This window comes from Schistocerca serialis, unplaced genomic scaffold (genome assembly GCF_023864345.2).
Source record: "Schistocerca serialis cubense isolate TAMUIC-IGC-003099 unplaced genomic scaffold, iqSchSeri2.2 HiC_scaffold_897, whole genome shotgun sequence".
Taxonomy (NCBI): domain Eukaryota; kingdom Metazoa; phylum Arthropoda; class Insecta; order Orthoptera; family Acrididae; genus Schistocerca; species Schistocerca serialis.
Window position 1 is genome coordinate 801065 of NW_026048515.1, and position 288358 is coordinate 1089422.

The 288358-nt window shown below is 41.6% G+C and overlaps 1 protein-coding gene across 1 annotated transcript; it reads right to left on the reverse strand.

The window, feature by feature from the left end:
- Positions 1-45162: 45162 nt before the first annotated feature.
- On the reverse strand, positions 45163-170157 carry LOC126452535 (transforming growth factor-beta-induced protein ig-h3-like). The gene is made up of 15 exons (XM_050091096.1): positions 169928-170157; positions 120829-120977; positions 116696-116819; positions 77456-77605; positions 75952-76046; positions 75172-75344; positions 74883-75029; positions 70168-70384; positions 59936-60079; positions 59404-59619; positions 58698-59008; positions 53541-53726; positions 51042-51198; positions 50773-50951; positions 45163-45726 (listed from the first exon to the last, which is right to left on the reverse strand). The coding sequence occupies exons 1-15, from the start codon at positions 170080-170082 to the stop codon at positions 45637-45639; spliced, it is 2493 nt and encodes an 830-aa protein (XP_049947053.1). The 5' UTR covers positions 170083-170157; the 3' UTR covers positions 45163-45636.
- Between the last annotated feature and the right edge of the window lie 118201 nt (positions 170158-288358).

Below are 288358 nucleotides of genomic sequence, written 5' to 3' on the forward strand. Positions count from 1 at the left end.
ACTTTTTTCAGCAGTGGTGAATTGCCCCAGGAGATTATTCCATAACACATAAGTGAATGGAAGTAGCTAAAGTAAGCAGATTTTGAGACACTAATGTCCCAAATTTTGGCAATTATCCTGATGGCAAATGTTGCTAAACCAAGCCTTCTCAGGGTTTGGTGGATGTGGTGTTCGCAGTTAAGACTGATGTCTATATGTGTGTCCAAGAATTTCAAAGAGTCTACTCTCTGTATCTGCTGGCTCTCAGGTGCAATATTTATGTCCTGTGGGCTTTTTTTTTTTTTTTTTTTTTTTTTTTTTTTTTTTTTTTTTTTTTTTTTTTTTGTTACAGGAATGGAAAAAGTCAGGGCGTTTCATGTTGTCTATCACAGTACTTGTGTCATCTGCAGACATTGTCTAGTTGCTTGCCTTGTTTGAGGACAAAGGCCTACCTGTGTACTGTTACCATCTAACACTATTTCCTGTTGTCTGCCCTGTAGACAGGATTTGAGCCATTTGCCCACTTGTCCTTTCTCTATAAGTATTATATGACTGACACAGTTGAAGGAAATGTATTCTTGTCAAGGCATTTCAAAACGTTATTGGTAAATGAAAGTATATCGAGAACCCTCTCTAAAGCCAAATTGGTTTTTACCAATTATTGCAAAGTTTTCTAAGTGACATATCCTGTCATATATTAATTTTTGAGGACTTTAAAAAAATGTAATCAAAAGAGAGAGGACTATAGTTTGTAACATCTCAGGCATCAACATTTTTCTAGAGGGGCTTTACAGTAGCATACTTCATCCTGTCAGAGAAGATACTTGTTTCAGGGAGGTACTGAACATATGAGCTAGGACTACACTGAACTAATTGCAGCAGGCTTTTAGCAGTTTGCTGGACACGTTGAATTTTTGCTTTTTAAGAAAATAATGGTTTTTCTTTCTTCCTGTACTATTATAGGAGGTTTACCTATCTGCTCTAATGGAATTTGGGAAATGTCCTTTCCATATTTTTAAGGCCTCTTCTAAGGAGCCTCTTGTCATATTTTCTCAGCAACACTTAAAACGTGCTCATTAAAAATTTTTCCACAGTCTCTCGATTTTGTACTTGTCTACCTTCATTACTGAGAACAATTTTTTGTGACCTGCTGGGGCAATTTGCATCAGTCTCACTCCTTATGACTTCCAGTACCATTTTTATTTTGTTACTAGATCTATTAATATTGGAGCATAGATAGAAAATTTTTTACTTCTGAACAACTTTACTCAGTATTTCACGATATTTTTCACAGTGATTTACCTGGTTGTGGTTGTCTGAATTTTTTGTGATGATGTACAGCTTGTAACATTATGTGATTGCCTTATCATTTTAAATCATTCACTAATCGAGCAGTCGCTCGGCAACAGCTACAGTTAGCAAATAATGTTGCGAGAATGTAAAAGGTGAACGACCTGTGACGTAACTTGTTTATTGTCGAAGCGCCGTCAGAGATGCTGTGAGGTATTGACTTTGAAAACCGCGGTGCGAAAAACGGACAGAAGAAGAACACTTTTCTACACTTTTTTTTTTTTTTTTTTTTTTTGATGTACGAGATATTCTCGATGAACAGCTACTCATTCTTCTCTTGTCTCCTGTAACTTGTGTCGGACGCGCATGTCTTGCCGCCGTATTATTATTGTTAAAAATAATATTGTTCTAGTGTAAAGTAAATGTGTAATACTAAAAGTGCCTAGCAGTAGATTTATTGTGCGACGTGTATGTGAAAACGTCAAAGGAATTGTTTTCATTACGAGAAGTGCCAGTCAAAACGGCATCCATGTTAAATCCTTCATTGCAGTGTAAGCTCGTCTATTAATTGCCATAAATTCAGATTTAAATGGAACTGGTGTATGGACTATTTATTTAATGTAGAATCTATGTCTCACTCCTTCATGAAGTTATTTAATTTTCTTTATGTTTCTTCCAAATAGAGAGTTCACAGTCACGAATTCTTTCGTCGAGTTCGGACGGAAGTTGCATGAGGCGAAATATTTTCTCCGCGCCATATTCTACTGGTAAATGCATGATAAACTATGGTCCCTTAGGAAATTCATGTTGAGCTATTCGAAAATAATTATATTTTGAATAGGCATTTACTCTCTTCCGCAATGCAACTTCCGACTGATCAGACGATCCAACAAGAAACAGCTGCACACGGTCGGCGTTCGCAAATATGTTTCCACCGCTGATTATAGCTATATGTTACAGCACAAAAGTAAACATATTGTTATAATTAGTGGCTACGAACGGGGACATTTATAACTGTATGTTTATGTATACACATTACGTAAACATATCGTTATAATTGGCGCACGAACAGGGACCCGAATTAAAAAAAAACTTAAAGGAATAAAAATTTATGTAAGATAGGCATTGTGGAAATATTCATAAATAATTGTAGCTAATCTTGTGCTTTTTATTTGTTACATGACATCAAACGCAATCCAATAAAATTTCCATTGAGCGAAAGAAACGAGATATTCAGAGAAAATTACGGAAGAGAGATTTTTTTTTGGAACAGAATTTGTGCGAAAATCTAGTTGCAACGCCCAAGGCAGTCATCAACAACGTAAGTTAAAATTTCGTTAACCATAGCCAGGCTTCCTTAATTTCATCCGACATTAATCAATTTGTGACGATCTTTAGTAGTTGCAGTAAAAATTTGCTTTGAATTCAGTAGATTGCATTTAGTAGAGTAGAAATTTCTTCAAGTATTGTTTAAATTACATTGTTGTGTATTGCATATCAATTGTTTTTAAATGTCTGCTGCCTGTTCACGGAGCTGACCAGCCTTAGTTTTCATTTATTTTGACCAGTGTGCAGCCATACTTTCTTTACGGTCTATAAAATAAATAAAATAAATTAAAAAATGTTATTTTAAATATGTTAATTATTCTATCTGTATGATGGTGATTGTGATTGCAATTGTATTTGCTTATCTGGAACGTGGACGTTTAATTATTCGATATCAGACGCTTGACAATGGCTTTTTCGTAAAGGCAATGTTACTCGTAGTTGACCGTGAAATAAAACTGAATAATCGGACTTCGTAATTAAATCGTTTCCAAAGACTGCTGCGGTAGGTGCGGACTCATTATCTAAATCTCAATATTACAATAATTTGCCAGCCATGCCAATACGTCGTACAGAGGTGATTGTCTACTAAACATAAAAAAGTTACACAGTTAGTTAAATCAGATATATTCAATGAATAAGCCTACAGTTCATACTCCTACTTACTTTTATAAATATAAATTCTTTACAGAATCGAGTGCCTAGTGTGGTTGCAACTCGCAGTATTCTTCTATAACATGAAATATGGCGGTGTGCCAGATAATAATAAAAAATACGTGCTTCTCGCACCACTTCAACCAGAGCTCTCCCTTTCATAATCAAACATAAGAGTAACGTAATTGTGCTTTTGTTTTATCAGCGACACAGCGCTGCAGTTGTGTGCCATAGGCTTTATTTATTTGTCACTGATTATTTATTTAATTAATATTTCGCGTTTCCGAGGAAACTCACGCTCGACATGCAAATGTGCCTTTATATTGCCCCCTGAATTGCGAGGCGAAAGGACACACCTGCAGGCGAGCAATTCACCTAAAGGCACAAGAAAATCTAAGTTATCTACAACTATTTACATGACTTACATTACACATTATACACATTATATACAAAATTTGAATGACGCGGGTGCGCCGTAAAAGTTCTTATGTTGGCAGATAGAGTGCCCGCATGCGCAGAAGCGTCTGTGTAACTGCAGCACTGCCGTTATATCGTACAGTTAGATCATGCGGCACAGTATTGCAGATCATATTGTTCGTGTGCGCGCGTTTTTCAGTCGTTGCACAAAGAAAATATTCAACCAAGATTACATATGAAGACTACATTCTATGACAGGTAACTTAGTTTTAGATTTACAATATTTGTTATAACACAATACAACTTAGATTGTTGAATGTTCTTAGTTACACAGTACTGTTTTGAAATACTTCAAAGAAAAATGTCCGTATTTTTCAGGTGCGTTGACCTATACACATCGTGTCGTTATTACAGTTCATATTCATCCGCTGCACAATAATTTTTTACAGGTTAGTATCGTCGTGGTAAAGTTTTTTGATCACAGTAACATCGTTGTATAACAACGTGATTAATACATAAGCGTGTCCATTTCTCATTTCCATTATAGTCGTAGTGATGCAGTTCGTTGTGACTAAAAGCATTGCTTATTACAGATCAGACGTGACCCGTCGAGTAATTGGTCCACGTGCAGTTCGTTTTTTACATTCCGTGGAAGCTTGGTTGCAGAACCTCGGACGGCACATAGCTGGCGTCGATCCTTGGACAGTCCAGGTAAGAGTGTCCGTCACATTTCGAGAACATTTCATTCCCTGAAGTTCCAACCAAAATTCTTCCACCCGTCGTGTTGTTTTCTGGACAGGCACTTTGTGTCCATTTAATCCAGTTAACATCTTGAAGTTGGGTACTGTAGTAATATCACTAGACGATGCACGAATTATGCACTTCACATTTTCAGTTTTTTGCTGAATATAGCTCACCTAAATGTTCGTAGTTATTAATCAAGGAAATCGTTCATCGCGTTTACATAGATACGCTGCATAATGTATGGCATTAACAGTTTCTTTCACATAGGTTTCCGCGTAGTTGCAGAGTTAGTAATGTTCGTTAATGTCCGTGAACAGTGGTTCACTATGCAATGTCTTTTTGGCACTCGTTTTGTTCAAATTTTTACATAGTAACAGTTACACTATACATCAGTTAAAAAAATAAGTAATTATACATACACACGTCACATATTTTCGTAGCATAAACATAATATAGTTGCACATAAACATGTTTACATCATCATTACATCGCTATAGGTTATTACATTGTGTCACATTTGATTACATGAATTGCAGATATTTACATCCTCTTTAGCGGTTTTGCTGGGATATTATCGATGTTTTTTGTGATGTCATCTGAAATTAAGATAGGTTAGACACAACATTCATTACATCAGTAGGCAAGACCAGGCGTTTTCACTACTCAATAAATATTCAAAATAGTAAGAGAGAGAAAATGTTCGATTCCTCGCGTTTTGTGCGTGTGTGTAGTGTGTCTGTGTGGCCTTGACTACTGATAGATGCTTTTCGTGTTGAGAGATGTGCGTCTAATCTATTTCTCAAAGTAAAAGATCGCTTCACAGATGACGTCTGTCAGTTCGTCAGGTGTCACACCAAGTCAGTGGTACCTTCAGTAACAAATGTTCCGTGAAAAATTAATATGTCATCCACTGCTACGTAATCATAAATTTTACTTTAATATTCCGTCTTTCAGGTGGAGGCGCGCGCTGAAAGAAGAGTTCTTCTGTCTACAACTGCGTCACTGGAACCGCTGAAATGAAAATTTCTATACTACCTATTATCTGTGTTGTAACAACAGAGTTTTTCGAGTTGCTTAGCAATATTTTGATGGGTATGACTTTGACATTATTCAGCATGAAATGCTCTAAGATCTCGGTGTGCATATAGCCCAATAATTTTGTTAGTTCTAGGATGTTGTAACAGATACGCACCAGGATGCGGTATGTTAACAATTATATAAGGTCCTTCATATAGCAGACGCCACTTAGCGTTGCGTCGTTTGAGTGCTACAGATTTATGATGAGTACGAAGTAGTACAAGCATTCCTACCTCGAATTTTTGTTTTCTTTTTATTATATTTCTGTGATGTTTGTTTCGTATTTGTGCGTGATGTGTCAATGTAGTCAATACTTCTTTTATTTTCTGTTCAGGTGTGATTTCCTTGTCTGACAACTTAGGTAATGGTTCTATCCACTGATCGTTCTGTTTGCAATTGAACATGATCTCGTTAGGTGTGTAATTCGTATCGTAAATATTTAAGTTATTATGTACGTCTTCGAAAAGACTTAGGTAAGACACCCAATTAGTATGTTTTGATGAAATATAGGTCCTCATGAATCGATTTAATTCTCGGAAAAGTCTCTCAGTCGCGTTACATTGCGGACTAAACCTCGAAATAAATATACTTTTAATGTTATTGTCCTTCAAGAAATTTCTCCATTTGTACCCAGAGTAGTATGCTGCATTATCTGATAGAATTGCTTTAGGTTTTCCCACGTGCGTCAGGTAATCACTTGAGAATCTTCGTATTATAGCATTTGCAGTGGCGGATTTTAAAGCATAAAGTTTTACATGTTTAGAAAATATATCGTAAAAAGCTAAGATATATTTGACGCCTCCAGAGCTTGCTGGATGCGGTCCACTGATGTCAGTACACAGAATTTCCAGGGGTTTACTAGGTAAAATAGAATGTAAATCTGTTTTTGTGGATAAATTCTGAGGTTTTGATTTTTGACATATGACACATGTTTTTAGTTCCCTGTAAATTTTTCTTCTCATATTGCTAAAATAACAGTATGTACTGAGTTTTGCCAAACACTTTTTCGTCCCATAATGACCCCAAACTAAGTGTTTGTGCCAAATTAGATTACGTTCAGACTCTTTGGGAATGCATACACACCAGTCAGTAGCATTTGGATGTCGGCGGTAAAATAACACATCATTGTGCAACTTGTAATACTTAGTCAAAGGATGATTGTGTTTTTCTACCAGTAATGTTATTATCTTATACCAGTGAGGATCAGATTTTTGTAATTCAGCCATGTTTCTGCACATATCAATATAATATTCGTGATACTGCTTGTCTTGCATTAAGAGAATCCTGTAGTCATTTATATTTTCTAAGTCACTGTTGGTATCATTCATACCTTGTGGAACTCTAGACAAAGTGTCTGCAATGGTGTTGTCCTTACCTCTTATGTACTTAATTTCAAAAGAGTAGTTCTGAAGTGTAACTGCCCATCGTGATAGTCTAGGATGTACAAGTTTACAAGTTAACAAAAATGTCAGGGCCTGGTGATCGGTGTAAATTACTGTATGTTTTTCAAATAAATAATAATTGAATTTCTTGAATGCCCATACTATGGAAAGTGTTTCTAACTCAGTAGTGGAGTATGTACGCTCACATTCAGAGTGCGACTCGCAAACCCAATAATTCTTATCTGTTCCTCCTCTTTATTCTTTACAACTTGAAATAAGCAACAGCCCAAGCCAGTACGTGAAGCGTCACAAGTCATACAAAAATCTAAATTGAAATCTGGATGGCTCAATATGTTAGCATTCACTAAAGCATGTTTAATTGTATTAAAGTCATTCTGGCACTGTTCCGACCAGATCCAAACTTGATTCTTTCTGAGTAGATTTAGCAGATGTTTACTGTTCAAAAGTGGTTGTGGCAAAAAACGTCTGAAAAATGAACATAGCCCAAGGAATGATTTTAACTGCTTTTTAGTTCGAGGGCTAGGAAAGTTTCTGATAGCATCTAATTTACTGGGATCAGGACGTATGCCCTGTGAATTAATGATATGTCCTAAATATTTTATCTCACTGCAACCAAATTTTGATTTTCTTAGGTTGGCTGTGACTCCAGCTTGTGCAAATTTTCCTAAAATTCTTTGAAAAGTGTCAACGTGTTCATTCCAAGATTGTGTAGCTATCAGTATATCATCTACATAGTGTGTGACTGTCTCAACTAAATCGTCGCCAAGCACGGTATCCAGGGCTGTAATGAATACCCCAGAGCTGACATTCAGTCCGAAGGGTAGAACACAAAACTGATAGGTTCGCCCCCCGAACATAAATGCAGTATATTTCCGAGAATCAGGAGTGATACCCACCTGCCAAAACGAATTAGCGAGATCTATTGTGGAAAAATATTTTGCATCTAGAAATTTCTGTAATTGCTCTTCTAAATTTTCAGGTTTTGTGTGAACCGGTAAAATTATTTCATTAATAGCTCGTGCGTCTAACACTAACCTAATGCTTCCATTTGTTTTTTTGATAACAAGTAGAGGACTACAATAAGGTGAGGTGGATGGTTCAATGACCTTCCAGTCTAACATTTGTTTTAATTCTTGCCACACAGCAGGTCGTTGAGATAACGGTACGTTATATGTCTTATGGTAGAAGATCTTGTGAGGCTTAACTTCAATCTTGTACACATACGTGTTGATAACACCTAATCGTTTGGTAAAAACTTGTAAATATTTGGATAACACTTCCTGTAGTTTTATACGTTCATGTACACTGAGAGCTGTAGCTTCACTTATCTTATGATCAAGCAATGTTTTCAAGTCCATTAGCTCTGTGTCAGATGAGTGTGTTTGCATGTCTTGAATGTCATTGTCAAGTACTAACTGAACCTTGTACCCTGTACAGTGTTTGTCATGCTTTAGAGTTCTCCTGTCCAAATCAATAATAATTACACTGCCTTTATCATTTAAAATACATTTACCTTTGGAGAAGTCTATAATGCAGTCCTTCTCGCTCATAATATCTATTCCTAATATGCAATTTGTCACAAGGTTTTGTACAACCAGGAATGGCCATTGTACGGTTCCATTACCTATTTTAACGTTTACAAAAACTTGCTTCGTAACCCTACATGACTTATTACCTAGTGCAGTAGTTATTTTACAGTTTTGGGCAGGAAACTCAGGCACAGGTTCCAATTCACACATCTTTTTATAGAAATTAAAAGACAAAACGCTCACAGCTGCACCTGTATCTAGGATAATAGTAGTTGGAATCCCACCTACTACACCAGTAGTAGATGCTAAAACAATTTCATTTGTGTTTAAACGACATTGTGTACTGTCTTGTAAAAGTTCATCTGATATATTGTTATTGTGGTTGTATCTTATAAATAAAACAGGTAGTTTTTGTTTAGAATTACTCGGCATATTATTATTCTGTTGTTCAAGTGTGGTGTCAAATAACTGATTAACATTGAAGTCGCCCCCCAAGAATTCTTCAGCCACGACCTGGGGCAAAGTAGTGACTGTTTCTAGTTTGTTGGATTATCATTTGTACTAGGTACTGACACAGATTGAGGTTGTGCATCAGGTGTCATTTCTATTATATTCACATTCGGATATTGCCTATTATGATCTCCAAACTTTTGCGGCTGTTGTTGCTGTTGCGCATTATAACTTACCTGTCGGTCGTAAGGTATGCTCCAATTTTGTCCTGGTGGCTGCTGTGGTAAAGCAGAGTTTGAATGAAAGTACTGATCGTTACGAGTCCAACCTTGAAGCTGTCTTGGCTCGTAGTTATTATTATTTCTATCTCTGTTTGTGTTTTTGTTATTACCTTTGTATCCGTTGTTACCGTTGTAGTTATTACCGCGGTGCCTTTTGTATGGATTGCCGCATGAAATGTTATTACTGTTGTAACTATTGTTTGTATTGGAATACGCGTGTTGATTTTGATTTCCGTACTGAGACGGCATGTGAGTTTGCTGTTTTTGTTGTACCGCGTATCCAACTGTGGGCGCGCCAGAATTGTGTTGGCAAGCCTGCATGTTTTGCATACCACTAGTGTAAACATTGTGGCTGCTGTTTTGCCGCGCGAAGCGCTGATCTTCAAGTAACATGTCAACCGAATCTAAAGCTGTTAAAAAATAATCTGAATCGTCATCCGGGATATGTAGGAGTTTTTCTTTAATGTTGAAAGGCAATTTGGCCTTCAACGCACGGAGTATATCACGCGTTGCGACTGGTTCGTCTAAAAAATGTCCCATGTTCAAGTATTTTTCAAAATATCTGCGTAAGTTACCATTTTTACTGTTAAAAGTTTCAGGTTCTAAAATTTGTCTTCTGAGTCGCTCCTGGACGGATTGCGACCAGAATTTGTTCAGAAAAGCACGCTCAAACTCACTGTACGTGGTACATACGTCAGCTTGACTGTATGCCCAGACAGCTGCATCGCCTTGGATGTAACCGAGAATATACGAAATCTTTTTCCGGTCACTCCAAGTGCGTGGAAATGCGTTACTAAAAGATTTAAGAAAAATCACCGGATGAATGGTTCGTTTTTCTGGGATAAAAATCTGAAATTGCCTGTGTTTCATTAAGCTTTCATCTTCCTTCGCATTGTGATATGGATTTATTCCACTGTAATTACTGGTATGTTCAGATGGCGAGTAATTACGATAATGTTGCTGTGGTTTACCATGATAATAGCTTGTGTTTGTGTTTCCACATCGTGGTATGTGTTGTAGTCGTGGTGTGTTTTGTTCTTGTGTATTTGTCGTGTGCGGAATGTGTGTATCATACTCGAATGTATATTGGTTTCTGAACTGTACATTTTGACTGATATTTTCGTTACATTCAGACTGTAGTTGATCGGTGAATTGTCTCATGGGTGCAGTGACGGATTGTACTGCGTCACTGATCAGCTGTTTGTTATTAGTGATGTATTGCGCTACGGAGTCGTGCACAATTGTTGGTAAATTTTCACGTAAGCATCTAACAAAATGTTTGTCTTTGTTCTCAACCCAATCATGAAATTCTTTATTAATATTTTGAAAATGAGCTGTGTCATCTGATTGTAAGATGTCAGTCAGGTGTTGTTCAACATTGTCAAATTTATTCTGTACGTCAGTAATTCGTTTTTCAAGATTGTCATGTACTGAAGGATATGTTTGAATTTGTTCAGTAAGAACTTCACACGTGACATTAAGGTTTTTTACTTGTGTCTGTAAAAGTGCTACGTCAGTTGTAGTCTTTTCTTGTCTCGTATTGAGCTGGGAAAATTTAGTACTGAGTTCGGTCATCTGTTTGGTCAGTGTGGCGTCTATAAGTTCCACACGCTTACATAAAGTGTCATTACCTATCTTGATTGCTATGAGATCAGATTTGATTTCGTCATTTTGTGTTTTTAACTGTTCATTTTGTGTCTCTAATTGTGCCTTTAAGGTTGCCATGTTTTCGGCGTTTTGTTTCATTAGCATTTGTAACATGTCGGCAATGTTTACCGTTTGCAAGGTCTCTGCCCCCGCCGCGTCATTAGACGTGACGTCATGCATTAACATGGGCTCTGATTGAGATTTTGAAATTTTTGTAGTGGACGGCCTATCGTCAAAATTTTCGTCAACACTTGCGTCAATGTTTGATGAATAGTCACTACCGGTTGCTGTCGTAAAGTCATTTTCTAACACTTGTCTCACGTCCGAGTCGGATTGCGTCTGAATAGTACGTCCTTGCTGTTTCATTTTTGCGTATTGTTTTCTAGTTATTACCATGCCACACGTGATATATGTTTCAAGAAAATAATGTTTGACACTGATTTTAAAATAAAATGTAGTTGAGCATGAATCGCTCGTAGCAACAATGGCTGTCTGTTAATTTAAAAATATAAACTGAATTTGAGATTATTGGTAATGGCTGCTGGCCATGTTACATGATATCGTACAGAAGTCGGCCATATTGTACACTCGTGTATTGGTATTGTTGCATACGTTATTGTTTAGGGAAAAGTACTGAGAATGAAATTTATCACTGAAACTGTTATGCAGAAAAGAAACACTACAGAATTTACTGAAAAGCTAATACACTGAATTATACGTCTGGTCAAGCCTACCAATGCAAAGATGCTGCGTCTTACCTTATTTTGCTGGAAGTTTCATTGCGTCTTCCCGCAAAATTTCAGAATTGGAAAATATCTTCAGATTTTGTTATCTCTCATACATTGACGTCCAGGTCCAGAAAGTTGATTTTTTACATGAAACAAAGAGAACAATGTAACAAATGACAAAATAACAAGTCCGACACGCAGTCGCCAATATAAAATAAATAAAATAAATTAAAAAATGTTATTTTAAATATGTTAATTATTCTATCTGTATGATGGTGATTGTGATTGCAATTGTATTTGTGGACGTTTAATTATTCGATATCAGACGCTTGACAATGGCTTTTTCGTAAAGGCAATGTTACTCGTAGTTGACCGTGAAATAAAACTGAATAATCGGACTTCGTAATTAAATCGTTTCCAAAGACTGCTGCGGTAGGTGCGGACTCATTATCTAAATCTCAATATTACAATAATTTGCCAGCCATGCCAATACGTCGTACAGAGGTGATTGTCTACTAAACATAAAAAAGTTACACAGTTAGTTAAATCAGATATATTCAATGAATAAGCCTACAGTTCATAATCCTACTTACTTTTATAAATATAAATTCTTTACAGAATCGAGTGCCTAGTGTGGTTGCAACTCGCAGTATTCTTCTATAACATGAAATATGGCGGTGTGCCAGACAATAATAAAAAATACGTGCTTCTCGCACCACTTCAACCAGAGCTCTCCCTTTCATAATCAAACATAAGAGTAACGTAATTGTGCTTTTGTTTTATCAGCGACACAGCGCTGCAGTTGTGTGCCATAGGCTTTATTTATTTGTCACTGATTATTTATTTAATTAATATTTCGCGTTTCCGAGGAAACTCACGCTCGACATGCAAATGTGCCTTTATAGGTCCACAATAGTCTCTTGTTCTCGTGACGTGCAACTCCCGACATTCCGAACTTGGACGTAGCAGTGACAACCGACTCGCAACCGATAAATTACATCTCTGTCGACAGCTGACGGCCGTAGCTCAAACGAACTTCATTGACTTACTGTTTATAAATAAGTGAGCTATGGCAGACGATAAAATGTCATCACTAGATTCAAATGAACAGAATGAAACGAGTGAAGTGTCGCGTCGCTTACGGTCCCGCACAATAATTAGTAGGGTTGAGACACCAATCGAAACAATTGTAGAAAGTGAAGTGGGAAATCTTACGGACTTTGATGCCTCACACCATAATGTTACTGGTACTGAACTAGACAATGCCAGCATAGTTTCTGCCACTAGTAGTCGTAGCCATATACCGGTTACGAGGGAGGCAGGTGAAAGCAATTCAGGGGTAGTGACAGACGATGTATTCAAACAGCTACTGAGTCAAATAAGTCAAATGATGCAGGACGGAAATCGCCAAATGTTAGCCTCGCTTGAAGATAAACTGTCTACAGTAAGCGAAGAAATAAAAACTGTTAGAGAAAACGTAGCCAAAGAAGTAGCAAAGCAAGTTAAGGATGCTGTTTCTCAAATGCGAAGTGGAATAATTATCGAACTGAATGACACTTTAGCTACCATGCAAAGCGAGACAGCTGACATCCGAAACGCAACCAAGAATCTTGATTCCACCGTAACCACGGTTAATCACAGATTGGACAGAGTAACTATGCAGGTAGAAAAATTAACCGAGGGAATGTCAAACTTGACTCTGGAAACGGAAACGAAAGTAAAGGAGAGGCTAGATAGTCATGAGAGAGAATTTAGAGAAAAGTATGAGAACTGGATTGCTGGAAAGGACAAATTTGTCGAAGATAAAATTAACAAAGACCTAGTAGAGACTGTGAAAGCAACCACTCTTGGTATCTTGTCAGCTCCTGGAAGCTCCGGAGATACCGTAATGTCTGAACTCGGTAGCATTAGGCGTACCCTTCAGCAAGAATTACCAAATTGGAAGCAAGAGGTAACGGAACAGCTAAATAACCTGAAGGCACAAGTGAGAAGTAGTTCCCGAATACAGAGACCGAATTTTCCTAACTCTTTAGCCTCAGAGGAAGAAGATGAATTATTTCGTCAATTCCGAATACCTGTTGTATCTAATGAACACACTTCACCACCACATATTCCAGTTAGTCACCGAAACCAAGAATCTGACTCAGTAGTAAAAATTATGAAGGAAGAAAGCATGATAAATCATCGAGTTTTTCAAACCTTTAACCCGGAAAAACGAAATATCCACCCAATTGTTTTTCTTCGTGGATTCTCCGGCATTTTTCCAAATTCGTGGACTGATAGACAGCGTATCCAATTTGTTACCGGATATATAGGTGGCGAATCGGCAATATGGGGAACAGAAATGGTTGATAAGTGTCGAACATATGAGGAGTTTGAGCACTGTTTCCTCAGCAAATTTTGGAGCGAAGGTGTTCAGAAGCGCCTTCGTAAAGAAGTCTATAATGCAGAACAATTTGACCCCAGGAATAGTAGCCTGAGAAAGTACTTCGAAAAACATCTTGGCAAAATTAGGTATTGGGATAACCCTATCAATAGTAAAGATGTAATTATGATTCTCAAGTCTAAATTACCCATTTCGATTCGTGAAAAGCTGATAGCCATACCAGATGATGATCCAGATACCTTTCTGTCGATATTAGACTCCCTAGACCTGATCTATGAGGACATGAGAGCTAACAAACCGCGGAATACTCCGCACAATTCTTGGCCACAACATTACGACAGTAACGGCTATGAAAAGCCAGGGAACGATTCAAAAAATAGTAACGATTGGCAAAACGGAAATAAAGGCAGTGGGTATCCGCACAAAAGGAATAGACATAATCAACACAACCGATTCAATCCCGTTTATAACACGACTGGTAACCAGTACGGCAATCAATCGTACAAGCAGAAGTTTGGAAACGGTTTCAGTCAAAAAGGTTGGCAACAGCAGAGCGGATCGCAATGGAATGCACCGTACTCGCGCAGCCAACACTCAGATTACGGGCAGCAACAAACAGCTGATAACGCCCACTCATACCAATACAACTCCGCGCCTAGTAAAAATCAAGCGCAGGGAATGTACAGAAACACACAGTTTAACGGCAAACCACAGTGTGAAGGTGGATTTCACAGTAACAATTCCGGAAATCATAGTAGTAATAAAAATCATCAGACCCCGCGAAGGCATTACAATCCCCCTGTATTTTTCGCAAACGCGGAAGACAGTAACACGTATTGGACACCAGAACAAACGCAGCAACATTTTGACACGAGGTTTGTGCATAACAGTAATTTTGTTCCTCAGTATTCTCACAATGTCAGATTGGTCGAACTTTCTAATGATGAAGGCCAATCAAAACCAATAGCAGGAAAACTAAGTTCAGCATCTGAAAGCTCCCTAAGTGATGCTGTGAGACAGAATGGGGGCTACCACTTCGACGGAGAGACTAACCATGACGTACCTGTACTGAGATACGGTGTTAACTTATAAAGTAGGCGAAAAGGTCTTGCTAAAAACACACTTTAAACCATCGTTGCTCTTACACAAAAATCGAAAATGGCAAAGTCTTTTTGAGGGACCTTACGAGATCCTTTGTATGCCGCATACAGGTTGTTATCTGATTTCTGATCCCGCAAATGGAAAAATAAAAGGGTTATACCATCACTCTGATCTTAAAAAAATATCATGCTACAGAATAAGTCAAAAGGAAAGCTTTATAATGACAAGAGAAGATTAGCCGCTAGTGACTAAGTGACAACTGATTTGACTTCGTTAAAAAAAATGCTTAGAATATATTACGCGACAGTGAGTCTATCTTGCTATACAGCAGACAATTTAAAATATGTTATCTTGTGCCATAATTTAACTACAGACAAGCTGATAAATAAAAAAAATTCTTGTTTAACAAAGAAAGTGATCAACTCCAAGAACTCTAGTTTTAAGATTTAGTTTTAAGGAGATAATATTTAAGAGAGAAAAATGAAATATAAAGCGAAGGATGTGCCTAACAAGCCGGCTTCTGCGATATGAAATGCTAAAGAAGTGAAAATAAAACATAGTATCTAAGAATTCTTTTTTTTTTTTTTAAGTTCAAGGAGCAATGATCCAGAAACGAAATTTATTTTCGTCAAGGGCAAGGGTCGCTTGACAATTATTGGTTCCTGATCCCACTAAAAAGGAAAACAAGTAACTAGTTTCTAAGTCAGCTATGTCTAGATTAAGTTCCAATGTACATAGAAATCTGGAACAGGTTCATCTCTGCATTAAAATAACGTAATGTTTACGAAGCATGTGAGTTACTTGTAAGTACCAACATGACCACGAAAGCGCTATCCTTCAGCTAGATAAACAAAGTAGCATTAATTGTAATTGCAATACGCAGGACAGATACATTCAAAGCCATAAGTGAAATAAATACCAAGTATAAGAGCGTAAGTGGCAAGGACAAAGCAATGATGACTTAAGGTCATATATAGAGGTCAGTGCAGTGTAGCGCAAGCAGGCGTCAAGGCGAGAATAAAATGACAATGAAACAGCCGGCAAAACAACGCAACTAGTTCTTAATTGGAGCGCGTACGCAGACGTACGGCGCAAAGGGAAATTAATTTCTAAGTCATAAGGAACAAGGAGTTGTTTGCTAGACTTCTTCTTCTATGTATTATTATACCTATGTCTTTCTTCTGAATTTGTTTAAATACCCTAACCCGCCTAAACCCGTCCCGTAGACTAGACGTCACAGATTGAGAAATGCGGTTGACGTGGAAGGCTGGTTTGGCATACGATTTTCAAAAGGAAACGCGTGAACGAAATCGGGAAAAGCTAGTTTTGAAATGTCTTTATTTTTCCTTTTAAAGTCAATCCGAGACGGAAACCGAGATCGGGATAAGGAATTCGAATATTTTCTTGAATGGTGTTCTGTTCTCATGTGAGAGGGCGATCAAATGTGACTGATTGATCCTCACATCTAGTAAAAAGAGAATTTTTGTTGAAATGACAGTGATAACTTTAATGAATCTAATAAACAGAAAGAACGGTTGAAATGAATTAAAATAATAATAATTGCTAACAGATCGGAGAAACTAATTATTGTGACTGTGAACTAAAAGGATAATTAGTCTTAGAGAAAGATGATGAACAATGTAATGCGAAATGTTAAAGATAGTTACCAATAAAGTAAGAGAAATTGAAATGGACATGATAATCGAAGCTCTCAATTAGCAAGCTTCAAAGTGAGACAAACTATTTGATTATAAACTGTAAAAAAAAATTGTGTACATAGTAATGTATAAGTGAAGGCTTAAAATGGTGTGGAAGTCTGCCACAGACACGATGAAGATAAAAAGTGTTAAACGTGCAGATAGGCCGACGGACAATGATAGTCCGGTTGTGTAACCGAAGGCGGTGATGTGATTACGCGCAGTGCATCGGAAACCAAGTGTGTTAGCTGCTTTGCAAAGTCCGAGCGCTAGCCTACCTTAAAATCTTCAAAATCGGCTGGAAAATGTGTAGACAGGGATGGTTTCAATGGAGTCTCTGTCCCTGGTAATCCTCGTCCCTCCGCACCAGCTCAGCAAACCACAACACCATCGACGCAACGTGTTCACTGAACCGTGCGCGGAAAAGCTGAAGTACCGCGTGGGGGAGGCTGGTGAGCGCCTCGAGTTGCGATTCAGCCTGTGTCAACGTCCATCGACGCAACAAACGCGTTAAATTTAAAGTGATGTACTTGCACAGCACTCCCGCTGCAGTTCGACGAAACGGACTTTCCATGAAAGCCGCTCCCAAAATAAAAGGCTTATATGAGTTCACAACATATCACATACTATGCTAATGTTATATCCCGTGGATGAAATGCGAACAGCCAAACCACACGCGAATAGTGACAAAGTCAAATTCCTATGAATCCCAAGTCCTAAAATTAGATTTAAACTTAGTTCTTAGACTAATGGGTATTTATATTTTTTGTTACATGTAACGTGTGTACGTAACGTGCGAGTGAGACTAGCCCGCCAGAGCTGATGAAAAGTTTTCTACTCGGAGACCGCAAAGTAGCGATCCAACTTCTCAAGGCATAAGCTTCACCTGGAGAAGAATCAAATTTTAACTTTCCTGTCAATACACAAACAATGAAAGCGTAAAAATTATAACAACTAGTGAGCAATGGAAAATGGACACGTGTGAGAAATTCCATGTGTGAGAAGTATATGTGTATAAAAATGGACACGTGTGAGAAATTCCATGTGTGAGAATTGTGTGTGTATAAAAAGATGAATCCTATGTGTTTTCTTTCAGGAGCAAAGAGCCTATGAGCTCTGGACAATAACTTGAGGCCACAAAGATGGTCGGTATGAACTCTGTAAAAAAAGGACTGTAATGAGTATAATGTATAATGTCCATTGTAAACTTTGTAGATTTACAGTCTTAGTTTTTAAATTTTTTTGTGTATCTTTACCTTAAGAACTGACTTTGTCTATGAATGAGAGATCACCATATTTGTGTAATCCTAATAATCAAATGACAGGAATACTGTGTTTGATCAATGTAAATCTGTAAAGTACTCATCCCATAATGTTAACGGCGACATGTGAATCTTGGTAATCTCCTTGATTTCCAAGATTCCCATGGAAGGCAATGTAACATTATGTGATTGCCTTATCATTTTAAATCATTCACTAATCGAACAGTCGCTCGGCAACAGCTACAGTTAGCAAATAATGTTGCGAGAATGTAAAAGGTGAACGACCTGTGACGTAACTTGTTTATTGTCGAAGCGCCGTCAGAGATGCTGTGAGTTATTGACTTTGAAAACCGCGGCGCGAATGGACAGAAGAAGAACACTTTTTTTACACATTTTTTTTTTTATGTACGAGATATTCTCGATGAACAGCTACTCATTCTTCTCTTGTCTCCTGTAACTTGTGTCGGACGCGCATGTCTTGCCGCCGTATTATTATTGTTAAAAATAATATTGTTCTAGTGTAAAGTAAATGTGTAATACTAAAAGTGCCTAGCAGTAGATTTATTGTGCGACGTGTATGTGAAAACGTCAAAGGAATTGTTTTCATTACGAGAAGTGCCAGTCAAAACGGCATCCATGTTAAATCCTTCATTGCAGTGTAAGCTCGTCTATTAATTGCCATAAATTCAGATTTAAATGGAACTGGTGTATGGACTATTTATTTAATATACAATCTATGTCTCACTCCTTCATGAAGTTATTTAATTTTCTTTATGTTTCTTCCAAATAGAGTGTTCACAGTCACGAATTCTTTCGTCGAGTTCGGACGGAAGTTGCATGAGGCGAAATATTTTCTTCGCGCTATATTCTACTGGTAAATGCATGATAAACTACGGTCCCTTAGGAAATTCATGTTGAGCTGTTCAAAAATAATTATATTTTGAATAGGCATTTACTCCTTCCGCAATGCAACTTCCGACTGTTCAGACGATCCAACAAGAAACAGCCGCACACGGTCGGCGTTCGCAAATATGTTTCCACCGCTGATTATAGCTATATGTTACAGCACAAAAGTAAACATATTGTTATAATTAGCGGCTACGAACGGGGACATTTATAACTGTATGTTTATGTATACACATTACGTAAACATATCGTTATAAGCTCTCATTTACTTTTGCATTAAATTTTAATACCAGTGGTTATCCAGAGCTTTTTGGTACCTTTTGTGGTTTGGGTCTTATACATTTTTTCGGGAAAGGTACTTTCAAATATCAGTGCCATGTCATTACTTAAAAGACTGTACTTGGAACTGTCATTTCCTAAATTACACATAGGTCTCCAGTCTGGCTTGGAGATGTGATTTAAAAGTCTGGGTAGTTTCATCATTAATTGTCCTAACTATTTTCCCATTGGGGTCACTACCATTCTCATAGATACACTATTTATAGTGAGCCTTTGTCCATCATGGTCAGAGATACCATTCAGGACTTGCCTGGTAGTTCTATCACCTATTTTGGTCTGGTTCATAAAGATTTTATTGATCAGTGTGCTTATACATGAAGTTATTCTAGTAGGAAGCTAACTACAGAAACAAGATTATATGTGGACATCAGATTTTCTAGGTCTGATCTGTCTCTGGAATTTGTTAGAAAATTTACATCAAAATGCCCAAGCACTATCACATCTCCCTTGTGTTTGAATAAGTACATTAGGACAGCATGTAACTTCTTAAAAAGGAGACTAAAGTTATCTGAAGGTTGTCTGTACACTGTAATTACTGATATATGGGAGATATTCAAAGACAGTTCTATGGCACACACTTCCAAATGTTGTTCTAAACAACAATCCTGCACAATGATTGCTCTACATATGACACTTTTTTTAAAATAAATGGAAACACCACCTCTTTCTTTACACTTCCTACAAAATGACGTTGCTAAGTAATAATAATTTATCACAAGTTTTTCTATACCAGAATGAATAGGTGCTCACTAAAGCACAGAACATGGCTCATGGATATTGATTATTAATTCAGTGATCATACTACAGAGGCCTCTGATGTTTTGGTGATAAATGCCAGTTTTTGCTTAGCTGAAGCAGTTACATTGTTTTCTATAAGAAAGAAGTTTCTGTTGAAGGTCTGGGCAAGGTATTTTTCACCACCCATTTGTCCAATTTGGCCTGTTTTCACACACTGATAGATTGGGAAGAAACATTTTTACCTTGTTTCTTTTCACCAGCCAGTGTAGTCTGCCTATACCCAGTCTTACAATTATCTTGTATCGTGGCACACTCTTTGTTCAAATCTGATTGCCCTGGGTTCATGTTGTTGCTTGCATTTGCAATTATGTCACCAGTTATAGTCGCTAAATGATTTTTCCTATGCCAGTTGAGGTGGAGGCCTTGAGTGGTGTAAAGTTCCCTGCAAAATTTGTGAGCTTCAGTCTTATGCATATCCCAAAACTACTGCAGATTTCTGCGTAATGTCTATTTGTAGCTATAACTACCTCATTTACACATGTGAATTGTGTTAAGTGATGTGTGTGTGGAATGTCAACTACAATTATGTTAGAATGCTTCAGGAGGTTTAGAGCTGTTCTCAACACATTAACAGCATGGAAACATTCGTTGTGTGCAACATCATTTGAATCACACAATGTAGTCTTTCTTTGTTATCTGTTACTGCTGATTTCTGCTGGAGTGGATGCATGGTTGTGTAATTTTTGTGACCTTTTCCTCTTGGTTTATGATTTTATGGTTTTCTGATAAAGCTCTTTGATGCAGCACAAGAGAAAATTTTACTGTAGATGACATAGTATATACGCTATGATTTGTGTAGCGAGCAGCATGCATTGGAGTAAAGGTATTAATAACATTATCTTTCGCCACTAAGTACACTTCTCCTTTATTACATGCACCTTCTGCCTGCTTGCCTCTCTTTAATTTATTACATCTACTTTCAGTATTTCTCAGCTTATCACTCTTTTCTCCTCAATTGATATGCGCACAATTTCTTGCAGTGTATTAATAGTTGCAACAAGTTTGGATTTGTCAAGGTGCACATCACACACTTATATTTTGTATTGGATAGTATTTTTTTTTTTTTTTTTTTTTTTTTTTTTTTTTTTTTTTTTTTTTGGGAGCACTGCTGTTGTATTTCTTTTTACCGTCAATGCCTGATAACTTTTGAGAATTCACAAAAACTAGAGGCACAAATTCATTTAACTCTTCATTTGTCACCATCTTGAAAACATAGATGACTTATCAAACTAACTTACATTTAGTAATTTAATACAACAAAACTTTTCAGGAATCTATGACAATACTAAAATCCATATTAAAGTAGCTCCAGTTTATGGTAACCTAGAATTAATTCCCATAACTATCAATGTGAGTAGCACTGTATTTGAACCAGGAACAAAATATACATCTCAGAATCTTAATGTTAGTATACAGAAGAGTTTGAAACATACAGCATTACAGATGTTGCTTTCATTGACCTGTCAGCTCCTTAAAACTATGTTCATTGTCATTTACTGAAAAATAAGATCATTGGACTTACAAAGGCTAAATTTTCACCAAACCCATTGAAACATTTTTCAGAAACAGAATGTTCCATGTAAAATTTCAGTGTCAATATAGTCACCACAAATAAATGTATAGGTCGCAGCCGTTTTTAAAATCTTTACTAATGACCAGCCACTTCCAGTGCTTAACAGAAATGGGAATTTTCAGTCATCACTACCAACTTTGACTGCAGAGAAGCATCCATGGTCTACTTGCTCTGCATCTGATCCTGTCCTTCATTCCTCACTTAGGAAGATTAGGTGGTTCAAAGTGCTCTTGAGGTTGCTTACTTTTGGTCATCCGTGGTGTAATCTTTCAAGCATCTATACCTGGACAAGTTTAATTTCTGTAACTTACTTTTGAGTATTCAGTATTTTCATTTCATTATGTTGGTAGCTCTGGCACAAATAAATGATAGTATTCGGAAGCCCAATCAAAACTGTTGCTCTCTAAAAAATATTTGATACATTTTATATTCACGATGTGCCCTGTATTACACATCACTTATAATAGGCAGATCCAAGGCCAAAGATCCAAGATCAAATAAAAATAATCAAATATATATTATTGATTAAGTGTTCACTGCTAATATATTGACTATCTGTGTTTTGTTTTCTTCTGATACCACTGACTGACAAAACACTGATATGAGCCCCCTTTGAAGTCAGCATGAAGAAGCACATACTTCCAATTGTTGATCTAAGCATGAACTACTGGTCTCAATACATTTGATCTTATTTTTAATGCACACAACAACTCCTGGTTTCTCCAATTTTTCCCTACAGACATAAGATGCTAATTTATATTTCTCTATGTTTAACTAAAGGATTCATATATTTACATGGTTTTCAGAAAGACATAATGTATCTATCTGTCTTCTTCTTTCTGACTTCCTAAATTATTTAAGCAGGCAAGGAATACACTGACTTTATATTTTAGTCCTCTACCATTCTGCAGCACCTGGTAAACTTCCTTAAAGATACTTCTTTTTTTTTATATGGACCTCTTCTAATCCTATCTAAATACGGTATTTAAACTAAAAAGTTTCACCTCCCACTTCCATGTACACAGGAATTTTGCCACTGGTGAATGTGTACTCACCCCTATACTTTCAGATATATGTTCAGCTAATATATCTTTCCACCATTCACTAAGATGTAGGCTGCATCTTGTGTGTCTTCATCTCCCAATAATAGCAACTGGTACAACACTAATATTAACCACACCTGAAGCCAGAGTCAGCAGTAAGGCAGCCAGTTTCTTGTTAACTCTTCTAAGAGCTTTGTTCACCCAAAAAACAATACCACTGCAAAACCTAGAAAAAGTCCACATTTGTGATAAGGCTGCTGGACCTAAGTTACCAGGCCACATGTGATATTGTGTTCTACTGTTCTTGGTCAATATGTTGCCTGCTCTCCTATCAGTAAGTGGTCCTCTTTTCTAAAAGTTATAGTCAGTGTCTCAATACCCTTTATTATCTGGCCAAAACTAATGCTAGACCTTACAATACTCAAAACTGGTATCTTTTCCTAGTTCTTCCTGTGGCTATTGTCCTTCATCCCTCTCATGGTTGCTACCTAACAGCAAGACCTTTCTTTTTCTACTCAACTCAGTTTGCAACCTGTCATATTAAATTTTACTAATGATCTGCTTCACCATATTTCCTTCTACAACTGAATGTGTAGATAATTAATTATCATGTTTAAAAATGGTAAAATTGTGTTTTCAGTGAAAATGCTACACAGATCCCTTCTATTCTATACCACCTATTTTATATGATCAAATTCACTGGAGGCTTCTCATATAGTTCTCCTGATTTCAATTGACTTTTTTTCACACTCAGTTTCCCTGTAATATGTGATTCATGTCTCCCCTCAACATCTCTCACTCATATCATCAATTGTTCAGTACCTCATTTGGCATGCGTTGTTTAGTTGGTTCTATGGTATGTTTGAACATGAGCCATAAATCCCTTGTATAACTGTTGCTTGAGATACCAGTTATTAGAAACGGCTTCTTCTGATTTTCTTCCCCTTACAACTGCCAGAAAAAGATTACAGTTCCTTCCTGTATACAGACTGCATCCCAAAACTTTGACTGGAGGCACATTGTCAAAAGGACCAAGTTCTGCTACCCTACTTTGACTAGCATGTGTAGCAATTTGTCCCTCAGAAATGTGATGTATGTATTCAGCCACTAGCACTTCTCTCAAGACAGCAATTCCATATCAGTGGTGCTTCTTTGTTTAACATATTCTATCTCCTTTTTATTTATTTGTTAAAAATGCTGGCAATATTATTTTTGTTGGGGACAGACTGCTAATGCCCTTGCATAAAAACTAAAGAAGAAAATCGCTTTGGCTTTGTTGAAAAAGAACTTCATTCATTTACAAGGCCAAGTTTCCACTATCATGTCCACAGCTGGTTCAAGTACACTTTTCCTCACAGGTGATGTACCATGTGGCATCTCTCCCTCTTTCCCTCTTTTCACTCCTACATTTTCACCTGTGTCAGATTTTGCTACAAATTGTGATATGCACAGTATACAGATTATGCACTTGGGTGCCCCTGGTTCCCTCTCAGCTTGGTGCCACAAGCAGTTGTTATTAACTATAATACATTTTGTACAGAAATCTTAACACTGTGATGTGTCTGGCACCCCTTTCAGCTCAAAACCCCAAGCAGTACCATGTGGACATTGTGGACATCAAACCAGGACTGGCCACATCAGACCTTTAGATACCTTAAAACATAGTGCACAAAATTTAATTATGTGTTCTGTGTTCCCTGCTCACTTTGTCCTCATGTAGCCGTATGCCTTAATATTGGAGTCTTCTGTCTGAAGAGTGGTTTAGTGTATCTCTCAACATTAGTCTGTTTCATGCAAATCTCTTCATTTCTGCATATCTGCTACAAGCTATGTCCACTAGAACCTGTTTAATGTAGCCAAGTCTTGGTGTCCTTCTACTGTCACACTTGCTTCCATTACCAAATTAACTATTCCTTGACATGTCATGATATGTACTGTTAACTAATCCTTACTTTTTGTCAAGTTCTGAAATGAAATCTGTTTTCTCATCAGTTTGATTTTGTACTTGTCAATCAGTTATCTGATCTGCCCATCAGTCTTCTGCAACACTACATTTACAACTCCGATCCTATTCTTATCTGTACTGTTGTTGTCTGTGTTCAGTTTCCATAAAAGGCTACATTCCCAGGAAATGCTTTCAGAGAAGGCTTACTAACATTGAAATTTATATTCAATATTGATGTTTTCTCCTTTTTTGTGAAATTTTTTTCTTGTTTTTAGCATTCTACATGTTATAACCTCTTTACTTCTGCCATTGTCAGTTATTTTTCTGCCTAAGTAACAAAACTCATTTACTACTATTAGCATTTCTATTGCTGCTCTAATTCCCTCAGCCACTGTCAAATATACATTAATACCATCAGTTCACCATGATCAATGTTCACCTTATAACCTCTTTCAATACATTACACATTTTTTTCAACTGATCCTTTACCATTTCTGGCAGAAATACAATCTCATCAACACATCCTAAAGATTGTATATCTTCTCTCTGAACATTAATTCATTTTCCAAATGTCTCCTTGGTTTCCATTATTACTTGCTCTAAGCACAGGTTAAATAACATTGGTGATATGCTACAATCCTGTATCTCTGATTTCTCGACTATTGCCTCACTTTCATGTGCACTGACTCTTATTTTGTAATCTGGCTGCTCTACAAGTTGCAGATAACCTTTCACTCCAAATTTCACAATTTTCAGATGTTTATTTCAGTTCCCTAAATGAACAAATGCTGTAAATATAGGTTTGTCTTTCTTCACTCTGTCTTTTAAGATAACTCACAGAGTCAGTATCGGTTTGTTTATTCCTACATTCCTCCAAAATGCAAAATAATACTCATCCCAAGCCACTTTCTATCAGTGACTCCATTCTTCTGCAGATAATTCAGCTCCATTCTTTGTAACTGTAACTGATGGTACAATAATTTTCGTAATGGCAAGTTACACATAAAACTAGTGGGCACTTGCCTCAGTTTGAGATCTGGTACAGAACACTCCCAGAGCTGTGTAAGCAATTTTAAGTAATTATTCCAGTCGAAGTCCAGTTTACACAGTATTACAGTTCCACCAATAACAATTGGAATTCAACATGAAAATTCCATAAACCAAACCAATATGCTAATCAGTATGCACTTCACACTGACTGAATCACTATTGGCTCTGACCAGCCATGAGCCAGCTTATGTTTTCATGTCCAAACCACAGTCAAGTTCAAATCTGAACAGGATTGTTAATGAAGATTAGATTTTATTAGATTTACTTTCATTCCAATAGATCTGTAGTGAGATCTTCCAGGATGTAGAACATGCCAGAAAAACAATAATACATGACAAATATTTACAACTAAAGCAAATAAGCTAATGTATCATCCACAGGTCCCATGTGGAATGATCGTCATTTTTTTTTAAATGAACATTATATGAAGGGATCATTTTACAACAATCATTTACTAAGATCACATTAATGCAGTAAATTTAAAATTTAAAGAAATGTTTGTTTTTTTATTTATAAGGTAATAAACATATAACAGAACTACTAGAATACTTATTTACAATGAACACATTACTGCACTGAAATGGCGCAGAAGTTATATAATCAGTTGGTTCTACTGAAAAATTCATCAATGGAGTAGGAGTTGGCCACCAGTAAATCATTTAGGCTTCTCTTAAACTGGCTTTCATTGGTTGTTAAGCTTTTTATGGCTGCTAGCAACTGATTGAAAATGTATGTTCCTGAATAATGCACATCTTTTTGTACAAGAGTAAGTGACTTTAAATCTTTGTGGAGATTATTCTTATTTCTAGTACTGATTCCATGAACTGAGCTGTTGGTTTGAAAAAAGTTATATATTTTTAATGACAAATTTCATTAAGGAATAAATATATTGGGAAGTAGTAGTTAGTATCCTTAGTTCCCTAAACAGGCCTTTGCAGGACATTCTTGAGTTCACACCACATATAACTCCTAATGAATGTTTTTGTGCCCAGAAAATTTTAGCTTGGCTTGATGAATTACCCCAAAAAATAATCCCATATGACATTATGGAGTGAACGTAAGCATTGTATGCCAGCTTTTTCATTTTTATATCCCCTATGTCTGACAGAATTTTCATTGCAAATAGAGATTTGTTTAGATACTTCAGCAGTTCTGTGGTGTGCTCCTCCCAGTTGAATTTATTATCAAGTTGTAATCCCAAGAATTTAACACTGTCCACATCTTCTATCTGCTTGACATCATACGTTAGGCATATACTTGTGGGACACCCCTCACAAGCTCTGAACTGCATGTATTGTGTTTTTTTAGAGTTAAATGACAAAGAAATGGCTAGGAACCAATGATTAATGTCCACAAATACTTTATTAGCTGATCTTTCTAAGACTATACTTTATTTGCTACTTATTGCAATGTTTGTATCATCGGCAAACAAAACAAACCTGGCATCTGGTAATGTTACAGATGAAAGGTCATTGGTATACACAAGAAAACATAAGGACCCTAAGATTGAATCTTGGGGAATCGCACACATAATTAGTTCCCAGTTGGATGAGGCCTGATAACTTAATACATGTCTCTTTCCTAATAACACCCTTTGTTTCCTGCCAGAGATATAAGATTTGAACCATTTTGCAGCACTTACTGTTATACCATAACATTCTAATTTACTTAAAAGGATATTGTGATTTACACAATCAAATGCCTTTGACAGATTACAAAATATACCAGTTGCCTGCAATTTTTTTTCTAAAGAATTAAGTACATTTTCACTATAAGTGTACATAGCCTTCCAAATATCAGAACCTTTTAGAAATCCAAACTGCGACTTTGACAGTACATTATTTGCGATAAGATGGTTATGAAGCCAATTTTATATTACCTTTTCTAAAATGTTTGAGAATGCTGGCAAAAGTGAAATTGGATGGAAATTTGACACTATTTCTTTATCTCCCTTCTTAAACAGTGGCATAACTTCAGCATATTTCAACCATTCAGGAAACATTCCACTGATAAATGACTGGTTATACAGTCAGCTTAATATGTTACTTAACTCAGAATCACATTCTTTACATAACTTTGTTGATATTTCATCATACCCACTAGATATTATTTATTTTAAAGATTTTATGATGGACATTACTTCTGCTGGGGTAGTGAGGGTCAAATTAATATTATGGAAGTTACTTGAAATGTCTGGTCTGAGGTATCCCATGGTAGCATCTACAGAACCTGACAACCCCATCTTTTCAGTAACAGTTACAGAATGCTCATTAAAAAGTTTGCAACACTATGCTTATCTGTCACCAATGTATCATTTACTCTCACTATATCCCATATTGTCTTATTTTGTTATCTAATATGACTATCTTTTCCTTGTAATATATTTGCTTTGATGTCTGTATTACAGTCTTTAATATTTTGCAGCATTTCTTGTAATGTACTATAGCATCAACATCAGAACTGTTTTGGATTGACAGACACCGTTTTCTTTTTGTTTTACAAGGTACCTCTATTCCTTGAGTAATCAATGGCGTTTTTGTAGACTTTGCTCTAATCTTGGTTAGTTTTGGGGGAAAACAGTGTTCAAATAAGGTGAGCACTTTATTAGCAAAAGTGTTATATTTTTCATTCATGCCATGAGCACTGTAAACATCAGTCCAGTGAATGTCTCTGAGGAGTGTCCTAAAATAATTAATTTTTGGCTTATTGATTACCTCTTGAGTTCAGATTTAACAGATTTTATATCCTATTCAGTGTCAACTTTAGCAGAAGAAATTGCATGCCATGGTCTGGGAGGCCATTGACTACTGGTTTTGTAATATAATTTTGTTCACTGGACTTTTCTTTAAAGATATTATAAATGGCTGTTTGTGAGCAATTGGCTACCCTAGTTGCGAACTTTACAGTGGGAATTAAGTTGAATGATAGTGTTACTAACTCAAATAAGTTCTTATTGGGAGAGTCATTAAAGGAATCTACACTGAAATCACTAGCAACCACTATTTCATAGTTTTTGGGTGTTAAATGGACCAGTACAGCTTCAAGGTGGTTTGTGAACAAATTAAAGTTACCTGCAGGTGCTCAATATACACTTAATATTATGAAGGATTTTTTAATGAAATTCTACTACTGTTGCACATGCTAACCTAGGTAAAATTTATGAACGTCTACGTTCTTAAATTTATGACAGTTCCTGATGAATGTGGCAATCCCTCCTTTCTCCATTTCTGCCCTACAAAAGTGAGATGCTAACTTAAAAGTTCTATACCAGAGGTCACATGATGTTCAGAGAGGCATATTATGTCAGCTGGGTTTGAGGACTCTAATTAATCTATGCAGATAATTAATTCATTAATTTTATTTCGCAGTCCTCGAATATTTTGATGCAATAAAGATAGCTGACATTTCACATTGACTGAGTTAAAATTGGGTAGAGTTGAAATTTCTGATGATTGATGAAAATTCTTAACCAACAGCTGTTTATGTTGATGTAATAAGCTAGAATTATGTTTTTTGATTTCTTTCTCAAACTGAAGGCTTGTCTCATTCCTAACCTCTCTTAAAACTTGGTTTCTTTCTGTCCTCCTTACCCTACCTACCCTAAGAAAGTGCCTTTTCTGAACCCTACAACCACTGGTATTTTATCACTCATGACAGTGTCTCCCCCCTTTAACATTCCTGCTGTTTTCCCAGCCAGTTTACCCTTCCCTTTCCTGTTGAGGTGAAGGCCATGCCTAGTAAACCCCACCTATTGAGAGAATCAACAGGAACTACACCAATGTGTGACCCTACACCTGATGTAAGCAACCATTCCAACTCCAAATTAACTCCCCTGACAGAAGAGTTCAAATGAGGTCAGTCATGGCACCCAACAACAGATCCAAACTCAACACTAGTATGCTTCGATGCTGATGCAATCTTTGCCAGGCCACACTCTATACTGTACCCAGGATCTCTGTCAATACTACTACCTGGCCCACCCACGATAACCATGGTGTCTTCCTTAGTGAAATCTTTGCAAAGTGACCCTAAATCCTCTGTCACTTGCTACAGACCAGCACTATGTTTAAAAAAATTGGTAACCTGGTATTCTGGTCCTAGTTCATCCTTCAAAAGTTGGCCATGGGAACTACCTAACAACAACACTTTCTTTCTCTTTACTGATTACCATACATTCTTACTTTTCGTTTGCTGCTGAAAGTTTGTTGTGCCCTTTCTACACCGGCAACTGCTTGAGGCTCAACAGCTTCTAACTGAAGCAACAGGTCAAATCTATTTTCCACATTCACCATGAAGAACTTCAAGCGCTGATAGAAAGCACCGAAGCTGAAATCGTTATAGGTACAGAAAGCTGGCTTAAGCCAGAGATAAATTCTGCCGAAATTTTTACAAAGGTACAGACGGTGTTTAGAAAGGACAGATTGCAAGCAACCGGTGGTGGAGTGTTCGTCGCTGTTAGTAGTAGTTTATCCTGTAGTGAAGTAGAAGTGGATAGTTCCTGTGAATTATTATGGGTGGTGGTTACACTCAACAACCGAACTAGGTTAATAATTGGCTCCTTTTACCGACCTCCCGACTCAGCCGCATTAGTGGGAGAACAACTGAGAGAAAATTTGGAATACATTTCACATAAATTTTCTCAGCATGTTATAGTCTTAGGTGGAGATTTCAATTTACCAGATATAGACTGGGACACTCAGATGTTTAGGACGGGTGGTAGGGACAGAGCATCGAGTGACATTATACTGAGTGCACTATCTGAAAATTACCTCGAGCAATTAAACAGAGAACCGACTCGTGGAGATAACATCTTGGACCTACTGATAACAAACAGACCCGAACTTTTCGACACTGTATGTACAGAACAGGGAATCAGTGATCATAAGGCCGTTGCAGCATCCCTGAATATGGAAGTTAATAGGAATATAAAAAAAGGGAGGAAGGTTTATCTGTTTAGCAAGAGTAATAGAAGGCAGATTTCAGACTACCTAACAGATCAAAACGAAAATTTCTGTTCCGACACTGACAATGTTGAGTGTTTATGGAAAAAGTTCAAAGCAATCATAAAATGCGTTTTAGACAGGTACGTGCCGAGTAAAACTGTGAGGGACGGGAAAAACCCACCGTGGTACAACAACAAAGTTAGGAAACTACTGCGAAAGCAAAGAGAGCTCCACTCCAAGTTTAACCGCAGCCAAAACCTCTCAGACAAACAGAAGCTAAACGATGTCAAAGTTAGCGTAAGGAGGGCTATGCGTGAAGCGTTCAGTGAATTCGAAAGTAAAATTCTATGTACCGACTTGACAGAAAATCCTAGGAAGTTCTGGTCTTACGTTAAATCAGTAAGTGGCTCGAAACAGCATATCCAGACACTACGGGATGATGATGGCATTGAAACAGAGGATGACACGCGTAAAGCTGAAATACTAAACACCTTTTTCCAAAGCTGTTTCACAGAGGAAGACCGCACTGCAGTTCCTTCTCTAAATCCTCACACAAACGAAAAAATGGCTGACATCGAAATAAGTGTCCAAGGAATAGAAAAGGAACTGGAATCACTCAATAGAGGAAAGTCCACTGGACCTGACGGGATACTAATTCGATTCTACACAGAGTACGCGAAAGAACTTGCCCCCCTTCTAACAGCCGTGTACCGCAAGTCTCTAGAGGAACGGAGGGTTCCAAATGATTGGAAAAGAGCACAGATAGTCCCAGTCTTCAAGAAGGGTCGTCGAGCAGATGCGCAAAACTATAGACCTATATCTCTGACGTCGATCTGTTGTAGAATTTTAGAACATGTTTTATGCTCGAGTATCATGTCGTTTTTGGAAACCCAGAATCTGCTATGTAGGAATCAACATGGATTCCGGAAACAGCAATCGTATGAGACCCAACTCGCTTTATCTGTCCATGAGACCCAGAAAATATTAGATACAGGCTCCCAGGTAGATGCTATTTTTCTTGACTTCCGGAAGGCGTTCGATACAGTTCCGCACTGTCGCCTGATAAACAAAGTAAGAGCCTACGGAATATCAGACCAGCTGTGTGGCTGGATTGAAGAGTTTTTAGCAAACAGAACACAGCATGTTGTTATCAATGGAGAGACGTCTACAGACGTTAAAGTAACCTCTGGCGTGCCACAGGGGAGTGTTATGGGACCATTGCTTTTCACAATATATATAAATGACCTGGTAGATAGTGTCGGAAGTTCCATGCGGCTTTTCGCGGATGATGCTGTAGTATACAGAGAAGTTGCAGCATTAGAAAATTGTAGCGAAATGCAGGAAGATCTGCAGCGGATAGGCACTTGGTGCAGGGAGTGGCAACTGACCCTTAACATAGACAAATGTAATGTATTGCGAATACATAGAAAGAAGGATCCTTTATTGTATGATTATATGATAGCAGAACAAACACTGGTAGCAGTTACTTCTGTAAAATATCTGGGAGTATGCGTGCGGAACGATTTGAAGTGGAATGATCATATAAAATTAATTGTTGGTAAGGCGGGTACCAGGTTGAGATTCATTGGGAGAGTGCTTAGAAAATGTAGTCCATCAACAAAGGAGGTGGCTTACAAAACACTCGTTCGACCTATACTTGAGTATTGCTCATCCGTGTGGGATCCGTACCAGATCGGTTTGACGGAGGAGATAGAGAAGATCCAAAGAAGAGTGGCGCGTTTCGTCACAGGGTTATTTGGTAACCGTGATAGCGTTACGGAGATGGTTAATAAACTCAAGTGGCAGACTCTGCAAGAGAGGCACTCTACATCGCGGTGTAGCTTGCTCGCCAGGTTTCGAGAGGGTGCGTTTCTGGATGAGGTATCGAATATATTGCTTCCACCTACTTATACCTCCCGAGGAGATCACGAATGTAAAATTAGAGAGATTAGAGCGCGCACGGAGGCTTTCAGACAGTCGTTCTTCCCGCGAACCATACGCGACTGGAACAGGAAAGGGAGGTAATGACAGTGGCACGTAAAGTGCCCTCCGCCACACACCGTTGGGTGGCTTGCGGAGTATAAATGTAGATGTAGATGTAGAAGCTGTCAGACAAGTTCTAGGCCTGTTCCTCCTGCTGCCTGTTGCCACTTCCCGCCTCTCTTTACCCTTCTCCCTCCTTAACCTGTCAATATCTCCCCTCGCCTTGTCTAACTCGGCCTGAAGGGCGGCAACTTTCCCCTCCTGTTCTAGTATCTTCTAGTGATTGGATTAAGGAGTTCCTAGATAACAGAACGCAGGATGTCATTCTCAATGGAGAGAAGTCTTCCGAAGTAAGAGTGATTTCAATCACAATATTGTTCGTCAGGATAGAGGTCAGGAGCGGTGGGCATTGTGATAATTAAAAGTAATCAAGCTGGAATGGACCCTGTTTATTCATGTGACGATGGTACATAGGTGCCTACATAGGGCTGAGCAGCCCCAAGAGGGGTTGCCATCTGTTCATCAGGAGGTTTGAGGAGAGAGGCAGAGGCTAGAGGAGCGACTACTCGGGGCCGAGGTCTGAAGCTAAGAGCACGTAGCTATTTCCAAGCTGCCCTCGCCGCTCCCGGTCGCGTCCCCACGTAATCACACCACTAGTCTTTGATTGGAGGGTTGATTCCACCAATGCGCCTTGCTAGTAGTGTACCCTTATCAGCGCAACCAACCTGTGGGACTAGAGTCTGACCGAGGAGCACATGGCAGGAATGTGCCAACCATGGTCTTCTGGCCGGCACCTTCCAGCACAGTATGCCCAAGCCGGCTACTGCTGTACATTATGAATGGAAAAATTATTTAATAAAATTTTATCAGCAATGATCCGTCTTGGGGGGGTCTCCTCCCAGCACAATATATATAAATGACCTTGTGGATAATATCGGAAGTTCACTGAGGCTTTTTGCGGATGATGCTATATTATATTGAGAGGTTTTAACAATAGAAAATCTGCAAGAAATTGACACATGGTGCAGGAAATGGCAATTGAATCTCAATGTAGACAAGTGTAATGTGCTGCGAATACATAGAAAGAAATATCCTTTATCATTTAGCTACAATACAGCAGGTCAGAAACTGGAAGCAGTTAATTCCAAAAATTATCTGGGAGTAGGCATTAGGAGTGATTTAAAATGGAATGACCATATGAAATTAATCGTTGGTAAAGCAAATGCCAGACTGAGATTCATTGGAAGAATCCTAAGGAAATGCAGTCCAAAAATAAAGGAAGTAAGTTACAGTACACTTGTTCACCCACTGCTTAACTACTGCTCACCAGTGTGGAATCTGTACCAGATAGGGTTGATAGAAAAGAGAGAAGATTCAACGGAGAGCAGCGCGCTTCATTACAGGATCATTTAGTAATCGCGAAAGCATTACGGAGTTGATAGACAAACTCCAGTTGAAGCCTGCAAGAGAAATACTCAGTAGCTTGGTATGGGCTTTTGTTGAAGTTTTGAGAACATACCTTCACCGAGGAGTCAAGCAATATATTGCTCCCTCCCATGTATATCTCGCGAAGAGACCATGAGGATAAAATCTGATTAGAGCCTACACAGAGGCATACCGACAATCTTTGTTTCCAGGAACAATACAAGACTGGAATAGTAGAGAGAACCAGTAGAGGCACTCAAGGTACCCTCTGCCACACACCGTCAGGTGGCTTGCAGAGTATGGATGTAGATGTAGATGTTGGTTTGCTGTCGATTCTGATAAGAATGACCCTGTCACTGAACTGTTCACAGAAACACACTCTCTGCCCTATCTTCCTATTCATTACGAATCCTACTCCCGTTATACTATTTGGTGCTGCTGTTGATATTACCCTATACTCATCTGACCAGAAATCCTTGTCTTCACTGACCCTAACTATATCTAGATTGAGCCTTTGCATTTCCCTTTTCAGATTTTCTAGTTTTCCTACCACGTTCAAGCTTCTGACATTCTACACCCCGACTCATAGAATGTTATCCTTCCGTTGATCATTTAATCTTTTTCTCATGGTAACCTCCCGCTTGGCAGTCCCCTCCCGGAGATCCAAATAGGGGACTATTCTGGAATCTTTTGCCAATGGAGAGATCATCAGGACACTTCTTCAGTTACAGGCCACCTGTCCTGTGGATACACTTTATGTGTCTTTAATGCAGTGATTTCCATTGCATTCTGCATCCTCACACCGTTGATCATTGCTGATTCTTCCACCTTTTAGGGGCAGTTTCCCACCCCTAGGACAAGAGAGAGCCACTCCCTTGCCCTCTTTGTCAAGGCTGTTTGCAGTATGTGGGTGACTTTTTATGCCAGAAGTCTTCGGCCACCAATGTTGATTATTAACCAAAGTTAAACAGTGGCAGGATTCAAACCAGGGACCGAAAACATTTTGATTATGAATCAAAGACGCTACCCCTAGACCACGGGTGATGCCCACTTGCCTGCAGCAGTGATAATCCTAATTCTAAATATTCAGCATTTTATGCAAAATGTTGAAGACTAGTAAATTAAAATGTGTTTTTAGTATGAACAAATGATTTCACCATGTAATAAGTACATGCTGATTTTCTACCCTTTGATGTATAATTGTTATTCTTCATGACATATTACAATGACTGGATTAAGTTGAAAATTAGAACGTGGTCATACATATATTTTTACATAGTTTAGTTTTCATGTAACATTAAGTATACTAAAATGATATATATTATACCATTATTTGTGAATCTTGGTCTGTTGTATTACACCAGCCACCTGTGCTATACAAGGGGAGTGAGAGGGTGTGAAGTTGGGTTCTTCTGAGTGACAGTGGCAATGTCACACATAGTGGGAAAGTTGAAACAACTGAATCCACACCTGAAGCCAGCTGATAACACACTGATTCATGTTGGTCGAAGGCCAGATTGGCCCCCTTGGGGAAGGAGGCAGTGCATCCACATTTGCATGTAATGTTGCTGCTCCATAGTGAAATGAATATTAGACAAGTGTGAGTTGTGATCAAAGTTAATGGGAACTTTTTTTTTTTGTGAAGCACTGCCAATTATAATTGAAGAAAACAGTGAGAAGAACCTTCACATGTGGTTGAACTTGAATTTTTTTTCTATCTTAGCTCTTCAGGCAGTTTCCATTGGGAGGATTGAGCCTTGGCTTCAATGTCACACCTGTATACCCATGTTTCATAACCTGTTATAATCTTTAGAAGCTCTGGATTATTATCGACTTCATTCAGTAAGTCCTGAGGATGTCTACATGAAGTTTTTGGTTGAAATTCAACAATTTCCAAACAAACTTTGCTGCTTTATATTTCATGCCCAAAACATCAAAAATAATTGTTTGGGTGAACGAAAGGATATGCCAAACACCATTGGCAACTTCTCTGGTGGTGATTCGGTGGTTTTTCCAGAACCATTTTCTTTGCGTCTTCCACATCGTCAACAGTAATTGATGTACTACGGCATTCACGGCAGTCATCGTCTTCAGTATCTTCTCGCAGCCCTTTGAAATACCAGAGGTTGAAAATACCGCTACAGTTGTAAGGTTCTTTTATTTAGAACATGACCGGTTTTGGGCTCTTATACTCCCATGTTCAGATGTTATTAGTTTGTGCTGTGACCTCAAGCACCGCAGCGAAATGTTCATACTATTCAATAAACTCTTGCCTTACTCATAGCAGATTTGCAAAAGCCACAGTCAACATTTCGTATGTGGTGCTGCACTTTATTCCATTTTTAAGCAAAATTTAATGCAAATTCTTTGCTCCATGTTTCTCAAAAGTAAAAATCTGCTGAGCATTTGAAAATGTATATAACCTTTTTTACTATCAACAATACACTAAATATTCAAAACAGCTGAAAATGCAAACATTCATCAGGAACATGTGTCCAAACAAGATAAAGAAATTGAAAATCAGATATATGAAATGTGCAAAATGAAAAAATTCCAATTAATTTTTGATCACATGTCATGTGGCATCCAGTATGTTGAGTGGTCCAATCTGGTAACCAATTCTTAGTGCCAAAGAAGGTGAGTGAATATGATGATCTGTGACAAGATGGAATTTCTGGCCATAAAGTGATGATTTAACTTTCTGAAATACATAAATGATAGGGCCTCCTCCCATATTTGAGAATAGCATTACTGAGAAGCAGATAAGGTCTTAGAACCATAAGTAATAGGGTACTCGATGCCATTCGAGTATTTATGCGACAGGTCTGTGCCGATACCAAGAAATTTGTCTCAGTTGTTATGACCTAGGTGTTGTATCTGGTTCAGTTTGTACGAGAGTTCTGCTAGGCTTGCAACAAATCAGCCCTAGTAGTTGATCTTACCCAGGAACACTTGCAAGTCTTTTATATTCACGGGAAGCTTTATTTTATTAACTGTTGAAATATAACCCCTTGCCAGTTTGAGTCCAGAGAGTTTAAACCCTAAATGAGGGTTTAAACCCTAAATATGTCAAGGAAGGTTGCATGAAAGAACTAATGTGCATGTTGCTTGTAAGTCTTTTTGTTACCACCTTCTGGAATAGAAGTTTCGGGTTGTGAAGGTGATACTCTGGGGACACATTGTGACCAAAATATTGTCCATGTCTGCACCACAGTTGGAAATACCTTATAGTAATTGATACATAAAACACAGAAATATGGAAAGGGCTGAAAAGATTCCAAAAGATAAAGGATTATAATGGTAAAGCCCAGCTACTGAGCATCTCTCTTGTAGGCTTCAACTGGAGTTTATCTATCATCTCCGTAATGCTTTCGTGATTACTAAATGATCCTGTAATGAAGCGCGCTGCTCTCCGTTAGGTCTTCTCTCTCTCTTCTATCAACCCTATCTGGTACAGATCCCATACTGGTGAGCAGTATTCAAGCAGTGGGTGAACAAGTGTACTGTAACTTACTTCTTTAATTTCGGACTGCATTTCCTTAGGATTCTTCCAGTGAATCTCAGTCTGGCATTTGCTTTACCGACAATTAATTTTATATGGTCATTCCATTTTAAATCTCTCCTAATGCTTACTCCCAGATAATTTTTGGAATTAACTGCTTCCAGTTTGTGACCTGCTATATTGTAGCTAGATGATAAAGGATCTTTCTTTCTATGTATTCGCAGCTCATTACACTTGTCTACATTGAGATTCAATTGCCATTCCCTGCACCATGTGTCAATTTGTTGCAGATTTTCCATTGTTACAATCTTTCAATATAATACAGCATCATCCGCAAAAAGCGTCAGTGAACTTCTGATATTATCCACGAGGTCATTTATATATACTGTGCTGGGAGGAGACCCCCCAAGAGGGATCATTGCTGATAAAATTTTAATAAATAATTTTTCCATTCATAATGTACAGCCGTAGCCAGCTTGGGCATACTGTGGTGGAAGGTGCTGGCCAGAAGACCATGGTCGTCACATTCCTGCCACGTGCTTCTCGGTCAGACTCTAGTCCCACGGGTTGGTTGTGCTGACAAGGGTATGCTACTAGCAAGGCGCGTTGGCGGAATCAATCCTCCAATCAAGGACTAGTCGTATGATTACATGGGGACGTGGCCGGGAGCGGCGAGGACAGCTTGGAAATAGCTCTGCACTCTCAGCTTCGGACCTCGGCCCTGAGTAGTCGCTCCTCTAGCCTCTGCCTCTCTCCTCAAACCTCCTGATGAACAGACAGCTACCCCTCCTGGGGCTGCTCAGCCCTACGTAGGCACCTATGTACCATCGTTACAGGAATAAACTGTGTCCATTCCAGCTTTATTACTTTTAATTATCACAACGCCCACCGCTCCTGACCTCTATCCTGACAAACAATATTGTGATTGAAATCACTCTTACTTCGGAAGACTTATCTCCATTGAGAATGACATGCTGTGTTCTGTTATCTAGGAACTCTTTAATCCAATCACACAATTGGTCTGATAGTCCATATGCTCTTACTTTGTTCATTAAACGACTGTGGAGAACTGTATCAAACACCTTGCAGAAGTCAAGAAACATGGCATCTACCTGGGAACCCATGTCTATGGCTCTATGAGTCTCATGGACGAATAGTGTGAGCTGAGTTTCACATGATCGTCTTTTTCGAAACCCATGCTGATTCTTACAGAGTAGACTTCTAGTCTCCAGAAAAGTCATTATACTCGAACATAATACGTGTTCCAGAATTCTACAATTAATCGACGTTAGAGATATAGGTCTATAGTTCTGCACATCTGTTCGACGTCCCTTCTTGAAAACGGGGATGACCTGTGCCCTTTTCCAATCTTTTGGAATGCTACACTCTTCTAGAGACCTACAGTACACCGCTGCAAGAAGGGGGGCAAGTTCCTTTGCGTACTCTGTGTAAAATTAAACTGGTATCCCATCAGGTCCAGCGGCCTTTACTCTTTTGAGTGATTTTGTTTTTCTATCCCTCTGTCGTCTATTTCGATATCTACCATTTTGTCATCTGTATGACAATCTAGAGAAGGAACTACACCGACAATGATAGTTCAGGTATACATGCCAACGTCGCAAGCTGAAGATGAAGAGATAGAGAAAGTGTATGAGGATATTGAAAGGGTAATAAGTATGTAAGGGAAAATGAAAATCTAATAGTCATGGGGGTGGTGGTGGTGGTTAGTGTTTAATGTCCCGTCGACAACGAGGTCATTAGAGACGGAGCGCAAGCTCAGGTTAGGGAAGGATTGGGAAGGAAATCGGCCATGCCCTTTCAAAGGAACCATCCCGGCATTTACCTGAAACGATTTAGGGAAATCACGGAAAACCTAAATCAGGTTGGCCGGAGACGGGATTGAACCGTCGTCCTCCCGAATGCGAGTCAATAGTCATGGGGGACTGGAATGCAGTTGTAGGGGAAGGAGTAGAAGAAAAGGTTACATGAGAATATGGACTTGCGACAAGGAATGAAAGAGGAGAAAAACTAATTGAGTTCTGTAACAAGTTTCAGCTAGTAACAGCGAATACCCTGTTCAAGAATCAGAAGAGGAGGAGGTATACTTGGAAAAGGCCGGGTGATATGGGAAGATTTCAGTTAGATTATATCATGGTCAGGCAGACATTCTGAAATCCGATACTGGATTGTAAGGTGTACCCAGGAGCAGATGTAGACTCAGATCACAGTATAGTAGTAGGCTGAAGTTCAAGAGATTAGTTAGGAAGAATCAATACGCAAAGAAGTGGGATACCTAAGCACTAAGGAATGACGAGATACACTTTAAGTTCTCTAAGGCTATAGACACAGCAATAAGGAATACCATATTTACTTGAATATAGGCCACACTTTTTTTCCAGTTTTTGTAATCCAAAAAACCGCCTGCGGCTTAGAATTGAGTGCAAAGTAAGCGGAAGGTCTGAAAAATGTTGGTAGGTGCTGCCACAACTAACTTCTGCCGTCAAATATATGTAGCGCTACACAGGCATGCTTTGCAGGCACAAAGATAAATATTGGCACAAAACCTTCTGCGTCAGTAAATAAATTTAAAAAAAAAAGGTGCAAGACGAGCTTTTTTCTCCGCCCCGAGTTTCGACCATTGCATTTTTGTACATTATCCAACGAAGTAAATACAAATTCCATAGTGTTCATCTTCGAATGTAGCAGCATTTGAATGTACTATGAAAATCTGACTGGCAAAACTGTTTGGGATGTTTGTCAATACGGCTAACTCTACGTTCTGAATTTTTTCCTACCTGTGAGAAGAGATGGTTGCTAATAGGAACTTTTATGAATTGTGAATCACATGCAGTATTCTCTTCACCACGAGAACAATATGAATAGAAACATTTTGCCATGTATTCTTTCATGTTTGCTGCTATCTCATTTAAATCCTGTCTGTCTAATAAACTACGAAACTAGAGTGAGACAACAGCAAACGCGGAAGAATATACATATCATGTCATGTTTATATTCGTATTATTCTTATGCCTAATAGTGATACAGTCAGAAATGAAGCACGGCAGTTGACTAGATTTTTAAATCTAAGATGCCTAATTTATGTGCAGAATGTAATGTACTAAAGAGGCGTCTGCAAAGATTTTCAAACGGAGAAAAATTTTCGCTAAACTCTCGTTCAGAACATCTTCTATCATACGCAGTTTATTATTTGGTTCTTGTTGATCATTATCAAAGAAAGCAGTAGTGTAAGTAACAACAAATAGCAGTTCTTGACATTGTTTCGCCAATGAGACGATTCCTCTCTCTCTCTCTCTCTCTCTCTCTCTCTCTCTCTCTCTTTTTTTAAAAACAGCAGTAGCGTGCACAAAAGCAAGCCATGCTGCAAGCGGCGACCTGTCATTAACACTCATTATCAGAATGCGACAAACAATGCATGACAGTACATTAATGCATTTTCAGCTTAGAGTGATGTAAACACCTATAACAAAGAGAACGGCGCTTATCAGATCAAAAAAAATAAGCAATCAATTCAAACTAGATGAAGCAAGTGAAAAAGGAAGGGTACCCGTATAAATACGGATGGAGCGCCTGATGCATAGCAATGGCTACCTGATAAAGCTTAACTTCTAAACTTCAAGACTCGAACCAAACTACTGTAGCTGTATCTTCATTCATTCGACCTAAATTGTTTCTCATATTACAGTGGACCAACTTTGTTTCGATTTGAAGGTGGGGCCTGAAACTTTTCTCTCCCCTTGAATTTCGAGTCTCAAATTTCAGGTGCGGCTTAGATTCGACTGCGGCTTAGATTCGAGTAAATATGGTAGCTCAGTAGGCAGTACAGTTGAAGAGGACTGGACATCTCTAACAAGGGCCATCACAAAAGTTGGGAAGGAAAATATAGGTACAAAGGAGGTTAAGTGTGAAGAAACCATGGGTAACAGAAGAAATACTTCAGTTGATTGATGAAAGGAGGAAGTACAAACATGTTCCGGGAAAATCAGGAATACAGAAATACAAGTCGCTGAGGAATGAAATAAATAGTAAGTGCAGGGAAGCTATGATGAAATGGCTGCAGGAAAAATGTGAAGACATTCAAACAGAAATGATTGTTGGAAGGACAGACTCAGCATACAGGAAAGCCAAAACAACCTTTGGCAACATTAAAAGCAAGGGTGGTAACATTAAGAGTGCAGTGGGAATTCTACTGTTAAATGCAGAGGAGAGAGTGGATAGGTGGAAAAAATACATTGAAAGCCTCTATGGGGAGTAAGATTTGTCTGATGTGATAGAAGAAGAAACAGGAGTTGATTTAGAAGAGATAGGGGATCCAGTATTAGAATCAGAATTTGAAAAGAACTGTAGAGGACTTAAGATCAAATAAGGCAGAAGGGATCGATAACATTTCATCAGAATTTCTAAAATAATTGGGGGAAGTGGCAACAAAACAAATATTCACACCGATGTGTAGAATGTATGAGTCTGGTGACATAACATTTGACTTTCAGAAAAGCATCATCCACACAATTCCGAAGACAGAAAGAGCTGACAAGTGCAAGAATTATCGCACAATCAGCTTAACAGCTCATGTATCCAAGTTTCTTACAAGAATAATGACAATCAGTTTGGCTTTAGGAAATGTAAAAGCATGAGAGAGGCAATTCTGACATTGCGGTTAATAATGGAAGCAAGACTAAAGAAAAATCAAGACACATTCATAGGATCTGGCACCTGGAAAAAGCGTTCGACAATGTAAAATGGTGCAAGATGTTCAAAATTCAGAAAAATGTAGGGGGTAACCTATAGGGAGCGATGGGTCATATACAATATGTACAACAGCCAAGAGGGAATAATAAGAGTGGACGACCAAGAATGAAGTGCTCATATTAAAAAGGGTGCAAGACAAGGATATAGCCTTTCTCCCCTACTGTTCCATCTGTACACCAAGGAAGCAATGATGGAAATAAAAGAAAAATTCAGCAGTGGAATTAAAATTCAAAGTGAAAGGATATGAATGATATGATTCGTTAATGACATTGCTATCCTGAGTGAAAGTGAAGAAGAATTGCATGATCTGCTGAATGGAATGAACAGTCTAATGAGTACACAGTATGGATTGAAAGTAAATCAAATAAAGATGAAGGTAATGAGAAGTAGTAGAAATGAGAACAGTGAGAAACTTAACATCAGGATTGATGGTCACAAAGTAGATGAAGTTAAGGAATTCTGCTACCTAGGCAGTACAATAACCAATGTCGGACAGAGCAAGGAGGACATCAAAAGCACACTAGCTATGGCAAAAAAGGCATTCCTGGTCAGGAGAAGCCTACTAATATCAAATATCAGCTTTAATTTGAGGAAGAAATTTCTGAGAATGTACGTCTGAAGTACAGCATTGTATGGAAGTGAAGCATGGACTGCAGGAAAACGAACTGAAGAGAATCGAAGCATTTGAAATGTGGTGCTACAGACGAATGTTGAAAATTAGGTGGACTTATAAGGTAAGGAATGAGGAAGTTCTCCACAGAATCGCAGAGGAAAGGAATATGTGGAAAAATGTCAAGGAGAAGGGGCAGGATGATAGGGCATCTCTTAAGACATGAGTGAAAGACTTCCATGATACTAGAGGGCATCCAGCAAATAATTGAGGACATAGGTTGCAAACCAGTCAGAAGACTGATGGGGGAAAAAAAAAGAGCAAGTGTGTCATTAATTTTAATTAATAGTGGAGATGTTGAGTTGCAGACAGGCAGAACAAAAAGACTGCTAAACAAGTCATGATCACTGTCTCGGCTGCCAAGGTCAGACTGTGAGCAATCATGCACGATGGGAGAAGCAATCGGGGTGGTTGGGGTAAGGAGGAAGCTGGGGCAGGGAGTGGGAGGGATAGCAGTGTAGTGTGTGGGCAGTAAAGTGCTGCTTGTGGATGTTAACAGAGATGAGGTGGAGAGAGGGTAGGGCAGGTGGTTCAGTCTGGAGGTTGATGGAGGACAGGGTATGGGAGAGGGAGAGGGGAGGAGGAGCAGAAAAGGAGAGAAGTAGAATGACAGTGGGGGTGTTGGTGGATTAGAAGGCTGTGTAGTCTTGGAGTTGGAACAGGGAAGGTGATAGGTGGGTAAAGGACAGTAACTAACAAAGTTTAAGGCCAGGAGAGTTACAGGAATATATGATATATTCCAGGGAGAGTTTTTATCCACACAATTCAGTGTGAGGAAGGATACAGGTGGCACAGGCTGTGAAGTTGTCATTTAAATGAAGAACGTCATGTTGGACCGTTGTGCTCAGCACCTGTTTCTTGACAGGCCGTTCAGACACGCAGCTTGTTGGTTGTCATGTAGAATGTAGCACTGTGGTTGCAGCTTAGCTTGTGACTGGTTTCACAGGTTGCCCTACCATTGATGGGATAGGTGATGCTTGTGACCAGATTGGACTAGACTGGTGGGAGAATGTATGGGACAGGTCTTGCATCTAGGTCTTGCACCCAGGTCTGGATCCTTGTGGCAGTGGTTGGGATAGAGAGTGGTGTAGGGATGGACTAGGATGTTGTGCAACACCTGCCCAATCCACCCACCCATGGCTTCCTAGTCCAGTCCTGTGGCAGGCTTATCCTATCAAATCCTAGGCCACCTGTGAAAGCAGCCATGTCACCCTGCTGCTCTGCTGCAAACCTTGCTTAGCTTTTTATATTGGTATGACTGCCAACTAGCTGCCCACCAGGATGAATGGCCACCATCAAACTGTGGCCAATAGCAATGCTCCATAACACATCATGCAGCTGAACATAATGTGCTTGATTTTAATTGCTGCTTCACAATCCATGCCATCTGGATCCTCCCCTCCACCACCAGCTTTTCTGAAGCTCCTGTAATTATTCCAGCCTCAACCTATGGTAACCTACTGTCCCCACTCCCTCCACCCAACAGTTTCACCCCCTCTGTCCTATCACCTCATCCCTATTCACATCCCCTCACTCTCACTGTGTGCTGCCTTTGTCAACACACCAGCCAGTTTCTGGCATTCCCTGCTCCACTCCTCCCATCCCCCACTCCCTTTCCCTAACTCCCTGCCCCACAGCCTCCTGATGCTGCACTTTGGTGGCAACCTTGTCATGCTCCATCTAGTTCCCGCACACTCTGCCAAACCAGACAGCGCTGATTTTTGAAAATGAAGTCACAGAACCAGTGGGTAAAGATTTATATTTAGAGAAGTTGCAGGTAAAACCTGCCAAACACAAATAATAGAAGAGTAAACTAAACAGTTTTTACAGCAATGAATAATGAACCAGCAATACATTGACTATGGCCAGTTACATTTAATTCTGTTCTCCATTTGAAATAGTTCTTGTTTTGTAGTGAAGTATTTCACACAACTTCAGTACATTATTCTGATGGTTTACAAAAGAAGTGATTAACCTCTACTGGTATGATATGAGGCAGGCATTTGATGAAAATACATGTACATTACTAATGGATTTAATTTACCTATCCCCAGCAATAAAATAAAAATAATATCAATTTGCTTTCCTATAACTTTTTTTGATCATAACCCATTCTTAACATTATTTTCTATAACATCAGCTGGCAATGATACCTTGAAATTCAAAGCTTCTAGGGAAAGACCAACGATCTCATTGATCATATTTCATTTCTTCTTATTTCAGGCATTAAATGATTGGACTACAAAATCATTTTTAATTAACTTTATTTTCACAAATTTCAGTACAAAATGTGTTGTAAATAATGAACAACATGTGCATTCAAGAATAAATAATTGCTAAAGATCGTAGCTTCATAAAACAACCAACAGGAATAATATTTTTGAGTAAAGGCCTTGTTTTTGCTTTTGAAAGAAAGCCTAATACAAATTAGTGTGCCATTGTCACTAATACAGCTTCTAAAAATATGGTAATCATGTATCAGAAACTACTCTGGATCTGAGATGATTACAAACAATGAAAACAAACAAAAAATTGTATCCAGTCTTTAGTCACAATGTGACTTTTGCAGTACAATACTGCTCTGATATGTCAGTACATTTCTTATAACTTAACACACTATTACACAGATTTTGTCCTCTTTTTTTTTCATCTTCAAACTAGGAAAATAAAAAGTTTGAAACATAAGCATTGTAAATACAGTTGTAGCTTCTGCAAATGAAACTAGAGACCATAAAGGAATACTTCTACATTAGGATTCCTGGATCGGTGGCCAATAACTCTCCTATATTTGGGGTTTGATGGCATCATCACCTGCAACAAACAGTCATGAAAACTTTAACATAATAAAGTGGCATAGTTGTTTTGATAATGGAAAATAATAATAATAATCTGTTATACAAAAATAGTGAGAATTTGGAATGAAAAACTGAATGAAGGGTAAGATATCACCAATAAAGTTGGGAAGAGGGGAAAAAATGGAATAAATTGTTTCACATTTGTAGATGACTTTGCTATACTTTCTGAAAAATGTTACATCTGCTGTAACACAAAGTAATCTTTTAGAATAAATAGCAAGCAGGGCCAGCTTAAGAATTTCTGCACAGAAAACTTTTAAAAATACAACAAAATTGCTGAAAACAGACATTAGCCAAACTGAAAACTTTTAAAAATTTAAATATCTTTGGGAAATTATCCAAGAAAATGGTTTGGAAAAACCTGCTACAGAGGAAAGGCTACATAGAATGGGAAGGCATATAGCATAACCAAAAACTTTTAGAACAAAAAGTCTAAAAATGCAAAAATAAGGCATTATAATACAGTAGTGCAACCAAAATGTCTAGCATTAAACTAACATTTAGGTAAAAATATATCTAAAAACAAAGATGATGTGACTTACCAAACGAAAGTGCTGGCAAGTCGATAGACACACAAACACAAACATACACACAAAATTCAAGCTTTCGCAACCAATGGTTGCTTCATCAGGAAAGAGGGAAGGAGAGGGAAAGATGAAAGGATGTGGGTTTTAAGGGAGAGGGTAAGGAGTCATTCCAATCCCGGGAGCGGAAAGACTTACCTTAGGGGGAAAAAAGGACAGGTATACACTCTCGCACACACACCCATATCCAACCGCACATACACAGAGACAACCAGATATTTGTAAAGGCAAAGAGTTTCGGCCGAAGCATTGGAAGCAGTGTATCTATTTTGGAGGAGAGTATCTCTAAGGAGGCCATGCACATTAAGTAAAAGGTAAACATAGAACAATTTTGTGGACAAAGTTCTGGAATTTTTTTAACAGTCCTAATATGTGTAACGTTGCACACATTCATTGAAGGTGTGTGCAGCAAAACAAAGCCATTCTCGCAGGCCAGTCACATGAGCTTCCACAGCAAGCAAATGTAAGACTACGCGGTGGTGGTCCCTTCCTCAGTTGCTGTTATCTGACACATCTGGACTGTTTCCTGTGTTTTTGTGATATTAATACTATACTTGTACTTTCCACCACCTCTTGCCCATACAGATTATGAAATACATGTCAACGTGCTGACCTTCAGTTTAGTGATTGTGTTCTGTTGTGTTTTGGATGCACTACATACTGGTGACAAGTAGTTCCCTGGGCGCCAATAAAAATCTCTGTCTACTATACAAATTGCTTCATCTTACTGCATCTTTGTTCTTGTCTTTCCATTTAATCTAACTCCTAACACACAATAACTTGAAATATGCTATTGGCAGTTGGCACTCTCTTCTGTAGACCATTTCAGTTTCTTTGATGCTCAGATGAGTATTTCGCAATGAACTATTTTTGTTTGATTCATGACTAATTGATAATTTCCATTGTTGTCACACAAGTTACTTATGTTCAAAAACATTGTGACCTGAAGTGAGGGTCCCAACCTTCACAAGAAGGTAGTCGCAGTTTTGGCTCACCAAGCTCTACCATGAATGCCAGATTTACTGACCTTTAGCAGCAACAGCAGTCACAACACACAATAGCAGCAACAGTACTTGATTGAGCTCTTAATTCATTCAGAGGAACAGGAACAGCAGCAGCATCAACTATGCTTGATCATGCACTTAACTGTTTCACCATTGCAGTAGTCACAGTTGCTATCAGCTATCCCAGCTCTCCAGCCATTTAATGAAACTCAAAAGGACTGGGAAGTATATTAGTAATGCCTCATGCAACATCTTTAGGCAAGTGAGGTGAAATGTCCAGATTACCAAGTCTTTTTTTCTGTCTACAAATCCTCAGTAGGTTCAAGAGTTAGCCTCTCTGTGCCATTATCTGGCATTTTCTTTCTATTTTATGAGTATTTTTCGAAAAAATTGCATGTGGTATCAGTAAATCTATAACTCTTACAACATCACAAGTCAGAAGCTGTAAGTTATTCAGTTTGAACTGTGAAACTGCAAGAGTTGAGTTGAAAATATGAGTGTGGAATAGTATATGTGGAAAGTTTAATTCATGATGTAGTGCATCTACTGGACATCGCTCACAATGACACCCTTTGCTACCAAATAGCCTGGGCTGTTTTTCTTTGCATTCTAAATGGGAATGTCCACATTATGAAGATGAGTGTCATAAGTGTCTTCACAAAGATCACACTGTGGAACTGTTGTAGCACAGCAGACATCAGCCAGTGGCCTCATCTGATACAAGTTAACATTTAAATGACTTATTTTTGATACTGGCACACCAGTCTCAGTTATAAGCCATTCTACATACTTTAGGCCAAGTACACCCTCTCTCAGTTAGTGCAGTTAACATTATGGGTGTGCAGCCACCATGAAGTGCCACATCTATGATGTGTGAAATTCATGAATGCTTATAGAAACTCATGGGCACTTAATCAGGTGTCCGCAGACATTGTCTGATTGTGCCAAGATCCATCAGTCAAAAATATTTTGCCCTTCATATTCCGCTTTTGGATTTTCATTGCGTCATACAGTGCATTTCCTCAAGCTCATCTTTATCCTGTGCTGCCACAGATAATTTGTACAAAATTCGCACCACTGTTTGAACCTGCTTTGGGGTAAGCAAGTTGATTTTCAGGCCCATATTTTATCAAAAGCCAACAGCATGCCCTACATTTAGCAAAGCCTGACTATTCCATTGGCCATTGCGGATGAGATTAAAATGGAGCTAGATTAACTAGAACAACAGATTTTGTCTCTCATTTCCTCTAGTCAATGGGAGTCATTATTAGTGGTAGTCAGGAATTCTGGGGGGCTCTCTTTGGTCATAAAATCTTAAAGCAAACCCTTGACTCATTCAGACAAACTTTTTTCAAAACTTTCAGGAGGTAAACTGCTTTCCAAAACTGATCTCACAGATACATATTTTCAGTTACATATTGATGAACACTCACATAAAATATTAGTCTTGAATGTGCCAGTCTGAAAGCATTGCTTTAATAGGTACCATTTTGAAATGGTTAGTGCCTGCGCCATATTACAAAGTTTTATTAAGCAGACAACTGCATGAATTCACACTTTGTGTAAAGTCTCTTGACACTATTCTAGTCACTGGTTGTACAACAGCTGAAGTTTTGTGCCATCACCACCTGGTTTTAGTGGTCCTTACACACAGAGGACTTGTGTGTAGCTTATGCACCTTCTTTCAGTCAGTGGTTACTCAGTTAGGGTGTATTCTCAATGAGGAACACTTCAGCCCACCACAGAAGATGCAGAGGTTATTCAAAATATGCCTGTACCCAAATCGATCAACAGCCTTCAAGTATTCCTCAGAAAAGTGAATCACTATGCGAAATTTATTCCCCAGACAACCTCAGTAGCAGACCCACTAAATCCTTTCCATAAAATGTAATTTTCATTTCAATAGTCTGAAGAGTAATCATGCTTTTCAGAAGATAAAATCAACTTCTGTGCTAAGCTCTATCCTGCCTTCTTAGAGGTCCGCATCCATCAATGGTTGAAGCCCAGAGGCGCTCCTTTATGGGCTTCCTCACAGGATGTCAAACTCCTGTGACCAACTCAATTTATGAAGCAACAAAATTCCACGTGGGGATTCTGGGGTAAACACGTACATCCGGGGTGGATCCAGGGTCTGCCATGGAACAGCAGTGACACTAGCTGGTGTTGGTGGCTGTAACATATCGGATATAGCATCGACACTGCCACTAACTGTGGCAGCAGCACCCAGGTCAATGGCCTCCCTGATCAGGGAGTCCAGCAATACCACCGGCACAGTCACATTGTAGTCTCTGTATAACAAGGTCCCAATAGACGGCCACCTGGTCCTTCTTTCCCATGAACTGTGGGACGCACTCTTTGACGTCAATCTGGCTTCACCAACAGTTAAATCGCCTGCCATGCCATGTCTCAAACGAGTGCCTCTGCATCCAAAAATATCCAGGTTTAAGCAAGAAACTCTAGATCCAGCACCAGCATAGCTTTTGGTCCCAGACATCTTCCCAGAGCCTCCCGTCAGGACATTATCTAGCTCACGACTATTTCTATCATCTCATCCTCCCACACACTTAACCAGACAGATACTGGCTCTACATCCTCGTTCAAGATGAGAGGGATTTAGTAACTTTGCTGAACATGCAAATGGATGATACAAATGTATCAGTATGTGTAATATTACACGTGCATGGTGAGGGCAACTCAAGCAGAAACAGCCAATATCGCAGGCTAATGAAACAGCAGGCAAATGTAAGGTGCCTACTGCAGTCGCTTCCTCAACTACTGTTCTTCGACTTGCCTGTACTTGTGGGTTCTGCAATGACAACTGTTTACTGTGTGTTTAGTGCAATGATCGTTGAACTTGAGGTTTCCATCACCTCCTACCTATGTGGAAGTTTGATTACGAAACACATGCTATCCAGGTAAGTTATACTTTGAACTTATTCTTCTACTCTGGAATGACCTCAGAGTAATTTATTTGTGGCTCAGATTAATATTTTGGCTAGAACTATTATTGTTTGGTTTGCAGACTGACAAATTTCAAGGATCACAACTGTGTGACCCATCATTCTTTTAGGTTATCTGTTAGCGAATACTGAGTGTAAAATACTGGCAACAATACGTAACAAACTAGTGACACAAAAATGGTTTCTAGAATAGATCAAAATAACTTTCAAGCTTCTCATACTAAGTTTTAGCTTAATGTGACTGTCATTTGCCAAGAGAAAGGTAGGCAATGCTATCAACCAGATGGTTCAAATCAGAATCTTCTTTCCCACAACCATCAGTGAATAGAACATACCATTAAATAACAACAATACTTTCAATATACTTACCAGTGATTACCTTTATGTATTCCCCATGACTGTAAAATTATAATCAGCCTTCATAAACTGGTTGTAAACAACAAAACATACATACCTTGTTGACAAAGTGAACCACACCATCATTGGACACATGATCACAACTGGTAATGGCAGCTCCTCCCATATGAATGCGACCCTCATAGTCTCGGCGGAGGGGAAGAGGCCCACCAAGTGATTCTGCTCGACTGGAGAAGGGCCACGTAGCTACACTTACTCCAGAGCAGCAAAGCACCTCTGAGGAATAATAAAGGAATTAACCACACATTGACTTCCATTCGTCCCAGAGACAGCCACTCAAAAATTGCCCAAAAAGTGTCTACATACCTGGTAAAATGTGCTTGCGTAGAACATGAGTTAGCAGCTCCTTGTCTGATGTGAGTGTGTCCATCTGTGGCTCTGGAATGCGAGCAAAAACCTCATCTGATGGTGCTAGGAGAGTAAATGGACTGTTTTCTTTCAGTTCAGATATCAGGCCAGTTTCCTGTAATATGGGGATATACTTAAATTAGCTATCAATATACAAGAAATACACATTTCAGTTGCTATTATTATAAATCAAACAAAATGTTTCACTTTAAAAAAAATACCAAATTTGTAAGCCAAAATAATTTTTTTTAATGTTTGCAGAGTACTAACACTACTCAAAATTTAAAATATGACTTGTTTAACATCTGCTTCTAACTCAAGAGCACATAAATGAGCCAGCAGTTATCAATAACAATAGAAATATTTATTTAGAGCTTAATTCAATAACGAACTCAAACAACAAAAGACAATATTCAACTTATGCTCATTATGATGTAGTTAAAAATCAGTAAGCCTCCATATCTATACAATAAATTCTTCAAAAGCCAAGAAAAATTACGTCATGTGAAGTGCTAGCACCCTGACACCCTCTGCATGCCCTGACAGCATTCCATTCCTGCTCTGCACAGTTCAGTGTAGCTATATTTACAAGCCATTCAGATGAAGTCTTGTCCTTGCTCTCCAGTATTCAGCACTAGAAAGTATTCTTGGGTAGCAAGTATGTCATCCTTGTGCATGTAGTCAGTGTCCATTGCAGCACAAAGTCAAGCATATTCTTCCATTACCACTATGTGCAATACAGCTGCAAGGATAGCTAGTATTTACTATCACTGACCACGATAACCAGCCACCGTGTGACCTGATGGCCACCTCCGTGGTTACCACAGCTAAAATATTCCAGTATGGATTTGGCAGTGTTTAACATGTATTGCAGCATCCTTACTCCAGGCATCACCCAGAATCATTTCTTTAAACTAAACTGTGATTCATTTGAGAACATTATTAAAGCAGACATAATGTCAGATTAAGATGAAGTCAATCCTTGCTGACAAACAAAAGCTAAACTAAATCAACACAGACCTGCACAAGAGGAAAATTCACTAAATTTCAAAGCAATAATTTTCCTGCAGAATTGTCAAAAAGCACAAAGAATTTGGTCCTGCAAAAATCCATCACTGGAATATGACACCATACTTGAAAAATGCTTGTTCAAAGATCCTACTTATCTCTTCAAATGGATGCAGGAAAAATAGATATAGGAATATGCCACAGTTAAACTGAAAACTAAATTGAAGACTTCTTAACAAGCAGTTCCCATTCACTCTCAATGGGAGAATACTGTCATAAGGGAAAGTAGTACCTGGCACATATAAAGGAAATGTGACAGGACTGTTACTTTTCACAATTAACTGTCATTTTCAGTTCAAGACTTTTACATATCCATCTGTAGTGTAAATGAGAGGCCATGAGTATAAAAGTGTTCTGATATGATGGGACTTCATCAGTTGGCAAGCATTTAGTGCAAAAATTAGCACTCCAATGGAAGATGCTACAAGAAAGGTGTCATGCGGTGATGTGGAGAGCTTTATCCTAAAAAATCTTAAAAAAAATTCTAATAAAGCGAAGCACTAATTCCTCCAATACAAATCTCTGCTAATGACAACACAAAAAAATTACATAAAAATTGGATTTAAACAATGCTGGAGACGGAAAATAGATAATCTTCCTTTGAGAGATAGAACAGGAAGGGTAAAAATATGTATGATATGTTATATACACTGAATAACACACCATATGGGCATTTGCATATTACTAATTCTGATATAGACCGCCCCAGCTCTATACTACAGGTCCCATTTATAACATTCACTATGACTCTGCACAAGCTTTCAACAATATGCTCTACCTATGTCCAGTTGGGAAACAGTTTTGAAAAACAAAATGCGGATATCTGTTTTGGAAAAAATGTGGATATCTGAAGCATTATCAAGATATGAAGCAATTTGCATACAAGTAGCAGATATGACCCTGTCCACCAAATGTCATATCTTCTTAGCCTGCTAAATATCTTCTGCAACTTTAAGAAAGCCCATGCGCAGCAGTTAATGTGGGACAGCACCCTTCTTTAGTGGTAAGATGATGTCTTTTGCCTTTTCTCTCACATGCACAATGGCGGTGACACTTTCCCTTATGTTAAGTCAACAGACAAGGCTTTGATAACACTCAGACCTCATATTTCAGCCATCCTGCACCAGAATTACTCACTACATCTGACAAAAGCATCGGGACAGACTACTTGCTTAGTGCCTGCTACACCTAACTTGATACAGATACATTGTTGCAACATAGTAAAAAAAAAGTGGAGACATCTTCATTTCCTAGCAACTGTTAAGTAATTTAGTTTAGGTTTCCAGTTCATACTCAGCTGGCACAACCAGCATAATGACACTGCTACAACAAATAAAAACATCTTCATATATTGTAAGTTATCACAAATTTAATATTTACTAAACATACCTGCAGTAGTCTCAAAAATGTGCTGAAATTTCCACTAGCTTCAAGCAGCTGTACTGCATCACCTGCAGGTGGTACCAGAAGACGGTCCACCTGGTGAATCAGTCCTCCACAAGCATGTTCATCAAGGTTTGTTATTCGTGCACATTGAACTGTGGCTCGCTTCCCCAGCAATGTGAAATGTGGCATCTGAAATATGTTTTGTTATCAGACAACATTGATTTCTAAACTGATTTTTTAGTAGAGTCATGTGAGCATAAGTTTCTTCTTCCGTTATCATCAGTATTGTTTTATGTTAAATAAAAATGTAAGCTGTGAGCCAAACTAACAGTGAACTTTCATCAGTGAAAGCTTAAAACTTTATCAATGACTTTTCACTCCTTCACTCTTCTTATGTAATTGATGCATTAAAATACATAGTTGTCAGTCCACCCCCCATCCCTCTCCCCCCTCCTTTCTGTGCCTCTTCTTTCTGCTTAATTTGCTACACCTTAAATGTCTTTTGATTTAATAAGAAATACATCCATTCTCCCAACATTCATCCAGTCAGTAGGAAAGGGATTAACATTTCTTCTTACACAAAGTATTCTGTGTACCATTCTATCAATAGTCAGCACATTTTAATGTCCATGAAAGGCACATGTTCTATTTTGCATGGTAGTGACAGTTCTCTCATGCAGTTCCTTGTAATAACTCAGACAGGAGATAAATCCATGTATTCCTATTTTATCAACTGAAATACAAATAATGTTGAATTTAGGCAAAAAATTAGGACAGCTGCAGAAGCATGGAGAAAGGAATTGGATACCGGGTGTGAACATTTAACCTCCAATCAGTAAAAGGTGCAGTGTCAGTCTTGTAGATATGTCATATTACTATTATTATTTTCTTTTTGTTCTCAGAGTCAGTGTAATCTATTCTTTAATGAGATGCTTACACTGGGATTTAAAGATACAAGAGTATGAATTTGTTTCGGGATCATCTTAAAAATGAACAACCTGACTGGTGATCATAATCAAATGAAATCATTTCTTGTTTACCCAATACACTTTAATTTTATTGTTATCTTCAATTTCCATCAACAGTGAGATCATCAGTGGGAGAGTGGTAGCTCTCTTGAAGGACAGTGGAAGAAATAAGAATACAATGTTCGAGAAAGATTGATGTGGTATAGGCATATGTCAAAGCTAAATAAGAGTGAGGAAACACTACCTCTCAGTCTCAATGCCATTTTTATGACTAAATATTTTTGGAGCATGTTCTCGATTTTAATATTTGTTGGACACCAGCTAGGATTATGGTTCACAAAATAATACCACCTTGAATGCTTTGGAATTATCAATCTCTTGTGGCCTGACGACTTTAATCTGGAAAACTATACTATGCCTTTATGTCCTTTCAGTGCCCAATCTAATATTCATACAGCTGGTTATCAAGCTCAGCCTGCATTGTAGAATGAAGAGTTTTATTACAAAATCTCTCAAGCCAAGGGCCAGAATGAGGTATCTGCATTATCAGTAGCATCTTTTCTACCATCTTTGCATAGCAAAAGAGCACATTCTTCATTTCTTTTGAAATTTCTTCTATCACGCAAAAGTATTTACAACAGTTTCATCAAATTTTTGACAGTGGCCATCTTTTCCAGGAGCCTTACATTATTTATTTTCCAGTTACAGCTCCGATTCCCATCTATCAGGTGGTCATTTGTTGTATAACATTTAAAAGAGTTCAAAAATTACTTCTTGACACATTCACATTTAAATTTTTGAAATTACCAGTTTCAACCATATCAAATGGGCAGTCTTAATCTTGTTGAGGACAATGATCTGTCACACACTGTGAGTGACAATGTGTGATCTATAACAAGGCTAAGACCTGTGCACTGTTCCTGACCTAAAGGCGACCATTTTACATGGTTCGAAGCTGTCACAAAATTTTTTAAACTCTTTCTGGGGAAAAAATTAATAAATATAGCATCACAAGTGCCTTCACATCATTATAAAGTCATATTTACAAAATTAATGGTTTCAATCTGCTTATGTAAAACTCAATATTTACACATCTAAAAACAAAGATGATGTGACTTACCAAACGAAAGTGCTGGCACGTCGATAGACACACAAACAAACACAAACATACACACAAAATTCAAGCTTTCGCAACCAACGGTTGCTTCCCTTCCCTCTTTCCTGATGAAGCAACCGTTGGTTGCAAAAGCTTGAATTTTGTGTGTATGTTTGTGTGTCTATCGACCTGCCAGCGCTTTCGTTTGGTAAGTCACATCATCTTTGTTTTTAGATATATTTTTCCCACGTGGAATGTTTCCCTCTATTATCTTCAATATTTACAAAGAAATATTTCTCAACTAGTAAGAATGATTGTCAGAAATACTAATGAATATTGTCATTGGATAGATAAAAAAATCTACTTGCCATGCAGCATCAGGAAAACACACACATAAAAGATATTACATATGCAAGCTTTCAGAGCCATTGGCTCCTTCTTCTGGCAGAAGGGTATAGGAAAAGGAATGGCGAGCCTTTTCCTAAATCTTACCGGTCCTTATCCTTCACCCCCGTTCCTTCCCCTTCAACCTTTCTGCCAGAAGAAGAAGCCACTGGCTCCAAAAGCTAGTATACATAATACCTTTTGAGTGAGTTTCTCTAGCCACTACTTGGTGAGTTGATTATTTTTGTCGATATAATCAGTTCAGAACTGCTCATCTTGCTTAATCAAAGATTTTCTGTAAGTTATAGCATTAAATCACCTATACACCGTTCATCATAAGAATAAACATGATATAAGCAAACACAAATGTGTGGATTGGTCAGCAACCGTAACACCTTTACACTAGTGATGTTACTCTTAAATATAGATCCTACTTATGAATTGGCTGTGTGGTTTTTAGTTTTAAAAAAATCATGAACAGTCACAGTCTCTGCAAACGCTAGTTGTGCTCTGAGTGTGACGCTGTTAACGTCTACTGTGAAAAAAAAGTTGATGCTGCTTCCTGCCCCTGATGAAACATGTGCACAACACCATGAAAATGGTGAGAAGTTTTTCTTAATATTTTCACAAGATTACAGAGAAAATCAGGTTTGAAGTTTTTCAAGAAACATTATTTACAAAGTTTAAGTCAATTTTGTAAACATGAAGCATGGCTTAATCAGTAGCATTGGAGAATGGTGAAACAAAATGAAATGTTGTGTGGCTAGGGACTCCAGTTGGGTAGGCCAGTCACTTGGTGCAAGTCTTTTGAGTTGACGCCACTTCGACGACTTGTGTGTTGATAGGGATGAGATAATGATGATTAGGACAACATGACATCCAGTCCCTGAGTGGCGAAAATCTCCGACCCAGCCGGGAATCGAACCCATGCCCCCTCGGCATGACCATCCGTCGCACTAACTACTCAGCTATGGGGGCGGACGAAAACGGTAATCAGTATTCTGTGAATCACTGGATCAGATCTCACTGTGGCCCTTTATATTTAAATGTGTGGGTATTTGAACTGAATGAAATGAAATTGAAGAAAAAATTTCATCAAATATATGCTAATCAATATATACTGAACATCATCTTTTATGAAAAATTCGCATATTCTGGTTTTGAATTACACCTCACACTTAAAATTCCAATTTTCATTGCAAATGTAAATTCTTAATAATCGACATTTTATAAAAGATTGTTGGTAAAGATTGTTTAAATTAAGAAAACATTGCAAATTAATATTTTGGGGCAAAATAAAAATCAAATACTCTTTATTTGCACTATGTCCACTGTTTTATACCACATATGTTGTCTCACTTAAGAAGAACATGGAGAACAGTAATTTTTATGGCATCAATTACTCTATTCAAATGCTGCATTTTTACATTTTCTACCATACCACTGCAATCAGAACCAAATAGAATTGATCTGGAGCCAGTTTAAGGAATTTATTGTGAGGAATAACTAGGCATTTAAGATGCCAGGCATAGTGGAACTAATGCACGAACCTCTGTCAGATGCCATTGCCAAAGAATGGCATGATGCACAACACCACGTCATAAAAGAACAGGAGAAAATGTGGTGCTTGCATGGCTTCATGTGTTTTATTGGTAACCACCTCATTATCAACATAACAGATCACAGTTCCATTGCTGTATTCCTCAGAACTGCATATGAAAGGAATTCCATATTGTAAGTAATACCTTCAGTGGCTTCAATATTTAACTATACAATAAAATCCCTGCAACATTATTTTACAACACTCATAGCTCACACAGAAAAATTATCTTGTGTTTCAAATACGAATTTTCATCACTCTTGCTTTTAATTACAATACCATGTTCGCTAGGAACGAGAGCACGTTATGTTTTCTGTGTGGGCTCCCAAGAAGCATATTGCTGGAATTTTGACACATTCTGTTTAAAATTAAATAACATCTGAAGCTATATTGTTTCTCTGCTCATTTCTTTTACATATTAATTGCAGCTGTTCACATCACAGCAGGTTAGTTAAATGAGGAGGTAAAGCTGTTGTCCCATATTCTCTCAGAGTCAATGTGTGCATAATACACACCATAAAATGTACTTTACTATACTTGAGACAGTTTGGTTTCTGCTCCACTTGAAATGAAATCTACCAAACATAGAAGAGTACATATTGTAATGTTTACATCAGGTTTGTTTTTATGATGAACACAGTATAAAAAATGATGAAACCACTGATGGTGCTGTGACGATAATTACTCAAGAATGTTCTTGAAGTGATCTAGGAAAAACCTACAGTAGGATAATCAGATGAAGTCCCAAATCTTCCATCCATCTAGTTCTTAACCACTGTCCCACCAGATTCAATATGCTCATTTCAGTTGGTCGGTATTTAGAAAATAGTAAATTAATTCTTCTTGTATAATGGCTGACTAAACACAGAAAAATACAATAAAGAACCGTCCCCCAAAGTCAAGGTAAAAATTGAACAACAAAGGAAGCCCATATCATGACAGCAGTTTGATAACTGATGTAAATACCTTAACCCATTTATTGATAAATAAACACCCACTGACTGCAGCAATATCCTGCTCATGCATATTCTAGTATACAGCTTTCATAAAATAAAGGCAAAAAATATGCAAGCTAATTTTGCAGAAAGCACAATATTAATATGAGTACTCACAGTAGCATATAGGTTTATCCTGAGGCTATGGCCTTCCAAACCAGATGCAATTTCTTTATTGTTTGTGATATCACATGAATGCACCTCAGGCTTTGCTGTATGGAAGAGGAGCAAGTTACGCAGATCCTCAGGACTTTTCCTTGCTAATTCAATTGCAGCAACTGCTTCAGGACGCCGCAGGGCATCATCACTTGGGGCAAATACAGTCACATTGTCTGCTGAATCGATTACACCAGCCAGACTAGCTTCCTTCAGCAGGCCAGCAAACTGTGTTAGGTTCTGTCGTTCCAAAACAGTTGTAACTGGCAGTCCTGAACACAGACACAAAATGATAAAAGTTGCTGAACTCACCAGAAATAGTACTTCATTCCACACTATCCTACTCACTCTCACTCAAAAACTTAATTCACAATAAATCCCTTATATCCCTGGGAAATAAAGTTATACAGGGATCCACAAAGTGTTTTCTACCTTTATAACCCCACTGCCATTTTATCAGATTTATTTGAACAACTCTTCATTTACAGTTGTTCAACACACATAAATTGTAAACTTTGTTTGTATTAGTCACAAGTAATAGTCACTATACAAAGTAACTAAATTTATGAATTTACAGCGTCTTAGAATCAGTATACTGTTACTCAATAGGGAGCATATACTAGCATCTATATATAATGTAAGATTTATTTACAATTTCTTGTCGTACCTGAGTCAGGAAGAAGAATTTCTTCAATAACATGTATAATTCCATTTGTACCCATTATATCACGAGCTACAACTTGAGTTCCAGAACCCACAAACAGCTTTCCATCTTCAGAACGTTCTAGCATCAAAGGAGTTCCAACAGAAGTGTGTGTTGCTACTCGCTGTGTTACAGCACACGAACACAGTGTGTGTGTCAGCAAATGGTGACCCAAGACATCTAAAAAAAAGTCATTAGATTTCTCAGTCAATAGTCTGACATTTTCATTTGAATCAATATTCATATCAAGAAGAAGACAGTGCTTTTCCAGAAAATGATCCCCTAATATAATCAGTACTTGACAAACATCAAAGAAAATGTATCAATAAGGGAAAGGAGAAGGTTCTCTTAGTATAATGGAATGTATAAATGTATAGGTAATGTTACTGGTTCTGTAAGTAATACACTGTTCTGCAACAGGATAATAGCTTTAAATTCTTGTATTTAGACCCACAGAACTGTTCCAATTGAAATAACGATGAACACAGTTACTTACTCTTCAGGCAGGTATTGGATGCTGAGGAAAGCAGCCTGTCACGAATGGCAGGATCCATATTGTCAAAAGCTACATCAATAGGTGCAAACAGTGTCAGATGACCAGGTTCATTCAAAAGCTGCATTTGACCTGTACGCTCCAAGACTGTGGAGAAGAGAAGAGAAAATAAATACACATTGTAATGAACAGTGTACCCAAAAGTCTGCACAGAAGTATTTTCATTACCCAATGGTAAAGCAATTTAACAAAAATAAATGCAATTAATACAAATAAATAAAACTCTTTATTCTTCAATATCTGTGGAAACTACGAGGTGCATTCAAGTTCTAAGGCCTCTGATTTTTTTTCTCTGGACTGGAAAGAGATAGAAACATGCGCATTGTTTTAAAATGAGGCCGTGTTCATTGTCAATACATCCCAGAGATGGCAGCACCGTACAGCAGATGGAATTTTACCACCAGCGGCGAGAATGAGAACTGTTTTAAATACTTAAAATGGCGGCGTTTTCTTTACTTGAACAGCGTACAATCATTCATTTTCTGAATTTGCGTGTTGTGAAACTAATTGAAATTCATCGACAGTTGAAGGAGACATGTGGTGATGGAGTTACGGATGTGTCGAAAGTGCGTTCGTGGGAGCGACAGTTTAATGAAGGCAGAACATCGTGTGACAACAAACCGAAACAACCTCGGGCTCGCACAAGCCGGTCTGACAACATGATTGAGAAAGTGGAGATAATTGTTTTGGGAGATCGCCGAATGACTGTTGAACAGATCGCCTCCAGAGTTGGCATTTCTGTGGGTTCTGTGCACACAATCCTGCATGACGACCTGAAAATGCGAAAAGTGTCATCCAGGTGGGTGCCACGAATGCTGACGGACGACCACATGGCTGCCCGTATGGCATGTTGCCAAGCAATGTTGACGTGCAACGACAGCATGAATGGGACTTTCTTTTCGTCGGTTGTGACAATGGATGAGATGTGGATGCCATTTTTCAATCCAGAAACAAAGCGCCAGTCAGCTCAATGTAAGCACATAGATTCACCGCCACCAAAAAAATTTCGGGTAATCGCCCGTGCTGAAAAAATGATGGTGTCCATGTTCTGTGACAGCGAGGGCGTAATCCTTACCCATTGCGTTCCAAAGGGCACTATGGTAACAGGTGCATCCTACGAAAATGTTTTGAACAACAAATTCCTTCCTGCACTGCAACAAAAATGTCCGGGAAGGGCTGCGCGTGTGCTGTTTCACCAAGACAACGCACCCGCACAACGAGCTAACGTTACGCAACAGTTTCTTCGTGATAACAACTTTGAAGTGATTCCTCATGCTCCCTACTCACCTGACCTGGCTCCTAGTGACTTTTGGCTTTTTCCAACAATGAAAGACACTCTCCGTGGCCGCACATTCACCAGCCGTTCTGCTATTGCCTCAGTGATTTTCCAGTGGTCAAAACAGACTCCTAAAGAAGCCTTTGCCGCTGCCATGGAATCATGGCGTCAGCGTTGTGAAAAATGTGTACGTCTGCAGGGCGATTACGTCGAGAAGTAATGCCAGTTTCATCGATTTCGGGTGAGTAGTTAATTAGAAAAAAAATCAGAGGCCTTAGAACTTGAATGCACCTCGTAGGTAAAGAGGAGGATACATCAATGAGGAATTCTGGAGGAGTTCTGGACAGGAGCACGTAGAAGTTCTCAGACTTAAAAGAACAGTAACCGTGCACAATATAGATATTGTAGTGGTGTCAGGGAATTGAGACAAACCTGTGGACCTATGGACACTATCAGAGGCCCTCATTAGGAAAACTTCTGGTTTTACTCACCTACATCAAAGTCACTTGTCCAGTAAATTTCCCAGTTATAACTAAACCCACAGTGGACAGTAGTTTTGCGATAGACTCTCTTCACAGTTCTGGATTTACAGTTTGTAAAACAGCAAAGGACTAAAATGCAACTTGCACAAGTGTTCTTACAGCCAACAAATAGGGATGTAATTGATTTTCAGCCACTCGGCCAATGGACTTAGACCCATGAGATATCATGTCATGACCACCACATGCAATAAAACGATGTCTGACAAGGCATGCCTAACACCCAATGTGGTTTTCTGGCAACTTATAAGACTCTCTATATCAGCTTCATGGCTGTCCCTTGAATATTTTGTGTCTGCTGCTGATGCATGTAATCACTGATTCTTCTCCCTTCCAGCTGGGCATCCCTGTGTGGGCCCCCCAAGCTCAGATGCCCCCAAGTTTTATCTGTGGGACAACCACCAGCCACTGTGAGCCCATGACATATCCCATGGCCTTCCCTCTGCCCACAGATTTCTGTGGCACCACCAACATCAACTTTGCTTCCACCATCCTCGTAATAAGTGGCTGCCAGTTTCCCCATCCCTGCTGGACCCTCTAGTTCTGGAATGACTCATGAAGCTCCTACTGAGTGTCATCCTGCCCTGGCTTTTTGCAGAGACACCCACGAACATCGACCCACTATCTTTCCCGGTGGCAGCTCCTCTGGACCGTACACTATCTACATTGTTCTCTCCCTGTGGTCAATGCTCGGAGAGTGGGGTGACACCACCTGATGTTCCACAGAAACTGAGAAACTGAAGTTACTTTACTATCAACCACTGTGGCACCTGTACTCTGATGCTCATGCATGCCCTCCGATGGGATCGTGCCAGACTTTAGCAAATAAAGTGGCGCATGGCAGCTCTGACACTCTTTGCTGTGTGTATGCTGCAAGTAGTGGACTGCACACCCTTAGTGCTATCGTATTGGCTATGGTGCTATTGTGGTGGACTCCATTTGTAATACAGGGTGTTTGTTTTAATATGAGACAGTTAAATATGTTGAAAACAATGTACTGTATAAAAAAAATGTTCTACAAGACAAGTTAATACCAGTAAAGGGGACATCTGTCTGTGCTACAACTGGCCACCTCCTAACCACTCCTCATGCTTGGACAGAGTCAACTTCATATTTTCAAATGGCAAACCCTTATTTTATTGCATATTGGAATTATATGCCAAAAAATACATTACTCAAATCATTGTTTTCCATTCTTGGTAGACAGCACTGTAAACAACAAATATCAAGTGTGGCTGTTTTGCAACTAAGAACTGACACATTTGATTTGACTCTACATTTTGTTTATGTTGTAAATTTAAATCTTTGTGTTCTGGTGGTTTATATCAATGTTTGAAAAATTAGTTGAGTGTTGCAAATGTGACATTTCTGGCAAATAAGCTACTTGTATAGCAACTTAGACTGCTGTTCCCTATGGGATTCATTGTGATGAGCCCCAATCGATGGAATGCTTCATTTTGGTGGACATTGTTAAATCCCACAATCAAGGTGATCGATTTCGGTACATTTCCATCCAACAGCCAAACTCCTGCGCTCACTGCTACACGACTACTGGCACAATACAACCCATAACCACTGCAATAAGGTAAAATGTCCATGAAGTGATAGTAACAGGTGCACCTGCCATGGGTACTCACCAAAATGAAGCACCCCAGCAGTGAGAGGCATAGGAACTGACCGAAATCAAGCATCCCGATGATGAGAGGTAAGGGGACTCACTGATATCAAGCACACCGATGGGAACAAACTGTTACATCCATGTCATTCCTGAATAATGCTACACAGTTTCTAACCAGACATCAAAACAGCTACCCATATTGTACTGCACAACCAAACAGCAACACTAAACTAAATGTCAAACATAAATATCAACCGCGTGAACACAAAGGTTTACATTTACATCATAAATGAAATATAGAATCAAATGCATCAGTTCTTATTTGCAAAAAAAGGCACACTCGATATTTGTTGATTACAGTGTCTTCTACCATGAATGGAAAACGGCTGTTTCAGTAAACTGTATGTATTCTTTGGAGTAGAATTCAAATATGCAATAAGAATGGGGTGATCCGTTTGAAAATACAAGGTAGATCCCACCTACACAGGACAGATAGTTAGGAGGTGGTCAGTTGTAGCATGGTACACGCCAGGTGTTACCTGCTTCACCCACTGTCCCTGCTGTCGAGACATCTTCGCGGGTACCAGGCGTTGTTGGGCCAACCTCTCCCCAAGGGGAGTGGCGGGTTCAGCAGCGTTTACGGCGCACGAGGCGGAGGGTCAATGTGGAGGCTGGCCGTGTGGCGTCGCCCGCTCTGCCTGTGAGTGGACATGTGGCCGCTCCTTCGGCAAGGTCCGAGCAGGCACACGGGGGGAGGAGTTTATTAGTTATAGGGAGCTCCAACATTAGGCGGGTGATGGAGCCCCTTAGGGAAATAGCGGAAAGGTCGGGGAAGAAGGCCAGTGTTCACTCTGTCTGCTTGCCGGGGGGTCTCATCCGAGATGTGGAGGAGGCCCTGCCGGCGGCGATAGAGAGCACTGGGTGCACCCGACTGCAATTTGTTGCTCATGTCAGCAGCAATGACTCCTGCCGTCTGGGTTCAGAGGTCGTCCTCAGTTCGTACAGGCGGTTGGCGGAATTGGTGAAGGCAGAAAGCCTCGCTCGCGGGGTGGAATCAGAGCTAACTATTTGTAGTATCGTTCCCAGAATCGATCGCGGTCCTCTGGTTTGGAGCCGAGTGGAAGGCTTAAACCAGAGGCTCAGACGATTCTGCAGAGATCTGGGGTGCAAATTTCTCGACCTCCGCTATCGGGTGGAGAAATGTAGGGTCCCCCTGAATAGGTCAGGCATGCACTACACGCCGGAAGCGGCTACAAGGGTAGCGGAGTACGTGTGGAGTGCACATGTGGGTTTTTTAGGTTAGAGAATTCCCTCCCTAGGCCCGACAAGACGCCTCCTGAGACGCGGCAAGGTAGGAGTAGGCAAAATGCAACAGGGAATAACAATATTAATGTGCTAATAGTAAACTGCAGGAGCGTCTATAGAAAGGACCCAGAACTGCTCTCATTAATAAACGGTCACAATGCCCATATAGTACTAGCGACAGAAAGTTGGCTGAAACCAGACGTAAACAGTAATGAAATTCTAAACTCAGATTGGAATGTATACTGCAGAGACAGGCTGGACAGTGAAGGGGGAGACGTATTTATAGCGATAAGAAGTGCAATAGTATCGAAGGAAATTGCCGGAGATCCGAAATGTGAAATAATTTGGGTGAAGGTCACGGTTAAAGCAGGCCCAGACATGGTAATTGGATGTCTCTATAGGCCCTCTGGCTCAGCAGCTGTTGTGGTTGAGAACCTGAAGGATAATTTGGATAATATTTCGAGTAGATTTCCCCACCATGCTATAGTTCTGGGTGGAGATTTTAATTTGCTGGATATAGACTGGGAGACTCAAACGTTCATAAGGGATGGCAGGGACAAAGAACCCAGTGAAATTTTGTTAAGTGCTTTATCTGAAAACTACCTTGAGCTGTTAAACATATTAGACCTTCTGGTGACAAACAGACCCGAACTATTTGAAACAGTTAACGCAGAACAGGGAATCAGGGATCATAAAGCGGTTACTGCATCGATGATTTCAGCAATAAATAGAAATATTAAAAAAGGTAGGAAGATTTTTCTGTTTAGGAAAAGTGACAAAAAGCAGACATCAGAGTACCTGATGGCTCAAGACAAAAGTTTTGTCTCAAGTACAGATAGTGTTGAGGATCAGTGGACAAAGTTCAAAACCATTGTACAATGTGTGTTAGATGAGTATGCGCCAAGCAAGACCATAAGAGATGGAAAGGAGCCAGCGTGGTACAACAACCGAGTTAGAAAATTGCTGCGGAAGCAAAGGGAACTTCACAGCAAACATAAACAAAGCCAAAGCCTTGCAGACAAACAAAAATCACGCGAAGCGAATTGTAGTGAGAGGAGGGCTATGCGAGAGGCGATCAATGATTTCGAAAGTAAAGTTCAATGTACTGACTTGGCAGAAAACCCTAAGAAATTTTGGTCTTATGTCAAAGCGGTAGGTGGATCAAAACAAAATGTCCAGACACTCTGTGACCAAAATGGTACTGAAACAGAGGATGACAGACTAAAGGCCGAAATACTAAATGTCTTTTTCCAAAGCTGTTTCACAGAGGAAGACTGCACTTTAGTTCCTTCTCTAGATTGTAGCACAGATGACAAAATGGTAGATATCGAAATAGACAACAGAGGGATAGAGAAACAATTAAAATTGCTCAAAAGAGGAAAGGCCGCTGGACCTGATGGGATACCAGTTCAATTTTACACAGAGTACGCAAAGGAACTTGCCCCCCTTCTTGCAGCGGTGTACCGTAGGTCTCTAGAGGAGCGTAGCATTCCAAAAGATTGGAAAAGGGCACAGGTCATCCCTGTTTTCAAGAAGGGACGTCGAACAGATGTGCAGAACTATAGACCTACATCTCTAACGTTGATCAGTTGTAGAATTTTGGAACACGTATTATGTTCGAGTATAATGACTTTTCTGGAGACTAGAAATCTACTCTGTAGGAATCAGCATGGGTTTTGAAAAAGCCGGTCGTCTGAAACCCAGCTTGCGCTATTCGTCCAAGAGACTCATAGAGCCATAGACATGGGTTCACAGGTAGATGCCGTGTTTCTGGACTTCCGCAAGGCATTCGATACAGTTCCCCACAGTCGTTTAATGAACAAAGTAAGAGCACGTGGACTATCAGACCAATTGTGTGATTGGATTGAAGAGTTCCTAGATAACAGAATGCAGCATGTCATTCTCAATGGAGAGAAGTCTTCTGAAGTAAGAGTGATTTCAGGTGCACCGCAGGGGAGTGTCATAGGACCATTGCTATTCACAATATACATAAATGACCTTGTGGATGACATCGGAAGTTCACTGACGCTTTTTGCAGATGATGCTGTGGTGTATCGAGAGGTTGTAACAATGGAAAATTGTACTGAAATGCAGGAGGATCTGCAACGAATAGACGCATTGTGCAGGGAATGGCAATTGAATCTCAATGTACACAAGTGTAATGTGCTGCGAATACATAGAAAGGTAGTTCCCTTATCATTTCGCTACAAAATAGCAGGCCAGCAACTGGAAGCAGTTAATTCCATAAATTATCTGGGAGTACGCATTAGGAGTGATTTAAAATGGAATGATCATATAAAGTTGATCGTCGGTAAAGCAGATGCCAGACTGAGATTCATTGGAAGAATCCTAAGAAAACGCAATCCAAAAACAAAGGAAGTAGGTTACAGTACGCTTGTTCGCCCACTGCTTGAATACTGCTCAACAGTGTGGGATCCGTACCAGATAGGGTTGACAGAAGAGATAGAGAAGATCCAACGGAGAGCAGCGTGCTTCGTTACAGGATCATTTAGTAATCGCGAAAGCATTACTGAGATGATAGATAAACTCCAGTGGAAGACTCTGCAGGAAAGACACTCAGTAGCTCGGTATGGGCTTTTGTTAAAGTTTCGAGAACATACCTTCACCGAAGAGTCAAGCAGTATATTGCTCCCTCCTATGTATATCTCGCGAAGAGACCATGAGGATAAAATCAGAGAGATTAGAGCCCACACAGAAGCATACCGACAATCCTTCTTTCCACAAACAATACGAGACTGGAATAGAAGGGAGAACCGATAGAGGTACTCAGGGTACCTTCCGCCACACACTGTCAGGTGGCTTGTGGAGTATGGATGTAGATGTAGATATAGATGTAGATATAGATGTAGAAGTCCCCTTTACTATTTTAACTTTTCACCTAGACCATTTTTTTCATATGATGTATTGTTTTGGAGATATTTAGTTGTCTCTAGTTTATACAGGCACCCTGTATACAGAACTTTGATATGACTTGGACTGGACTCTGCTTGGAATGCAGACTAAAATAGCCTGCACTGTTTCCCAATAGCACCTTGTATGCTTATCACTCATAATAAACTAGTACTGGGTGTGGGTCACCTTTTACAAAAAGGTACAGTCACCAGTAGTAGGGGTATCTTACTCCCACAATATATCTGTGCAAATAATGAGTTATGTATATACTAAATGTGATTGGGGTTGTTCCAGACATTCCTGACTTATGCTTTTATGTTGTATCTTTTCACCCCAAACCCACAGCCATAGGAATGCCAAGGGTGTCTTACTATAACAGTACATTTTTCCAGATGGCAAGTGAAATGGATGACAGTTTTGGTAGAAATTCCTTCATGCTTTATAGAAATATGCTGGTATGTCTCTGACTTCACATTCCAAACCACCCACCCCTCTTCCCCCTCCCACACCAACTCTGGGAGTTGTACGTCATCATGACTGTCAATATCAAATATTTAAATATTTTTACATGTCATATCTTCTCAGCCTCACTCCCACCACAAGGAGTGGTTGCGGTAAATTAACCGTACATTATCTTTATACAAATAATGAGGCACGTATATACAGAATCTGATTTAAATTTCTCCAGCTGCTCAGAGTTGAGCTTCTGTATCACTCCTTTTCACTACCACCCCTACAGATGGGGTAGGTAGTTCTTACCCCAACAGAAACCTTTGCAGGCAAGAGGGCAACAACTCGCCAATGTTTCAACTTAATCAGATGATTTGTATGGGAATGCGTGGAAGACAAACAAACAAATATTCATTTTTTATATATAGTATAACATTAATTTCTTGATGTTATATCTATTCTGAGTTCTTTGTAGTTCAGCCTCCTCCTTGGAAAGAACAGTGGTTGCACAAATGTTTCTGTTAGTGATGTCACTTTGAGTGAACACGAGCAGTCTGTCAACTACAGCACTTCACGCGAAGGACTTTCAATACTACAACCATAAAGAATTAATACAATATAGTTAATCATTTCTGTATGCTGATCTTTACAACATTTGTAAATTTTAGGGACATCATTGTATTTCACAGTAGCTGCAATTTATTTTATTTATCTTCTGGTAAGATAAATAAATCACAGCTACATCTACATCCACACTCTGCAAATCACTGTCAAGTGCATGGTAAGGGTACTTCACACTGAACCAGTTATTAGGATTTCTTTCTGTTCCATTAATGTAGTGTGCATGGGAAATGGTTGCTTAAAAACCTATGTGCATGTTTTAATTAGTCTAATCTTGCCTTAGTGATTCCTGTGGGAATGATATTACAAATGTTTTATTCCACCTTTAAGCATATTTACATGCAATTAGTGTTGTTAGTGTTAACACAATAATAATAATAATATAAACTTGGACAAATGTCTAATTACAATATAACAATCGAAGATGGTTACATAGAGGCTTCCAGTATATGTATACACTCATCACTTAAAGCTAGTTATTGAAACTTTGTAAGCAAGCTTTCACAGGATAGTATCCATCTACCTTCAACTGTCCTCGGCATCTCCATGACATTCTCCTATGGCTCAAACAAACCTGTGACTATTCATTTAATATTCCTTGTTAGTTTTATTTGGTATATGCCCCACACGTTGAACTAAATTCTAGGATTGGTTGCACTAGTAGGCTAAATGCATTTCTCCGATTTCAGTTGTGACTCATTGATACTGTAGTCAAAGGATGCAGATTTTTCATTTTGAGAAGTGCACAATTTTAAATTTCAGAACAACTTAAGCAAGATGGCATTCGCGGCACCACTTAAAAATCATATCAAAATTCGACTGAATATTTGTATGGCTTTTTTTCAGACAGCACTTAATTTGCAGATAACCACATCATTTGTGAAAATTTTGAGGTTACTGTTAATATTAACAGTAAGGTCATTAATGTGCAACATAGCCAGCAAGAGTCGAGCAGACTTCCTGGGCCACACCAGAAGTTACTTTGTCTGCCATCAACTTGACATCCAAGATAACATGCTGTGTCCTCCCTACCAAGGAAATACGGTAAGGATCCCCTATTGCAAAACAATACTCCAGCAGATGACAGATAAGCACAGTGCAGGCAGTCCCTTTAGTAGAACTGTTGCATTTTCTAAGTAATCTGCCAATAAATCACATTCTTCGGTTTGCCTTCTCCGCCCCCCCCCCCCCCCCCCCCCACACACACACACAACATTATCTATGAAATAATTCCAATTTGAGTTGTTTGTAATTGTAATTCCTAGGCATTTAGTTGAATTGACAGCCTTTAGATTTGTGAGATTTCTCATGTAACGGAAATTTAACAAGCTTCTTTCATGGGATTATAGTTTTTTCACAGCCTCATGGTTGTTGCATATACTCTGTACAAAATAACACAGATGATTACCTTTAGTATCTGAAAGAAATCCCTTTAAGTGATATGGATACTCACATTCTCTGAGTCGAGTAAACTGGGCATCTTCTGTAATGAGTTGTCCAATAGTACGAGTGACAGGTCGGATGACACGGTCAATGATATGCACAATGCCATTCTCAGCATAATTGTTGATAGATGTGACTCGAGCGCAGTTGATAGTCAGAAGTCGTTCACCAGGTGCAGCGTACATGTTGAATCGCAGTGTTGAATTATTGTTGTCGCTGTAGAGCACCTGTGATATATTTTTAAAATTTATATTGTAATATTTAAGTGATACATTTCGTATCATTTGTCATTTTCTTGTCTTTAAAACAATATTTTTATCAAAAGGAAAATTCACTCAAGGAAAAAAAAATATAACAGAGAACTGCTGGTCAGTTATTTTCAGGAGGCAAAATATTGATGCTGTCAAGAGGTACATACAAAAATACAGAACACTATTCTACCATTCTAAACTATTAGTCCCTCCTTGGGGATGTGAGAGGGATAGGTTGGGGATGGTTAAAATGGAAGAGAAAGTCATTCGGACCCCAGTATGCAAATGATTAACTTCATCCTTAAAAAATAAAAATAAAAAAAACACAAAAAAAATAAAGTTGTTATATTAACTTACGTATGTTGTTAAATTAACCCAATTATGTCATGTATTGGAAAATTCGACTCGTTCCACATCATTACGAAATATCGTATTCATGATCCATGGAACTAGTATTAATCTAATCTAATCTAATCTAATCTAATCTAAGAGAGGTAGATCCCTCTCATCCTGAGGTCTGAGTGACATGCTCTTCTTTTCTAACCTTCCTTGGCCCATCCCTCTCTCTTTATCTCAAGGACAGAACTAATGGTTCCAAAAAGGTAAGAGAGTATAGGGTATTTTACCACATTTCTATCAGCATTATCAATTTTTCATTTCTTGCATATTATAGTTCATACTATAAGACCAAGACTATTATTATAAGAGCAGATCAATAACTAATTATAGTATATAGACTTAACAGAAGAGCCAAGTATACTATATACTACAAGCTTTTTCTCTGTTTCAATGGCTCTGTGTGTGCAGTATTTATTCTAATCTTATCTTCATGATCCCTATGTGAATGACAGACAGGGCATTGTAGATTATTTCTGGACTAATTGTTTAAAGCAGGTTCTTGAAACTTTGTTAACAGACTTTCTTGGGATAGTTTACGTCTATCTTTAAGAGTCTCCCAGTTCAGTTCCTTCAGTATCTCTGTGACACTCTCCCATGGATTAAACAAACCTGTGACCATTTGTGCTTCCCTTCTCTGTATACATTCAATATCCCATGATAGTCCTATGTGGTATGGGTCTCCACATGCTTGAGCAATATTATAGAACCGGTCGCACAAGTGATTTGTAAGCAATCTGCTTTGTAGATAGACTGCACTTCCTTTGTATTCTACCAATAAACCAAAGTCTACCATCTGCTTTACCCCTGACTGAATCTATGTGATCAGTCCATTTCATATCTCTACAAAGTGTTACACCCAGATATTTGAATGAGTTGGCAGCTTCCAATAGTGACTCACTGAAATTACAGTCATAGGATACTATGTTTCTTCATTTGGGAAGTGCAAAATTTTACATTCATGGACATTTAAAGCAAGTTGCCAATCTCTGCACCACTTTTAAATCTTATCAAGATCTGACTGAATATTTATGCAACTTCTTTCAGATAGTATATCATTATATATAACTGCATCATCTGTAAAAAGTCTGATTTTACTATTAATATTGTCTGTAAAGTCATTAACATAAAACATGAACAGCAAGGGTCCCAATATTCTTCCCTGGGGCACACCCAAAGTTACTTCTACATCTGACAATGACTCTCCATCCAAGACAATATGCTGTGTCCTCCCCACCAAAAAGTCCTCAATCCAGTCACAAATTTCACTTGATACGCCATAAGACTGTAATTTTGACAATAAGTGTAGGTGTGATACTGAATCAAATGGCTTTTAGAAATAAAGAAATACAGCATTGGCCTTGATCCAAAGCTTTCAGTGTGCCATGTGAGGAAAGTGCAAATTGAGTTTCACATGATCAATGTTTTTGAAATCCATGCTGGTTGGCATTGAGGAGGTCATTCAGTTCAAGATACCTCATTATCTTTGAGCTCAGAATATATTCTAAGGTTCTACAACAAATTGATGTCAAGGATATTGGATGGTAGTTTTGTGGTTCACTTCTACTACCCGTTTTGTAGACAAGTGTGACCAGTGTCTTTTTCCAAGAACTGGGCACAGTTCTTTGTTCAAGATATCTATAATAGATTATAGTTAGAAGAGGATCTAATTCAGTGGCAAATTCAGTATAGAATCTGACAGGGATTCCATCAGGCCCTGGAGCTTTGATCAATTTTTAAAATTTCAGCTTTTTCTCAACACCACTAACACTTATACTTATTTCATTCATCTTTTTTGTGGTACGAGGACTAAACTGGGGCAATTTTCCTGGGTCTTCCTTTGTATAGGAAGATTTGAAAATGAAGAGTTAAGCATTTCTGCTTTTGCTTTGCTACCCTCAATTTCAGCTCCTGTCTCATTCATCTTGTTCATTAGGGACTGGACACTAACTTTGATGCTACTAGCAGCCTTTACATATGGGTTCTATGAAAGATCAGTTGACAATATTCTGCTACAGTAGTCACTGACGGCATCATGCATTACTCTCTTGACAGCTAAGTGCATCTCATTCACCATCTCTCTCTATAGCCCCATGCTATGTTTTACACCTATTATGCAGTAATCTCGGTTTCTTTATAAGTTTCTTTACAGTGACTGTATACGGTGGAGGTTCCCTCCCATTATAAACTGTTCTACTGGGTACATATCTATCCAGTGCATGGCCAGCTATTCTTTTAAACTTGATGCAGAGTTTCTATACATGCCCCTTCCCTATGCTGAAAGTTTAGAGTTCCTCGCTGAGATATAATACTACTGATTTCTTATCTAGTTTACCAAACATATATATCTTTCTGATTGTTTTAGTTGTCCTTTGTACTTTGCTAAACATTGTTGTCACAACCACAACATGGTCACTGATCCAAGTTTCGATATGAATATCCTCAAAGAGATTAGGTCTACTTTTTTTGCCGTTAGATCCAAAATATTTCCATCATGAATGGGGTTCCTTAACTACCTGTACTAGGTAGTCTCCAGAGAAGGCATTTGATAAAGTTTCACAGGATGTCTCATCATGTCCACCACTAACAAAACTGCAATTTTCCCAATTGATTGTTGGATGTTTAAAGTCTTCACCGATGATTAAAGTACGATTGGGGAACTTTTGTGCAAATGAACTGAGGTTTTCTCTAAAGTTTTTGGTTACATCACGAGATGAGTCCAGTGGGTGATAAAAGTATCCAATTATCTTTTTACGCCCACTGCTGACACTGAGTCTTGCCCAAACAATCTCACATGCAGCTTCAATTTCTACCTCAGTGGATTTGAGTTTCTTGTCTCTGCGAAAAACATACCACCTCCATTTTCCATTTGTCTAGTCTTTCGATATACACTGCTGTCAATTTCAAGTTTCAACCACCTTTCTGTGCCTAGTATTATGTGAGCTTCACTGTTTTTCATGAGCACTTTACACTCTGGTACTCTGTTGCAAATGCTGTGGCAGTTAACCTTTAGGATTTTAATACTCTCACCTGTGGGAGGCATTTCTTTCGATTTTACACTGATACTTCTGGGTTTCCGACAGTTGTCGTTATCTGGAATGGACGGAGAGTCACCTAATCCAAAAAGACCCATGTATGCACTCCACACACAGTCAGCTACCTGATGGCAGCCTCTAATTTGTAGTGCACACATGACCCATTTAGAGGGACCCTACAGTCCTCAACCCTATGGCACAAGCCCAGGTAGTCACAGCCTAGCTTGTCACAGAACTTTTGAAGTCTCGGGTTCAGTCCTTCCACTTGACTCAGAATCAAAGGCCCACAATTAGTTCCAGGGACAATGCTGCAGATTGCCAGCTTTACTGAAACTCCATGCGCAAGGCTCGTCTTCTCAATCTCCTCTTCCAATCGCTGGAATGATGCAAGAATGATCTCAGAGCCCAGACAACATGCATCATATGCCACAATCTGCAGTTGGTTGCACCCTGTTCCTTCAATGGCTGCTAGAATAGCCTCTTCCGCAAGCTGAATGAGGACCCCAGGCATATATACTGACTGCACCTGGTGTCCTTTCCTGTCCCTTGCTGCCGTTTCCCTAAGGGCATCATTCGCCTTATGTTTGAACTGTCAACGATTAACAGACCCTATTCTTTTGCATTTGCCTTCTTCTGACACCAGACAAAACGGTCTTTGAAGACTCTGCTTCATCTGGAGTTACTGCTTTGGTTCATACGGTCTTCCATTTACACACCCAGCATTTCTTGTCAGTTGCACTCAGAACTCATCTGTAGGCATGTGAAAGAAAAAAATATGTAGCTGCATTTCTTTGCACTTTACATGTGCATGCCAGTAACTGCAGGTGTCATTTTTTTCTTGGTACCTCAGGCTTTACCACAACACCTCTGCTAATCAATCATATGATGTTCATCAATCCAGCTACACACTGTATGGCAGTAACAACTACAAAAGTCAGCTGTAATAACATCAAATAAAATGAATCACTAATGCTTTACCCATTAACACTGATAATCCTAACCGAGATACTCCTTCAGATACACTTCTCCATTATTATGCTTACCTGCTCATCAACAAGATCTCCAATGTCCTGGAAACCTGGTACCATGTGGCCTAGAACCACCTCCTTCATATTTACACCAGATGCCGCTTCATTTTCCCAGTTTGTTGTATCTCGTCGGCTGCGCCCCGGGGGGATGTAAAAATCCACCTACATCACAAAGAGAATGTTTGCAGTTATCCATTCATGAAGTGTTTATAAAAACAAATATATAGGAGAACAAAGAATGTAACTGGTTTCCCCTCAAGACAGAGTTGGAAAATCTGGTACAAGAGCAAGAGACACTACTTACTTGGTTGGCAGCCTGGAGACTCTCTGAGAAATCACGTACAGCTTCATCAGTAGGAGTAAATACTGTCAGATTCTCAGACGACAACTTTTCAGCAACACCTGTAGCACGGGCCATCTCTGGGAAGACCTTTGCTCCTAATTCTTCCATTGTTTGCACCATTGGCTTCAAGTTCACTGCAAGACAATTAACATTATTACTTTGCTTGATCAGGGGACATTGTTTCTCCAAAACTGCACGACTTCTGTTCAAGAATACTATATTCGGTGTAAGACTATATCCCCACAACCATATATCTATATCCATACAATCACCTATGTATAAAGATAAAGAAAATGCTCAAATCTGAAATTCATTTTTTTCACTTTGATCTAAAAGAAAACAACTGAAATAATGAAATAAAATTTAGAAACATGATGGGCACAATAATAGTACAACTATGACAAAAGGAATAAAATCAGTGTTTAAAGTTCTGTCATCAAAGTGGTCGTTAGAAAGGGAGTTCAAGCTCAGATTGGACAGAGATGAGGAAAGAAATTGGCTTTATCCTTTACAATGGAACTATTCCTTCCTTTATGTCCATGGATTTAAGAAAACTTTGGAAAAATTATCTCTGGGTGGCCAAATAGGGATATGTTCCCTAAGCCTCCCGAATGTGTGTTCTGTGTCTCTTCACTAAGCCACCTTGCCTTTTAACTGCCATGGCAATTAGAAGGAAGCAATATAAACAGGAAAGAAAATTCCATACAGCATTCTAATCCTTATGATAAAATTAATACAGACCTTCTGTACAGCCTGGTTTTCCTGGAATTCTCCTGTAACCATGACAGCACTGGTACCTCACAATGAAGGTCTTTCGAATCCCATGACTGCGAATCCTGTTAGGAATAAATTATTTTGATAATGTGCTGTTAGTATTGTCTAAAACTGGGAGAGTACTAAAATGCAATCACATTCCTCCAATATGAAGAATAACGAGATAGCCACAAAGTACATCAATAATAACACGTATGCTTGTTTTATAAATACAAATACCTTTACCCCCAGATGTTTGCTCCAGGTGCATTTCAGCTTTTCCTTTAAAGCATCTTTAGTGGACTGATTGTAGAATGATGAAGTTTTGATGTTATATGCAATATTTGTAGACTGAAAAACAGTTCATGTCAGAATTTTTATACTAATACGTTACTACTTACAGTTATTTGTTTGTCCAGCCGAAAGTAGTAATTTACTTATGTGCAAATTAGGATGTGAACTGTCTTCTAATCTACAAATACTGCTTACAAAAACAAAACTGTAAACTTTCAGATTAAACTCCTTTAAGATTTGTAAAAGGTGAAATACATCCAGAGCAAATAAAATAGACTGCAGCAAGATAAAACTGTTTAAATTTATTAAAAAAATATTTATATCCTTTCTGTGGATTACAGTCATGCAAACAAACTTTCAAATAAGTGTCTTTGTCACTTTTACCAACAAGCTTTTGTACGACTTTTTAATGATGTCTGTCATCAACATAATTCTTATTTTCACATCAAGTTTTGACTGGGAAATATAGAATGTACAGTCTTTGCAACAAATGCTTAGGCATGATAAACCATGTGATGGAGAACAACTTTTGTTAGAGACAATATGTTCGTGGACACTTCCTGGCAACACTCAGTATTAGTATTCACCAGCCCTGAGACGAAGAGATTTCACTGAACTAGCAGGGTCTATAACAATGTGTGCTGCATACTACCTCCCCCAGTAAATTGATACAGTGATTTTCAACAAGAAAATCGTAAGAATGAGTGTCACTAAACAGAGAAAGATATTTTAGAAGAGAATCTGTAACTTTTAAGATTGCTATTTCTATGCCCTCTCATTCAGAGCAGATAACTGGATTGTAGGAGATACAAGGCATACACACATCACAGAGTGCCTTCACCCTGCTGTCTTTCAAGGATATAACCAGTACAAAAGGATGATTAGCTCACTGGGATGCGTAAATGAACATTTTGTCTCTAACACAAGTTGTTCCCCATGATGCGACCATCACCCCCAGATGTTTGGTGCAAAGACACCCTGTGCAATACATTACTTACAGCCTCCCACATTCACGAATAAACCTCCTAGTGCACAAAATAACTTTTGTATTCTCTTGTTTTGTGTACTGCTATTATTAACTTTTCTTGCCAATCACTATAATGCTCCACAGACACAGACACACACAATTTCAACAGTAAAGAGAAAGAATTAACATTAACACATTTTATATCACAATTCACTTATTTACTGGACTTACTTTGTTGTGCATGTGTATTTAGTATCACTTTGGCGGCAGCTGGAGAACTGGAAGCTGCCGAGGATGCTGTCATCATCTTCATCTGTTGACTCTGTGTCATTGTGTCGCTGACTTTCATTAATCTCCTCCCTGTCCACACACACATTAGGCCTGCAAAAGAGAAGATTGTTTTACTACTATCTAGAAAATTCTGGTTGAAAAGTTTTTCCAATGTAAACATCATCAATATGTTTATTATAACTGGTCACACTTATGCAGAAATTTCAGCCGTAGCAAGAATGGAAAGCTTCAAGTGCTTCACAACATTCAGAATGAAACAAGGGAATGAAACCAGAGGTTAAGTTCCACAATGAAGGATGTTACGGCTTCACCAGACAAAGCTGTCACACTGAGTGTATCAGATACACTAGAAACTTGTAAATATGTTAGAAGGAATTAAAAAGACATAAATAAAAATTTTAATATCAATGAGTATGACCCACGGCAAAAGAAAAGTTCCATAGCAAATCAGTAAGACTAATTACTAAAAATGGTGGAGATGCTGGCACAACAAAAAGATTCACACAATTATAGCTTTCGGCCATTAAGGCTTTTGTCAGCAGTAGACACACATACACACATGCACACACAACCACGTCTGCAGTCTCAGACAACTGAAACCACACTGTTGTCTGAGATTGCAGACGTGTGTGCATGTTGGGTTTGTGCGAGTGCGTATGTGTATGTGTGTCTACTGCTGACAAAGGCCTTAATGGCCAAAAGCTATAATTGTGTGATTCTTTTTGTTGTGCCTATTGCGACTCAGCCATCTCTACTATAAGCTGAGTAGCAACTTTCTTCTCTAATATTGTTACATTCGATCATGGATTTTCCATTATTTGATTACTACAAATGGTGTAACATAAGATGCAAATTATTTCATCAGTCTCACTTTTTTGTAACACCTTCGAGCATCTTATTAGATCACTTTCTATTCAGTAGAAGAATTTTTAGAAGATGTGATATACAGGCTACACCTATTTCTCTGGACACTGTTAACAATGTTCAAACATAGTCAGTCATTTGTTTAGTGTCCTGTTAACATTGCTGAGCATCCATTTTGAAATTATTATTTTGGCCAGTGTTCAATATGCAGGGTATATCCCGGTTAAGAAGTGGACATCTGAGAGCAAATTGTCCAACACTTCCCATTGAGCAGTGTTCATGGGGATGCAAATAAGATTAAAATGTATCCCGTAGCAGTACAGAAATGTGTGGTCAGTCCCACTTTCAGAAGACTGAATTCTTACTTTTGATGAAGTTCTCAATATCTCTAGAGACAGCCATAACTGCTGTGTGCAGTAAAATATCCACAAAGTAGGAATGTTCAGGGAAGCTTTATGATAAGGCTGGTTGGAGTCTTGCTATGTACAGCTCCATTCAGGAAGGCAGGTACAGAAATCATACAGTCACGTAACATTGCCTGTTCACTAATATAGCCATAACTTGCAAGTTGCTATGCAGGGGAGGGATAAGGTGTGGTTTTTATCGTTGAGAAATATCTTCTGACACCCTTTGGCATTCTCCCCACTGAGGTCATACTTTCATTGGAGGCTACCATCCCTTAGTACAGAGGCATCAGTATCTTTCAAGTGGGTCATCTCTTGCTTACGAAGACAAAGGAGCTTTACCTCTGTCAAGCAGCCACAATTCCCCCATATGAATCCTGATCTCATTCAAGATCCACTGCAGAATGGCAGAAATTTGACTTGAAACATATTTATTTTTCTTTGCTTTTCTCTTTCTGTTGAGGCAAGCTGCATCTAGTGGATAGTGATTTAGTTTTGGGCTAGATGATTCTCTGTGGCATAATTATTTGCATCCTATATTTTTAAAAGGAAAGTCTTTATCAAATACATCAGACAAAAATAGTGTCATATGCTTTTATGCCAGATCATTTTTCCCTAATTTGCATAATATTCTTAAAATCAATAAGTGTCTTGTACTACACACTTTTTAAAGTAGCCTATATTCATCCTCATTGTTCAAACTATCCCCATACCAAATTTCACGCAAGGAGTGAGTATATACTTCACCTGTATCTCTAATGAATTACTTAGTTATTTAGTTAGTTAGTCAGCCAGTCACATATTCCATGGACCATTTTGCCTGGTAGATCGTAATTATGTGGAATGAGTTATTTTACAGTCACATGGCAAATTAATTTTTACATATGGTTACATTCTGGACATTTCTAAGTGGACTTTAATATAAATGTGGGTCAATAGTTCCTGCCCACCATCTCTTAGACATTACAATAAAAGAAATTTATTCTATGGAATAAAAGTAGTTTTCAAGGAGCATTTTTCTCAGTTTGTTTTCAGATTATACTTTGCTGTCAGACGTTTTACATCACTGGATAACTGATCAAAAATATTTGCTGCAGCATTAAGAACACCTTTTTGTCCTAAAGACCTCAGTGTGAAGTAAAGAATATAATTTTGCCTTCTGGTATTGAAATTACGTACATCATTGTTCTTTCTGAACTGTAGTGGATTATTTACAACAGACTTCATGAGGAAATAAATATACTGTGAATAGTAGTCAGAATGTGCAACTCCTTAAACGGATGTCTACAAGATGGTCTTGGCTGAGCAGCACATGTTATTCTTACACCACGTTTTTGCACAATTAACTTTCTTTATTATTAATGAGTCATCTCAAAACATTATTCCATACGACATTATTGAATGAAAATACGCAAAATATGTCAACTTACTGATTTGTTTCTCCCCAAGATTTGCAATGATTCTAAGTGCAAATGTGGCGAACTTACGAGTTCCAAAATATGCTTTTTCCCATTTAAATTCTCATCACTAATGACACCTAAGAATTTTGAGGTTTCCAGCCTATTTATTATTTCCTCACCATGTGTTACACTTATCACTGGTGTAATACACCTAGATGTGCTGAACTCAATATATATTGCCTCTTTTAAAAACTGAGGATGAGGCCATTCACAGAAATCCAGCCAACAATACTTCTAAGAACTTTCTTTACAATTTCTCCTGTTTCTGTATGTATACTTAGATTGATTACAATACTAGTGTTATCTGCAAAAGGAACTAATTCTGCTTGTTTTATATTACATGGAAGATCATTTACGTATATGAGGAACAGTAGTGGACCTAAGATTGAGCCTTGGGGGACCCCATACACGATTCCTCTTCAGTCAGAATTAGGTCTGCGGACTATATTGCTTGAATTACTAAGTACAATTTTCGGCATTCTTTTGGTTACATGTGACACTATCTACTGGTTGGCTTATACCGGCAATCTCATAAAACTTTAACGCATCTAGGAGAATACTGTGATTCATACAGTCAGATGCCTTAGACAGGTCACAGAAAATAGCAACTGGCGCTATTTCACAATTTTATGTTTGTAAAATCTGTTGAGTGAATATGTAAATGGTATTCTCAGTTGAGCAACCCTTCTGAAACCCAAAGTGTCATTTGCTGTGGATATTACTATTGCTAAGGTGAGATACTATCCTAGAATACTTCTTCTCAAAAGTTTTGGAAAACGATGTCTGCGGTAGCTCAGTAGTTACTGGCATTTCTCTTATAACCTTTCTTAGATAAGAGTCTAAAAATGGCTTGATTTAGTGATTTATTAAATATTTCCGTTAAGACTGGGCTCGTTATGGGTACAAATCTTTAGTACTCTGTTGAAAACACCATCAAAACCAGATGAGCCTTTATTTTTGAGACAATGTATGATTTTCTTAATTTTGGAAGGTGATACATTCATACCATTGAATTTTATGAGTTACTTTTTCAACGCACTGCTATGTTTTTACTCTTGAACTGTTTTTCCTTATTCTTTGTACTATGTTTAAGAAATTGTTATTAAAATGCGTTTTCTATCTGTAACTCATCATTTATCGTCCTTACAGTTGCGTTTTCACGCATGTCAGTGTGTATAGTGTCCTATCTCCTGAGCTATGAGTCGTACAATGATACAGTACTGTAGGTACATTCAAAGGCATATGTGGATACTGTCTTTGAAGTGTGTTGCGTATTTAATTAATAGCAAACAAATAATAAATTTAAATGTAATATATAATGCGGCAATTTCTCACGTACATCAGTGTTTATGACGTCATATGTCGTCAACTTTGTGTCGTACAGCGATATAATTTTGCACCTACATTCAATGGTATACGTAGACACTGTCTGCAAAATGTGTTGAGAACACAGTTAGTACTGAAGAAGTAATTAATTAAACGTCATGCCTGACGCGAAGTTTTCCTGCATGAACAGCGAAATTGTAGTAGGTGATAAAGTGTCGTAAAGTTTTGAAATTATGTGTACAGTTGTTGCAAGTCACCAAATGCTCTCATTATAAAATACTGGATGAATAAGATCTGGATATTCGCGCGTCGTGGCCTGCACTTTTTTTTTCGTCCCCACCCCATCCCATTGATAGATAGACGGTTCTTACCCCACAGCGATTCTTTCCAGACAGTAAGTAGTGATATTTGCATCAAGTCTGGTTGAAATCGGGCCAGCGGTTTCGGAAGAGGTGTGGAACAAACATACATACTAGTCGCACACTTTCAGTTGGCCCCCCTGTGATCTGTTGAAATCGGCTGACTTCGTGTCGCTCCGGAATGTTTACGCTCATCAACAAACTTCTTTACGCAACGGTATTGTGCGCCGTAACAATAAGTAGCTGTTTTGAGTAATTGCAGTGTGGAACCGTGTGCGCTGCTGTGCGTACTGACTTAATATTATTTACAAAAATGAAGAAAGAGGCTGCACCTGATCCTTTAATGTGTGTGAAATCTTATGGGACTTAACTGCTATGGTCATCAGTCCCTAAGCTTACACACTACTTAACCTAAATTATCCTAAGGACAAACACACACACCCATGCCCGAGGGAGGACTCGAACCTCCGCCGGGATCAGCCGCACGGTCCACGACTGCAGCGCCTGATCCTTCTAGCGACTCGTCTTACTTCTGCGACTCATCCATTACATGTTCGTTTCTTTTGTACGCTGTGAGCTGACTGCTCTGGGAAGCAGGCCGCGGTGGTCTCGCGGTTCTAGGCGCTCAGTCCGGAGCCGCGTGACTGCTACAGTCGCAGGTTCGAATCCTACCTCGGGCATGGATGTGTGTGATGTCCTTAGGTTAGTTAGGTTTAAGTAGTTCTAAGTTCTAGGGGACTGATGACCACAGATGTTAAGTCCCATAGTGCTCAGAGCCATTTGAACCATTTTTTGCTCTGGGAAAAGGGGACAGGGCTTGACTCAGCAGCCAACATGCCACGAGTCGATCGCAAGTTTCAGTTCCCGGCATCCTTCATTCGGAAGCCAAGTAAAGTGGGTACTTAGCACAAACCAGAACATACACACCTATAACCAAAGGTTTTTATATATACGGATATCTTTTCTCCGTGATTCGCTTTTGATGAAATACACCCTATAAGGTGCCGCAGGCTGTGCTTAAATTGTCTGTGAACACCGCATGAAAATTCATCACGTAGTTTTGGAGAAGTTTGTTCAGACAGACAGCACAGCTTTCCAGTTTTATTATTAGTATATATTTTTATACTTGTCCCTCTGTGCAGCCGGCCGTTGTGGCCGAGCGGTTCTAGGCGCTTCAGTCAGGAACCGCGCTGCTGCTACGGTCGCAGGTTCGAATCCTGCCTTGGGCATGTATGTGTGTGATGTCCTTAGGTTAGCTAGGTTTAAGTAGTTCTAAGTCTAGGGGACTGATGACCTCAGATGTTAAGTGCCATAGTGCTTAGAGCCATTTGAACCCTCTGTGCTGAAGGTGGTATTTGTACAGTTTTTACTTCAGTGACTAGTCTCGTCTATTTGTCACCACTGGTTTTACCACCTACAGTTTGTCTTGGGAGGTTAGAAAGTGACCAACACATTTGGTGTAAAGTTTTCGAAGTTGATGACTGTTTCACAACCGTATTAAAAGCAAATCCACTTTTGCAGATAAACGCGAACTTCACTGTTCCGACTTGCCCTCTCCCACCGCCCATGGCGGTGAAGACCATGGATAACGTGACCTCTCAGTGAGACGCGGTCGATCGCTTGGTCGCTTGGCCTACGCCACGCGCCACAACGCCTCAATGCTATCTCGGAGGTCTCTGCTCTCCGCAAAAATAAACACCGACGCCACAATGAATTCCTTAGTCGCAGCACTACTGCCAAAAGTTTGAACGGTAGGAAATGAAAGCTCACGTCCTGTGGTGTGGTTGGCTGATAGATGCAAAATGTCAAGCAACGTTAAGAGGGACGTTCAATAAGTAACGCAACACTTCTTTCTGGAAGCAGGTTGGTTTTAGTCGGGTTTCCAATACACCATATTATTCCCTACTCTTCTGGCTACAAAACCCTATTTTTCGACATACTCTCCGTTCAATGCGACGGCATTACGTCACGTTACATGATACCACTGCGTCGGAGCCAACGTTTTGCTGCGTTAATAACGTCACCGTCATCCACGCACTGCTTCCCGCGGAGTGCATCCTTCAGTGGGCCCAACACATGGAAATCGAAAGGTGTGAGATCCTGGCTTAGGGTGGATGAGCAACGACAATCCAATGAAGTTTTGTGAGCTCATCAAACAGAATAACCCCTTCAGAGTCCCAGAAGACCGTCGCCATGACTTTACCGGCTGAAGGTGCGGCTTTGGACTTTTTCGTCAGAGGAGAGGTGGCGTGGTGCCACTTCGTGGATCGCCGTTTTGTTTCCAGTTCGAAGTGATGAACCCATATTTCATCGCCTGTGACAATGGTCGACGACGAAATATTGTCAAGATCAGCATCGTAATACGCAAGCAATTCTGCACAGTTTCTCCTTCACTTCTCTTTTTGGGCTTCTGTTAGGCGGCGAGAAACCCAGCACAGACGTACAGTTGTGCAGAGAGGTGTTTGATTGTGATCCGTCGATAACCTCGAATGAGTGTGTCCGCACGTCCCAACACTACAAGAGTCACAGCTGTATGCGACCGGCCGGCACGCCGGAGACGGGACAAGTTTGTGTGACCTTGTTGCCCAACGACTCACCGTGCTTTTGTTCACTCTCCGTAGACATACTCTTGGTGCTTATGACTGTCTGGAATCCTCTGGTTTTTCGCCAAAAGAAACTCGAAGATAACTGTTTGGAATAATAATAATTATTATGGCGTGTGACGAGGGCCTCCCGTCGGGTAGACCACTCGCCTAGTGCAAGTCTTTCAATTTGACGCCACTTCGGCGACTTGCGCGTCGATGGGGATGAAATGATGATGATTAGGACAACACAACACCCAGTCCCTGAGCGGAGAAAATCTCCCACCCAGCCGGGAATCTAACCCGGGCCCTTAAGATTGACAGTCCATCGCGCTGACCACTCAGCTACCGGGGGCGGACTCTGTGTTTGGAAAGCACCTTCGTTAGGGACGCCATTTTGAAGGCTACTTGTAACGGCCTCATCTGCCCGAATGAAACTACAGGGGCTGATGCGGGAATATTCCACTGAGTACCACAAGAAATTCCTCATTTCTCAATCGAAAATGGCCGAAAAAAAAAATTTCGCATTACTTACTGAACGCCCCTCGTATATGATTTACAATTTTGTGTGGCTTAAGTGCCGTAATTGATGGTTTTCGCTTTTAAAATTGCGTGCTACTAAAATATTCAGTTTCACTACAAAGAATTTGAATTTACTCCGTGTAATGAGCACATTTACATTGGGACACGCCTCATTGCATCATCAGATATTGAAGGAGAAAAAGATTAAGGATACCGAACGTCACGCCACGAAGAAGCTGAGATCTTTAAGAGATGTAACCTAGCTCATCTGGAAACAGAAAGGGGGACGAAGACTACGCAACGTTTTTATTGGAACATCCTGACTTCGTCACTGATGAAGCAATCGAGCTTGCATTTGACAGAAAGTAGTATAACAACGGGAAACCTATACCATGATGGTTGCTCTGGTTTCGAAACCCGCTCCTACCTAAAATGTCCAAGCGAGACGATCCTGTGCGAAGACCCTGGACTACCCTTTTGGGATGACGGCTATATGAATTCCCGTCTGACGATCCACAATGGTTCCTTTGAAAAGTCACCTTTACCGTCCGTCCCCGAGCCGAACATGTATTTCGTCTGTAATGACCTCATCATCGATGGGAAGTTAAATCCTTATCCTCTTTTCTTAGGAGAGGGGGGCAGCGTCCAAACCGCCGTTCTTCAGTCATGGCTTATATAATTTAAAATTTTAATATAAATTAAAATAATTACGTTTATGCCAAGACGGTGGTCATTTTAAGTACATTCTCTTCATTATGAGGATGATATGATTGGGGTTCATGGTACCTTTGGGTCTGTACTGTGATGTAGGAAGTACTGAAGAGTATGTTGAGTGGGAAAGGATGTGAGATGTCTACATGAGAAGGCGTTGATAGATGGAATGTGTGTTAGGAGATGCGATCTGGGCAAGGAAAGGATAGAGTGGAGCCTTCATTTGGAATAGGATGAGTATAGTAGCTTATGACTGGAAGGAAGTGGATGATTTCATGGTTTGGAAGGGACAGGTGATTGAAATTACGCTGGGAAAGGACGTGGAGTGCTTGGATATGGAGGAAAGGTGGGACTTGTTGACAGAGGGGCAACAGCACTGGAGGGTTGTCAAAGATGGCGGAGAATACACTGTGTTGACACTCAGGTATACAGGAATTTTAGGTGAGACGAAGATGTTCTCGGTGCTTGAGGAGGTGGAGGAACTAATGAACGCTCGAAAACGCGTCATTTCTCGTGAGGTCTGTGGTACGAAAACGTCGGAGAATGTGACGCCGGCAGACGAAACCATTACCGCCCCAACTTTCTGATGCCATGTCGCTATTTTTCCGAAACTGTTAAAAATTTGAATGGCCATGCTTTGCATACTGACACAAGGTCTGAATGGTCACAACAGACAAATGTGCAATTTAATGAAGGCGACGCTAAGTGGCGCTTCTCGAGAAGCCTTCAATTGTCATCCGCGAAAATGCATTTGTAGCCGGCCGAAGTGGCCGTGCGGTTAAAGGCGCTGCAGTCTGGAACCGCAAGACCGCTGCGGTCGCAGGTTCGAATCCTGCCTCGGGCATGGATGTTTGTGGTGTCCTTAGGTTAGTTAGGTTTAACTAGTTCTAAGTTCTAGGGGACTAATGACCTCAGCAGTTGAGTCCCACAGTGCTCAGAGCCATTTGAACCATTATTTGAAATGCATTTGTAACACCCGTTGATGTTTATATCCTACAGTCAGCATCTTCAACGAACGATTTAAACGCACTTTTAACACTGTAGAGGTTGTTCACCCAATACACTACACAATAATATTCAGCTTTTTCAGATCTAACTGGTGGTAAGATCCTGGACTCGTATTTAGGCGAGGGTTCGAGTCCTCCCTCGGGCATGGGTGTGTATGTTTGTCCTTAGGATAATTTAGGTTAAGTAGTGTGTAAGCTTAGGGACTGATGACCTTAGCAGTTAAGTCCCATAAGATTTCACACACATTTTTTCTCGTATTTAGGATGGCGCGGTTCAGATTCCAGCACGGCCGTGATTTCCTTAAATCACTAGAGGTAAACGACGAACAGTTCGTCTGAAATGGCAGCACATCAAGGTCTTTCAACATTTTTCCCGATCCGAGCTTCCGCCCCGTCTTAAGTGACTTAACTGTCGACGAGACTTTAAGCCGTTATCTTCCTTCTGTCTTTACATTGTTTCAGTTTTTAGTTTCTTTCCCTTTTTATCTGCATTATTTATTAAGTGACGTGATTTACAGCATTCGGCGTATCCCACAATCATCATGAAAAAAATTTCTGCCTTTTAAACAGTGCTACTACCTCTCTGCTACTCTCGGATCCTACCGAGAGGGGTAATGAAGGTACAAGACACTGAACATGAAAGGGATACAGTCTATTGTTTTGCTCGCCATACTTTCCGCAAACTGAGTTGTGTTCCGGCTCTAACGACCTTCTCTCCTGTCTTCTCTCTTGGCTTATCATAATGCTTGCTTTGTCCCGTGTTCTTCTTAGTCTCCTACATCTTTTGATGATTTCCAGTTTCATATTTTTGGGGCCATCTTCGCTCTCCCATTCTTATTAAGTCTCAATTTTCTGATAGTTTATGCTTTTTTACGTTGAACCATACTCTGTATATGTTGCTCCGCGATTCGTGTTTCACATTAAACAGGCGACGGGATTGGTGATCCAGTACTCATCTCCGAGGAAGTCAAAACCCTGTCACTTCTAATATAACGTCCGACAGGGCACTCTGGTTTTCAAACCTACCTTTGACTGACTATTTCTTGTACTCACAAAAGAAGTCACTGAAGGACCAGCCGCAAAAAGAAAAGGTCACCACCACTGCAGTTTGTCGTTGTGACCTTGGTCGCTGTGGCAAATCCGCAGCGAATCCCTATAGTCTCGTGAAAAAAAAGCGTAGGAAATGCGTTATTTCTCGCTACGTCTGTCATTTCCGTTCACTCCGACTCACTAAAAGTCATTAAGACGAAAAGCCCTGAGTGATGAAGGTAAAACAGGGCCGACTAAAAATCACAGACAGAATGAAAAAGAATCCGGCGAAAAACTATTGTGCAGCAAGATTGCCATGCATTTACCATACATATACATAACTGAAGTCCTTACCTTACGTCTCATATGACAGAACTGGAACGCCACATCACATCAAACATTTCCTGCGTTAAGAATCGGGTTCATAAAAACCCCGACTGCTTATTAGACTGGATTGTTTTCACCCACCTCAATGAATTAGTATCCTACGCCTTAGGGGTAAATGCGATATCCTTGGATATGTAAGCTGCAATTCACAATAATGCGCACAGCGGAGAGCTCTTTGCAGTTATTTATTTTCACCTTCAAAAAGGTTATTTATTTTCACCTTCAAGAAGTTATTTGTCCCTCCACCTTTCCCAGTCGCTAACGACCGGCGGAGAAAAGTACTGTTTTACGCCTCCGCTTGAGCCGTAATCTCTTATCTGAACTTATGGAGTCATTGCTGGAGGTATACGACGGGTGCAGTAGAACCGGTTTACAGTCAGGTTCGAATTCCAATTCATAAAACTTCCCTAATAGCATTTCGTGAAAAGTAGTGTCTTGTTTCTCCCAAAGCATGTAAGTTTTGGGAATATCTCCGGATTACAGTCGTACTGACTGGACAACCCAATTGGAAAGTTAACTGCGCGCCACCGAACTCCTTCAGTCTGCCCCGTCAATCCAGCCCCCTTATACTCTAAAAACTAAAAGTACTCAGCTATGGAAATGCACAACTTAAATCAGATTGTATGCACACTGACCTGTCACGCCATCACGTGAGTATCGTATCTTCACGTTTTGTACATATACAACATGCATGTCAATGACAATAATTATTTTGTTTGTTTATTTATTGGTGTAAGAAGCACCAAACACTGTAACAACAAATAATGGATGAAATTTGTAAACTAATAGGTGTGTATAAACAAACATGTGACACTATACGGCTCCGAAATTTTGGATCAGAAGCCTCCCACATCTAGCGCATCTGGGCTACCCTTCATGAGCTCCTCAACAATCCAGGTGCTTGGGCATAGCTCGCATTGGATATGGTCTGCTTTTGTTCACAATCTATCTCAACTTCGTCTGAAGATTAACATCTGTTCACGTTGCTTATGGTTCTTGCAACTTTGGAACGTAGTATTTCCAAAATCTCCATATGCCCCACTCCTATATGTCTCCTGGGGATAATTCTTCCCTTGGTGTACACTGAAGAGCCAAAGAAACTGGTACACCTGCATAAAATCGTGTAGGGCCCCGGCGAGCACGCAGAAGTGCCGCAGCACGACGTGGCATGGACTCGACTAATGTCTGAAACAGTGCTGGTGGGAAATGACACCATGAATCCTGCTGGGCTGTCCATAAAACAGTAAGAGTACGAGCGGGTGGAGGTCTCTTCTGAACAGCACGTTGCAAGGCATCCCAGATGTGCTCAGTAATGTTCATGTCTGGGGAGTTTCGTGGTCAGGGGAAGTGTTTAAACTCAGAAAGGTGTTCCTGGAGCCACTCTGTAGCAGTTCTGGACGTCTGGGGTGCCGCGTTGTCCTGCTGGAATTGCCCAAGTCCGGCACAATGCACAATGGACATGAATGGATGTGGGTGATGAGACAGGATAATTACGTACGTGTCACCTGTCAGAATCGTATCTATAAGTATCAGGGGTCCCATATCACTCCAAATGCACACGTCCAACATCATTACAGAGCCTCCACCGGCTTGAACAGTCCCCTACTGACATGCAAGATCCACGGATTCATGAGGTTGTCTCCATACCCGTACACGTCCATTCGCTCGATACAATTTGAAACGTGACTCGTCCGACCAGGCAACATGTTTCCAGTCATCAACAATCTAATGTCGGTGTTGACTGGCCCACGCGAGGCGTAAAGCTTTGGGTCGAGCAGTCATCAAGAGTACGCGAGTGGGCTTTCGACTCCGAAAGCCCATATCGATGATGTTTCATTGAATGGTTCGCACGCTGACACTCGCTGATGGCTCAGTATTGAAATATGCAGCAATTTTCGGAAGGGTTGCACTTCTGTCACGTTGAACGATTCTCTTCAGTCGTCGTTGGTCCGTTCTTGCAGGAACTTTCTCCGGCCGCACCTATGCCGGAGATTTGATGTTTTACCGGATTCCTGATATTCACGGTACACTCGTGAAATGGTCGTACGGGAAAATCCCCTATTCATCGCTACCTCGGTGATGCTGTGTCCCATCGCCCGTGCGCCGACTATAACAGCACATTCAAACTCACTTAAATCTTGATAACCTCCCAGCGCAGCAGCTGTAACCGATCTAACAACTGCGCCAGACACTTGTCATATAGGCGTTGCCGACCGCAGCGCCGCTTTCTGCTTGTTTACATATATCTGTATTTTAATACGCATGCCTATACCAGTTTCTTTGGCGCTTCAGTGTAGATCAATAGCGAAAATTGATATCTTTTTGTTTGAAATATCAGAACCTACCTTCTCGAAACAATTTTGATACTATGTAGGTGCAAGTGAACGATACATCAGTACCATTGTGATTTACAATCAACCAAACACGGTTCTGCCGACATGGGAAAGGTTTCTAACGTCCAGCAAACTGCAGGCCAAACAGGAAGGGCACAGTAGGCCAGACCTCAGTTTGCGGTAGGGCCTACTTACAACATGGTGGCCCACCTACTTTCTCGTGCTTTCAGGTGTTTAACAGCGAGATAAGTAGATGGTAGTGCAGTTGCTGTGCCCAAGAAGGTCTTCTCTTTTTACCCCTTTCGGCACACAATTACCAACATACCGAGGAAGACGTACAAATTAAGAATGAAGTCCTAAGAACCAGTTTCTGCAAGTAGAGCAGCTAAAAACAACGAATACTGATTGTAGAGCAAAAGGAAATAAACACTGTAGTAAAACTAACCTAGAGTTGTTTTGGTTAAAGCAAACAGGGTTTTTCAAAACGAAGCTTCTCCTTTGTCTGAAAATTAAAGTTCGCAATTAGTGTGTATTGCTGCTTTTGACTAAAGGCAGTTTAAGATATGCAACATTAATTCGGAAACCATACAAGAATGGATGGATCGTATCTTATCGTTTACTAGCCGGCCATGTTTGCTAGGTCAGCTCGGTTCAGTAATCGCCTGGACCACTATCGGGCTATATGGGGTAGGGAATTTTTCTTCAGCGTGCTGCTGATGGATCTTCCCTAATCCTCCTAAATAGGCTGCGGTCGGAACCCACATGAGTGGCTTACAAGAAAAGTAATTTCCCTGTTAAGGCCAGTGTTTCGAACGTCTGCAGCAAAAATTTTCAGAGTTCTTCCAGAAGACAACACCTTAAAGAAGCGCTGTAAGCAGCAGTAGGAACTATACAATGAGAAGGCGTACATACATTCAGTTCCAGTCTGGGGTTGGCTGGATAGCCTGAACTAAATAATTTATTTATTATGTTAACTGCACAGGGTCTATGTTTACAATTCACACTATCCAAGCTGACGTTCCACAGCTGCTCCTTAAATATTACGAAACTGTATGCACAAATTGCGAATCCAAATTGACTTCCGCTGCACTAGGTATTAGTGACAAATGAAAAATTGTCCCTGGCCGGGACTCGAACCCAGATTTCCAGCTTATCACGAGCAGTCACATTGACCACTTTTGCTATCTGTGCACACCTCCCACACCGACCGAAACCTCTATATGTCACACTTGTCGACTTTTCCTAATGCTCACACTCACATTATGTGATTCCCAACACATCTATAAAAAAAAGTACAAATTAAGATTGAAGTCATAGAACTAGAACAGGGAGGAACATTCGTTGTGATCATTGTTTTAACCCGTTAAGGCATGTAATACTTATTAATATGAATTGTAAACACAGACATTCTACAATTAAAATAATAAGTATTACTTGCCTTGAAGGGTTAAATTGACAATCATAATGAATATCCCTCCCTGCTGCGAGAGTCACATACAGGGTTATTACAAATGATTGAAGCGATTTCACAGCTCTACAATAACTTTATTATTTGAGATATTTTCACAATGCTTTGCACACACATACAAAAACTCAAAAAGTTTTTTTAGTCATTCACAAATGTTCGATATGTGCCCCTTAAGTGATTCGGCAGACATCAAGCCGATAATCAAGTTCCTCCCACACTCGGCGCAGCATGTCCCCATCAATGAGTTGGAAAGCATCGTTGATGCGAGCTCGCAGTTCTGGCACGTTTCTTGGTAGAGGAGGTTTAAACACTGAATCTTTCACATAGCCCCACAGAAAGAAATCGCATGGGGTTAAGTCAGGAGAGCGTGGAGGCCATGACATGAATTGCTGATCATGATCTCCACCACGGCCGATCCATCGGTTTTCCAATCTCCTGTTTAAGAAATGCCGAACATCATGATGGAAGTGCGATGGAGCACCATCCTGTTGAAAGATGAAGTCGGCGCTGTCGGTCTCCAGTTGTGGCATGAGCCAATTTTCCAGCATGTCCAGATACACGTGTCCTGTAACGTTTTTTTCGCAGAAGAAAAAGGGTCCGTAAACTTTAAACCGTGAGATTGCACAAAACACGTTAACTTTTGGTGAATTGCGAATTTGCTGCACGAATGCGTGAGGATTCTCTACCGCCCAGATTCGCACATTGTGTCTGTTCAGTTCACCATTAAGAACAAATGTTGCTTCATCACTGAAAACAAGTTTCGCACTGAACGCATCCTCTTCCATGAGCTGTTGCAACCGCGCCGAAAATTCAAAGCGTTTGACTTTGCCATCGGGTGTCAGGGCTTGTAGCAATTGTAAACGGTAAGGCTTCTGCTTTAGCCTTTTCCGTAAGATTTTCCAAACCGTCGGCTGTGGTACGTTTAGCTCCCTGCTTGCTTTATTCGTCGACTTCCGCGGGCTACGCGTGAAACTTGCCCGCACGCGTTCAACCGTTTCTTCGCCCACTGCTGGCTGACCCGTTGATTTGCCCTTACAGAGGCATCCAGAAGCTTTAAACTGCGCATACCATCGCCGAATGGAGTTAGCAGTTGGTGGATCTTTGTTGAACTTCGTCCTGAAGTGTCGTTGCACTGTTATGACCGACTGATGTGAGTGCATTTCAAGCACGACATACGCTTTCTCGGCTCCTGTCGCCATTTTGTCTCACTGCGCTCTCGAGCGCTCTGGCGGCAGAAACCTGAAGTGCGGCTTCAGCCGAACAAAACTTTATGAGATTTTCTATGTATCTGTAGTGTGTCGTGACCATATGTCAATGAATGGAGCTACAGAGAATTTATGAAATCGCTTCAATCATTTGTAATAGCCCTGTAATGTGTGTGAGCATTAGGAGATGTGGAGAAGTTTGGCATACGGAGGTTCGGGTCAGTCCCGAAGGCGTGCACGGATGGCCGAAGTGGTTACTGCGACCACTCGCGATAAGCGGGCGATCCATGTTCGAGTCCAGGTCCGGCACAAATTTTCATGTGTCACTAGTAAATAGTGCAGCTGCAGTACATTTGGATTTGCAATTTGAGAATAAAAAAATCGCAATAGTTAAATAGTCTTTTGAAGCAGTGTAGACTTCGCAACCTTCGTGGGGTTTTTAACGCAAGTAGTGGGCCCTTTGTTGTAGAATTCGTGCTTTAAAACGGTGAAGATTTCGGAGATCAGGAGTCAGTGGCCCCTCCCGCCCCCTGGTGCGAAAAGTGGCAATTGACCCTGAATAAGGAAGAGTGTGAAGTTATTCACATGAGTACTAAAAGAAATCAGCTAAATTTCGATTACGCGATAAGTCACACAAATCTGAAGGCTGTAAATTCAACTAAATACTTAGGGATTACAATTACAAATAACCTAAATTGGAACGATCACATAGATAATATTGAGCGGAAAACAAAAGACTGCGATTCATTGGCAGAACACTTAGAAGGTGCAACAGGTCTACTAAAGAGACTGCTTACACCACGCTTGTCCGCCCTGTTCTGGAGTATTTGCTGTGCGGTGTGGGATACGCATCGGGTGGGACTGACGGATGACATCGAAAAAGTACAAAGAAGGGCAGCTTGGATTGTATTATCGCGAAATAGGGGAGATAGTGTCACAGACATGATACGTGAATTGGAGTGGCAATCATTAAAACAAAGGCGTTTTTTGTTGCGACGGGATCTTCTGATGAAATTTCAGTCACCAGTTTTCTCCTCCGATTGCGAAAACATTGTATTGGCACCCACCTACATAGGGAGAAATGATCATCACGATAAAATAAGAGAAATCAGGACTCGCACAGAAAAATTTAAGTGGTCGTTTCTCCCGCGTGCCGTTCGAGAGTGGAACGGTAGAGAGACAGCTTGAAGGTGGTTCATTGAACGCTATGCCAGGAACTTTACTGTGAATAGCAGAGTAATCCCGTAGATGTAGATGTATATTATCAACGAGATTGCTTTTATGGTACGGGAATCTTACCAAGCATTTGAAAGTGCATTACTGTGTGCGGGCTTCGAATTCTGCTCAGACATTTTACTGGTTTTTTAGTGTTCCGTGCCTCAATCAGTAAAAACGTAACTCCTATAGGATCACTTGGTTGTCCGTGTGTCTGTCTGTCTGTCCGACTGTTAAAAACCCTTTGCACTCAGGGACAGGTACACATATGTCACTCGCAAAGAGCTATGATCCCTTCGGCGGTGCAAAACACTAAAGCCTCTAAGTCAACGCATTCAAGAGATACGGCCACTTACGCCACATACTTAGATACCCGCAAACTCACTCATAGTAACTATAGGGTACTTCTAGTTAACCTAGAATCATGAAACTTGGCAAGAAGGTCTCACAATACAACCAAAGGAAAAAATCCGATAATGGTTAAGTTGTAATTACATCAGACGTGTCCGTCCGTCAGACTCCTTTTCTCAGAAACAGTTATACGTATCAAGCTGAAATATATGTCACATACTAAGACCATGCACCTTTGATGGCGAAATAAATGTAAGCTTCTAACTCAATGCGACCAAAAGATCCGGTCATTTACGCCATATATTTTGATTCTCGTCAACTCACTGTTCAAAACCTGTATAGTATTCCCGTTGGTCTAGAATCATGAAATTTGGAAAGAAGCAACATTTCACAGTACAATCAAAGGAAGAAGTCCGAAAATTTTTAATCTGGAATTATCTCACACGAAAAAAAATGTTTTGTTATTCGTTATCAGACTGTCACATCTGTCTGCTAAAACCCGGTTTCTCATGAACGGCTAGACGTACCAAGGTGAAAATTAAGTCCCATTCTGAGATCGGTGGTCCCACAGCAGTACAATAAATGTTAACTTCTAAGTCAATTCAATCAAAAGATAAGGTGATTTACGTCATATATTTTGATTCTCGTAAGCTCACTCATCAAAAACCTATAGGGAATTTCCCATTGGTGTAGAATCATGAAATTTGGCAGGAAGCAAGGTTTCACTGTACAAGTTAAGGAAAAAAAAATTGGGTAAGTATTGGCTGAGACAGCAGATGGTAGGACACTGTGTAACGCTAGGGAAGCTTCACAGGTTTCAGCATTCACCGTCTGAGCGGGTTGCAGTAACTCATGCCACAGCACGCCGACTAGGGGGCATTTTTTCACGCCCCTCAAACTCGTCGTCTTGGAATCGTCGAAATCAATCTCTGCACACTATTTCCGGCAGCAATGTTCTCCATACGCTTCCAGTCGCAAAGATTCCTTCCAAGATTTTTTGAGATGGAAGCAGAATAACACTTCCCGCGAGTGCTGCGTAGTAGATACAAAACTTCCTGTTCAACGTACTAACAAGTATGTTCTTTTCGCTCCACTCGAAGGTCATATACCGATCTGAATGTCTGATATTTCTAGTGTTAAATCGGCTTCGTGTCGTTGTCCTCTCTCCTTCGCTACATCTTTACTCCGCAAGTCACCTTGCGGTGTGTGGAGGAGGGTATTGTCACATTCCCCCTTCCCTGTTACGGTCGCGAGAGGTTCGCGGGATGAACGATCCGCGTGGGCTCGAATCTTTTTAATTTTATCTTCATGGTACTTTCGCGAGATGTACATAGGAGGAAGCTATACTCTTCTAGGAATGGACGCTCTCGGAACTATAACAGTAAACTACACCGTGCTGCAGAACGCGTCTCTTTCTCCGTCTATCACCAGTGTTGGTTGACCATCTCGGTCATGTTTTTGGGCTTATTAAATGTACCTGTAACGAAACGCGATGCTCTTCTTCCCACTATCAACTGTATCTGGTACGGATCCCACACTGTAGATCAATATTGAAGTAGCGGTCGAACGAAGGTTTTGCAGCTATCTCCTTCGCTGACAGCCTACATTTCTTCCAATGAACCTGTCTGGCATCTGCCTTTCATGTGATTACTTTTGTCTGCTCATTCCACTTAAAATCGTCCCTAGACAATTTATAGAAGTAATTGTTACCACTTATTTTTCTGCGGTCATCTAATCATACAATTATCAGCCTTTCTGTCCACGTACTCGCAGTACGTTACATTTATCTACGCTGAGAGTCAACTGCCAAGCGTCAATTTCTGCAGTCTCCCCTGCATTTCCGTACAGTTCTCTAGCGTCGCGACTTCTCCGTACACAACAGCATTATCCACGAAAAGCCTCCAAAGAACTTCAGAAGTAGAACTGCTGCCCTCTCTTCGTCAGTAGCGAGAATTAATTCAGGCTCCCAATCCACAGACAGACCAGTGGCTACGTACAAAGAGCCTGAGGCACCGCATGCCTCCGAGACGTGCAGACTGGCGTAAGAGGAGCGCGGGTTGGCCCGTCCTCGGTGCGTTCACCCGCGCCACATAGCGGCCGTCAGCCCCGTTACCTCCCGGCGGAGTTTCCCGCTCGCTGCCTTTGGTAATCTCGCCACCGTTACCACCGCACGCTCCTCTGCAGCTGACCCGCATTCACAGTAATGATAATGCCCCGCGACTCACGACTACGTGGATACGCATCGGGAGGAGAATACACTGCCGCCAACAAAATCACTACAGAGGCGTCACTCCACCACGACAATAATGGTGGTGGTGGTGGTTAGTGTTTAACGTCCCGTCGACAACGAGGTCATTAGAGACGGAGCGCAAGCTCGGGTTAGGGAAGGATTGGGAAGGAAATCGGCCGTGCCCTTTCAAAGGAACCATCCCGGCATTTGCCTGAAACGAGTTAGGGAAATCACGGAAAACCTAAATCAGGATGGCCGGAGACGGGATTGAACCGTCGTCCTCCCGAATGCGAGTCCAGTGTGCTAACCACTGCGCCACCTCGCTCGGTTCGACAATAATGAGCGGGAAAGGTGGGTCTATGGATTCCTTGAAATTACTGTGTTAATAAGTAGGATCCAACAGCATCCAAAGAAGTTAAAAGTACGTGCGAATTCAGGCTTCTGCGGTATGTCATCTTCAGGGCATTTCCGAACTCCACAGACAAAATTTCGCAGGTTATACAGGAATATTTTCTGAGCATTCTGGTCAAAAGTTGCTACTACGTAATGCGGAATTTGCCATTAGATGTCACGAAATGTGGACTCACGAGAGTAAAAGGAGGCGGGGAATAAATGTGTTGTCAGTAGTGAAGCAGTAACGGCAAAATGGGTCTGTCAGGAAAGCTCAGTGACTCCGAGTGTGGACCAGTCGTTGGATGTTACCTGAATAAGAAATCCATCAACGCCATTTCAATCCTTCTGAAACTGTCCGAGACGACTGTTGGTCACATGATTGTGAGCTTGGTTGGTTACTAGATTTGGGGGTGGGGACCAAACAGCGAGCAGGCCGCAGTGGCCGAGCGGTTCTAGGAGCTTCAGTCCGGAACCGCGCGACTGTTACGGTCGCAGGTTCGAATCCTGCCTCGGGCATGGATGTATGTGATGTCCTTAGGTTTAAGTAGTTCTAAGTTCTAGGGGACTGATGACCTCAGATTTTAAGTCCCATAGTGCTTAGAGCCACTTGAACCATTTTTAGTCCCATAGTGCTCAGAGCCACTTGAACCATTTTGAACCAAACAGCGAGGTTATCGGTCCCATCGGATTAGGGAAGGAAATCGGTCGCGCCCTTTCAAAGGAACCATCCCGGCATTTGCCTGAAACGATTTAGGGAAATCACGGGAAACCTAAATCGGGTGGCCGGATGCGGGTTTGAACCGCCGTCCTCCCGAATTCGAGTCCAGTCTGATAACCTCTGCACTACCTTGCTCGGTGACTGAGTTGGAAACGCAAAGGAACAATCGCAGCTAAACCAAACACGCCTAATGTACTGACAGACAGGGACCGTCGAACACAGCGGAGGGTGCTTGTAAAATGTCGCATGAAATCAGCAGAAGGAATCAGTAGTGAGTTCCAAAGTCCTATCAGCAGTTCAGCTAGGATAATGACTGGGTAGCCAATTAAAAACTGCGGTAGAACAGTCGAGCGGGTCCACTAGACAGATGTCCACCCTTCGCCTACGTGACCCCTTGAACTTTGCTCAGAACATATTCAATGAGGTGTCTACATATCAGTGAAGGAATAACAGCCCAATCTTCAAGAGCCGAAACCAGTGAAGGTAGTGATGTTGGACGCTGTAGCCTGGACTGAACTCATCCCAATGGCGTTCCAGAGGTCAGGAATCTGAGCAGGGCGGTACACGTCAGGAATGTTATCATCCACAAACCACTGACTCACACATGACTGCTTTACGACCGCGCTCATTGTCCTTCTACTACAACCAACCATAGTCTCCGAACTGTTCCTCCACTGTATGCAGGTCACAATGCTGTAAAATGTGTTCATATCCTTCCCAGTTCTTTGTTTTGTCAAGCGCAATAAGGGACCAGTACCTACCCATGAAAAGCACTCTCATACATACCTTAACACCACTTACTCCCTACAGTGGACTGTTGTCACTACAGGTAACTTTCTTCAGGCAGCCCAACAAACTCTTCCATCGGATTGCCACAGGGTATAGGGTGACTCTTCACTGCGAATGACTCGCTTCCCGTCAGCCACTTTCCAGTGGCGTCGCCATTTACACCACATCAAAGTGTGTCTTCGTAGTGACTACAGGAATGTATAGCTTATTAGAAGCTGCTCGACCGCTGCACCTCCTTTTTAACTAGAACGCATCGCCATTGTGCTAGCTGGGCTGCAACTCACGAATGACTCCTTCCGCTGATTTCATGCGATTTTCTACAACCACACTCCGCAATGTTCGACAGTCCCTCTGCGTCAGTACATGAAGTCTGCCTGGCCTTGATTTAGCTGCTTTGCTCCTTCCGTTTCCACTTCACAATCAGATGACTAACAGCGGACTTTAACAGCTTTAGAAGAAAACACACTACACTAATTCTCGTCTCATTTTATAATCGTGGATCCGCCTCTCGCGACATCTAGTGGTCAATTCCGCATCACTTAGGTATGTCCGGATACTTTTGCCAGGTGGACTAAGCTACCGTCCGCAGCTCGTGGTCGTGTGGTAGCGTTCTCGCTTCCCTCGCCCGGGTTCCCGGGTTCGATTCCCGGCGGGGTAAGGGATTTTCTCTGCCTCGTGATGACTGGGTGTTGTGTGCTGTCCTTAGGTTAGTTAGGTTTTAAGTAGTTCTAAGTTCTAGGGGACTGATGACCATACATGTTAAGCCGCATAGTCCTCAGAGCCATTTGAACTAAGCTACCAGTTAAACAGTCTGATGCATAAGAAAAGATCCACATCTGTTAACATGTAATTCCGACATTATGTTATATACGAGTACGTCTTCTCACAGAACGACAAAGTTCTGTCAGAAGACAAACCGCGACCTTAGCATGCCAAGTAAAACACGGGACGAGATCCGTCGCTCGTCTTCCAGAGCGATTATAGTGGCGCAGCGATAACGAGACGGAATTTATATTCAGGACGAAGGTCTTGATACCCCGACCAGCTCCCTTCATTTACGTTTTCCGTGGATACCCTAAACCACTGAAGTAGGTGTTGGTATTTTTCAGCGTTAATCGATCGATTCTAATGACTTGGCTGATCACATCTATTCAGATCCTACCCGTCGATGGATAAGGAAAGTCAGCACCTCATCAAATAAGAGACAACTGTCTTCAGCGTTAGGTGCTTAAAATACGGAAAAAAAAATCAGGTGTTCACAGAACTGAAAACGCTGTATGTAAGCATGCCTCGGACCAAAAAAGGAAGCTATCTGTGTCGCCACCAACCGAATATGTTGTTGCCTGAGTTTGACGTCTGTGGAACAGGGGCAAGGAGGAACCGAAAGCTTAGGTCGAAGCAGAAACCAGTTCGTGCTACCTGCCTCACTGCAGAGCGGGAACGCAGCGGTGAGAGGTGCCTTCTACACACAACCAGTTGCAGTTGCACAGATCGTAAATTTTAATTTGATTCAGTTCTGGTTCTCCCCATTCGACAATTTTTTTCTTTCCTTTCGCCACATAATCGCAATGCGACAAAAACTTGTCTTAAATGCAACTAATTTACTTTACTTTTTCGTGCACGTCCAAACATGTTGTTTCCGGAAAATCGCGGCCGAAATGGCCTTTTTATTAACTTCATAACGGTATTTTAGCGTGCAGGGTTCACCTAGAAGGCGGTGCTGCAGCAGGTGGCCTGGATCTTGCACCTCGCCTCATTCACATAGAAGATCTGCTTCATCCGGAATGAGGCCCCACTTCTGCATGTTCTTCTTGCAGCACGGCACTCCTACCCCCACACCGCTCCAAGCTCCCCACACAGGGTGGAGCAGCTCACTGCCAGAGTCTGCCTATTCTCGTTGGAGGATGTCCGGATTCTCCACTTGCCTCCTCCATCTTTCCCTTCGTTGCATGAAGCTTTTCCTGGATCGCAGACGTCTCTTAGCGCGCTGTGCTCCACGCACTGGCTGGAGAAATCTGTGTTTATCTTCGTCCATTCCATTGTTGCTGTTGTTGTCTTCAGGCCTGAGACTGGTTTGATGCAGCTCTCCATGCTACTCTATCCTGTGCAAGCTGCTTCATCTCCCAGTACTTACTGCAACCTACATCCTTCTGAATCTGCTTAGTGTATTCATCTCTTGGTCTCCCTCTACGATTTTTACCCTCCACGCTGCCCTCTAATGCTAAATTTGTGATCCCTCGATGCCTCAAAACGTGTCCTACCAACCGGTCCCTTCTTCTTGTCAAGTTGTGCCACAAACTCCTCTTCTCCCCAATTCCATTCAATACCTTCTCATTAGTTATGTGATCTACCCATCTAATCTTCAGCATTCTTATGTAGCACCACATTTCGAAAGCTTTTATTCTCTTCTTGTCCAAACTATTTATCGTCCATGTTTCACTTCCATACAAATACTTTCAGAAACGACTTCCTGATACTACCATCTATACTCGATGTTAACAAATTTCTCTTCTTCAGAAACGCTTTCCTTGCCATTGCCAGTCTACATTTTATATCCTCCCTACTTCGACCATCATCAGTTATTTTGCTCCCTAAATAGCAAAACTCCTTTACTACTTTAAGTGTGTCGTTTCCTAATCTAATTCCCTCAGCATCACCCGACTTAATTCGACTACATTCCATTATCCTCGTTTTGCTTTATTCATCTTATATCCTCCTTTCAAGACACTGTCCATTCCGTTCAACTGCTCTTCGAAGTCCTTTGCTGTCTCTGACAGAATTACAACGTCATCGGCGAACCTCAACGTTTTTATTTCTTCTCCATGGATTTTAATACCTACTCCGTATTTTTCTGTTGTTTCCTTTACTGCTTGCTCAATATACAGATTGAATAACATCGGGGATAGGCTACAACCCTGTCTCACTCCCTTCCCAACCGCTGCTTCCCTTTCATGCCCCTCGACTCTTATAATTGCCATCTGGTTTCTGTACAAATTGTCCTTTCCATATCTGACGCTATGTCCTAGCCTACGTGAGAGGCTACAGTGCCAATGAGCGGACAGAGTTTCTCCAGTGGTGTTAGCTTCAGGCACCCTGTTGCAATCCGGACTGACTCGTTCACTGAGAAGTCCAACTTCTTCGGACATGCAGATGCACTCCACACAGGAGTAGCGTACTCAGCAGCAAACATACACAGTGCCCGACTAACAGACATCCGCAGCAGTACTGGATCGGCACTCCATGTCCTGCTCGCGAGAAACGTGATAATGTTATTCCTGGCATAGACCTAGGCTTTGGTGGCGATGTAATGCTATTTAAACGTCAGGGTGCGGACCACAACCTTCGCCTGTGAAGAACACTGGAATCGTTCGCCTCGGCAGGTCATATGTTCTCGCATGACGTTCGGAAACTAATGAAAGACGCCACATTTGAAGACAAAATGAATGAAATTTACATACCATCTTGGATATCCTTTAAAGAATCTGTCAACAAATTTCTTGGCAAATGGAAAGACCTTGAGTACAACAATTAGTAAAAAAAGCATGCTGGGCAAGCTCAAAGCATTGGACGACTCAACACATTTGTATTTGCACTTAATGGATTTGCACGTCAGCTATTTTCTATAAAATCTAGGTGTTGCGTGTGAGGAACAACAAGAAAGGTCTGATTAGGTCATCAAACGAATGGAACGGGTGAACCAGGACCGACGGGACGACAGTATGGGAGATGACTACTGCTGGATGACGGGCAGGGAGTGTCCTCAGTCAGAATACGCAACGGAGACTTGAGAGGAAAGCGAGGGACGTTAAGATTTATGCCTTTCTTTTAGACCTGAAGAACATGATACTTCATTATAGCATTAGGAGTGTCTTATTTTATCGTGTTTTCTTAAAGAACGTTTTTGAATGTGTGTTTTGAACGAATTTTCTGGATCTTCATCATTACTTTGAGAAAAAAAAACTTTTATGTGACAGAGGGAAAGCCTTAGCATTTTTGAACTTGGCTTTTCAAAAGTATTAGAACCACCTAAAATGATTAAGAACAAAACTACAAAGGATAAGTTTGCAGTCGTGTGTTATTGGTGAGGAAAGCGAAAGACATGTGTCTTGCTGGGGTTTCGCTTCAGGTGGTAGCAACGTAGGATAGACAGAGTGATCGAAGTTCATGACAGTATCCCTTCTGCCTCTGACGAGATCGAACTTTGAGCTACCAGTACTGTATCGTCGAGTACGCGTACTACCTGGTGTAATTTGGTACTGCGTGGTCATATATGTACATCATCTACAGTAGTGGTGCCAGGACGCTCCTTTGTGGTGAGCCGTTCTTCTGTTTCCTTTGCCTACTGTTCTACCAGTAGAAACTGACACAGGACCTTCTGTGGAGAGTGATGCCAACCATGAATTTCAGACGATGGCCTCTTGTCAGGCTTCATAGTTAATCAGCAATTTCTGCAGCTGGCAGTGTCATATGCGGCTGTCAGGTCGATGAAGGCCAGTCCAGTAAGCCTCTTTCGCCCAAATCCTAAATCTAGAGTCGAAAGGGGATCTGAACTCCGTCTACGAGATCCGTGCCTTAATGACTGTGTCATCTCAATAAGTCTTATTAGGTAGATGCAGCATTCTAATTCCGACCAGCTATCGTAATGTAGGTTTCCCATTGTTATCTTTATCACTCCAGTTCAAATACCAATATTCTTTCAACTATGACATACCAATATTGTCCATTAAAAAATGTCACAGTGTCTTCCTCGTCTGTCAGTTCCAGATAAACTAAAGTTCTCTCCGTTCGTAATCACCTCGATGCTGACAAGACTAACTGACGCACCCTTTTTTGTCCCCAGTCTAATCCGCCTGGGTAGTGTAATGCGCCATATCCAAATGACCGACAAAAACGTCATTCTCATTGTACAAAATCATTCAGAAACTGTTAATTTCCCCAGAAAAACCTTACGCTATAAGAATCAAGATGTCTGCTTCTGCGACACCAGATTTTCTTGCTAAGCATTCCTGAATGGAGCGTGTCTGCAATGTTGTTGTTGTTGTGGTCTTCAGTCGTGGGACTGGTTTGGTGCAGCTCTCCATGCTACTCTATCCTGTGCAAGCTTCTTCATGTCCCAGTACCTACTGCAACCCACATCCTTCTGAATCTGTTTAGTGTATTCATCTCTTGGTCTCCCTCTACGATTTTTTCCCCCACGCTGCCCTCCAATACTAAACTGGTGATCCCTTGATGCCTCAGAGTATGTCCTACCAACCGATCCCTTCTTCTAGTCAAGTTGTGCCACAAACTTCTCTTCTCCCCAATTCTATTCAATACCTCCTCATTAGTTATATGATCCACCCATCTAATCTTCAGCATTCTTATGCAGCACCACATTTCAAAAGCTTCTATTCTCTTCTTGTCCAAACTAGTTATCGTCCATGTTTCACTTCCACACATGGCTACGCTCCATACAAATACTTTCCCCAAGTAGCAAAACTCCTTTACTGCTTTAAGTGTCTCATTTCCTAATCTAATTCCCTCAGCATCACCCAACTTAATTCGACTACATTCCATTATCCTCGTTTTGCTTTTGTTGATGTTCATCTTATACCCTCCTTTCAAAACACTGTCCATTCCGTTCAACTGCTCTTCCAAGTCCTTTGCTGTCTCTGACAGAATTACAATGTCAACGGCAAACCTCAACGTTTTTAATTCTTCTCCATGGACTTTAATACCTACTCCGAATATTTCTGTTGTTTCCTTCACGCTTGCTCAATATACAGATTGAATAACATCGGGGAAAGGCTACAACCCTGTCTCACTCCCTTCCCAACCACTGCTTCCCTTTCATGCCCCTCAACTCATAACTGCCATCTGGTTTTCGCACAAATTGTAAATAGCTTTTTATTCCCTGTATTTTACCCCTTCCACCTTCAGAATTTGAAGGAGAGTATTCCAGTCAACATTGTCCAAAGCTTTCTCTATGTCTACAAATGCTAGAAATGTAGGTTATCCTTTCCTTAATCTAGCTTCTAAGATAAGTCGTAGGGTCAGTATTGCCTCACGTGTTCCAATATTTCTATGGAATCCAAACTGATCTTCCCCGAGGTTGCCTTCTACTAGTTTTTCCATTCGTTTGTAAAGAATTCGTGTCAGTATTTTGCAGCTGTGACTTATTAAATTGATAGTTCGATAATTTTCACATCTGTCAGCACCTGCTTTCTTTGGGACTGGAATTATTACATTCTTCTTGAAGTCTGACAGCATTTCGCCGGTGTCATACATCTTGCTCACCAGATGGTAAAGTTTTGTCAGGACTGGCTCTCCCAAGGCTGTCAGTAGTTCTAATGGAATGTTGTCTACCCCCGGGGCCTTGTTTCGACTCAGGTCCTTCAGTGCTCTGTCAAACTCTGCACGCAGTATCGTTACTCCCATTTCATCTTCATCTACATCCTCTTCCGTTTCCATAACATTGTCCTCAAGCACATCGCCCTTGTATAGACCCTCTATATACTCCTTCCACCTTTCTGCTTTCCCTTCTTTGCTTAGAACTGGGTTTCCATCTGAGCTCTTGATATTCATACAAGTGGTATCTGCAATATAAATCTCTATTCCCGCAATCTGTTGGCTACTAGCCCTCACAGACTGACTCAAAGATTCAACCAGCCTCATTCTCCCTCCTCAAAGTCTCCGCCCTCTGGGAGTGAGTTTGAGTGATCTGTGGACGCACACAGAAGTTTAGGTAAGTGAAGACGATTAGGAATTAACTTTCCGTCAACGACAAAGTCGTTGGAGATGAGCCGCAAACCTGGAATGTACAAACTGGGCAAATGAAGCAGGTCGTGGCTTTTAAAAGTAAATCCGCAAGTATATGGTTTAAAGGGAGCTGTGAAGAACTTAAAATTGAATGTCTGGTCAAGTATTTAAACCATACTTCCTCCCAAAAAGTGTTTTCCGCCTTACATACTGAGCTACCCCGTTGGTTGTGATTTTTTGAGTGGTCAAGGTCAGTAGCACTGAAATTTGATATATGGAACTTGTTATGGAGGACACTAAAGATCTCAGTTTGTCACCAGCGGTGTGCTAAAGGATGGAACGGGACAGTGTTTAGGAATATTCAATGGAATTCGACAGAAGTATCAAAAAGCTGATACGAGCTTCAGTTCAAAGACAGGTGCGGCTGAGTGATTCATATTTTGCTCGCAGTAAGGCAGAGAATATACATTTTTTTTAACTTTTTTTACGGGCTATAACGTCGTGGTTGCGTTGTTGCTCTTGGAAATCCCAACTTTTTGCTCCATCCGTGGAATCTTCATGGGGGATCACACAACAAAGTCTCTCGACACACATTACGACGTCCTCTGTCAACACGAACGCAACGTTAGGATTTTCAACAGAATTAAGGAAACCACAACGTAACGGGCCAGAAAAATGTAAATATGTTGATAAAAATTCCAGTGTTCAAAATATGTAACTTTCAGTACAGAGAATGTATCATTTATATTAGAATTTCGAACGTCTTTTATAATCCTAATAGTTCTCATATGAAACGTAACTTCGTGAATGAGAAATAACAGGTTGTTTTGTGTTCGCAACACAGAAATTCCAACCCCTACGGGCGGTTCGGAGAAGGGTGAGTAACGTTTCGGAAGGAAACTGCGTACACAAAGGGGCGAGCAGGTAAGAAAAGAGTGAGGGACAACCGGGAACTCCCACTATTGTTTTCTCTCGAAGCAAACAAGGCCAGCGCCGCGGCAACCCTCAGACTGCGGCTGCAGTCTTCCACAAGTGTTACTGCAGAATCTCATTTACACTACCAGCGTAGAAGACAAAGTTGTTAGCTCTCTGATAAAGTTCGTGGACAACCTAGTAGCACACACGGAGGTTACGAAGTCAACAACATTGTTACAAATTGCGTAAAAGCTAGGAGATGAAAAGCGCTTGGTGGTAAGACTTGACAGGTGTGCCCCACAACCCAAATAACTGTAATACAATGCGGGTACGGAAACAAAAAGGCCCGATGACCTATGATAGCGCGACTGGTGATCACTCACTATCAGTCACAAACGCCAAGTATCTATAGAAGTGCCAACAGGTAGCGGCTTAAGGTGGAATAATTATTGCCTTCAGGAATAAAGATGTCACACAGATCCATCGGAAGAAATCTAAGGAACCTAATTCATCCACGAAGGACTTCACTTCCGAAATCGTAGTTCGCATGTAAACAGTAAACGACAACAGTATTTTATTGAGATGTATTAAGGATGTTAACATTGAAGCTTCCTGGCAGATTAAAACTGCGTGCCGGACCGAGACTCGGACTCGGGACCTTTGCCTTTCGCGTGCAAGTGCTCTACTTGAGAAGCAAAGGTCCGGAGTTCGAGTCTCGGTCCGGCACACAGTTTTAATCTGCCAGAAAGTTTCATATCAGTGCAAACTCCGCTGCAGAGTGAAAATTTCATTCTTATGCTAGCATGTTAAAAGGCTAAGATACGACGATCACGTGTTTATATGCCGGAGAATTTTTGAAGTTTGACAATATACCACTTGATAATAGCCTTAAGGCCGAAACTGCAATTGTGATAAATATTTTCTACAGCCAATGGCAAATATAATGTATTACAAAATAATTCTACATGACTGTGAACCCCACTACCTATACTCAGTTGTTTATAGAAATCTATGTACGCAATATTTACTACTGTATTACAAAGGAAGCAGTAATCCGAGAGTGTATTGCGGTTTTCTCATAGTCGCCAAAACTGCGCAGGAAGCAAACAAAAATTATTATTTAATAAGAACGTACGCTTTCACTGTTGTCGATGATGCTACAAATGCTTGGGTACTGCTACCGCTTCATTTTTGCAGAATCTTCTGATTTGGCATTCTTGCTGAGACCTCCTTCTGCGAACTAACTGCATGGAGTGAAAACGTGACGCTATGGAAAAAGCTGAAGCAATCCGCATACGTACGTGATTTTCACCAAAAACATCCGCCTTTCTCAGTTTGTTTTACATTTACTTACTTCTTCAATCTATTGCTAGTTGACGATGGCGTATCCGATATTCTAAAATGTTAGCAGATTGATCACATTACTGTAAATGTGTTACGAGTATTATTCGTTAACAGTCGCAAATAACGCAATACCTAACAAAACCAAGAGCATATGTCTGCATAAATAGGCAGAGAGTAGCTAAGATAATTACGGCTAACTTGTGTAGTTTTATCATAGTGTAGTATTTCCCGATCCGATGAATATTATTACCAGCACTCTTGGGAAGTAGTTTGCACCAACATTGTGTACCTTATTACGCCTGCGTGAGAGGTGACGGACTGCACTCACAATAAAAGCCCCTTTCTAGTTATCCTGATTTCGATTTCTCGTAGTCTCCCTAAATCTTTGGATGGTTCCTTTGAAAATGACACGGTCGATTTCCTGTCCCATCCTTCCCTAAACCGAGCTCGTGCTCCATCTGTAATGACCTCGTCGTCGACGGGCTCTTCCTTGCCACGGCTCTCCAGCAAAATATCGTGTGGCGCACAGCCTCGCTGCTTGATGTCTTCCTTCCCGACCGTCTGCCCAGCCCCCTGAGACTGAGCTAGCGTCTCGTTTTACACAGTCGCAGTAAATTTTAGAACAAAAATAACTATTTCAGGCGGAATTCCTGCTGATTAACTGCTCTAGAGCTAGAGCGACTGCTACTGGATTCCATTTGTTTTCAGAAGTTCCACAGTATTTAGTTTTTACCAAAATACGCGAGACAGTGCATTGTCTACCTTTAACGTCTTATGTACAAAAAAACTTACTAAAGGTTTAGTAAGGGCGAGAGGATATACATCATTAGCCCTTTCCTTCGCCATCCATCTTGAAACAAATTATATCAAGAGGGAAAAAATAAAATAAAAGGGAGATCCTTTTCTATTTTTTCTTCGCGCTATCTTATGAAGTAAGCTGCAAGAAATAAAACTTGAGAAGTAGAGTGTTTAATTTGAGTCTGCAGCCTTAAAACTGGCATGGATGAAATAAAAGAACCGTACAAACAAACATGTTTATGGAACAATACGACAGGTGGTGTGTCACGAAGTCTGCTACACCTCGCTATTATTTTTATGGACTAAGGATCGATAGAAGATTGGAATCTTATGTCCTTACAATGTGATTATAGTCAGAATACTTTCTCTTTTGCAGAAATACGGGAGAAGAAACTGACAGTATCTTTTTCTCCAGTGGTTCTTTGGGTGAACACAGAAAGAGTCTTTACGACTAAGCTATCTCAGTTTCGAAAACTTTTGTAAAAGCATGTTTCATTCGGGAGGACGACAGTTCAAACCCGCGTCCGGCCGTCCTGATTTAGGTTTTCCGTGATTTCATTAAATCGCTTAAGGTCGTTCCTTCGAAAGGGCACAGCCGCTTTCCTTTCCCATTCTTCTCTAATCCGAGCTTGTGCTTTGTCTCTAATGATCTCGTTGTCGACGGGACGTTAAACGCTAATCTCCTACTCCTCCACCTCCAAGCTTCATTGTTTGTCAGCAGAAGCTGTCCAAATAGCTTACAGCCTGCCAGCTTAGAGTGCAAAAGACCATGCATATACGTCACTCGCGCTGACATATGCTACCAGAAGCCAGTTCAAAAATAGTCTACGTAATTCCTGTAGTTTGTTGTTAAAAGTAAAAAAATGCCTCTTAAAAGTGATTAATTTGGAGACAGAGACACTAATACTAAAATTAAGCTATCTTATCCGCAGACACCTATTATTTACATGAGGGTCATTCTGTAAGTCATGGAACTATGGTGTACCTTGTGATAACGCGGCAACATCAGAATTCCGCGATTACACTCAATCCATACGGCTGTGTGTATCTGAATGTCAGCATAAAAGAGTTGAGGTTACGGTAAAGGTTCAAATGAAACACACCCGTTGGAATTCTGCGTAAATTTATTGTGCACGAGTAAAAATGGAACAAAAGTTAATCAAAATCAACTAATGTGCTTCAAAACAGCCCGCCAGTTCACACAGAGAGCATTACCAAAGATGGAAAATACGTTGAATGCCACTGGCATTGCCATGAATATGTGCCACATGCCGCCAAATTGCCGTGAGATATTCGACCCCTTGCAAAGCCCCCCCCCGCATGTAATGGTTTCCTCGATTGTGGAATTAGGTCGAACTCACATCAACTGAGGTCTGGTGAGTAGGGTGAGGGTGGGGGAGGGCGGGGGAGTGGGGGGTGCGGAGGATACGTGTTGTAGCACGGCCTGCCTCACACACTGTTTCAGGCGGTACCGATCCATCCTCGCATGCCGTCGCAATCTGTCGGTTAATTTCGGTAATGTCTGGCGCTGGCTCGAATGTATTTACTGCGCTAACGGTGATGCCACACGTTCGCACGATATATCATGGTTGCCATGACTTATGAAATGACTCTCGCAATAACATTGTTGAGCCAGAATTACATGGTGTAATGCTGGATGGCGTAAATGATCAATTTCGTGTGAATTCTTACATTTTCCAGTTGAATCAGAGTCGGCTTCAGTGGGCGTACCAGACAATTCGTGTTTTCAAAAGGAACGTACGAGCTGTCAATGTCACCCTGATTGCGCAGACCTTTAGCATATTATCTGAAGACTGTAAAGTCACGCTGTGTCGGGGCATAACAGCGGAAAATTAACCAGATGGAACCTTACGTCGTTTCCGCAAACAACAATTACAGGCATAGACGCCCCTTGCGTGTCGTTCCGTTCCGTGTGTCCTGTTAGTAATTGTAGGGAGCATGTATCAACTACGTGGTGTTTCCTACATGATTACTGAAGGGGACATCCGTCTATCATCTTGTGGAAAGTACAGGCTCATAAAAGCTTCATTCAGAACCCGACTTTCTTCGAAGTACGTTGGGAAAATCCTTTACAAATAACTGCCTTGCAGTCATGTTAGAATCTAAGTTTTTAGTGGTGTCTGGTTGTACCTTCACAGTTAATCTATTATCGATCATTATTGGTAAAAGTAGGCAGAAAACAACCTAGGAAAATCAGGCTCCTTTTGATAAATTTTGTTGATTCTGTTTGAAAATGGTTCAAATGGCTCTGAGCACTAGGGGACTTAACTTCTCAGGTCATCAGTCCCCTAGAACTTAGAACTACTTAAACCTAACTAACCTAAAGACGTCACACACATCCATGCCCAAGGCAGGATTCGAACCTGCGACCGTAGCGGTCGCGCAGCTCCAGACTGTAGCGCCTAGAACCGCTCGGCCACTTCGGCCGGCATTTCCTTTATCTATTACGGATTTTAGGTGCTCTTTCCAAATCATACCGCTGATTAGGTCTACCCCTAAATATTTAAATACTTGGCAAAAGTGCTGCTGATAGGATTTTAATGTTGCAAACAGCTTACGAAGAAAGATGACGCTATGGGAAAAACTGAAGTGTACGAGTGATTTGCGGGATTTAAAAATGGCGACATTTCGATTGATGACAAACCTCGTACTGACGTCCATCAACTGCCCGAGTCGACGAAAATATTGAAAAAATTAGAGAGCTTGAGCTCACAGACCGACGACAGACAATTGATCAACTGTCACAGATTAGTGGGTTATCTTTGAGCTCGGTTCAGCGAATTTTAACGGAAGATCTTGGAATGAAAAGAGTTGCTGCCAAGTTTGTTCCTCGGGTTGTGACTAGTAAGCAAAAGAAATGTCGAGTTGAAACATGTCATGCTTTGGAACAACAGCTTGAATCTTCCAGATTTTCTGTCAAATCTCATTACTGATGACGAGTCATAGTGCTATGGGTACGACCCAGAAACAAAACAACAGTCAAGACAATGGAAGATGTCGTTGTCACTCATCGCCGGCCGCGGTGGCCGAGCGGTTCTAGGCGCTACAGTCTGGAACCGCGCGACCGCTACGGTCGCAGGTTCGAATCCTGCCTCGGGCATGGATGTGTGTGATGTCCTTAGGTTAGTTAGATTTAAGTAGTTCTAAGTTCTAGGGGACTGATGACCACCGCAGTTGAGTCCCATAGTGCTCAGAGCCATTTGAACCATTTTTTTGTCACTCATCCAAAAGAAAAAAAAAAAGTTGTCAAGTCAAATCAAACATCAAAACAACGCCTTTTTTATGCCAAGGGCTTAGTTCATTCAGAGCTTGTTTCACCACGTCAGATCGTCAATCAAACCTTTTATTTTGAAGTTTTAAGAAGATTGCGCAACAGTGTTCGTAAAAAAAAAAAAAAAAAAAAAAAAAAAAAGATTTGTGGCAGACAGGAGACTGATTCTTCCACCACGACAACTCACCTGCACGCGCAGCCATCTCTATTAGACAGTTTTTAGATAAAAATGGCATGGTTCCGCTGCCCCACGCACCGTGCACGCCTGACCTGGCTCAGTGCGACTTTTTCGTGTTTCCACACATGAAAAGGGGCATGAAAGGACACTGATTTGACAACATTGAAGAAGTTCAGAAAAAAACAAGCGAGGAGCTGTCAGCCATTTCTACAGATGGCTATAACAAATGCTTCAAACAGTGGAAGCATCAGTGGGAGTATTTTGGGCGGATAAGGTTGTCTTGTAAAAGATTTTAAAATACATAGTTTTAAAAAATAATTCCGGGTCTTTTGGATACCCCCCCGTAATTAAGCGTTGATCCACAATACTGTTCTGTAGATGAATAAAAAGTTTTTCTACGCTATAAATCTAAATGTTTCGGGTCTGAGTCCTAGGTAGAGCCAAGTGTCGTAGGTTTGGTTTCCACTCCCATCAATAATTTCCATACGCGAAAAATTGACAGTTCCTACTTTGTGGCAGTTCCACGTTAAATGAATGTCCTCCCTTAAATGGCGGGGAGATTCGTTCAGTAGTCGGAGAGTGGGTAACTGCAATATTCCAAACAACATTCGAATTGGTTCTTTGTAAGGACTTTACGCACACGAAAACGAGTTACATTTCTACAGTATAGTCATCGTTGGTCGAGGGTGTGGTCGACAACCTTGTTGCCGGTAATCGATAGCGCCCAGGGTGTGGCACGTTAACAGCAGAGTCGATAAAACGCCCAAAAGCAGGAACGTCGGCAGACTGGTCTGCTAATAAGTACCTCCCCGTCTAATTCCCTGTCCCCAGATTAATTTCCGATGTCATCCGATCCCAATAGAGGAGATTAATTTTGGTATTGCTTTCTTCCGCTTCAGCAAACAAGATTTTGTAATGGGCCGCCGGCAGCGCCGGGAGTTAACTAGGAAATCGGTCCCTTAATGAAAACTAATTGTAACATAGCCTAGGTTATGTTGCAGTTTATTAATCTCGTGTTCCTAAAAGCAAGTATCTTGCAACATATCTCTGGATACTATCTAGTGAAATATCACAGTTATATCTCATTCCAAATTATACTTAGTGTTACACTAAAAAAAAAAAAAGAGGAAAATAACCGATTTGCACGAAAAGTCGCCATTGAATGGGGTGTACAACTTCCAAAGAGAACTCTATAAGCGTCATAAAGGCTCAGAACAAAACCGTTGGTACAGTAGCGTGTGAAACTCTCTTCAGTTCGAAAGTGAGAAACTATACTTCTATTTTCTGATGTAGCAAGTGTAAGAGGAGAAATCCAAAGCTATATGCAAAAATAGTTAAATCTGTTTTCAGTCACGTTTCTTAATATTACAAAAGGATGGCAGGCATGCCTAATCTCAATAACTCCTGCGTTACAGAGTAACACATCCTTAGAACAAAATGAAGAAATGTGCACTTCCTTTAGAACCTAGAGAATCCTTGTTTATGAGGGAGTTACACTGGACATACTAGCTGATAAAAAATAATAAAAAATCGGCTTTAATGTGTGATCCGAACTCTCTCAGATCATTGTGATATAAAGGTGGCACTGTCATCAGATAAATAATGAGCCATCAGGTAAGGTTTCAGTAAGTGCAGTATGAACTTTTCCCAGAAATAGCCCGAAGTTGATCTATTTCATATATATGGATGTAAGTACCATTTTCAAAGTTAACCGTAATGCTCGCCGAGGATGGTACGTAACCAAAACATATTTGGCTACGAAATAGAAAATGCACTGTATCTTAAAAGAGATTGACCTTGTCTGAGTCTTTGTTTACGTTTCATTTGTTTAGTCTGCACTGAGTGTTGCATCGGAGTCCAGTGTATCTCAACATTCGCTGTACCGATCTTCCCTCCACTTACGTTTCCCTTTTCTGCAGCCTGCATCTCTCATGGCGTAGAGTGGCAAGGGCAAACTAGTTTATCATGACATGAGCGCACACGCATGTGCGACACACACAAAACGAATTTTAGAAGTCTTCTAACTGGCATGAAGAGAAATACACGCACTTATAGCGAGATATGTGACAGTGACAGGCATCTTTTATACGCGTATTACACGAAAACAACAAACTTTTGTGAATGGTACGGAAATGGAACGAACGTCTTTTCGTCATTTCGGATCACAGATAGAGGTACCAACACACAGCACAATTGCTATGCGGCGTCCAGAACACCTTTTGATAGGTCAGCGCAAGTTCACTGCCCCAGGCGGACCTTTCAATCATTTAATCACTCTTTGTTGCAGAGTATTTTTTTATAATTTGGGGAAATAAAATATTGTGCGATGGGTTTCTACGAGCGTATTCTACACAAATACTTACCTGCCTTACACAGCAAGTTTTCGTTTTACTTTCGAACGCAAGGTTTTCGCTTCAGAAGGATTTTAAAAAATTACAAATGTTGGTGTGCCTATTACCTATATCAAGCATAAGAAAAGTTTCCATCAGAGGGCGTTACTGCATCGTACAAGCAGCGTAAAGTGCCTCCGATGCGGGGATATAAGCACCGCCATGTAGGTAAGGGATTAGTGTCATTCGTGTCTTTCCGACGCGCGTGCCGTAAATGCGGAAATGTGAGCTACGGCGGCGTTATTACCAAATGCGCCCAAACAGGATCAACGCTCTGTTATTCTTTTCCTGGCTGCCGAAGGACAAACACCAGCAAACATCCACACCCATCAGAGAATGAAGAATGTGTGTGGGACAGCATGTCTGTCGAAAACCACCGTTCTGGAATGGTGCACGAAGAAGTGCTGGCGCTTCATAACGCACATCCCCATATCGCAAATGTCGTAACGCCATCTCCAGTGGGGGACACTCGAGCGACCACGCCTATTGTCCTGATCCCTCCCTATGCGATTATCACATCTTCGGTCCCTTAAAAAAGGTCGAGGATTCCTGTCAGATGAGGATGTGCAGCAGGAAGTTACGAACTACTTGATGGAACAAGACACGGTGTTCTAGCAAAAGTTTTCAACCTGGTGCGTCGGTGGGAAGATTGCCTCAAATGATCACGATGATTCTGCCTGACTGGCAGACCGATTCTAGACTGAACAGTCTTGGAACGAAAACTCTGATCACTTCTTGTGTATAAATATTTATTTTATAACATGAACAGCCTTTTTATTGCTCCAATCGACATTTATTATGTTCCTGACGCGTTTCGACTTTTACGTTAAGGCATCTTCAAAAAAAAATGGATCAAATGGCTCTGAGCACTATGGGACTCAACTGCTGTGGTCATAAGTCCCCTAGAACTTAGAACTACTTAAACCTAACTAACCTAAGGACATCACACACATCCATGCCCGAGGCAGGACTTGCGACCGTAGCGGTCGCGCAGTTCCAGTCTGAGGCGCCTAGAACCGCTCGGCCACTCCGGCCGGCTCAAAAATTAAACCACTGTTCGAGATTAATCACACTAAAAGATGCCTGAATGTAAAATGCGAAACGCACCTAGAACATAAATTGTAGCAAGAAACAGGCGTTTAGCTTTGCGAATTTTAAAAATAATTTGTTTCCGTACCATTTGTTACCATACAACAAACAAAGAAACAACAGTCCTCGATGTATGGCATATGATTCGAGGAAAGATACGAGGCAACCGACACTATTTTTGACAAACAATTAATGTAACAATGAAACCTCACTGCTTACTCTTTCTGTACGAAAAAGATTATACCAAAAGAGTCTCCTTGTCAGCTGTTTTGTCTCTACACTCATGCATTTTGAAACTTAGCTAATATCCCAGTCTAGCGAAATAGTCGTAGGTTCAGATAACGATGATGAAGCTGGATGGCAATCACGGTAGCAATTAGGGCAATCAGCGGAAAACTAATATCTGTATAAATATTGGGGGAGAGCTTAAAATCAATACATAAAGCACTACGGAGAAGGTCGACACAACAGGAAACTGGTACAGTACGATAGTCGGCGAGGTCAGTTTTTATTGAAGAAGGCCATGCCAAGTGTTAAGGCGACAAATTATATCACATTACTCAATGGCCCGATATGACAAATGGAGGACATGGCAGAGGCCAAATACCGACACTCATAACTTGCAGAACTACATAACCATGTCGCCCTATTCGCAGCTACGCTAAAGATTAAGTAGTTGTGGACCACATGTTTTTGCCATAGACAAACAAAGGAGCAACAGTCCTCCATGCATCGCATATGATTCAAGAATTGATACGAGGCAACCAACGCTATTTTTGTCAAACAGTTAGTGTAACAATGAAACAGCACTGCTTATTCTCTCGGCACAAAAAAGATAAGGCCAAAATAGTCTCATTGTCAGCTGTTTTGTCCCTATACTCGTGCATTTTGAAACTTAGCTATATCCCAGTCTCGTTACTGCTTCGTCTGACCACAGAGATCCAAAAAACATAGAGCCGCTCCAGGTAGAACGTAAGATGGAAGAGAAGGCAGGAGTTGATTATTTGCCGAGAACATTACTAAATAGTGAAGCAATCTATTCTCAACAAATCCGAAGCTGTAATGTGATTATCGTGTACTCACCCTGACCACCACGATCTCGTTGTCGGTCCATGGAAGATGTTGAAGAAGTTCCCTGGGAAGTCGTCGGTCACGTCATCCACATCGCCGTCGATGTCATCAATGTCGCCATCTATCTCCACAGGCTCTGAAAACATCCATGCAACCAGACATATACATCGAATCGCTCTTGTTTATTACTGAAGACGTGTGTCGGGACCCTTGTTGCTCGTGATGCACAGTAGAGATCGGGCAAACAAAAGCGTCAGACTTCTCGCAGATTATAAAGTTATTTGTAATGAAGTACCGACTGAAAAAATCTGTGGACCTTGGTAAGCTTTCAATGTGGTGTAGAGTCTGATCACTAGCTTGAAATGATGAGGTATGTAAAACCGCGCACTTCACAAAATGAGAAAACTAGGTATCCTATGGATAAGCTACGAATGATTCATCATTATAATCTGTCAACTAGTATAATTAACTCTAAGAAACAATTCGTAGAGGTACGACAGACGGCAGAATATCACAGGGGATGGACAAAAATACGGAACACTAAAAACACAACACATTTACATGTCTAATACAGTGTAGGTAAACGATTGGCATTCAAAACAGGGTCCAGTCATCTCGGAATGGATAGGAAGATCCTGTGTGGCTTTGAAGATATTCTTATGCCATTCTACCTGCAAAATAGTCGTAGATTCAGATAACTATGGTGAAGGTGGATAGCAATCACGGACACTTCTCTCCAAAGTGAAATGAAATGATCGTACGACATTGCTGGTCGGGAGACCCCATGCCGGGTGTTCGGCCGGCGAAATTGCAAGTCCTTTTTAGCTGACGCCACTCCGGCGACTTGCGAGTCAATGATGATGAAATGCACACAACACCCAGTCATCTCGAGGCAGAGAAAAATCCGTGGCCCGCCGGGAATCGAACCCGGGACACCGCGCGCGGGAGGCGAGAACGCTACCGCAAGACCACGAGCTGCGGACTCTCTGAAAAGTAATCTACAAAGACTCACTCGTATTGTGATCTGGTGACTGGTGGCGAGGGGGATGCGACAGTTCGTCCTCATTCTCACAAAAGCAGTCATGGAAGATTCGAGCTGTGTCACCGTGCAGCCTGTACTATTGGAACACAGCATCGCCATTGGGGAACAAACATTGTACCTTCGTGTGGACCTGCTCGGCCAAAACGGTCACATAATCCTTGGCAGGTAACGCGAGCTTACAGAGCAACCATGGGAGCCCATGGAATACCACGTTATTGCTGCCAAAATCATCACCGAACCTCCGCCATGTTCCACTCTTGGAATGTAAAATCGGCCAGAAGTTGGAGGAAGAGTGAAACAAGACTCATCCAACCAAATGACATTCCCTCATTGTTTCAAAGTCCAGGCTTTATGGCTTCGGCATCACGATTTCCTGTTATGGGCATTTATATCACTGATGAGAGGTTTTGGAATTCCATCTCGCCCTGCAGTGCCCTGCTTATGGAGCTCCTTCGTGTTGTTCTGGTGTTGACAAGGTTTGTGAGTGCGACATACAGATATGCAGTGACTTTTGCAGCTGTCGTCCTCTCCTTTTCCGTTAAATATTCTTCAATGACCTTAACACACATTCTCGTCCGCGTCTAAATTAGCGGCTGAACTGCACTACTGGCCATTAAAATTGCTACACCACGAAGATTTAACCGACAGGAAGAAGATGCTGTGATATGCAAATGATTAGCTTTTCAGAGCATTCACACAAGGTTGGCGCCGGTGGCGACACCTACAACGTGCTGACATGAGGAAAGTTTCCAACCGATTTCTCATACACAAAAAGCAGTTGACCGGCGTTGCCTGGTGAAACGTTGTTATGAAGCCTCGTGTAAGGAGGAGAAATGCGTACCATCACGTTCCCGACTTTGATAAAGGTCGGATTGTAGCCTATCGCGATTGCGGTTTATCGTATCGCGACATTGCTGCTCGCGTTGGTCGAGATCCAATGACTTGTCAGAATAGGGAATCGGTGGGTTCAGGAGGGTAATACGGAATGCCGTGCTAGATCCCAACGGCCTCTTATCACTAGCAGTCGAGATGACAGGCATCTTATGCGCATGGCTGTAACGGACCGTGCAGCCACGTCTCGATCCCTGAGTCAACAGATGGGGGCGTTTGCAAGACAAAAATGCACGAACAGTTCGACGACGTTTGCAGCAGCATGAACTACCCGCTCGGAGACCATGGCTGCGGTTACCCTTGACGCTGCATCACAGACAGGAGCTCCTGCGATGGTGTACTCAACCACGAACCTTGGTGCACGAATGGCAAAACGTCATTTTTTCGGATGAATCCAGGTTCTGTTTACAGCATCATGATGGTCGCAACCGTGTTTGGCGACATCGCGGTGAACGCACATTGGAAGAGTGTATTCGTCATCGCCATACTGGCGTATCACCTGGCGTGATGGTATGGGGTGCCATTGGTTACATATCTCGGTCACCTCTTGTTCGCACTGACGGCACTTTGAACAGTGGACGTTACATTTCAGATGTGTTACGACCCGTGTCTCTACCCTTCATTCGATCCCTGCGAAATCCTACATTTCAGCAGGATAATGCACGACCGCATGAACGGGCCTTTCTGGGTACAGAAAATGTTCGACTGCTGCCCTGGCCACCACATTCTCCAGATCTCTCACCAACTGAAAACGGCTGATCAACGGTGTCTGAGCAACTGGCTCGTCACAATGCACCAGTAACTACTCTTGAACTGTGGTATCGTGTTTAAGCTGCATGGGCAACTGTACCTGTACACGCCACCCAAGCTCTGTTTCACTCAACGCCCAGGCGTATCAAGGGCGTTATTACGGCCAGAGGTGGTTGTTCTGGGTACTGATTCCTCAGGATCTATGCACCCAAATTGCGTGAAAATGTAATCACATGTCAGTTCTAGTTTAATATATTTGTCCAATGAATACCCGTTTATCATCTGCATTTCTTCTTGGTGTAGCAGTTTTAATGGCCAGTAGTGTACATTTACATCCACATAGATACTCCGCAAGCCACAGTACGGTGCGTGGCGGAGGGTACACTGTACCACTACTTGTCAGTTCCTTTCCTGTTCCACTAGCAAATAGAGCAAGGGAAAAAACGACTGACCATATGCCTCAGTATGAGCCCTAATTTCTCGTATCTTACCTTGGTGGTCCTTGCGCGCAATGTATGTTGGCGGCAGTAGAATCGTTCGGTAGTCAGCTTCAATTGCCGATTCTCTAAATTTCCTTAATAATGTTTCTTGAAAAGAACGTCCGTCTTCCCTCCAGGAATTTCCATTTGAGCTCGCGAAGCATCTCCGTAATACTTCCGTGTTGTTCGAACCTACCGATAACAAATAGCAGACCACCTCTGAATTGCTTGGATGTCTTTCTTTCAATCCGACCTGGTACGGTTCCCAAACACTCGAACAATACTCAAGAACAGGTCGCACCAGCGTCCTATTTGCGGTCTCCTCTACAGGTGAAGCACACTCTTCTAAAATTCTCCCAATAAACTGAAGTCGACCATTCGCCTCTACCACAGTTCTCGCACGCTCGTTCCACCTCATATCGCTTTCCACCGATATGCCCAGACATTTAAACGACATGACTGTGTCAAGCAGGACACTAGTAATACTTCATCCGAACATTACAGGTTTGATATTCCCATTCATCCGCATTAACTTACATTTTTCCACATTTAAGGATTAGCTGCTATTCCTCCGCCAACTGGAAATTTTTTCTAAGTCGTCTTGATTTTCAGTTGCATCATAAATATTCGATATGGCACCAACTGGAACAACGAACAATTCGGCTCCCTTGGATACGGAAGTACCCACCATTAAGCACTAACAATTTTCCCCCGTTCGACTTCACTTAGCTCCGAGATAATGCACTCACAACTAAACAGGACACTGTTCTGACTACGAATGAGACTTGCAACTTATCGTGCACATTGCACAGGAGCCGTTGGTCGTGAAATACAACAGCCCAACCTGCAAGCTTGTCTAGCATCAGCATTTATGTTAATGCACGCAGTTCTCGCGGGGTTTCCATATTTTGTCCAACCGTTGTATATCGAAAATAAGATAGACAGAATTATGGTGATTTGTTGCAAACCACTCAGATACATACCGGTATCGCGTTCTTCAGCTGTTGACAGCATTTCGACATCGCTGTGGTGGTGCTTCTGGGATGCTTGCTGGCGGGGTGACAACCAGGAGTTGAACATGCCTTCCAGTTGTGTCGCATCGTCACGGACGGAATCCTCCATGTGTCGGAATCTGCAAATGCATGTCAGCATCACTAAATCTGCCAATAACATTTTCATGTATAAATAACTTCTACATCTACATTCACGCTCTAAAAAAATGCTCGTTCTTTCAATGTACGTTCCACAATTGACCACGGTCCTAGGGTACACAGGCCCCACACAAAAGCTGAATACTCGCAAAAGGACGAGTCAGAGATCGCATCATTCAGGTGTTTTAAGAGAGAAGAGGAGCATTTTTCTGACATAGGAATTCAATACGATAATGAAAAGACAATACAACCACCCAGTCAAAGTTCGCTGGAAGCTCCATCACTTCGTCAGACGCTGCTATACATTTCACATACTCCTCTGGTAGTAAATTGTTCCTGACCTGTTCCCATCACCTGTAGCAATGTACCATTTTCGGTCTTACATCATGACTGTAATTACACTGTATTAACGCATGTCAATCGTATATGGAAAAGAGACATCTGCAAACGTGATAAGCAAATTGATTTAATGCAAGTTCTCTTTGAAGATGATGATGAGGTCCCATACTCCGAGGAGCTTAGGGGACGATGCAGGAGACCCGCACCGCCGTTCTAGGACAGGTCCTGGCGGAGATGGTTTGCCATTGCCTTCCTCCGACCGTAATGAAGATGAATGATGATGAAGACAACACAACAACATCCAGTCATCTCGAGGCAGGAAAAACCCCTGACCCCGGAGGGAATGGAACCCGGGACCCCGTGAGTGGAAAGCGAGAACGCTACCGCAATACCACGAACTGCTCTTTGGAGAAGAGGGCAAGAAATGAGACCATCCAAATCAGTAGGAACCTGAGAAGTTTCCAGTAATCTTGCACACTGATGTCGGATATGGTTTTGGATTTAGTAATGATATCTGCATGGCATGGTCGTTATCGGACTTTCGCCTTTTGTCTGTGCAGCTCAGCTTCGTTCAGTGGGAGGCAAGGTAAGCAACGGGTACTTTCGGTCGCCAAACCGTCTCAGAGATCCAACTGGACCAACTTCTTTAAAAGAAAGTCGGCGTTAGTCGGCTTGCCCTCGCTTCTTGCGTCCACAGCGTTAAGTACGAAGGTGGAAGGACACGGAACTAGGCTCCGCCAGCAGCTATATCTGTTTACGTCCAACGTCAGCTGTCGATCTTCGCGTAAGACGCTCAGCATGTGAAAGTCTCTCTAAGCTTCGTAATTAGTTTCTAATGAGGTCACCTCCCCGTACACAATGCGTCGTCTACCTAATACGGCTACAGACGTTATCCGCCATGCCATTTATACAGGGTGTCCCTCAGAAGAGTCGTCACGTGCACTTCTTGTGGTGCTTCGGCACATACTTGCAATTTCGTTTTTGCAAGGTTAAGCTGAAATCAGCCCAAACAAATACTGCTCTCCACGTCTTCCATGCGACACATAGTGTCGACGGGGAGCGTCGGTTTGTTTTCCGTTACAAACAATATGATTCTAAAAAGCGGAATTCTACGTGCCCATTCTAGTCCAGTCTAGTCCGATATTAGTTTCATCGATATGTATTAACAGGGCAGTAAAAATCGAAGAACAATCCGTCCTCCAACAGTGACGGCACCGCCCTGGCCCACGTTGTCTGCTACACCCCAAATCTCCAAATGTCAGACACTCACATCGGTACCAAACGTTGTGTATCGATAGTGTATCACCCAAAAAATCGATTTAGTTCGTGCTGGGTGCTGTCGTTCAGTACAACATGCGTAAATGGTAATTAAAAGTAACACTAGGGCTACAGAGTGTATGAAAAGAGTACCTTTGAGATGTTAATGTGAAGATCTCTGGTAGGTGAGTTGACAGAGCGTATCGTTGTACTAAACGTCCCAAGTTCGAAACCCACTGACGGCGATTTTTTTAACAGTTTACGCGTGGGATTGTTATATGCGAGAACATTTTTCTGACATGTAAAAGGACGTTTCGGAGTTCGTAGTAATATTCTTTTGGCAGTCTGCTTTCGATTCGTTAGTTGAAAGTAGCAAACCTATAGCGTACATTTGTATAGGTAGGTGTAGTGTTATCTATACAAATTTACGCTATAGGTTTGCTGCTGCGAAAAGAACATGACAACAAACTCCGAAACGGCTTTCTACATGTCAGAAAAATGCTCTCCCATATACCTATTTCACGCGTAAACTGTTAAAAAATCGCCGTCAGTGGGTTTCTAACTTGGGACCTTTAGTAAAATGACACTCTGCGAACTCACCTACCAGAGATCACATTCATCTCACAGATAGGCTTTTCATACACTCCGTGTAATTCTAGTGTTACGTTTAATTACCTTTAAAGCTAGTTCGACGACAGTGCACAGCACGAACTAAATCGGTTTTCTGGTTGCTACTTCATCGACACACAACGTTTGGTAACGATCTGAGTATCTGAGATCTGGAGGTTCGGGGGTCAGTCGCTGCTTGCTGCTTATTTTTCGTGTTCTACTCTCCCTGTAAATACATATAGATAAAACGAATACCGCACTAGACCAATACGGGACCGCTGTATCGAATGAGTCGTTAGAAAACTGTAGCGAAATGTAGGAAAACCCGCAGAAGATGGACTCTTGGTGCAGGGAAACCATTGAAAACAGTCATACCCGCTAAGTACCTTGGAATATGCACACGAAGCGATCTGAACTGGAACGACCTCACGAAAATAATCACAGGAGAGGCACATACCAGACTCAATCCTTGGAAGAATCCTCAAAGTATAGTCCACCCACGAAGGAGATAGCTTACAAAACACTCATTCGGCCGATATTTGAATTTTGCCCATTTTTCTGAGACGTTTACGGGGCAGTAATGACACAGCAAAAGGAGGAGATCCAAAGAAGAGCAGCACGTTTTGTCACAATTTCGGTTAGCAGGAGCGGAAGATATTCGCCCAACACAAGTGCCCGGCGCTACAAGAGAGGTTTTATGCATCACTGTGTGGTTAACTGTTAACATTGCTAAAAGTCAATCAAGATATTGCTACCTTCTAAGTATAGTTCTGGAAAAGATCTCGATAGCAAAATTAAAAGAGATTCGAGCTCACACATACACTTAACATTCGTACCCCCAGCGCAGCTTTCGGGATTGGAACAGAAAAAGAGGGAAGTGTCGATGATAAACTACCCTCCGCCACATAGCATAACGTGGCTTGCGGTGTATAGATGAAGATGTAGACGATGTATGGGTCTTCCCTGGTTTCGCAACAATATCCGAACGACGTGGCTCCTGTGTGTTCATGTTGTGTCATCCAGAAAAATCTGTAAGCAAGGCGCAGGACAGGACGGCGGGCGCTCGGTAACGAAGGCACAGGGGCGACAGAGCCTGGGACAACAAACAGCACCGCCCACAGAAGAGAGCGGCTTTGTTCTGGCGGCTCCGGAAGCGGGACAGCTGCTAGCAGCGACCCTGGGGGACGCCCGCGCACTTCAGCCACGTCACCCACAGTCTGACTGCCTTTACGTCACGCCATAACACGCTACGGTGCAGCGTCAGACCGAAGAGCACACATTTGCTTCAAATCCATCGCTCGCTGAAGCCTTACATGGGTAGCCTGATATAGATTGCCATCATCATCATCATCATCATCATCATCATCATCATCACTGAGATGCACTGTCGGATAAGCATTTCCTCTAGACTTTTCCACGTATTAATGTCTTCAGCTATAGCAATCCTTATAGCACCCGCTCATTAAGCAGCCCATACACAATCAAACTTGTTTGTCAAACTCGCTATTATCTACCCACGGGTTTGTCAAACACGTCCGTAAACGTATTAACAATGTCTGTCAATTTAACATCACTTTTGAAGCGGACGCTGTTCGTGTCGTGTAGTATTTTGACACTAATGGCAATCACTACAAATGTAGATAAAGCGTTTCTAAGCTTCACTCTGCCACTGTGTTTAACGAAGAAGAAGAAAACAAGACGCTGCTCCAGGGAATGGTTTATGTTGTTGTTTTTGTTGTTGTGGTCTTCAGTCCAATGACTGGTTTGATGCAACTCTCCATGGAATGGTTGATATACCCACGAAATAATGCTAAAGGAAATATTAAGTAGAACCTGTTGGTTACAGCAACTCTCTCTGAACAGATGGCTCTGAGCACTATGGGACTCAACTGCTGAGGTCATTAGTCCCCTAGAACTTAGAACTACTTAAACCTAACTAACCTAAGGACATCACACACATCCATGCCCGTGGCAGGATTCGAACCTGCGACCGTAGCAGCAGCGCGGTTCCGGACTGGAGCGCCTAGAACCTTTCGGCCACAGCGGCCGGCACTTCGTCTTCTAATGACAGTTCTTCACAATACCACAATGTGAGAACACACACATCGTCCAGGGAAGAAGCGGAGAGCTTCGAATTATTTTGTTGCACTTCCGCTTGTATGTTTTGCGTATAATACTGATTTTCTTCTTAATCTCTTCCTGTGTTACCTATGGCTGGGAAAGACGCAATGCATCTGCCATGCTGGTAAATGACAAAGCTACTTCGTTTTTAATCTTGATGGCACAGTTTCCACAGTTGTGGAAACTCACGATACAGTGAGATAAATTGTAAACAATTCCTTTTCGCTAAACGTGCCCGGCGAAACATCGACACGTCAGCTCGGTAGGCTGCTAACCGAAGGGGTCGGTTTCGATAGCCCGGCCGGGTCGTAGATTTTCTCCGTTGGGGGATTGGTTGTTCTGTCGTTCTGATCTTCGTACGTCATAACTGACACGAAAATCGCCTACACAAGTCAAATGTTAAAAATCTAGCATATGTACCTTCATACGAGGATACAGCTTGGCCCTAATGAATTTCCTGAATTGTCGAAACACGCTGTCGCATCTTTCACCGTGGTGGAAAAAAAAAAATACAAAAACGTCCGCTGTTTTGTCAGATCTACAGTCATTCAAAATTTCTCTGAAACAAGCCATACAACCTCTATGTTTGACAAACAGGTCAAACAGCACTGTAAAAATGTCAATTAGTTCACTAACGTAGTAAAGTTTGACATACTGTTCGTGTACGGGGAGCTTTATCTACAATCATGTACCCATACCCTTTACACCAAGTCATTATCTTCTCTGATGCCAGCAAAGGACTTCTTTGCGCGTCTACGATCAATTCGCCTGGTTACAAGCTTTGCTCACCTCCATTTCAAATTCACCAACGGCACAATTTTTAATTATTCATGCTAGAAGGCCTCTCGGTTCGATGGACGACTGTAGTAGCTTTATCGATTGAAATACAATGTTCTCGGTCGATAATGGCAACTTTCTCGGCGTATCCAACCTAGTCTACATAAACTAGCAGACGACAGTATTCAGTGCTTCTAGTTTCTCACAAACGGAACTATATTATACTGTAGGTACAAATACTGGGAAGTGGATGTGTTGATAATAATCACAACGTGAACATACCACATAAACAATATGGCTACAACTATGTCAGCTTAAGTATTTATCTATTTACCGGATAACCTAGGACACGGTCACCGTGTCGCAGTTGCAGTTACCTATCTAAAGGATTGAAGATGCGACAAAGGTTTGATTTTCAATATCTCGTACAGTTATTGCCGAATTTAAAAATTTAATATGCTGTCATAATCTACTCATTACGAGATATAATCTCACGTTAAAAGATTAACACAAGAAGTCAGATATTACGGTTAGAAACTGTGTGTCTGGAGCCACTGCGCGACAATTACCCAGACTATATTCATCCAACATCGTACAATGAGAGCACTTAGCGACTTCCGACAAACTTAAAACACAATCTCAGACCTTTTCTACCCTTTTCCCACTTAACGCCAAATATTTAACAGATTAACCCAATTGTAACGAAATTAGACGTTTAAAGAGTTCAATTCTTTAAAGAATCGGGGTCTTATTTGTTGAAAAGTAAGGTTGGTAGAGAGCGCAAACAAGTGAATATCGGTCCGAAGTTACATGCCATGCGTCATCTTATGACTTCTATCGAAAAAGTTGCTCTCGTCAGCCGCGTGCCGAGGTCCTTCTCCGTGTGAAAAATGAATAAAAAAACCCACTTCAGCCTGAGCCCTGACTGTTTCCTTGTCTCGTATATTGATCCCCGAAAATTTTCCACTATATCCTAAGCAAGCCTCCAGCGTTTTTCAAAGATTTTCTGAATGAAAGTTTGTGTCTCACGAACATACGTCAACACTATAAATATTCACTGATTGCAACTTTCCCTTTCGGACACACCGGAAACTCTGTTTTGAAAACCATATTTACCTAATGCACTTCAGTCTATTATTCCTCATCTATTTCTTTCCTCATCGTCAGGCTTGAGTGTCGATTTGCTCTGTTTTTGATGTGTTGGTAACGCATCATCGCAGTTCTATGGTAATTTATTTTCAGGCCTGCTTTCAAGCTTTATCTATTGAGCTCTCCATTTGTTGTTGAAGTTTATCTGGGTGGGCACAAAGAATACAATGTCATATGCAAAACGAATGTGGTTCTAATACATTGACATATATTCATTCATTTTTCGCAGTTTAGGACACAAGCCCGCCGCGTCTATATCGGCGCTGACTGACATGGCACGAAAGCTGACCGTGTCTTGCCACCTGATCACCTGTTTACCGACCCTACTATTGTGTTTGTGGTTTCATTGATTGTAACCTTTAGTATCAGAATTGTTATCAGTTCACCATATGAATTCATTTGTCGGCAAGTCTGCTGTTTGTGTCAGTAGCGTCAACGAACTTTATTACTGCAGTGACAGACAGTAAATGGGTCACAAAGAAAAACTTTGTTTTGGCTCAGCTGCGCTTTCTCCGGGCCAGAATCGATTTCTTCCCCCCTCCCCCCCTCCAATTCTCGTCTCAGTATAGGTCATTCATACTTGACGAAACGGAACTGAACATCAATATATTGCACGATAGCTTTCAAATGGTGACATTCATGCAGGCACTCGAAGGGCTGTACGGGACGTCAAGGCTTCTCGGGAAGAAAATTTTGACGCTGGAGTTGGTGGGGGCTTAGTGTCGTCCTGTAATGGTGTGAGAGCAGTTGTGTCGTATATACACACCGTCTGTCCAAAAAGTTCCGACTTATTTTATTCTTGGTTTATAAGTGACGTCAGCGCTGCAATTACGGTGGCAGCTTGAACTAGCAACCGAACAACCTTAAACAACAGATGTGGATTTGAGCAGCAATTGTGAGCAGGCAGCGTTGAGCAGCGCACGTGCGGCCGTTATGTGCCAACGTTGTTGTGTCACAAATCGGTAAGTAAGCAACATATCTAAATCAAGTGTTCAAGACATTCTGCATAATTTTTTGAAGAATAGAAAAGTGGTGCAATGTTTGTTTCGCACTCCTTGACTCCCGAAGAAAAACAGCGACGCGTCGACGCCTGCCGCAGCTTGATTGAAATACCAAACGCGGGTAGTTCTTTCCTGAAAAAAGTTATCAATAGGAATCTACCAAAAAACAACAAAGCACAGGAATTTCACATGGAAGCTCAACGCTTTGACAACATAATCGACATTCAAGCCAATGTGAGGTGCGAGTTGAACAACATCTCACCAAAGAAAAGACTTTTTTTGCAGTTTCACATCAGTTTCACATCACAAGATGAAGGTTCAGTGCGACGTCTCAATTGTGGGGAGACTGTGCAGAAGACCTGAAGCACTAAAAACCATATTTTTTTCTCTTTACGGTAGTGATTTGTGTGTGTGTTTTCTTAGCCTTTACTTTAGTTTTGCTTCGTTATCGTGACACACTGCAAATGTTCCATGAGGACCTGAGTATGTTCACGAGTATATATTCACATTGTGCACAACTAAAAACATACGAGGCGTATTCCGAAAGTAAGGTCCGATTGGTCTCGAAATGGAAACCACAATTAAAATCAAAACTGTTTTATTTGCAATAGTTTGCCACACCTTCCAGCAACGTCTCTACATAGTCGCCGCTCCGTCCAAGACAACTGTCATAGCGTTGTACCAACTTTCCAACACCCTGGTCATAGAAGGCAGCTGCCTGCAATTTTCGCAGATTCTCTGCGCTGATCTGCAGTTCGTTGTCTGTGCCAAATCGCTGACTTCATAGCCAGCGGTTCATGTCAGCAAAGATGAAAATCTGAGGGAACAAAGTCCGGGCTGGCATGGAGGGCGATCAAACACTGTTTTTTAGGCATCTTTACGTGCTCACTGTGCGCTCAGAACTGAAAAGACAGACGTGACGCGACCAATGGGAGATACCAGAGACACTGTCGAACACACTTACGCAAAGCTTTATCGGATTTTCACTGTGGTTTCCATCTCGCGACCGATCGGACCTTACTCTCGAAATACGCTTCGTAAACAGATTAATCAGTTTTCTTAAAAAGACTAACTGTGAAAAAGTCAGCTTTATTGAAGGAGAAAAATATACGTGTGGCGTTATTTGGTAACTGGAAAAACACCGCAATGGATAATATAAAAAGGCTGTATGATTTGCCTTGTTTGATGTGTTTGTATGTGATATTTTCAGGCATGTAAATGTAGATGTTTCCTATTCTTTCACTTCTCAGCGGTGCGGAAAATTTACCGTACAACCATTTTCAAAAACATTTGTGGTGCATTTCGCTTTCGTATTAATAAATATCATTGGTAGTTCTTTTATTCTCATACTGTATTCTGACTTTTTGTATACATGGGCGTACCCAGCGAGGAGCAAGGGGGGGGGGGGGGGGCAGCATTTGTGGTGCATTTCGCTTTCGTATTAATAAATATCATTGGTAGTTCTTTTATTCTCATACTGTATTCTGACTTTTTGTATACATGGGCGTACCCAGCGAGGAGCAGGGGGGGGGGGGGGGCAGCTGCCAGAAGCCCCAGAAGACATTCGAACTCGTTCGCGCAGATCCGGGAGTAATTTTCTCGTCTTCGGCACGTTACTGTCGGCAGGGAAGTTTATAGAAATAATAAATTTAGCGATAAGCGATCCGCTCTGCTATTCGCAGGCATGCTACGTCGCCAAGGAACAGCGTATTCACTTGTAAGCAGTAAGGGATTATGTCTATGTGAAGTTTCTAACGAACAACATCGTTTCTCCTACCATATTTAAATGTAAAATGCTTTAGTGCTCCTAAAATACTAATTTTTTAGTTAAAGCTGACGCTAACTGTAGATTAATAGCAGTTGACGTGCAGGTTATGACAAGCAGTAGATGGCGAGACATTTAGTGCAAGTGATTTATAAAATAATTTTTAGAACGTTCCACAAAACTGGTCATCACCGAAAAAACTACCGGGCACTTCAGTAAAAGCCCCATTAGGGCTGCCTGAAGCCCTTGCTCACTTGCATAATTTAATGAGTCCATTTTCTGGGTTGTTACTAAGTGACGAAGAAAGATTATTTACCAAGAAATTATCGGCGGCTAGAGTGCTAGTGGAACGCACGTTCGGATTTTTGACGAGCAAGTTGCATATTCTCCCAAAGAAAAAAAAAATTCCTTTTAGAACACGAAGACATTGTTATTCAGTACATCTCCTTCTTTCACAACATATTAATCGATAAAGGTAGACCCAAAATCTCCCTTCAGTTTAGACTACTATGACTTGCCGCCGCCCCCCCCCCCCCCCCCCAGATCAGATCCTGGGTACGCCCTTGCTTGTATAGCATACGGTATCTAATAATCTCACTCTCGCTGTTCAGTACTGGGTTAAGCACAGTGCTGGCGTCCTGTGTAGTATGAACACACCTATATTTGACAATGACGTCACCAGTTCCGTTCCGGTGTCGTCCTGTGTGATTCGCTTTTAAAGTAGAGCTTAGTCTCCATCGATCTGTACGTCGCCAGGACGTCGAAGATCGGCGGAACTCACGAGCTGCTGGGATATCCCAGACGCAGAGCACGCTCATCTGGCATGCACCTCGCCTCCGCCCTTGGACGGGTTTCCGCCCTGGCAGGACACCAACGTCCAACGCACAATGGAACACGTCACGCTCCAACAGCGCCCACCTAACTTGCGAGGAGACTCCGAATTTGGGCGTTTTCTTCCGGGCCAGTTACTAATTTCGATTAAATAGTGAGAAGAGGAACCTAAGAAAGCACCTGACTTCCAGAAAAGCAACTAATAACCAATGTGATATAAGAAATAATCCAATGATTTTGCTAGCTACTGAAACAATGACGAATTGAGATATAGGCCAGTGCCACACTTAACAATAACTCACCCACTCTCCTGTCTCATCTTCATCTATATACCGCTACGTAGTCTGCAAACCACTGAGAATTTATTTACTCAAGTCAGAAACTGTACAAAACTCTACATTGCACAACTGCACATTGTCATGGGATACTGCTAAAAGAACAACATACGTGATTTACAATTTAAGTAGCTTACACAATGGTACAAAAGACGAGAAAGCTAAATTATCTTCGTCTAGAATTGGGCAATGACAACTGCACTGCCTCCCGTCCTAATCAGTTCTTCATCACTGCATGACTGAGGGCAGCATAAACAGAAGCACAAGTGGTCCATTGTCTTGTTCTCTCCCGCAGTCACATTATGCTGGGTATTCGTAATATTAATAGTTGACAAAATTTTTCTACGATATACAAACACCAGAACTTGACCTTTTCAATGAGCTTACACTCAACAGGCTTCATTCACATTTCAAATTGGCGACATCTAGCTGATCACAATTATTCTCCGTTGGCACGTGGAACATAGTCAGTAAAGAACCTGAATCGAGGAAACTTCCTCTGTATTACAACGCCTATCTTAGTGAATTCCGTGACAGAGAGTGTTTAGCATTGTACCACGAGCCACAAGGGTTTCTTTCCGTCACACAAACTTTTCACCGTTCGTGCTGCCCTACTTCAGTAACCTTGTTAGTCCTATTTGGTTTGGGTTCAGCAGATCTGAGCAACATTCCGCTATGGGACGCTTAAAAGCTTTGTAAGCAGTGTTTTGATATTTGCCACCACGTGTACCTATGCTTTGACCCTCATTAAAAGAAAACAAACATACACTACAAATGAACGTGAAGTGCATATAACCACCACAACACAAAGGAAAGACGACAAAGAAGGACGCAGTGCTGTATTTGGTAACACGATAGACATTAAGCAAACTGCCAATATACGTAAAAAAAAGTGAAAACGAGATGTCTACGTACCTAAAAGATCCTGAAACTATGTACAATAAGGCATTCTAAGCTGTACGGGATAACTAAATCAGTTCTGTAGCGCAGAACCGTAAATTAAATCAACGAAATGTTAAAACCACGAGTAACTTTTTTGTGCCTTGCAATAATAAGAGGCTAAAGCAAACAACAGCGGTAAAGACATACTTTTAAACCTATCTGTCATCTATCTAGAGTACACCTATCGCAAGAAACAAAACGTGTATTACAGGCACTGAAAATCCTTCAAAATGTATGAAACGAAATATGTATGGCAGGCAAACAAAAAGTTGATACACTAAGAAGATACTTCTGTTGCGCTCGGTACTTCTGGTCCAACGAGATTATAGTTTGGGTCTTTAATACCTCGGAGAAGAAATTTAATTGATTTTAATTAAACACACTGTAATGAAATGAATGGGGGCAATGCACTTGAAAGCAATAAAAATGCAATGAATGAATTGATATTAGTGAAAACTATTCACAAATTCTGGAGCTGGAAAGCACTGAATATGTGTCAGCCGCGAGGGGTAGCCGTGCCGTCCGAGGCGCCTTGCCACGGTTCGCGCGGCTGCCCCAGTCGGAGGTTCGCGTCCTCCCTCGAGCAGGGGTGAGTGTGTTGTCCTTGGCGTAATTTAGTTTAAGTTAGATTAAGTAATGTGTAAGACTAGGGACCAATGACCGCAGCAGTTTGATCCCATAGGAACTTACCACTACCACGCCGTGTCAAATGAAACTTTGTGCCACGCCGAGACACGAACCCGCATTTCCTGCTTTTCGCGAGCTGTACTCTTGACCATGTATGCTATCTAAATACGCCTCCAGCCCGCATTCAGACATTCATCACTGGTGTTTCCTTCCGAACATTAAAAGATATTTCTCCCGCTTTTCTACGAGGTATTTCCGCAAACGCATTAAAAAAAGAAAAGAAGGATGTCAGAGTTTAACATCGCAACGACGACGAGATTAACAGAGGCGGTGGTGCACACCCTTCGGTTGGAGACGGATCGAGAGAAAAATAGGTCGTAACGTTTTCTAAGGAAACATCACAGTATTCATCCTAAGTAATTTGGAAAAAAAGACTATAAATTTGGATGGCCAGAAGGGGTTCTGAACGATGTTCCTGCCAACACTTAACCTGTGTGCCATCTAACTCTGTTTAAAAAGCGAATACGCCGCAAAGATTTTGCTTTGTATGATTCAGGAATGCTTTGCTTTTGGAGATTATTTTTAACGTTAACAAACAGTCTCGTCATTTAGCATCAAAAATCAAAAGATAGGAATTTAGCACATTGCTCACATAAGTGAATTAGAATATCGGAGGAGGAAGAATATAGGTGATGAACGTATGAAAAACAAATGTGGCCAAACGTGTATAATTTGTAGAAGTAACTTCATTTACGATCAATGAATTATTTTCAGGCCTAGATGTAGATGTAGACAGCTGCTGTAAGGATGCTTGTGTACAGGCTTCTTTACATTTCAGGCACGATCTGTATTACGTTAGCAAAATTATAGCTACATTAGTATTCCGACATATGGCATCGTCATAAAACGATAGAGCGCCGTATGTACGTGTTCGACTACTTCCCAAGCGAGGAAGAAACACAAATTTCGTATAAATATCGAAATGTCTGAGTCCTGAAATAGAACGACAGCAAATTTGAAACGTAACGCTGGTGGTTCATTTATTTTTTTTATTTATTTTATTTACTTTTCGTAGCAGAGAAGCCGCGCGATCGCTATCGGCCACACAACGAAATGAAGTTCTACACCCAGCCTTGGGACACTAGAAAACATTCCTCACGCGCTAGTTGCCACAAATTTGTGATAAATCACAAAAACAACTAGAAAACCATGATGGTAAATCGTACGATAGTTGAATGTGCTCTTAGTATTGCCGCGTAATGAGAACGTGGTATCTACACAGTTACTAAAAAAATTATGTTTTTACATCATATCTAATGAAACTTTGTTATTTAATATCTTATCCGTCCAGGAAAAGCAGACGAAACGCAGTACACGTGGTGCTTTCTATTGCTCCAAATCAAAAATACTATTCCCGCGATATTACATCTTTGCAGGAAAATCCAGTATTTTGTATGTTATGTTCTCCAGTGAGATTTGAAAAGCTGATTTCTTTGATTTCATGTGGTTAAGATCAGTTTTTAACACTGATTGTTGACTATTTTTAGTTTATCATCATTGTACATATTAAGTTACTGGATTTCTGGGTCCAATAAAAAAAATACTACTTAAAAGTCAACGAGTACGCTTAGAGCAATGTTTGTAGCTCTTTCGAAGTGGCAAACTTGGTGGCACGTAACGTCATATCAGCATACAAAGAAAGGAAGATCCCAAACAGCAAAAAGAACACAATAATACGGCATCTTCATCAAAAGTAGCAGTGTTGACAATAAGCAGCAACAAGAATGAATGCCTCAGCGTCAAACAGTCCACGGTAAAAGTCAATACTTTTACAATATTTGATTTAAACAAGGCCAATGTATACAGATTTTTGTGCGACGAATGCGGTAGAGTACTCGAGGGAGATTCATTTACTTAATTACTGTTTTATTATATTTAAAGCTGCAATAATAATTTTCTGTGACAGATGTACGTGCTAAAATAAAAATGTCATACTGCCGACACTATTCTGTTTGCCTCGGCAAAGACAGACGTGACAGTAGTACATATTTTACAAAAAGGCCACACCGAAAGGTAATACAACTCAATGCATTCCTCCAGTGGGTAGGCCACTGGTGATACGAAGTGCTTAGTTAGAGTATGTGGTTAACAGTGTACCAATACATTTGATAGGGTTTTTTTGTATTGGCAGCTCAGAAATACTTGAGGCTTGGAAGCAAACCTCGTCACCCGAATGAAAACGTAGCTCGTCTTTCGAAAAGGGATGCACCTATTTTGTGACGACCATGTTAATTGAAGTTGGGAAGTTCATTACTTCTATAGAGTTGCACCATTACCTTATGTTGGGTCATTGCTTCACAGATTAGCATGATTTTACTATATCTTACATGATAGGAAAACTTTGGCTAATCTGTTTTGTACGTGTCATCTATTTTATGATGACCTGACGCATGTACGTAATTTATATTCGTCACCTGTTTGACCATGGCGTCCGTAGTTGCTATCTAGTTATTAAAGGTGTTTCAAATTCGTCTTTACAGCCAGTAAAAATTCCTATTTATTCTACCATTTAAGTTTCGTTTTATTCATTTAAAATACCGTTGGTGGCCTGGAATCAAACACACTTACAATTTTGGGAATCAAAACCAAAACTGTAAATATGATTCCCCATCACTGACGAGTTTTCAAATGATCTAAAACCAAACTGTATAGTCCAATACGTACACGTTTTTTGTAGTTGCAGAGATGTATTTGAAATAGGTTATACTTATACCTTCATGACTAATGTATTCATTAGATGTAAATATTGTGTCTTTTGCCCCAAAACCTAACGGAACTATTCGTATGTCAGAGGAGCGATCCACAGAAAAATTCTTAATCTGCGCGAAATCATAGTTGTATAAATAACAGCAATACTACTAAAGCCGGCCGTTGTGGCCGAGCAGTTTTAGGCGCTTCAGTCCGGAACCGCGCTGCTGCTATGGTCGCAGGTTGAATCCTGCCTCGGACATGGCTGTGTGTGATGTCCTTAGATTAGTTAGGTTTAAGTAGTTCTAAGTCTAGGGGACTGATGACCTCAGATGTTAAGTCCCATAGTGCTCAGAGCCATTTGAACCATTTTTCTCAACTACTAAAGATAGGTTATCAGACATAGACGGACTAATTGTTTTTAGTTGGACTGACACTGAATTACGGAAGTCTGTAAACTTTGCACATACGACGTATTCACCCAAAATATATGGCTGAACCAGCTATCTCATTCAGGGCAGTGGCTGTGCTATCCACTTTTGCCCTCTATAATCGGCAACTACATATTTCGGAGTAAGAAGTTAGCAGTTTCTCTCAAACATAGACTACAGCTTGGGCAGATATACTGGTAGAATGTCGTCAATGTATCACGTGTTGGACACACATCTTTGCCGCATTGAAACCATATAACCGTCGGATACGGAGGGCCAAATAGTTGTTCAAAGGCTGTGGCAATAAATTTTAACCACAGGTTCACCATTCAATGAGATCCACTAACTATAGAGTGATCAAAATAACGAAGGCAGTTACAGTCGAACAAGGGTACATGTTCTCGGTTTGCGTTTATCTGCGGCAGCAATAGCTGGGCGTTTCCGTTCTGGATATATTTCACTCGCTGCCCGTTAACGTCCACTAATAGGTTTGCTTATCGTCGTAGTAACTTTTCCACGCTCTTTCGCAACTAGTTTAAGGCAGTGTGTCGAGTAAAATAAACACGACGCTCGGAGAAAAAATGCAATTAACAAGAAGGAATAGTAATGGTTGCGCTACCGGCTGCAGCGTCTTTTGTAGCTGACTGTGACAACTTAGGTAGTAACGCGAAATGACAAGTTGAACATAATAGGAGGCAAGAGCAAGCTCATTCTCTGGTTGTTGACATGGTAGCCATCTTACAAACAACAAGCTGTAAATCACTTGTTATTCTGATCCAGGTACAGGATGCGCGGCGTCGGCGGCTATTTGCAATTGCGTACTCTACGTAATACGAATACGACCCCACCCCAATTATGGAACGCCCTCGCTGCAGCCACCGGAAATATGATACCATCAAGGCTTCGTGAAGGTGCTCTGTATGCGAGGCGAAGAGCCTCGTATGCGGTGTTACATGTCATCAATGGAAGGAGTTTTTGCAGAGGGTGCACCTGTATATACAGTGCGCTGTGGCTGTTTCTCATATTTAGCTTGACGACATCCATGGTGTTCCATGAGACACGCGCAACACTAACATAATTAAAGAATGTACCTCAAGCGCACGGAATTTGCCAACAGACGGATCCACCTTTGTATTATTGTTATACACGGTGAAGCAACTATGTCAGGTCACCACAAATACAGGGTGGAGCAGAGGAAACGCATGTTTTTTGAACCGCTAGTACGCGGCAAGGAGAGGGGGTATTGACCTTGAATGAAAGTTTGTAGACTGCCCATACAATGCAGTTTCAGTCGCTATGGAGCGTTGGAGCGTAGAGCACCGTGTGTTCGTTGTCGAGTAGTACTTTAGAAACAATGATTCCGTAGTCACACAGTTCGTACTAAGGGAAAATGTAGATCGAGTGAGAACGGCAGTTCTTGCTAGTCCGAAACGATAGGCTAGACGACAGGCTGTAGCGCTGGGTATGTCACGTCGTTCGCTTCACTGCATCTTACATGATGATCTGAAGTTTCACCCATACAAGATAATGATCGTCCAGCAGCTTAGTGACGGGGATTTTGTGCAGCGCAGAGAGTTTTGTCGCGCAATGGGCGAAATTTTTACGGAAGATGTAGATGCTACAGTATTCGTGACGAAGCACTGTTCAAAATTGTCGGTATTGGGCGCTGGAGAACCCACATGAGTTACACCAAAGACCTCTCCACAGTTTAAAAGTAACAGTGTTGTGCTGCATTTCAAAGATGGGGATTGTTGGACCCTATTTTTTTGAAGAGGAATGAACTGCAGTTCCTGTGTCATCAGCGCACTACGTTAAAATGTTGAACTACTTTCTTCGTCCAGAACTTGATAGGCGTCAAGTGAACATGACAGAAATATGGTTTCAACAGGATGGTGCCACAGCACACACGGCGAGAGCAGCCTTGGAAGTGGTTCGACAAGTGTTCCCAGGACATGTTATTTCGAGATATGGTGATGTTTAAAATCAAAAGTCTACATGAACAACCCTCGTGCAATCGATGACCTGAATAATTCCATTCGTCAGGAAATTGAAGCCGTGCCGAATGAAATGTTGGAGAGAGCCATGTGTAACTTTGGGGAGAGGATCCAAACTTGTATCCAGCAAGAAGGACGTCATCTACAAGACATTATTTTTCCGAGCCTAATTAAAGTATGTATATTTCAAAACTGCATTAAAAAAATCTATCACTTAATGCTCGTTTTTATTATTTTTATCAATCCGTGTCCCAGTCATTCAATAGTGAAAAACATCCATTTCCTCTGCTCCACCCTGTATATTCAGAATGAGTAAATACACAATGTGACCAAAAACAACTGCACACCCCTTTGTAATGCGGGATTGTACACCAGATGTAACGAGAGCCACACACACCAGTGTAAAAGGAGATAGGGAGTATTGTGTTCCTCATAAGCCATACATTTCTATAGTCAGTGCTAAGCTACGAGGTGCAACAATAAAGTAATGAGACTGATGTGAAAAAAAATTTTGCTTACCATCTTAGTCAAGTTAAGTATTGTCTCCTTTTTTTCTTTTGACTGCACACACTTTTTCCAGCGCTTCTGCCATTGATGGTAACATTTCAGGAATTCATTTTCTGTAATATCCTCCAAGACCCTCGTCACAGCTTTTTGGACATCTTGTGTTGTTTGAAAATGGTGTCCCTTAACCACAGTTTTGACTCTTGGAAATAGAAAAAAGTCGCACGGAGCGATATCTGGTGTATAAGGTGGCTGTGGTAGTACTGAAATTTGTTTTGAGGTTAAAAATTGCTGTATTGACAGAGCAGTATGCGATGGCGCATTATCGTGATGCAGAATCCAATCATCAGCAATGTTGGCATGGATGCGTAGAACCCTTTTATGAAGTCCTAAAATTTCTTTGTAGTAATATTGGTTAACTGTTTGTCCAGGAGGCACCTACTCTTTATCAACAATTCCCTTGGAATCAAAGAAGCACACAAGAATGCATGGTCGTCCACTACACTCTTCATCTTCAACATTCGTTCTGCCTTCACTGAACATTTTATGCCAACGAAAAACTTGGGCTCTTGACATAACCTCCTCTCCGAAAGCCTTCTGAATCTTACCATAAGTTGTCGTCGCGTTTTCACCCAATTTAACGCAAAAAGAAATGGCATACTGTTGCACAATATTATGTGGTTCCATTTGCATGACGAGAGACACAAACACGTGTTAACTTATTACAGCACAACTCACGACTGAGCAGTTTCATCGAAGTGCCGCTTGGACTAGAAGCAGCTTGTAGACCAAGGTCAAAGATATTGTGCCTACGCAAGCCTGCAGGGTTGCCACATCTTGCAAAGAAAATCAGTCTCATTACTTTATTGTCACACCTCGTATATCTGAGATGGTATAAATAGCAACGCCACTGGACAGCAGACGACTGGAAATGGGTATCTGGGTTGGTGAATCGCGCTACACTCTGTAGAAATCCAATGGAACGGTTTGGGTTTGGCGAGTGTCTGCCTGAAGTGAAGTATGGAGGAGCTGATGTTACAGTATGGGGTTGTTACATGGTTAGGGTGTGATCCCCTTGTAATGTCTCTTGCAGCGGTCTCTCCGCGATATTTTTTGAAATTTTGTAAATTATATAACTCAGTACATATCTCGAAATATCTCTTCTTATCTTACCGATTATCAGTGCAAAGTAGTTTCAAGCCCAATTATTCCTTGGAGCGTCCATTTACTCCATGGAATAGCTTCTCTGCTATCTATGTTTTCTCTTATGAAAAGAATGGGACTTCTTGCCGATTAGTCGTGAAAGAAGGATGTATATGTATGTATTGTTGGGCTAGTCGCCATCTTGATGAGATTCTGTATGAGAAGGAATTTAATACATGAACTAAACTAAAGTAAGTGTGTTCGCGTATTATTTAACTGTTTATTATTGACAGTGTCTGCTTACTACGCTGTGTTGCGCGGGATCAGTGGGGAACGTCTGATTTACACTGGACGAACCTGCCGTTTTGTATGCTCAAGATATCCAGTTACTTCAAATAAATAGGCTAACACGGTCTTACCAGCAGATCTCCGGTCTTCCCCATGTGATCACCGAAAGTTAATAATTATTACAAATGTTTCCAGGAGATCGACTGACAATTTTCGTCGCACCGAGACTTCGAAATTGCTTCACTGCCTTATGGAATTTAAGTTAAGCTCAATTTAATCAGGATAGAACAGTATTGAACTGTGTGAATGTGATAAGCCCGCTTTGTCAATGAAAATTCCCTTAATATACGCATGTTTTTACTATCCTGATCAGTGAAGCTAAATCAGGCCGGTGTGAGAGAGGTTTTAAATTTTAAAAAATATTAAACCCTTATCGCATTTAAGAAAACGCTAAATGCGGAAGGATATGAACACATTTTAGAATTTGTGTGCTGTTACAGCAAAGGAATAGTTTGGAGATGATGACTGATCGTATTCGGTTTGTGGACAACAAACAGCAACATTCCTGAAATGGACTGACCTACCCAGAGTCCCGACCTGAACCCAATGGAACGCCTTTGGGATGAGGTAGAACGTCGACTTCACTCCAGAATCCAGCGTCCAACATCACCACTCTCTCTGATGTCGGCTCTTGAGGAAGAATGGACTGCCATTCCTCTATAGACATTCAGACACCTAACTGAAAGTGTACCCAACAGAGTTCAAGCTCTCATAAAAGTAAAGAGTGGACACACCCTACATTGATGTCCACTAGTAGGTGCCTGGATACTTCTGATCCGAGAGGGTACATCGAGTTGTAGTCTTCAGCACTGTTATTGTTGTTCCACATATGTTATGTCGTTTAAGTCCTCTTCGAAGGCTCCTCAGAATGCAACATAAAAAGTACATAGTTCCATTGGAATAACGAATTCGATGTCATAATTCAGCAGCTACAGCCGTTAAAAAATACTTGTGTACGCCACAGTCCCTCATAACTTAGCACAAAACCCACCTGACCGATGGCCCTAGCAGTCCGGTCCCTTCAATCCCACAACCCACAAAACCCACCTCCATATGTTTACTCTTTGTGGATATATGTGGGGTGCCCTGCTGATCTACCTCATCTTGTATGTATCTAACGGCAGATGCGATAATGAAGCGGAAGATGAAGCCGATAAAAACCGGTTAACAGCAAGCGATAGAGATAAGCGGTATGATGATAAACTGTTTGGCTAGAAGAGAAACGAAGTTTTTCAGTGGATATGCTACCTTGCAGAAACTATCATCTTCTCTGTGGCATCTGGTATGTGGTCCATGTCATCGTGTGCACAGCACGTCACAGAAGACCGCGATCGTGCGTGCGATAAGTAAACAAAAGATGCGACTGCACACAACTGGATTCCATTGTACGGAGCCTGGATTACCAAATGTGCGCCAGCTGTTAGAATTTCAAATGTAACGTGAAGGTCTCGAGCGCTATACAGCTGAAACGACAGAGGAGAAGTTATGTCTCAGTACGTACGTATACATAGGGAGGAAAAGGAAAAGCCCGCATCTCGTGGTCGTGCGGTAGCGTTCTCGCTTCCCACGCCCGGGTTCCCGGGTTCGATTCCCGGCGGGGTCAGGGATTTTCTCTGCCTCGTGATGGCTGGGTGTTGTGTGATGTCCTTAGGTTAGTTAGGTTTAAGTAGTTCTAAGTTCTAGGGGACTGATGACCATAGATGTTAAGTCCCATAGTGCTCAGAGCCATTTGAACCATTTGAAAAGGAAAAGTGAGATTGGAAAGATTGCAAAGAGAGAAAAGCAAATCAGACAGCTAGGTGATAAAACATAGATGATCATTGTTGCAGATGAAAGTTCGACTCATAAAGCATCCTGCAGAATGAATCTTTGACGATGCAGTCATACTCAGGCTTCGGTTTTATCCGCCGGCATCTGTGGCCGAGCGGTTCTAGGTGCTTCAGTCCGGAACCGCACTGCTGCTACGGTCGCAGGTTCGAATCCTGCCTCGGGCATGGCTGTTCGTGATGTCCTTAGGTTAGTTAGTTTTAAGTAGTTCTAAGTCTAGGGGACTCATGACCTCACATGTTAAGTCCCATAGTGCTTAGAGCCATTTGAACCGTTTTCGGTTTTATCCGAGTGTTATTACGCCAACAAATGGTTCAAATGGCTCTGAGCACTATGGGACTTAACTTCTAAGGTCATCAGTCCCCTAGAACTTAGAACTACTTAAACCTAACTAACCTAAGGACGTCACACACATCCATGCCCGAGGCAGGATTCGAACCTGCGACCGTAGCAGCAACGCAGTTCTGGACTGAAGCGCCTAGAACCGCTTGGCCACAGCGGCCGGCGCAAAAGGAACCTGAAACGATGGCGTAAAATGACGTACTTAAATTAGTCAAAATAGAAGTTGGAGGAAATTACTGCCTGAAAGGAATATCGACTAGACAAAAATCTCTCATTGTAGGCCACCCACCAAAGACACATTTTAAATTTCTGTCTGGGAGAACAGACAATACTATCCGAGAAATACACTCCTGGAAATTGAAATAAGAACACCGTGAATTCATTGTCCCAGGAAGGGGAAACTTTATTGACACATTCCTGGGGTCAGATACATCACATGGTCACACTGACAGAACTACAGGCACATAGACACAGGCAACAGAGCATGCACAATGTCGGCACTAGTACAGTGTATATCCACCTTTCGCAGCAATGCAGGCTGCTATTCTCCCATGGAGACGATCGTAGAGATGCTGGATGTAGTCCTGTGGAACGGCTTGCCATGCCATTTCCACCTGGCGCCTCAGTTGTACCAGCGTTCGTGCTGGACGTGCAGACCGCGTGAGACGACGCTTCATCCAGTCCCAAACATGCTCAATGGGGGACAGATCCGGAGATCTTGCTGGCCGGGGTAGTTGACTTACACCTTCTAGAGCACGTTGGGTGGCACGGGATACATGCGGACGTGCATTGTCCTGTTGGAACAGCAAGTTCCCTTGCCGGTCAAGGAATGGTAGAACGATGGGTTCGATGACGGTTTGGATGTACCGTGCACTATTCAGTGTCCCCTCGACGATCACCAGTGGTGTACGGCCAGTGTAGGAGATCGCTCCCCACACCATGATGCCGGGTGTTGGCCCTGTGTGCCTCGGTCGTATGCAGTCCTGATTGTGGCGCTCACCTGCACGGCGCCAAACACGCATACGACCATCATTGGCACCAAGGCAGAAGCGACTCTCATCGCTGAAGACGACACATCTCCATTCGTCCCTCCATTCACGCCTGTCGCGACACCACTGGCGGCGGGCTGCACGATGTTGGGGCGTGAGAGGAAGACGGCCTAACGGTGTGCGGGACCGTAGCCCAGCTTCATGGAGACGGTTGCGAATGGTCCTCGCCGATACCCCAGGAGCAACAGTGTCCCTAATTTGCTGGGAAGTGGCGGTGCGGTCCCCTACGGCACTGCGTAGGATCCTACGGTCTTGGCGTGCATCCGTGCGTCGCTGCGGTCCGGTCCCAGGTCGACGGGCACGTGCACCTTCCGCCGACCACTGGCGACAACATCGATGTACTGTGGAGACCTCACGCCCCACGTGTTGAGCAATTCGGCGGTACGTCCACATGGCCTCCCGCATGCCCACTATACGCCCTCGCTCAAAGTCCGTCAACTGCACATACGGTTCACGTCCACGCTGTCGCGACATGCTACCAGTGTTAAAGACTGCGATGGAGCTCCGTATGCCACGGCAAACTGGCTGACACTGACGGCGGCATTGCACAAATGCTGCGCAGCTAGCGCCATTCGACGGCCAACACCGCGGTTCCTGGTGTGTCCGCTGTGCCGTGCGTGTGATCATTGCTTGTACAGCCCTCTCGCAGTGTCCGGAGCAAGTATGGTGGGTCTGACACACCGGTGTCAATGTGTTCTTTTTTCCATTTCCAGGAGTGTATATTAGAAATACTTCCAGTCCCCTAGTTCCGACCAAGGTTTACGGGAGATCTGAATTGTTTATCAGGCAAATCCCGGAAATGAAAACGCCGTCCAAGACTTTTCGAACTGGGAAGGAGTGAGTCGGCGACAGTGGGAACAAGACGGCACCGTTAAGTTTACCAGTCAGCGGCCTAGTACTCGAGCTCTTCCTCTCGAGTCTGGAGACAGGCGGCGGAGAGGGACAGAGGGATTCGTACGCCGTTAAGAGAACGGCGGGTTTGGCGCACGCGGTCGAAGCCCCCTAGCCAGCGTTGCCAACAGCGGCGAGTGGCCGAGCAGTTGCGGAGGTCGGGGAGCAGCTATGTGCAGCGCCAACGTTGGGTCACCCGACCCATATACCAGTATAGTATAAGAGTACAGTCATGGAAAAAAAGTATTCATGCACAGTTGATCACGTAGCATGACTTCATTTCTTACAACCAAAGCTCTTATTTGGTAAACTAACAATATAGGATTTCCTTCAGAATCTGTATAGCTAAAAGGATTAACTAATTTATTAGCCTCTTGCAAAAAGTAAATAAAAATTCTGTACCAGCTAACTTCACACAGGGGGGGGGGGGGGGGGGGGGAAAGCATTCACACATTCAAGGAAAATTACAATGTACATAAACATAATGACAATATTAATAACCTGTAGGCATTCATCTTCATTGTATCACTTCTGTTAACGTCTTTGGCATGGAATGAACCCGTTTTTCTGCAGTCTCTGGCGCAATATTTTGCCATTCTTGTTGTAGAATGTGTTTCAGAGCCGTCTTACTTCGTATTAAATGTTTTCTGGCCATTGTTTCGAGCGTACTTTGAGGATACTCAAATAGACTACGGTCTGCTCTCTGTGCTGGGTACTTGAGGACATGGGGAGTATGATAGAACAACCACAAACGAACAATTTCCGCTGTGTGCTTAGGGTAATTGTCTTGCTGAAAGTAGTAATATGTGCCTAAAACCACAATCGACACATTTTCGCTGATTTTTCTTTAGCATATTTAAATATTTACATATTGCAATTTATTCATATTACCATCAGCACTGTCTGGAACCGCACAGGTTCGAATCCTGCCTCGGGCATGGATGTGTGTGATGTCCTTCTGTTAGTTAGGTTTAAGTGGTTCTAAGTTCTAGGGTACTGATGACCTCAGATGTTAAGTCCCATAGTGCTCAGAGCCATTTGAATAATCAGCAAAGACAAGTTGACATACACCAGATGTAGCCGTACATCCCCATACCATAATTCCTCCACCATCACGCTTTACTGTGGAATGGATGTATTTGGTATCTAGCTCAGTATTTGGTCGTCTCAATATCATCTGTCATCATTTACAAATATGTTAAATTTACTTCAACCTGTTAACAGTGTCTTGTCCCAGAAACTTACGTTCTTGCTTATATGTTCAAGCAAATTCAAGTCTCAATTTCTTATTCTTCTTGCTAACGTTTGGTTTTCTTCTAGGTACCCTAGCTCCATAACCTACGCTACTTAAAATGTAGCGAATAACAGTTGCTGTGATTTTCTTCCCGAAATGATCATTAATATGCGCAGACAATGCAGAATCTGTCAATTAAGGAACTTTTTTGACGATCCTTATTAACACATTGCGCTCTCTTTGGGTTAGCTTCTGTGGTCGACCCCCTATTTCGCTATTAGTGAGAATATTTCTTTCTCTCAGTGGCGATATTAAAGACTTCACAGTTCAAAAATGGCTCTAAGCACTATGGGACTTAACATCTGAGGTCATCAGTCCCCTAGACTCAGAACTACGTGAACCTACCTAACCTAAGGACATCAGACACATCCATGCCCACGTCAGGATTCGAACCTGCGACCGTAGCAGCCGAGTGGTTCCGGACTGAAGCGTGTGGAACCGCTCGGCCACACAGTGGCCGGGACTTCACAGTTGCCTGGTTCCTTGCAATAATATCAGATATTTGTGAAAACGATTTTCCCTTTTCGCATTGGGATATATATATATATATATATATGCCTTTGCTCTACAGTTGTTTCCTTCCCTTTGCGGTCCATTTTGCTGATGCACTGCATTCACGCATTCACCCCGTATCAGAAGTTAACATATACGAGATGCGGCTTGCCAACGAAGGAGATCCTTGCTGCAAACAGTCAGTCGTTTCTATTTTGACATGTTTAGTAGTGCATCAATAGTTTTTCCCCCATTATGTGAAGCCAGGTTTTTTTTTTTTTTTTTTTTTTTTTTTTTTTTTTTTTTTTTTTTGCTGATGGCCAACTAACAATTAATTAAGCCTTTTATTTATACAGATTAAGAAGGAAATCCTATACCGTTAGTTTACCAAATAACTTCTGTAGTTCTGATTTATAACTATCCGAACAAAGGGGTATGAATATTTTTTCCTATGACTGTACGTACACTGTGTTGAGCAGTGCTTAGGGGCAAACAGACGAACCTTGCAGAACTAGCACTCCTGAAAGAAAGGATATTGCGGAGACATGGCTTAGCCACAGGCTGGGGAATGTTTCTAGAGTGAAATTTTCACTCTACAGCGGAGTGTGCGCTGATATGAAACTTCCTGGCAGATTAAAACTGTGTGCCAGACCGAGACTCGAACTCGGGACCTTTGCCTTTCGCGGGCAAGTGCTCTACCGACTGAGCTACCCAAGCACGACTCACGCCCCGTCCTCACAGCTTTAATTCCGCCAGTACCTCGTAGTGCTTGGGTAGCTCAGTCGGTAGAGCACTTGCCCGCGAAAGGCAAAGGTCCCGAGTTCGAGTCTCGGTCCGGCACACAGTTTTAATCTGCCAGGAAGTTTCATATCAGCGCACACTCCGCTGTAGAGTGAAAATTTCATTCTAGATGAAGCTATCCGTGTATTCTGGATAAGTACTACGAACTATATCCTGTACCATACCGCATTACTCACTTCAACAATGAAATATGTGGAAAGAGTACGTAAGAGAGCTGTCCAGGCAAGGATAGCAAGATTAGGGGTTTGAAACTAAGTTAGCGTTTTCCATTTTTGGACATACTATTCCGAAGACTAATTCAGTTTTCTTGTTCACGCCTATAATTCAGTTGTCTTGTTCATGTCTACATCTGCACATACACTCTGCAAAATACATCACCTTAAAAAAGAAAAAAAAGCGAAGCACCAGAAAGGGAAGAGGAAACTAAATGAAACTACAGGGGTTGAGGGAGACCATGATGTTCTTTCGGCGATAACAAAATGTCACGGTAGGCGGATGCTGCAGGAGGCGGTGGGAGTTCTGTTGTCAGTAGAGAAGAGGCAACAGCACAATGGGTCGGTTAGGAAAGCTCAATAGTCATTGGATGTCAAATCCCTCAGGAATGTTTCAATACTTTTACTAAGGCACGTACCAACGGACAGGGACCGCCGAGTACTGCGGAGGGTGGTTATAAAAAGTCAGCATAAAATCTAAGGAAGCAGTCACTCGTGAGTTCCAAAGTGCTGCCAAAAGTCCAGCTGACATAATGACTGCACGGGGAGTTAAAAAGAATAGGGTATAATAGTCGAGTGGCTCCTCATATGCCACGCATTTCTGTAGTTAATACAAAGTGACGCTTGAGGTGGGTAAGCAGAGACCCCACTGCAGAGAGATGAATCACACTATGCCCTGTGGAAATCCGGGAGAATGGTTTGAGTTTAGCGACTGGTTAGAGAACGCACCTGCCATCATGTTTAGTACTAACTGTGAAGAACGGAGGTGCTGATGTTGCGGTGTGGGGGTATATTTCGGTTAGCATGTGGTCCCATCTCTGCGCTTAAGAAAATACTTACAAGGGGAGGCCACGACGTTTGGAACGAGGATTTACTTCAAACTTCGTACACTCGTAGTACTACATTAGGACAACAAAATTTGTAAGCAGTAGCGCGTACTTCTCAAGCGTTATTGAGAAAATCGCAAGATAATTTCGGTCGTCAAATATATACCTGTGCGTTGCCGTTTTTACCAAGAAGCGACGGCAGCTGTGTAGGTACCGCTCAAGCCCCACAATCGGTGGATCGCTGGATCGAGTCCCGTTCGTCAGTTTTTTTTCTTTTTAACACAGTCATTTTTTTTTTACTATTTATATTGCAATTGATATAATGGGAAAAATACGTGTAATCGGATGAGCTTTTATTAAATTTACAATGTTATTTGGCAGTCTACAGATTTTTATTACCACAAATAATATAATATTCATAACTATCGACTAGTAAACGACCAAACACATGAAGTGATACTGAAAATGTATGAGAAATTCCTTATACCTGGAAGGAGCCCGAAACGACTTATCTCCAAGTTCCGACCGGCACAGATGGCTTTCGAAAGATGTACAATTAATCGTCGCCTTCGACATTACGAGTAGAATGGCAGAATGGTATTTTTCGTAAAAAGAAAACATAAAGTTAAACGGCACCAGCTGCATTGAATAAATGCTGTTTCCGTGTGCACAAGGTCTTTTGAGGTTTTCCATGGAAAAACAAACCTCGTTAAGATTTTCAGCAACCTCTCTTTCAGCCGATAATTTGGAAGCAAATCATGCATAACGCAGCATTTCCTCAAATATCGGCCTGATAATTGATCATGCAGTTACGAGTGTATTTTAATAGCGTCTTCACGAGAAGCAATTTCTCGTTCTTTTTCGATTAAATACGAACAATTTTGAAGACACGGACAAGCATACATCTTCAGTATCACTTTATGTGTTTGGTCGTTTACTAGTCGATAGTTATGAATATTATATTATTTGTGATAGTAAAAATTTGTAGACTGCCAAATAACATTGTAAATTTAATAAAAGCTCATCCGATTACAACTATTTTTTTCCATTATATCAATGGTAATATAAATAGTAAAGAAAATGACTGTGTTAAAAACAAAAAAAACTGACGAACGTTACTCGATCCAGCAATTACGGGGCTTGAACGCTACCCACTCGGCTGCCGCCTCTTCCTGGTAAAAACGGCCACGCACAGGTATATACACTCCTGGAAATGGAAAAAAGAACACATTGACACCGGTGTGTCAGACCCACCATACTTGCTCCGGACACTGCGAGAGGGCTGTACAAGCAATGATCACACGCACGGCACAGCGGACACACCAGGAACCGCGGTGTTGGCCGTCGAATGGCGCTAGCTGCGCAGCATTTGTGCACCGCCGCCGTCAGTGTCAGCCAGTTTGCCGTGGCATACGGAGCTCCATCGCAGTCTTTAACACTGGTAGCATGCCGCGACAGCGTGGACGTGAACCGTATGTGCAGTTGAAGGACTTTGAGCGAGGGCGTATAGTGGGCATGCGGGAGGCCGGGTGGACGTACCGCCGAATTCTACATCTACATCTACATTGATACTCCGCAAGCCACCCAACGGTGTGTGGCGGAGGGCACCTTACGTGCCACTGTCATTACCTCCCTTTCCTGTTCCAGTCGCGTATGGTTCGCGGGAAGAACGACTGTCTGAAAGCCTCCGTGCGCGCTCTAATCTCTCTAATTTTACATTCGTGATCTCCTCGGGAAGTATAAGTAGGGGGAAGCAATATATTCGATACCTCATCCAGAAACGCATCCTCTCGAAACCTGGCGAGCAAGCTACACCGCGATGCAGAGCGCCTCTCTTGCAGAGTCTGCCACTTGAGTTTATTAAACATCTCCGTAACGCTATCACGGTTACCAAATAGCCCAGTGACGAAACGCGCCGCTCTTCTTTGGATCTTCTCTATCTCCTCCGTTAACCCGACCTGGTACGGATCCCACACTGATGAGCAATACTCAAGTATAGGTCGAACGAGTGTTTTGTAAGCCACCTCCTTTGTTGATGGACTACATTTTCTAAGCACTCTCCCAATGAATCTCAACCTGGTACCCGCCTTACCAACAATTAGTTTTATATGATCATTTCACTTCAAATCGTTCCGTACGCATACTCCCAGATATTTTACAGAAGTAACAGCTACCAGTGTTTGTTCCGCTATCATATAATCATACAATAAAGGATCCTTCTTTCTATGTATTCGCAATACATTACATTTGTCTATGTTAAGGGTCAGTTGCCACTCCCTGCACCAAGTGCCTATCCGCTGCAGATCTTCCTGTATTTCGCTACAATTTTCTAATGCAGCAACTTCTCTGTATACTACAGCATCATCCGCGAAAAGCCGCATGGAACTTCCGACACTATCTACTAAGTCATTTATATATATTGTGAACAGCAATGGTCCCATAACACTCCCCTGTGGCACGCCAGAGGTTACTTTAACGTCTGTAGACGTCTCTCCATTGATAACAACATGCTGTGTTCTGTTTGCCAAAAACTCCTCAATCCAGCCACACAGCTGGTCTGATATTCCGTAGGCTCTTACTTTGCTTATCAGGCGACAGTGCGGAACTGTATCGAACGCCTTCCGGAAGTCAAGAAAAATAGCATCTACCTGGGAGCCTGTATCTAATATTTTCTGAGTCTCATGAACAAATAAGGCGAGTTGGGTCTCACACGATCGCTGTTTCCGGAATCCATGTTGATTCCTACATAGTAGATTCTGGGTTTCCAGAAATGACATGATACGCGAGCAAAAAACATGTTCTAAAATTCTACAAGAGATCGACGTAAGAGATATAGGTCTATAGTTTTGCGCATCTGCTCGACGACCCTTCTTGAAGACTGGGACTATCTGTGCTCTTTTCCAATCATTTGGAACCCTCCGTTCCTCTAGAGACTTGCGGTACACGGCTGTTAGAAGGGGGGCAAGTTCTTTCGCGTACTCTGTGTAGAATCGAATTGGTATCCCGTCAGGTCCAGTGGACTTTCCTCTATTGAGTGATTCCAGTTGCTTTTCTATTCCTTGGACACTTATTTCGATGTCAGCCATTTTTTCGTCTGTGCGAGGATTTAGAGAAGGAACTGCAGTGCGGTCTTCCTCTGTGAAACAGCTTTGGAAAAAGGTGTTTAGTATTTCAGCTTTACGCGTGTCATCCTCTGTTTCAATGCCATCATCATCCCGTAGTGTCTGGATATGCTGTTTCGAGCCACTTACTGATTTAACGTAAGACCAGAACTTCCTAGGATTTTCTGTCAAGTCGGTACATAGAATTTTACTTTCGAATTCAATGAACGCTTCACGCATAGCCCTCCTTACGCTAACTTTGACATCGTTTAGCTTCTGTTTGTCTGAGAGGTTTTGGCTGCGTTTAAACTTGGAGTGGAGCTCTCTTTGCTTTCGCAGTAGTTTCCTAACTTTGTTGTTGTACCACGGTGGGTTTTTCCCGTCCCTCACAGTTTTACTCGGCACGTACCTGTCTAAAACGCGTTTTACGATTGCCTTGAACTTTTTCCATAAACACTCAACATTGTCAGTGTCGGAACAGAAATTTTCGTTTTGATCTGTTAGGTAGTCTGAAATCTGCCTTCTATTACTCTTGCTAAACAGATAAACCTTCCTCCCTTTTTTTATATTCCTATTAACTTCCATATTCAGGGATGCTGCAACGGCCTTATGATCACTGATTCCCTGTTCTGTACATACAGATTCGAAAAGTTCGGGTCTGTTTGTTATCAGTAGGTCCAAGATGTTATCTCCACGAGTCGGTTCTCTGTTTAATTGCTCGAGGTAATTTTCGGATAGTGCACTCAGTATAATGTCACTCGATGCTCTGTCCCTACCACCCGTCCTAAACATCTGAGTGTCCCAGTCTATATCTGGTAAATTGAAATCTCCACCTAAGACTATAACATGCTGAGAAAATTTATGTGAAATGTATTCCAAATTTTCTCTCAGTTGTTCTGCCACTAATGCTGCTGAGTCGGGAGGTCGGTAAAAGGAGCCAATTATTAACCTAGTTCGGTTGTTTAGTGTAACCTCCACCCATAATAATTCACAGGAACTATCCACTTCTACTTCACTACAGGATAAACTACTACTAACAGCGATGAACACTCCACCACCGGTTGCATGCAATCTATCCTTTCTAAACACCGTCTGTACCTTTGTAAAAATTTCGGCAGAATCTATCTCTGGCTTAAGCCAGCTTTCTGTACCTATAACGATTTCAGCTTCGGTGCTTTCTATCAGCGCTTGAAGTTCCGGTACTTTACCAACGCAGCTTCGACAGTTGACAATTACGATACCGATTGCTGCTTGGTCCCCGCATGTCCTGACTTTGCCCCGCACCCGTTGAGGCTGTTGCCCTTTCTGTACTTGCCCAAGGCCATCTAACCTAAAAAACCGCCCAGCCCACGCCACACAACCCCTGCTACCCGTGTAGCCGCTTGTTGCGTGTAGTGGACTCCTGACCTATCCAGCGGAACCCGAAACCCCACCACCCTATGGCGCAAGTCGAGGAATCTGCAGCCCACACGGTCGCAGAACCGTCTCAGCCTCTGATTCAGACCCTCCACTCGGCTCTGTACCAAAGGTCCGCAGTCAGTCCTGTCGACGATGCTGCAGATGGTGAGCTCTGCTTTCATCCCGCTAGCGAGACTGGCAGTCTTCACCAAATCAGATAGCCGCCGGAAGCCAGAGAGGATTTCCTCCGATCCATATCGACACACATCATTGGTGCCGACATGAGCGACCACCTGCAGATGGGTGCACCCTGTACCCTTCATGGCATCCGGAAGGACCCTTTCCACATCTGGAATGACTCCCCCCGGTATGCACACGGAGTGCACATTGGTCTTCTTCCCCTCTCTTGCTGCCATTTCCCTAAGGGGCCCCATTACGCGCCTGACGTTGGAGCTCCCAACTACCAGTAAGCCCACCCTCTGCGACTGCCCGGATCTTGCAGACTGAGGGGCAACCTCTGGAACAGGACAAGCAGCCATGTCAGGCCGAAGATCAGTATCAGCCTGAGACAGAGCCTGAAACCGGTTCGTCAGACAAACTGGAGAGGCTTTCCGTTCAGCCCTCCGGAATGTCTTTCGCCCCCTGCCACACCTTGAAACGACCTCCCACTCTACCACAGGTGAGGGATCAGCCTCAATGCGGGCAGCATCCCGGGCAAACACAGTCGTAGTCCGATCAGGGGATGCGTGGGACGAGCTGGCCGTCCCCGACAAACCCCCATCCCGACCCCCACAGTGATGCCCATTGGCAACAGCCTCAAGCTGTGTGACCGAAGCCAACACTGCCTGAAGCTGGGAGCGAAGGGATGCCAACTCAGCCTGCATCCGAACACAGCAGTTGCAGTCCCTATCCATGCTAAAAACTGTTTTGCTAAGAACGTCTGAACTAATCTACAGAGAGCGCAAACAAATCGACAAAATTTAAACGGTTATTAAAATACAAGATTGCCTAGTAAATACAGTAATGCTGCTACTTGCGCACTGCTGACACTGCTCGGCGGCGGAAGGAGACTAAGCGAAATTACACTATTCAGGTACTAAAACACGATGCTACACTCTCAAATACTATAATACGCCCGAAATTTATGAATTAAACAATGCAAGTACCAAAAACACGCAAAGAAATTAAGAATTAAACTATGTAACAAATGAGTGAGCTAGGAGTATACGACTTGCTGCTGCAGCTGCTTATCCAACGGCGGCAGGGAGCACACTGACTGCGACCAACCGACACTGGCCGTTCAAAACAAAACAGTAGACAAACGACTACGCGAATTTACACTATTCAGGTACTAAAACGCGATGCTACAACTCTCAAATACTATAATACGCCCGAAATTTATGAATTAAACAATGCAAGTACCAAAAACACGCAAAGAAATTAAGAATTAAACTATGTAACAAATGAGTGAGCTAGGAGTATACGACTTGCTGCTGCAGCTGCTTATCCAACGGCGGCAGGGAGCACACTGACTGCGACCAACCGACACTGGCCGTTCAAAACAAAACAGTAGACAAACGACTACGCGAATTTACACTATTCAGGTACTAAAACGCGATGCTACAACTCTCAAATACTATAATACGCTCGAAATTTATGAATTAAACAATGCAAGTACCAAAAACACGCAAAGAAATTAAGAATTAAACTATGTAACAAATGAGTGAGCTAGGAGTATACGACTTGCTGCTGCAGCTGCTTATCCAACGGCGGCAGGGAGCACACTCATTGCTCAACACGTGGGGCGTGAGGTCTCCACAGTACATCGATGTTGTCGCCAGTGGTCGGCGGAAGGTGCACGTGCCCGTCGACCTGGGACCGGACCGCAGCGACGTACGGATGCACGCCAAGACCGTAGGATCCTACGCAGTGCCGTAGGGGACCGCACCGCCACTTCCCAGCAAATTAGGGACACTGTTGCTCCTGGGGTATCGGCGAGGACCATTCGCAACCGTCTCCATGAAGCTGGGCTACGGTCCCGCACACCGTTAGGCCGTCTTCCGCTCACGCCCCAACATCGTGCAGCCCGCCTCCAGTGGTGTCGCGACAGGCGTGAATGGAGGGACGAATGGAGACGTGTCGTCTTCAGCGATGAGAGTCGCTTCTGCCTTGGTGCCAATGATGGTCGTATGCGTGTTTGGCGCCGTGCAGGTGAGCGCCACAATCAGGACTGCATACAACCGAGGCACACAGGGCCAACACCCGGCATCATGGTGTGGGGAGCGATCTCCTACACTGGCCGTACACCACTGGTGATCGTCGAGGGGACACTGAATAGTACACGGTACATCCAAACCGTCATCAAACCCATCGTTCTACCATTCCTAGACCGGCAAGGGAACTTGCTGTTCCAACAGGACAATGCACGTCCGCATGTATCCCGTGCCACCCAACGTGCTCTAGAAGGTGTAAGTCAACTACCCTGGCTAGCAAGATCTCCGGATCTGTCCCCCATTGAGCATGTTTGGGACTGGATGAAGCGTCGTCTCACGCGGTCTGCACGTCCAGCACGAACGCTGGTACAACTGAGGCGCCAGGTGGAAATGGCATGGCAAGCCGTTCCACAGGACTACATCCAGCATCTCTACGATCGTCTCCATGGGAGAAGCAGCCTGCATTGCTGCGAAAGGTGGATATACACTGTACTAGTGCCGACATTGTGCATGCTCTGTTGCCTGTGTCTATGTGCCTGTGGTTCTGTCAGTGTGATCATGTGATGTATCTGACCCCAGGAATGTGTCAATAAAGTTTCCCCTTCCTGGGACAATGAATTCACGGTGTTCTTATTTCAATTTCCAGGAGTGTATTTGACAACCGAAATTATCTTGCGACTTTCTCGATAACGCTTGAGAAGTACGCGCTACTGCTTACACATTTTGTTGTCCTAATGGAGTACTACGAGTGTACGAGGTTTGAAGTAAATCCGCGCTCCAAACGTCGTGGCCTCCCCTTGTTAGTGGGGAAGGACATGATCACTTTTTACAGCCGTTTATACTGCGTACAATAGAGGAACAGTTCGGAAACGATAACTGTAGCAGCACGACGATGCACCCTGTCATGAGGTAACATCAGTGAGGGAATGATGAGTGGACAATAACATTCCTGAAATGGACCGGCGTGCCAAGTATTGGAACACCTTCAGATGAGTTAGAGCAGTGACTTCACTCCAGACCCCAGTGTCCAACATCACAACTTTCTCTGGTTTCGGTTATTGAGGAAAAATGAGCTGTCATTCCTACACAGACATTCGGAAACCTCAATGAAAGTGTTAAAAGCAGAGTTCAAGCAGTCATAAAGGCGAAGGGCAGCTGCATTAATGTCCACTAATACGTGTCCGGATATTTTTGATCAAATGGTGTATGAGAAAGTCGCAGATGTAAGAGCATATGGACTATCAGACCAATTGTGTGATTGGATTGAAGATTTCCTAGATAACAGAACGCAGCATGTCATTCTCAATGAAGAGAAGTCTTCCGAAGTAAGAGTGATTTCAGGTGTGCCGCAGGGGAGTGTCGTAGGACCGTTGCTATTCACAATATACATAAATGACCTTGTGGGTGACATCGGAAGTTCACTGAGACTTTTTGCGGATGATGCTGTGGTATATCGAGAGGTTGTAAGAATGGAAAATTGTACTGAAATGCAGGAGGATCTGCAGCGAATTGACGCATGGTGCAGGGAATGGCAATTGAATCTCAATGTAGACAAGTGTAATGTGCTGCGAATACATAGAAAGAAAGATCCGTTTTTCATTTAGCTACAAAATTAGCAGGTCAGCAACTGGAAGCAGTTATTTACATAAATTATCTGGGAGTAGGCATTAGGAGTGATTTAAAATGGAATGATCATATAAAGTTGATCGTCGGTAAAGCAGATGCCAGACAGATTCATTGGAAGAATCCTAAGGAAATGCAATCCGAAAACAAAGGAAGTAGGTTACAGTACACTTGTTCGCCCACTGCCTGAATACTGCTCAACAGTGTGGGATCCGTACCAGATAGGGTTGATAGAAGAGATAGAGAAGATCCAATGGAGAGCAGCGCGCTTCGTTACAGGATCATTTAGTAATCGCGAAAGCGTTACGGAGATGATAGATAAACTCCAGTGGAAGACTGCAGGAGAGACGCTCAGTAGCTCGGTACGGGCTTTTGTTGAATTTTCGGGAACATACCTTCACCGAGGAGTCAAGCAGTATATTGCTCCCTCCTACGTATATCTCGCGAAGAGACCGCGAGGATAAAATCAGAGAGATTAGAGCCCACACAGAGGCATACCGACAATCCTTCTTTCCACGAACAATACGAGACTGGAATAGAAGGGAGAACCGATAGAGGTACTCAAGGTACCCTCCGTGACACACCGTCAGGTGGCTTGCGGAGTATGGATGTAGATGTAGATGTTGCTGCAGGACCAGTGGCTGGAGTCTCCAGTGGAACAGAGAAGGTTTACGAGGACAGGTACGCTTCAGAGGTTCGCCGAAAACTGGCGGCTGTAGGCCTCTGGGCGCGGGAGGTTTGCTCGGTACAGATTGAAGAGCGGTGCTGCAGCAGGCTGCTGTTGCGGTCGATAGGCCGAGCTCTGCAGCCGCTCCGTCTGCAGCCGCTCTTGTCCGGCTTCCCCGGCTGCGCTGCACTTCGCACCAAGGTCACCCCCACACGCTGCACCGCCATCACTCACACCTGCTACAATGGCCCACAAAGAACAATATACACTGCCCGACATCAATCACCCAGAAGACATGGTCGGATGTCAAAGAAACTTTCTACATGAACACACTATCGGCGAGTGTGTGAAGAGTTTTAATGCCCTCTGACAGGTTCAAATGGCTCTGACCACTTTGGGACTTATAATCTGAGGTCATCAGTCCCCTAGAACTTAGAACTACTTAAACCTAACTACCCTAAGGACATCACACACATCAGTGCCCGAGGCAGGATTCGAACCTGCGACCGTAGCAACAGCGCGGTTCCGGACTGAAGCGCCTAGAACCGCTCGGTCACAACGACCGGCCCTCTGACAGGTTGGAAGGTCACCAGAGTACCTTAGTGATGTTTGTGTTTAGTGTTGTTACCAGGCCTCACAGAGTACACAGGGTGTTACAAGAAAGGTACGGCAAACTTCCAGGAAACATTCCTCACACACAAAGAAAGAAAATATGTTATGTGGACATGTGTCCGGAAACGCTTACTTTCCATGTTAGAGCTCATTTTACTACTTCTCTTCAAATCACATTAATCATGGAATGGAAACACACAGCAATAGAACGTACCAGTGTGACTTCAAACACTTTGTTACAGGAAATGTTCAAAATGTCCACCGTTAGCGAGGATACATGCATCCACCCTCCGTCGCATGGAATCCCTGATGCGCTGATGCAGCTCTGGAGAATCGTGTATTGTATCACAGCCGTCCACAATACGAGCACGAAGAGTCTCTACATTTGGTACCGTGGTTGCGTAGACAAGAGCTTTCAAATGCCCCCATAAATGAAAGTCGAGAAGGTTGAGGTCAGGAGAGCGTGGAGGCCATGGAATTGGTCCACCTCTACCAATCCGTCGGTCACCGAATCTGTTGTTGAGAAGCGTACGAATACTTCGACTGAAATGTGCAGGAGCTCCATCGTGCATGAACCACATGTTGTGTCGTACTTGTAAAGGCACATGTTCTAGCAGCACAGGTAGAGTATCCCGTATGAAATCATGATAACGTGCTCCATTGAACGTAGACATCACCCACAATGCCTGCCCAAACGTTCACAGAAAATCTGTGTTTTTGATGTGATTGCACAATTGTGTGCGGATTCTCGTCAGCCGACACGTATTGATTGTGAAAATTTACAATTTGATCACGTTGGAATGAAGCCTCATCCGTAAAGAGAACATTTGCACTGAAATGAGGTTTGACACATTGTTGGATGAACCATTCGCAGAAGTGTACCCGTGGAGGCCAATCAGCTGCTGATAGTGCCTGCACACGCTGTACATGGTACGGAAACAACTGGTTCTCCCGTAGCACTCTCCATACAGTGACGTGGTCAACGTTACCTTGTACAGCAGCCACTTCTCTGACGCAGACATTAGGGTTATCGTCAACTGCACGAACAATTGCCTCGTCCTTTCAGGTGTCCTCGTCGTTCTAGGTCTTCCCCAGTCGCGAGCCATAGGCTGGAATGTTCCGTGGTCCCTAAGACGCCGATCAATTGCTTCGAACGTCTTCCTGTCGGGACACCTTCCTTCTGGAAATCTGTATCGATACAAACGTACCGCACCACGGCTGTTGCCCCGTGCTAATCCATACATCAAATGGGCATCTGCCAACTCCGCATTTGTAAACATTGCACTGACTGGAAAACCACGTTCGTGATGAACACTAACCTGTTGATGCTACGTACTGATGTGCTTGATGCTAGTACTGTAGAGCAATGAGTCGCATGTCAACACAAGCATCGAAGTCAACATTACCTTCCTTCAATTGGGCCAACTGGTGGTGAATCGAGGAAGTACAGTAAATACTGACGACACTAAAATGAGCTCTAACATGGAAATTAAGCGTTTCCGGACACATATCCACATAACATCTTTTCTTTATTTGTGTGTTTCCTGAAAGTTTGGCCGTACCTTCTTGTAACACCCTGTATAATTGGCGTGAACAGAGTCAGATGTTGAGTGCAAGTGTGAAGGATACGAAGATGCTCCGTACTTGGGTGAGACAGTGTTAACAGCAGGCTGACGAAGTTTGAAAGGGTTTCCATTTGGCCTGCTGGTCGGATCGTGCAATATCCACATTTGTGGGGCATTCGGGTACGACAACGGCCCGATGTTGGACTGCATAGGAACATGAGGGCAGGCAAACTCGTCGTCGAGATTGTGGTCTACCACGTCTAACTGTCACAAGGGAGGAACAGCACATTGTGCACTAAGCACATCGTAGCCCCTCCACATCTGCACTGACGTCGAAAGTCAAGCAATGAACTTCCTGCAACATTCCGCGTCATCCCACACCATTGGTCGGAGGCTAGCAGCAGCCGGACTAGGGATTTACCGTTCCACGCATTGAATGCCGTTATCATCACGACATAAACCGCTGAGATTTGATTGGTGCCGTGACTGGAAAGCATGGCCTGCTGATATATGCCATTGCACTGTGTTCAGCGATGCAATGGCGGTTCTGCGCTACTCCGGATGACAATCGTCAGCGAGTACCGCGGCGATATGGAGAGAGGACCCATTCTTTCAATGTTTTGCAGAGGCACAGCTGTGTTACTTCTGGCGTCATGGTGACTGATGGGAAACAACCGGATGAAAACAATCGATGCAGTCGGTTTTTGGAAAACTATCGACTCCGTCGGTTGTAATGTTACGTATCGGTTGAATTATCCATTTAGCAGAATTCTAAGACATATTATTGGTAATGGAAATGAAATGAGCCGTTTGGCGTCATTGGCCGGGAGGCCCCTTGCGGGGCCAGTCCGGCCGCCGTGGTGCAGGTCTTATTGCATTCGATGCCACATTGGGCGACCTGCGCGCCGGATGGGGATGAAATGAGGATGAAGGCAACACAACACCCAGCCCCTTAGCGGAGAAAATTCCCCCGACCCAACCGGGATTCGAACCTGGAGCCGTAGAACGGCAATCCGTCACGCTGACCACTCAGCTATCAGGGCGGAAATATTATTGGTGAAATGTAGCTACGAGAACGTGGTGAAAACTAAAGAAAAATGATAATTAGGGTTTAGAGTCCCATAGAGGGCGAGGTCATTGGAGACGTAACGCAAGTTCGGAATGGGCAAGGAAGGTTGATAGAAATCGGCATTGTCTTTTTCAGAGGTACTATCACGGCTGTTGCCTTAACTCATTTCGACAAACAACAGGCAACCTTCATCTGCCCGGACGGGAATTTTAACCTCTACCCTCTAAGACGCGAATTCACCACGCAGTGGCAATATAGATTAAGCGAAATCCCCACTTTATCTCCTAATTACGCCCTAAAAACCAGATTTTCGGTTAGATTGTGAGTTTGTCAAACGGGCATTCCACAACATGTTATCCCAGAGAAAGACAGAAGTTGATTCCCACCTCCGTAACGCCTGTACAGTGGCGCTCATCGCGGAGGCAGGACGGTTCGAATCGTGATGGTAGAAAAAGTTTACATCGCCATTATTTGCCAGGTAATGGGAGAAAAGGAGGTGGGTGGCTTACAGTTCCCGATCACCAGAAGCTGCGCAAATCTTCTGTATTAAATTTCGAACCTCTCCACAATCTGTTGTGGCGTGGGGCATGTGATTAATGTTGGTGCTGACCTGACCGTCGGATAGTGTCGTTAAGTCCGGCGATCCTTTGGTGCTATTCGAGAGCAATAGAATACGTGTCGGCACCAGTTTCAAACTCTCTCTTCTCCCATCATCACGCAACACAAGCATGACACACGACATATTCAAATAGCCATCTACACTCAAACAGACACTTCAAACAACTGTCGCACACACACACACACACACACACACACACACACACACACACACACACACACACACACCACAAGAAAAGGACCGCTGTGTTCACAATAAGCCTCACAGACGTTGAGATAGTGCACCAGTATTCGGAAGCGCAATAGTCAAAGTGCATTCACACCAGTGCAGTCAATTTCGGTTTACTTAAATGTGTCAAGCAAATGTTTGGATAGATCTCCAAATAAAGTTCTGCCGATGTCCAGCCCACTACTTGTACAACCCAAGATTAAGCTACGACTCTAGCTACCTCACCGTAGACGGAGATTATATCGAATTAACACAAGGCAACGAGCAGATACGAAGTGCGACGGCACGCATTGTCTCATGCTGAAAACGTGCGGGAAAAACTCATAGGAAGCACTAAAAAATTCAGCCGGAAGGAAGCCTACAAAAAATACTCCTAATTTCTCGCGAAAGCCTTCTCAGGGTTCCTAGTATCGGTTTTTAGTATGGGACTTACGAATGTTCTTCAGTCGAATTACTCGTCTGAACGAGTAGCAGTGGTTTCAGAAACAGTAACAGCGAGGCTTCAATCTCTGGTCGAGCTTTACATGGCTTCATTACGAGTCAGCTATGTCAGCCTCTGCGGCGCAGTACTTTTGTCACAGAGCGACAGGGGGCTGAGTATCGATCGTCGTCACTATCACTGGACACACTCGGACGTCCGTATGGAGCTTATCATTCGCCGCCCGCGGATCAGCGGGCAGTTCGGTGGGCGCGATCCCCGTGCGCTACTTCCGCAGCGTGATAGCTGTAATCGACACATCCGCCGACCTGCCACTACGCTCTCTCTGCCCTATTGTGCTCTACGCTTGTCAAACCCACATGTTGCAACAACCGGTTCCGGAAAAAAAAAACATATACCCCGGTGTAAAAACTGGAGCCCTTGCTCACAGATGAAGCAAAAATTGACACAATAGCGTTAAGTGCCGCAACGCTGGAGATCTTTTAGCTTTTGGACAATACATCGGTAGCTTCTCGCACATTGTACTAACTCATAACGACCCTTTTATTGCGCTTCCTGGCCGCATGTGTCGTGAGTGTGTGTGTGTGTGTGTGTGTGTGTGTGTGTGTGTGCGCGCGCTCTCAAGGTTGTGTAAATACCCAACAAATGGGACCCAAAAGTCTTTAGACTACGTTAATTTTTACGCGAAGGTGAACCAAATCCCGAGATCTGGATTAAAGTCCGTTCGCCTTGTATCGCGGCTACGAGGTTTCTCAAATTTGTCTAGCCTTATAACCGTGTCGTTTTTCCGTTTCTGTATCACTAACAGGGAATCGTCATCGTGATATGTTATAAACCTGGGACGAGTATTACACTCTAATATTAAAGTTTTCTTCTCATCATTCTATGGGACATTCAGAGCCCTTCTGCTGTTAGGCCTGCAGTTGAGGACTGCTTTGTGGATAATGTTAGAGAATTAAGTTTCGTCAACATCTGCATACGCACGCTGCAAACCACTTTGAAGTGCATGGCGGAGGATACTTAGGATCGTAACACGAGTCAGGGTTGCTTCCGTTCCAATCGCGTATTGGGCGCAGGAAGGAAGACTGCATTAACACCACAGTGCGCACTGAAAAGGTCTGAAGACAGGTTTTATAAACATTCTTGAGAAAGACAACGCTGTGAGGCAGCAAGTATTTCAGTTTCAGTGGAGTAGTATTACCAGGCTCAGGGGCATTTTTGTTTCTCATGTCTAATGTGTCCACACACAGTGGCCGAAGTGATCCATGGGAATGGTCAAGCGGGTTCGAAGTGCTGTTGAAAACGATCTGATGACCATGTCCTCACGATCATCGGTGTTGTAATTGATGCCTGACGTGGTAGCTTAATCTATCCGTACGATGCAGGTGTTTCGGATCACGACAGATTTGGTGGACACTTGAAGAGTGGAAATAGAAAACATTCTACGTGACTTTTTTCCAAAAACGCGTTTACAGTGTTATTGTGTTCTCGGTACTCTGTTGCATGTCCTTAAGACTTGTCCCAGGCGTCAAATTATGGAGAAAAATATTTCAAGCATTCATTGTTAGAATGTTTTTCCAAGTACGGCTTGTCTCAGGAGTTCCAAATGCCATTGTAGTGCATACAGCTGACTTCTTTGATTTTAAAGATGTTGCTGAAACACTTTGTAGTCAATGCAGGCGTGTAAGACCTCCAAACGCAGTATAGTCAAAGTGTCTCAGTCACTCATCTCAAATAACTATTAAAAATTCTTATCCTGAAACAGAAGAATGGATAATGTTAACGTATTCGAAAGAGGAAAGACCATGGCAGGTGTATGCTAGCTACACCGTAAGGTTGCTAAACAGAAAGACCTGTTTATAATGATGCCATTTCTTCCTCCAGGCACGTGGAGTTTACTTTAAAACTTTGCAACACCCGATCCGAAAATGGAGTTGTGTAATTAAGAGATTTTTTCATTAATGTAAAAGAAATGAGAAACTGATTCTGTTAATTACAGTTCTACTAGCTAAAATATCTCTGTTGTATTTCTGTACTTGTACTATCCCAAATACAGTGTTTTGTGTTAATGGCGGTCTGAACAAAAACTTTCTTATTGGCACTTACAAGGGAACCTCCCCATCGCACCCCCTCAGATTTAGTTATAAATTGACGCAGTGGATAGGCCTTGAAAAACTGAACACAGATCAAACGAGAAAACCGGAAGAAGTTGTGTGCAACTATGAAAAAAATAAGCAAAATATACAAACTGAGTAGTCCATGTGCAAGATAGGCAACATCAAGGATAATGTGAGCTGAGGTGCGCCGTGGTCCGATGGTTAGAGTGAGCAGCTGCAGAACAAGAGGTCCTTCGTTCGAATCCTCCCTCGAGTGAAAATTTTACTTTTTTTATTTTCGCAAAGTTACAATCTGTCCGTTCATTCATTGACGTCTCTGCTCACTGTAATAAGTTTAGTGTCTGTGTTTTGCGACCGCACCGCAAAACCGTGCGATTAGTAGACGAAAGGACGTGCATCTCCAATAGGAACCGAAAACATTTGATCGCTAGGTCATAGGTCAGCCGATTCCTCCACAGAAAAACACGTCTGATATATTCTATACGACACTGGTGACGGCATGTGCGTCACATGACAGGAATATGTTGTTGACCCACCTAACTTGCACACTTGGCGAATGGGTAAAAAGATTCTTCTACCTTGCCCGATTTAGGTTTTCTTGTGGATGTGATAATCACTCCCAAAAACGTGATGAAAACATAAGAGTTTGTCACATAAACTGCAACAAATGAATGCAACAGTTTCACAGTCGCACAGTTTTCCCTGTGTTCTGTCAAAACATATGTTTTTCACGTTTTCAAATGTTTCCGTGTGTAGACCGTCAAATCCTGCATATGTCCAAGCAAATCTAAACATGTCCTGGAATTTTGGAGAGCGAAGTTGATTATGTGTGAGTGTCTGTACTTAAATAATTGCCTGAAAATAAAAAATTAAACTTGTCACTCGAGAGAAGATTTGAACCAAACACCTCTGGTTCCGCAGTTGCTCACGCTAACCACGGGACCATGGCGCTCGCAAGCTGACAGTCTCCTAGATGTTGCCAACGTTGCGCATGGACTACTCAGTTTGTATATTTTACTTACTTTTTTCATAGTTCCACACAACTTCTTCCTGTTTTCTCCATTGATCTGTGTTCAGTTTTTCAAGGCCTATCCACCGTGCCAACTTGTAACTAAATCTGAGGGGGGTGCGATGGGGAGGTTCCCTTGTTAGAACTAGTCAGTTTCCTATTATGACACTTAAAATATTTTCAATTATTATTTATTTTCTAATTTGTCTAGCTATTTTTTGCAGTGATTTGAAGGAGCAAATAATCCTGTGACCAACACATTATTTATACTAATACGTTATGTGCAAAAGAGGCATACATTGTCAAGGTCACTCAGATACACAGAGATGCCTCACACAGAGTGCATCCCAGAGTGCCCGAGAGAGCTTGTACTTGTTTTTTCAAAGAGAGGATATAAAGACAGGATAGGAACTTTATTAATTTCTATAATATTGAGTTAGATCACCTACAAGATGAACATTGTTACAGTTCCCTGAGCCTTATGTTTTTCAAAGTGCACCCTTAAAATGAGGATATAGCTACTGTACAGCGTCCCTTAATGATGTCAGTGAGAGTTTGGATTGTCTGATCAGTTTTATCCCGTGTAGTAAGTTCAGATGGTGGTGTCATCTTGTTTGGAACATTGATCCCCGCCGGCCGCTGTGGCCGGACGATTCTAGGCGTCTCAGTCTGGCACCGCGCGACAGCTACGGTCGCAGATTCGAACCCTGCCTCGGGCATGGATGTGTTTGATGTCCTTAGGTTAGTTAGGTTTAAATAGTTCTAAGTTCTAGGGGACTGATGACCTCAGATGTTAAGTCCCATAGTGCTCAGAGCCATTTGAACCATTGATCCCCTCCCAGTTAGTGGAGGAGGTACGAGTTACTCCACCAACATCACTATCCCTCACTGTCTTAGTCATAATCATCAACATGCCATCAATACTGCGAAGTCTCCTAAAACCTCCTTTTCGTGCCACTACACGCAGACATAAGGTGGTGTTTAACGTCCCGTCGACAACGAGGTCATTAGAGACGGAGCGCAAGCTCGGGTTAGGGAAGGATTGGGAAGGAAATCGGCCGTGCCCTTTCAAAGGAACCATCCCGGCATTTGCCTGAAACGATTTAGGGAAATCACGGAAAACCTAAATCAGAATGGCCGGAGACGGGATAGAACCGTCGTCCTCCCGAATGCGAGTCCAGTGTGCTAACCACTGCGCCACCTCGCTCGGTCAGACATAAGGAATGAGACCCTGCTGTCCCGGTGCTTTGACGAAATGGGTCAGGAATCACATGTCTTATCCTCATAGGTTACCTATAGTATCCTCAAAAAACATGTAATATATGCTGTGTGTTGTATATTTTGACCTACATCATTCTGAGATGATTCTTGGATGAATAAAGATAAATAAACAAAAATGAAATAAATGAACATCGCGGCTTGACTGGGTAATTGGTCTTACTTCGTCTTCACGATCATTACAGAAGTGGTACATAGGGGACCAAATTATGTTCCTGTTTTCTTGCCTTGATATTGGTTTTATAAACTTTGGGCTTCCCCCGTCGGAGGTTCGAGTCCTCCCTCGGGCATGGGTGTGTGTGTCGTCCTTAGCGTAAGTTAGTTTAAGCTAGACTAAGTAGTGTGTAAGCTTAGGGACCGATGGCCTCAGCAGTTTGGTCCCATAAGTCCTTACCACAAATTTCCAATTTATAAACTTTTTTGGAGGTCTTCACGGGATGACAGAGCCAATTCCGATTTTTCAACATTTCCATCAACAGTGACACATAAGTCAAAAACATGTGACCTTCTTGGTATAATCCAATGTCCCCTGTTAACTTTATTTGCTATGAGCCCTACATACCAACGTCAATTTAAAATGGGCAACAAAATTAATATTCTTCTACAACTACATCTGAACACCTAAAGTCACCGAACGGTACGTGGCACGATATCAACTCCCCACAACTCATCTACGTGTAGAATTTATCTACCTTAGTGTCGTCGTCGGAACGTGGCCTCTCTGAATTAAAGTGAGTAAGTTTTGCGCAATGCACAACTTCTTTCTTGTAAATTTTTGTACTAAAGTTTGCTGTACATTTCTGTGTGGCTCTTCTTTGAATCAGTTTTACCTCTTTCGTTAATACGACCCAAATGACTAACAACACTCTGGAATGGATCGGATGTGGGATTTGTTAAGCATTCTCTTTCGCGAGCCAGTGGCACATCCAAAGTATCTGTCCAAAAAAATTTACATCTGGCATCTGTCTCTATTCAAGGCTAGATTTATAGTATCTGATCAAAAGTATGTGAACACCGCTACGTATTGTAGAATAGATCTCTACGTGTCTTGAGGATCGGGCCGCAAGTATGAAACGAGGTGGGAAGTATTACGTTGCGGTAGAGAAGCATCAACAGCACAATGGGTCGATCAGGAGAGATCAGTGACTTAGAACTTGGACTAGTCATTGGATATCACTTGGGTAACAACTCCAGCGGTGATGTTCCAACTCTGCTAAATATGCCCAAGTCGACTGCTGGTGATGTGACTGAAGTGACGATGTGAAGCAACAAACACAGCTAAATCAAGAATAGCAGAACTTATGAAATGACGGACAGGGACCATCAAGTGCTGCGAAGGATCGTTGTAAAAGAATCGCATGAAATCAGCAGAAGGAATCACTCGTTGAGTTCCAGAGAGCTATCAGCAGCCCAGCTAGCACAATGACTGTACATACGCACTTAAAAAGACTGAGGTACAAAGATGGAGCATCTCCTCATTAGCCACACATTTATGTGGTCAGTGCTGCTAAGTGATGCTTCTGGTGGTGTAAAGAGTGCCGCTAGCGGGCAGTGAATGAGTGGAAAAGAGCGATTTGGAATGATGAATCATGTTATATGTTGAACCCTGTGCCAGTCCAATTGAAGGGTTTGGGTTTGGCGAATCCCTGAAGAACATTAGCTGCCATCATGTGTAGTGCCAGCAGTGAAGAACAAAGGAGGTGGTGTTATGGAATGTGCTCTTTTTCGTGTTTGGGAGTGATCCCCTATTGCGTTTAAGAAATGCTAAATGCGGAAGGCTATGAACGCATTTTGCAGAACTGTACAGCATACAGTACAGGAATAGTTCGGAAACGCTGACTGTATGTATCAACATGACAGAGGCAATGATTTGTGGACAATAACATTCCTGAAACTGAGTGACCTGCACGAGTCCCGACCCGGGAATGAGTTAGTACGTTGACTTCACTCAAGACCTCGGCATCCAACATCAGTACCTTCTTGGTTTCGGCTCTTGAGGAAAAATGGGCTGCCATTCGTACACAATTCAGACACCACACTGAAAATGTCACCAGCAGAGGTCAATCTGTCATAAAGGCTTAGTGTCCACATACCCTATATTAATGAGCACTAATAGGTGGTCGGATACTTTTAAAGAAAAAGAGTATGTTGTCGCTTCATCGCTCCGACAGAAACTCTGAGATACTTCAAGGTTGTGACTAATTCCAGTGACTGCTCGACGATCACGTAGTAAAATGATATGGGATCGAAACCTTCTGGTTGATTTAAACAGAGTGCCGGACATGGACACAAACCCACCCACCTTCCCTTTAGCGGAAAATGAACTTTTTTACTTTTTATTCAATAAATAACATCATCACATTGCAGCACTCTGGAAGAGATTAAATTGCGGAAAGATTGCTTAGCATCAGCCTATGGCGCTAGGGCTCTGGAGCCCCGGTCCGGCTCCAATTTTAACCGTGGCCACGAATTTTCTAAGAACCGCGCATATTCCGCTGCAGAATGAAAGAATCACTCTGAAATCAGATCCTTTAGCCTATTTACACGCATCTCATTACGTTCGTAAATGCTTGGAGTGAGCTGTCAATCTTTGCAGTAGGTGCTGATCATCTTTGTATTTCGACACTTTCTAACGATGTCACCTCCCTGTAGCCAACCGCTTCGTTTGTGAACGACCTCACATGGCTACTAAGTTATACTCCTAGCCATTTGCTATATCGTGAACAGCAGTAGTCCTATCACACTACTTTTAGGCACGTTGGATGCTACCTTTGATTCTTAGGAAGCCTCGCCGTTTCAGAAAAACACGATGTTTATTTGACAGGAAGTCTTCAATCCAGTCGGGTATCTGGATATTTCGCATGTTCTCAAAAGCCAAAAGAAACACAGCGTCGACATGACCTATACTACGTACTGCTTACTACATTTCATGAACGAGCACAGCCATACCCCCAAATACCCACGAAGTATCTGATATTCAAACAGCTCTTGTGCATACAACCGATCCATTGTGAATTCTTTTCCCTGTAATTCGAGTATCAGCTTTATAGTCGCTTTCAACGAAGTCGGCGGCTGAGAAACCTGTACTCTGCTCGTCCTGTGGTCCCTGCGATGTTACGATGTCACGCAGTACTGAAACCATGGCTTGGCGAAATATTCCCTTCTCCTTATCTCATTTAATACGCATCAAACCCTGCCATGATTGTATTTCATGGTTACAGACTCGTATTATTTTAAAAGGACTGCGCTGGTGACTTCAATTCACAACTGCATGCTATTGTTGTGATTTTCGCTTTTCAATAGCGTGGCCGGGAACAGCTTCAACATTCCCCTTCACCCTCGCTAATTGCAGTTACTCGGATCTGAGGTGTGACTGTAGGCACGGCGATAACTGTATACAATCACATTTTCACAGCCGAACTAATTATTTCATTGTTTTCATTTACGAGATTTAGACATGAATTGTTCACGTAAACCAAATTACGGTAAAACTGAAATCTGAAAATTTAAAAACACAATTCGGAGGAAGCATATGCGATGGAAACTACGGATGTGGGGACAAAGAAACTAATGACATGTGAAAATGTTTACGAGAATCGGCAATGTAACATTTTTGATCGGTTAGCCCGGTTACCTTTTGGTATATCGAAAACGTGTATGTAGCTATCCAAGTTGTCTTCGTTTACGCAGTGCACTGTTAAATACATTTATCTACGGCAGAATGAGAGAAGCGACTCGTGGAACATTTATAGAATTTATTTTTACTTGTGTTCAGAGTACGAAGACGACAACCACTATCGAACTTGTACATAAATACAGCGCCAAAATCATTCTAAACAAAGTTCCACTCTTTTCATTCTGTACCAAGTTCTACCCTTTTGCGCTGTAGACTGTAACGAGTTGTTTGTTGTCTTTTCTCAGAAATTACAAAGATGAAACACCATCACATATGAGTGAAAAATGTTCGAAAATATGAGCTTTGCTGCAAGCACAGATAAGAAATTAGTCAACCATTGAAGTAATGCGCAAACTTGTCAACAATACACTAACTTGAACTTGTTTATTGCTAAATGCATTGCAGATGATAATATACTTCAATTTTTCCAGAAAATTAATTTTTCTTTTTAGTTTTACATACTTCAGAGGTTAAAAATTTCTGTCTTACTGAAAAAAAAAAACGATCTGCAAAAATCGCAGATAACGATTAAATTTCGACGAAGGGTAAAGAGTTGGCTACAGTAGCAGACTGTTAACCTTATATATAGACAGCAACGCACTGAAATTCTAGCATTTAGTTGTTACGAATTAGTTTATAAATTTATGAATGTGACACTTACCCTCGCTCGAACTGTTTCCAGAAGTCGTGTCCGAAGAAGCCGCTCATGTCTCGTTCCTGCCGTTCGCCACCCGCCGCCCCAGATGCCGCGAGGGGCAGCAGCAGGGCGCATACCGCCACCCCCAGGAAGCTTAATCGCAAGCTCCTAAATGACATGGTTAACAGAATTTGCAATTAATGCCTCGAAGCCTCTTCAACGAGCGCTAGCTAACAACAAACTATGACTGACGCGCCGCTGGCGAACGTTATATACATTGCCTGTAGGCGACTGTAGCGCCACGACGGCCGGCCGCTGCAACGGCGAACTCCAGAAACTTCGCCTGAGCCCCATTGGCCGACAATCAACGCTATCTGGCGGCCTGCGCAGAACTAACTAACGCGCAACTCATCTTGTGCGCAAATGGCCAGTTGCGTTCTTATACATCATATGCCACGCATATAGTTCACAGTACAGCACGTTCTTTGTAATTAATTACTTCTCGCTGAACCGCGAATGGTGATAGCATACATAAATTAACTTTTTTTCGAACTCTCCCTGCATAAATATTTCACCTTTTTGTCACATCGACTTGTATGTTTGTTGGTAAAAGACGTGTTTTGTCATATCTTCTGCTGGTATGTTCTTTTATTTTGTATTGTGAAAGCTATTTTTTGTCATTTTTCGCAGAAAATGCATAGGAGGCGGCAGGGAAGGATACTTTGACAAGTGAAAACAAATAAACATAACAGTTCACGACAAAAATTAGTAAAAAAAGCTATCACATCCTACACTGTAACCCTACATGCCAAGACGTTAACGGCATTTGTTAAGACAGCAGAGGTGCATATGCTTATTTAGACCTAAAGTGTACCAGTCAGTAACGCCTATAATGCACACATTCAAAAACAAAGAAGTGGATACCCAGGGACTGTGTCGCATAGGTGCCGAAACATGTATGAGTAACCGAAAGTATGAAAATACGCTGTGCTTTGCAGAAGGTAGAGTTTCAGTTTTGGTTTGCTATGATGGAAGTAGCCGGGTAGCATAAAGAGATTACGGGAGCGCCTTCCACTTCTGCAACAAAAACAAACAAAAAATCTACTCGATTTCTTTGTCCTTACACGTTCAGAACGTCTGTGCCATCATCAGTAAGTTCTTAATTTTTATTTTATACCTGAAAACATTAATTCGTTGAAAAATGACAGCGATGATCAGAAATTAGTCGAGAACACTACGGGTATTTATTGTTGTAATTACTGTATTGTTGCAATTATTTTAGCATTAATTGTTATTTCGTTTGATGTGCAAATTATTCGTGTTTTATTTGGCTAGCTGTCGCCAAAGCTACATGTAGTTTCAGACGACAGGCTGCCCCAAAAACTGCTAAATGATCTACCGACGCTATGAAGTAGTAATTAAGGTGAAATACACAGGTTAGAAATGCAAAAATAAAAGTATATAATTCTAGTTTTGAGTCATCACTATTATTGTTTAAACATTAGTATTTCCATATTTGTAATAAAATTACGGACTCCCTGACAGTAGCAAAAACGTTTTGTGTGGTGTAAAACGACTTCGGACGAGGATGACAAGAACACTGTTCTGCAAATACAGATACATCCCGTTCCTATCATTTCATTTCATAAACACATACGAAAATAAAAGTTATACCACTCATTAATATGCTGATATTACAAGTAACATTAGTATGTGGATATTATACAAGCTACTCGGATCGTACCTAGATGAGGTGTACAGTATTATGAAGAAGAGAGGTCAAGAAAAGCAGTTTGTGTTACATACCCTATGTAAAATTTGATGTTTTTTTTTTAGGATGAAAGCTGTCTCTTCATGATTTGCAGCGAGAAGTCTGTAGCACTATCTACGGAATTTACATAACGAAAAAAGATTTATGTGTATATGATATACAGAAGCAATAAGTGTTGAATGTAAATAATTGTTTAGTATTTTGAAGAAGTTTAATTTATAAGCCTGCACATTCGAGAATAAGTCATTCCCCTACTGCTTCATACTTTTGTACATCTAAATTCCGTTCTGGGAAAACTACGTTGAGAAATTTTTATTGTGCTTGCTAGCGTTTTGTAGAAAATTCACTCGGTGTTCAAACCGTGTCGGTTTTATCAGACACTCGAGATTTCGAAAATGCTCTCCATCTTCATTGTCATGAGATTTAGCTTCATAGTCCCTACAGGAGAAATTCTTTAACAGGATATGTAATATACACGGATTCAAGAACGGTTGTTTGTAGTAGTCTAATCTTGTTTTTGCGCCGTTATTCCGCGTCTTTCTTCTAGTTTCCGTAAGTGGAGATCTTTCAGTGTCCCTATTACACTCTCTAGCCAGTTAAATCGGTGACCATTCGTGCTTCTCTTCTTAGTAGACTGTTAATGGTCCCTGCTAGAGTCGACACGGATATCTCGCAATAGAGCAGTGCAGTCTCTGCTCCACTTCTAGCTAGGATAGAGTGAACTACGGATTTCAAAGCGTTACACGAAATAATGTTTCATACCGGTAATCTTAAGCTTGGGATGAAGCTGAAATTAACGATAAATCCTTGAACTAAATGGCATACTGATCAAATGGTTATCGAGTTCTAAATTTTCTTCTCACTCGTTACATAGTTCACAAAATGATCTAGCAGGATACCTTTGCTAATGGGAAATTTTAATACAGATGTGTAAAAGCGTTAAAGATTCATGATGTTATACATGCATGCCACGTAATTTTATTATTTGATTTTGTTTCACACCAATTATTTTAAACCAAAATATTCGAAAACTAGGACAACAGTTTCGTTACTTGTGTTCACGGCAGTGTTCTCTATTTGCGAATAAAATAAAAATTTGTACTATTTGGAAAATGAGACTCGTAACGTTTGTTGTTAAATTTTGATAAGACTAATTACACACATTTCAGCTCTATTTATGGTATAAAAGAACCTGTTCTGTAGTCTACATTAATACCGAAATAAAATAAGCTCATAGGCTACATGTTTGAGGTCAGAAGGCTGAACTGGAAAACCCATGTCCTAGACTTGCTGATGAGTCTTAGCTCATATACATTTTTCAGCAAACATTATTATGATTATGATGAGATTAATTCAGTTTTGCATATCACTAATTAATTATCGATTCATTTTGTAGACAAAAATAGACGTATGGTGATAGGAGTTTCAGAACCCAGAAGCACGAGATAAAAATTATATCTGGTATTAGCTCTGGAACAACTATTTTAAACTTTCATTAATATTTTTGGCCTGTAGCTCCATAATATTTTGTACAAAGTAATTCATTCGGTAGTACTACATTTCAATAAAATGTGCGTCTTTGATTTTGAATGCAGTAATAACCACTCTAAACTTGTGATGACTAGCGATATTGATGTATGAATGTTACACAAACACACATAGAAAGCATGCATGCCTTTTCTTTCACAGTCATTCTTGGTACCTGGGGATGTGACTGAACAATGAAAATTTCAAGAACAGGGTGATTTGCAAAAAAAGTAGATGAAGCGATTAAATATGTAGAAGCATACAAAATACAGAGCATTACAGAGCTTCACCAACAAACTTTGTTGAGCATTAGTTCACACCAGAGCATTTTTGGTGATAAACATTCATTTTAACCCGTCATGTACGAGTTATACGCATGTGATATCTGCAATATTTTAGTAACGAGTAACAATAAATTTACGCAAACTATAATCTATACAGAGTTTGTCCGGATTTATAACCTTGTTCTTAATCTACAGAAACAATTTAGAAGACAATCTGAGCAGCTCTCTTAGATTGCTGCTGACTGATGTTGTCATTTACCGTCATGTAATGTCATCAGATGACCAAAATGAATTGCAAAATGATTTAGACAAGGTAACTGTAAGGTGCAAAACAGAAAATTGACTCTAAAATGAAAATGTGAAGTCATTCGCATGAGCACTAAAAGGAATCCGCTAAATTTCGGTTGCACGATAAATCACACAGATTTAAAGGCTGTAAACTCGACTAAACTACGAATAACGTAAGTTAGAACGATAAAATAGATAATGTTGTGGGTAAAGCAAACCAAAGATTGCGATTTGTTGTCAGAACACTTAAGAAAATGCAACAGTTCTGCTAAAGCGTAGAGTAAACTACTCTACACCTGTGCGCCCCCATCTGAAGTTTGCTGTGCGGTTTGGGATCCTCATCAGATAGGACTGACGAAAGGACATCGAAACAGTTCAAAAAAGGACAGTTCGTTTTGTATTATCGCGAAATATGGAAGAGAGTGCCACGGATATGATACACGAATTGGAGTGGCAATCATTAGAATAAAGGTGTTTTAATTTGCTGCAGAATCTTCTTGTGGAATTTCAATCAGTCACTTTCTTCTCGGAGGATGATAATTTCTTATTGGCGCCAGCTACATAGAGAGAAATTATCATCATAATAAAATAAGAGAAATCAGAGCTCGTAAGCAAAGATTTAAATGTTCGCTTTTCTCGCTCGCTGTTCGAGAGTGGAACGGTAGAGAAGTAGCTCTAAGGTCGTTCGCCCTTCCAGGCACTTAATTGTAATTTGCAGCCGTGTGGTTCTAGGCGCTTCAGTCTGGAATCGCGTGACCGCTACGGTCGCAGGTTCGAATCCTGCCTCGGGCATGGATGTGTGTGATGTCCTTAGGTTAGTTAGGTTTAAGTAGTTCTAAGTTCTAGGGGACTGATGACCACAGATGTTAAGTCCCATAGTGCTCAGAGCCATTTTTTTTTTTTTTTTTAATTTGCAGAGTAATCATGTAGATGTAGATGTAGATGCATCCATCCACTCGAAACCACTGTGAAGTCGTGCCACGTATTAGCTTTCCATTTCGTTCGTTCCAGTTCCATTCGCGTAAGGTGCACAGAAAGAATGACTGCTTAAGAGGCTCTGTGTAGTTTAATGTTGTCTTCGCAGTATCTACAGGAGCAATACCCAGGAATTTGTAGTACATTTCTAGATTTTTCACTTTATACTGTTTCTTTCAAACCTGCCAGTACAAGTTTTTCAGTATTTCTGTGTCACTCTGAGTCAGACAAATCTCTGACCATTCGTAGTTCCCTTTTCTGTGAATATTCAATATCCCCTGTTTGTCCTGTTTGGTACGAGTCCCACAGACTTTAATAGTATTCTAGGATGGGTTGCACGAGTGTTTTGTAAACAATGTCATTTGCAGATTGAATGCAGTTCGCTGGTATTCTATTAACGAACTAAAGTGTGGCAACTTCTTTACCTACGACTGAGCCTATGTTAGCATTTAATTTCGACACAAATTGTTACAGACAGGTATCTGTGTAGATGACTGATTCCATCTGTGACTCATTGATACTGCAACCATAGGATAACCCGATTGAGAGTATTTGTGCATCTTTTTCACACAGTAATTCCTTATACAGGGTGATCCCATGATGCTGTTTCAAACTTTCAGAAATAATGGAGAAAGGTACATGTATCAAAATTAGGCGTATGACCCTGGTCCGGAAACGACCGATTCGAAAGTTATAAGCAAAAATCGTTCTGATATCTCAGAAAGTGGAATACATGCACCGGTACTGACGATGCTTAGATTGTAGGGTAGGCAACTTTCAGAGGTGGTAGTATGGACTAAAACAAGAAAAGAATGTCTAGTAAACATGGGATCTAAAACATATGTAGCTTAAGATCTATGAGCACTTCGCTCCTGTGAAACACATCTTTCCTACTGCAAGTTCTTTGGTTTCCACATTTTTGGAGGAGGAAGGATAGACCAAAACAAAAAAAAAAATGTCCTGTAAAAATGGCTCTTAAAATGTATACCTTAAGAGTTATGGGCACTTGTTCAGTAGAAGGGATTAGCAGATTAGCGAAGATGAGCAAGTGCTCATAGCTCTTAAGGCACGAACAACGGAACCCATGTTTACTGGAAATTTACTTGTTTTGTTTCATTCTATCGCGTTAGTAATTCCGCACCCTACAGTGTTCGCAATAACAGTACCGATACATGTATTCCACAGTCAGATGTCACAAATTTTTGCGGTCTCTTGATGCATGTACCCCTCTCCACCATCGCTGGAAGTTTGTAAAATCGTCACGGAGTAACCATGTAGATAATTGCAGTATCCTCAAAAAGTCTGATGCTACTCCTTCTTACGCGAGACATACGCTATATTTTCATAAAAGGACGGACATCGAATGTGAATATCGTGTGACTAGGGCCTCCCGTGGGGTAGACCGTTCGCCGGGTGCAAGTCTTTCGATTTGACGCCTCTTCGGCGATTTAGGGATGAAATGATGATGATTGGAACAACACAACACCCAGTCACTGAGTGGAGAAAATCTCCGACCCAGCCGGGAATTGAACCTGGGCATTTAGGATTGACATTCTGTCGTGCTGACCACTCAGCTACCAGGGGCGGACTGAACGTACATTCAGTTGCCATTTTTGAATGAGATACCCGCTACGTATGCTTCCTTGTGAGCAGAATGTAGATGGCCTCACTGCCATTTGCTTTGTGCGGTTGCGCTGAACTCAAATCATTTGTATATCCGAGCGTGTAATGCACTTTGTGCCAATCTGCCGTTTGTTACTTGTCGCTTTCGTGGTGTTACAGTTTTAATCTGCAGCTTTGTAATTTCCTAAACACTTTTCGATAGCTCTCTTTTTTCACAAATAGTTGGAAAATGTTCTAAACGTAATATCGACATACTTCCGCTCCCTTATGTAATGTTTACGAGCGAAGGAAGTACAACATCATCGTGCCGGTAAATGTCGGCTTCATATCCGGCGTAGTTCTCAATTACTGGCATGTCTGTCTCATTGCCTTCCTCTTTCCAGTGACTGTCCATTCCTCCCTAAAGAAACAGAAGGAAATACTTCAAAACAAATGATTTCTTAAATATTCGATCAATTATGAACCCAAGGTTATTAACCATACAGGTAAATACTCGTATCTTGGGCTATCGTCGCTCGTCAAGACTACCTCGATATCTTGGATAGTTTGTGAAATACCTGTCTCCTAGCCGAGGGCGCTTTTGTTGCCAGAGTTGTAATAGCGTTGACAATTCTGTTTAATCCTCCCCTGCCACCATTAGCAAGTTTACAAATTCTGGCATATCGGGATTTTGAATACAAAGTTTTCCCTTTAACTCTGGGTGCTATTGTGACATCAGAAACATCATATTCGCCAAAGAATGTACCAACTATTCTCACTGACAAGGGCCTGCCACTGATATATAATATGTGAGACATAGTTACTACAACTTGAAAAAAATATATTTCTGCTGCTGTTTCTCTGTTTTGTTTATTTCAGTGCAGTAGGGTACTCTGCTTGCCTCTGGAAGAACACTAACGATTGTGTAACTGACGCTAAGCGTGTGTTGTAGATTTATGAGTATACACCGTCCGTCCAAAAAAGTTCCGACACTAACCTTATTCCAGGTGTACAAACATCTTGGCAACCGGACCTAACAATTGTAAACAACAGAAGTGCATTCGACCAGTCAGTTGTGAGCAGGTAGTGTTAAGTAGTGGACGTACGAACCTAGCATGTCAGTGATGTTGTGTCACACATCGCAATGGAGCGACGAACTGAACATCTCTTAAACTGAAACTTTCCTGGCAGATTACAACTATGTGCCGGACCGAGACTCGAACTCGGGACCTTTGTCTATCACGGACAAGTGCTCTACCATCTGACCTACCCAAGCACGACTCATGCCCCGTCCTCACAGCTTCAATTCCGCCAATACCTCGTCTCCTACTTTCCAAACTTCACAGAAGCTCTTCTGCGAACCTAGCAGAAGTAGCACTCCTGGAAGAAAGGATATTGCGGAGACATGGCTTAGCCACAGCCTGGGGGATGTTTCCAGAATGAGATTTTTCACTCTGCAGCGGAGCGTACGCTGTTATGAAACTTTCATGGCAGATTAAAACTGTGTGCCCGACCGAGACTCGAACTCGGGACCTATGTCTATCGCGGGCAAGTGCTCTACCACCTGAGCTACCCAAGCACGACACACGCGCCGTCCTCACAGCTTTACTTCCGCCAGTACCTCGTCTCTTACTTTCCAAACTTCACAGAAGCTCTTCTGCGAACCTAGCAGAACTAGCACTCCTGGAAGAAAGGATATTCCGGAGACATGGCTTAGCCACAGCCTCGGGTATGTTTCCAGAATGAGATTTTCACTCTGCAGCGGAGTGTACGCTGTTATAAAACTTTCCTGGCGGATTAAAACTGTGTGCCGGACCGAAACTCGAACTCGGGACCTTTGCCTTTTGCGGGCAAGTGCTATACCATCTGAGCTACCCAAGCACGACTCACAGCTTTACTTCTGCCAGAAGGCTAGGTTCAAAGAAGAGCTTCTGTGGAGTTTGAAAAGTAGGAGACGAGGTACTGGCGGAAGTAACGCTGTGAGGAAGGGGCGTGAGTCGTCAAGTCTCGGTCCGACACACAATTTTAATCTGACAGGGAAGTTTCATAACAGCGTACACTCCACTTCAGAGTGAAAATCTCAATCTCTTAAATTGTTCAAGGCAGTCTCTAGAATGTTTTCAAGTAGACAAAAAATTATGCAAGTTGGCACCCACACCTTCACTCTCAGCAAATAACGACACCTAGCCTGTCTTGGGTGAAATCCGAAATGCGTTCTGTTCTTTTCTGGAAAAGATCATCACAGGTGACGAGACTTGGTGTTACCAAAATGATCCTACCATTAAATGACAAACTGCAGAATGGGTCTCTGATGGTTCGCCAAGACCGAAGAATGTGCCAATGTGACGTATGAGTTGAATATCATCCCAGAGATGGACTTTCCTGACAGTTTCACATGGATGTTTTATGCGTTGTACTCAAGCTAGGGAGGGGGGGAGGGAGGAGGTGGGGGGGGGGGCGGGATTAGCCGAGCGATCTGAGGCGCTGCAGTCATGGACTGTGCAGCTGGTCCCGGCGGAGGTTCGAGTCCTCTTTCGGGCATGGGTGTGTGTGTTTGTCCTTAGGATAATTTAGGTTAAGTAGTGTGCAGGCTTAGGGACTGATGACCTTAGCAGTTAACTCCCATAAGATTTCACACACATTTGAACATTTTTTTGAGGGGGGGGGAGACTTTATAGAATACCTGAAGCATTAAAACTACCATCTTAACTTTCATCTGTTTTTTTATTACTTCGGTCTCGAAAGATTTTGGACTGATGCGGGTTTATGTAAGACTCCAGAAGTGTTGAGATGTGTGAAATGATTAGAACGTAAGAGTTTTCATTGCCCTTCTGCATATTTAAATCCAACGGCTTGTAGCAGTGGTAACACCGGTTCCCATCAGACCACCAAAATTAAGCGTTGTCGGGATTGGCCATGACTTGGATGGGTCACCGTTCGGGATGCCGAGAGCTGTTTGCAAGCGGGATGCACTCAGCCCTTGTGAGGCAAATTGAGGAGCTAATTGACCGAGAAGTAGCGGCACCGGTAACGAAAACTGACAAAGGTTGGGAGAGTGGTGTGCTGACCACATGCTCCTCCCTCCCCTTTCCCCGGATCGGCATCCGGTGACACCTAAGGGGTGAGTATGACACGGCGGCCGGTCGGTACCTTTGGGCCTTCAAGGCCTGTTCGGACGGTGTTTGTTTTTGTTTGTTTATGCGTATTTAAGATACTTGCATTTGTTTCCCTATGATACTATCTCAGTTCTACGGGCCTAATTGTGTACCTCTTTACAAAATTTTTTCTCTCTTCATTGTACAAATAGTCAATGGAAGAGTAACTTGTTATTTTTATTACTATTATTATTATTACATATAAATCTGTCAGAAGGCAGGTTGCAGCTGAACTTTGCGTTTTCTTAAGGTTTGGTAGAATACTTCTTGCCTCTCTCATATCTGTCAAGATTCTGTATCGCCTTATAACTCTGCTTCTTTTCCCTTCTAAGTTTGTACCAATCAGATTTTTGTTTTGTTTTTAAATATCCAATATGGTTTCTCTTCTAGTATACATCACGAGAGTTTAGCCTTTCGTACCGTAGGTATATGAGGAATGCTTTTAAGATCTCTTCCCAAAGAAGGAACATAACCTATACCTCTCCCACAAAGACAGCATTCATGGGTAGGGACCGAACGATTGCCAGCATGAGTAATCCGCTTTATACTGCGATGAAGTAGGTGTATGGGAATTGCTTCTGAAATCACATCTACCGATCGTGGTCAGCAGCATGAGAATACAGAAGTAGTGGGAGGAAACTGCATTAGAGATCCATTCAGGAGATCGGTAATCCCGCTGGACAAAAGTGTTTCATAATAACGAGGACTTCTACCAGATGCAGAAACTTTAGATTCAGTTAGCATACTTGCGATTCTTGCCACGGACACTGCAATATGCTGTCATAAGGCCCAATATAACAGTACATAAAAAAAACCATAATCATAATAAATGCAATGGAAGCTCAGTATATTTCTAAAGTAGAACATTGATCCAATGGAGTTATTTTGGAGACTCTGAACGGAACAGCATTTCTAACAGCTGTGCTTCTTTTATTCAACTGCGAGGTAACGCTGTCGTAAAATAGTGGACTCGTGCGTGGGAAAACGCCATTTCACATCTGCCTTCGGCCATCCAGATGTAGCTTTCTTTGCGAAATCAGAGCTTGAGCTTCGTCAATAATGACTTCGTCGTCGACGGAACGTTTCACCCTAACCTTTCTTCCTTCCTTCTTTACTCCGTACTCGTAACCAAAAAAGAAAATAATCGAAGCGTTGGGTATGTGTTGTTATAGAAGGATGCTGATGACTAAACAGATTGATAAGAACTTACGAAGTTCTCCACAGTATTGGCGAGGAAAGGAATATGTAGAAAAGACTAATAAGAAAAAAGGACAGGGTGATAGGATATGAGTTAAAATACCGGCAATAATTTCCGTGGTACTATGGGAATCCATATAGGGTAAAAATTTTAGGGGACGACAGAGATTGGAAGATACTCTAATTGTTTTGTGGTTTTCAGAGCAAAGAGTGGTTCGAGGCAGCTTTCCATGGTATTGTATCTTCTGCAAGTTTCTACACCACGGATAACTGCTGCAAGCTACATCCTTTTGAATCTGCTTACAATGTTGATAACTAGGACTCACTCCAAAATGCGTTGCTTTGCCCGAGGTGTAGATTGGATTGGAACGTAACAGTTTTGTTGTAAGTAGGCGAAGCCAACGAATGTGACATTAAAAAAGAAAACTGGTTGGGTAACAGAATGATCTGTAGCTGTGCCCGAGATCTAGTTAGGTTGAACGGTGACAATTTGGTTGTGAGCTGGCGAAGAAAACGAATATGATGCTACAAAAATCTGTTGTGATGACAGACTGACGTGTAGCTTAGTCCAGTTGAAAAAATCGCCAATCACATCACGTTATAGCCGCCATATTGTTTACAGCGTTTGTCGCATGTTTCCTATGTCACTGGTCAAAGCCGGCGACTCGCACTGAACATCCCTCTATATCCCAATTTCTTTCCCAATGTGTACTTAGTTTCCCTCGCTGCTCGCTCCGTGTACGGACTGAAGAACATTGGGGTTAAACTACAATCCTCTTGTCACTCCCTTCTCAGTGACTGCTTCCCTTTCATGTCCTCCGACACCTATAACTGCAGTCTGGTTTCTGTACAAGTAGTAAATAATATTTCACTTCCTACGCCTCACCGGCCCCACAATTAAAATTCGAAAGAGCACAGTCTAGTTAAAATTTTCAAAAGCCTCCAAATCTACAATTGCCATAAATGTTGGTTTGCCTTTATTCAACTCGTCTTGTAAGATTAGTCATAGTACCAAAACTGCCTCGCATGTTTCTAATTTCTCTGGAATCCAAGCTGCTCTTCCCCAAGGGTGTCTTCCATCAGTTTTTCCGTTCTTCTACAAATAATTCGTGTCTTAATTTTGCAATACTGACTTATTAAACTGGTGGTCCGGTCGTACTCACGCCTGTGGTAACTTGCCCTCTTCGGGATTCGAATTATTACACTCTTCTTCCAATCTGAGGGTATTTCGCTTGTCGATTATGGATGGATGGATTGATGGGGTTAAAGGGACCATACTACGAGGTCGTCGGTCGCTTGATCTTTTGTGTGTCAGGTCAGAAATAGTCCCCAGAGAGAAAGGACACAAAAGACCAATCCCAATGGACTCGACTGTATCCGAGAATCAATTGAACTGAGAGAGAGAAACAAGCAGAAGTGGGAGAGGGGAAAGAGAGCGAAGGTGGGGGAATTGCCCTGCCCAGAAGCAACCAGATGCCCTCGGCAAACTTGATGCGACCGGAGGCACGTCCTCTGTGTAGGTGTTATACTGACTAGGAGAGGTCCCCAGCAATGGGATCAACTTTCTGAAATCGTCTCCACGGTGGTGTAGGCTAAGGTGCCGGGTATCACACCCTGCGGCCATTCACCCTGGTGGTCCCTCGTTTAAGAACAAACGACAAAAAAAAAAGAAATCCGGAATTTTACGCGATGTTCTACAGCTTTATAAAAAGGATGTTTAACAGAATGGTTGAGCTGTGAAGCAATTAAGGAACAAGCCTAACATACAAAATATTGCGGGTACGAATCTTGTTACGTGCGTTGGAATTATTCATTTTTAAATTTTAATCGAAATAACTCTGGTCATTATTTTTATTCCATTACTTGGAATAAATGTAATTTTTTAATTTCTATACTTTATCACATTATTTTAATCACTGTGTTAACTTGTTCAGTTGCTCTCATTTTTTCTTCCTATCATTCAAAAATGGTCCAAATGGCTCTAAGCGCTATGGGACTTTACATCTGAGGTCATCAGTCCCCTAGACTTAGAACTGCTAACCTAACTAACCTATGGACATCACACACAGCCATGCCCGAAGCAGGATTCGAACCTGCGAACGTAGCAGCAGCGCAGTTCCGGACTGAAGAGCCTAGAACCGCTCGGCCGCAGCGGCCAGCTTCCTATCATTCATTTTTCGCTTGGAATCTTTATGGATGTGAATTTGATTCTTCTTATTTTACCTATCATAGCATTTAAACATTTGAAACTGTCGGCATATCGGTTGAAACACATAACGAAATACTCTATTTGTATTGAATGTGCAGTAGCGTGAAAATTTATTTTTCTTATTTTTTTTATTTTTTTACAAGACGTAGAATTTTTTGGATGGCATTGTCAAACAGACATTTAAAACATAAATCCCTATAGCGCTGTGGACAAAGGTATGCAGATGAGGGTTTAATTGAAAGAAATTGTACATAAAATGTAATTCAAGCAAAATGAGAAACTAAAAATTTTTGGTAAGGTGTTGTGGGACCAAACTGCTGAGGTCATCGGTCCCTAAGCTTACGCACTACTTAATCTAACTTAAACTAACTTACGCTAAGGACAACACACACACCCATGCCTGAGGGAGGACTAGAACCTCCGACGAGGCAACCGCGCGGGCCGTGACTTCAGCTTAGATCTCCATATAGACGATTTCAAAATGAATGCAACAATGTAGTCAAAAACATAGACGATGAAAGAGAAGAGATTAAATAGAAGTTAATACACAATTATTAAAGATTATATACAAAGATTCCAAGTCGAAAATGAATTGTAGGAAGAAAACATGAGAGCAAATTAAAAAATTAATACGGTGATGAAACTGATGTCACTAAGGAATACAAATGCAGAGAAATATATTTGACCCAAATTACAGAATAAAAATAATGAGGGAAGTCATTCCAATAAATATTTAAAAATAAAAAAATTCAAAGCACCTAACAAGATTTGAATCCAAAATCTTTTGCATGTGAAGCCAGTACATGTATGAAACTGATTCATGTATGTACAGGGATTTCGGATAGGTGGCGCTTGGTGGGAATGTTAATAGGGCGTGAGGCGTGCAGAGATAGTCCGCGCAGGTGCCGTAACACTGTGTCTCGGATGGCGCAGTGGTAAACGCGCGTGCCTACTAAGCAGAAGATCCTGTGTTCGAACCCCAGTCCGGTACAGATTTTCACTCGTCGCCACAGATTCCGCGAAATACCCCGATGCAGCCGACATCAGTAATCCCTTTCCTTTCTCCCTCCCCCGCACTTCCACCTTCAGTTTGCATGTAATGAAGTCGGTACCTTACTCATTACACCGTGCAGCAAGTCTGTTAAACATTTCTTCTTTAAAGCTGCAGAGGCTCACCCAAAGTACCCAAACTTTTTTTGTCGATTAATTACAAACGAAGGGCCACCAGGATGAATAGCTTGTAGGTGTGGTAACTGAGACTTCAGCCTAGATCTCCATATAGACGATTTCAAAAAGTCGACCCAATCACTGAGGACATCGCCTTGTGAGGTAAGAGGGCCGGGATAGGAGTGGAATGGCCGGTCGTGGTGGCCGAGCGGTTCTAGGCACTTCAGTCCGGAACCGCGCGACTGCTACGGTCGCAGGTTCGAATCCTGCCTCGGGCATGGATGTGTGTGATGTCCTTAGGATAGTTAGGTTTAAGTAGTTCTAAGTTCTAGGGGACTGATGACCTCAGATGTTGAGTCCCATAGTGCTCAGAGCCATTTGAACCATTTTTAGGAGTGGAATGGAGAAGGGCGGCGTTAAACCAGTCGAAGACTGATGACAAGAAAAGAAAAGTATCACAATTACGCGAAAAGGGGACGTCCACAGTGCCGCTACTGTGAAACAGTTCGCAATTAGAGCCACGCGGGGTGGTGTGGCTGATGGATTACACTCGTCTCCCGTTTCTCCTGCGCTTCTCGCAACCTGTCGTCACCGAGACCTGTTGCTGCCATCCATCATCCGCACTCCATTTTTGTCGCCGGATGTATGACTGACAACCATATAATAGCTACGCTGAGTTTCATCTTTCAGTATTTTCTCACGGCATGTAATTTTGCTCCAGACACAGTCGCAGATGCTCTCCCCTCGTTTTGTGGGGAAAGTAATAATGAAACGTAGCATATAATGTTCTATAAAACACAGAGCATCGACTATATTACCATGGATGTTTGCAAAACAGACTATGAACCTGTTATTACGTGTTGCTCTTCCGGAAGCATGCACACAAATTAAATTGTCACTGATACGTAGCTACCATCCATCACCCTCCCTTCGTATTTTGTTTGGCTGCGATATGAAAGTCTGCTCACGTGAGACGGACCCGACAGGATAAAAGTAGTCATGGAGTATTGTGTTGTCAGAAGAGAAGCAGTAACAGCAGAATTGTTCGGTCAGGAAAGCTCACAAGGGGAGGCCACAACGTTTGGTATGCGGATTTACTCTAAATTTCGCGCACTCGTACTACTGCATGAGGATAACAAAATGTGTAAGCAGTAGCGCGTACTTCTCAAGCGTTATCGAGAAAATCGCAAGATAATTTCGATCGTCAAATATATACCTACGCGTGGCCATTTTTACCATCACGCGGCGGCAGACGAATGGTTAGCATTCAAGCCCCGTAATCGCTCGATCGAGTCCCGTTCGTCAGTTTTTTTTTTATTTTCACCACAGTCTTTTTTTTTTACTATTTGTATTGCAATTGATATAATGGGAAAAATACGTGTAATCGGATGAACTTTTATTAATTTTACAATGTTATTTGGCAGTCTACAAATTTTAATTATCACAAATAATATAATATTCGTAACTATCGACTAGTAAACGACCAAACACATAAAGTGATACTGAAAATGTATGCTTGTCCGTGTCATCAAAATTGTTCGTATTTAATCGAAAGAGAACGAAAAATTGCTTCTCGTGAAGACGCTATTAAAATACACTCGATACTGCATGACCAATTATCAGCGCCGATATTTGAGGAAATGCTGCGTTATGCATGGTTTGCTTCCAAATTATCGGCTGAAAGAGAGGTTTCTGAAAATGTTAACGAGGTTTGTTTTTCCACGGAAAATCTCAAAAGACATTGCGTATACGGAGACATAGCATTTATTCAATGCAGCTGGTGCCTTTTAACTTTATGTTTTCCCCGTTTTTAAGAAAAATAACATCGTGCAACTTGTACTCGTAATGTCGAAGGCGACGATTAATCGTACATCTTTCGAAAGCCGTATGTGCTGGTCAAAACTTGGAGGTAACAAGTCGTTTCGGGCTCCTTCTAGGTATAAGGGATTTCTCAAATCACGGACAAGCATACATTTTCAGTATCACTTCATGCGTTTGGTCGTTTACTAGTCGGTAGTTATGAATATTATATTATTTGTGATAATAAAAATTTGTAGACTTCCAAATAACATTGTAGGATTGGATTGGATTGTTTGGGGGAGGAGACCAGACAGCGAGGTCATCGGTCTCATCGGATTAGGGAAGGATGGGGAAGGAACTCGGCCGTGCCCTTTGAACGGAACCATCCCGGCATTTGCCTGGAGCGATTTAGGGAAATCACGGAAAACCTAAATCAGGATGGTCGGACGCGGGATTGAACCGTCGTCCTCCCGAACGCGAGTCCAGTGTGCTAGCCACTGCGCCACCTCGCTCGGTCAAATAACATTATAAATTTAATAAATGTTCATCCGATTACTCGTATTTTTCCCATTATATCAATTGTAATATGAATAGTAAAGGAAATGACTGTTTTGAAAATAAAACAAAAGACGAACGGGACTCGATCCAGCGATTCAGCGATTACGGGGCTTGAACGCTAACCAATCGGCTGACGCCGCTTCGTGGTAAAAATGGTCTTGCACAGGTATATATTTGACGACCGAAATTATCTTGCAATTTTCTCAATAACGCTTGAGAAGTATGCGCTACTGCTTACACATTTTGTTGTCCTAATGGAGGACTACGAGTGTACCAAGTTTGAAGTAAATCCGCGTTCCAAACGTCGTGGCTTCCCCTTGTCAGTCACTTCAAATTGAGGTACAAATCCACAAGGGCTACTTAAAATATTTTAAAGCTGTCCGAGTCGACCTTTGGTGATTTTATTGTGAAGTGGAAACGCGGAGGAACAATCATAGTTAAACCGAGACCCGGCAACAAGGGACAAGCATTGCTGGAAGTAGTTGAAAAATGGCATGTCAGCAAAGGAAATCACTCGTGAGTACCAAAATGTTACCAGCAGTCCTGATAGTGCTATAACTGTGATTAGGGACTTAAAAACAATGGGTACAACGGTAGAGCAGCTCTTCATAAGCCAGGTATTTCTGTAGCCAATGCGAAGTGACGCTTGAGGTGGTGTAAAGGGTGATGGCACTGGACAGTGGATAACTGGAAACAAATGATTTGGAGTGATGAAAGGTGATATGTCTTTCGGCAGTCCGATGGAAGGAGAACGTTACATGTCATTATGCGTTGTGCCAATAGTGGAGTGCGAATATGGCGTTACAGTATAGGGGTGTTTTCCGTGGTTGGGAAGTGGTCCCCCTGTTGCGCCTAATAAAACGCTTAACACAGAAGGATATGAACACATTTTACAATATTGTGTACGTCATAGAGTAGATCTACAGTTCATGGCCAGTGATTATTTGCGTCGGCATGACGATGCATCCTGTCATGAAGCTGCATCAGTGATGCAATGGTTTGTGGAAAATAACACTCCTGAAATGTATGGCCAGCCCTGAGACCGACCTGAACCCTGTGGAACGCTTTTGGGACGAATTAGACCGTAGACTTCTCTCCAGACCCTAGCGTCCAACATGACCACCTTCTCTGGCTTCGGAGAATGGGTTGCCATTTCTCCACAGACATTCAGGTATCTCATTCAAAATGTCCACATCAGATATCATGCCGTCATAAAGGCGAAGGGTGGAGACACTTCATACTGATGTATACTAACAGGTGTCCAGGATACTACCGATCAGATAGATTTGTTTTTGGAGGGGCCCGCCCTGAGCAAAACACAATTTTATCTTTTCCTCTATTTACCAGACATGTTTCGCTGAAGTTTCAGCATCATCAGTGGACTTTTAGTTTCTTTGTTTTTACCACGTGCCATGGCTTCCCTGGGTTTTAATGTTTTTATTGCTCTTGTTTTCTTTCACAGTTTGTCAGTTTTTCTGATTTCCCCATTTTCTTCACTGTGAAGATCTGCACAATGTAACTTTCACTGTCACTATTTGCAAACTTTACTCCACAGTGAAGGTAATGTGGAAACCACAAAAGATGGCAAACTCTGGACGAGAACAAGTGCAATCAAAAAATAAGAACCCAGAAAAACCACAGCATGTGCGAACAAGAAGGAAAATAAAAGTTCTCTGATGTACCTGGAACTTCAGCGAAACATGTCTGGAAAATAAAATAAAAGATAACATTGTGTTTTGGCAACGCAGATCCCTCCACAGACAAATCAGTTTGTAAGCAAAGATGGTCAGAAGAGCTTCAGCTTCAAGATAATTATTTGACAATTTCTTTTCCGGTTTGATTCAGTACCACTTCATTAATCTGACGATGCACCTATCTAATCTTTGCGATCTTCTATAGTACCACATTTAAAAAGCTTCTACTCTCTTTTTTTTTCTCGAGCTGCTTCCATCTTTGCCTGTCTGAACTGCTTATCATCCACGTTTTACTTCCACGCAAACCTGCACTCCAGACAACTACCTTCAGAAAAGATTTGTTAACACTTTAGTTTACAATACGTATCAACAACTTTCTTTTTTTCATAAATGTTTTCTGTGGAATAAGCTGCCATCATTCTACGAGGTTTGGAACTTTAATAGTGGCAACTATTTACTTCAGCTCGTACAAAATAGATACGTTTCAAAGTTTTACTAACCTTCAGAGTAGTCACTAGCATTGTGTGTAGCCCGTTGCCAGCGATGTGGAAGTCGTAGGATACTCTTAGCAGTGCCAGTTGTTTTGACAGTTCGAGCGGCACGGTCTATTGCCCGATGAATTTGTAGCAGTTCTAAAGCGAATGCCGCGAAGTGTTTCCTTCAGTTTAGAAATCGAGTTGAACTCACGAGGGCTCAAGTCAGGAGAGTGCAGTAGGTGGTATAGCACTTAGCAGCTCCATCAGTCAAACAAATCAATCAGTCAAGCACGTGCAGTGCAAGCTGTTACTGATTTGTTTGACTGATGGGGCTGCTAAGTGCTATACCACCTACTGCAAAAAAAAAAATGGTTCAGATGGCTCTGAGCACTATGGGACTTAACATCTATGGTCATCAGTCCCCTAGAACTTAGAACTACTTAAACCTAACTAACCTAAGGACAGCACACAACACTCAGCCATCACGAGGCAGAGAAAATCCCTGACCCCGCCGGGAATCGAACCCGGGAACCCGGGCGTGGGGAAGCGAGAACGCTACCGCACGACCACGAGATGCGGGCCCACCTACTGCACTCCCATGACGTAAGCCCTCGTGAGTTCAACTCGATTTCTAAACTGAAGGAAACACTTCACGGTATTCGCTTCAGAACTGCTACAAATTCGTCGGGCAATAGACCGCGCCGCTCGAACTGTCAAAACAACTGGCGCTGCTAAGAGTATCCTACGACTTCCACATCGCTGGCAACGGGCTATACACAATGCTAGTGACTACTCTGAAGGTCAGTAAAACTTTGAAACGTATCTATTTTGTACGAGCTGTAAATAAATAATTGCCACTATTAAAGTTCCAAACCTCATATATCCTCTCTACTTCGGCCGTCATCAGAAATTTTGTTGTTCAGGTAACGAAATTCTTCTACTACTTTTACTGTCTCATTTCGTAATTTAAATTCAACATAATCTCATTTAAAGGGAGACGATTGCGAAATTAAAATACTTTGAAAAAACTTGTAAAGTCCAAAGTTTTCGAGACAATGTAACTTAACTTGGCACAGTTGTTAAGAAATGTTATATGCGTGCACACGTAAGTTTCACACTTATTAACATAGAATACTTTCAATTATAAACAATGGAAGTTTGTAAGGTGGGTACAAATGTTCCATTTTTGAAAAATGTATCAGGACTAATGTAATGTATTTTTGAAAGTTTTATATTCCATTATCACAAATATCTGTGTGACAGATTTTCGATATCTTCTTTTGCTATCTTTTTACATCTCTTCAAATATCGGTGAAAAAAATTTACCGAGTTTTAGGGGTTTTCTCTTACATAAAGGCCTTACTATTGTATTAAACAAAAATTCCTTCCACAGAATTTTTCACTATAGTATTGTAACCTCCCCACCGTAATTTTAAAAGAAAGAAAATTGACAATACTTAATAGAAATGTGGGAGCCAAGTGTAACCTCCCCACAAAAATTTTAAAAGAAAATAACGATACTAATTAGAAATGCTGATGGACATGGCTCTATGCGTAACCTGCCCACAATCAAATGTACTGACAATGGCAACAAATGTGAAATTCGCAATCTGACTCAATTATAAATCCTTCAAAAAATTAAAGTCCATTCAGTGACAAGAAAATTCAATTAAACCGAAATATCGGTTTTTGGCCCTGTGTAAAAACAATCAGAATTAAAGTCTTACCTCAGAATAAATGGATGTCACATATCTGCTCTTGTTGTTGCGCACCACTTGGAGGAACTACATTGCAAATAATAATATTCTCCTTTTTTTTTGTAATTCTACTGAAATTTTTCTTCAAAAACAAGTGGAATGAAATGGGAAGTGCAACGAGATCTTTAGTTCAAAAAAATTAAACTTTTGAAAAAATGCTTTTGAAATAAAAAATTATTATTGAGAGACTTGTTGGAGAATAATTACAATAAATAAAATTTTTCATTATCTAATGATTATATTAATTAACAGTATACCTTATTCCTCATCTTGACCATTGTTGCCGACCGCCTACATCACACAACCGCACTGGGCTGCTACTACTGACCGACCGCTCTGCATGACGACTACAGACTGAGTACTGCTCTCAACTAGACAGAGCTACAGACTCGTAACGACTGACTGACTGCTACTCTGCATAGCGACAACTAACTCGCAAAGACTACTACTGACTGAGAACCGCTCGCAACACTCGCGCGGTCAAGCGCATACTCTCTGGTCACAGATGCTACAATGCCTCGCCATCGCTGCTGCGTTACATACGTGTTTCATAACCCTCCACTCGGGGGGCAAAAATTTGGCAGCGATGGTGAGTCATTTGGACTTGCCAAGCGCGGCAAAATTTTTCTTTAATTAACAAAATCCTACAACTTACAGAATATTTAAATGTTGTGCACACGCACTAAGTACAAAATATATCAGACTAAGACAAAATGTGAGTACAAAACATAGTAGCAAATCAGAAAAGTATATACAAATTATTTGACAGATAAAGTGCACAGGCACTGAAAAAATTCTTTAGCATATTCAGAACAAATAAACAGACTGGCAAGAATAATTAGATGTAGTACATAAAGTAAATGTTGTGCACACGCACTAAGTACAAAATATATCAGACAAAGACAAAATGTGAGTACAAAACATAGTAGCAAATCAGAAAAGTATATACAAATTATTTGACAGATAACAAAGTGCACAGGCACTGAAAAAATTCTTTAGCATATTCAGAACAAATAAACAGACTGGCAAAAAATATTATGTTGACAAGTGTACATGCACTGAAAAATGTCTTTAGCATTTTCACAACAAATAAACATAATGGCAAAAAAAAAATTCATGTCCAAAGTGCACATGCACTGAAAAATGTCTTTAGTATTTTCACAACAAATAAACATAATGGCAAACATCATGTCGACCAGTGACATAAGTGTACTCACACTGGAGTTTAGCGAATCGAAAAATGTATAACCTATGAACATAAATGATGTTACCAAAAAAAATTTTTTCTTTATGTGACAAGAATCAGGATAGGAAAGGGAAGGATTGCATCATGGTTGTAGCACTTTAGATTGCACACAGCTGCTCTGAAAGTCCATATCTTTCCACAGTAGTACAACACCAAGTGACACAACTTGAAGTTCTTTTCCCATCAGAATTTATCAGTGTAGCCAAGACACTGAACTGTCGTAGTAATGTTCCATGTTTTCATTTTGGCAGTACATTAGGTACACCAAACAGTGGGACCATAATAATGTCTTCATCGCTCATGGTGGTGGACAGCATGTCGTGTCAACACCACACTCTTACAAGGCACACCAACGTAGAATTAGTGCAAAACCAAATATAGTGCTCCATGATCACTGGGATAAACAGGACAAATGGACATTGCAGTAATTCAGGGTAGTCAGCTTATGAGGTGAAGGACATCAAGTCACATAATATTGACAATTACAGTCTTCATTGATAGTTCGTGGCATTCATAGCCCAGTTATTGAACATTTCTGTACCAAGTATGTAGTATTACAGAAAAATGTTCATTAATTGTTTTACATAGAATCAGTAGCCTTCTTTTCCTGGTTACAAAATATTATGAAATAATCGCATTCTTTTCAGTTACAGAGTATAATTAAGAATCATTAACCTTCTCCTAATTACAGTTAATTAATCATTTGTCATTCCAATCTATTAAGAATCATTAGCCTTCTTCTAATTACAAAGCATTATTAAACAATCACATTTATTTCCAATTACAAAGTATGAACATTGAAAACAAGAGTTAATTAATGGCATAATTAATAACAATTTCGTTGATTGACATTAATTATTGGCACTCAGTGGCCATCAAGTATTGAATAGAATAAAACATAGTTCATCATTCAGTATTATTCAGATCATTACAAAGTCATTATTAAAAATCAGTTAATTACAGTCAAATCATTAGTAATCACAGGCATTACAATAAACAGTGGCAGTTATTAGCTAGTGACAAAGCATTATTTTGAATATAGTCTCATTAAGAGGTCATTACTCGAGTGACGTGCTATTCAGAGTTGATCAGTATTATTCAGAATTATCATAAACTAGTGACATTATGTGGGACTGGTAATACATTTTTTTGGTAGCAATGCATTGCGTTGGGATCGATAATTAATTGCTGAGGCATAATACTTTTTGCTTTTGACCTATTGCTGCAAATGAGGATAGGTAACGTCATTCGTCATGAGTCAGCTGTAGCAAGATTATGTAACAAGGCAGTACATGTGATCACATTTATAAATGATAAACACAAATGGGTAAAAAATATAAAAATGCAAGTACTAGAACAGGTATAATAAGTAACAGGTTTAGTAAGTGTCATGAAAAACTTCTCCTGGAAAAAATACAAAAACGGATTATTGACCTGAAAGAAGAAACGCACACTATGCTGAAAAGTAGTAAACTTCGAATTAACAAGTAGTGAAATGTGTATAAAATGTGTTCCATAGCTGTCCTTTCCAAAACTTTCCGTCATCCTACTATGCAATGTAACACCTGCTGTCAAAGCAAACCGCAACAAATACTTAAATAACTACGTGGCATAAAGAAAAAAAAAACTTCATTATCCATATCATCATAACTTCACCATTATCATCACCTGTAGAGAAAAACTTCATTATTCATAATACCATTTCCTTCATCATTATTCATCAGTATTCACTATCATCTGCAAAAAATCACTTCATTACTCATTACCTAACTATTCCTTATCTCTAGCATATTTCATCACTAAAAATAAGATGTGTAGTTCTCTCTGACAGCCTGCATCAATCACCTTGTATTCTGAAAGAAAAAATTAGTTAAGACTGCTATTCTGTGATGAGTATAGTATAGTCTTGTTAATGCTTGTTAATCCTGATCCCTTTACTCTTCCTCATAAAGTTATTGCATCTCCTTTCGTTTATTCCGTAGGTGAAATTCCCATTTATGTTAAATTTATTTCTTAGAATCATCATTCCTTTCTGAAATTGATGAACAAAGATTAATGTCTTGCATTTAAATCCTATACCCACTAAATAATGACTGGTTTATGGTGACACAATTAACCATACAGCATAACATGACAGAAAACGTAATATGTCCAAGACATTGACAGTGTTCGGATGCGAAAAAATGTACACAGAATAATACAATGCAGTAGCAAAAAAAATGTGAAACAGTCACGATGTTGAGATGTCATAAGGCAAAAAAAAAAAATGTCAAAGTCGACTGGTGTGTGTTATATCTTAACTATTTCATAGTGCATACAAACAAAACTGGAGTACAGTCATATACACAAAAAAATGGAAAATATGCACGGTCTGATGTGTAACGACAAGAAGAGCGACCTGCTAACCTTACCTTGCCGGGCACTTGCCAAGAAAAAAATACGATAATCATCAATAAGTAGTCACATAAATATAATTGCAGAAATAGTCGTAAATGTGTAAATTCATCTGGAAGAATATGCACGGTCTGATGTGTAACGACAAGAAGAGCGACCTGCTAACCTTACCTTGCCGGGCACTTGCCAAGAAAAAAAAATACGATAATCATCGATAAGTAGTCACATAAATATAATTGCAGAAATAGTCGTAAATGTGTAAATTCATCTGGAAAAATATGCACGGTCTGATGTGTGACGACAAGAAAAGCGACCTGCTAACCTTACCTTGCCGGGCACTTGCCAAGAAAAAAAATACGATAATCATCAATAATTAGTCAGGTGAATTAATTGCATTAGTAAATGGCATCATAGTGTGTTGAATCATACAGTGGTTTCACTCAATAAACGGTTTAATGTTTGAGATATGGTGATTGCCTTTCGATTTTCTGGTTCTCAAAGTTTCGACGTGTACAACATTGGGGTGAGGGATGCTGCGAATCCGATACGGACCTGCGTATAGAAGTTCAAATTTACTGCACTTACCTTTTAATTTGCTGGATAAATAGTGTGTACGTACTAATATCTTCTGTCCAACGTGAAAGTCGCGGCGTGTACAAACCTGTTTTTGCTGTCTTCTCCGGCGCTCTGCGGCACGTTTGATGTTGTTCAGCGCAATGTCAATTATTTCGTGGTGTCGTAGGCGACGAATTTTGGGGAATTCTATTAATTCTTTAATTTTGTTCGGTGGTTCAACGTTTTTCAGTATAACAGTCGGAGATAGCATAGTGGATTCATTTGGAATGGAATTAATTACATCTTGGAATGAGAGTATGTGTGTATCCCAATCAATATGTCTTTTGTGGCAGTATATTCTGCACAGCTTACCAATTTCCTTCATTAATCTTTCACAAGGGTTCGAAGAAGCGTGGTACTTGGATATATAGATCGGAGAAATGTTTCTAGCTCGTAACATGCGTGTCCATATACTACTACGAAATTGTGATCCATTGTCGGAAATTCCTTTCATTACATGCCCTACATGAGATAGAAAATGTTTTATAAATGCATTTGAAACAGTTTTAGCAGTAGCTTTGCGTAATGGAGTGAAAGTAACAAATGTTGAAGTGAGTTCAACAGCGACAAAGATGTAGCAAAAACATGGTAGTGAGGTCGGACATGTTCTTTTGTGTTCCGATTCTACTTTGTTACTATCCGTAATAGTTTGCACGTGTCAAAATTAATCATTTGCTGAAAAACATTTGTTTGTGTTTTGTGAGTGTCGTAAATTGGTAGTGACAGCAGAAGACAACACAGCTGACGGACAGAAGCATTAGCTCGTGCAGCTGACCAAAGCATGTGAAAGAAAAAAAAAAAAGAATACTATGTCTCGTAATGACGACGAAATGAAATTTTCAAATGCAACTTGTTGAATGTACATGACGCTGAAATTTGCTTTGCAGAAGTTGGTTGCGATGTCTTGCTGATTGTTGCCGAGAGAACGCGATAGTGCGTCTGCTATAACATTTTGTGTGCCGGGAATATGAACAATCGTAAAATTAACTTCTTGTAAATATAGTTTCCATCTACTTAATCTGTCGTGAGTAAATTTAGCTGAAAGCAAAAAATTGTATAGCTCTATGGTCTGTGTAAACGGTGGTATGTCTGCCATAAAGAAAGTGCCGAAATCTCGTAAAAGCCCAGACAACGCATAATGTTTCCAATTCTGTAACAGAGTAATTTCGCTCAGCAGGTGACAGAATGCGGCTTGCAAATGCGATGTTTTTGATTACTATTGAACCATCTTCTTCAATTTCCTGGAAAATGTGTACGCCTAAAGCGGTGTTAGAACTGTCGGTGGCAATGGAAAAATTTCTAGTAAGATGTGGGTGCGATAATAGTGGAGCATTCAACAAAGCATGCTTCAAATAACATTCTCGTGATCAAAATTCTGCTTGTCAAAAGTAATGTTTGCGTTACTGTAGTATGCAATCTGTGCTGTATCTGGTTAAATTCTATCGTACGTGTTATTATTTACGGGAGAATGTTGTGGCATATCCACTGTATGAACTGTTCTGTTATTTCATACTGACGTGTTACGCTATGGATGACATCTATTGTCTGGATCATTCATGATAATGTGTTGTTGCTAATGTTCTTGCTGCTGAAAAGATCGACTGTTATTAAATGTACGCTGAAAATTGTGCTCATCATTTTTACGTCTGTCATGATAGTAATTTCTATACGGCGCATAGCGATGCGAGTTGAAATAGTGTGTTGTCTGTACGTAGTTATTTCTTTGCTGCCATGCGTTACTATTTGTTGGGGCTGGGACTATACGTGCACGCGGCGAAACATTAAAGTTTGGTTGACCTTGTAGACTGCATTGTTGGTTACGTATGCTAAGCGGTTGACTTTCATGCTATTGTGGTGAAAAACATCTATTGTTACCAAAAAATGCGTTTGCTGTTAATTTTACTTTTACACATACTGATGATTACGATTTTATCTGTAATTAAAATTACGGCGGTAGTTGTCATTACGGGAGTGCCTACTGAAAATTGTCACATTCGGTAAAAGTTTGTCACATCGGATATTCATTACATGTTTCTTAATACTACAAAGAGCAATAGTTAAAGAGCAGTTTGGATAGATATAAAGGATAGTAGAAGAGAAGGCAGCAGTGCAGAAAACTAAAGATGAAACAGCACTACTACAGCTCGGGGCCCTATGCTCGCTACGGCACATATTCATTAAAGCGTAATGAATCCCCTGAGGTCTATTACGCACTGCAAATAAATTTTAGCTTTTGCGTTGCACGCAATAGCGGTAAAAATTCAAAAGCAAATAGTTGTATCCATGTTAATTCTAGTTTCCTCATTACAGGCAATGCTGATGAAAATACAATAGCAATTTGTCGCTTCAGGTTCAAAGCTAGTTTCTCCATTACAGATAATAGCGGTGAAAGTACAAAAATAAATTGTCGTATACAGTGCAAATCGTGTATCTGTGTTCTGCCATTATTAAATTCCTTACATTTTCTTACAAATGCAAACTGCTTATTATCAACGTTCTCGTCACTGAATTTGAGAACACGTTCGGGTTTGTGTGTGAATCTGTTCGTCTCTGTCATTTCGGTTTTCAAGTTGCGTAGCTTTTCAGATTTTAATTCGCGTGGCTTTTCGGATTTTAAGTCGCGTAGTTGCTGTAAATTGCTCACATTATACACGCTGCGTGAGTCTGACAAATGTTCATAAAGTGGCGTCTGTTGTGGTATGTTATTAACTGAAATGTTTTTCATCTCTGTTACTTCTTGTTGTAAATTTGATAACTTCCGACGTAACGTGTTGTTAGATGAATCGATTTCATTAATTGTCAGCTGTAAATTTTGAAATTCAGGTGTTTGGATAAAAGAAACCGGTGCAGTATCGTCTGATTTATTGTCATTAGTATTTTCGATAACATCAATACGACTGGCCAATTCATCACATTTTTCAGTCAGTATTTTAACCTGATCATCGGTTTTAGAATCAGACGCATTAATCTGTTTTTGCAACTTGCGCGTAGTTTCGCTCAGTTTTTTAACATCAGCTTTGATGACATCGCAATCCTGTGTTAGATCTAGTTGTTCGAATCTATCTGTCACTGTTTGAATATTTACTGTGTGTGTATCCGTTTTTGCTTTAAGATCAGAAATTTCATCCCGTAATTCCGCGTTCAATTGTTCTATGGTATTAATTTTGTCGGACACTGTAGTAATATTATTGTCTACATACGTCTTCGCTTTCGCGAATATTTTACGTTTGTCCTCTTGTCTCTGTGCAGTGATTGTTTCCATGACTTGTCGTTTTACTTTGTTTTGATCTTGAATAAATCTGCGGAAACGCGTATCACTGTTCTGTATGTGCTGACTAAAGCGCTCGTTAATCTGAGTGTTCTGCTGTTCGAATTTCGCGTCTATCTTTGCGTCCATAGTGCGCGAAAGTTCTATCGTCATTGCTTTAAACTCGTCCCGTAATTGTGCAGCTTTTTCAGAGCATTGTTTAGCGACTCCGCTAATTTCGTCTCTGAGTGTTTCTGTTGCGGCTGTTTGCATTTCTCTTAATTCTTGCGCAACAGACTTAATTTCTTCGCTATTTTTTTGAGAACAAGCCTCAATTTCCACGCGCAATTGTTCCTTAGTGTCATGGCACTGCGCGGCAACGTCTCTAATTTGTTCACTAAGCTGTCTGTTATCTTCCCTAAGTTGTTTGAAATTTTCACTCTGTTGTTTATTATCTTCCCTAAGTTGTATCAGTATTGCCATAATTGGATCCGAGCCAAAATTACCATTTCTATTATCTGTACTGTTCAATAGTGGATCTGGAATTGTTTCACTTTCTGTAACCATTTGGTCATTCTGAAATTTACAAAAAGGTTTGTCAATCAAATGTATACTATCAGTCATTGTTTCGGAATTAAATACATCTGTCCTACTTTGTGTGATCTGTTCATTTTCATTAGACAGATTTGACTGTACATTACTTGAATTTTCTAAATCGGGTGTGTTAAGCTCTACAGCGCTCATTACCATAGAGCATTCTGCGTCATCAATTGTCGTCAAGTTAACAGACGAGACAATTGAGTTCGTTTGTTCATCATTAAGGTGAAAGTCATCATTAGTGGTTGGAATGCACTGATTGTTAGTGAACGCAGGATTGTCATCATTACGTTGCGTATCACAATTACTATCGGTCACGTTGTTTAAGTCGGTAATTTCATTCACAATACTTCGCGATACACTATTCACAGTCTTTCGCGGCATTTTTACAATAGTCAAAATTTTTCACAAAGCAAATAAGCACAATGCAAAAGCAACACACAAATACAACAAAGCAGCAAATTGCCGTTGACCTGTAGAAAGAAAGTCACAATATTATTAAAAGCGTTGCGCCAAATCCTAATTATCTAAGCAAATAAGAGCAGATATCTGACTGTCGCTCAAAAGACTCTCAACGAAATACGATCCTGGACTGGGTGTCGCCAAGTGTAACCTCCCCACCGTAATTTTAAAAGAAAGAAAATTGACAATACTTAATAGAAATGTGGGAGCCAAGTGTAACCTCCCCACAAAAATTTTAAAAGAAAATAACGATACTAATTAGAAATGCTGATGGACATGGCTCTATGCGTAACCTGCCCACAATCAAATGTACTGACAATGGCAACAAATGTGAAATTCGCAATCTGACTCAATTATAAATCCTTCAAAAAATTAAAGTCCATTCAGTGACAAGAAAATTCAATTAAACCGAAATATCGGTTTTTGGCCCTGTGTAAAAACAATCAGAATTAAAGTCTTACCTCAGAATAAATGGATGTCACATATCTGCTCTTGTTGTTGCGCACCACTTGGAGGAACTACATTGCAAATAATAATATTCTCCTTTTTTTTGTAATTCTACTGAAATTTTTCTTCAAAAACAAGTGGAATGAAATGGGAAGTGCAACGAGATCTTTAGTTCAAAAAAATTAAACTTTTGAAAAAATGCTTTTGAAATAAAAAATTATTATTGAGAGACTTGTTGGAGAATAATTACAATAAATAAAATTTTTCATTATCTAATGATTATATTAATTAACAGTATACCTTATTCCTCATCTTGACCATTGTTGCCGACCGCCTACATCACACAACCGCACTGGGCTGCTACTACTGACCGACCGCTCTGCATGACGACTACAGACTGAGTACTGCTCTCAACTAGACAGAGCTACAGACTCGTAACGACTGACTGACTGCTACTCTGCATAGCGACAACTAACTCGCAAAGACTACTACTGACTGAGAACCGCTCGCAACACTCGCGCGGTCAAGCGCATACTCTCTGGTCACAGATGCTACAATGCCTCGCCATCGCTGCTGCGTTACATACGTGTTTCAGTATATAGCACGCCAAATTTAAGTACTATAACGTCAGTGGCTTGTGAGGAAAAAGTATATAAAGTTTTCAAAATGTCAGCTGCATCAATTCTCCTGTTATACACTCCTGGAAATTGAAATAAGAACACCGTGAATTCATTGTCCCAGGAAGGGGAAACTTTATTGACACATTCCTGGGGTCAGATACATCACATGATCACACTGACAGAACCACAGGCACGTAGACACAGGCAATAGAGCATGCACAATGTCGGCACTGGTACAGTGTATATCCACCTTTCGCAGCAATGCAGGCTGCTATTCTCCCATGGAGACGATCGTAGAGATGCTGGATGTAGTCCTGTGGAACGGCTTGCCATGCCATTTCCACCTGGCGCCTCAGTTGGACCAGCGTTCGTGCTGGACGTGCAGACCGCGTGAGACGACGCTTCATCCAGTCCCAAACATGCTCAATGGGGGACAGATCCGGAGATCTTGCTGGCCAGGGTAGTTGACTTACACCTTCTAGAGCACGTTGGGTGGCACGGGATACATGCGGACGTGCATTGTCCTGTTGGAACAGCAAGTTCCCTTGCCGGTCTAGGAATGGTAGAACGATGGGTTCGATGACGGTTTGGATGTACCGTGCACTATTCAGTGTCCCCTCGACGATCACCAGTGGTGTACGGCCAGTGTAGGAGATCGCTCCCCACACCATGATGCCGGGTGTTGGCCCTGTGTGCCTCGGTCGTATGCAGTCCTGATTGTGGCGCTCACCTGCACGGCGCCAAACACGCATACGACCATCATTGGCACCAAGGCAGAAGCGACTCTCATCTCTGAAGACGACACGTCTCCATTCGTCCCTCCATTCACGCCTGTCGCGACACCACTGGCGGCGGGCTGCACGATGTTGGGGCGTGAGCGGAAGACGGCCTAACGGTGTGCGGGACCGTAGCCCAGTTTCATGGAGACGGTTGCGAATGGTCCTCGCCGATACCCCAGGAGCAACAGTGTCCCTAATTTGCTGGGAAGTGGCGATGCGGTCCCCTACGGCACTGCGTAGGATCCTACGGTCTTGGCGTGCATCCGTGCGTCGCTGCGGTCCGGTCCCAGGTCGACGGGCACGTGCACCTTCCGCCGACCACTGGCGACAACATCGATGTACTGTGGAGACCTCACGCCCCACGTGTTGAGCAATTCGGCGGTACGTCCACCCGGCCTCCCGCATGCCCACTATACGCCCTCGCTCAAAGTCCGTCAACTGCACATACGGTTCACGTCCACGCTGTCGCGGCATGCTACCAGTGTTAAAGACTGCGATGGAGCTCCGTATGCCACGGCAAACTGGCTGACACTGACGGCGGCGGTGCACAAATGCTGCGCAGCTAGCGCCATTCGACGGCCAACACCGCGGTTCCTGGTGTGTCTGCTGTGCCGTGCGTGTGATCATTGCTTGTACAGCCCTCTCGCAGTGTCCGGAGCAAGTATGGTGGGTCTGACACACCGGTGTCAATGTGTTCTTTTTTCCATTTCCAGGAGTGTAAATATCGACACTGTGAAAGCTCCTGGGCAAATACTAACCTCTGCAGCGTTCGTAGTCTGCCGTGATTAGCAGAGGGACTAAACAAGCATCATACGCTGCAACCTCTACACCTACATATATACTCCGCTAGCCACCAAGCGGTGTGTGGCGGAGGGCACTATTCGCGCCAAAGTCATATTCCCCCCCTCCCCCTGTTCCACTCACGGATCGCGCGAGGGAAAAACGACTGTCTGAACGCCTCAGTACGAGCTCTGATCTCCCTTATCTTTGAATGGTGATCATTGCGCTATATGAAAGTTGGTGGTAATAATATATGCTCTATATCCGCGGCCAAGATTGGATTTTGGAATTCAGTGAGAAGCCCCTTCCGTTTAGCGCGTCGGCTATCTGCAAGTGCCTGCCACTTCATACTTTCTATGAGATTTGTAACGCTCTTGCGATGGCTAATTGTACCAGTCACGAATCTTGCGGCTCTTCTTTGGACCTTCTCAATCTCTTGAATCAGACGCAACTGGTAAGGGTCCCATACAGACGAACAACACTCTAAGACTGGACGAACTAAAATATTGTAAACAATTTCGTTTGTTGAAGGACTGCATCGCTACAGGATTCTACCAATAAACCCCAATCTAGAGTTCGCCTTACCCGTTACTTGTGTTATCTGATCGTTCCATTTGAGATCATTTCGGATAGTCACACCCAGATACTTGACGGGTGTTACCGCTTCCAAAGACTGGGCATTTATGTTGTACTCGTATATTAATGGGAATCTTCGTTTTGTTATACGCAGTAGGTTGTGGAAACAAATCTTGTCTTGAAGCAAATCTTGTCTTCAGGCATGGTTTTCCTATCGAAGAGTTGTAATTTTCATTAGGATTTTGAGTTTTTCCATGCACACACTTTTGTAGAAGTTCTGGATCCGCTAAACACCGAAATATTCGACATATTGTGAGCGCAGAAAACTGGGATAAAACACCGCAGGAATAAATAATATGAGGTTATACAGAACAAGAAAGAGCCCTGGCTTCGTGCAAGCTTTTGGCAGTTATTACTTTTATCAAACTTACGAGTGGAATTGGAACGTAATATTCAGGAATTGAAATTTCAGTACCGTATAGTTAATGAATATCAAATTAAAAAAGCCACAATTTTGGTCTCCCCTTAATTCGACTAAATTCCACTGCACTTGTTTTACTTTTGTGGATGTTCATTTTATACGCCTTTTCAAGACACTATTTAACTATAAACTCAAAAATGCCGACGTTGGCCCCATACCCAAGCAATGACAGTTAGGCAGCAAGCGGAAACAGCAAACTGCAATTCTGGACAAGGTCAAAGTGGAACTGGTTTGCCGTTGTCTTCCTCCAATCTATAATAAAACTGGATACTGTGTGCTGATGTGTTTATGCTGTTATGGATGAACAGAAGGCAGAAGGCGAAATCTGGTGCCAGCTCATAGCCCACACTTGTCGAACAGCATCCGACGTAGGGATCGTTACCAACAACGTCGCATGTCCACCCTCAACAGACACGGCGGAGACGTTTGCGATCTAAGCCAGTACACCACCACAAAGTCTGCCGATCAGGAACTTGACGACACAATACTTCGCCTGATGGAGCTCATTTCTTCCACCATCAAGATTCGAATTGATTACTGATGAGTCGAGTGCCATCACAAAAGTGTGCATTAGCGACATCGGCTGCATAGGTCAGTTAACTATGACGGCTAAAATAAATAAACGTCTAACAACAATAGCGAGTTTTGGAGGAACAGTGTGACGACATAAGCGTTTATAAATCAGAATCGTCAGTCATTGAGTTTCACATGACCCTACAAAACATGTCTGCAAAATTTCTGCTAGCTACCCTGGACCTATTACGTCTCTGTAAAAGAAACGTGGATGTAGAAGAGAACATCACAGGAAGCAAATTATGGAATAATAATAAACTAAATAACTAGTTGGCAATGAACTACAGAAATCTGGGATGCACTGGAAACCGGCAGGACAGTTGGGCCCAGTTGTGCAATAAGAATCCAACCACTCTTTTCTGGATTTTTGGATTTATATTGCAAAATATGCTTGAAGGTGTGTGACATGTTATGCAAAATAGAACCAGCTCCTTTCTGTAATGCTCCGCCATCTAGAGAGTGCAGAACCAACTGCCAGCGCTAGAATCAAAGGTGGAGTGATTTGCAATACGGATCCAAGTCGTGTGTTCATGAGCCGTCTATGTGTAAGTGTTTTTGTTACGACTCAAATAAACGAACTATTGTGATTTTGCTTTTTATATCACTTCCTTAGGAGAAATCAATGACAATGAACAAGTTGTCTAGAGGAAAAAAAACCTGGTGTCTTTGTGTTTAGATCACGATGTGAGTTTGCAGGTTGGTGGAATAAATAACATTTTTAATACTTTGTGCACATCTAAAACACAGTATTTTGTAGGTGATATTACTTACAAGGCCTTGCTTGTTATTGTTGCAGGAAGGGGATGTTACGGAATAATTTCCACGGGCCCAAAACGAATCAAGAGAATGTGAGGTTAGTATAACGTTTTAACTCACTTATTTTTTATGACTGACATTGATGTTGAAGTGCGTGATATATTCATGGTACTGCATACTAACAAGAGTCTATCTTTGGTGTATTACATGAAGAAGACGGAAATATCATATGTGGGTAAGGACAAGGTGTCGTGGATATTAACGGATCTATAGATATGGAAAATTCAGTTACGGAACATGATGCTGAAGACAGATATAGTGGTGACGACAGTAGCAGAGGTAAACATAAAGGGAGGCCCACAAAAGGCAGGAAGAGAAAATCTGGAGGTTTGTCAAGAGAGCAGCGGAAGGTCCTAAGAAGTACTAACAAAAAATATGTTAACGCTGCAAAGAAATCAGTGGAGCCAAAACTGTCTAGACATCACAACAGCAGCTGTTCAAGAAATGTAATGACAAAATAATCATACTGGAAAGGAAACTGTGCTTTTATAATTTTTGGAAAAGTGGATATTATAATATACAAACTGCAGTGTTAGGTAGAATGATTAGGCACCATGAAGTCTACCGTCTCAGAGGAAACAGAGACAATAATAAACATACTTACAGTAGGATTTACGCAATTAATGATATTAGAGTTTGCAGGGATTTGTTCTGTCAGATATTGCGTATTTCAACTAAGAAGGTGAATACAGCAATGGAGAAGAGCAGATCCAAAGTTAACAATGCATTATTAGATAAAAAGGGATGTAGTGGAGGTCCTAGGAGGATTACAGATCAGTAAAACGGGACGTTATGCACCATATTAGTAAGTTCCCAAAATATGTAAGTTACTACAGTAAAGACAAGTCAGATGCAGAACACATTGCACCTGACTTAACGATAAGCAAAATATTTTGAGTTATATAAGGAGGTCCATAGTGATACTGTCTCATTTTCCAAGTATAAGGAAGTATTTCTGAAAGAATGAGAGTTTCACTCTGCAGCGGAGTGTGCGCTGATATGAAACTTCCTGGCAGATTAAAACTGTGTGCCGGACCGAGACTCGAACTCGGGACCTTTACCTTTCGCAGGCAAGTGCTCTAGCAACTGAGCTACCCAAGCACGACTCACGTTCCATCCTCACAGCTTTACTTCTGCCAGTACCTCGTCTCCTATCTTCCAAACTTTTCAGAAGCTCTCCTGCGAACCTTGCAGAACTAGCACTCCTGAAAGGTACTGGCAGAAGTAAAGTTGTGAGGACGGGTCGTGAGCACTTGCCTGCGAAAGGCAAAGGTCCCGAGTTACAGTCACGGTCCGGCACACAGTTTGTAAGTAGGCTGTTTATGTTTTCTCTATGTAAGTAGGCTGTTTAGGTTTTTTTATGGTAACGCCACCTCTGTATGAAAATCACTGGCTGTGCTGTGTGCAGTCTGTGGCTGCTTTGCATTGTTGTAATACTCGCCATTGTAGTGTCAGGCAGCTGGCTGTGAACAGCGCGTAGCGTTGCGCAGTTGGAGGTGAGCCGCCAGCAGTGGTGGATGTGGAGAGAGAGATGGCGTTACCATAAAAAAAACCTAAACAGCCTACTTACATAGAGAAAACATAAACAGCCTACTTACAAGTTTTAATCTGCCAGGAAGTTTCATTTCTGAAAGATTTTGATTTAAGAAGAAAGACACTTCAAAAAGACACATGTAATGTTTGCGACAAAAATAAGGCACAAGTTGTATCAGCAAATGCTGCAGTGGATAAGGCAATGCTCAAAGATCAGCATGACAAACACATATACAGAGCAGAACAAGCACAGAAAATGCTGAAAGAAGATACGATTAGAGCTCAGGAGGTAGATCAGACTGAAACATTCACTTATGATCTAGAAAAAACATTGCCATTACCACGGATAGCAACAAATATCTTTTACGAAAGATATCTCTGGATGTACAACTGTGGAATCCATACTGGCAAATGTAGTGAAGCACACTGCTATACCTGGATTGAAGACTCTGATGGCCGTAGGACTCAAGAAGTTGGGTCATGCCTTCGACGCCACATACTGAACAATGTAAATCATGGAGTGAACGAATTGGTTTTGTGGTCGGTTTCATGTGGGGGACAAAACTGTAATATAAAAAGAGTTTTAATATTAAAAGCAACTCTAGAAGAGCATAGTTCTTTGGAGACAATTACATTGAAATATTTTATCTCAGGCCATTCTTTTTTGCCTAACGATAGTGACTTTGGCGATATAGAACGCGCTTTGAAGATGCACGATAGACTCCATATGCCGGAAGACTATATCCATGTAATACAGAGGGCAAGGAAAAAGAATCCCCTACAGGTCCATAGGATGCAAAAACATGACTTTAAAGGAACCGGAGAACTTGAAAAGAGTATTATTAATAGGAAACAAGACATACATCAGAACAAAACAAGCTGGCTGCAACTCCGTCGATTAGAATCTTAAAGAGCAAAACCTTCTCTGAATTAATGAATACAGAATTAGATGAGAATTTTGTTGAAGTTGATGTCAAGTAAAGAGGAGCTGGTCGCCCAAAGTCTGCAGTAAACTTCTCATCGCTCCTGTGACCTTTGTGTCCTAATGGAAAACCTACATCACAGCCAAAATTGGACGACATCGCGTCCATTATGCACCTCGTTCTGAGTGATGCTACCACGTTTTACAGCAATCTTTCAGTAGATTGTGGTATTGAGGATGATATTGATGGGGTTGGTGGGGAGCTGGAATTCACCTTGGAATAACATCGGATTCATTGTGCAAAATGAATTATTTTTCTTGCTATTTCACTGTATTACGTTCATATTGTTTGGTAAATAATTGAAGTTCAATATACTAATATTTGCAAACATCACTACTGCCAGGTTTCTCAAGCTCCTTATGGACACTAACTACCCAGTCCCCCAAAATACAACACAAAAGATCCAAGTGCCATTTTAACTTATTGAGGTAAGCAATAAGGAATCAACACCCATTTAGGCCCTTTACACCTAGGGAAATCTATATCTTATACCTTATTTATTTTAGACGTTGGTATCTAAAACGTACACTGTAATAGCATTCTCACCTAGTCTATATTGTACTTGCAGAATTTTATTTTTAGTGTTTTGAAAATGATCTAGCTCGAAACTATGAATCTGGAGTTGGTTCCATATTGCATAACTGGGCCCAGTTGAAACCTAGTTTAGACGTTAAGGAAGTCCCGAGCCAGATGAAACGCTGCACTCTGTTGTGTATACTGTACAGATACTGGGGCTGGAAAACCGTTTGCATTAAAAAAAATTACAGTCGTCTCCAAACGGATAAATACAGGTCCTGTATTGTTTTCAAGGGACTCTTATTCCAGTCTTTCTGCACAACAGTGGTAAGTTTAGGTAACAATGATGGAGACGGATAGCAACCACCCACTCTTCTCGTCAAAGTAGGCCACAATATTGAGATCTGTTGAATGTGGTGAGATATGCAACTCTCAAAACACGTCCAGGAAGATGCGAGCTGTGTAAACAGGGGCCTGTCGTCTTGGAACACAGCATCATCATTGAGGAACTAATATTGTACGACGGGATGGACCTGATCAGTAAAAATTGTCATATAATCCTTGGTAGTAATATGATCTTGCAGAGCATCCATGGGGCCCATGGAATATCACGATATGGCTACCCAAATCGTAACCGAACCCCTGCCATATTTCACTGATGGGACGTAAACTCGGCCAGAAGTTAGTGTGAATCAAGACCCATCCGACCAGATGGCTTTCTTCTCTCGCTTGACAGTCCAGGTTTTTGTCTTCGGCACCACGTTTTCCTATTATGTGCCTTTGCATCACTAATGAGTGGTTTTGGAATTCCAGATCGTACTGGCAATGCTCTGTTAATGGAGCTTCCTTCGTGTTGTTTCGATGCTGATAGGATTCGCGAGTACGACGTTCAGTTCTGCAGTGACGTTTGCAGCTAAAAAATGGCTAAAATGGCTCTGAGCGCTATGGGACTTAACATCTGAGGTCATCAGTCCCCTAGAACTTAGAACTACTTAAACCTAACTAACCTAAGGACATCACACACATCCATGCCCGAGGCAGGATTCGAACCTGCGACCGTAGCGGTCGCGCGGTTCCAGACTGAAGCGCCTAGAACCGCTCGACCACTCTGGCCGGCTGTTTGCAGCTGTCGTCATCTTTCTTTTCGTCGAATATTCCTCAGTAATCGTCCTTCACGATCACTCTACACCACTTTCGTCCACGTTGTGACTTAGCGGATGATGTTTCTCCGCTTTCCCTGTATACAGCATAAATCTCGGATATGGAGACTCTCGAAACACCAGACACGTCTGCTACCTTGGTTACGGAAGCACTGACCGTTCGACCACTAACAATTTGCCCGTGTTCTAATTCACTTAGCACTGACATAATGCACTCACAACTATACAGAACGCTATTCCGAACACGACTCACACTTGTAATGTATTGAGGACATTGCACAAGTGACGTTCGCGGTTATACAGTATACAACAGGCCTGTCTAGCATGTTATGTTCAGGCATACATTTCTCATGGTTTTTCCATATTTTTATCCAACCCCTTTTCTTTCCACATACACGAAGCGTTGGTGGCTCATCCAGCTGGAGAAGGAAAATTTGCGTGAGAGAGCAGTGTCGAGTCCGAAGTCGAGTAACAAGAAATTTGTTCGCCTCAGCGTTTTTGAAAGAAACTGCACCATGTCTTCCCCACTACAGTTGTGTACCCTCATTTCCAGCCACTTTTCCTTCGATGACGCACGACCCAGTGCCTGAAGAGCGAGGTCACTGCACGGAGGCGGCTGGCACAGAACAGGTACTGCCGGCGCCTCCTTGTCTGTCGTGTCCGCCAATTCATCGCTCCACATTCTCCCATGACGTGTTGCTCGGCAGAATTTCTCCCTTCCCTATTTGTGTTATTACAGAAGACCTTGCAAATCACCAACTACAACAGAAGACTCGCTTCATTTGGATACTCTCGCACATGGGAGTCTTCTTTAACAAATAATGATTTTAGTTTGGTGCGGAGCCACAGTCATAGAAAACTTTCCGAAAGATTTAATCGCCTGTACAACGGGTTTTATTCCACAATCCAAATTTCGGCCTTATGCACCTATCAAGTATCAAAGTATAAAAAGTCATTAGACTTGAGTAGAAAAGAAGTCATTGTCAAATTATGTGTCCAGTTACATAAATCATTTTTGTCAAAAGCAAATGCGAGAACATTTGTGTGACAGGCTAATTCACTGGCAATTAGTATGACTTTTTCACCTGATACCGTTGCAACATAAAACAGTTCACCAGCTCACAGGTTTTAAACTTCGCTACACTGTGTCTGGCAGGATGGACGTAAATGAAAAGTGAGGTGTCAGGTCAGAGGGGTGTTCTGAACACAATTTCGACACAAAGCAGCTCAATAGGCTGTGCAGTGGAAGGGGTAGGCTAGCAATAGAACAGTGCATCACCATTGACTAGACACTCATTTATTGAACACGTAAGTCAAGTATTACCCAAAAGAACAATCAGTACAAATTACAAAATAATATTCTTTTCCTTTAAGTCACTCAAACATTTAAACAAGCAAATAGCAATCATTTAACTGGAAGCCTTCTAAGAAAGCAAGACTAGAAAATTTGAATGATAAGTTAATATCATATTTAAATAGGCTCTGACCGAGCACATATTTTAAAACGAAATACGTCCTTTAAGGAACCAGCGATCAAAATTAATTACAAATCCTCAACAAACATATTACATCCAAGACATTTAAGATTAAACAGTAATATATAACATCAGAGAGCTGCAGTTCCAAGTTTTAAGCAGCACGTTTCAGATGGACTGCACTGCAACAGTGCAATACAAGTCTCTCAGAGGATCTCCCCACACAGGAAGTTATTGCCTCAATCGACAAAATATCAACATCATTCCATGTACAGACCTAAAACAAACTAAAAGCTCTCTTAAGTTTGGTACAGTTAATTCCCTTTCAACATAACATACATCACAAGTCTAGCTCTAGGACGGCACCGACACGCCGCAATTTAGCACGCGAAAAACTACAGCGATGCACTCATCACGTATCCCTACAAAATCCAAGAACAGAGAGCCGGCTCCCCAATAGCGGAACATTTAACCACGCGCAGCGTGCGGGTTTGCGGAATGATGATCTCGCCCTTAACCTCAACACCAGTTCAAATACTAGTCATCCTACAATCTTGAACCACCATACACATTCCTTCAGTTACTGCATAGAAAGCCAATGTGATAGGCAATCGGACCAGCATATGATAAAAGCTTAAGCTGTTTCCTCACTAGACAGCCCTTATGAATAGTAGCCGTATTTTTTTTTAAACGTGAGCACACCCACAATCAAAAGACAAACAACGCCAATCATAAGGACAGTAGCACATAAGCAAGCAGCAATGGTAACTTCTGCTTGGGATGGCTACAAATCATCGCGTGATTTAACCCACCAGAGAACAGTCTTTACAACATAACCATCAATACAATAGCAAATTACTCACACGATTTCGATTCGCAAAGCCATAGACAAAACGTGGAGAACGTATCACTTAGACCAACATAATGGTGCTCCCTCAGTTACCCCAAATAACTGACTCCCTTAGTTGCACAGCAAAGAACCAGACCTAATGAAACCACCACAGTTTTCGCCTCTAAATTGTCACAGTACAAGTGAGACTCAATCACAATTGTAATTTAACATCACCATTTCCCGTATAGTCAATACAAGCGTCTGATTTTCACCCGTTTATAACGGCAGGCAGCAACATCGTACGGAAAAGAGCGTAGACACAAGCTCTTACCAATTCTCTTCTCCAGAAGCAGCCACCGCAACTCTCGGGAACCACTGGGACATCCAATGCAAAAATCGTTACTCCTTCACACAAATTACCGGACGCCCGCTTCCCGCTGCTTGCTACGGCGCCTTCCGTTCAGAGGCAACTTGTATATCTCCATGCGATAGATAGGTCTCCCACACTCGCTGCGTCAACCCGACAACCGTCTTCCACCACGTCCCGGAGCACCCCCCCCCCCCCCCCCCCCCCGCAGGACCTCGCCTCGTTACTCCTCGCATAGGCCCCAGAGGGCGCTGCTATCGATATGAGCTGGCACAGCTCAAAAAGGTTCCTTGCTCTCGCTTTTATGTCCAGATAAATAAAACAGCGGTAGAAAGTTGCAATTTATCTGAAATTCTAAATACATTATAAAATTTATACGATGATGCCCTCTTGCAATCACATATTCCGAGCCAGCCACGCTTCAAAAAGGTCAGAAAAAGTATATGTTTCATCAGAACTATCAATTGCCTGAAACTTAATTAATGATGACCCCTCTCTCGTCTTTATACCATGACTATTACAGACACTCCTTACTGCAACTGTGATCTACAAATCCTTGAACCGCCCCATCCTTTTTTATGCCAGCGTTGCCTGGATTTCCGCTCCTCCCAGGCCCTATAAAGCCCTCCAACTCCTTGAACACTATGCACTCTGCCTCGCCTTCGTTATCCGCCTCCCATCCCCCATGCACATCCTTTGTGACCTCATCCCCCACCTTTTTCTTTCCCCTGAACACATCCGCACCGTGTATATTGCCCGCCAACTCGATCCCCCCCACCCCCTGGTGTCCCCCTTCGTCTCCATCCCCAGCCTGTTGCTGCGCCTTAACCGTTGTGTCCCACCCTCTCTCCTTCTTGATACCCTCCACCTCCTTTCCCAATGCAACTTCCAGCACCTGCCGTTCCCAGATGATGAGCTTCGCCCTGAAGTCTACCTCTCCAACCAATTCAAAACTCACCTTCCTCTGGCCTCCTCCTCAGGGGTCCCTCTCCTCCCCCTCCCTTCTCCTGAGTGGCTTTCCCCTTCCTACACCCCCTCCATCTCCCATGCTCCCCTTCAGTGTCTCTCCACTCCCTTCTGCCTTGTCTTCCCTCTTCATCTCCCACCCTGCCCATCTGCCTCTTGGTGCGCCTCCTGTCGCTTTTTTTTCTCTTCCTCGCATCCCCCAGCCCCCCACCGCACCTTCCTACCCCCTTTTTCCCTCCTCTCCAGCCTCCAGTCCCTCCGCAGGTCCCTACCTCTCTACCGGCGGTTTTTTTTATGCTTGATGAGTGCTCCTTTTATCCTGTGGCCGACTTTTAACTTGTGTTTGCATCCAGTGTTTTTTAAGTGCACTTTGATTTGACAGCTGTGTTCCTTTAAATTTATCTCGACTTTTTAACTGTCCACCAGTGCATGTTCCCATCTTAGTGTGTATTTTAACTCCCATCATTGTTTACTGTGTTTTTTATGTCCCCCTTTCTATCCCCCCTTTTTTACGTAATCACCCTTCTGTATTTTTTTAAAGCCAATTGGCTGAAGAGTGGTGTACTGTGCCACTGCCAGCCCTTTATTGGAATGAAATTCCAATAAAGAAAAAAAAACTATGATTACGTTACAACTGAAGGTTCAAATCACACATTGTTTGGTTGCAAGAAATGAGTATCCAAGTGTCATCTGGTCTTACCTGGAATTGTGGACGTTCGCAGAGCTGCAGTATATTGAAGGATATCTTATAGGTATAAAATCCTTAAATAAATCTTGTTCATAAGTATCCATATTACGCCTTCTACATATTTCTTATCGACACAGTTTCGTCGATTTTTCGTTACATCAGTAGCTTCGCCCCTTAGAACTTAGCACCTGAATTTAGACAAATGTGAACACATTCTGTCCAGCGGTTCTAGGCGCTCAGTCCAGAACCACGCGACTGCTACGGTCGCAGGTTCGAATCCTGCCTCAGGCATGGATGTGTGTGATGTCCTTAGGTTAGTTAGGTTTAAGTAGTTCTAAGTTCTAGGGGACTGATGACCACAGATGTTAAGTCTCATAGTGCTCAGAGCCATTTGAACCATTTGAACACATTCTGTAGCAACTCGTTGTAGACAAATAATTTCAGGAAAGTATACTGAGAACAGCTGCGAAGTTGACATGTCTGAGTAGAAACTTCCGGTAATGTAAAAGAATAAAAAGTCCTTTTTGACGAATGCCTTTACCGTATCGTCTTCCCTCAACATGCGTAAAGTAAAAAGCTCGATGTCGATCGGATTCGTATCATGTTGAAGTACCACGGAACAGCAAACAAATATAAAGAAGGGTCCCAAAATAATCAGAGGCTCTTGATGAAAGGACTGAAGATCCTTAACCAGCAGGCACTAGAATAAAGACGCCAAAACTGTTGAAAAAACTTGATTAGAAAATTCAGAGAGCAGGTTTCATTCAATAATCTGACAACACTTTTCAGCCTCCTAATTGTCGTTCGTGTATGAAAGTTAGAAATGGGAAGTCGAGGAGGCGTTGGATGAAGAGTGCACCGGTAATTTCTCCAGCGTTACGTTCTCGGTATGGTTCATGGGTAATACTGAGAATGAACTTGTCGCGATTTGCCAGCGTCAGAGTCATGTAAATGGACTGCAGAATCTCTGAGACTGACGGTTGCGTGTTGGATAACTTTCGTGGCGATATGAATTCGTCAGTAAAGCGAGTGTTCAGTTACCATAAATTGTTTTCTCATCTACAAAGTTTTCTCGAGGAAAGAGATTTAGAAGTAGCCTTTTTCACTTAGAGACGTTTTCTTAATCCATGTCTATTATTTAATCTCTCATACAATGCGTTGCATTTTCTGTATAATACTTTGGCACCAGTAAGTCACTAACATAACTGTCGTGTAGTTGACAATATTTCACTGATATGACGTTTGTTGCAACATTTGCGCGGAAAAAATACAACGAACAGGATCCGGCACATTTTTTCATTTTGTTCGGTAATGTTCGTTGCGTTTGGTCGGGCCGGACGTCACAAGACATCCGTTCAAGTTGATCGTTGATTCCTTTAGGCACTGGAATTTATACAATCCCTCTAGAGCTCAAATGATGACATTTATAGATACAGGTGCACAATCCTCTAGCGATGAAACGAAAGAAGTTACACAGGTATGTGTTATTATAAAAAGACAACCCTTTGAGAGGAAACTATGAGTAAATCAATATTTTATGTTTCCCTCTCTTGAAGGAAGCTAGCCGCAGCGAGGACTGAACACTAGATCAGTGCCTATGGCTATCGTCTAGACGAATCTGTTCTCGGCATTCGAAAATTCATAGGCTACAGCTACGAACGTGGTTTGAAAAGTTCTCGTAATCACCACGAGAGGTCAGCGCTAGCGCAACGAGTTGTTCAGGTGATATTCGTTGAACTGTTGCCTGTAAACACGTGCCACGTCAAGTGCTCTTGGAAGAGAGCTGTGGCGGTGACGTGGCTCTGTTGTTGTTCCCGCATAGTGATTTGCGAAGATGGAAAGAACCGAGATTCGAGCAGTGATTAAGTACTTCGAAAAGACAAGTATGAAAGCAAAGGACATTCATGCCGATTTCCAGAATACACTGGGGGACTCTGCTTCTTCATATTCAACTGTTGCCAAGTGGACAAATGAATTTAAATTTGGTCGGGAGAGTTTAGATGATGATCCGCGTAGTGGTCGGCCAAGATGTATCACTGCTCCAGGAATCATTAAAAAAGTGCACAAAATGGTCATGGAGGATCGCCGACTGGAAGTGCGTGAAATTGCTCACGCTTGCCAGATGTCATCACATTTTAACTGAAGAATTAGAAATAAAAAAAATTATCTGCAAGATGGATGCCGTGACTCTTGACGCTGGATCAAAAACGCATGAGAATGGACATATCGGAACAATGTTTGGTCCGTTTTGGGAGAAACGAACAAGATTTTTTGCTCCGGTTTGTGACCACAGATGCTATACCCCAGAGACAAAACAACAGTCAAAGCAGTGGAAAAATGCTGATTCTCAGCCACCAAAGAAAGCAAAGACAATTCCTTCTGCAGGAAAGGTCATGGCATCAGTGTTCTGGGATGCAAGGGGGATTCTGTTTGTAGATTATCTACCCACAGGGCAAAAAATTACTGGAGAATACTATGCTAACCCCCTGGACAAACTGCAACAAAAAATACGCGAAAAAAGGCCAGGTTTAGCAAGGAAGAAAGTTATCTTCCATCAAGACAATGCGCGCCTGTACACATATGCCGTCGCCAGGGCAAAATTACACAAACTAAGATATGAGTTGTGGCCACACCCGCCTTATTCACGTAATATGGTACCGTAAGACTTCCATCTTTTCCCAAAACTGAAAAATTTTCTTGGTGGGTGAAGATTCTGTTCAAACGAAGTACTGAGAGCCAGAGTTGACAACTATTTTGTAGGCCTGGAGGAAACTCATTTTCGAGATGGGATCAAGGCACTGGAACATCGTTGGACCAAGTGCATTAATCTACAAGAAGACTACACTGAAAAATAAAAAAAAAAGTTTCAGTGATTTAAGCACTTTTTTCCTATTCCGAGAACTTTTCAAACCACTTTCGCATTTCTTATACAATACTAACTACATATTTCTCACCAATTTAGACTCACCAGGCGAAGGCAAGACATCGTAAATACCGTCACACTATAAACTCAACTATAATATCACAGTAAATAATTTCCCTGATTGCCCTTGTTGTAAATAATCCTTTGGTTAATGATGACCATAATTATAACATTAGAATAAAAGGTGATTTCCACAGCTCTACATTGAAATTGATAGCTCGAGGACTCATCTGGACATAATCAGCATGAAGCTATATTTAAATATAAATTCGATTAATAAATTGCAAAGTAACTTGTTCCACATCGTTCCTATATACGTATGTCGTGCAAATTACTCTTGGAACAGGACACCAACTCGACCAACTTGCAACGCATATTAACTTATGAAATATTGTTTAATGTCGACTGTAGTGTGTGAATATTATCTTCAAAGTCTTTGGAGAGTCTCTACTTTGAAATAAAATTATTTGCAACTATTGAGTCCCAATTCGCCTTGCTTCAAGATTCTTCCGTCGTGTAGATGTTTTCCACTGTCGATTTCTTACAGTCCTCTAAAGGGAAAGGAATTATATATTTTTATTCCTGACTATTGTATTTACGCTATAGAATGGAAAAGTAGGTTGCCAATAACTACCGAACGTTTTGGCAGAGAAACAGAAAGAAGGTCCTTGGAGTGTTCGAGAACACGCTTCCAGGCGGCCTCGTATTCCAGGATGGGTTGATGATGTATCTTTTTGCCAGAACATGACAAACAAAGAGAGCTCATAGCGATGTCTGTTCTAGAGGCTATTACTTTCTCTGATATCTGTTTCTCTGTACTACTAGGAACGGATACTTGACAAACAAAGAGAGCTCATAGCGATGTCTGTTCTAGAGGCTATTACTTTCTCTGATATCTGTTTCTCTGTACTACTAGGAACGGATACTAGTGCTCCTAAGCAGAAATGCGACAAGTGAATCACATCTCTGAATCATACTCTGTGTGAGTCAGTCGCTTTCCGGAAGCTAATGAATTCCTTACCCTTGTTACTTCATCAACGGTTACGTAACTTCAGAAGAAAAGAAGTAGTCACAATTTAAGTCACTCATAAGCGATACGTCTGAAGGCCGATTAAAGAGCACCTTATCTTCTTCTTAAGGCTTAGCATAAATTGAGAAACAAAGAGTACCTTATCTTCTTCTTAAGGCTTAGAATAATTTGAGAAACAAAACTTGTCCGGTCTGTGTTGTATACCACGATATGTTCTCTATACTGATGCGAAGGTGTATTACACTAATTTTTGAGATCCAAGCAATCTTAATTTTTTTAATGAAATTCATTCACAAATTGCGAATACAATTTAGTAGAAAAATATGAAAATTTCTGACAGACCGGAACTCGAAACCGGGTTTCCCACTTTAAGTGAGCCTCGGCCATCCGAGCAAGCGTCATAGATGAGGTTGCCTTGGCTCAGGCGCGAAGTACAATGATGCAGTGTCTGTATTCGACAGTGTGATGGAATGCATGTACGAAAGAACATTGCATCGAGCTATAGACATTGTAAGGTACAGACACTGCCCTGTATTTCATGCCAAAGTCTCTTCCTGTGCGAGAATCACACGATTTGTGTGCGAATACTATGGGAAGTACACAAACAAAAGTTTGGGTCGTTCCTGCAGGTGGGTTCGGATGGCCAGGGCGACTGGACTGGGTCTTGTGCATGTTCACGGTCGCGCAGGGGAGCTGTACGAGGGGCGTTCGAGAAGTCCTTGCAAAGTCCGAGAGATGGCACCACCGGCGCATATCGAAATCATGTTTAATTAATAGCATCTTTGGAAAGAACACATACCAAGTTTCAGCCATATTGGTCTATTTCTTAGTGTTTGGCATTCGTGTGAATCAAGGAAGTCGAGTCATTGTCAAAAAATGGACGAAAATGAATTTCGTGTGGTGCTTAAACATTATGAAAGGCAAAACGCCTCAGGAGAGTAAAGAGAAGCTTGATAAACATTACCATGACTCTGCACCTTCGATTAGAACAGTTTATAAGTGGTTTCAAAATTTTCGGAGTGGCCATATGGGCACAAGTGATGCTGAACGTTCTGGACACCCTGTGGAGGTTACGACTCCAGAAATCATTGATAAAATCCTTGATATGATGATGGATGACAGAAGAGTTAAATTGCATGAGATGGCTAGTGCTGTGGGCATCTCGAATGAACGGGTACATAACATTTTGCAAGATGGGTTCCGCGATTGCTCATGCTTGACCAAAAACGGAATCGTGTGAAGTGTTGCAAGGATGGTTTGCAGCTGTTCAGGAAGAATCTGCAGGACTTAAAACGTCGTTTCGTCACTGTGGATGAAACATGAATACATTACTATACTCCTGAGACGAAACAACAATCTAAACAATGGGTTACCACGGGAGAATCAGCACCAAAAAAGGCGAAGACCATTCCTTCGGCTGGAAAGGTTATGGCGACAGTCTTTTGGGATTCACAAGGGAGAATCCTCATTGACTATCTGGAAAAGGGTACAACTATTACAAGTGAATATTATTCACCGTTACTGGACCGTTTGAAAACCGAGCTGCAAGAAAAACGCCGGCAATTGGACCGCAAAAAAGTCTTCTTTCATCATGACAACGCACTAGCACACACATCAGCAGTTGTGGTCGCAAAATTAATGGAAATAGGATTCCAACTCGTTTCACATTCCCCCCCTTCTCCGGACTTGGCTCCCTTGGACTGCTATTTGTTCCCCAATTTGAAGAAAAGGCCGGCGGAACAAAGATTTTATTCAAACGAGGAGGTGATTGCAGCAACTTATAGCTATTTTGCAGACTTGGACAATTCCTACTATTCGGAAGGGATCAACAAATTAGAATAGCGTTGGACGAAGTGTGTAAGTCTAAAAGGAGACTATGTCGAAAAATAAAAAAGGTTTACTCCAAAGACGTAAGTAGTTTTTATTTTTGCACTGACTTTTCAAACGCCCCTCGTATATCAGAACGATGATAAAACTGTGGAGAAGACATCAGATAAATCTGACGGTAATATTAACAGAAGATGTGTCACCAGTTTCATGAATGGCACCAGAGGAGGTGCAGTACATTTCCCAGTCACTTCACCATACACGCGCTTTTTTGTTTAATACAGCTACGTTCGGATGGCTGTGTAGGAAACCAGACCTGCGACAGCGCGAGACATCTATCGAACACAAACGACCGGATGACAGAGCAATCCTATAGAGAGGAAGCTTCTACATATCAATTGGCATGTAGTATGGCGATTGATACACCATGTTTCCGTAGACATAGAGACGCATGCAATGTGGTACACCACAGTTAACAGTAAAAGTGTCACACGATCCAGATTCCATGCGATTCATATGACGTATTCACTACTATGCACTCATTGTGAAACTATGGACAACAATGATACCGCCTCATATGCGGCCCCTCAGGTGAAGTGTGGCGTTTGGCGACACAAATGACCTCTTTCTTTCTTCGAATGGGACAACACACCACTGGACTGGGGATTGTATTCTTCCCGGACGAAACGTACTATCCATGTACTAAAACACATGCACCCTAATGCGATGGTCCAAATAACGTGATGGACTTTTGGACCTTTCTACAGGGACTACATCTGAAGATCGTGAGCAATTCGACTTTTATTTTTGGTATGACAATGAAGTGGTTATTACTGAAATTTAACTTTACTTGATTGCTATATGTGTTAGATGATTTGCTTTAACATGTAAAAGATATTCATTGAAATTTCAAGCACGGTTGCAGAACTGTTTTGCTAATATAATTTTATTGTGTTTTTCAATTTTTTATGTCTGTGTTTATTACAATGTTAGTTTTGTGTCCGTTTTTTTTTTTTTTTGTAATACTGTTCAGCTTATAGAAAAAATTGTTAATCTCATTCTGTGAATTGCTACATAAGGGCAGTTTTATTATTTTCTTTTGTTCTTGTTTAAATGCTGATGTAGTTCTCCGAAGAAGAAAAGTGAAATTTCTTGCAGATGATTAAAAACTTTGTCTCTAGCTTAAGTAAAAGAGTCTGAGTGTTGTTCTTCCCTTGAAATGGCATGTAAACAGGTAAACAGAACGATGTTTTGTACCAATTTAAAAAAGAAAAAAGGCATACTGCGATTCAAGAAAAGTAAAGCAGGAGATTCCGGGTTCGAATCTCCTTCCGGCACAAAAAAGGCAGTTAAGGCGACCGCTTCCGTAGTTAGAGTCCCAGTCAGGCACAAATTTTCATATGTTTCTAGTACATCGTCTAGATACTATGCAATCGTATTCGCAATCTGCAGGTGCACTTCATAATTTAAAATAGCTGTCAATCGCCAATAGTGTTTGTTCCTTCGAACATGCATGCATGTCCGAGGGAACATTGCATCGAATTATACATGTACTGTAAAATTCAGACATTACGCTACTAATTTTTTTACACAGGGGACATTATAACTGTAGTGTTGGCAGAAGAGCCAACTCTGTTTTTCTAGAGGAGGCCGAAATGCACGCGTTTAATTACACGCTGACTGGCGTGAGGTCTGGAACAGGACAATATCTTGAGAATTGCAAATAAAGTACGTAGTTGATATAATACTTAACTTTAATCCACAATTGTAGACCATCTCTCGTTACGGTACATGCTTCATAATATTAATTATCAATTGAATACGGCGCCTTGCTAGGTCGTAGCAAATGTAGCTGAAGGCTATGCTAACTATCGTCTCGGCAAATGAGAGCGTATTTGTCAGTGAACCATTGCAATGAACGTCGGCTGTACAGCTGGGGCGAGTGCCAGTACGTCTCTCTAGACCTGCCGTGTGGTGGCGCTCGGTCTGCTATCACTGACAGTGGCGACACGCGGGTCCGACGTATACTAATGGACCGCGGCCGATTTAAAGGCTACCACCTAGCAAGTGTGGTGTCTGGCGGTGACACCACAATAATTGCAATACAGCGAGGGTAGCAAATAGCGAAATTTTACTTTTTGTGCGAATACAGTTACTAGGAAGAAGACTCGACTAAATTTGTATGTGGTTTTAGGGTATACGAGGTGCGAAATGTATGAGGACGTGCTGAAAAGTAATGCTTCCGAATTTTTATGTGAAAATTCTTGATGCTTTTTTAATGAAACATACGTTTATTTGTTTGTCGTATGGCAATACATAGACAAAGATTACAAAACTACTACACGTCAACATTTAAGCACAGCTCTCCAGCATAACGACAGCTATAGATGGACATCAACTTCTTTTATGTATTTTATAACATCACTCGTTGCTATGAGGAAATCTTTGAAAGGATCCTTGTGGGCACGTGCGGGACATGTCAATACAACGTGAGCAACTGTCTGTCGTTCCGCACCACAGTCACAGAATGGTGATGAAGATTTGCCCCACTTGTGCAGTTTGTCTGCACATCGTCCATAGCCCGTTCGGATGCGGTTCAAGATAGTCGAAATTGCCCGAGGCTGATATAATCCAGGGGTCTCTTCTGGTCGCAAGGCAGCTCCAGGCATTGTGGGGAACAGTTTGTTGCCATCAGCGTTACCATTCATCAATGGGACTGAATTCAGTCCCCATGAGACTCCTGGCTGTGATGAGAGTGGGATGTCTTGAGCTTAGTCTTTTCCGCTCTGCAGGGAATACGTCGTCCATTATTGGATTAACAGTCTTCTGGTATTCACGCAGCAGGGCGCTCTTCCGTCTGATACTAGTATGTGGAATGTGGCTCAACATAGGTAGCCAGTATGTGGGAGTAGGTCGTATTGACCCACTACAAACGCGCATGGTCTCGTTAAGTTGTACGCCAAACTTTTTCAACTGTGAACTATTAAGCCAGACAGGTGCACAGTACTCTGCTGCTGAATATACCAACCCGAGTGCTGATACCGCAGAGTGTCTGCTGATGATCCCCAGCGAGAGCCGCAGAGTTTATGGAGAACGTTGGTTCTGGTTTTGAGCTTAGCAGATGTCCGCGTCAAGTGCTCCTTAAAAGAAAGAGTCCTATCTAACGTGATCCCAAGGTATTTTGGGTGTATATTATGATGAAGTTTGTCTCCTTCAAAACAGACATCGAGGGCACTGTTTGCCAATCTATTGGACAGATGAAAACATAAAACCTCTCTTTTATTTGAATTTGGTTGTAACCTTCATCTGTGGATTAGTGGCTTATGATTTACAGATCAGAAGGTCGGATTTCTTCAGTTTTTTCAAAAGTTTTGTGTTGGGTAGCTATTGCCCAGTCGTCTGCGTAGCCAAACTTTCTGGATTGTGTTGGGGGGGGGGGGGGGTATATCCGGCATGTATAGATTAAACAAGAGAGGAGCAAGGACGCATTTGTTGGGGACGTCCTATGCACTGGGCACTCGGAGAGCTATGAGCTATGTCATCTTTGACAGGGCATAACATATCACATATTTTGGGAGTGGGCTGGAACATTGGTTTCAGTCTGTGCCTGTGCAGCGCACGTCCTAACTTGCCGTTCGTTGCCTCACAGTACAACTGGAATGCAGTCCGCTTGGCCTCTTCTGTCAATTCCAAGGCGTCCTTCATCGTTGGCAACTGAAAGCATTTGCAATGCGTCCCATGCTATGTGCATTCTCTCTGAAGACTAGTTTCAAATTCTGTAATTGAAACTGTAGATGGTCGTCGGCAAAAATAATCTTTGCTCTGTGTACTAACGTATCCAGGACCGCTTTCTTGTGTACAGGGTGGTGAAAACAGTTTGCGTTCAAATAGAGTGGTTTCCTGTACATCGAATGAACAAGCCAGGCTCCTGCCTTCCGCAGTTAAAACATCCCAGAACAGTAGCTTGCCATTCCTCTCCAACTCGATAGTAGACTTAATGTTGGGATGGGTACGGTTTGAGTGATCGACGAACTGCTGCAATGCTTTTTCATGATGACGCCATTCAGGAAGGTGCCATTGACTTACCGCAAGGAGCAAGCCGGGCGCAACGTCACACATATCAGAGCCTTCTCCTCAGAGTGATCCATGAAGGAGGTCGTGACTGCCAGAGACAATGGTAATCCCATTACTACACTATTGTGCCATCCGTGGTCTCATAAAATTCGTAGCGGGGCAAAAAGTACACTATATGACCAAAAGTATCCGGACACCCCCAAAAACATACGTTTTTCTTATTAGATGCATTGTGCTGCCACCTACTGCCAGGTACTTCATATCGGCGACCTCAGTAGTCATTAGACATCGTGAGAGAGCAGAATGGGGTGCTCCGCGGAACACACGGACTTCGAATGTGGTCAGGTGATGGGGTATTACTTGTCATACGTCTGTATGACATCCCTATGCCCAGTGTTTCCGATGGGATAGTGAAGTGGAAACGTAAAGGGACACGTACAGCACAAAATCATACAGGTCGACCTCGTCTGTTGACTGACAGAGACCGCCGACAGTTGAAGAGGGTCGTAATGTGTAATAGGCATATATCTATCAGGACCATCACACAGGAATTCCACACTGCATCAGGATTCACTGCAAGTACTATGACAGTTAGGCGGGAGGTCAGAAAACTTTGGATTTCACGCTCGAACGGCTGCTTATAAGCCACACATCACGCCGGTAAATGCCAAACGACGCCTCGCATTGTTTAAACATTGAAGGATTGAACAGCGGAAAAACATTGTATGGAGTGACGATCACAATGTGGCGATCCCATGGCAGGGTGTGGGTGTGGCGAATGCCCGGTGAACGACATCTGCAAGCGTGTGTAGTATCAACAGTAAAATTCGGAGGTGTTGGTGTTATGGCGGGGTTGTGTTTTTCATGGAGGGGGCTTGCACCCCAAGTTGCTTTGTGTGGCACAATCACAGGACAGACCTACATTGATGTTTCAAGCACCTTCTTGCTTCCCGCTGTTGAAGAGCAATTCTAGGATGGCGACTGCATCTTTCAACGCAATCGAGCACCTGTTCACAATGCACGGCCTGTGACGGAGTGGTTACACGACAATAACATCACTGTAAGGGACTGGCCTGCACAGAGTCCTGACCTGAATCCTACAGAACACCTCTGGGATGTTTTGGAACGCCGACTTCGTGCCAGACCTCACCGACCGACATCGATACTTCTCCTTAGTGCAGCACTCCATGAAGAATAGCCTGTCATTCCCCAAGAAACCTTCCAGCACCTGAATGAACGTATGCCTGCGAGAATGGAAGCTGCCATCACGGCTAAGGGTGGGCCAACACCATACTGAATTCCAGAATTATCGATGGAGGGCGCGATGAACTTGTAAGTCATTTTCAGCCTGGTGTCCGGATATTTTGATCACTTAGGGTACATTGTCTTTAAGGCACATGGGAAAACTTGATGATACCAGGTGGAATCTGTTGGGCCAAAAGATCCAATGTTTCTTATACCGGCACCGTCGTACAAAATGACACTGCATTCGGCTAATCACTACCTCGCTTCGGTCTATCTTCATTTTCTTTAGTGTCTCAACAAATGTCCGTGAGTTAACAACATGGTGTTCACAATGTCCTAGATTAGTTGCTAATAACCCTACGAGATGTTTTACCAGTCTGTAGGTAAACGACCTGATTGCACTAACGATATATCTAAGCGAGAGACCTTCCTTGCGTGCCTTCAGCAACTCGCAAAGTCTGGGAGCTCTGGCGGCAGGTGGCATTAATTTCTTCACCACTTCGTCTGGCGTACCAAAATCTTTTAATAACTTCCCTGTCTTTCTGACGAGGGCCTGCGTCGGATAGCAACTAATTTTCCGGCATGTATCATCCTCTAACAAATGTAGCACATTCAAGTGGTCTTCAGTGTTCAGTTCGCATTCAGAAGAATGACCTTTCAAATCGACGTCCGGCCATCTGGATTTAGGTTTGCGTGAGTTTCCTAAATCGTCCCAAGTAAAATGGAGCGCCAACACCCTTTCCAATCCTTCAAAAGAATCAGAGCTTGTGCTCCGTCTCTAATGGCATCCTTGTCGATGGGACGTTAGACCCTAAAATTTCTAGTCAGTTCTTTCAGTCTTAACAGCCACAGTGGCCACTTCAGGAGTGCTCATATCGTAAGGTATGCACGAGAACTTTTGTGAAGTTTGTGAAGTAGGAGATGAGGTGGTGGTGGTGGAGGTAAAGCTGTGAGGACGGGTCGTGAGTCGTGCGTGGGTAGCTCAGTTGATAGAGCATATACCCGTGTGAGGCAAAGGTCAGACTGAGTGTCGGTCCAGCACACAGTTATAATTTGCGAGGAAGGCTCAATAAAAATACTCCTGCGAGGGTTAGGGTAGTTGCAACTGCAGTAGTGACAGATAATCGCTTCAAAAGCTCTATCGTATTAAAAAAAAAACGTACAAATTCTGAACTCCACCTACAGTATGGATGTCCGTAATGTTTCTAAGAAGATAAAAATCTATTCTTTGTTTTAATTAGGGCTAGAGCTACGTTTACTTGTTTGAAACGGCTGGAATTGTTCCATCGGGGGAACAATTTCGATCCTATCACATACTGTTTCGAAAGCTAATTGTATACGTTTTGTCGTTGATTACCAAAATAACTTGGTCGGCAACGGATCTTTCGAAGTTTCCTATCGTATTGCTCTTGCTACGTTTAAGCTTCAGAAAACGATTTTCTTTGTTCTCGCATTGTTGACTCTATTTAACTCGTAACAAGTATCATGTATCTCTTATTAAAGTCAAGCAAAATCTCCTATAGCGGAACGATGCGTGAAGCACAGTAACGCATAATAGAAAACAAGCTTTCACAATATCTTTCCAGCACTAGCTCTTTTTAGAACAATAGTGCGAATGTGTGTACTGTTGTGGAAAAAACGCTATTGTTCGAAACTTAGTGTGAATGGTGTTTTCTGTCATACTAACTGTTCTCCACGCGTTGATCCGTTATGGGTGAGAGGTTGCCTTTCCTTCATTTTACGAGGTCTGTTCAAAAACTTCGGAACATTCGTAACTTCGCGCCATTGGTGTGTTGAAACGAAATGCAGCTAGAACCCTGCACACGCCTGTGTTTAATGTGTAACTGCCGGAAGTTTCATTATTGTATGTCTGTTAGTTATTGTTCATTGCTGTACTGAGTAGAGCGTTCTGTCACACAGTTTGCGAATTTCGAAATGTAATGGTTCAAGTGGCTCTGAGCACTGTGAGACTTAACTTCTGAGGTCATCAGTCCCCTAGAACTTAGAACTACTTAAACCTAACTAACCTAAGGACATCACACACATCCATGCCCGAGGCAGGATTAGAACCTGCGACTGTAGTGGTCGCGCGGTTCCAGACTGAAGCGCCTAGAACCGCTCGGCCACTTCGGCCGGCGCGAATTTCGAGATGGCAGAGTTAGAGGAGTACCGCACCTGCATTACCTTTTGCGTGAAACTCAGGAAAACGTTTACAGAGACACATCAAATGATGCAGGAAGCGTACGATGATCTGCGCTTAATTCGTACTCAGTGTTACGAATGGTCGGGAGGAAGTTAAAAGATGATCCTCGTATAGGACACCCTTCAACGTCTACCGACGACGCTCATGTCAGAAACGTCAACGAAACCGTGCGCGCCAGTCGAAGACTGACAGACCGAGAGATTGCACAAGAATGTAACATTTTAGGTGAGTCATGTTATGAAATCCTGGTACAGCACCTTGGAATGCATCGTGCTGCCGCCAAGTTGGTCCCACGGCTTATGAGTCAAGACGAGAAAGACCTTCTCCTCGCAATCAGTGAAGAGCTTTTGGATCGCGCAGATGAGAACGAGATGTTCCTCAAGAGAATCATAACTGGTGATGAGACGTGGGTCTACGGTATGATACTGAGACTAAGGTTCAGTCTTCACAATGGGTCGGGAAAGGTCCTCCAGGACCAAAAAAAGCTCGCCATGTTAGGCCAAATGTCCATATCATGCCGATAGGTTTCTTTGACTTTGAAAGATTAGTTCATCATGAATTCGTGCCACAGGGACAAACTGTTAATCGATGGTTTATTTATTTACTTATTTACAATTCAGTTTCCGCAGGACCAAATTGAGGAGCAAATATCCAAGGTCATGGAATGTGTCAGTACATGAAATTACAAGATAAATGTAATAACAGATAAAAATAAAATGTTTATGAACCCAAAAAACGTCAAGCCATAAGTTTAAGTAAGCGCAAACAACAATATAACATAATAATTAGCTTAATTTTCTAAGGAACTTTTCAACAGAATAGAAGAAATGACCCATGAGTAAACTCTTCAGTTTCGATTTGAAAGCGCGTGGATTACTGATAAGATATTTGAATTATTGTGGCAGCTTATTGAAACTGAATGCAGCGTTATACTGCACACCTTTCTGCACAAGAGTTAAGTCCGATCCAAATGCAAGTTGGATTTCTGTCGAGTTTTAACAGAGTGAAAGCTGCTCTTATTCTTGGGAATAAGCCGATATTGTTAACAACAAACGACAGTAAAGAATATATATATATATATATATATAGAGATAGGCCAGTGTCAAAATACCCAGACTAGCGAACAAGAGTCGACGAGAGATTCGCCTTATTGCACGAACCGCCATTTCTGAGCCGAAAATATCCTTTTAGAATGCGAAGAGTTACCCCAAAATATAATACCACACGACATAAGTGAATAAAAATAAGCAAAGTAGACTAATTTTCGTGTCGAACGATCACTTACTTCAGATAGCGTTCGAACAGTAAAAATGACAGCATTAAGTCTTTCAACAAGATCTTGAACGTGGGCTTTCCACGACAGTTTACTAGCGATTTGAACACATACAAATTTGAACTGTTCAGTTTCACTAATCATATGCCCATTATGTGAAATTAAAACGTCAGGTTTTGTTGAATTGTGTGTTAGAAACTGTTAAAAACTGAGTCTTACTGTGATTTAGCGTTAGTTTATTTTCTACAAACCATGACCTTTTGTCATGAACGACACTATTTGAAACCGAGCCAGTGTTGCACACAACATCCTTTATTACCAAGTCAGTGTCATCAGCAAACAGAAATATTTTAGAGTTACCCGTCATACTAGAGGCGTATCATTTATATAAATAAGGAACAGGAGTGGCCTAACACTGATCCCTGCCGCCCCCCCCCCCCCCCCCCCCCCGCACCGCCCAATTTGACCGCACCCCACTCAGACGCAACACAACAGCCGTTCCAAAGACTGTGAATAATGACCTTTTGCTATCTGTTGTTAAAGTAAGAGGTGAACTAATTCTGAGCTACTCCCCATATTCCGCAATGGTCCAACTTCTGGAGCAATATTTTATGATCAACACAATCAAACGCCTTAGTTAAATAAAAAGAATATGCATAGCGTTCGAATCCTTTTGTTTAACCCATCCAGTACCTCACAGAGAAAAGAGAAGATAGCATTTTCAGTTGTTAAACGACTTCTAAGCCAAACTGTACATTTGATAGCAAATTATGTGATATAAAATGATCAATTATCCTTAAATACACAGCTTTTTCAATAACTTTAACAAACATTGATGGCATAGAAATACGTCTAAAATTGTCTATATTATCCCTTTCTCCCTTTTTATAAAGTTGATTTACTACTGAATACTTTAATCGTTCAGGAAACTGATCATTCCTAAAGGAAAAATTACAAATATGGCTAAGTACAGGGCTAACATGTGCAGCACAGGACATTAATATTCTGCTAGGCACTCCGTCATATCTGTGAGAGTCCTTAATCTTCAGTGGTTTAATTATTGACTCAATCTCCCCCTTGTCTGTATCACAGAGCAGTATTTCGGATATCCGTCTCGGAAAGGCATTTGCCAAGAGAGAAATATGATACCCTGTAGAAACTAGGTTTTTATTTAATTCGCCAGCAATGTTTAGAAAATGATCGTTAAATACTGTACATATATCTGATTTATCAGTAACAGAAATATTTTTAGTACGAACTGACTTTATATCGCCAACCTTGTGCTGCTGACCAGACACTTCCTTCACGACTGACCATATGGTTTTAATTTTATCCTTTGAATTAGCTATTCTATTTGCGTACCACATACTGTTTTACTTTCTAATAACATCTTTAAGCGCCTTACAATTCTGTTTGTAATGGGGCACTGTAGCTTGATTGTGACCGTTTCTAACATTTTGATATAATTCCCGCTTTTTTCCTCATGATATCCTTATCTCACTAGCCAGCCACCTAGGCTGCCTTTTACTGTTAATATCCCGTTTAGAACGTTCCAATGGAAAGCAACTCTCAAAGGGACGTGAGAAATGTGTTAAGGAAAGCATTATATTTGCCATCTGTGTTATCGGCGCTATTAACATCCTGCCAATCTTGTTCCTTGAAGAGGTTTAAAAAACTCTATTGCCGGTGGATTAACTTTCCTACATAGTTTGTAATTATAACATTTGTTCGAGCGCAAAAGCCTTTTATTGTTAAAATTTGTGCATCGTGGTCTGAAAGGCCATTCACCCGTTTACTAAGAGAATGCCCATCTAGTAATGAAGAATGAATGAAAATATTGTCTATGGTTGTGCTACTGTTCCCCTGCACCCTAGTTGAAAAAAACTCAAGCTGCATCAGATCATATGAATTTAGGAGATCTACCAACATCCCTTTTTCTTGCACAACCACATACAAAATTAATATTGAAGTCACCACGTATAACTAATTTCTGGTACTTCCTATAAACTGAATCAAGAATCGTCTCAATCTTGAGCAGAAATTCTCAAAAGTTATATTTAGGCGACCTATAAACAACAAAAATTAGAAGTTTAGTCTCACTAAATTCAACTGTCCCTGCAGAACATTCAAATATCTGTTCAGTGCAGTGCCGTGATACGCCTATGGACTTAAATGTAATACGGTTTGTTATCGGAAAATGTTGCGACGCCTGCGAGAAAGTGGGAGTAGGAAACGACGTGAAATGTGGCGAGTCTATTCATTGCTCTTGCATCACGATAACGCACCCGCACATTAATCCCTGCTGGTGCGTGACTATTGCACGAAAACCGAGATCACTGTGCTGCCTCATCCCTTAGTACTCTCCAGACCTGGCCCCTTTGGACTTTTCTTATTTCCAAAGTTAAAAACCACGTTGAAAGGACGAAGATTTGCAACGATAGACGAGATAAAAGCAACGATAGATGAGTTAAAAGAAAATCCGTAGACGGCTCTTCGCGTGATCCAGCAAGAGGCGTACCAAGACTGCTTCCGAAATGTAAACGGCTTTGGGAGCAGTGTTATCAGTTGTGGAGGAGAGTATTTCGAAGGAGATCATGCACAATAAGTAGTAAGCGTAGAAAAATTTTATGGACAAAGTTCCGGAATTTTTTGAACAGACCTAGTATGTATTGCTCCATCCCTGGATCTCCATTATTAATAGAAATAAAAACTTTCAAAATTCTCATGCAATATAGATCTCAAATATGTTTCTGAATGTGTTCTTAATTTTAATTAGTTCTAGAGTTATATATATATATATATATATATATATATATATATATATATATATATATATATATACATTATTTTTTGCTTGAAATAGGAGAATGTTTCATGTCCGTAAACTATTCTTACTGAGAACTCGCAGGCACAATGCTTTGCACAGCTGACGTAGCAACACAGTGGTACCTGACAGTGACTGTACAGCTCTCATTGCTGTATTACTGGAGAGAACAGAATAGTCTAATTGCTGCCAACTACCTAGAGTAGGTGTACAATTTGTAATCTGGCACTCTGCTCCTGCTGCATATAAAAATAAATGGTATCTAAGAACTTTAAAACTTTGAATAATAACCCTTCCTTAACAAAAAAAGAAAAAATCGTATGTATCTACTTCACATTGCAAACCACAGGTCACTATATTCTTATCAGTAAAAAAATTGCAAAAACATTATTGGACTGACTTTCAAACAATGCATGACTGGATAGGTATGGTATGGAGGGAGAAGGGGGCAGCGTCATATCACTGCTCGTGCACATATTACATACTAACGCTGTTTTTTCGTGCAGTCTTCATATGTGGAGTCAAAATGGTTTTGTTCATTGAGTGAGCTCAGGAGTAGATGCAATTACAGTATTGTTGACCGGCGTGCACCTCTGTCGAGTTGAACAGCAAGTCCTGGTGTTTTGTGGCAGCAAGAGTAATGTTTTTAACTTTGATCTCAAAACGGCTAACTACGTAAACTGGCAGAAAAGCAATTTTTTACGAATTTCTCGTGTTCTGGTTTTAAGGGCAACGTTTGACGAAATGAGTATAATGGTTTGCGTTTGTGTTAGAAACTTTTTCCGAAAACAACGCTCACTTTATTTGGATTCTTCTTTTTCAACATAAGGCCTCTAAACTCGTACCGACAAAAATTGCTGTAAGATTGTAAGAAACAGTACGTAACGCTATGTATTTTCTATTAATCTTCGGGGAATAAAACAGGTGAGTGCTACTGTGTTTTGATTTCATACGTAAATAAAGACATTTAACACTACTCGTTTTTTTTAACATTCAAAGTTTGTTGAGACAAATAATTTATCATGGTCTGTAAATACACAAGCAATGCAGCGGTAAAAGTTAAACTACCACCCTTAAGGGAGCCTCATCGGGGAGATAAGCAGGTACGTCAAACGGTATGTTTCTCTCGTTGAGTAACTTCAGGTACTCGTAAAACGTGCATTCCCATTTCGTTTGTTTGTTGAGTTTCGCGTTCTGTAACAGTCACTTCATGTGTACAACAATTTTGTTCGAAGGTCACATTGATAGTAAGTAGGTTGATAGTGATACTTCTACAGTAACGCCTGATTAGATGCAAGCAGCCATACGAGCCATAAAAAAGGAAAGACACCTGAAGAAGATTGTGTTTTAACAGTAATGATTAAGACCAAAAGAATATTAATACAAAAGTAATATTATGTGCAGAATGTCTTCGGAATAAGACAATCTCCAAAAAACTGGGATAATGCTGTAGGTGTTATATTTTAAACGAAAGGAGTTAATGAGTCAGTTAGTAAGAAACATGTTGCGTGTTTCACTTTACACGATATACTGTAATGGCATGGAACGAGTGAGTTTACAGAATATTAGTTTAATTGCTATTTAAATGCGGCTGCGTGCTGACCATTTGCTGATGGACTCACATAACAGAAAATAATATTGAGTTAAATCCCTCAAGTAAGTATGTAACGCTTTTCCACTAATTAAGCTAAAATTTTCTAAACAAAAATTCTTCTGCAGAATAGAAGGTCGTGGCCAGAAGAAACTTTTTCAGCTTACTTTCATATTTAACTTTGCTATCTGTTAGGTATTTAATATCAATCAGTAAAAAATGACATAGGTAACAGCATTATTCACCCATTTATGAGCTAAAATGAATTTCAATGAAGAGTAATTAACGTTTATTTTCTTGATAGTGCCGTAATTATTCCTGCTGACCTTTAATGGATTATTAACAATAAATATATCCTGTAGTTATACGGTATATACTGCAGTTAAAATACCTAGCGCTTAAAAAGTTGTCTACAAAATGATAGAGGATGAGCACCACATATTATTCTTATGGCACGCTTAGAGAAATGAAGCCTTTTTGTTTCTTAAAGATGAGTTATCTCAGTGACTTCTATGGGTGAAAAAAATACGAGCAAACAAAGCATTTTTACTCTTTGATGAGTCCCTCGCCAAGTCTTACAATAACATGACGTGCAAAAGTGGCTGAATTAAGTTGATTAATTCCAATTTAAGTTCTTATCAACATGTAGACCTGAAAATTTTGAAACTGCTGACTTTCTTTTTAACGCCTGCTCACGCTTTAAATTTATCATTGGTGCTCAACAATTGGATTTACAGAATTGAATACACTCCTTTTTCTTAACAGAGCGACCATTTGGAGAAAACCCGTCAGTGTTCATGTGAACACTTTATTTACAATTTTCTCTACTGTTTTATATTCGAATTGATTAGAATATTTGGGTTATCTACAAAAAGTTAATTTTAGTTGATGTGTATTAAATGTGTGATGGTTACCATACATGAGAAACAACAGAGGATTGAATATTGAGCCTTTTGGAACTCTGAAAATGATTTCTACCCCTCAAAAAATGTCGCTTCTGTAATTGAATTATAAAGTACAACTTTCTGCATTTTTGTATTACGGTGCGACCTGTCTGTTAGCTACACAGTATACAATTTAAATTCTTATCTGCATGTACACCTGAAAATTTTGAAACTGCTGACTTTCTTTCTAACACCTACTCATGCTTTGCATTTATCATTGCTGATCTACCATTTGATTTACAGAATTGAATACACTCCTTTTTCTTAACAGAGAGACTATTTGGAGAAAACCAGTGTTCATGCGCACACTTTATTTATAATTTTCTCTGCTGTTTTATATTAGAATACTTGGGTTATCTACAAAAAGTTAATTCTGGTTGCTGTGTATTAAATGTTTTATCATTATCATATATGAGAAACAACAGAGGATTGAATTTGAGCCTTTTGGAACTCTGAAAATGATTTCTACCCCTCAAAAAATGTCGCTTCTGTAGTTGAATTATAATGCGCAACCTTCTGCATTTTTATATGTACGCTGCGACCTATCTGTTGACTATACAGCCAGTTTATCCGTAAAACATTATCAGTTTTTGTAGCAAAATGTGATGAGCTAGCCCATACGCAGTATATGTAGAATTATCAGGCTCTTCCCCGCAATGTACAAGATAATGACCAAAATTGTCATCATTCGAGTTTGGAGAAAAAGAGATTTTAATCAAGCAAAGGAACAAGAAGGTTTCAGAATTGTATATAGTGCAATGGACCATTAGCAAGTCCAAGTAAGACATAGAGCATTGATACGGTTTCATTGTATTTGAGAAAGTTTTCTGTTAAAGTTTGATAAAATGGAAACTGTGAATTCTAGAGCAACTAAAAATGATGCAGTCTACGTTGCTGTATTAGAGAATACATATACACTGCCAGAAAAAAATTATTACCCCTGGAAAAAATGATGTCGATTTTGATCAGATGATGGCATTGGCCACCTGGGGGATGGTAGATGTACTGGTAATGGTTTCATAGTCGTCCGCCACATAGTGTAGTAACATAGCTACCAGAGCGCCACCTGCTTCTACTCTTTAACAGGGAATGCTCACAGCCAGAAGTCTCAGTGTGGTGTGAAGCAGGCAGGCATCAGAACCACGGAGACACACTCGATCACCCAACTGAGCGAATTTGAAAGGGGTCAAATTGTGGCCTTCCGAATGGCGGGATGGTCTTTTCGGAGAATTGCTGCACAAGTGTGGTATCAGTTGTCACGTGAACATTCTCACACCCATAGATGAGGCTCTGGACGCCCACGCAGTACAGATGCCCGCCAGGACCGTCGTATTGTAAGGACAGCACTGATAAGGGGGCTTATGTGCCCATTCGTGTCAACACCAAAGGTTGCGAACCGGTTATTAGCAATGGGACTATGGACATGCACACCTCTAGCCCGTCTTCCACTCATGCCACAACATCGACGTGCACGGCTCGACTGATGCCGTCAGAGTATTATTTGGAAGTGATGGTCATTTGCGTATATGACATAGACCTGCTGAGTGCTATTTTGTAGAGCGCATTTGTCCAAGGCATACTGGCCTCACCACAAGCCTAAAGGTCTGGGGTGCGACAAGCTACAAGTCTCATTCACCTTTGGTGTTTTGAACCAGACGCTAACCAGCGATCGGTATGCGCAGAACGTTGTTAGACACGATCTTTTCCAGTCCTTGCAGCAGGAAGATGTGTTGTTCCAACAGGATAGTGCTCGCCCACTCACTGCCGGTGAAACTCAATGTGCACTGCAACACGTGCAGCAACTTCCCTGGCCAACACGATCTCCGGATTTGTCTCCTATCGAGCATGTGTGGGGTACGATAGGACGAGAAGTGACTCGCGCGACTCGTCAACCAACAACTGTTACAGAACAATGAACAGGTCGAACGGGTGTGGCATAACATATCCGAGGACAGTATTCGCCATCTGTGCGATCGACTGCATGACAGAATCAGCGCTTGCATTGCCACCCGTGGAGGCTGCACGAACTGTTGATACAGGTGTTTCAGCATGGATCGATATCTTGTACCTCAGAATCGCTTGTGCTATTGATCTGTAAATGTGATCATTTCATGGGTAATTTCCAAGAATGATGCCTATCGAAGTCGCAGATTCAAAACGATACATATCGAACATGCGATCCTAGATCTATCATGCTACTCTTGTGGTGGGCGTTATGAGTATGTTTACGACGGTCACTACAGTCTACACAGTCCCTCGATTCCTCGTCCGATAGTACTCCATATTTGTGACAAAAAGTCAAATAATTTTCAACGCGGGATAAGCTTGGAATTAGATTTTTCCATGCGAGATAATCCGCCGAAGATACGTCAAGAAAACCAGACATCCCACTCACTACCTATGTAAATCGTCTGGGTTTCCCTTCCAACTCACAAATAATTCGCGAAGGTATGAAATTTAGAGCAATTGAGGGAGCGACGGGAAACAGATAAAAATGACGATCACAAATAATTGATCATAACGCCCACTACTGCAGTCGCATGATCGAATAGGATCACACTTTCGATATGTATCGTTTGGACCCCGCGACTTTGATAGGCAATCATTCTTGGAAATTACCATTTCATGTACCATATGCATTGTTACAACAATAAATCTTGAGTGAATTGGAAACCTCTAAAAGTGTGTACCAATTTTTTGTGCAGTGTATTTTCTACAGTTTAGACTAGCTTTCATCAGCATAGTGAGAAATTTTGAAAGAAAGGAGTCAGGTGAGCGGGTTTCATACTACGGAAACTACTCTCAGAAGCCCCACACCCAGTCTTTCGAATCCTAGGCGGGGAAAAATAAGAGGGACTACGTATTAGTGGCAACATATCTGTTAACACCCCTGTTTTGAGCATCACAGATAAACTTCGACAAGTAATGGACTAATTTATGGAGGAAGTTTAAAAGTAGAGCTGAAAAGTAATTGTAATAGCACTAATAAGAAAAAAAATCTGATTAACAGTTAACTATATACGGATCAGCACATATTCTGGAAACCACTGTGAAATACAAGGAAAATAGTACGTAGAATGAGGCTAAAGTGCATTTACTGTTTCTACAGTTCTTGCGTTGTGTGTGGATGTTGGCAATTTGTTGACGTTCGTCGTAGCCAAGCGGATGATAGTGTACAGTAGACAAAGAGCATCGTCGAATCTAATGAGTCCTTTCAGCATAAGATGCAAATTGACTACATTTGTTTTCGATATGGAGAGTGCCAGAATAACTTCCACAGATATGGTTATTACGAATTTCAAGGTAGCTTACTGATTTTCTTATTTCTTTCGTAACTGAAACGAAAAACAGACTCACCGTTAGCGAGGCCTGAGTAGTAGGTTACGTTGAAGAATGTGGCAATACAGTTTGCTAGTTGAGTTGATGAAACTAACAAATGTAAAAGTAAAAAAAACTGGTTGAGGTAGCCTTAGATGTAGTCTAGGTTGGAATGTGGCAGTCTGGTTGTTAGTTGGCGAAGCCAATGAATGCGAAAGCGAGAAACGTGGTTGTGTGAGCAGAACGATCTGTAGCTTAGGCGGAGGTCTAGGTTAGGTTGGAATGCGACAATTTATTTGTGAGATGGCGAAGCCAAGGAATCTGACCACTGAAAATAGTCATTGCAGACTGATATGTAGTGTAGCCCGATATATGCATTTGTCATTCATTGTATATCATATTTCCGGTTTTACCGAAAATTCAGACTAGGTAATTTCCTAGAAACTGCGCACATCTAAGTCGCTGCCTCACCGCGAGCGATGTATATCGAACGCTCGAATTCTCGAAGCGGGAAGTTAGATCAATATGCACCAGCCTTGTTCCTGTCGTAACCGTTTAAGATCCACTATCAGATCACACAATCCATTTCATCCGACTTATAATACGAATTGTAGGTAAAGGATAAGAGGTAGGGAGAGACAATAAGTAGCCTTAAACCAATAATCGATGCACACAACGCGCCGATCTTACTGGAATCACCGATTCCTTCAACAAAGCTTCCCTGTCTCATTATAAGCGATCACAACTATTTCCCGCTTTTTAACTATAATTTTACATTTTTCGAAATGAATGTTTTACTCACCAAGATAAAATCTGAGACAATTGTAACATTTCTGCGCCGGGCTGACAATCAAAAATGTCGTGTCAACGAGCACACCGCTCTCTACGGAATATTACAAGGAATTTACTTCAAAGATCCTCGATATTTAACAGATAGTTAACATCATGGAGGTATAATATACTTCCATGATTAACACTGTATTTTGCCATCTATGGTAAAGCAATGTGGTTTCGAGAGCGATACAACCACAGCTAAATTTGACCTTATAGATATTGTGCTATCATCTTCGTATACTTTTAGTGTAGTCAAATGGTATATTAATTATTAAGCTACAAAATTTCACTCGCTCTTGCGCTTACACAAAAGATACATCAATGCTTCTAATATTACGAAATCCTTTATGCCCCAGTCAACCTGCAAACATAGTCTTCAGAATCGTTTACGTATCTGTGTAACAAAGTTTCTGTCATTTGCATATCCTACATAATCATATTTTAATAACTGAAAAGGAAATTTCCGTTCATGGAGCAGAAATATAAACTTTGGATTTACCAATAATATTGCAAGGGTTTGAAAGATCAGCTGAACGAAACGGACGATCTTGAATAGACGTTACCGGTATAAGATGAACGTCAACAAAGAAAAACAAGAATAATGGAATGTAGTCGAATTAAATCAGACGTTACAGAGAATTAGGTTATGTAATGAGACACTAAAAGTATTAGAACCGAGATGAGTTTTGCTGTTTAACCAGCAAGTTATCTGGAGATGTCTGAAATACAGAGCACATAAAATGTAGACTTGCAGTTATCAGAGTACTTTGTTTCCGAGCAAGAGATATATTTTCACATCTAACATTAATTTAGGTGTTAGGAAGTCTTTTGTAGAAGTGTTTTGGGTGTAGCCTTGTACGAAAGTGAAACGAGAGCGATAAACGGTACAGGCCAGAATAAAATTGAAGCTTCTGAAATGAGACTGAACAGAAAAATTATGAAGGTTAGAGAGGTAGATCAGAGAACTAGTGACGAGGTACTGAATCGAATCAGGTAGCAAAGAAATAAATTTATGGCTGTTTTAAAGAAACAAGTAAGAAAGATTATGAGCCAATAAGAGCTGATTAAATCGATAATGGAGGATGTGTGGGGTTAAAAACTGTAGAGAGAGATTAAGGTTTGACTGCAGTAAGCAGGTTCAAGGGAATGTAGGCTGTGATAGTATAGATAAAGAGGCTTGCACTGAATAGACTAGTATCGAAAGCTACATCAGGTCAGCGTTTGTACTGAAGATCGACAAACAAGGAGACCGTATTACAACTGTAACAGGCCTATAAGTGAACTGCACGTGATTTGTCATACACCTGTCAGTAAATGCGGAGCCTGACAGGCCTGTAACACATGTGTTACAGCCATCTATATTCCTCACGTTGCTGCGATCCATAAGAAGCAGTCGCTGTGATTGCTGTGTAGGCTAAATATCACAATCTTGGAGCATGTTTCGTGTCAGTAGCGTCCAAGACAGCTATCATTCAAGGTGACTTTTTATAGCCTTCAGTCCCTATCCTAAGGTAAGGAGGGCTGTATGAGATGATGGTCCACCGTAAAACTCGGATTTTTTCAAGCAGATTTCCGATACATGAGAGGGAAATGAAAATTGTTGCAAACGCCTTACAATGAAAGTATGCTTCCGAAGACATTATGTTATCCTTGAATTGTTGTCTTCGTCGAATGGTGCAGTGAAAACTGCACAATATTTCGGTGACACAATTGCTCGCCATGTTCATGTGTCGAATTGGTGAATAGTTATATACGACTGGATGGTTTCCCAGTGATACAGACTGATAAAATTCTCTCAGGCTTCCAGCGTTGTCAAGGAGCTTAAAATCTACATTACTGGCCATTAAAATTGCTACACCACGAAGATGACGTGCTACAGACGCGAAATTTAACCGACAGGAAGAAGATGCTGTGATATGCAAATTATTAGCTTTTCAGAGCATTCACACAAGGTTGGCGCCGGTGGCGACACCTACAACTTGCTGACACGAGGAAAGTTTCCAACCGATTTCTCATACACAAACAGCAGTTGACCGGCATTGTCTGGTGAAACGCTGTTGTGATGCCTCGTGTAAGGAGGAGAAATGCGTACCATCACTTTTCCGACTTTGATAAAGGTCGGATTGTAGCCTATCGCGATTGTGGTTTATCATATCGCGACATTGCTGCTCGCGTTAGTCGAGATCCAATGACTGTTAGCAGAATATGGAATCTGTGGGTTCAGGAGGGTAATACGGAACGCCGTGCTGGATGCCAACATTTCAGCAGGATAATGCACGGCCGCATGTTGCAGGACTCGTACGGGCCTTTCTGGATACAGAAAATGTTCGACTGGTGCCCTGGCCAGCACATTCTCCAGATCTCTCACCAATTGAAAACGTCTGGTAAATGGTGGCCGAGCAACTGGCTCGTCACAATACGCCAGTCACTACTCTTGATGAACTGTGGTATCGTGTTGAAGCTGCACAGGCAGCTGTACCTGTACAAGCGATCCAAGTTCCGTTCGACTCAATGCCCAGGCGTATCAAGGCCGTTATTAAGGCCAGAGGAGGTCGTTCTGCGTACTAATTTCTCAGGATCTATGCAACCAAACTGCGTGTAAATGCAATCACATGTCAGATCTAGTATAATATATTTGTCCAATAAATACCCGTTTATCATCTACATTTCTTCTTGGTGCAGCAATTTTAATGGCCAGTAGTGTACAAGCTTGCGACCGTGTGTTCCTAGGCCATTGATTGCCAAGTGGTAATTGGTAACTGTCGTGTAATTGCTGCTGCCGACCGTACAGAGCTGCGATGTTCTCTGTGACGTCACTAGTGCTCTCCCCAGCGCCATATATGGTAAAGTTTTTGTTACGCAAGCGCCGCGACCGCTACACCCTTCCGATGACCGCGTCCCAAGCTGTACTTTGCCGCAGACCGCCGGGGAGTGATATCACGAATTTTTAATTCGATAGCTTCTTTTATGATGCCATAACAGAAATAATCAATCCGTTTAATGACAGATATCTCGGCTAATGCATTTTGGTGTCTTTTTTCCAGAGCATGCTCTGCTAATGCTGATTTCTCACGATATCGTAAGCGGAAACAGTTATCGTGTTCTACACTGATCTGTTCAATAGTACGCAGAATCTGTCCACCATAAAACTGTCCACAAGCTCAGGATATTTTACATTCTCCTGCCCTTCTGAGGCCTTTGTATTCTTTCACAGGCTTCACGTGTTCTCAAATTTTTACTGGAGACCTGAAGTTCGCCTTGGGAGCCGGCTATCTTTCCTGTTACTAAGCTACAGAATCACAAAAGGGAAGCCTCTTCGTGTCCTCGTCGGAGGCCTGCTGGTTACGTGTCTTCGGAGAGACGGCTTGCGAAATGTGTATGTTGTTGTAGCCGTTTTCCTTGAATACTTTCCGTAAGCGGCTCACTTACTTCGACAGGCTTTCAGCGTCTGGAATGGCTTACGCTCGACGCACCAAGGTCCGCAGAATAGACCGTTTCTGCGATGGGTGTCCCGAGTTGGTTGGAGGGCTTGCCCATAATGCTCTAGAGTCTAGACGTTCTCAACTGCGGAGAGATCTAGCTATCTTTCTGGCCAAGATAGGGCACGACAAGCACGAAGCCAAACAGCAGAAAATCTCGGCATGAGCGGGCGGCCATTATCTAGCTGAAATGTACGCCCAGCATGGCACGCGATGAAGGGCAATAAAACGAGGCGCAGAATGTCGTTACCGTACCTCTTTACTGTAAGGGTGCCGCGGATGACAACCAAATTGGTCCTGCTACGAAATGAAATGGCACCCCAGACTAGGGGCAATGTCTCCTGGATGTCGGGTCGCATGCTGGGTGACAGTAAGGTTGGTATCCCATTGCTATCTCGGGCATCTCCAGGTAGATCTTTGCTGGTCATCGGGGCTCAGTTCGAAGCGGGACTTATCACTAAAGAAAATTCTACTCCAGTCAATGAGATTCCAGGCTGAAGACGTCTGGAGACGCACTGGGCATCACTCGAATACCAATATGACTGTAGTCCGCCATACAGCCCAACAACCAGGGCTGATGGTGTGGCCAGCCTTTCATTTCATAGCTGGACCCTTTTGGTTGTCAACCGCAGCACCCTTACAGCACAGCGGTACGCGACAACATTCAGTGGCCTGTTTTGTTGTCCTTCGTGACAAACAATCTCAGGCTTATTAAATCTCTCCCTATGTGAGAATTTTGGAGCGTTACTGGCAGGGCTCTCCAACGAGAATTTGACACGATATCCCTCAGCCAACAAATCTATTAACCAATGCCAAGCCGAATAACAGTTTGCCTTAGGCCAGAGGTGAACCAACACGATATTTTCCAATTTCCGAAACTCTGTCTCTTGAATAATTCATCAACTTTTCTGAAATAAACATCCTTCGTTTGTCTGTACGTATACATCACTCTACCGATTTTCGTCCCATTCGAATTACCACTTCGTGGTACGCCATCATTTTTTTTCCTCTTAGAGTGTATTATAAGCTACATACATTAAGTGCTGCATACTATGTTCTAACCCCACCCCCTTCCCCACCCACCCACACACTCACCCATGACCCATGGACCTTGCCGTTGGTTGGGAGGCTCATGCACCTCAGCGATACAGATAACTGCACCGTAGGTGCACCACAACGGAGGAAAATCTGTTGGGAGACCATACAAACTTGTGGTTCCTGAAGAGCGGCAGCAACCTTTTCAGAAGTTGCAGGGGCAACAGTCTTGATGATTGACTGATTTGGTCTTGTAACATCAACCAAAACAGCCTTGCTGAACTGATAGTATAAACGGCTGAAAGCAAGGGGAAACTACAGCCGTAATTTTTCTCTTGGACATGCAGCTTTACTGTATGGTTAAATGATGATGACATCCTCTTGGGTAAAATATTCCGGAGGTAAAATAGTCCCCCATTCGGATCTCCGGGCGGGGTCTACTCCGGAGAACGTCGTTATCAGGAGAAACAAAACTGGCGTTCTTCGGATCGGAGCGTGGAATGTCACATCCCTTAATCGGGCAAGTAGATTAGAAAATTTAAAAAGGGAAATGGATAGGTTAAAGTTAGATATAGTGGAAATTAGTTAAGTTCAGTGGCAGGAGGAACAAGACTTTTGGTCAGGTGAATACAGGGTTATAAATACAAAATCAAATAGGGGTAATACAGGAGTAGGTTTAATAATGAATAAAAAAAATAGGAGTGCGGGTAAGCTACTACAAGCAGCATAGTGAACGCATTATTGTAGCCAGGACAGACACGAAGCCCACGCCTACCACAGTACAACAAGTTTATATGCCAACTAGCTCCGCAGATGATGAGGTGATTAAAGAAATGTATGACGAGATAAAAGAAATTACTCAGATATGTAAGACAGGAGAAAATTTTGCAGTGGTGGAGGACTGGAATTCGATAGTGGGAAAAGAAAGAGAAGGAAAGTTAGTTGGTGAATATGGAGTAGAGGAAATGAATGAAAGAGAAAGCTGCCTAATAGAATTTTGCATAGAGCATAATTTAATCATCTCTAACACTTGGTTTAAGAATCATGAAAGAAGGTTGTATACGTGGAAGAGACCTGGAGAACCGGAAGGTTTTAGATTGATTATTTAATGGTAAGACAGAGATTTCGGAAACAGATTTTAAACTGTAAGACATTTCCAGGGGCAGATGTGGACTCGACCACAATTATTGGTTATGAACTATAGATTAAAACTTAAGAAGCTGCAAAAAGGTAGGAAATTAAGGACATGGGACCTGGATAAGCCGGAAGAACCAGAGGTTGCCGGAGATTCAGAGGGAGCATATTAGGCAACGACTGGCAGGAACAGGTGAAAGGAATACAGTGTAAGAAGAATGGGTAACTTTGAGAGATGAGATAGTGAAGGCAGCAGAGAATCAAATAGGTAAAAGGACGAGGCCTAGTAGAAATCCTTGGGTAACTCAAGAGATATTAAATATAAACTCCAGTAAATGAAACAGGCGAAAGGCAATACAAACGTCTAAAATGTTGGACTGACGTGTAAAATGTTAGACTGAAGTTTGAAGTGGGACATACTTGCAGATAGACGGTGCACTAAACGGAAGGGGCTGCTGGCTAAATTCTGAAATCCGATCTTCTACGAGAATGTAGAGAATATATTATTACCACCAATATAAAGGTTTAGAAGCATATATCACTAGGGGAAAGATAGGTACAGCCTACAGGGAAATTAAAGAGGCCTTTGGAGGAAAGAGGGCCAGCTGTATGAATATCAAGAGCTCAGATGGAAAACCATTCGTAAGCAACAAAGGAACGGCTGATAGGTGGAAGGAATGCAGAGAGGGTCTATACAGGGGAGATGTACTTGAGTGCAGTATTATGGTAAAGGAAGATGACGTCGATGAAGATGAGATGGGAGATATGATACTGCGAGAAGAATCTGACAGAGCATTGGAAGATCTAAGTCGAAAGTTGGCCATTGGAACAGAAGACATTGCGTCAGAACTACTGATAGCCTTTGGAGAGAAAGCCAAGACAAAACTCTTCCAACTGGTGAGCAAGTCGTACAGTATGAAACGGGCGAAATACTCTGACTTCGAAAATAATGTAATAATTCCAACTCCAAATAAAGGAGGTCCTAACAGATGTGAATATTACCGAACTATTAGTTTAATAAGTCATGGTTGCAAAAAAACTACTACGATTTATTGACACAAAATGGAAAAATTGGTAGAAGCCATCCTCAGGGAAGGTCAGTTTGGATTCCGCAGAACTGTAGAAACACGCCAGGTAATACTGACCCTGCGACTTCTCACAGAAACCTACGTACAGTATTTTCAGACTTAGAAAAAGCTTTTGACTGGGATACTGCCTTTGAGATTATGAAGATAGCAGGGTATAATACAGGGAGCGTAAAGCTATTTGCAATTCGTACAGAAACCAGACTGCAATTAGAAGAGTCGAGGGGCATGGAATAGAAGAAATGGTTGAGAAGTGAATGAAACAGGGTTGTAGCCTATCGCCAATGTCATTCAGTATGTACTGTGAACAAGCTTTAAAGGAAATAAAATAAAAATTTGGAGTAGGAATTAAAGTTCAGTAAAAAGAAATAAAAACTTTGAGATTTGGCGATGACATTGTAATTCTGCCGAAGACAGCAAAGGACCTGGAAGAGCAGTTAATCTAAACGGAAAGTGTCTTGAAAGGACGATATAAAATGAATGCCAACGAAAGCAAAACAGAGATACTGGAACGTCGTCGAACTAAATTAGGTTATGCTGAGTGAATTAGATTAGGGAACGAGACGCTTAAAGTAGATGAGTTTTGCTATTTGGGCGCCAAAATAATTAGTGATGGTTGATGTAGAGAGGATATAAAACGTAGACTGTTCAGTGGCAAGAAAAGCGTTTCTGAAGAAGAGAAATTAACTAACATCAAGTATAGATTTAAGTGTCAGGAAGTCTTTTCTGGACGTATTTGTACAGAGTATAGCAATGTATGGAAGTGAAAATAGATGATAAACAGTTTAGACAAGATGAGAATAGAAGCTTTTGAGATGTGGCGCTACAGAAGAATCCTGAAGATTAGATCGGTAGATCATGTAACTTACTCGGAAGTACTGAATGTAATTGGGGAGCAAAGAAATTAGTGGCACAAGAAGTGATTAGAAGAAGAGATCGGTTGTAGGACATATGCTGAAACATCAACAGATCACCAATTTAGTACTGGAGGGAAGTAAGGAAGGTAAAAATCGTAGAGAGAGACCAAGAGATGAATACAGTAAGCAGAAACAGAAGGATGTAGGCTGCAGTAAGTACTGGGAGGTGAAGAGGCTCGCACAGGATAGAGTAGCATGGAGAGATGCATCAAACGTCTTCTGACTGGAGACCACAACAAAAACATACTATTTTAAAGCTATTTGGAGGATATCGTTAATTCTTCAGTTATGGTGAGTGAAATTCTATATATTTTTCAAATTACTTACAGAACATGTGGGCGGTTAAGCCTTACTTCATCGTAGTGCACCATCTTGTACTTTGTAACAGGAGAACGTCTTCTACGAATGAACGCGCGATATTTGGAAATGAACTTAGTGTCTATAATATCTTAAATATTTTCTCTGCCTTGAAAATAGAAGTTTGGGTTCGATGGCAACAGTTTCTATTTCAAAACGTTTTTAACTTGTAACCTGCTTTTTTAATAGAACTTTTTCTTAATTTGATTTCACTTATTGATTATTTCTGCGTAGTAGAGTAATAACATAACATGTAGACTATTAAATACATTAATAACTAGATTGTATCGATTGTAACACTTTTAAATTTGAATAGGGCATTTGTTCCTAGGTACATGACGATTTTACGGTTTGAAACAGTTGTTGACGTGTGGAAAGACCTTACTTTTCCAGAGTAATTTACGAAAAAGGCTGCAGCACATAAAAAGTGAATTCTATCGTTTCAAAATGGAATAACATATCAAACTCGTATTACAAGGCTGGCTAGAAGCGGAAGTCTGAGAGGTGTTCTGATGTTCAACACTCTCCCCTACTCCATGATAAGGTTAGCTACTCCCGGAGCTAACGGTCTTGCCATGCCGACGCCATCTGTCTGGTTCTTTAAATGGAATGCGCGTGGGTAACAAGATCACACCAACATTAAATAGCATACCCCGTCCCCAACATGAAATAAAATAATTCGGCTGATGATGGGTGTCAGCTGTACTGTGAGTCAGGAGCGCAATGCAGCGGTTTGGTGTACATGAGAGTAAACGATTCAGCCCATCTTTTGAGATATGTTATAATACAGCAACACCAGACTTCTACGGTCCCCAACAAGATATTATTTGAAGCGTACTCGCGCGCAACTGACTACGAGAAAGCAGCATTATCGCTGACGCTCTCGGTATTCGTTGAACTACGAGAGCTTTGGTTCGATGTTAACTATTGTGAAAAGATTTAGTCTAGCTTCTGATCTTAATGAGTATGGACGAATGTATTACAGTTTACGAGAGAAGGCATTGTTGCGAGACCGCCGTCTTTAATTGAAAGGCATTTTCTGATTTTTCGCTAGAATAGTGAGCCAATAAACCAATTTCTCGGCAGCATAAGCAAGGTGTATATTGCGTAAATTATTCTCCATCTTATGGTTTCACATTTTCGAATATTTATGCATGCGTACCAGATATTTCTTTGGACTGTGGAAGCTCGAACGTGCAAGCTCTATACGGTCACTAATTTAAAGACTTTTAAACAAACCCACTTCGACGGACAGGCTTCCATGGTAAGGAGAATTTGACTGTAGTTAACGTAGCCTAAGATTCCTACAGATTCAACACGCAGTTCGACGATCGACAGAGACATCGAGTACAGCTTACAGTCAGCGTGCAATAACAGATCTCTGATCTACCATGCACAATCGCCTGAACATTAACGTTGTTTAGTGAGATTTATTCGTTTCAAAGACCTAAACCCTTTTCTTAGAGAGACTGAATACTATAGAACTTATTCCTTGAATCAGTAATAATAACAATAATTAAATTAAAGCAGTAATTAAATGAATAATAATAATAATAATAAAAGCAGTTCATCGAGGTTACTTTTGGTCTCTGAAAGAAAATTTTCAACACAGATCTCCGTACAACAACTGGGTTTGGGGTGAAATAATGACTCCTTTCATGAATCATTTCATCTTAGTAAAATTATAAAAATGTACCTTTCACGTGAGAGGGAGTTACAACAAAGTGACCAACGTGTGGAGTAAGGAGTCAGGCCAGATGTTCTGTGAGTCTGTAAACCAGCGTTCCAATGGTGCTCACGATCGACCGTAGCGGTGTGTTCTTCTTCTGAACTTTTGGAAGGGTGGTGGTCGTGTTACATGAGGGAAGTCATTTTTAATGACACTCTCCAACAGTGAAGACCACTCGAAGAGCTCCGACATTTTCCTCATTATTTTGACCACGTCGACATCGAGGACATTAGAGACGGAACACTAGCTCGGCTATTTCGTGAAAGCGGTTGGGCTCTTTCAAAGAAACAATCCCGGCATTTGTCTGGAGTGATTTGTGGAAATCATGGGAAACCTAAATCAGAATGGCCGGAAGCAGTTTTGAACCGTCGTCCTCCTGAATTCGAGTCCTTTGTGTTAACTATTGAGCCATCTCGGTCGGTCTGTTACTTTCGCATGGGTGAAATCACACTGTGGGATCACTGGCAATGCAGCTGTTGAACGGTTAGCCTAAGAAACTGCTGTGACAGAAGATTCAGAGAGCGCTGCAATCCCAAGTACGGATTGCCGATATGTCCTAGACACACGCATGAGAGAAGACTACGAAAGGAATGGGAGGAAGCAACGAAACACGAATGCAAGAAGTAAGCAACGGTCCACCCGTCGGTCCCATATTCCACGAAAGCTCATTCAAACTCAATGTTTGGGCATTTAGCCTCTCTAACAGCCACACTCAAATTTAATCATGGATGTTCGCATAAACATCTTCACAAGCTTCACATTATAGAGACACCTTTCTACTGTTGTTGAAATGAAGACGATGCAGATCGCCTTTTGTTTGGGTACCCCCACGCTGCATGGCAATACTGCAGCCCGTTTACAAGAACTTCTGAAGCTTAATCACACGTTGCCAACCCGCCTGACAGCTTTGTTAGCAACACACGGTCTTAGACTTTCCTACGCCATGTACAGATTCACCGTTGCTACACGTATCCGCTTCTAAGAGCAACATATTACTGACAATGGACTGCACAAAAAAGTTCTAAAACATTTGGCTTTACAGTGATTGTCCATTATTGGTCTATTTATACGTCTATGTGTGCGGAATCAAACACTAATTTTCTATCATCAGTCTTCATTGTCTATAAATAAAAGACAATGTCCTGACTTACTGACTGGCTGACTCATCATTGCTCAGCCCAGACCGCAAAGGATAGAAACTTGAAGTTTGGAGAGATGCGGATCTTGTACTGTAGACATCGTTTAAGAAGGGATTCTCCGAAATTACACTGTAGAGCGAAAAAACTGGTACACCTTGTAAGGGGTCCGTAGACCCTTACTATAAGTTTTGCGACAGCACAGGTCGACAGGACAAACAATCGATAGTGTGTGTCGGGTTGCGAGAGCGAGAGCGAGTGTAGTAGAGTGTGGTACGCGCTGTGGGCCGAGCCGGGTGGAGGTCTGTTGCTGGAATGCAAGACCGTACCGACAAAGGGAGTGGCCATCGCCGTGGTTTAACCCCTTTGTGTTAGGAATATTCGGGAAAGTGAAAAAGTATAATTACTAGTGTGATTCAGTGATATTTTTGTGCCGATATTTGTTATTACGCGTCTACCGCGCCGGCATCATTTGGATTGCAGTGTTGGATTGTAGTGTTGGATTACAATGATTGAAATTGCGTGTGACGATAATGAATAACTAAAGGGTCTGTGCTGAGATTAGCCGTTATTAATTCTGTACGACGAAGGCAGTGGCTGTCTCCTTACTTTGTGTTTTTGTGATGAATATAGGTTGTTGATTAATGAAGCTGTGTTGTCGTTCTTTTTGCCACCAGACATTTTATTATTACAGCATTCGAGAAGGACAAAATGGAATGTAACAACTCCGTAGCAGTCCAATCCGATTGCCAGCCCCATTAGGTACACGGTCACATTAATTAATGTCTGTTTTGGGCTGCTATCAGATCTCGATCGAGCGGGATAAGTAAGAAGAATAAACCGGAGTGTTACAACCTGCCTAATATCGTGTACAGCCCCCGCGAGCACGCAGAAGTGCCGCAACACGATGTGGCATTGACTCGACTAATGTCTGAAGTAGTGCTGGAGGGAACTGACACCATGAATCCTGCAGGGCTGTCGTTAAATCTGTAAGAGTGCAAGGGAGTGGAGATCTCTTTTGAACAGCACGTTACAAGGCATCCCAGATATACTTAATAACGTTCATGTCTGGGGAGTTTGATGGCCAGCGGAAGTGTTTAAACTCAGAAGAGTGTTTCTGGAGCCACCTTGTAGCTACTATGGACTATATGGATGTCGCATGGTCCTGCTGGAACTGCCCGAGTCCGTCGGAATGCACAATGGACATGAACGGATACAGGTGATCAGACAGGGTACTTACGTGCGTGTCATCTGAGTCGTATGCAGACGTATCAGGTGTCCCATATCACTGCAACTGCACACGTACCACACCATTACAGAGCCTCCACCACCTTGAACAGGCCCCTGCTGACGTGCAGGGTCCATGAATTCATGCCCGTACATGTCTGTCCGCTCAATACAATTTGAAACGAGACTCATCCGTTCAGGCAACATGTTTCCAGTCATCAACAGTGCAATGCCCGTGTTGATCGGCCCAGGCGAGGTGTAAAACTTTGTGTCATGCAGTCATCAAGGATACACGAGTGGGACTTCGGCTCCGAAGGCACATATCGCTGATGTTTCGTTGAATGGTTCACACGCTGACACTTGTTGATGGCCCAGCATTTAAATCTGCAGCAATTTGCCGGAGGCTTGCACTTCTGTCGCGTTGAACGATTCCCTGCAGTCGTCGTTGGTCCCGTTGTTGCAGGATCTTTTTCCGGCCGCACGACGTCGGAGATTTGGTGTTTTACCGGATTACTGATATTCACGGTACACTCGTGAACTGGTCTTACGGGAAAGTCCTGACTTCGTCGTCACTTCGAAGATTCTGTGTCCCACCGCTCGTGCTCCGACTATAACACCGCGTTCAAACTCACTTAAATCTTGACAACCTGCCTTTGTAGCAGCTGTAACCGATCTAACAACTGCAGTCAGACCCTTGCTGTCTCTTATCGGTATTGTCGACCTCAACACCGTATTCTGCCTGTTTACATATCTCTGTATTTGAATACGCATGCCTACACCAGTGTCTCTGGCGCTTCAGTGTACGTTCCTAAGAAGGTGAAATAGGGGATGAAAGGCTTTTTGAAAGTATGTCGCTATTATGGGAATTTTGAAGCTAGAACTACGAAAATTTGTATTTGGCTTGTGAATCAGAAAATAAAAAAAAATGCTTGTTTCAGCATTTTGGGAAATTCCACCAGTAAGGGGGGAAAAGAGTGGGTGAAAGGTTATTAGAGTATAAATAATTACTGAAGAACTACTAAAGGATTTTTAAGGCTACATCTGTTACAACAATATTTGACTTTTCGGTTGGAAATTAAAAAACATGTGTTTTGGTGTTTCTGGAAGTTCAATCCCTAAGGGTATGCAAAAGGGGATAAAAATTTTGAAGAAAATATTTCCTTACATTAAAAAAATTTTAAAGCTAAATTTGTGAAAACTGGTATTTCACTTCACTTCTCGGTTACTGGTACATATAAAGAAATATTTATTATAGGATGAATGTTGCTATGGGAATATCTCCACAAGAACGCATAAGGCTCATTAACAAAAACTTTGGACTCCAGCTACCAGAATCGCTTTTCGGTCAGAAGTAGATTCGGAAAAGACCAGGCTTCTATGGCCTTATTCAGCTTTAAAAGCAATTTGCGAACAACATAAAAATTCCATTAAATAAATAAAAAAAATCTGCAGGTCATACAGTCTACGCGAGCGAAGCAGCGGACGCTACGCTAGTAACTGTATATTTTATGTATGAACTGGCTGTAAGGTACAAGATAAAGGCAAACAAATTCAGTAAAAAAAATCGCAAATTTTTCTGTCTGACTTAGTACGGCGTGAAGTCTGTGTTCATCGCGTTGTCCTTTAACAGTGCTACGCTTCTGGCTATGTCTGATTTTCCCACACTGAATTGAGATCTAGTACATTCCTGGTCTGCTTAGCCCGTGGTGCCTTTTACGGAACCCAGCAGTTGCTGCATTGGAAATTTCGCAAGCAGCACATTTTTATAACCTGTTTATGAAACAATGTTCCCGAACATGAATATGAACTTGTGGTGTGCGTTTGTGTGGGTCTGCTAGCGTGTGTAAGAAAGCCAATGACTTGCTCGAAACGCAAAGCTTCATACTAGTACAGTCAGGATGTATCCTGATGATCGAAACGCGAGGCTAGTATACGTGCGAGAGAAGCCGTTAGGAGTCCTGGAGAAAACCGCAGACTCACAGTAGCTGCGAGAGGAAGGCAGCCATGAGGTCCCTGCAGGTGAACGCCCTCAAGACTGCCGTCGACGCCCCATGCGTATTAAGGTCGATTCTCACACGACGTCACGGAACGTCAAAGAAACGCACAGAGCATTTCAAATGGCGGCATTCACACGGACTGCCAACGGAACTGAGCGTGACAGGACGGAACGGAACGTCAGTGTCAAGGGATCTCGGGAATAAAGTTCTGACGTCGTTAATGAGGAAGAGTGACATCGTCTGCAGACATAAAAAGTAACCACGTTTTTGCCGTGTTCACTCATTACACAGTAGTGGAATTTGTGCTTTTAAACGTTATTTTATTGAAACTTCCTGGCAGATTAAAACTGTGTGCCCGACCGAAACTCGAACTCGGGACCTTTGCCTTTCGCGAGCAAGTGCTCTACCATCTGAGCTACCGAAGCACGACTCACGCCCGGTACTCACAGCTTTACTTCTGCCAGTATCTCACCTCCTACCTTCCAAACTTTACAGAAGCTCTCCTGCGAATCTTGCAGAACTAGCACTCCTGAAAGAAAGGAAAGCTTCTTTACAGTTTGGAAGGTAGGAGGCGAGATACTGGCAGAAGTAAAGCTGTGAGTACCGGGCGTGAGTCGTGCATCGGTAGCTCGGCTGGTAGAGCACTTGCCCGCGAAAGGTAAAGGTCCCGAGTTCGAGTCTCGGTCGGGCACACAGTTTTAATCTGCCAGGAAGTTTCATATCAGCGCACACTCCGCTGCAGAGTGAAAATCTCATTCCGTTATTTTATTGTTTGCATCTTTTTTGTGAAATTGCGCAGGTTTCGCGAGGATTTTGATATTTTTTTTCTATTTCTGCCACAAAAGAGGCTAGATATCTGGAAGCGAAAAAGTGTTTAGGTTTTACAATACTTGGCCAAAGAAAAAGCCTGAATTAAAAAGGACATAAATTGATGTAGTGATATCTTATGACGAATCTTTACTAACAGTGAAAAAGACAGCTCTACTGAAGGAGAAAATACAGTTATATTCAAGCGATTTTCCGATGACAATTGATTGAGGATGACGCGGCAGTTGGTCATCTGTCGCGTGGTGCTCAGGGACTGATCACGGATTTTTCTTTTTTGCACGACATTTGGTACTTACAAGAAGAAAAAAAGTGACTAAGGTAAAAAGACACTATGTATCTTCTCCTAGATATCTTTTGATGTGTATATATGTACATATGTTCTCGAGCAAATTAATGACGATGTTTAGAAACGTTCGATCGTCTCTTTTTCTATTATTTCACTTATCGACAGTACGTAAAATCTGACATACAACATCGAATTAAACTCACTTTCATCGTTCAGTATGGTCTAAACGAAGTGACATCTACATCTACATGGTTACTCAGTGATTCACACGTAAGTGCCTGGCAGAGGGTTCAAATGGTTCAAATGGCTCTGAGCACTATAGGACTTAACATCTTAGGTCATCAGTCCCCTAGACCTTAGAACTACTTAAACCTAACTAACCTAAGGACATCACATACATCCATGCCCGAGGTAGGATTCGAACCTGCGACTGTAGCGGTCGCGCGGTTCCAGACTGAAGCGTCTAGAAGCGCTCGGCCACACCGGCCGGTGCAGAGGGTTCATCTATACGATTCCACTCTCGAATGGCGCGAGGAAAAAAGGAACACCTAAATCTTTTCGTTCGAGCTTTGATTTCTCTTACTTTATTATTATGATCATTTCTCCCTACGTAGGTGGGTGTCAACAAAATATTTTCGCATACGGAAGAGAAAGTTGGTGTTTGAAATTTCGCAAATAGATCTCGCCTTTGTTTCAGTGACTGCTATCCCAACTCGCGTATCATATCAGTGACACCTATTGCGTGATAACACGAAACGAGCTGCCCTTCTTTTCACTTTTTCGATGTCCCCCGTCAATCCTACCTGGTAAGGATTCCACACCGTGTAGCAATATTCCAGCAGAGGACGGACAAGTGTAATGTAGGCTGTCTCTTTAGTGGGTTTATCACATCTTCTAAGTGTTCTGCCAACAAAGCGCAGTCTTTATTTCGCCTTCCCCACAATATTATCTATGTGGTCTTTCCAATTTAAGTTGCTCGTAATTAGTCGAATTTACAGCCCTTAGATTTGTGCGATTTATCGTATACCCTACATTTATCGGATTTCTTTTAGTGCCCATGTGGATGACCTCGCACTTCTCTTTGTTTAGTGCCAATTGCCACTTTTCGCGTCATTCAGAAATTCTCTCTAGATCATTTTGTAATTGGAATTGATCGTCTCATGATTCTACTAGACGGCAAATTACAGCACCATCTGCAAACAATCTAAGGCGACTGCTCAGATTATCACCTAGATCATTTATGTAAATCAGGAACAGCAGAGGGCCTATCACACTACCTTGCGGAACGCCAGATATCACTTCTGTTCTACTCGATGATTTTACCGTCTATCACTACGAACTGTGACCTCTCTGACAGGTAATCACGAATCCAGTCACACAACTGAGACGATACTCCATATGCACGAAATTTGATTAATAGTCGCTTGTGAGGAACGGTATCAAAAGCCTTCTGGAAATCTAGGAATATGGAATCGATCTGAGATCCCTCGTCGACAGCACTCATTACTTCATGGGAATAAGGCTGTGATGCACAAGAACGATATTTTCTGAAACCGTGTTGGTTGTGTATCAATAAGTCATTTTCTTCAATGTGATTCATAATGTTCGAGTACAGTATATGCTCCAAAATCCTACTGCAAATTGAGGTCAGTGATATGGGTCTGTAACTGAATGGGTTACTCCTATTTCCTTTCTTGAATACTTGTGTGACCTGTGCTACTTTCCAGTTTTTAGGAACAGACCTTTCGTCAAGTGAGCTTTTATAAATGATTGCTGCATACTCTGAAAGTAACCTGATTGGTATACCATCTGGACCGAAAGACTTGCCTTTCTTAAATGATTTGAGTTGTTTCGCAACACCTAAGATATCTACTTTTATGTCACTCATGACATTGTTTCGACATTCCGTCTAGTGTCAGCACGCCACGAGTTGACGGTGGCGCTTTCTTCCGTTGATTTCCAATGAGAAGCAAGTTTAATTATGCGGTTAGATCAGCCGCCGAAAGGAAATTTCTCCCCCAACATGGTTTGTCGACCTTACCGTGTCGGCCGGCCGCGGTGGCCGAGCGGTTCTAGGCGCTTCAGTCCGGAACCGCGCGACTGCTACGGTCGCAGGTTCGAATCCTGCCTCGGGCATTGATGTGTGTGATGTCCTTAGGTTAGTTAGGTTTAAGTAGTTCTAAGTTCTAGGGGACTGATGACCTCAGATGTTAAGTCTCATTGTGCTCAGAGCCATTTGAACCATGTTGAACCTTACCGTGTCAATGGAAGTGACATACACTATGTGCTATGTGCTATGGAAAAGTGGGAGGAAGACAAGGATTTCTAGTCAGATGAGTATCGGGTAATATCAACAGCAGCAGAAAATGGTATAACAGGTGTAGGATTCGTTATGAATAGGAAGGTAGGGCAGAGGGTGTGGTACTGTGAACAGTTCAGTGACCGGGTTGCTCTAATGAGAATCGACAGCAGACCAACACCGACAACGATAGTTCAGGTATACATGCCGACGTCGCAAGCTGAAGATGAACAGATAGAGAAAGTGTATGAGGATATTGAAAGGGTAATGCAGTATGTAAAGGGGGACGAAAATCTAATAGTCATGGGCGACTGGAATGCAGTTGTAGGGGAAGGAGCAGAAGAAAAGGTTACAGGAGAATATGGGCTTGGGACAAGGAATGAAAAGGAGAAAGACTAATTGAGTTCTGTAACGAGTTTCAGCTAGTAACAGCGAATACCCTGTTCAAGAATCACAAGAGGAGGAGGTATACTTGGAAAAGGCAGGGAGATACGGGAAGATTTCAATTAGATTACATCATGGTCAGACAGAGATTCCGAAATCAGATACTGCGTTGTAAGGCGTACCCAGGAGCAGATATAGACTCAGATCACAATATAGTAGTGATGAAGAGTAGGCTGAAGTTCAAGACATTAGTCAGGAAGAATCAATACGCAAAGAAGTGGGATACGGAAGTACTAAGGAATGACGAGATACGTTTGAAGTTCTCTAACGTTATAAAATGAAATGTGTGTGAAATCTTATGGGACTTAACTGCCAAGGTCATCAGTCCCTAAGCTTACACACTACTTAAACTAAATTATCCTAAGGACAAACACACACACCCACGCCCGAGGGAGGACTCGAACCTCCGCCGGGACCAGCCGCACAGTCCATGACTGCAGCGCCTCAGACCGCTCGGCTAATCTTGCGCGGCCTAACGTTATAGATACAGCAATAAGGAATAGCGCAGTAGGCAGTACAGTTGAAGAGGAATGGACATCTCTAAAATGGGCCATCACAGAAGTTGGGAAGGAAAACGTAGGTACAAAGAAGGTAGCTGCGAAGAAACCATGGGTAACAGAAGAAATACTTCAGTTGATTGATGAAAGGAGGAAGTACAAACATGTTCCGGGAAAATCAGGAATACAGAAATACAATTCGCTGAGGAATGAAATAAGTAGGAAGTGCAGGGAAGCTAAGACGAAAAGGCTGCAGGAAAAATGTGAAGACATCGAAAAAGATATGACTGTCGGAAGGACAGACTCAGCATACAGGAAAGTCAAAACAACCTTTGGTGACATTAAAAGCAACGGTGGTAACATTAAGAGTGCAACGGGAATCCCACTGTTAAATGCAGAGGAGAGAGCAGATAGGTGGAAAGAATACATTGAAAGCCTCTATGAGGGTGAAGGTTTGTCTGATGTGATAGAAGAAGAAACAGGAGTCGATTTAGAAGAGATAGGGGATCCAGTATTAGAATCGGAATTTAAAAGAGCTTTGGAGGACTTACGGTCAAATAAGGCAGAAGGGATACATAACATTCCATCAGAATTTCCAAAAATCATTGGGGGAAGTGGCAACAAAACGACTATTCACGTTGGTGTGTAGAATATATGAGTCTGGTGATATACCATCTGACTTTCGGAAAAGCATCATCCACACAATTCCGAAGACGGCAAGAGCTGACAAGTGCGAGAATTATCGCACAATCAGCTTAACAGCTCATGCATCGAAGCTGCTTACAAGAATCATATACCGAAGAATGGAAAAGAAAATTGAGAATGCGCTAGGTGACGATCAGTTTGGCTTTAGGAAAAGTAAAGGGACGAGAGAGGCAATTCTGACGTTACGGCTTATAATGGAAGCAAGTCTAAAGAAAAATCAAGACACTTTCATACGATTTGTCGACCTGGAAAAAGCGTTCGACAATATAAAATGGTGCAAGCTGTTCGAGATTCTGAAAAAAGTGGGGGTAAGCTATAGGGAGAGACGGGTCATATACAATATGTACAACAACCAAGAGGGAATAATAAGAGTGGACGATCAAGAACGAACTGCCCGTATTAAGAAGGGTGTAAGACAGGGCTGTAGCCTTTCGCCCCTACTCTTCAATCTGTACATCGAGGAAGCAATGATGGAAATAAAAGAAAGGTTCAGGAGTGGAATTAAAATACAAGGTGAAAGGATATCAATGATACGATTCGCTGATGACATTGCTATCCTGAGTGAAAGTGAAGAAGAATTAAATGATCTGCTGAACGGAATGAACAGTCTAATGAGTACACAGTATGGTTTGAGAGTAAATCGGAGAAAGACGAAGGTAATGAGAAGTAGTAGAAATGAGAACAGTGAGAAACTTAACATCAGGATTGGTGGTCACGAAGCCAATGAAGTTAAGGAATTCTTCTACCTAGGCAGTAAAATAACCAATGATGGACGGAGCAAGGAGGACATCAAAAGCAGACTCGCTATGGCAAAAAAGGCATTTCTGGCCAAGAGAAGTCTACTAATATCAAATACCGGCCTTAATTTGAGGAAGAAATTTCTGAGGATGTACGTCTGGAGTACAGCCTTGTATGGTAGTGAAACATGGACTGTGGGAAAACTGGAACAGAAGAGAATCGAAGCATTTGAGATGTGGTGCTATAGATGAATGTTGAAAATTAGGTGGACTGATAAGGTAAGGAATGAGGAGGTTCTACGCAGAATCGGAGAGGAAAGGAATATGTGGAAAACACTGATAAGGAGAAGGGACAGGATGATAGGACACCTGCTAAGACATGAAGGAATGACTTCCATGGTACTAGAGGGAGCTGTAGAGGGCAAAAACTGTAGAGGAAGACAGAGACTGGAATACGTCAAGCAATAATTGAGGACGTAGGTTGCAAGTGCTACTCTGATACTCTGAGATGAAGAGGTTAGCACAGGAAAGAAACTCCTGGACATTACAAAAGGCGCAAAATGGTTCGTAGTCAGGTGTGTGATCAACGCGGACTGCGACGCATTCTCTGGCCACCCCCAGCGTGCCCCACAAGTGCTCGATTGAATTTAAGTCGGGGTAATTGGCAGGCCAGCCTCTCCCGTGCTCCCCTTCAGTGTCTCTGCACTTCGTCCTGTCTTGTCTTCCCTCTTCAACTCCCACACTGCCCGTCTCCTGCCTCTTGGTGCGCTCCCTGTTCCCTCCTTTTCCTCTTCCTCCCACCCTCGTCCCCCCTCCCCCTTTTTCCCTCCTCTCCGAACTCCAGGGTCTCGGCAGGTCCCTACCAGCGGTTTTTATTCTTTGTGAGTGTTCCGTCGTTTCCATTTTTTTTTTTTTTTAAGTGTCTCACTCTGTGTGATTTTTATTCTGTGGCTGACTTTTAACTTGTGTTTGACTCCTGTGATTTTAAGTGCACAACGAATTGCCAGCTGTCTTCTTTTAACTTTATGTCGACTTTTTAACTGTCTCCCCTGTGCATGTCCCCATATTTCCCCATTTGCTGTGTTTTTTATGTTTCCCTTTTATCACCACTTCTTTTGTAAGCGTTCCCCTTTCATGTATGTTGTAAAATCCTTTGGCTGAAGAGCGGTGGACTGTGCCACCACTACCAGCCCTCGCCTGACCCACGAAATCACAACAAAGAAAAAAAAAAAAAAAAAAGCAGGCCAGTCCATTCGCTTAATATCCTCTAATTCCAGGAGTTCCTCCACTTGCGCAGTTCGATGCATCGTGCATTGTTATCCATAAAAATAAGGCAGAGCTGAATGAACCCTGAAAACATGCATGTGGGGAAGGATTACAGTGTTGATCGTTGAGTGTACCACGTTCGAAGATTTGGAGACCAGTACACCCCATGCAACTCTATGCCTCTCCATACCATAACTCATGGAAGGCCAAGACGATCATATTCGGCAATGCTGGACATATTCTTACATGACGAGAGATGGGAACACGTTATGGACCCAGGAGCACTGTCGAACACGACCGTTTTGGTGGTCCAAATGTCATGGTGCGGGAAGGCGTAATACTGCTTGAGTGTAATGAACCCAGATTTTTTAACATGGTACACTAATTGTTCAACGTTATAATGACACTGTACTCCTTCCCCATGAGTGGCTCTTCAGGGGTGGTTTCAACCCTGATTTCACTTTTATGGATGACAATGCATGACGGCAACCAACCACACAGGGAGGAGGAGCTCTTAGAACTACAGAACATTTGTCGAATTGGCTGGCATGTACCTTCACCTGACTTAAATCCCATCAAACACGTATGAGATTTGGTGGGGAGATGTATTTCAGCACGCCCACATGCACCAACGACAATCAAGCAGTTGCAAACTGTGCTTGTAGAGGAATGGAATACATTACCAAAAGGACTTGTAAGGTACCCCTTACTTGCAGATAAGAGAGCATTTTACTTTATTTCTAGGTTTGCTATTTCACATACGTGAAGTAAATGTATCTCTGCTGCAGTACATAGAGAGTAAGGAGCAAGCGGTAGGTTCCCATGCTGGCTAGCAGAGGTGGTTGGCCATCTGTCCGTTTCAGAGCCAGTCGGATGAGGTGCCGATGCAGAAATTGCTCGTGATGTCAGCAAAGAGATATGTAGGGAAAGTACATTTATTCTGGCACGAAACAAGTGATTTTTATAAATAAATATTTTCTAAAAAAAGTTTCCTTTTGCTGTTCAGAGATTAGGAGGAGTCTACAGGTCATAAATACTATAAATGATTAACTTTAGGATAGCCAAAGATGTACGAACTCATACAAACTATACCGATTGCGTGCTCAAGTTATAGACTTTAGCCACGGTCGGCAGTCGTCGATAGGTTACCTTTCGATCTAGTCATGTGGTAGACCATGCTCTCGTACCGTTAATAGTCAGCTTATAATCAGTGCAAACAAATTCATTTTACAGAGCTTCTTAAATAAATGCACCATAATGGTACTCTGTAAAAAATTATTTGCACAAAAAACTTCTTCCCTCTTCATTGTGTAAAACATAGAAGTAGTGCACTTACAGAATCCGACGGCTTTGCTACTGCCCTTCAAGGGGACATAAAACTACGAGATAACCTCTGCATTACAGATGGGGAGAATTACTACACGGCAGCTCACTAAGGAGAGGACGCCTACTCGTCATCGCTGAAATCGTCCAAATTCATTGTACATGTAGGCCGTGGTGAGACATGAAATTACCCCAAGTGGGAACTTCAGATGGCCAAGCGTTTAGGAAATAAAAGGAATGTTGATACGGATCTGTCACCATGTGCACCTTATCAGTTGTCGCTGTGACAAGCGTTTGGAAAGCGGTGTTTGGCTCAGCTGTAAAACGGATTGGTGTTGAAAAGTTACCCGGCACGGGAGCTTAGCGTGTTCGGTCAGAGACCTGGCTGCTCTCTGTAATAAAAAAAAACTGAGTGAAAGGATCACCAACGAACTTCAGTGGGTCGCGGGTTTGACTCCGCCCAGCGGCAAATATTTTTGAGCTCCTTGGCAATGTGTACACTACTGACGTGACAATTAACCCGCATTTCGTCGTACACCTATACTTACTGCGCTTATATAAATTAGTAAAATGACCTATGTGATGCTGGGGTTAATTCTGATGTCAGTAGTGTATGCACTGCCAAGGAGCACAAAAATATTTACTACCAGGCAGAATCGAACCTGCGCCCCTTCCAATGCGAATCCGACATGTTACAGCTGAGCCAAACACCGCTTCCTGGGCTCACTCTCACAGGGACAATTGATTAGGTGTTCATGGTGATAGATTCGTATCGAAATTCCTTTTATTTCCTAAACGTTTGGCCATCTGGAGTTTCCACTTGGAGCACTTTCTTGTCTCACCACGCTCTACATGTATCAAAAATTTGGACGAATTCGGCAATGACGAGTAGGCGTTCTCTCCTTGCATGTCAGTCCAAGGACGGACTGGCTTCATTACCATAAAACTCGGATGGGAAAGTGTGGCCAGTTATACTGTACACCCCTTATACCACCATCTACGGACTCACCGGCTAGGCTACACCTTTGACACCTTTCTGAAGACTTAGTACGAGTGGGGGGGGGGGGGGTACCTGATAAGATGAATTTGGAAGAATTTTTTTTCCTTCTAATACTAAGCTGCATTCACTATGATGAGGAATACTGTTATCCTCAAATCTAATCTGTTTTTATAGCATATGCTTTACTTTGGAAAGATGTTCAGACATTATTTATTCTATTATGTTTTCTCTGAATGCTCATGTGTCAAGTTAATGTTTCTAAGGATATTCTCATATTTCATTTATTTAGTTGTGTCATAATTCCTTTAATACTCATGAATATGTTTATTTTTATGCTTTTTGTAAAGCCTGTATTACTACAAATGTTATCTGTATTATCATGTTATTTATTGTAATGATGTTTTCTTTATCTTTGTAATTGTATTCTTATGCTGTAAAATTGTAATTGTATAGACACCAGTTCTTCCAGTTAAGTAAACGGTAGGGATTCACTTAACTGCACACGTTTGTCTGTTGGTCATATTATATGTGTAAAATGTCAGAGGTTATATGACTGTGTTAGTGCTTGCATATGCATTGATAATTCAGCAAGGGACTGGTTAGCAGCATTGCTGGTTCTAAGGACATTGCAAAAAAAAAAAATTGTGAGTGCACAAGTGGTGGTTCATGGACTTGTTATATTATCCTCAAGGCTCTTAAATTGTGATTCTGCATCCACACAGTCGCAATGGATGGCTGCTGGCAATTCCTACAAGGACTACATAGGGTCTGCACCTTTAGTGGCCCATTACTACCACAATATCTATGAGGACTACAGTGGGGCTGCACCTTTGGTGGCCCATTACTACCATAATCTCTACAAGGCCATTCCTACGAGGACGACAGTGGATCTGCAACTTTATGGCCCATTACGACCATCATCTCTACAAGGATATGCTCTGTGGTGACCTACCTATTCCACTAATATTCTTCAAGACTTCGACTGACTCTGCTGAGGGTCTGCTCTGTTGTGGCCTAATACCAATCTGCATGTCAACATGCCAAGAGTCAGCACTGTGTTTCTGTAGGGAGGGCAACACTACTTCTTCAAGATTGCATGGAGGTCCACTTCTAACGTGTGTATTTCTTTTACTGCTCAGACTTCTTGCATAAAATTGTCATAGACTACTCTTCTGATGAATGATTAGGACTGTCTTTAGGGACTTTGAGGAGAATTTTTGCTTTATTGACCAACAGTATGTTACTTATTGTGTGCGTCTGATATATTTGATATTGTTAATATAAAACATTTTTAACAAATTGGTCTCGGCCACTGCCCAAAACACTTTGTAATTTTTTTTCGAGTGGAGCAAAGGGGCTATAAAAGTAGCCTGTTTATACGTTTGTATGTTGGTAGCGCTTTAGACTGCATTAATATCACTGACAGCGCTGTGCACCCTCTGTAAGACACTCTGTGGCTGGTCGGACTCGCGGTGAGAAGTTAATTGTTAGCAGTGATGGCAGTTAGAAGTTAATAGTTAGCAGTGATGGAGGTTTGCAGTGTTGGCACGAGCAGACGGTCTGGACGTGTGTCCGTCATAGAGATGTAATACTGGTTGAATATGGATTGTAAAATGTAGGTAATAATGAACGATGATATAATTTTTGGAGCTGGATGTCACATGACTGACGTAAAATATGCTAAATACATTGTTTGCCCTGCAACGAAATCTTTCCTTTGCTAACACCATGGCTACTAGTAGTTAGAGCCTACCGTAGTTACGATCCTTTTATTTAGCTGCCTGTAAACTTGCTGTATTTGCTGTAGTTCGTGTCCTGATGATTTTCTGTGAGGTGACTTATGAAATGTGTTGGTTACTGTTAGGAGTTCGTCTAATTCAGGGCCATTCTTTTGTGTTAATTATTTGAGCAGTCAGATTGCGTTATCCTTGTATATTATGGGTAATAAATGAATAAGTTTGAGCTATATTTGTCAGGGAAAAATTCTGTAGGCTAGTGTTGAAACGATAAAGACGAGCAAAGTGACAGCACGTTCAGTTTCACTCAGTTGTTTTAGAAAGTTCAGCTGCATTAAGCAATTTAAGTAAAAACGTGTAAATTTCACCTTCTCTGTTATTTCAGTTTAAGTAAAAATTCTTGTTTAGAAGTCTCACCTGTTAACTACTATGTCCCGTCGTTAATGATGTCCTGGGGACCATTGTACTCTAAGTCGCGGTGACTTCAACGTAATTATTGTTGTTGTTGTTGTGGTCTTCAGTCCTGAGACTAGTTTGATGCAGATCTCCATGCTACGCTATCCTGTGCAAGCTTCTTCATCTCCCAGTACTTACTGCATCCTACATCCTTCTGAATCTGCTTAGTGTATTTATCTCTTGGTCTCCCTCTACGATTTTTACCCTCCACGCTGTCCACCAATGCTAAATTTGAGATCCCTTGATGCCTCAGAACATGTCCTACCAACCGGTCCCTTCTTCTTGTCAAGTTGTGCCACAAACTCCTCTTCTCCTCAATTCTATTCAATACCTCCTCATTAGTTATGTAATCTACCCATCTAATCATCAGCACTCTTCGGTAGCACCACGTTTCGAAAGCTTCTATTCTCTATTTGTCGCCGGCCGCTGGTGGCCGAGCGGTACTGGCGCTACAGTCTGGAACCGCGCGACCGCTGCGGTCGCAGGTTCGAATCCTGCCTCGGGCATGGATGTGTGTGTTGTTCTTAGGTTAGTTAGGTTTAAGTAGTTCTAAGTTTTAGGGGACTTATGACCGCATCAGTTGAGTCCCATAGTGCTCAGAGCCATTTTTTTTCTCTTTTTGTCCAAACTATTTGTCGTCCATGTTTCACTTCCATACATGGCTACATTCCATACAAATACTTTCAGAAACGACTTCCTGACACTTAAAACTATACTCGATGTTAACAAATTTCTCTTCTTCAGAAACGCTTTTCTTGCCATTGCCAGTCTACATTTTATATCTTCTCTACTTCGACCATCATCAGTTATTTTGCTCCCCAAATAGCAAAACTCCTTTACTACTTTAAGTGTCTCATTTCCTAATCTAATTCCCTCAGTATCGCCCGACTTAATTCGACTACATTCCATTATCCTCGTTTTGCTTTTGTTGATGTTCATCTTATATTCTCCTTTCAAGACACTGTCCATTCCATTCAACTGCTCTTCCAAGTCCTTTGCTGTCTCTGACAGAATTACAATGTCATCGGCGAACCTCAAAGTTTTTATTTCTTCTCCATGGATTTTAATTCCTACTCCGAATTTTTTCTTTTGTTTCCTTTACTGCTTGCTCAATATACAGATTGAATAACATCGGGGAGTGGTTACAACCCTGTCTCACACCCTTCCCAACCACTGCTTCCCTACCACTGCTTCCCTTTCATGCCCCTCGACTCTTATAACTGCCATCTGGTTTCTGTACAATGGCTTAAATGTTTCATACCTGTTCGTCTCATTGCAAAAATCTGTGTTACCTTCTGTACTATACCGTAGCAGTTCTTTTTACGAATGGCCCAAGTTTCAACTAGGTCTGTTACTGACAGCGATACATGCGGAAGTTACTTTCGTCCTTAAATTCCGTTCACCACAGTATGTTGAAGAACAAAAGTGTTAGGAGGAAACTGGTAGTTAAAGTCTGCAGCTGAGGTCATTAGAAAGTGAATCCCGCTTGCTTGTCACGTATACTGAGGTCATATTACGAAGACTACTCAATGCCTCGCAAAGGTTGACTCGTCCCGTGAGCATTCATTTCTGAGAAACTATTTGAATGTCTTGCTAAATTAAGTAATTATATCGGGCAACAGTTCACGCAACATGGCGAAAGCCAAGTGAAAATATTTGACAATATTGAGATACGGAGAGTAAATGAAATATCGCAACTAAATATTCATTGCCGTTGCAAGCGTACCTGTGCTTTCCGCCAGACGTTCTCTTTCGGCTGCTGTGTCGTTAACAATGTTACAGCGCCGAACCACAACGCGTGGTCTCATTGAAGGAGAATAGTGAATGTGAAATGGGTTCGTGCACTGCCGTCGGTATAAAAGACCCTAACAAAGTCGTGAAGATTCCCTAAAAGATGACTTTTGACGAAGTTATTCATTCATGACGTCAACTATACGAACAATCTGAAGTATCGCGAATTATTTCGGACGAATCGAATTTTATTGGATTCAATTAAGATTTTCGCCGATGTGCGCATCCCCAGCGACAATAAGTGATTGTTGAGCAATCTTAGAAGCTTTAACAGAAGATTTTGTAACAGCAAGTTATTTATTCAAGATGCCAAGCTCACACTATCCACTTTGGGAGAACTAATAAATTTATGTCTCTGATAATAGACTTACCCTCAAAAAATGGAGGGTTGCGATTTCAAAAATGAATGTGTGTCACTCTGACTTCATAGGTACAGTTACTGTTCTGTAATTAAATTCAAAGGGATAGTGAAACTTAACCATGGAAGTTCCTCTCACCATCAGTATAAAATATAGTTTGACTGAAAATGTAACCGTGGACGTATTTGTTTGGACACACGGTAATTATTGGAACGAATGCAGTTTACCAATGTGAGTCCGTTACTAGTAAGTCAGTCCGATGTCTGAATTTTAACTACAATAGTAAATGCTAATAGGAAGCTTACACCGCACTGGTTTTGCTTATGTTTAAATGTCAATTTCTTTGTTACCACATTTTATTCCTCTCCGTTTGGTTCAGCGTTACAACAACTGTGTGCGCTTAGAATTAGGCCTTTTACTCTAAGTGGAATATTTACTGCGATGACTGTATGTAACAAGTTAAAACTGTGTACCAGAGAGGAATAAGCCAAATTTACCGTTGTACAATTCCTTTCAGAGCACTTCCTGTAGTGTTTGAAAGGAAGGAGGAAGAGCTTTTGAACTGGTCCGGTCTGATGCTCTTTTGTCGTCTATTTGTAACCCACAATCCGTTTCCGGCATAACAGCATTCGAGCAGCCATAGCTTTATAAATTGTCCTCTTCTTTTGTACATTAACTAGCAGTTTCTCTTTCCCAAGCGTTTCTGAAATATGACAGTTTTTTATCGATCACTTTCAAATTCGTAAGTAAAGTCACACGTTAATGCAAAGTAAGATATCCAACGAATGCAATTTCGCAGTTATGTTGTTTACAGACTTGTCTCGTATACAGTTTCTCCTTTCACGGAGTTTTCGTTTTTGTCTACTAAATGCTATCACATGCATATGAAAGATAATTTACCAACGGGTATGCATCACTGTAAATATTCTCATTAAAACATTAGCAAACCATCATTTGTGGTTCACAGTTACTGGAAAAAATATATCACCCTTGAATTTCATTGTATATCAACGCAAATAAACGTGCGTTTTTGAGAATTTTCGGAAGCTACCATTCTCCTGTGCATAATCTACGAATAATTTGTAGTAAATCGCCATTTGTAATTTAGTCACTGTAGCATATATTCTAGCATATTGTGTTACATCTAGTTTCCCTTAAAGAGGAGTATCCCAATGTATCTACATTTATCGAAAATTAGTTTTGTTTTCGAGTTTGCTTACAACTATAATTAACTTCAAAAAGTTTTAGGGAACTACTAATTCTTACCACGGTTCTTTGTGTTGCCTTAGTAGAAAACTTCGTTTTGAGTATTCCATTGCTATACGAAACTAGTAGCCTTGTAGCCCAACATTTTAAAAGATAATCAGCGGGCTTTATATGAAGTTATTTGTTCACTATCCTGTAATACCGTGCACCAGTCAACACTCATCCCCATTGTGAATGCTGTTGTCGAACACGGGACGAGTCGGTTAATGTTCGTAAGCAGTTGGAAATTGGTCTGACTACTGTCAGGCGAGTTGTGTTGGAAGAGCTGCTAAGAGTTGTGTACGTGTGGTATCTGTACCAAAGGTACCTTAGGTGCTGTCCTCTCCTGTGGATCATGTCTCCTCTACAGGAACTACGGGTCTCTCATTACTCGTCCATTCGGCTGCTGGTAGCATCTCAGTCGTAGAATACGCGTCCTGTACACGGTGGCATGCAGGGTGTTGTACTGATCCCCCTAATCGAATAGTTTGAGGTGCTGTCTTTCACTGAAACTGAAACTGAGCCAGTGGGACTCACTTCAGCTGTTTTGTGGAAATCTGTTTTGTCTTGTGTCAAGATGAGGCAAATACAAAAGGGTAGGGGTACATTAATCGTCGGCAGTTCAAACGTACGGCGAATGATGGTACCCGTCAGGGAAGTGGCAGCAAGAGACAGGGAAGGACACTAGGTGCACTCAGTGTGTATACCAGGGGCCACATTCAACATGTTGAAGAGGATATTCCAGCAGCCATCGAGGGAAAAGGGTCCAACCAACTGCAGACTGTGGCACACGTTGGAACAAATTACACCTGCCGTCAGGTCATTCTAGTGACTGGCAGAGAAAGTTAAGAAGACCAAACTTGCGGAAGGAGTTCCAACGAAGCTCACAGTTTGGAGCATTGTCCCCAGAACTGATGGTGGTCCTTTGGTTCTGAGTCGAATGGAATGACTAAAGATTTCGAAGGTTCTGTAACATACTAGGCTGCAACTTCCTGGGATTGCGCGATAGGTTTGAGAACTGTAGGGTCCCACTAAATGGGTCAGGTGCGCACGACACATCTGGTAGCTGCCAGTAGAGGAGGGGGGTCATACAAGGGTTATTATTTTTTTAGATTAGGTGGCTCTCCATCCAGTCCACATAAAGATAGCTGTAGGAAGCCCAGAAGTATCACTGTAAGATCGAAAAAAAATGCCCCCCACAGGTGAGAGTAGTAAAATCCTAATTGTTAACTGCCCAAGCATTCGCAACAACGTGTCATAGTTTGAAGCGCTTATGAAGAGCAGTGAAGTTCACATAATACAAGATACGGGAAGCTGGTTGAAACCTGAAATTGATAGCCGTGAGACTTCTGGGGAAAATCTAAGTGTACATCGGAAGGATACGCAAATGGGAAATTGAGGTAGTGTATTTGTCGCAACAGACAAGAAACACAAATGCATCGAGATAGAAATTGAAGCTGTATGTGAGATTGTTTGGGCAAGACTCAGTATCAGGGGTGGGCGTAAAATGATGATTGGATCCTTCTATTGCGCACCAAACTCATCTCCTGATCTAACCAAAAACTTTAAAGAAAACCTCAGTTCACTTGTACACAAGTTCCCCAGTCATAATGTAACCATCGGTGGAGACATTAAACATCTAATAATCAATTGGGAAAATTACACTTCTGTTAAAGGTGGGCGTTATGAGACAGCCTGCGAAACATTACTAAATGCCTTCTACCTAGAACTACCTAGAACGTATACACACATCAAAAACGTTTTGCATCGCCTCGGTTCCGAGAGATCCGGAACCTGTACAGAAAATTAGAATAGAGATCAACATAACCTTTTTATTGCTCATGAAAACCACACATTGCATATTGTACCACCATACAGAGACGCCGCAGAGGCTTCCGAAGTAAGAGTGATTTCAGGTGTGCCGCAGGGGAGTGTCATAGGGCCGTTGCTATTCACAATATACATAAATGACCTTGTGGATGACATCGGAAGTTCACTGAGGCTTTTTGCAGATGATGCTGTGGTGTATAGAGAGGTTGTAACAATGGAAAATTGTACTGAAATGCAGGAGGATCTGCAGCGAATTGACGCATGGTGCAGGGAATGGCAATTGAATCTCAATGTAGACAAGTGTAATGTGCTGCGAGTACACAGAAAGATAGATCCTTTATCATTTAGCTACAAAATAGCAGGTCAGCAACTGGAAGCAGTTAATACCATAAATTATCTGGGAGTACGCATTAGGAGTGATTTAAAATGGAATGATCATATAATGTTGATCGTCGGTAAAGCAGATGCCAGACTGAGATTCATTGGAAGAATCCTAAGGAAATGCAATCCGAAGACAAAAGAAGTAGGTTACAGTACGCTAGTTCGCCCACTGCTTGAATACTGCTCAGCAGTGTGGGATCCGTACCAGATAGGGTTGATAGAAGATATAGAGAAGATCCAACGGAGAGCAGCGCGCTTCGTTACAGGATCATTTAGTAATCGCGAAAGCGTTACGGAGATGATAGATAAACTCCAGTGGAAGACTCTGCAGGAGAGACGCTCACTAGCTCGGTACGGGCTTTTGTCAAAGTTTCGAGAACATACCTTCACCGAAGAGTCAAGCAGTATATTGCTCCCTCCTACGTATATCTCGCGAAGAGACCATGAGGATAAAATCAGAGAGATTAGAGCCCACACAGAGGCATACCGACAATCCTTCTTTTCACGAACAATACGAGACTGGAATAGAAGGGAGAACCGATAGGGGTACTCAAGGTACCCTCCGCCACACACCGTCAGGTGGCTTGCGGAGTATGGATGTAGATGTAGATGTAGAGGTGGTCCAGATTGCTTTACACATCGGTACCTCTAATACCCAGTAGCACGTCCTCTTGCATTGATGCATGTCTGTATTCGTCGTGGCATACTATCCACAAATTCATCAAGGCACTGTTGGTCCAGATTGTCCCACCCCTCAATGGCGATTCGACGTAGAGCCCTCAGAGTGTCTGGTAGGCCAAGTCGTCCATAAACAGCCCTTTTCAATCTATCCCAGGCATGGCCGATAGGGTTCATGGCTCGAGCGATGTCGTTATTCTGAAGGAAGTTATTCACAAGATGTGCACGATGAGGGCGCGAACTGTCGTCCATGAAGACGAATGCCTCGCCAATATGCTGCCAATATGGTTGCACTATCAGTCGGAGGATGGCATTCACGTATCGTACAACCGTTACGGCTCCTTCCATGGCCACCAGCGGCGTACGTCGGTCCCACATAATGCCACCCCAAAACATCACGGAACCTCCACCTTGCTGCACTCGCTGGACAGTGTGTCTAAGGCGATCAGTCTGACTGGGTTGCCTCCAAACATGTCTCCGACGATTGTCTGCTTGAAGGCACATGCGACACTCATCGCTGAAGAGAACGTGATGCCAATCCTGAGCTGTCCATTCGGCATGTTGTTGGGCCCATCTGTACCGCGCTGCATAGTGTCGTGGTTGCAAAGATGGACCTCGCCATGGACGTCGGGAGTGATGTTGCGCATCATGCAGCCTATTGCGCACAGTTTGAGTCGTAACACGACGTCCTGTGGCTGCACGAAAAGCATTATTCAACGTGGTAGCGTTGCTATCAGGGTTCCTGCGAGCCATAATCCGTAAGTAGCGGTTATCCACTGCAGTAGTAGCCCTTGGGCGGCCTGTGCGAGGTATGTATCGACAGTCCCTGTCTCTCCGTATCTCCTCCATGTTCGAACAACATCACTTTGTTCCGAGACGTCTGGACACTTCCCTTGTTGAGAGTCCTTCCTGGCACAAAGTAACAAAGCGGACGCGTTCGAACCTCAGTATTGACCGTCTAGGCATGGTCGAACTACAGACAACAGTAGCCGTGTACCTCCTTCCTGGTGGAATGAATGGAACTGATAGGCTGTCGGACCCCTTCCATCCGGGTTTAGTGTGTCTGTGATACAGAATCCACAGTCAACGTCTATCTTCAGGAGTTCTGGGAACTGGGGTGATGCAAAACTTTTTTTGGTGTGTGTGGTTCGGAACGCCACTCGTAATGGAAATGTATTGGATCTAATGGCAACAAACAGACCTGACCTCTTTGAGGATGTCCACATCGAAACTGGTATGAGAGACCATGATGAGATTGTGGCAACAATGTTTACCAAAGTACAAAGAACAATTAAAACAAGCAAGAAGATATATATCTTCAGTAAACTAGATAAAAAATTGATAGTATCATAGTTCAATTAGGAACCTGAACTTTCACCACAGGGCAGGAGCGTGTATAGGAAATATCGCTCTAGTTTAAAACAAGAAAGAGAGATTACCACATAATAGGTGTAAAACAAAGCACAGGGCTACGGATACAGAGTTGCTGAATTAAACGCGTTTGGCTGTGAAGAGTGTAATGCGTGATGCCTTCAATGACTACCGCAGGAGAATGTTGTCACATGAACTTTTACAAAACCCAAAGAAATTCTGGTCGTGTATAAAGACTATTACTGGCGCCAAAGCTAGCCAGTCCCTAGCGAATAAGACAGGAATTGAAATTCAGGATAGCAAAGCAAAAACTGAAAGGCTTAACACCGTTTTCAGATGTTCCTTTACAAAGGAGAACCCAGGAGATTGCCCCAATTTAATCCCCGTGTCACTGAGAAGAAGAGTGAAAGACGTAATAATGTCAGTGGTGTTGAGAAATAGCTGAAATCGTTAAAATTGAACGAAGTTCCATGACCCCAATGGAATCCCTGTCAGATTCTATACTGAATTTCCGATTGACTTAGCCCCTCTTCTAACTGTGAAGTCAGTCTACAAAGCAGATTGCTCAGAAATTACTTGTGCGACCGGTTCTAGAACATTGCTGAAGTGTGTGGAACTCGTACCAGATGGAACTAACGGAGTGTGTTAAAAGCGTACAGAGAAGGGCACCACGAATGGTCACAGGTTTGTTTCATCCGTGGGAGGATTTCACAGTAATACTGAAGTAACTGAACTATCAGACTTCTGAAGATGGAAAACTATCCTGCGAAAATCAATTAACGAAGTTTCAAGAACGGGCTTTAAATGATGACTCTAGGAATATAATACGGCCTCCAATTGATCGCTCACATAGGGGTCGTGAGGATAAGATTAGAATGATTAGAGCATGCACGGAGGCATTCAATCAATTTTTCTTCCTCCGCTCCATACGTGAATGATACAGGTAAGAACCCTAAGCGCTGGTACAATAGGGCGTACCCTCTGCCAAGCTCTTCAAAATGGTTTGCAGAATGTAGATGTAGAAAACAGGTATTGTGGATATTAATATCAGTATTTTATTTATGAATTACCTCGTTTACAGAAGTTATTAATTAAAAGGCACTACATCCTTGTGTGAAGCGATTGCTTGTAATGATTGTGTGAATTAATACTCCGGGTGTTCTGTCGAGCTGTTGTTGTTTCTTGAGAGCTCAAAAATGGTTCAAATGGCTCCGAGCACTATGGGACTGAGGTCATCAGTCACCTAGAACTTAGAACTACTTAAACCTAACTAACCTAAGGACAGCACACACATCCATGCCCAAGGCAGGATTCGAACCTGCGACCGTAGCAGTAGCGCTGTTTCGGACTGAAACGCCTAGAACCGCTCGGCCACAGCGGATGGCCTCTTGAGAGCTCAAATTCTTAAAATATTTGTTATTTTTTCTGTGTAAGACCTGTTATTCATAATTATACAAAACGTCTCAGTTCCAATATTATCAAACTCTTCTTCGAGATACCAATGCTAAATAAGTACTTTATAAAGTTCCCGGCATATTTCAGTAGTCCAAATTTTCTTCAAGCAAAATCAATTTTTATCTGACTCTCCCAAAACGTTAGTCTCACTCCTGTTGTCTCCCTGATACGACTTTTAACTACATTGACGTAAAAAAAATTGCAACACCAAGAAGGGCTTGTAGGACATAAAAGGAAGCTAGTAGCCGTGTTGCTACATCTGAAAGATGACGTCTATTCATATTTCGCTCCAGTCGCATAAGAGTGGCACTAGTAACGCCACTGTGAGGATGGAAGCGCGCCAGGTTAGCTGACCCGTCTAACGCACCGTGTAAGTAGGCTGTTTAGGTTTTTTTATTGGTAACGCCACCTCTGTATGAAAATCACTGGCTGTGCTGTGTGCAGTCTGTGGCTGCTTTGCATTGTTGTAATACTCGCCATTGTAGTGTTAGGCAGCTGGCTGTGAACAGCGCGTAGCGTTGCGCAGTTGGAGGTGAGCCGCCAGCAGTGGTGGATGTGGGGAGAGAGATGGCGGAGTTTTGAAATTTGTCATGAACTGCTATATTTATATATGATGATATCAAGGTAAATACATTGTTTGTTCTCTATTAATATCTTTCATTTGCTAACTATCCCTATCAGTAGTTAGTGCCTTCCATAGTTTGAATCTTTTATTTAGCTGGCAGTAGTGGCGCTCGCTTTATTGCAGTAGCTTGAGCAGCGAAGATTTTTGTGAGGTAAGTGATTTGTGAAAGGTATAGTTTAATGTTAGTCAGGGCCATTCTTTTGTAGGGAATTTTGAAAGCCAGATTGCGTTGCGCTAACAAAATATTGTGTGTCAGTTTAAGCACAGTCATGTAAAATTGTTCAAAGGGGACGTATCATAACCGCTTTCCGGACTGGGAAGGAGCACCTTGTCCCCAGTACGAAGCCGCCAGGCGGACTTGCGTCGAGGTCAGGCGAACCGGCCAGTCTGTTGATGGTTTTTAGGCGGTTTTCCATCTGTCTCGGCGAATGCTGGCTGGTTCCCCTTATTCCGCCTCAGCTACACTATGTTGGCAATTGCTGCACAAAGCCCGCAGCTCGCGGTCGTGCGGTAGCGTTCTCGCTTCCCGCGCCCGGGTTCCCAGGTTCTATTCCCGGCGGGGTCAGGGATTTTTCTCTGCCTCGTGATGGCTGGGTGTTGTGTGATGTCCTTAGGTTAGGGGACTGATGACCATAGATGTTAAGTCCCATAGTGCTCAGAGCCATTTGCACCATTTGCTGCACAAACAAGTTCTCCACGTACGTGTACACCACCATTACTCTATCACGCAAACATAGGTGTTACACTCGTCTGGTGTGAGACTTTCCCTGGAGAGGGGGGGGGGGGGACACCGGGGGCCGAACCGCACAATAGCCCTGAATGAGTGGTTCGGTGTGGGGCGGCGGAGGGGTGAAGTGCAGTGCAGTATTCGTCGTGGGGACAGCTGGTGTGTGGACAGAGCTTCTCTGTCATTTCTAGGCCCCCGGTTAACATACAATACAATACATACAATGAGGATGGTAACCAGGTTTGCTTTAAATACACGCTGTGATGATCGTGTTAGTTACCTTTAAGACTGAACGTAGTGAGTTGATGTTAGTCAAGATTTCCTTTAAGGCGGCAAAGATTCCATTATCAAAAGCTTACCGAGTTCGAACGATGTCGTGTAGCAGGGCTACGAAAAGCTGGATCTTCCTTCTGCCATACTGCAGAAAGACTTGACAGGAATGTAGCCATTGTACATGATTTCTGGCAGCAGTGGTCACGAGAATCGTACGGGCGCAAGAAGATCGAGCTCCGGACGGCCACGTGGCATTACCGAGAGGGATGGCCATTCCTTCGGCGTATGGCCTCGTAGCTGCATCTGCAGCAGCAGTGTGAGCAGCGGTTGGCACTACAGTGTCATAGCGAACTGTTACAAATCGGTTACTTCAACGACAGCTCCGACGAGCCAGACACTCTGTAGCGTGCATTCCACTGATTCCCAAACCAGCGCCAGCTCGTTGGAGGGCAGGGTGGAATTCCGTTGTATTTACTGATGACGGTGCTTCTGGCTTGGTGCCAGTGATGTCGGTGTGTTGGTTAGAAGGAGGCCTGTAACAACCTGTCTGCTTGCTAGACACACTACACTTAACCTGGTGTTCGTATGACAGCAAGAGCACTCTCGTGGTTATTCCACGCACCCTGACTGCAAATTTGTACGTCAGTTTCATGATTCGACCTCTTGTGCCGCCGTCCATAAACAGCACTACAGGAGGGGGCGGAGGTTTCCAACAGGATAACGCTCGCCCACATGCCGCTGTTGTAACCAAATATGGTCTACAGAGTGTCGACATGTTGCCTTGGTCTGCTCGATCACCAGATCTGTCAGTGTCATCCACAAACAGCATTTAACCATCCCCTGTAATGGTCGATGAAGTGCAACAGGCATGAAATTCCGTCCCACTTATGCAACACATTTCAAGCACGTTTGCATGCTTGGATTCAACATTGTGGCAGTCATATAGGCTATTAATCAACCAGCATTTCACATTTGCAATGGCTTGTCTGCCACTTACATTATCCCGTGAACTTGCAATGTTGATCACTTAAATATGTTACCTAGGCAAATGTATTCCCTCAATTTCATTACTCTACATTAATTATTTCTTGGCGTTGCGATTTTTTTTCATCAGCATATTTATTCATAATTCTATCACATCCGTCATACGTTGCATCTGGTGTTATAATTCCTCTGCAGTTTCCCCAGTTGTTACGATCATATTTTTTAAAATACTGGTTGCATGCGGTTTTTTATGACAATTATCCTTCCTCCTTGCGCATGACTATACAGAAAGAGTCCTTTACGCTGTTGCAGCGAGCAATGTATTTTATTGTTTGTTTTTGTAGGTTCATCCAAACTATAGTTGTGTATTTGTTGCTGCATAAAATACAGTTTCTTTGGAAGGACTTTCTGTCATGTGCTCGCTTCCCGATTTGTGGATTTAAAAGGAAAATTAGGGTTTAACGTTCTTCGACACAAGATCAACATTGACGAAGTCAAACTCGGATTGGGGGGGGATGGGGAGGAAAACCATCGGCGCCCTTTTCTAAGAAATAACCCTGTCACTTGCCTTAAGATATTTTGGGAAACCAAGAAAACCTAAACTTCAATCACCGAATAGTGTTTTCAGTATCAGACCCCACTTCCATAGATTCAAAAAGTGCATGTGCTCTTAAAAATTGCAACTTTGGTATTGAGTTTAGATTACGTCTTATACAGTAAATTAGAAGTTCATGAGACAATACGAGATCTTTTCAATTTTTGCCACTGTGAGTGACCTTCTTTTCAAGTAAGTAAAACTGAGTGTACTGGTAGGTGTTTTAAAAAATTAAACACAATCAAGCAAATCCTAAGCAAGGAGATACCAGGGAATGTGGAGTTGTAAGTCGATCACTGTTTCACACTAATCAGCAGCAGAAAACTACAAACTCCAGGCAAAGCGGTTGTGACTTTAGTGACCTTCCTCTGAGGAATAACAGCAAGCTAAGTACGTGCATAAACTTAGATATGCAGTAACGTAAAGTTATCGTAACTTCAAAAGGAGAGCTAATCTAGCATTTTCATTACCATTTTCGTTATCAGCACACCAGAAAACATGAAGGTTAGCTGTTTTCATGCCAGTTACGGAAAAAAGTAAAATTTTGTTGGCTAGTGTTATCAGTCGCAACGTGAGAACCGCCTCTCTGGTGCATTTACCTTTCCAAAAGACAAACTGTTCGCCGTTTAATCGATATTCATTTTTTCCCGTTATTTTGTATATCATACATATCAGCAGCTAGGACGTACGAGATGTTAAGCTGATTATGGGATTGTCCTGGCATTTATCTGCCCTTGCTGTCTTCGATAATGTGTGTAAAAACTTTAGAAAAGTTTAACTGCGTCAGCTGTTCGGACCGAGTTCTGTCATGATTGACGTAAATCGCGCCACGCGCCTGTCTTCTGTATTCGTGCCAAAAGTGCCGTAGATCTGCCAAGCAGATCGGATCCCGCAGTACCTTTGAGCAGTATCGAGTGGTAAGTCACGCAAAGCACGAAGTCTTTGCCTTCCAGCAGCCAATCACAGGCCATGCAGCTAAAATCTGAGTTCAGACAATGTAGCCGAAAGCACTCTCGGGGCAGTTTTTGTGAGACGTGGACATTCTTGTCCCAGTTTGCTGACAGACGAGGCAGATCAGCGGTTTCAATATCCTGTTTCACATACTAGCGTGAGACTGCTGCATGCGTAATCATTTTAGACATTTCATGTGTTTCACTTCTAAATCGTGTCTTGTTTGTACAGAATAAATTGTCACGTTGTTTATTTGTTCAAATTGGATTTTTTTTCCTTTGTGGCTAGATCGGAAGCACGCGACAAGAAGGTGGCGATATCCATTTGGGATTATCACATACGTGAAAACTGGTGGCAGTCAAACTCTCTCTCTCTCTCTCTCTGCCTCTCTCTCTCTCTCTCTCTTCATTAAGAACATGAAGAACGATTTCAGTGCGCGTTTTCTGGTCATGTTACATAGAGACATTATTGATAAAATTTGTGTGGCATCTGAACCCAGGTGTAATCACCTGCGTGGGGTTACCTACCTTATATAGAATTTTGAGGATCAGAATATCTTTCAAGCACAATTTGAGTCCGTATCTTTACAGTATTAAAGCGTTTCCTGTGATTGCCAACATCTTTTAACAAGGGCATATATTCCAGTGCACTAAAACGCACGATCATGCTTCTGAAGCCATTGATCTACATCTACATCTACATGGTTACTCTGCAATCCACACTTAATTGCCTGGCAGAGGGTTCATCGAACCATTTTCATACTACTTCTCTACCATTCCATTCTCGAATGGCGCGTGGGAAAAAGGAACACCAAAATCTTTCCGTTCGAGCTCTGAATTCTCTTATTTTATTATGATGATTATGATGATCATTTCTCCCTACGTAGGTGGGTGTCAACAAAATATTTTCGCATTCGGAAGACAAAGCTGGTGATTGAAATTTCGTAAATAGATCTCGCTGCAAAGAAAACCGCCTTTGTTTCAGTGACTGCCACCCCAACTCGCGTATCATATCAGTGACACTGATGCATGGACATTGCCACGGCCACGTCAACCTCAGAGTGAATCCCATTATGAGCTTTTTATAGCAGCCCAAAAACTATGGAAATCTGATGGTGCCAAGTCGGGGCTGTATGGGGGATGAGGCAGGACTTCCCAACCAATATACACAATCTCTTCAGTGGTGTGACAACTGGTGTCTGGTCTTGCACTGTCATGCAAAAGAAGAACATTTGCCATAGATTTTGTTGGGCGAACTCGTAGAAGACGTGAGGTTTCTGACGAATTGAACAGAATTTGTTGTGCATCACTGCTTCAAAACATCAACCATAACCGCACCCTTTGCAACCCAGAATAGTGTAGCCATAAATTTCCCTGTCGATCAAATATTTGTGAACTTTTTTTTCTTCGGTGAGTTTCTTTAATTCCATTCCATTGACAGCCTCTTTCATTCTTGTTCAAAAAGATGAAACCATGTTTCGTCTCCAGTCAGAGTCTCCAGTCAGATTTTTTCCCAGTAACTCCTCTCCATCGAAACGGAAGCGCTGCCAAAGTTGGGAAGGAGTTGTCTTTCTTGTCTCTTTCATATACCTTTGAGTGTCCCAGTTCTTGAAAAACTGTCATCATGCTGCCTTTACTGAGGGAAGTAATGCGACATAAATCATCTGCAGTCGCCGGCCGGAGTGGCCGAGCGGTTCTAGGCGCTGCAGCCTGGAATCACGCGACCGCTACGGTCGCAGGTTCGAATCCTGCCTCGGGCATGGATGTGTATGATGTCCTTAGGTTAGTTAGGTTTAAGTAGTTCCAAGTTCTAGGGGACTGATGACCTCAGAAGTTAAGTCCCATAGTGCTCAGAGCCAAATCATCTGCAGTCACCCAACAGTCATCATGGCTGATGTCATCGAGTCTCCGACTGTTGTGGTGAGTCACTACGACCACTGGACTGCCGCTCCGCATTTCGTCAGCGGACGGTGTTTGCCCTTCAGCTTCGTTGTAGCGAGAAGCTCAACTTCTAACAGTGCTGATATCCACTGTTGCATCACCGCACACATTTTTCAGTCTTTCATGAATGTGACTGGGCGTTTCCCGTTCTGCTTTCAAGAATTCTATCGCTGAACGTTGTCTAATACGAACATCGATGTAGTCCGTCTTTCATGCGACTGCGGTACTGACATCTGTTGACGTAGAAACTCACTACTGTGAGTTGGAGAAGATGATTTGCAGAATAGCGCCAAGTTCCAGTTTTTCACGTAACAAACCTTACATAAGTGGAAAAAAAATAGGAGCCATTACTTTTCAGTTAACCCTCGTATTTTGTCTGTGAGTTAATGGTCTGGCGAGTTGAGGCCTGTGTAGTCGAGTACCATGAAAACACCAACTGCTGCATCGGCATAAAGACCTCCCTTATCATAAGGGACGTTTTCTCAATAGACCTGCACGGTTAAAATTACGGGTGAAATATTACGTGAGTCTGTTTGTCAAACTGCAAATAAACCGCTAACCAGATATTACTTCGTCTGAAGGCGTTAGTTCTGCAGATCTGAATTCCACATCATGGCTTCCAACTTCTATCACATGTTGTTCTCTTGTATGTGAGACCTGAACTTACTGTCGACCTGCATCCCAGTGCAAGTGTTGATGCCCCACTGGATTTAACTTGCCATTCCAATGACATTGAGTTAATAAGCAAATTGATACACAGACTTCTAATTTCTACTTATAGTGAAAATTTTGTAGCAATTAGATTTTTTGTTTAGTTATTAATTTATAACCCTTTTTTTGTAAATACTTGTATTTGCCCAACTGTTTAAAGATCAAAGAGCATTACCAATATTATTCTTGATTGCTGTTATATGTAGGTATGGATTTACATGTAGTTTATCACCGTTTATTAAATTACTTTTAAACTTTAATGGTTGCTTCAGCGGTCACAACAGTTGTTTCATTCAAAAGATTTCCTTATTCGTTTCCGTGGAGGGGATCATGGCAGACAGATGTTTTTTATGGGGCGAGCAAAACAGGTTTAGGCAACTTGACAAAAAGATTGTTGCCTCTGTCTGTCCATTGTTACTGAAATGGGGAAAGATTTGGGGTACCAGTAGTTTGACAACGACAGTTCTGCTTTTGCACTGTAGTGAGGTCCATCTACGTAAGGGATGAACCTGAATCACTGTTCATATCATTACTGCAACCAAACTGACTAATCAATCAAGTTAAAGTACTTCAAATATTAAACTGTGGTGCAAACTGTTGTACACTCGCTAGTACAATGGTCGGTTCTTTGGTTTGCTTTGGGAGGAGATTGAGCGGAACTATAACACTTAAAATATTAGTTCACTTCATTACAATATAGATATGCAGACTTACTTAACTTGGCACAATCCATTGCCATAGAAATGTTCAAAGTATTTACGACTGACTCTGAATATTAACGTATGCTTGACACATACAAACTTACAAGACTCTAGGAGGTGCAGCATGCAGCGAATAGCGTTTTCTGTAGTTTTATTGCGAGGTGCCAACCTTGCTTTGGCACACCATTCTTCAGATGACACGACACAAACAGTAACAACGCTAATATCACCAATAAAATTAACCAACAAGTGCAAGACATAATCAGTCATAAAATGTAAACCCGTAAACGTGAAAATCAATATAATTTTACTTTTTTGTACTTATCCGTTGGTTATTTCAATTGTTACTGTGCTGAGCATTAATGTAGCTTTCCTTAAAGGAAAACAAATCAATCTGTGAGCACTAATTTTCGCCTTTTACGTTTATTTTGTTTTTCGTTTGGTATAAAAGGAACAAACTATATCATAAAAACCAAAATATTCCATTTCAGTTGTAAAAGAAGCATATTAACTTACAGGCTGAATTAGTAGGATAGGAGAGGGTGACAATTATTGAACTACATGAAAAAAACGTAAACTAGTTAGAAACTACGGCGTGCAGACACTTTGTTCAACATGTAAACGTCACTACAGGTATTCGGATTTAGGCTATGATGTGTTCGATATGCCTGCCATCTTTGGCGACGATGTGGCGCAGACGAATAGCGAAATTCTGCATGACCCGCTGAAGTGTCTGAACATCGATGCTGTCGAAGACCTCCTGAATGTTTTCAGCACAGCAATGATTTTGGAGTTATGCTGTACAGCTTGTCTTTAATACAGTCCCATAAAAATAAGTCTCATGTGCTCAGATCCGGAGAACATGGCGGCCAATCGAGGCCCATGTCACATGTCAGTGGCCTCTAGTTACCCCAGAGCCAGAATGCGGTCTCCAGAGTGCTCCTCCAGGTCGTCAAATACTCTCCTGCTTCGATGAAGTCTATCTCCGTCTTGCATGACCACATATTGTCGAAATTATGGTCACTGTGGATAATGGGGATGAAATCATCTTCCAAAATCTGCAAGTACCGTTCGGTAGTCACCGTGCCATCTACAGGGTGTTTCAAAAATGACCGGTATATTTGAAACGGCAATAAAAACTAAACGAGCAGCGATAGAAATACACCGTTTGTTGCAATATGCTTGGGACAACAGTACATTTTCAGGCAGACAAACTTTCGAAATTACAGTAGTTACAATTTTCAACAACAGATGGCGCTGCGGTCTGGGAAACTCTATAGTAGATATTTTCCACATATCCACCATGCGTAGCAATAATATGGCGTAGTCTCTGAATGAAATTACCCGAAACCTTTGACAACGTGTCTGGCGGAATGGCTACACATGCAGATGAGATGTACTGCTTCAGCTGTTCAATTGTTTCTGGATTCTGGCGGTACACCTGGTCTTTCAAGTGTCCCCACAGAAAGAAGTCACAGGGGTTCATGTCTGGCGAATAGGGAGGCCAATCCACGCCGCCTCCTGTATGTTTCGGATAGCCCAAAGCAATCACACGATCATCGAAATATTCATTCAGGAAATTAAAGACGTCGGCCGTGCGGTGTGGCCGGGCACCATCTTGCATAAACCACGAGGTGTTCGCAGTGTCGTCTAAGGCAGTTTGTACCGCCACAAATTCACGAAGAATGTCCAGATAGCGTGATGCAGTAATCGTTTCGGATCTGAAAAATGGGCCAATGATTCCTTTGGAAGAAATGGCGGCCCAGACCAGTACTTTTTGAGGATGCAGGGCCTGAAAATGTACTGTTGTCCCAAGCATATTGCAACAAACGGTGTATTTCTATCGCTGCTCGTTTAGTTTTTATTGCCGTTTCAAATATACCGGTCATTTTTTAAACACCCTGTAGGAATATCGCACCGTTTATTCCGTAACTGGACATTGCACACTATACAGGCACCCGTTGAGAATGAACACACTTCTCGATCCGGAAATGCAGATTCTCAGTCTCCCAAATGCGCCAATTGTGCTTACTGACGAACCCATCCAAATGAAAGTGGGCTTCGTCGCTAAACCAAACAATGCATGCGCCTACTAATTCTCATCATTCCCTGCAGCCAACTGTGCAGTTTGAACGTCCTAACACAAACCATTCAGAAGTTATGGCGATTTTATTTCATATAGTTCAATAATTGTCACCCTGTACATGCTTCTAGGTGTGATAACGTTGATCATTTTTAACAAAAAACTTCGTATAAACTTATGCCCTTTTCTTAATCCTTCTACGGCAGCACTCACACGCGAATACAACCAAAGCGACATTAGGCTACATAATGTTGCTTTTACTGAGCATTTCAATGCGCACTTCACTTGGGCAGCACTTCCCCCAGATACCACGCAAATAGTTCGCGAACGTTCGTCTGCCAACTGTGGAGAACCTCTCAGTGTCGCAGTATCCACCGACTGTCGCGGTGCAGCTGGCTGTCATATCAGATGCCTGAGGGGGATATTAGCATGTAACAAATTTTCCTGTAGACTACTGTACGTATCATTATGTGAAATGTTTGTTGTTGTTGTTGTGGTCTTCAGTCCTGAGACTGGTTTGATGCAGCTCTCCATGCTACTCTATCCTGTGCAAGCTTCTTCATCTCCCTGTACTTACTGCAACCTACATCCTTCTGAATCTACTTAGTGTATTCATCTCTTGGTCTCCCTCTACGATTTTTACCCTCCACGCTGCCCTCCAATACTAAATTGGTGATCCCTTGATGCCTCAGAATGTGTCCGACCAAGCGATCCCTTCTCCTAGTCAAGCTGTGCCACAAAATTCTCTTCTCCTCAATTCTATTCAATACCTCCTCATTAATTATGTGATCTACCCATCTAATCTTCAGCATTCTTCTGTAGCACCACATTTAGAAAGCTTCTATTCTCTACTTGTCCAAACTATTTATCGTCCATGTTTCACTTCCATACATGGCTACACTCCATACAAATACTTTCAGAAACGACTTCCTGACACTTAAGTCTATACTCGATGTTAACAAATTTCTCTTCTTGAGAAACGCTTTCCTTGCCATTGCCAGTCAACATTTTGTATCCTCTCTACTTCGACCATCATCAGTTATTTTGCTCCCCAAATAGCAAAACTCCTTTACTACTTTAAGTGTCTCTTTTCCTAATCTAATTCCCTCAGCATCACCCCACTTAATTCGACTACATTCCATTATCCCCGTTTTGCTTTTGTTGATGTTCATCTTATATCCTCCTTTCAAGACACTTTCGATTCCGTTCAACTGCTCTTCCATATCCTTTGCTGTGTCTGACGGAATTACAATCTCATCGGCGAACCTCAAAGTTTTTATTTCTTCTCCGTGGATTTTAATACCTGATCCGAATTTTTCTTTTGTTTCCTTTACTGCTTGCTCAATATACAGATTGAATAACATCGGGGATATGCTACAACCCTGTCTCACTCCCTTCCCAACCACTGCTTCCCTTTCATGTCCCTCGACTCTTATAACTGCCATCTGGTTTCTGTAGAAATTGTAAATAGCCTTTCACTCTCTATATTTTACCCCTGCCACCTTCAGAATTTCAAAAGAGAGTCTTCCAGTCAACATTGTCAAAAGCTTTCTCTTAGTCTACAAATGCTAGAAACGTAGATTTGCCTTTCCTTAATCTATCTTCTAAGATAAGTCGTAGGGTCAGTATTGCCTCACGTGTTGCAAGATTTCTGCGGTATCCAAACTGATCTTCCCCGAGGTCAGCTTCTACCAGTTTTTCCATTCGTCTGGAAAGAATTCGTGTTAGTATTTTGCACCTGTGACTTATTAAACTGATAGTACGGTAATTTTCACATCTGTCAACACTTGCTTTCTTTGGGGTTGGAATTATTATATTCTTCTTAAAGTCTGAGGGTATTTCGCCTATCTAATACATCTTGCTCACCAGATGGTAGAGTTTTGTCAGGGCTAGCTCTCCCAAGGCTGCCAGTAGTTCTAATGGAATGTTGTCTACGCCTGGGTCCTTGTTTCGACTTAGATCTTTCAGTACTCTGTCAAACTCTTCACGCAGTATCATATCTCCCATTTCATCTTCATCTACATCCTCTTCCATTTCCATAATATTGTCCTCCAGTACATCGCCCTTGTATAGATCCTCTATATACTCCTTCCACCTTTCTGCTTTCCCTTCTTTGCTTAGAACTGGGTTTCCATCTGAGCTCTTGATATTCATACAAGTGGTTCTCTTTTCTCCAAAGGTCTCTTTAATTTTCCTGTAGGCAGTATCTATCTTACCCCTAGTGAGATAAGCCTCTACATCCTTACATTTGTCCTCCAGCCATCCCTGCTTAGCCATTTTGCACTTCCTGTCGATCTCATTTTTGAAACGTTTGTATTCCTTTTTGCCTGCTTCATTTACTGCATTTTTATATTTTCTCCTTTCATCAATTAAATTCAATATTTCTTCTGTTACCCAAGGATTTCTACTAGCCCTCGTCGTTTTACCTATTTGATCCTCTGCTGCCTTCACTACTTCATCCCTCAGAGCTACCCATTCTTCTTCTACTGTATTTCTTTCCCCCATTCCTGTCAATTGTTCCCTTATGCTCTCCCTGAAACTCTGTACAACCTCTGGTTTAGTCAGTTTACCCAGGTCCCATCTCCTTAAATTCCCACCTTTTTGCAGTTTCTTCAGTTTTAATCTACAGGTCATAACCGATAGATTGTGGTCAGAGTCCATATCTTCCCCTGGAAATGTCTTACAATTTAATACCTGGTTCCTAAATCACTGTCTTACCATTATATAATCTATCTGATACCTTTTAGTATCTCCAGGATTCTTCCACGTGTACAACCTTCTTTTATGATTCTTGAACCTAGTGTTAGCTATGATTAAGTTATGCTCTGTGCAAAATTCTACCAGACGGCTTCCTCTCTCTTTTCTTACCCCCAATCCATATTCACCTACTATGTTTCCTTCTCTCCCTTTTCCTACTCTCGAATTCCAGTCACCCATGACTATTAAATTTTCGTCTCCCTTCACTACCTGAATAATTTCTTTTATCTCATCATACATTTCATCAATTTCTTCATCATCTGCAGAGCTAGTTGGCATATAAACTTGTACTACTGTAGTAGGCGTGGGCTTCGTGTCTATCTTGGCCGCAGTAATGCGTTCACTATGCTGTTTGTAGTAGCTTACTCGCACTCCTATTTTTTTAATTCATTATTAAACCTACTCTTGCATTACCCCTATATGATTTTGTATTTATAACCCTGTATTCGCCTGACCAAAGTCTTGTTCCTCCTGACACCGAACTTAACTAATTTCCACTATATCAAACTTTAACCTATCCATTTCCTTTTTTAAATTTTCTAACCTACCTGCCTGATCAAGGGATCTGACATTCCACGCTCCGACCCATAGAACGCCAGTTTTCTTTCTCCTGATAACGACGTCCTCTTGAGTAGTCCCCACTCGGAGATCTGAATGGGGACTATTTTACCTCCGGAATATTTTACCCAAGAGGACGCCATCGTTATTTAACCATACAGTAAAGCTGCATGCCCTCGGGAAAAATTACGGCTGTAGTTTCCCCTTGCTTTCAGCTGTTCACAGTAACAGCACAACAAGGCCGTTTTGGTTAGTGTTACAAGGCCAGCTCAGTCAACCATCCAGACTGTTGCCCCTGCAACTACTGAAAAGGCTGCTGCCCCTCTTCAGGAACCACATGTTTGTCTGGCCTCTCAACAGATTCCCCTCTGTGGTGGTTGCACCTACGGAACGGCCATCTGTATCGCTGAGGCACGCAAGCCTGCCCACCAACGGCAAGGTCCACGGTTTATGGGGGGGAGGGGGGGGGTGGTGGTATTGGTATGTTTATGCCTTGCATAAGTATGCTTCTATGTTTTGTATAATTATGTCTTGTATACTCTATCCAATTATTATTGCATAGTGTTTGTACCGTACTATATCACAGTATAACTTACGGACACAACCTCTTAGAAATCTTCCTGTAGCGGATGTTAGTTTTGTGGTGCTTAATACGTATGCTATAGTTAACTGACATTATTTTATTACTATATACCCGTATGCATTAGTACAACGTGTATCGTACAACAACGACGACGCCTATTTCAATGTAAAATGGTCAGTGATAAACAAAAATTCTTGTTTCTTGATCTCTGCATGTATCTGCAGACAGTGCTAGGAGCCATATAGGCTACTGTCATCGATGCAGAGCCAGACTGGACATACTACTAGTTTAGTTACTCATCGTTCATTTGAAATTAGAATGAACAAGCGTTTATAGTTAGTGAACTGTTAATGACTTTGCCACTTCTCATTTTCAAACTTCGTTTAAGTATTACGAACATATTTATTAATACATTATTATTAAATATATCCTAACGTGTGTTGTCCTAAATTTCACTTTGGTTAAATATTACGAACATATTTATTAATAAATTATTATTAAATGTTTCCTAATATGTTTCCCTAAATTTCTCTTCATGCTGTGTGATATGGCACTCGTGGTTTAAGGGTAGCGTCTGTGATTAGTAAGAAGAAGGTCATGAGTGACCTGCGGATTTCCCGGCGTGTATGATACTTGCAACGTCCTCGGGCGTGCTGCCGAATGCAGTCGTCGAAGATCCACGATATTTCGGCGAAAACCGTTCCGCCATCATCGTGTGGTACTTCCATCATTATCACCTGATGATGGAACGGCTGTTCACCGAAATATTATGGTCCTTTGACTATTGCACCCGGCAGTACACACGAGAACATTTGAAGAATAAAAAGGTCCTCTCTTCCGAGTTCGATCCCTGCCAGCGCTTAAATTTTGAATAATAATCAACATTGGTGGCAGAAGTCTTGCGGCATAGTAAGTCACCCTCATTCTGCCAACGGCCTTGTCAAAGAGGGTGAAGGAGCGGTGAGGGGCTCAGGTCAGTCTTTGCCTTTGGGATGAGAAACTCCCCTTAAAGCTGGACGAATCAGCAATGATCAACGACATGAGGATGCAAATGACAAAGGAAATAACTGCATTAAAGCCACACAATGGCTATACACAGGACATGTGGTCTGTAACTGAAAAAGAGCTATAATGATATCTCCATTGGCAAAAAATTCCGGAATATTCCCTCTTTCGGATCTCCGGGAGGGGACTACCAAGGGGTAGGTGACCATGAGAAACAGACTGCATAACCAACGAAACAATAATATTCTATGAGTCGGGGCCAGGAAGGTCAGAAGCTTGAATGTGGTAGGGAAGCTAGAAAATCTGAAAAGGGAAATGCAAAGTTTCGGTTTAGATATAGTGAGGATCAGTGAAGTGAAATGGAAAGAAGACAAGCATTTATGGTCAGATGTGTATATGGTAACATCAACAGCAACAGAAACTGTTATAACGAGAGTAGGATTCGTTATGAATAGGAAGGTAGGACAGAGTGAGTTACTGTGAACAGTTCAGTGACCGGGTTGTTCTAATCAGAATCGACAGCAGACCAACACCGACAACGATAGTTCAGGTATACATGCCGACGTCGCAAGCAGAAGATGAAGAGTTAGAGAAAGTATATGAGGATACTGAACGGGTAATTCAGTACGTAAAGGGAGATGAAAATCTAATAGTCATGGGGGACTGGAATGTGGTTGTAGGGGAAGGAGGAGAAGAAAGGGTTTAATATGGGCTTAGTAATAGGAATGAGAGAGGAGAAAGATTAATTGAGTATGTAATAACTTTCAGCTACTAATAGCGAATTCAAGAGTGGCAAGAGGAGGAGGTATACTTGGGGAATGCCAGGAAATACAGGAAGATTTTAGTTATATTACATCACGATCAGACAGAGATTCCGAAATCAGATACTTTATTTTAGGGAGTATCCAGGAACAGTTATAGAATTAAATGGAGCGTGATGAAGAGTAGGCTGAAGTTAAGAAATTAGTCAGCAAGGATCAATACCGAAATAAATGGGATATAGAGGCACTAGGGAATGAAGAAGAGATATACTTGAAGTTTTCTAAGGCAATAAATACTGTAGTAAGGAATATTTCACTAGACAGTGCAGTTGATGAGGAATGAGCGTTTCTTCCCAGCCTCTGTCACAGAGACTGGGAAGAAAAACATGGGTACAACGAAGATAACTGCGATGAAACCATGTGTAAAAGAAGAAACACTTCAGCTGATCCATGAAAGAAGGAAGTACAAACTGTACTGGGAACTTCAGGCATATAGAGATACAAGTCGCTGAGGAATGAAATAAGTAGGAAGTGTAGGAAGCTAAGACACAATGGCTACATGAAAAATGTGAAGAAATAGAAAAAGAAATGATTGTCGTAAGGAATGACTTAGCATATAAGAAGTCGAAACAGCCTTCTGTGAAATTAAAAGCAAGGGCGGTAACATTAATAGTACAACGAGAACTCCACTGTTAAATGCAGAGGAGAGAGCGATTAAGTTGAAAGAGTACATAGAAGGCCTCTGTGAGGGTGAAGATTTGTCTAATGCGATAGAGAAAGAAACAGGAATCGATTTAGAAGAGATAATGGATCCAGTATTAGAATTAGAATTTAAAAGACCTTTGGTAGACTTAAGATCAAATAAGTCAGAAGGGGTAGATAACATTCCATCAGAATTTCTAAAATCATTGTGGGAAGTGCCAACAAAACGACTGTTCACGTTGGTGTGTAGATTGATGAGTCTGGCGACATACCATTTGACTTTCGAAGAAATATCATCCACACAATTCCGAAGACTGCAAGAGCTGTCAAGTGCGAGAATTATCGCACAATCAGCTTAACGGCTCATACATCCAAGTTGTTGACAAGAATAATACACTCCTGGAAATTGAAATAAGAACACCGTGAATTCATTGTCCCAGGAAGGGGAAACTTTATTGACACATTCCTGGGGTCAGATACATCACATGATCACACTGACAGAACCACAGGCACATAGACACAGGCAACAGAGCATGCACAATGTCGGCACTAGTACAGTGTATATCCACCTTTCGCAGCAATGCAGGCTGCTATTCTCCCATGGAGACGATCGTAGAGATGCTGGATGTAGTCCTGTGGAACGGCTTGCCATGCCATTTCCACCTGGCGCCTCAGTTGGACCAGCTTTCGTGCTGGACGTGCAGACCGCGTGAGACGACGCTTCATCCAGTCCCAAACATGCTCAATGGGGGACAGATCCGGAGATCTTGCTGGCCAGGGTAGTTGACTTACACCTTCTAGAGCACGTTGGGTGGCACGGGATACATGCGGACGTGCATTGTCCTGTTGGAACAGCAAGTTCCCTTGCCGGTCTAGGAATGGTAGAACGATGGGTTCGATGACGGTTTGGATGTACCGTGCACTATTCAGTGTCCCCTCGACGATCACCAGTGGTGTACGGCCGGTGTAGGAGATCGCTCCCCACACCATGATGCCGGGTGTTGGCCCTGTGTGCCT

Excerpts from the sequence above, each read along its gene's own strand:
- LOC126452535 (XM_050091096.1), bottom strand. The coding sequence starts at position 170,082 with ATGTCATTTAGGAGCTTGCGATTAAGCTTCCTGGGGGTGGCGGTATGC. Across the intron at positions 76,047-77,455 it reads AAATACACATGCACAACAAA|GATTCGCAGTCATGGGATTC; the intron begins GTAAGTCCAGTA and ends TATTCCTAACAG. Across the intron at positions 45,727-50,772 it reads TGGTTCACTTTGTCAACAAG|GTGATGATGCCATCAAACCC; the intron begins GTATGTATGTTT and ends TGTTTGTTGCAG.